At 44.6% G+C, this 288,358-nt stretch overlaps 5 protein-coding genes across 10 annotated transcripts; 3 read left to right on the top strand and 2 right to left on the bottom strand.

The window, feature by feature from the left end:
• The first annotated feature begins 49,427 nt into the window (after nucleotides 1-49,427).
• On the top strand, nucleotides 49,428-85,798 carry LOC119656182 (zinc finger protein 423 homolog). The gene is made up of 6 exons (XM_038062532.1): nucleotides 49,428-49,891; nucleotides 72,310-72,857; nucleotides 82,007-82,149; nucleotides 82,311-82,472; nucleotides 82,549-84,678; nucleotides 84,761-85,798. The coding sequence occupies exons 1-6, from the start codon at nucleotides 49,801-49,803 to the stop codon at nucleotides 85,461-85,463; spliced, it is 3,777 nt and encodes a 1,258-aa protein (XP_037918460.1). The 5' UTR covers nucleotides 49,428-49,800; the 3' UTR covers nucleotides 85,464-85,798.
• A 15,143-nt stretch (nucleotides 85,799-100,941) lies between these two features.
• LOC119654821 (protein phyllopod) lies at nucleotides 100,942-112,934 on the top strand. The gene is made up of 2 exons (XM_038060382.1): nucleotides 100,942-101,482; nucleotides 111,912-112,934. Exons 1-2 carry the CDS (start codon nucleotides 101,345-101,347, stop codon nucleotides 112,821-112,823), a joined length of 1,050 nt encoding a protein of 349 aa, XP_037916310.1. The 5' UTR covers nucleotides 100,942-101,344; the 3' UTR covers nucleotides 112,824-112,934.
• Nucleotides 112,935-125,156: 12,222 nt separating this feature from the next.
• On the bottom strand, nucleotides 125,157-151,628 carry LOC119654307 (polyadenylate-binding protein). Of its 2 annotated transcripts, none has more exons than XM_038059626.1 (7): nucleotides 151,367-151,628; nucleotides 150,812-151,213; nucleotides 137,468-137,940; nucleotides 128,606-129,484; nucleotides 128,419-128,554; nucleotides 128,085-128,346; nucleotides 125,157-127,742 (listed from the first exon to the last, which is right to left on the bottom strand). In XM_038059626.1, exons 2-7 carry the CDS (start codon nucleotides 151,005-151,007, stop codon nucleotides 127,730-127,732), a joined length of 1,959 nt encoding a protein of 652 aa, XP_037915554.1. In that variant the 5' UTR covers nucleotides 151,008-151,213; nucleotides 151,367-151,628; the 3' UTR covers nucleotides 125,157-127,729. The 2 variants fall into 2 exon arrangements, with proteins under 2 accessions (XP_037915554.1, XP_037915555.1); XM_038059627.1 differs by having other exon boundaries at nucleotides 128,419-128,545.
• Nucleotides 151,629-159,898: 8,270 nt separating this feature from the next.
• On the top strand, nucleotides 159,899-243,741 carry LOC119653572 (tudor domain-containing protein 7). 3 transcript variants are annotated; one of them, XM_038058300.1, is made up of 11 exons: nucleotides 159,899-160,403; nucleotides 182,221-182,784; nucleotides 182,951-183,040; nucleotides 211,367-212,206; nucleotides 212,308-212,806; nucleotides 212,875-214,004; nucleotides 214,087-214,202; nucleotides 242,063-242,288; nucleotides 242,364-242,512; nucleotides 242,579-242,739; nucleotides 242,833-243,741. In XM_038058300.1, the coding sequence occupies exons 2-11, from the start codon at nucleotides 182,557-182,559 to the stop codon at nucleotides 243,063-243,065; spliced, it is 3,672 nt and encodes a 1,223-aa protein (XP_037914228.1). In that variant the 5' UTR covers nucleotides 159,899-160,403; nucleotides 182,221-182,556; the 3' UTR covers nucleotides 243,066-243,741. The 3 variants fall into 3 exon arrangements, with proteins under 3 accessions (XP_037914228.1, XP_037914229.1, XP_037914230.1); XM_038058301.1 differs by lacking the exon at nucleotides 182,951-183,040; XM_038058302.1 differs by lacking the exons at nucleotides 182,221-182,784; nucleotides 182,951-183,040 and having other exon boundaries at nucleotides 159,904-160,403.
• A 15,997-nt stretch (nucleotides 243,742-259,738) lies between these two features.
• On the bottom strand, nucleotides 259,739-284,961 carry LOC119655311 (liver carboxylesterase 1). 3 transcript variants are annotated; one of them, XM_038061141.1, is made up of 7 exons: nucleotides 284,339-284,961; nucleotides 262,572-262,754; nucleotides 262,427-262,519; nucleotides 262,203-262,370; nucleotides 260,954-262,149; nucleotides 260,465-260,892; nucleotides 259,739-260,403 (listed from the first exon to the last, which is right to left on the bottom strand). In XM_038061141.1, the coding sequence occupies exons 2-7, from the start codon at nucleotides 262,677-262,679 to the stop codon at nucleotides 260,282-260,284; spliced, it is 2,115 nt and encodes a 704-aa protein (XP_037917069.1). In that variant the 5' UTR covers nucleotides 262,680-262,754; nucleotides 284,339-284,961; the 3' UTR covers nucleotides 259,739-260,281. The 3 variants fall into 3 exon arrangements, with proteins under 3 accessions (XP_037917069.1, XP_037917070.1, XP_037917071.1); XM_038061142.1 differs by having other exon boundaries at nucleotides 284,388-284,961; XM_038061143.1 differs by having other exon boundaries at nucleotides 284,706-284,961.
• Nucleotides 284,962-288,358: the final 3,397 nt, after the last annotated feature.

Below are 288,358 nucleotides of genomic sequence, written 5' to 3'. Positions count from 1 at the left end.
GAGTGGTTGGCACAGAGTATTGGCAGGCAGACCTTGACGGTCAATTTTGACAACTTTTTCGAGATTTCTGGGATAACTCTGCCCTGTAGGTCGACTTCGGTCAGCTCTGATGTTTCTCTGACCCACGATCAATCCAGTATTTCATTTTGGGTTATGTACGTTGGTTTGCTATCAGCATGATCAGTGGGAGTTTAAATTTTTAACTACAATCAGGACCCCACCATGTTTGTTACAGTTGTACCGGATTGCATTGTGTCCAGGTTCAGCATGGTTATCAGCACTTGGGAAGCCTATTTTCTACCTCTATTGGAATTTAGTGGTATGTCCTCCGAGTTAGAATGCATAACTGAGCAAGTTGAGCCTGCAGAGAACATTAGGGAGATATGAGCATACTCACCACCAAATTTCCGGGCCGAGAGCAAATCGTTTAGGAGTTTTTTAGAACCTCATGATCTGTATGGTACCGGATAACGTCTGGCGAGGTACTGTGGCAATAATCTTTTCAGAAGATTCCCTTGCAAGAATATTATTATTTGCATCAATGCCAGCAATGTGTGACGGTGAAATGGTGGATATGGTTGAGTGCCAGACTCTTAATCTTCTTGCCACCGGTTGAAAACCGGTTCGTCATGGATATTTCTGTTTATAATTGTGCTGTACTTGCTGCTGCAGGCTTATCATTTGCACAGTACTAGGTATAGTGATAATACCACTGTAGCACATGCCCTGAAAACTGAGAGTGTGTGATGCCTTATACTCCACAAAAGGGTTGACACTGAGGTGGATTTGATATCTTCAAACAAAATATAATGAAATTTTAAAGTCAATTATTAAAATTTTGTTTATTTCTTCATGGCTGGTGTTTAAGATTTAAGGGAGCTCATAGCCATGTTCTTGTTTATATCCTGATTCTGGCTTCCAGGATAATAGTGTGAGTCTTCCTAGGACACGAAAGTCCTGGGGGTTTAACGTGAGTACCTGCCGTGAGGGCTTAATCCCACGGTCCTCTTCGGACACGCATTGACTTTGGGACTACAATCAGAGCCCTGCCATGCAAGCACAGCGGTCCTGGTTTATACTGAGTGCAGGCTCAGCATTCATACCAGTGGATGCGAGGCCTATCTAACACCTCTGCCGCAACTAAGGGGTACGGCACCCGAGTTGTACAGCGCAACTCCACGCTTGAGCTCCGAGGAGCTCTGCCCGCGATGTAGGCATAACCACAACCACCATGAAACTCCCACTAAGGGGCCAACCGCAAATAACCGGGCCGAGAGCACATTTTCCAGGATTTCCCCTGGAGCATACGCTCTCAGAGGGCCATCCCGGTTCCCATGGTACCAGATAACCTCCGGTGAGGCTTCGTGGCAGAGCCACTTCAGATGAGTCCCTTGTAGACTCGGGTCTGATCGCCCCCCTCAAGTACGTGGGGACGGAACTCCCCAACGGGTTAACTGGAATCAGCTCGAGGCGGAGAACCGCAACGGAACCTTTCACCGACTAACTACCGCTCTGCGTACAACACAACACAAAGGACATCACAAGACAACACTAACACCAAACACACAATACTGGTGGCTGACCAGCACGGCCACTAGGCCATTCGCCCATCAACTGCAAGCGAAGCAGCGTCGAGGAGCTCCCTCCTTCGTCGGAAGGCAGCACTCGCGAATGCTTTAGCGCGTTTAAGCGTCCCACTGCTAGCAAGGGACTGGCTAACATCGTAGATACCGTTCAATACGTGAACGCCCATGTCGTCTAGATTCTGGATGTCACTATACGCTGGACAGACACAGAGAACATGTAACCAGTCCTCCGAGTCAGCCCCATACAAAACACAGCCGTGACTGGAGGCAAGGTTGCGCTTGAAGAGGAACTCATTCAAGCTACCATGCCCAGTCAGGAGGAAGCCCATCTCAAGCCCAAAGTCCACAACGGAACTTCCTCTGTCAGACACATTCCTAACGTACTTATACTTGACCCGACCTTTCCCACATTCGTTCCATCTAAGCTGCCACTTAGATGTTACACTCTCGTCTAACAACTTCTTGACCGCAAGCGTTCCTAACCCCTCCACCTGATCACCAGCTACTAAATCTGTTTGCAGCAAAGGTACGCCCCTCCTAATCCTGTAGGCCGTAGCACGCCGAACTACCTCCAAATCAAGAGGAGGAACACCCAACAAGACCTGCATGGCATCGGTCGAGACCGTACGACATACAGGAAGACATGCTGACAAAGCCACTCGCTGACAAGCGTAGAACAGCCGCCTGCCCTTCACCGTCAGTGCCAAGTCATACAACATAGGGGACCCATACGTGAAACACGCAAGGAAGAGCCCCACATAAATGGATCTAGCAGCTATCCTGCTTAGACCCCACTCACACCTCATCACTCGTCTCATCATACACACCAATTTAGTTAAGCGTAGCCTGAGCTCGCGCAGGTGCGCGACCAAAGACATGCGTTCCGCGATCGTGACTCCCAAGTAGGTCACTTTCTGCCGGATCTTTAAAGACCCTCCAATCAACTTTATGCAAGGCGGACGACGTAGAATGCCTTTAAGCATCATCCCGACGGTCTTCTCCGTTGAGATCGCGACACCAACTTTACTGGACCACGCGTTAACGATGCGCATGTATTCGGCAGCCTGTTGCTCGAGCTCAAGGCGAGTGCTCCCCCCAACAAGAATGAGGAGATCATCCGCGTAGGCAACACATTCAGCCACGGAAGAAAGCTCACCCAACAGTTCGTCCATCATCAGATTCCATATAAATGAACCTGCGATAGATCCCTGCGGGCAGCCGCGCTCAACATTCACCCACACATGCTCATTGACACCTTGGACGAATGCCTTTCTACCGAATTTTGGACAACACAGAGGAGCAACTTAGGTAGTCAAATGCGCCTTTGAAATCAACAAATATTCCAAGGACGTATTTGCGAGGACAACGGACAACAAAGTTTCTAACATGCATCAAGGCATCGTCGGTGGACCTCCCAGTGCGGAAGCCATACTGCCTGTCAGACGCCAGATGGGATGATTTCACCGCCAGTCGCTGGACCATAATCCTCTCCAGGACCTTTCCAAGGGCCGGGAGAAGAGATATCGCCCTATACGACCGAGGACTACTCTTATCCTTCTCTGGCGACTTCAGGAGCACAACCACCCTGGCAGTCTTCCAGAATGCAGGGAAATAGCCCTCCCGAAAACAACACTCAAACAAACACTGGACATGAGATGGGATGGCCAGCCAGATGGCGCCTTCCTAGGACAGATACCCAACCTAAAACTCTTTTATTAACAATTATTTGACATGTTACTGCATATTTCAGAAGCATCTAGATACAAAGTCATCTTTGCCTCCTTAGAGATGTTTCTGGACGATTCTTAAAACTTTCTTCGAATTTCCTACCCCTACCGCTTGTATGTACATAGGATATAATAACGATATGCATCCGTACATTATCGGAGTCCATTTTTACAAATCATTCGGGCCACTGAATTGCCATATGTATATGGAGTAACACATCGAACAGGGTAGTTTTATCGTGCAAATCTACTGGTCAAAATTGACCCCTAATTTCCGTAATAATCAAACCAGAGCAATAAATATTACGTTCCACGAATAAGAGCCTCTCGTTGTGATTGCTTCCTTTCACGCAGGACGATTAGATTGATTGCGAACGATTAAGAAATTACTTGGCCTCGGGTACCCTTCTAAGATGGGAAACATTTCGACGAGGGTGATAAATTCATGGCGATAAGAATGGGAATAAGGTGGTGCAAATGCTTGAAGTGGTGTATGCGGTTGGATCGTATTGCGGAAATGGAATCTTCAGGACGATGAAGGACCCTTTTATGAATTGTATTGACGGTGGATGGTTTTAGGCGTCCGTAAATGCAGCTGGATGGAATTTGAGTTTAGGATTGCAAATGGTTTATTTGTGAAATTCGTCCTTGTAAAAGTAGCGTATCGTATTTGAATCTCAATTTGTATATTAAGTTTTCGTGATTTCGGTCGGATTTTCTTGCTAGTTTCGCAATCTTTTGTAGGATATTTAGATATCCATACATAAGCTCTCTCCATGAAGGTATGTTCACTATGCCCTGATGCAAAACCCAACTCGTAGTGAGTTCACCATGTGAACCTTCGCAAATATCAAATAAGTGCCGATTACTTAACTGACCATTCGGTCAAACCTTTCTCGAATACCAAATGTATCTTTTTCGCCTACATACGCTGCTCACCTTTGCCGTCGTGCCACACAGCAGGTCTCGTTGCCTGAAGATGTTGTCGGGCTACTGGGGTCAAAGAGCCGAAGGCTTGAGACGGTCATAAAGCTGACAATGATGATGGTCATAAAAGTGCGAAAATAAACATAGGAAAGTACGGACTTACGGACTTACAGGTGAGTACTTGTATCTTACATCGGTGGCAAATCCAACTGATGTAATGCAATGGTGGGAAGGAGGTTATGGTGCGAGAGCATTGCGTCTTGCGTTCGAATCACCCCACAACCCCCTGGAAGAAAGTTACACATGTACGCTTGTCTCCATAATCTGATATTCTGCGCGACGATGTATGCAGAGCACGTAGTTGTGCAATGATAATGACAACTCCAATTACAAAAGGCTCCCGTGACTTGTCCCATTATATGTCGCGGGCAGTATAAGTGAGCGATTGTCCAGTTTTGTTGGGTCACACACTTGAACCAGTTTTAGTGTATGGTTCCATATATTCTTATGAAAAATACTGGTATTCGGGGCTAGCAGCAGTGACCAGGCCCCAAATGAGGCCATAAAGTCTCATGTACATGAGGGCTAACGCAATCCCATAGTTGCCATAAATATTTTAATAAAAACTCAAGCAAAAACTTGGACAACGGATGGTCACAACAATTCGTCTACTGATAGATCACTGTGATGACCTTTTTAGTCTTTCCATTGTTATTTGGTCACCGCAATTACTTGGAATGCTATTTTCGTTTTGTTGAGATTCAGGGAGGCTTGTGGCAGAATTTGTGTGGTAAATCCAAGTCTAAATAGGACCTCTCGAATCAAAGCAAGTTCCCGCATTGGGTATCATAAGGGACAATATGTCCCCTGTTCACCCCTTTGTGAGAAGGAAAGCAGAGTAGCTGGTTCAGATTTTCAGAGCCTGCCTGTAACTTTAGTCCTGGGTGCAGCTGAGTAACCGCAAAAGAAGTCCCTGACAACTTATCCCTCCTTTTCGCAACCTCGACAATTGCAAATTGTAGGGTAGGCCGAGTCTGGCGACATGGTCTCCTATAGATGAATGCCCCAGGAGAACAAACACCCCTTAACTTAGCGCAGGGAATAAGCGTTCACCATCTGGAGTCAGCGGTTGTCAAGTAGTACGAGTAGTTTCCATCGTTCACAGTCCATGCCATAAGGACGTAGAGTGGGACCACCGAGGGTCTGTCAACAGCGAAGCCCTGCCTGACCAGGCAATCGGCCTATTAACTCCCATGTATGTTTCTAAGACCAACAAGTGAAAGGAGGGTGACTTTGTGCGGATTGCCCAGACTACTCAGCTCGAAAGTCGACCAGCGTTGCGAAGCCCAAGACGAACGGAAACGATGGATGGACTAAGGTTACGAACAAAAAAGCGAAGGGAAAAGCAAAATTGCGAAGCCGTCCAGATGCGATTGTTATCTTCAGTAAGGGCAATCTGTCCTACACGGAGATACTCAGAAAGGTCAAAGCGGATCCCGACCTAAAAGATCTGAGCGGAAATGTGAATCGAATCCGAAGAACCCAGAAGAGGGATCTCATGTTCGAGCTGAAAAGATACAGCGTGGGCAAGGCTGATGACTTTCGCACTCGGGTGAAGGACTCACTTGGGGAGAATGCCGCAGTGCGTGCCCAAAAACATGAGATCTACATACAATGTAAGGATCTCGATGAAATAACATCAAAAGCAGAAATTTTTACTGCTCTGAAGGAGCAATTCAAGTTGGAAGAACTTACAGAGGAGTCTGTTGTAAGTTTACGAAAAGCCTATGGCGGTACTCAAACGGCCACAATACGAGTACCAGCTGAGACAGCGCAGAAGTTATTGTCGGCCGGAAAAGTTCGGATTGGATGAGTTGTCTGCCGTTTAAGATAACAGAGTTCACTAAAGAGGTGCTTTAAATGCCTCATGTTTGGGCACTTCGCCAAGGTATGATCGATCCGATCGATGCAGAAGGTGTGGGGATAAGGGCCATACTGCAAGGGAGTGCAATAGGGACCCCAAATGCCTAGTGTGCGAGGTGAAAGAGGGGCAAGATAACCGGCATATTGCCGGAAGTAGTAAATGTCCTGAATTTAGGAAGGCGCTCACTGCAATGAGAAAATGAGGTTTATTCAGATAAACCTCAATCATTGCAAGGTCGCTCAGGATTTGCTTGAGCAGACCACGTTCGAATCAGAGATAGAAATCGCCATCATAAGTGAGCCGTACAGAAGCCGTCACGGTGGCATATGGGTCACAGATTCGACTGGTGGAGCGGCGATATGGGCTTGCGGTCGACAGGCCATACAATGTACTGCAAGTCAGGCAGCCAGTGGCTTTGTGTGGGCGAAAATAAGTGGTGTATATGTATACAGCTGCTACACCCCACCAAGTTTGGCACTGTCTGAATTCGAGCAAATGCTTGAAAATCTTGTTCTCGACGCAAAGGGACGAAGCCCAAAGGTGATTGCTGGTGATTTCAATGCTTGGGCCCTAGAGTTGGGTAGCAGAGAATCAAATGCTAGGAGGCGCAGTTTAATAGAAGCTTTCGCGCAGATGGACATAGTTTTGGCTAACGAAGGTGCTGTAAACACCTTCCAGAAAGGGGGGTCAGGCTCAGTTGTAGACCTGACCTTTGTCAGCCCTTCGCTGGCGCGTGGTATGTCCTGGTGCGTCAGTGAACGCTACACCCACAGCGATCACCAGGCAATCTTCTTTGAGACATGTGTCGAGCCACAGGGCAAAGAGCTATCATGCCCGAAACCGAAAAAGATTTCAGGCTGGTCTGCAAAATCTTTGGATGAGCAGAGCTTCTGAGAGGTGTGGTTAGATCAACCTGATAAGGCAGGTGCCTCTACGGAAAAAGCCGTCCATCTGGCTCAATGCATCGCCAAAGCATGTGACGCGTCCATACCTAGGAGGTGCGCATTCCCCCGTAGATGACCAAACTACTGGTAGAATGATGAACTGACCGGCCTTCGATCAGCCTGCCACCGAGCCAGAAGAGCGGCTCAGAGGGCGGTAGGTAGAGTCGATCAAGGGCAGAAAGAGTGCGCCTACAAGGCAGCCCGCAAAACCCTCAAGCTCGCCATTCAGCGAAGCAAGAGGAAATGCTTTAGGGAGCTCTGTTCAGAAGCGGACGTAAATTCGTGGGGGAGAGCTTATGGAATCGTGATGGGACGATTTACAGGCCGTTCGTTTCCGCAAATCACGTGCCCCACCCTCTTGTTGAAAATCATCCAGGGGTTATTCCCCCAGCAAGAGGAGGGGACCGACACATTCCAGCCACCTCTGAATGTGACGGCAATTCCGCCAGTCACCAGAGACGAGCTCCTGGAGATCTGCGGCGGAATAGGAGGGAATAAAGCGCCGGGCCTGGACGGAGTACCGAATAAGGCCCTTAAACTCCGAGGGAATATTTCCAGCGGTATGGAAGCGGCAGAAGTTGGTGCTTCTGCCTAAGCCTGGTAAACCTCCAGGTGAACCATCCTCATACCGACCCATATGTCTTTTGGATACTGTGGGGAAAATGCTAGAGCGGGTAATCTATAATAGATTACTCCCGGTAGTTGAGAGCCAAGACGGCCTTTCAGATCGGCAGTATGGGTTCCGTAAAGCCAGATCAACCATTGATGCCATCAAATTGGTTACTGGCTTGGCCGAAGATGCAATCCACGGAAAGGGTAGTACCAGCAAATATTGCGTGGTAGTGACCCTGGACGTGAAAAATGCATTCAATTCGGCCAATTGGAATCTAATCCGAAAATCCCTAGCGAAGGTTGGTATTCCCGCCTATCTCGCCGCAATTGTCGATAGTTATTTCACTGAAAGGAGGCTCTGGTACGACACTGATGACGGACCGCAGGAGTACGTTGTCTCCGCGGGTGTCCCGCAGGGCTCCGTATTGGGCCCACTACTGTGGAACATCATGTACAACGATGTACTTAATCCCACTTAACCCACAGTGGTGGGTTACGCTGACGACATTGCACTGGTTGTTGTCGCAAAGCATCTCGAAGATGCTGAGTTATACTCAAGCGAGGCAATCAGTGCTGTCAAATGCTGGTTAGAGAGCTCTGGTCTGATGCTTGCGGAGGAAAAAACGGAAGCGGTCCTCATCACGAAGCGCCGGAAGAGAAATTACGCCTGTGCTAGAGTCGGGAATCATATCATCACTTTCAAGCCGGCCATCAAATACTTGGGGGTGGTGATAGACAGGAAGCTCAGCTATAAGCAACATGTACAGTATGTTTGTGATAAATCATCCAAAGCTAGTATGGCCCTGGCCAGGATGATGCCGAACGTGGGAGGGCCACGGCATACCTCTAGGTTGCTTATAGCCAGGGTGGTGACCTCAATCATGCTCTATGCGACCCCAGTTTGGAGCGAAGCGTTGCGGATGTCAATTAACACTAGCAAACTGGATGCAGTCTACAGGAGGACAGCTCTGAGGATATGCTCTACCTTCAGGACTGTCTCAGATGATGCAGCATTCGTCATCTCTGGAATGATGCCGATTGACGTCTTGGCAGATGAGATGGCGAATATATACCATGCGAAGCCAATCTCTCCCTTATTGCAGACGAAGAAGGCTGAGAAGGAGAGATCCATAAATAGATGGCAAGAGCGGTGGGAACGCTCGGGAAAGGGTCGGTGGACTCACAGACTCATTCCTGCCATCAAGGAGTGGTTAGAGAGACGACACGGTAAGATTAATTATAATCTCACCCAGTTTCTCGCGGGACATGAAGGATATCTCCAATACCTTCACAGGTTTAAATTGGAGACCTCACCCGACTGTCCAAATTGGAATGGAGTCCCAGGACCCAGAGCATATATTCTTCCACTGTCCGAGATTTGTGGAAGAAAGGAGGAACCTAGAGGAGACTCTAGGAGAGGTGCTGGTACCAGAAAATCTGATGCCGAAAATGCTAGCACATCAAGAGAATTGGGATGCGGTCAACTCCATGGTCGCATCAATTCAAGATAAATTGCGAAAGGCAGAGGAAAGTAGAAAAACGCGGTCACGTGCGCCGCGTATAGAAGAAATGGGATTAAGCTAGAGTGAGCTGACTCCGCCCCGTGATGTAATACCTTATGGTGGTTCCGCGGGGCAGGGAGGGAGTCGGGGGTGGTTTTAGTGGGTAAAAATCCCACACGCTAGTGTGTCCAGACCAGTGACCAGTGAAAATTTCCACCTCCTCAAAAAAAAAAAAGAAAGACTACTCAGCTCGTCTCCACACTGTCACACCAGTAGCGATACTGACTACAATGCCTTCATGGTGGCAAAGTGAGGACTGAATGACTGCGCTATGTTTGGGGCTTGGATAATTGTTCAGCCATCGGCAGGTCTCCAGAATCGCCAGTACCTCCGCTTGGAATGCACTGCCGAATCCTTAAAAGCCCTACGTGCTTATTCGAGAATACTCTCCTTCCAACTACATAGACCAGATTTGAACGGTCAGTAAAGAATATTGTTGTGTGTGTTGTGTCTTCCACACTGTCCTCGTTGCAAACTCCATCTTAAAATTCCTCGTGAAGCTCGGCTTACTAGTGGCGTAACCATTTATCCCTAGAACTCCGGCAGTATTTCGTCTAGGATCTTACTATTTCCGTAGAACTGCACTGTCCAGCATCCAGACTTACGAGCCTAGGGCGAATCATAATAGTGGATGACCCAAGGTCACAAACAAAAAGCAGAGAAAGAAAACAAAGGTGCCACTTGGTCCAGAGGCGAATGTTTATTTATTTAAGGACAATCTATAGAAAGTAAATATCTGGTACCATATTGTCCTCAGAGGGAGGAGCAGGTAAGTGACTTAACTTACGCTTAAAACTAGGGAAGAAAGCAAGAGCCAAATGGCCGAACCTGTGGAGCGTTGTGAAACCGACATAGTCTCGAGATCGGGGAGAGCTCCGCGAAGAGGACTTTAAAAATGTCCGCACTACGTGTACTACGAGAGGCGATGCGGAAAATAATATCGGAGTTGACAGAGAAGAGCAGTCTATGAGGCAATTGCAGAGTTTGAAAAGGGTGCATATATCAGGGAGGATGCGGCGTTGTTGCAAGCAAGAGATATGAAGAGGGTGCGGCGTCGTGGCACGGGAAAGTTTCTCCTTGAAAAAGAGGTTCCGGGTGAATTAACATTGCACAGCTTCAAGAACGCGACAGTCACGGTTGCGGAAGGGGAACCAGACTACGCAGCAATATTCAAGGATGTTTCTTACAAGGGAATTGAAAATCATTAACGAGGGCTGGATTGAGGTAAAGTCAGAGCTAAAACGTAGGATGAAACCAGACATTTTGGAAGCTCGATTGATGATGTCAACGAAGTGGGAATTAAAACGAAGTTTGTTATTACATATTACACCCAGGTCTTGAAAGCAGGTCAGTAGTGAGAAGGATTATCCACCAACAGAGTAGTAAAAGAATGTTGGGGAGAGTTTAAGGGAATAGCACATCCCGTGGCATTTGCTGACATTCAGTGTCAGCTTGTTGACCGCGCACCAACCAAAGTATCAAAGTTGGATTGCAGTGAGAGCACAGTCGAATAGAAACAAAACAGAGGGAAATAATTTAAGGTCGTCTGTCAAACACGGGCCATTAACGATGAAGAGGAAGTGATTGACAAAAAACAGGAATAGCGGAGGGCCAAGTATAAAGGCTTGGGGAACGGCACGGAAAGGAGAGAAGAAACGGGATGAATAACCATGAAAACAAAATCTGTATGAAAGGTATAGAAGCGGTAGGAAAACTTAAAGACAATTGGTGGTGGAGGGGGGAGGGGTCGGAAAGGGAAACGAGTTGTTTACCGTTCACAAAGAAATGGTGAGGAAGTCCATCGGGACCATTGGTGTCAACTAAGAAAAGCATAAGGAAAGGAATGGTCAGAGATTCAGAGCACTCTGTATCTTGGTGAAGGTTAGAGGGCGGAATAGTCGAGGGAGTAAACACGGAAGAGAAGCAAGAACGCAGGATTCTTGTGAGGAGGTGGCCGTTGTGGCAAGGAAAAATGTGGGTGAGGTTATAGGAAAAGCGAGTATGGGACTAAAACGGCTTCAAGTTACCACAGGCAAGGGTGATTTTAACGCTCAAAAAGTATCTCTTATGCGCTTTTTTAACCATCGATTTCACAGTGGCGCGCATAGCCGATGTTATATAGATCAAGAACAATCTATCATTAGCGGAAATTCTAAAAACGGTTAGCTTTGACCTTAAAGACCTAGGCGAAAATATCAACAGGAACAGAAGAATCCAGAAGGACGATCTAATTTTTGGGCCCCAACCTTTAAAAACCAAGTTAAAACCTCATTTGGAGAAAAAGCCGATGTCTACACCTCCAACATCTATATACGGTGCAAAGACTTCCATAAAAAAGAGGTGATTCCAAACCCCTAAGAGAAGCGCCTACAGAATTGCAATTAGAAGACTCTAGTGCCGTTCATCCCTGCAGGCGACGTGCTCCACCCTCCGCCAAAATATGATCTAATGTTTATTTCCCAGCCAAAGAGCGATCTTCAGAAACCTCTGGATGGGACGAGAATTCCTGCTGTAACCAAAGACGTGTTGCTCTGAGAGTTCAGTTGGGTAGGGGCAACAAAACTCCGGGACAAGACGGCATACGAAATAAGACCCCCAGCTCGCGTTTCATATCAAAAAAGACATTTCCTGTATCATTGTAGCAGCAGAACCTGTACTGCTGCTTAGACTGGTAAACCTTCAGACGAGCCCTTGTCCTATAAACCCATATATTTTCTTGATTCTATGAATAAGTTATCAGAATTGGTAATTTACAGCTGCTTGTTACCAGTTTCTGAAGACTAAAGAGGCAACTTGGTCGATAATGCTATTTACGGTAAGAGAAGTACTGTCAAATATTGGACGGTGGACATAGCAAATGGATTAAATTCGACTATTTAGACAGAAGTAACTAAGACGTTTTTTATTTCCAGTTAATTTGCTGCTATTACCACTACGTCGCTGCCATTGTTGGAAGCTACCTAGAAAAAAAGGTCCTGGTATGACACCAATGACGGATCCAAGGACTGCGTTGTCTCTGTGGCTCCATACTAGACTGTGAAAAATCACATACAATAATGTAATTAACCTTGCGGAAAAAGATTCGTGGACGAAAATCACCCCAAGTGATGTGCCCGTGACTCTTGTCAGGAAGAAAGTTAGCCTCAGCCAACGGTGCAACGTGACATCTTCGCAATCCCCGACGTGACCTAGGAGGAACTACAAGAGATTTGACGACGCTCTGGGATTAGATGGGATTCCGAACAAAGCCTTGAAGTTCGCTGCTAAAATCAAGCCCGCAAGTTCTTAGCACATTTGAATCGTGCATGGTGAAAGGAGTGTTTCCCGCTCAGTGGAAAAGGCTGCTGCCGAAGCCACAAAAAACATCTGGTGCACACTCTTCATATCGCCCTACCTGTCTTTTAGACACTACGGAGAAGATGTTGGAGAGGGTGATACAACAGACTGCTGCTGCAGTATGGGTTTGCGATGCAACGGTCTTTTACTTGGGTCGGGAGGCATTGACCGCTAGTAAGTGGTGTACAATGGTAACGCTGGATATCAAGAATGCCAACTGGGGTTGGATTAAGGGCATCCTAGCTAAACTGGGTGTCCTTGGTTACTTAGCTCAGATAATCGAGGGTTAGCTCTTGGAGAGACTTCTTTGGTACGAGACGCACGACGAGCTGAAAGAATATGTCGTGGCAGTAGGTGTTCGCCAAGACTCCGTACTATGGCCGCTACTGTGGAACATAGTGTATGCCGGAAAGCAGGCAGCATTGATTGATTTTTCAGACAACCTCCTGGTAATGGTAGTTGCGAAACAACCCCAGAATGTGAACCTGTATGGAAGTGAAACCATTCATGCCATCAAAGCATGGCTCTAAATGGTGAAACAGGACCTGGCGGAAGCGAAGACGGAAGCGGTCCTTATTACCAATCGCAGGAAAAACAAACTTGTCAAAATCTGGTTTGGTAATCACCAGGTCGTTTCAAACTTGATGGGGGTAAGGATCGACGCCAAGTTGAGCTTCAAGGGACAAGTGAATTATGCGTGCAAAAAGCCAGGAAAGGTTAGTTCATCTCTAGCCAGGCTTGGAAGACCAAAATCTAGTCTCCGAGTGCTTATCGCAGGGGTGGTGAAATTCATCCTACTATACCCGGTTCCTGTCTGGACATGCGCACTGCATAACACAGTGATCTAGAATAGAGTAAGTCCGGCATACCGGCTAATCTCGTTGAGGGTGTGCAGTGCATATAGGACAGTATCCGGTGAGGTATTGTGCGTCATCGAGGGGATGATTCCCTTGGATCTGCTACCGAATGAGGCACATCGTTTTCACCGGAGAAGGAGGGCGAATCCGCAATCCCCGCAATTTGGTAGAGGAAATGCTGAAGTCGGAAGGAAATTGGAGTACGATAAACGCAGGAAAAGCTGCAGAAACTGGATCGAGCCCGGAAAATACGACGGACGCTTAACTTAATTGCGCTGGTGCAAACTAGAGCCTGCCTTGCGCAGTAAAACTTCACGGGGGTCGCGCGGGGATATAGGCTGAGAAGTGGAGGTAGTTTTAGTGGGTAAGAATTCCACACACTGCTGCACTGCTTTTTTCTTCACACAATTCGCATTTGGGGTTTCTTTTGCACTTCCTGGGAAAACGACCCTTCTCTCCCTTCTCCTTTTACATCGATCGGACCGATCAATGGTACATATCTTCGCGAAGTATCCAAACACGGGGCACTTCTTTTGTGAAGTCTGTTCTCCAAATGGGAGACAACCTGGCCGATTCGAACATTTCCGGACGACAATAATTTCCGTACTGCCCCCACCGTTTAGGTACTATCATAGACTTTTCTCAAACTCACAACACTACTTCGTTGAGGTCTTTCCATTATGTATCTAGATCTAATGTTTTTGGGTATGTGATGTGTCACTCTTCCCAAGTGAGTTCTTAACTTGACTGCAAAAGCCTTCAGTTTTGCCCAAGCTGGATTTCTCCAGCCGTCTCTTACCGAATTCGCACCTTTGCTTTCTTCTCCGCCTTTTTGTCGTTTATGACTCTCCACTATTTCGCTTCGATTGCCGATGCAGTTGGGACACATGTTTTTTCTCTTTTTTGGAATTGCTAGTATTCCTATTTTCCTGCATGCTAATTCCTTAGAGAATCCTTATCTTTTGCCGCACACTTTTGCTTGGTGCCAGGGTGACGACAATACGGCTAGGTGTCATTTGGATTGCCTTGAACACTGTTAAGGCGGCAGGGATTTGTTTTTTTCTTTTGGGACCGACCAGATAAAGTTGGACATTTCAACTAGTTTTACCCCAAGCTACAAGAAAAGTAGCTGGTCGGATAACTCCTTTTAAAGACTTCTTCACCCTTAGAATTTAATGCGCTTCCCGGGGCTTTATTTTTGCTGTTTTTGGAATCCGTAGAAGGAGAGGGGGCGGGTCAATTTCTTAGTCTTGCACTATTTCCTGTTTATCCGTCTTTCAGTCTGTCTGCTCCTGGTGCGAAATTTGGTAAGAATATTGGAGCTTTAAACTCCCATTTGTACGATGAACGTCATTTGGTTAAGTTGAATTTAAGGGGGTACTTGCAGAAAGGGGATGTAAAATTTGTTTTCACCAAATATTGCTTATTGGCGCATCAAATGGGATCGATTGCCACTTTACGATTCTTCGAAATTGGTTGTAAAGAAAAGATTGGACTGAAAAAGTTCAGTAATACTATAAATCTAACCCCCCCCCCCGCGAACCTACCAATTTTTAATATTTGAAAAAATGGTGAAACTGCCTCTATATCACTAAATTTTTGGGAATTGAATCATAAAATTTTGTATCGACATAGATTGTAGGCTGGAAGACAAAATTTTGGTGCAAATCCCGTCTTTATTAACAAATTTATTGAAATTCAAAATTGCCTGTTTCGTGAAAATTTAGGCATCTTATCTTAATGTTTTCGGTTTCATGTGATCCCTCGCTAGAAAAAAATTACACAATCAATAATTCGGTGAATCTTCGGATTTCAAAACATTAAGGACCTTTCGTATCATAGATGCGGAGGACAAGACAAAGTACGCCGACGAAAAAGGAGCAACTAAAGTTTCTCAGGCACCGAAGTGATGCTTTGACCCTCTGGAAGTCTACAATGCTTCCATTTGGTGATTTTAACTTGAACTAGAACATGTCAGCCATGGTATCCCATTTTGGCTTTTTTAACCATTCTTTGACCATCTCAATCCTCACCATATTATCCGGAAAAACGAGAAGATCCACCTGAAACAATTAGCCATCGACATCCACCAACACGGAATAGGTCAATTGGCTCAATGCAATCATCTTTTGTGCTGCGTGCAAAGTTTTCTGTGAAAATTTTGAAAAGTTCAAGATTGCAAAATATTTTGGCACGAATTTCTCAGTAACGCCAACTAACCACAATGCAGCAGTGTTCCGTTGACCCCTGCGTAATGGTCTTCCTCGTCTTCTTCGGCAATTGTGCCTGTGCATTCTGTTCCCTCTGAACTAGAGTGGCTCGACGTCGTAGAGAGTTTATCAAACGGCATCGCCAAAAATTAAATGGTTCCTTGACGGAATACTGGCGGCGAACAGCTTGTTGTCCAAAAAACTTGCATCATTTGTCTTAAAAGATGATCTGAAGACAAAAACGTGCAACATGGCGAACAGCAGCAGTAGCTAAAACGTCCAGCAACAATCGTCTTACGGGACATTATCGTCGTTTGCTTTTTTATGGACGCTCAGACTAAAGATTATCTGAGCGAAATGTATTCAGATCATATGTGTAATGGGTTAGAAAGGGCACCTTTTTCTCTTACCGTTTTGTCTTCACAATGGACACTGAATCTGAACCAGATTTCTCGCCGTTTTCGAGCACACACGTTGAGATGAAGAGGTCCAGAAAGGTATCACGTTTGTAACGAATTTAACCCCGCGAATGATTGGCATTCTATCGCGTATCAAATGAGGGAATCTGAAGAATTCAAGAGGTACCTAGAAGCCGACGAATCGGAACGGAAGATACCCCTCAATCAAGAGGCGTAAAGGATGCAATCAGACACACTTTGATCGATCACTTAACGCCCGCATCTGCTTAAGCAGGTTGTTTAACCACATAATTGATCAGGTGCGCCGGAGAAGTGAACCCTTTCACCTGAACCTCCGAACTTTATCGGAATTACGTGCATGTTAACTAGAGGGTTGTCAGTTTCGTTAATGTGAGGCTGACCCAGGAGTATCAGGGCTAGAATTTGGACTATCAGCGAAGAGTCGCAATATCTATCTTTTTGTCAGCAATGTATCTTTCAATTATTAAGATGATAAATCTCAAAGGAACCTATCCAATAATGCTAAGATAACATCCTTTACCATTGTTCCGCACCCAACATAAGAATGAACGAGGAGCACTTCTCAGAGGTCCTGGAGATCCTCCTTTCCTGTCCCAAGATATCTATTTTTTCAACCCCTTTGAATGAACTCATAAAGAAAGGATCCTAAATGTAAATTATACTCAAAATCTAAATGGTAACTCTCAGGCCACCACTCGGCAGATGACTTAATCCTAATTTTGAACGCAAGGTGTCTGAGAGCCTAAGAGATGTGACCAAAAGCAAAACTCATTTGTGGACAAACAATCAGAAGCCTGAATCACTCAGCACTTTTTTTTTTTTGGTATTGGTAGCAAATCGATTTCACACTTTGTGGCTACGCTTGGCTGTGCATGTGGCTTACGCCTCTCAACACCATTGACTTTGATCGATGGAAAGGTGTTTTATCCGGATAAGTTGCGGCTTTAAGCAGGATATGCCCCAGAACCACTCTAAATGTACGGAAACGTTACAAATCATCTTAGATTAACTTATCCATTCGTAAATGGACATTGAAATTGTTATTCATAATTAATTTCGGAAAGAGAGAGATATCTTGAATGGTTGATCAGCAACTTTCATTGGAGAGTTGAGACATTGAAGCTTTTGATGAGGGTTTTAGTTGGGTGTCGGACCGAGGGATTTTCACTATAACCGAGGGTCAGAATCTTTAATGGGGAATTATACAATATCTAAGGGGAGATAAAAGAATTAGCTAGAGTTGGAATCATTCCTCATAAAGACCAACGGAATGGTACCGTGAAATCTGATAATTAGCGTGAATCCTCCTTGCCGTTGTCAAATTGTACATTGGTTTCTATGAAGAACTAAAAAGTTATGAGTCTATGGCAGTATCTGGGAATTATTAATAAACAGAAATTTTCTTGGTACTTTGATAATATTACACCTTTTTCGTTTCGAACTGATTTTCTGTAAAGAATATTTGTTTTCTTATTTACTAGTGCAGTCATACGACAACGGTAGAACTGTAACCGCATATCCACTAAAACTATGCTAGCTAGTGCAGACTATAGAGAGTTTTCTTGGAAATTGTGTCCCAATCGTCCACAAAAGCCAATTCCCTGACTACCCCAGGTTACCATGCTCATTAGTAATGACGCCCAATGGCGAGCCCTTTTCAACCCCCTCGTTGGGCGCCGTTTACCATGACTTGACGTTAGACCACTTAAACTTATAGATGGTTGCTGTTTAAAGATATTCACTACAATTATTGTAGCAAATAAAAGCACTAATTACCAAAACACTTTTTAATACCGAAGTCAAAGTCAAGAAATGTTTCAGACAAGTCAAAGCAAAGACACTAATAACAGGGATATAGTTGGGATCCATTTGATCGTCAAAACTATCGAAATGTGAGAATATTTATACTGCCCAGGTGCCAAAGCCTTTGCGAGTTCGGCAGACAACGTTTCGAACAACATTGTTACAGATGCATCTGGATAACTCTTCCCGTCGGCCAATGAGCAGGCGGAGAGTTTTCGTTCTTAATCAGCAAGACATCCAGGTATGGAATTCATCGTTTACACTTACTAGGAAGTTGTAAAATAGTCAAGTACTCGACTCGACAACATCGGCAAACGTCCTGGTGAATGCAATGGATACACTGCTTTAAACAATCCTTTGTGCCCTTGGATTCGTATTCTCCAATAAGCAGCCTGAACTGCTCCATTCCAGGTACGCTCGCCCAATATAGTTCCTTCAGCCATTCCTCTTCATTTTTTAATCTCCTAGCCATGAACCCGTATACGATTCCACAGAAGGGTTCTGACCCGTGTAAAGCGCCCCTGTTCTCTTCTTGGCTAGTTCGTCCGCTGCCTCATTGCCTTCCAACCCAACATGGCCTGGAACCAAGAGTATCCAGAATTATTGTGCGAGCCGAGCGTATACAGACTCTCATACCCAGCCCATACCCCACCCCATACCAGCTTAGAGTTCACGTGGTCACACCTAAGTGTCTTGATCGCCGCTTGGCTGTCAGAGAGAATAGCAATGTTCTGTCCCCCGTAGTACCTTTGGAGATGAAATGAGGTACATTCGTCTATTGTGTATATTTCCGCCTGGAATATACTAGTGTGCTTACCCACTTGCTCCAAGTACACTTTCCTTAGACCAATGACCCCGGCACCGGCTCCTCCTGCTGTGAGTTATTGCTAAGTGTACCACCAGTTACTGGTTTCCGCCGTATGTCACAGCCACGTTTTCCCAGTTTGCCTTGTTATTCCTCTTGGTATCAATAAATCGGAGCACCGCCTAAAAAAAATATCAATTTTCACTGATACTCCCGGCCATCCTGAAGATTGCTCTCTTACCTGAAGAAGGACCTCCAGTGATGCCATTGGACATGTCCTCTTTGCCCCACTGATACACAGTATTCGGAGTTTTTGTAACTCCCTGGATTGTGTGCTGAGTTCAGCTCTTTCTCCCCAGATTACCGCTCCATAGGATATCATTGGCTTTACTATTGCAGTGTATATCCAAAGCAGTATCTTCGGGGTGCAACCCCACTTTTTTCTTGCTATGAAACTGCAAGTCATCAGAACCCTCGTAGCCGACAAGTGTTTCCGACATGCGTCCTCCAGAGTAATTTTTGTCTAGCGTCATTCCCAAATATTTGACCTCTGTTTCTCGTTTCACCTCCATGTCATGCAACCTTATGGCTCTCAGGTAATCTACTATGGTAGTTTTGGCTGGATTGATACGCAGCTCTGCCTTCCTCCATCAGGCACTAGTAACCCTTAATCCAGTTTGGATTATATCACATAGGCTATGCTCATATGTACCCCTACAGATTAAAACAATGTGGTCCACGTAACCTTGAACTTGCATTTCAGTATTTGTTAGCACGTCCAGAAGTTCGTCCACTACCATACTCCACATAAGCAATTATAGAAACCCGCCCTGTGGACAACCTTGAGTAGTATTCATGAAAATAGAATTCATACTTGTCGGTACTTCTAATTGCCTACCCTCTAAAATTTTTCCCAACTAGAAAGCCAGCGTATTTCCCACTCCCATAAGCCATAAGCCACTAACCTTTGCTTTGTAACAGATGCCCGACAAAGCGTCTCCTCGCCAACTTTGGTGCTTGAGGGTTATTTGCTAGTACATTTCCTATATTCAACACATGTCTGGGAAGGATAACGTAATTGCCGACGCTTTGTCATATGTGACAAAGGTCAAGATTCCCTCGATCGTTGATTTTCCGGTAATCAGGGAGACGTACAAGGACGATGCAGTTGTTCAGAGCCTCAGAACTAACTCTAAATACACATTTATTGATATAGTTTCGGTTCAACGTCTAGTATATACTGCGAAACTTAAAAAAGAGACCAAAGTCTGATTTCCCGCGATTTAGCACACCCAGGCACCCAGGCCAGACATCCTGGTTAGTCACTTCGAAATCTTGCTGACCTTCCATGAGAAAGATGTTAATTCTTAGACCAGACAATACATGTCATGGCACATGTACTGGTGCTTCTTGGTGTTAGGTAAACTCGTCAGTTTCAAACGTCAACGGTCAACCACGTAGCACCCGCAGGCCAATGAAGTGCTTGAAACATGGGACATGAAGTTAAGGCTATTAAAATGACCCAAGATCCATCCTCTGGGCAACTAATCGCGAGCAAGTCTGTAAGTCCCGAGAAGTTGGTATACAGAGAAAATCTGAGAGTCCTTAGCGATCCTGTACTCTACATTAAATTGATTCGTAACTCCACCGGACGGTTGCTTCTGCTGAAGAACGCAGTGCGGAAGCCGACGTTCCCAGAGGCCTCACGTCCTGCAGACATGTCTTAATTAGGACGACCGCCTCTCAGAAACCGCTTCAGTCCCCTAGCGAGGCACACACCATTTCAACATCAGCGTCGAAGGCACACTCGAAAGGGTCTCCCAAGCTTTTCTAAAGCCTTTCTTCTCGGTAGAAAAACCAGTCAGAAAGATGTGCGATGTGTCGTTCTAAAGAATCCTGTTTGCGCCGATGGAGGCCACACTATTGTCGACTTTGTTGTCCGGCGAACATATGGTGACATCGAGAAACGTCTGCCAGCTAAGGTCCTCGACTTCCTCGATATGAAAGCTACGAGCAGCGATATATGTATGCATACAAAGATGGCTAAGTAAGCTTTCTGGGTAGTGCGAGAGCACTTGGTTCCAATGAGAAGAGTAAATGGGCTGCAATAATGAACCCCCGTCACGAAAAAAGAAGCGCCTAGTGACGTGCGATGCTAGGAGCGGGATCATATACTCTTCGATGATTCTCCTCCAATGGCGGTAACGTACGGCCAAGTGACGAATGCGAGTACGTGCTACCCGTCGCATTTACAATACGCAGTAGTAAGTGCACAGGGTCTGTAGCGTGAACTGCACCCCACCGGAGCAAGTGGTGAAATGCACCTGATGGATGAAAAGCTGACCCAAAACGCCGGCCTTCGGCAGAATGATCGGAAAGCAGTAACCATGTGACAGCTTTGAGTACTGAAATCGCTTTCCCAACTGAAGAAATCCTTGATCGTCTAAATATTGGGTGAAAGGGGAAGAGAGGACTACAACTTGTCAAGGGAATACATGTGGCGCCAGGTCGCAAATTGCTCGGACTAAATTTCAGAGGTTAGACTTGCCAATAATGTTGGCTGGCGGCGTCACCAATAGCACCACTGCATAGCCCCCTACGAAAGAGATAGCGAAAAATTCCTTTCAGGGTCGTGAACTCCTAGTTTCGACAGAACTCAGTAAAATGCTATGCAACTGCGGGGGAGACGAAGACTTATGTACAGGTGCTGCAGAACATCGTATGGTGCCGTCTTTCGGACCACCGCCAGCCACCTGATGAACATTTCTTAAACAGATTGGCCAGTCTAACGACTCTGAAAAAGGGGTGTAACGCTCGTAGGGTCTCAAACTTATAAGCTACGGTTTTTACCTCTACCCGTTGACAACGACTTATTCGGTGAGAAGCCTGACAGAAGAGACAGGTTACTAGATCCCCTTGTGCTAAGAGAGCGTTACCTAGTTGGCTCCATTTACTTTGGCAGCCTGACCGTCTCTGAAGCCTCTCCACAAATATAAACAAATCCTGAAGCTTGGGAATATGAGAAGGAGGTGCAATGTGTTGAAGTTATCAGTTTGACCACAGTAATTGACACAGACAAGGTGTGGTCAACGGCTTCATAACCCACATAGCGGAAAGTGAAGCTTGTATAGCGACAGGAACGCGCCTCGATATTAAGAAACCGCGTATCGTGAACATCCGCCAGTTGCTTCGTTCATAGTCATATCTCCTGATAACTTCTAAAAAAGGCCGAGTCTTCTCATGCAATCAATTATTCTGAATGTTTTGAGAGTATAAAATAATTTCAAGGATTTCTTTCGTAATATTTAACCTTTATTCTGAAAAATGTAATGCAATTACTTAAATCTTTCTGGTAGCATACGGATTCCGCGTGAAAAGAACTTCTCGGTTTCTTATGTGATCCATGACCGATCCAATTCTGGGTTTACTCGCTGGAAAGTGTTGGTCATTGATCGGAAAAGATGATAATCTGACGGAGCAATATCTACGCAGTATAACGGATGGGGTAGCATACACCAGTTTAATACTTCCAACGTTTCTTTGACGACTTTTGCAACATGTAACATCCCCTTGGCACGACTCTTCATGGATTAGTCCCTTCAATTCGGTGTCCTCGAACTTTTTTGGCTATCCAGGACGCTTCTTGCCTTCAACGTCATAAACCCCATTTTTAAAGTGTCGAAACCAGTATTCACACACTTATTGCGATGGAGCATGTTTCCTATAAACTTCACACAATCGATAAATTCCAATTAAAACAAAAAAGTAAATCTTCCCAGGAATTGCATTTCGTTAACTTGACATGTTGGAAGCACAAGAAAATATATTGTTTAAACTACAACGAAATGGTATATGCTGAGATCTGAAGTCTGATGATGACGCTTTGTCATGAAGTTGATTGCAGTATAACTTGACGCGATATATAGGAAACGGGTGCATCGCCACGTGAACGTATTTCTCTTTAAAGGAAACACGAGGAGGTATTTCTAAATACAAATCAGTTTATTCCATCCGAGAATACTAAAACTAAACTAGAAGGTTACACGCTATTGCGACTGACGTCTCGATATTTTTCTTTGCCGATGCTGCTGCCTCTCGTGGCAACGTTCGAAGCCACTATTTATAACAGCTAAAGGGTGTGTGATTTTAGTGAAAATTTGTCTCCTAATGAGCGCGATAGGGAAGGGGAAAATAATGCAGATGTACTTCCAAATGCATATATATGTATACTACATTTCAATAAAAATATAATTCTCTTTTTCCCCCTTTTTTTTCATTGCAATGCTAAATTACATATTTGGCTCTGACATCCGCTGGGATGAATAAAAATATAATTCCTGTGGGTATCATCATTTAATAATTCACATCATCATGCAAATCCCCAGTCCAGATAATTCTCGTATAACCCAAGAAATAAGGCAAATGATAGATGCTAAAGCATTCAGATACATCTTCATTTGGTATTCTAAGATCTTTTCTGGCACTCTCACTGATTTACAACTTTTCGGTACCTTTGGGGCGGCATTGCGAGCAACTGACAAAGCAATTCTCCCGACATCAGACCCACCACCAATGTTTCCAGCAATAAAAAACGCATAAAACGGTTGTTTTCTTTCTATTTGCGGTCGCGCTCGCATTTCATAAAACAGGTGGTATTCCTTACCGCGCACTTAGGCCTCTCAGTTACCCACAGACCTGGCGTGGTAAGTTCAGTAAAAGAATAAAAGTGGTGACTTCTGTAGTTGCATGTGGAGCACGTACTCGCACTCTGTAACGCATTCCAAACGTGGAGTGCGGCTTGTAATGCGGACAAATGGTTCCTCGCACTAAAACTAGGTAATAGTCATATTCTCGGGGTCAAAGGTGGGCTAGTGCTAACACATTGTTTAGAAGGGGCTTTCCACGGGGGCATCCATGTGCCAAAGTGTTCAAGTCATACGGGTAGGGTGAAAGAGAAATTCAGCTCATTTAGATACCAGATGGAGGCCGGTTTGTGGGTAGCAGAGGGACCTACCTCTTTAAGATTTTTATGTTTTGGATCCACTATAACTTTCTGAAGAATTGAACCCCAATTCAGCCCAAATTTTCATAACTGACCTTGATAAGACTTCCATCCTTTCTGATAGATTTAATCCTCACCCTGCACAAATCCTGTGATTATATCGCGTGTGCAAGATGATGTGTGGGTTACACAATAACTGCCGCCCAAACGATGCTTGCGCGATCTCAGCACAACCTGACAAATGCTCTGAAAGATTCCGAACACGATAAGATGACAACGTTAGAATCTAAAACTCGTTACCTGTCCACCAGGTATGGTATCTCAACTTATATGTACCAAGTCATACCACCACCAGTAGCCTCTAATTGAAGTCCATTCACGTTTCATTGTTGGTTGTTGTTTTTTTTTGCTATTTTGCGATTATTTTCAAGGCACACTCAATTACACACACTCAGATCATCATCAAAGCAAACGTAGAGAGTCTGGACACGTAATGGACTCGACATTGGCTGACCTCGGAATGCAACTGAGCCAGAGTAAAGATATCTCCGGATAGATAAGATGAAATTGCGAGGGTCACCCAGATCCTTGGCGTCTTAAAGTCGATTAACAAATTTGACAAATTCTAATCCCTTGTGAAAGGAATAATTAATCTTCGTCAAGGGTGAGACAAGAGCGTCATCAGATGGGTCGTACCATGCTCTCCCTTGGGAGTAAGTGAAAAATTAGTTGAGTTGCTTGAATCAATTTCAACCCCGATTTGAAGGAGAATTTTCTGGTATTATTACCTGGTGTGTGTGTTCACCAAGGCCCAACTGTATTATTGTGGTTGTCCAACTAGCTATGCTAGCGAGACGGTCCACTGCACTGCATTTTTAGTGTGTCGGTTAGAGATAAATTATAATAGTTTCTCAATTTGTTTCCGGCTAAGATGCGCGTGCACTTACCCTCATTTACTAAACTCTACATTACACGCCTTTTGCCCATGAAACAAGTGGTGTTCCTAAGCCTCATTCCTATCTTGCCCTGTAAAATCTTCCTTCCGCCTCATCGCTAACATATCTCAGGAGTTCCGTCTTTTCTGTGCTCCTTTGCATTCTCTTAGAAGATCAGCATCATCATCGGCGCAACAGCACGTATCCGGTCAAGGCCTGCCTTAATAAGGAACTCCAGACAACCCGGTTTTGCGCCGAGGTCAACCAATTCGATATCTCTAAAAGCTGTCTGTCGTCCTGGCCTACGCCATCTCTCCATCTCAGGCAAGGTCTGCCTCATCTTTTTTTTTCTACCATAGAAATTGATAATACACTGGGGGATGAACCATCCTCATCCATACGGATTAGATGACCCGCCCAACACAACCTATTGAGCCGGACACAACCACCAACCAACTTGGTATCGCTCATAGATTTCATCGTCCATCCTCATATAGAAGGCCTAAAATTCTTCGGAGGATTCTTCCCTCAAACGCAAGAGTTCGAAATACCTTTTCTGTTTTTCACCGGTCGGCGGATGTGAACTGACTTTTTATCTAGACTGTTGACAAATGTAATTTTTGACATTTGTCAACCCAGTTTCATGTCAATCCGTCAGCTGTTTCTGCGGCTATTGAATGCGGCAGCGGAGGCCCCGCCACATCCCTCCACCCCCAGCTGAAACAGCACGGATTCAGCTAAACAAACCGTCCCCGTGATTCCGCCAATGAGGATCACGGGGCGAATCTGACGCTTCGCGGGCGCTTTTCCAAAGCGGCCGTCGGATCGTCGAAGACCTTCACCCTCGACAAGGATACCCACTTAAGCCCACCTCGGACGTCTGTCGAGCTTGGCCGAGTGGTCGCCTCGTTCTAGAACTCTAAAGGGGCCCTCGTATTGTGTTTGCAGCGGTTCCGAGGGTGTTGACCTCCAATGTCGCATGTCAGGACGGTGGAGTCGGCCACATCTTCAAAATCGCGTCCCTAAGCACACGCAGCATTCCCGTGTCGTTTAACCCTGCTCTGATGTCCAGAACAAGATCGGCAGGGAGACGTAGATTCTCCCCGTAGTCCATCTCCCCGTAAACCAATTCCGCCAAAAGAGTAGATTCGAATTGCATTTCCTGGTCCGTGATGATGATAGCCAGAACACGAAAGCGCGTAATCCATTCTCGGCAGGAGGCCTCAACACATGATTGCACGTAATGTCAAACAAAAGTCTTGCTTTAGGCCACCGCGTAAACCTGTCAATGATTGTGAGGCAATACTTGAATCCGTGCGAATCTTGCAAAAGACCGATGATGTCGAGATGGATGGTGTAAAAGCGCTTGGTTGACCAAAGGAACACACTTACTCCTTTTCGAACGTGCTTGTTGATCTTGCACTTCTGGTACGCGATATACTGTCTGGCCCAAGAATTTACGTCTTTGTTCATGGACAGCCACAAATATTTTTCACTGACTGACCGGTTCGTCATGCTGATGCCTGAGTTCGCAAGATCATGAATCGCATGGAATACTTCCCTGCGAAAATCGGCCGGAATGAACGGCCTGGGTCCTTTATTTGAGGTCTCGCAGAGTAAGTAAGAGTTTGAGCTGAAATAAGAAACTCCTCCTTATATTTGAAACTACCTTCAAACTTTGAAGCTCCGTGTCGTCTTTTTGTGCCTCGGCGATTGCCGTATAATCGACTGAGACGGGGACTGTGACCTCCGAAATTCGAGACAAAGCATCTGCACCAACATTGTCTTTACCAGACACATGTTGAATATCAGAGGTAAACTGGCCCATATAACTCAAGTGCCTAAGTTGGCGGGGGACGCTTTGTCAGGCTTTTGCCTAAGCGCGAACGTAAGGGGCTTGTGGTCCGTGAACACTGTGGCCTGTCCTCAAACGAGAAACGGAAGTATTTTATAGCAAGGTACGCAGCGAGTAGCTCACGACCGTAGAAGTTGTAGTTGCGTTAAGCTCGGTTGAGTTGTTCTGAACGAAGCTCAACGGATGCCAGATTAAGTTCACCTGTTGGTGAAGAGTGGCGCCTACCGCAGCATCTGAGACATCGTCGAGTACTCCTAGAGAACGCCAAGAAAACGTTCGACGGAGTCCTAGACTCACGTGCACCTGCCTATAGCCATAGGTACTGACGGGAGGCCACCGGATGTAAATTTTGCGGGAATAGCTTGTTCGGACGAGGTACAGGGAGAACCGACACCTCAGCGCCCGCGTTGACCAGGAAGCAACGTTTGCTTAGGGAGTCGAAGATTGTAAAGTGTCGTGGTACTGCGCTTCGGGTAGCCGTCACCAGGGCGCCCAGCGACCCTAATTTTTTATTGCGCTGAACGTGCATCCTGTGGTACATTTAGTCGCTTAAGCTACGTATTTCCGATGGTACCAACAAACCGTCGAGGCTGATGAGGGTCTCGGCAGACCGTGATTGCGATCGAGATCTACCTCCCGAACGCAAAGTACCTACCGTCGTAGCGAGCTTGATGACCGCGTCGCCCAATGTCGTCATCATCGGTTTAAGCTCGTCGATTTCCCGAGTTGTGTCTCAGGAAACTTCCATGATCCGGGGCGCGTGCACACATTGTGTACTTTGTCGGCCGTGGCGGACAACACCTCCAGCAATCCCGAGTGCGCGCATGCCAAGATGGCGTGGATGCTCTCCGGGAGTCGTTGCAGCAAGAGAGACCTCCAATTAGCCGATGTTCTGGTTGTTGAGCAGTTCATCAAAATACTCAATGTCCCTTGCTGTCTCGGAAGGATGAACTTCGAGGTGCATAAGGCTTCATCCTGCTGGCTTGTTCGTCAAACTCCTGCGTCTGATATGGTTGTTCCCTGTACTTTTCCTTCCTTTTTCTGTCTGTGAAGTTGCTTCTCCGCTCGACAGAGTTCATGATAAGTCGCAAGATTACCCGATATGCGGCATTCTCCCGTTCCATTGTTAGCTTACATTCATCTTCGAACCAGCCGTTCCGACTTATTTTCGACTGGGGCCAAGTATGTTTATGGCTGTATCAACGATAACGTTCTTCAGGTGATTGTGAAGATCATTTGTCGATGCTTCACCGTCAGGACCTGTGTTGACTGCGGTTTTCCCATTATACGTGTCACGGAGAGCTGTATTGTGGACGGCTTCAGTATTAACTCTCACCTGATTGTCAAAGGGGATGGTAGGTGGTGTTATAATTCGAGCTCAGAGCACCATGCCAACGAGAGGAGAAACTAAGATGCGGGTTAAGATGGGGTGCATGCGGGAGAGGTTTGGGAAAAGAAAGCAAGGATTGACGATGGAGATGGGTGGGTTTTGAAAATTGGGATAAGGAGTAGTAGTTGCTATTCTACCGTCGGGGCCAAAAGGAGGTTTCGGGTATGGAGAAATAAGAGACTTTGAGGGAACAAACGAGTTCGTAGAAGATTCTCTTCGACGATCTCGATCTGCATGGCTTGGCAGATAAGGGGACTAAGATGAGTTGTGGAGATAGTCTAAAGCCTTCTTTATGTCGAGAAAACAGGCTATGGTCGGCACTTTCCGGTTGATGCCCAGGAGAACGTTTGATTTGAGCACGAGGAGTGCATGCTCAACCGAGTGTTTGGGTCGGTTGGCGAATTGAGAATCGCGGAGTGTGTGATTAGAGTCACAGTGCTCGACAATGATTGCTTTTAATATCCACTCGAAGATTTTAGCGGAGGATGATAGGATCGAGATAGCCTGTAGCTATCGGGAGGATTTAGAGGATTCTGGCTCTTTTTGGGATGAGAAATATCCGGGCATTCTTCCAATCTGTTGAAAAGTAACTGTTGATCATAGAGTACATTATGAGGGCAATGCTGGGAAAGCATTTCTTTAGGATGATGGAGGTGATTTTGTGAAGTCCAACCGATTTTTGATTTTTGGAGATGGCGATGGACGGCATGACTGAGTCTGGACTGACAAAATGGATGGGAAAGATCCTTTCACCCTAACTTGAGTCGAGAAGTGTTTAGCTGGAGGGGTTTTGGGTTGGTTAAGAAATGTGGAAGGAAGGGAGGGGAAGAAGTTAGGAGATTTTTTCATTTACCTCGTTGTCAAAACGTGGTTCACGGAAGCGGAGGGTACAGTGATGTGCTTTAAGGAAGTGGTCTGCGAGGACGTTCACCTTTCCTGTGGGGGCGTATTTTGGGGTAGTATCGTGTTTTTTTTTTGGACTAATTTACCTAAACACGGGCAGATTGTTCCCCGTTCTGGTTTGCAACGTGCATCGAAACAGGACGGGTGTCTGGCGTTGAGGTGCTACTTTCCCGGGGGCGGGGTTGAGAGGCGCAAAGGGACTTGATATGATTGAAATCATGTGTGTCAAAGGGTTGATTCTGGCAGTAGACGGGGCCGACGATGACCAAGGTTGATGGGGATTCAAAGGAGCCTCAATTGATTTAAAGGTGTTGGAGGTGGGTATATTTGTGTGGATAGGAATTTTTCGACGATGGTGATTGCCGGTCCACTGCAGATGTTGACCTGTGGTCGGTCAATCCGAAAGAGGTTGAAATTGGGAAACGACGGTGTGTACCTATAGTTCAACCTAGTTTCACACAGGAGGACTATGTGGGGTTTGTGCTCGCCAAGAAGTAACCCGAACTCGTGTCTGCGAGCTCGACCAATAATGGAATTGATGTCCAAATCGATTATCTTAACGTCCATTAACGGATGTCACGATACCTACCACTGAGTTGAACATCTGCAGGAATTCTTCAGATTTTCTGGCGAACTCAAAAGAAGTTAGGATTGGAGATGGTAGTAAGGTGGGCTGTACGGGTAGAGGAGGAGGTTCTACTTCGTGCGGCGTCTGCGAAGGACACGAACGGACGGGTGAAGGCAGGATTGGTTATTGGACGGCCAGACGGAGGGGAAGCAGTTGTGGAGAGAGGGTGGATAAGACGCGCAGGTTTTTGTGCATTTCTCCCCGCCACTGCCTGGACAAACTTTAGGGCATTTTCTGTAATTTGCAAGGCGGTCGTGGCCTCTATAGTTAACACACTTTAGTGTCTGCTCTGAAGTTTTGGCATTCATGTGGAGCACGAAGTTGGCCCCACTTGATGGAGATCTCCTGAGCTTTTAGTTCGTGGACGATCTTCTGAAGAGAGAACGTCGTGTTTAAACCTCGGAGGATGAGGCTGATTTTCTTCTGGGCAGGGAGGGTATAAGTGAAGAACTTATTACGGTTCTCCACTAGAATCTGCCTGGCGGTAGAATAGTCCTCTGGTATTTTTGTCAATATTTGGTGGGACTTACCTAATTTTTTTTATCAGATAACTGTTAGGGAGGGCGCAGGAAATGTTATGTTTGATGTTGTTAAATATTTCGGAGGTCTCGACGACAACGGATGGAGGGCGTTTTCGAATTGCCTTCTATTTCTTCATTGGCGTTGCACTGCTGGTGGAAGCTGTTGATTGCGCCGTCTTATCTGCGGGTGGTTGCTTGGTCGCGTTGATGGGACGCAGATTCCTAACTTCGATGAGGGTGGGGAAGGCCTCGGGCTGGAACCCTGTTGGGAGGGCAAGTGGCAACTCATCCACGTGCCAGGACGTGTCCATCTCATCCGGTTTTCTTGTCGCGAGTCGGACTCACAGTCACTGGTTAGCGTCGTTTTAGACGCGGTATCGCCGCCGTCGTCCGAGCCGTCATACTGAGGTTCCGCGATTGGACTGACCATCGCCTTACGACGCTTTTTCACGTCACCTTAATGAAGCCGTCAGGTGACAGAGCACTCATTCTGTTTTTATTTGCACAGAAATTCCACTTCTCTATAAAAATGCCTCCACTTTTAAAATGCTCTTGCTTCAAAAAGAAATATTCGCACTTGAAATGCGAGTGCAAACCTCGCACCAAACTGTCACTGACTTAAACAACCCTTGCTCTATGATAACTTGGTACAAATGACTGTAAAATATAAATAATCGAAAAGGTGGCCGCTTGTCGGAACTGCAAAACTGCGACTGTGACTATGAAAATATGACTGTCATGAAATATAAGGCACTTGAGAGGATAAAATAGTGACTTTTTTGGAAGAGATATATTTGTTCGCGGGAGCATATGCCCCCGTATGTTAATACCAAGAACAGAAAATAGCTCCAGCTTCGGTTTTTGGCGCGTATTCTGTTAATCCAGCTAGAAAGTGAAAATTTTCTCACCAATAAAAATAACTTTTTCTCATCAAACATAAGTCGCAGCATTCGCTTTCAGTAGCTCATTAACAGTGGAGTCCAACGCCTAACCGCAGATATGGCCATTAATAGACAAATCTTCTCAACACGACCCACTGTTCCCTCAATCTCCATTTTCCTACAGTTTTTCTTAATCCATTCTTTCGAATAGTGTTTCTCTTTTTTATTTCTGTGAGATTTTTCAATAGCAACGTGTTCACTACTACACTACACTCAGACCTGATGAGAGGGGGTGCAAAGGAAGGATTCCCTTACCGGCCTGGACTTTTTCGACGCTCGGCATAGACATTTCTATTGAAAAACGCGCAAATTCACAATAAATTATAATTTCCCAAAATAAATATTGAAAAGGAGGGTACAATCCAAATTTTCTGTTCAAACTCTCTCCCTTTAGTAGGAAACCTTCAACTATTGAATTCAAACTCAACATTTCATATGAGATTCAACTGAATGATCCAAAGTTACCATTGTTCAATTGATGATACCGAGGAGAATAAACTAGTTCCGTGCAAATTAAATACCATAAAGGAGAATGAAGTAAAGCAGTTTTCAATGGATAGTCCCACAGCATCATGAATCAGCAGTTCAACAAAGTGTTCAAAAAATTACTAGAGAAAAGGTTCCACAGCAAAAAAAAATAACCACAATTTTCACAAATTATTTTGCTTTCTCTACCAGCATTTTATGTAAACTGAGTCAATTTGAATAAGAGTAAAAGGAGGAAAACTTATGGAACTTTGCGATTATTCAATATCTAGTCAAAGTCACAAAATTTTATTAAGAAAGTAGTCCAATCGCCCCTGTTGAAACTCCCAATTATTACAATTGTATATTCAATTCCATATTTATACCAACACTCCCCCAACAGAGTTCAAATTCCCCCGTTCCAACTTCAAAGTTCCCTTTGTTGTTCCAAAGTGACCTGTTACCAATCTCTTCCGACAAAAACCTCAATTTAATACTCCCAGAAGCGTGTCATATTCATTAATTGAATTATAAACCTCCTTCATACTTCTCTCTACAGTAAAAACCAACACAACCCCAAAACAAAAACAAAGCGAAACCATTTCCAATAAATTGCAACTCTCTATCGCAAACAAAACGAAAGAGTTGAATGCCATAAGCCAGTAACCTGTTTTTCTATTGAATGCGATTGAGAATGCATTGGCGCTTCCCATAGAAGCAAACTCTCAGTAAATGAACATCTTTTGTTGTATGCGCGCTCTCCCTGAGTATTTGTAATATATAAGAAATTGAGCATGCGTCATATACGTCTAGACTCCGCCTATTTTCATGGATATTTTCGAAGGGAGTGGCCAACAGTCGCATACATTTGCAATCGACTCAGCAGAGAAAAAATGGCTACAGATTTGATTTGGATACTGGGTTACGTTCTGTCTCTGGCTCAATTATGTATTTTGAACAGGTGATTTTTGAAATGTTTATTTGTCACTTCAAAACGAATTAAATTTCAGTGAAAATCGTGATTTTTCCAGAGTTTTGGGGGAAATGATTGGCGGAAATATGAGACGTATTGAGATTATTCAGTGCTTGCAGTGAATGGAATATCTTTGTTAAATGAAAAATGGAAATGTAGGTTATTAAGTATATAGAAAAGTTAGCAAACAGTTCTGTTTTCAATAGATACTTTGGTAAAAAAGAAAATGTTAGGATCTAGGCCTAATGATGAAAGGCTCTACTTAATCAGTTAATAGATTGGTCCATTTATTCTTACTTCCTACTTCCCAAATAGATACGTTTTAATTGTTAGATAGAAAGTTTATTATTATTTAACTCGTCATAAAATAATCTGTTTGTTTGAGCGATTTCCCACAAGCCATCGACCGCCTAAGTCCGCGTCAACATCGTCAGCAATCACCGGCATTAGACGTCGGACTGGAGGCGTTAAAAACATTCCTGAGCTTCGATGTGGTGGCATCCTTGCGAATACCACTCAGATATGGTATGTAATAAACGTCTCCACTAGTATCACCTCGGAACTCAGTAGGGACCTCTTCCATATGGCCCAAGTCCCGATATTCTGACATGAACTCGTCCGATTTGGTTTTGAGTACTAAACTGCCTTCCTAAACGAGTTTCCCAACTGAATATCCTCCTGACGCCACGGGGTTGGTACAACATACCGACCGTCCTCAGCTCGATAGTGCTGTGATTGGAATAGATGTTCACATCACTCCTCATCAAGGTTTAGGTTTTGTTCAAGTTCCTCCAAGGAGACATATGAGGCCGTAAATTTAGAAGTAGGCAGTGCTGCAGAACCAGATACTACTCATCCAAGTCGAGTATTTTGAGCTAAAAATCCTTCCACAACTTCCACTCCTTCCAAAAATAATTGAGGAAGAACATTGGAACCCAGAAGAACCGGAACATGCAAAGCGTGATCTGTAACCGGATCAGCCAGCCCCCTCCCTGGGAACAATGAACTAATTCCCCTAGGTGGACGAGGAAGACCTTCTTTGGTAACTCGCCTGACTACCAGCGCCTTCGTCTCCACGTTTGAACCATCCTCTAAACTAAGAGTCAACCCGACAATTGAGGACACTCTTCCTGCGGATACTCCCCCCACCCCGGATACTTCCACATTCGTTCTCTTCTTAGTTAGTCGCAGCCTTTGAGCTAACTCCTCAGTGATATGGCTGTTCTGGCTACCTTGGTCCACCAAGCACCGAACTGAAATTATACTTCCATCCTTTGCCTTTATCTTTATTACAGCTGTGGGCAAGATAGTTTCGAAATGGGCAAGTTTTGTAGAGATTTCCGCGTGATGAGAAATACTCCCTTGCATGCATGACCCGCCCAATTGCTCTTTTCCGGGATGCAACACTGTTTCATGCTGCCCATAACAAAGCTCGCATTTCAAAGACTTACACCTTTGACATTCCGTACCTTTTTTGTACTTGTGGGAGGCACAGAAGACACATATACCATAATGCCGGAGCACATCCCCTTTGTCCTTGCTGTTTATTAATAACTTTGCGCTCTTAATTTGAGCGCCTCAACAATAAATTAGTGATTTCCACTCCGCAATGGCAATACTCTGAAATTATAAGTCATTTGCAGACACTTACGTGAAGGATCCTAGTTTGGCATCGCGACGTTTGACAGCGAGGGACAAAGGAGCAGGAGACCGTCGCTCCCAAGAAGTAAGCGCGCCTAGTTAAATACTAAACTGGATTTGGGGCGACCTGTGCCCTAATATAAGACTCCCAAACACTGTTATTACCTTTAAAATAAAAATATAATCTGATTACCACCAGGCGGAGATCTTAGATTTGATGGCCAGATAGAAGATTTAAGATATTTTATATTTTCCTTTCATAATATGTTTTAGTTGATGTAAAAGGAAAAGGATACAGACAAATGTACCTGTGAGGAGTTAAACTAGTTCTGCAAAAAAGTAGTATCCTCCTCAGAGTACTTTTGCGCAGTCCCGGCAAATCAAATCAATGAGATACGATTTTTCAAATACTTCAATCAATACTTTCAACTTCCACCGAGGGACAAGGAAAGTAGCTTTATAAGGATTTACTTCAAAAAGTAGGTGGCAATTTGAAGTCTTAAATTATGAGCCAGGAAAGGGAGATGGAAAAAAAAGTCCTTCAAAATCATGATTTTTTAGGAATTGCAAAGACCATAGACACCAGATAAAACTATTGCACTCGCGAATGGTTTGTAAAGATATGTTGACACAAGGGAAGAATAAATGGAAAAAATATATTCACCCCTTGGTAGGGTATAGGGCATCAACCGTACCCATGCGCCATCGTTCGTGGTTACCTGTAATGTGCTTCAGCTCCCACAAGGTCTTCCTGAGATACCCACGGAATTCCTCTACTGTTCTGCGCGAGGTACTCGGCGACCATCTTAAGAGAGTAGATTCTACTGTATAGCAATACAATTATCCCCAGCCACTTCCACCTTTCGATTATACCGAGTAGATACACAAAGTGATCGAGGCTTTCGATACTCTGCCCATTAATGCAATTAGTGAGGTTGCGATGGCCCGTCACACTGAGAACATTGGTTTTTAAGAGTTTGTATAAAACAAAACCTTATTAAAATCGGTTTACGGTCTGTCTGTCTGTCTGTCTATCTGTTTTTGTATGGATGGAGATGGAAATCTTACAAAGATGTTGCTGCGCCAGGTTGCAGCAGTGTGTATTCTAATTCTCACTCACTAAAACCAGCCCCATTTTCTCCTTCCTTCCCCGTGGAACCGCCGCAAAGCATTACTTCGCGAGGAAGGCTACGCTTTAAATGACCAAACCTTCCGTTCTTCTCGTCCTTTTTACGCGCTCTGCTTTTGCAAGTTCCTCCTATATACTTTTGGTTGCAAAGTTCCCCGTACACCAGTTTCCCTCCGACTTCAGCATTCCCCGAAGATGTTCTGCGAGCTTATGTTGATTTTCAGAGAGTCCTCCTCTGCTCTTCTCCCAGTGAAATCGTGAAAAGTGGAACAAAACATGCTCCGGATCCTCAGATGGGCAACCACATTCAGGACAAAAGGGAGAATCATACAACCTGAATTGGTGCAGATACTTCCTGTAACTAGTTAATCTGGCCATGTCGTCGCCGAATCCACTCCTCAATACGGGGAATCAAAGTATGGTTCCAGCGGCCCCCCTGCGAGTCATCCTACCGTTGGTGTCACTTTTTCAGCGACTCTCTCCTTGCCCCCTTTCGATATTCTGTAGCCTTTTCAGGTGGATTCATTCTCCTTTTCTCGTACAGACGGTGTGCCCCACTTGCCAGAATGTCCATCGGGATCATTCCCGCAATAACGCACACACATCAAGTCGAAACAGCAGCTCGCGACCACTTTGCACCATTCGAACCTTCATCAATTGATCCAGCAATTGATGATCCAGACTCAAAGTCTCCACATTCAAAGGATCCCGATTTGGTAGCTGTTTCAAGAGTGCTAGGAGGTCCTGATTATGAAGTAGACCTGGGTGTAGCCTTCCATATTTCGCGCTCTCAATGATCCCTCTTACAGTTCGTTGACGGTCCAGCAAAAGCTGAATTTCCAACTGCGCTAATAAAAAGAACTCGATTACATCACTCCGTCGCTCCTCGAAGTTCACCGCACTGTGCGCCCTTAGCACCACTAATAGGTCATGTTTGCTCTCCTCCGATTGCTCCCACATACACAACGTTTCCTCCCAAACTAGTACCGCGTATAATAGTGTGGAGCAAACCACTCCTGCCAGAAGCAATCCGCGACTGTCTCTTGGACCTCCACTGTTAAGCACCATCCGCGCTAATGATTTGCTGGTATTTGTCGCTTTCTCACAAGCATAGTCCAGATGTCCCTTAAAATTGATTTATGCGTCAATCGTCACCACCAAATATTTGGTAACCGGCTTCGAAGTGATGATGTGGCCACCAACATGAATATTAACCGTATCCATCTTCCTACAGTTGGTAATCAAGACCGCCTCCGCCTTTTGTTCCACAAGGTCAAGCTGAACCATCACCAGTCACGCTTTTATGGCGCTAATGGTTTCGTTAGCGTACACCTAAACTTCTTCAGGTTGTTTCGCGACAACAACCACAACTAGATCATCTGCGAAACCAATTATCATGGCCTCCTTTCGCACCTGAAGGACAAGGACCCCATTGTACATCACGTTTCACAGGAGAGGACCTAACACTGAGCCCTGTGGTACTCCTGCGATGATGGTGTACTGCTTGGATCCCTCATCCGTATCTTACCAAGGGGTCGTCTCCGAAAGGTAACTTTCGTAAATCTTAGTCAAATAACTCGGGACACCTGTTTTAGCAAGTGAACTTGCTGAGCTGGCTGAGTTGAACGCATTTTTGACGACCACGGCACAGCATTTATTAGACGGCATCGCGAATTGAGCCAGCTTTAGAATAACGTCTACGGTGTCTAATACGCTGATAAACCAGCCGGGTCTGGTTTTAACCGTGAGTTTAAGAGGTCTATTGGCAACAGTATCCAGACCAGGAGCTTCGTTATCACCAATTCTCCGGCAAATCTGCGCAAATTGCTCCTCAGTTACCGCAGATATCGGGGTAGACATCCAATGCTTACTTGTATTTCCTGGGCTCCTCTTTATGCGGGGGAACAGCGCCATCACGTAGAAGATGCGGGCAGGTCATTTGTAGTGTTCGTCCTATCATCTTCTTCACCCTATACGCTATTCCCCGGGGCCTTTGGTCTGCTTTTACGCATTCATTAATTCCACCAATAGTTTGACCGCCTTTTTGCGAAGACTTCCCTCGGCCAGCGTCGCTTTCTCTCATTATACGTCCCATCATTTGCTCTACTTTTTCTGAAGCCGCACCACCGGGATTGTGGCCTCCCAATAGCATCTCTATGAATACATCCTCTTCAAACTTTTTCACGCACCAGCCCTGGTTTTCAGCTCCGCGAGAACACACATGGCGGCATGGCCCACATTCGATCTGGAGAAGATTGCCTGATGGCTCACTGACAAACCATGTCATTCTCCCCGCCAATGTGGTACTCACATATATCAGATCGACTATTGACCCCGAACCTGTCCACAAAAAGTACACATATATGCCGCATTTGCAAGCACTAAGTCTAGCAACGCGAAAACCTCGAGTAGGATACGCCCCCTGGTGTTTGAAATTCGACTGCCCCAATCCACAACCCTCGTTAAAATTACCCGCTATGATTTTGAGGTATCGACTTCTCGCATCCGAGGCCAGTTTACCTAGCATTCCCTCGAATTCTGCTATCGTCATGCTTGGCGGAGCATAGCAACTATATATATAGATGCCAGCTATTTTTGACCTGACGAATCCAACTTTGGGACACCTTCCAAGCGCCCGAATTGCTGCCTTTCTAGTTGCATCTGCAGCCCAGGTAACACCCTTATTTCTATAGTGCATCCAAGGCTCTCTTAAATATTGGGCATCTGCTGCTGCCTGCAACTTGCCGACAGCCGACGGCCTTTTTCTCCTTGCTCCTTCCCCATTTTCTGCATCTTTTTGACCTGTTGCAGTCACCGGTGGATTTCGCCGCTATGCGGCCAAATCCAAGGCATCTAAAGCAACGCTTGAACCGGCAAACCACCCACCCTATTTTTACTTTAGCAGCCATTTTTCTTTCCACCAACCTTGGTCCATGTTTCCTTCGTTCCTTTTTGGGGATTTACCTCTCTTGGGTCTATTGGAACTAGCGCCGCTCTTTGCACGATTTTGGTCACTTTGTTTGCCTTCCCCTTTGTCGGTGAGAGGCCTTTTTGCCTTTTCGCGTCCTACGAGGATCCAAAAGAATCTTTCGCGTCCTCTCTACACCTTCTTTTTCAAGTTTACCCTTTGAGTTTTGAGAGAGTGTTTACCGCCCTTTGAGTTTTGAGAAAGCGTCACCTATGTTGCCTGAGTGACGCTTGCTTTCTTAAAGGCATTTTTCGGCACAGTTTTATTTTTTCAACGGTGACGAGTTTTTGGCCCATTTCCCAACCAGCAATCTAATCAATATTTGGCGCACTTCCTTGGCAAAGAGGTGAACCTAAGTAGGATTTAGTATGTTTAAATTATCCGAGTTAAACTAAGTATCCACCTTCAAATTTCATAAAGGATAGAATTAGATATGATTCCTTAAACTCAATAACTATCTATCTATATAAAACGAGTGATAGTCATCTATCGGCTGACTATTGCTTACTCGTAATCAAAAGGTGGAAAATTCTTCAAATGTGGGGTTCTTCCCCCGATAGTTCGTGCTAATATCTCTTAATCCACTTGACAAAGGATTCCCGCGGGTTCAAATCTCATTGATCATCTATCTATCCAGTCACGGATGTCAGAAACTATTCGATTGCGAATGAGTACCTGAGTCACATTCTACCCTAGGTAGGTAGGTAGGTATCAGTGGCCGCTCCCAGAAGCCCAATTAGCGCTGTCGTGTACCGTTTTAATGCAACAAACCCTTAAGACCGTTACTGCTGTTATAAGAGCAGGGAGGCAGCTCTCCAAACTAGCAACTGGAAATCTCTCTGAGAGCCCCAAACAATGGTTCACTCAGTGGCCGTAGCTGGACTCTAGTAAGAGCTGAGCAATCGCAGAGGAAGTGCCTGAGGGTTCTCCTTCCTCCTCCCCAACTTTGGCGATGGGAATTGTAGGGTATGCCGATCCCGGCAGGCGATGCACCCCATGTGTTCGCCTTTGGCGTACAGGAGATGCTCAGTGACCATTTTCGACAGCCTGGCCTCAACACTGGTCCCTATTATGTCACTTGCAGAATTACCATCCGCCAGCGCCACACGTAAGTGACCCCTGACCACGTCGCTGAAGAGTTTTGTAGTTCGTGGCTGGTCGGCTGAATGTTGTCATGTACTTTTCTCCAGATATTGCTTAGCGTCTGAGCTCTTGCCCACTCTGGTCCGCTTGCGATCTTGTTCAACCTCGTCTTGAAGTCGATTGCGTTTGAGAGCAGTGAGCTTCACCTTCTACTCATCTGCCAGGCGTTGGCTATTATATTCCTCAACAATCGCCTGGTATTTACCGCGGTGTTTTTCATCCCGCTCGTCGATTGTATCGACCTCTTTATTCTTAGCAATCTTGCTGAGAATATGCATGGCTTTCTGGTACTGGCTCTTGAGCAGGACACCAGTGGACCTTCGCTTCTTAGCTGGTTTCCGGTGACCGATGTTTTTGTCTTTTTTTGCTTTTGAGGGATTCCCCGACGTGAAGGGTTTCGGGTTAGGAGTACTATGTCTGGTACTCGCTACACCCAGCTTGACGGTATTCCGGATTCCAGGCGGGAAACCACTAGACCGACTGCCGCCTCGTTCCGGGAGGTCCCTGCGGTTGGGTTCCAATACAGTTTGGCACCAAATGTGCTGCTCTCGACGGCTACTGTTTCCTGGCTGAATGCGGGCAGCTCGTGGTTCGGTGTTACGCCTGGCATCACCACCTCTTCTTCTATCGTCAGTTTGCTAGTTTTTTAATAATTGAGTCCATGCCTTGGTCCCAAGAGTAGTCCGGGAAGAATGTCCACCTTGCCAAGCCCGGCTAGTAGGGTCTTATTTAAAAGTGAAGGTGCTCAAGGTATTCAGAGTTCACATACCAAAGACCAAGCTGGCCAATGGGGAGCTTGGTCTTTAGTCGCAGTCCTCGGCTTATGCTATTCCACCTTGGATTGGGGTCCTATTAACACATCCTCCAGCGCAGAGAGGATAATCTTTGCGCTGTTGCTTCAACTCATCCCCCACCAGATCCACTTGCCCCTAACACATGACCAGTAGACAAGTAGATCCTCGTCAGTTGGCCCTCTTGGACCGTCCGAAGGAGGCCGCGAAGAGGTCCTATAAGGACTTGCCGAATTATGCAAATTTAACCTGAAGCATAATCAGACCAGCCCGCCCAAATCAGGGTAATTATCTCGGCGTGTGTAATATTGAAAACATTTCCACATCCAAATTTAACTGTTGCACGATTAATTATGCTAACGGCCAGGCTTCACAGGCTCTCTTGGAAGTATCTGAAAATCCGTTTAAACCCAATGAAGAAACTGTAATAGCGCTGGACCACCTCGTAATTTGAATATTTATTAAGTCGGTCCGTGGGAGTTAGCCATCTTAAAACATCTTAGCTATTTCGGTAAATGGATACCTCGGTGGTATCCCAGTTGTTTCTCATCTTAAGAGAAATTGGATTCAAGAGATCTTAAGCCAACGGTTGAATGCATCGAAAAAAATCGCTTGTAAACTGAGTGGCATATCAGTCTACATCGGCGACAAGCTGATCCTGACCAACACCGTGAATGGTCCATATACGAGACTTCGTAAAGTGGTAAAGCCCAAGCCAATCTCACAAATTTAGGAAATAAAGCGGATCCTTTGGTGATAAGTAGGTAGTTGGTACATGGTTTAATGTTTATCAGCAATTGAATAAGACCGGATATTTTACGATCTATCGGAAGCGAAAGTAGCTTGTTTTGAGATCCTGGAAAATGTCATGCAAAACAGATTCCAGGATATCTCCAGGGGACTCAGAATTGAAAGCTGAAACTCAACCATAAGTCAAAATCTGAATCTTAAGGATATGTGGAATACTGCAACGCAAATCTATAATAATAATCATGGACGCAACAATCCAATTGGGTCAGCTCCTTGAAATGCGTTAGGGCACTTCATTCAAAACCTTCGACGGTTACTGCCTCCTAGTTAGATGCTAGCAGGTCGTGCTTCGATGATGCGCCCCGCATCACTACCACTTCCTCCTTCCTTCCTTCTAAAATCATTCTGAGTGTCCCTTAAGAAAAGAGACGTATGCCAATATCATTTGGAGACGGTCTCGGCTATATGTAATCAACGTGAAAAACAGGGTCTGGTCGCCCTGCATTGTATACCCAACTGCCCGTCGTCCTCCAAGACATTACACGAAGATACCTCGAAAAAGTTTCTTAACGAAGAATCTGCACACTCTCTACTTTGGGAGACGTACTCAGATTTTGAAAAGCTTGCAAGTCCTACAAGCAAGGAGGTCGTGGAATAGGCAATTTCATGGGATAGTGTGTGGTCTGGACCTGATAAAACGCCCGAATACTTGAAGCTGCGTATCCAAAAATGGACCAGATTCTTTTTTAATAGTTAGGTAGGTAGCCCGGTATTGGATTGTTTGATATATATCAACAATGGAAAAAGACCAAACATTTTGGACTCTAACGAATACGTAGGTTGCTTACTTCGAGTACCCAATGTCATTGTACAGCAGCGAAATGAGTGTCAAAATATCGCTAGACGACTCCGAGCTCAAAATTGGAATTCAACCATGACAATCAAGCTGAATCTTCAGGATATCTGTAATACTGCGACGCCAACTGGTCTAACGATCCCAAATTCGGTCAATTACTGGAAGCATTTTTTTTTAAAAATGCAACACATATTTAGCAAAATATGTGCCACAGCTTAGAGTTAGAGCCCACAAGTTAGGCATCATTCGAAACGCTATGGTTGGGTCTAGTCACCTAAGAGCTGGAACCGTCTCTGGTTCAACTGTCAACCTTAATATTCAACGTCAAAAGAAACGTTAAATTTTCCAAACTACAGTAGCTGCAGACCTCGAGCTGATTTGTCGGAGCATCCGGGTTCGAATCCTGGTCGTCATGGATATTTATGTTTAACTTTGTGCTTGTCTCACTGCTTTGAGCTTACCCCTTGCACTGCCTTAAATGTGATGACAATGAATCATAAGGCACACTTCAGAGTGTTGGAATAATTTCACATGTGTTAACAAAATCCTCTAGGTCAGACGCTTTAGTTGGTACGTAGGGCTGTATTGTGGTTTACCTCAGTCTAGGCCAGAATATTGAACTCAGAACCTTATCTGACACTGACATGATGAGACCATACTGCCTCCTAGGAGACTTTGTAAGTGTAAAAACCCCACGAGCGGGAGTGGCGTACTGCTCATTGAAAACTGGAAAGAATCGAGCATTCTGGCATACTGTATACTCCTATCAAGCTTCTAGTTTAGTCCTGATACGATAATAGAAAATTCTACTTATTTCAGGCGGCCCTATTTTCTTTTAATTGCACCTAGGGATTTCGCTCTGTTAGGTCTCCAAAACGGTGCTCGGTAACCTTTGTACTTATTACTTCGTCTATTTCGACTAAAAAATTAAGTAAAGAGTCCTAAAATATCCTTCATTTGCAGGTTGTATTTGCATAGCTCAAGATATAAGTAGGACAATAATCAAAGTATATGGCTTTGGTGTTATCTACCCTTCCCCACAAACAATTAGCTGTCACTCCTTCTCTGCTCAATTTCACTAAATTTTCTTATTAAAATCAATTTATAAAACTCAACCCCATGCCTCACTCTCCATCATGAGCACATCCCCTGCAACTCGTACAAATGTTTTCAATCTGCCACCCGACACCTTATATAAAATTCTACTTCAACCTAACATACGTCCTGTGTTCACTGTATCCTGGTTGTCCTTCCATGCACCACTTCATGGCACTGATATATTCCGCACGTCTTTTCGTCGGCGTTTGCATATTGTATCGAGTCACTGAGGCCACCGAACGATGGCAGCAAAGCTCTACGAAGGCAGACCAAAAATGCATTTCACACCCCAACCCCAGTTAATTATTCGTTGGAATTGTTGATAATGCTTTCGACGAGCAAGAGCACATTCGGGAACATATCAAGGACCAAATATACCATCATCATGTGACTGGGCTGAAAAGTGACCTGTGTCTACACAAAATGATTTCGGTCATAATGACGTCATGGATTTTATGCAAAACATGCAAAAGGCATTAGCGCGATCTGGAATCGCCATCGCTTTATAATTGAATTTCAAGGAGTGAACTTTGAAAGGTTACAGGTAAGTGATAGTCATGGGAAGTTATGGAAAGGTAAGAGTGTTGCCGGTACGTTTTCTGGGCATTGGTGAGGATGATAAAGATGGGCTTGGAGACTAATAATAGAAAATTGAAATGGAGAAGGTTTAATATCAAGGCCCTAGAGAGAGAGTTCAGGTCCAGTGTGAAATTACACGAAAAACTGGGTCCGGGGTGAAAATTATACGCATCTGAGGTGAAAATGATGAGGGCTCCAATATTATCTTTCTATTCCGCGCCACAAAAAAAAACATCACAACATCACCTAACATCACCGCATCACCAAAATGGTGATGATATTACTCTTATGATAGATAATGTTTTGGAATGTGATATCACATTGCCCCGTTGGAAATATCACCAAAATATTACAACATCCCTTAACAATGCAACATCAACATATCACCACACCACCAAAGTGATGGTGATATTACTCTTATGATAGGCAAGTTTTGGAACGTGGTTTTAGATTACAAAACATCACCAAACAGAGTTAGGGTAATGAAAGATGATGATTGCGATGTTACTTTTACTTTTCTCAGAAAGTGATGTGATAAAACTAGTAAGGTGATTTTTCGCTTATCTCTACTACTAAAAGGGCTACTAACGCTACCATGTTCGTCATTCCAAAAGTCAATGATAATGCCGATTTACCACCCCCGGGTACTTTCACAAAGATTTCTGACTACCAACATGAGTTCAAACTCTTTTATTCGACTATGTGAACCCTTGAGAGCTCACTCTCTACAGAGGACCATCTAACGTTGAAAGTCGGTTCTGGATCCACCATCATTGGAAATTGATAAGGGAAGTAAATTTAGAATAGATTCGGGCACCACCGACGAAGCCTTGATCACTGTAAATTTAGAAATTACAGGTCTCGTAGCACTTCCTATGAGTCCATTACGAAGGCTCAAACTGTGTATGACTTGCACTCATGGGGTGTGACTGTACGCAATGGCAGGGCCGTTGAGGAAAAATCCGGGACTAGGGTGAAAGTCGTGCGAAAAAACTGGGCCCAGTGTGAAAGTCATACAAGTCTAGGGTGAAAATGATATGCGCTTGAAGGAGGATTTCTATTGAAAATTTTGGAACCTAGGCAGCGTACAGTGTGTTACTGCAAATCTACTACTTCCATTCATACGGAAATCTTGGGAATCTGTTACTTTTTCCAGGGAATGGAACAAAGGGATGGACATCAAGATCCCAAACAAGGGGACCCATTTTGAGTGTGACAATTGGAGGGGCACTGTATGTTCCCAGCCATTGCAAAGATAATAACTAAAGTAATCTTGGAACGCATCAAACAACATTTTGAAAAGTTGATTGATAATGCGCAGGCTGGTTTCTGCTCCGGATCCTCCTGCATTGACCTCATCAACACTCTAGGGATAATTTTGGAACTGTGCGCAGAATTTAGATCTTTGCTTCACTTACTCTTCATCGATTTTGAGGAAGCTTTCGAAGGCCTGAATAGGGAGGTCGCGTAGGAGAGGCATTTCAGAGCAACTAGTAGCAACTGTCAGAGTGGCATATGATATCGTATGCTGCATTGGGGTAATTGGAGTACCCTGACGTTCAAGACGAAGGCTGCCAGGGTTGCATCTTGTTACCGACATTATTTCGGTGACACACTTCATGCTACCTTGTCCGGAGGATATGAGGGAGTTCAATGGACTATCTTTCCTCAAACACCTTGACTATGTTGATAACATCTGTTTGTTCTCTCACCGGGTCTTGGACCTTGGTCAAATGGTTCTAGAATTTAAAAGAGTGGCAAGTAGAGTTAGGCTGAATATAAATACCAACAAAACCAAGGTTGTCAGTCTGACGGTTCATTGTATTCTCCCTATTTACATTAATCGGCAGAGCATCGAAGCCGTTGATCAGTTTTTTTATATGTGAGATGGGTGGTTTCTGCTGACGATGCATCGAACTAGATGTTGCCCGACGCATTAGCAGCGTTAGATCCGCTTTCGCTGGCTTATCTAAAATTTGAAAATGCAGTTGCAAGATCAAATTGAGACTATTCTGTACCAATGTCCTTTTTGTGTTGCTATAAGGGAGTAGCACTTGGAAAGTGACATCCACTGCCAGCCGAAAGCTTCAAGTCTTCGTTAACCCATGTCTGCGTCAATTGAATTACATACAGTCGAGCCAACTCCCTAAGATAACAGATGGTTGGACTGCCCCATTGGCACTTGACGCAAAACAGTAGGGAAGAAGCACGGACTTCTCGCGAAGTCATGAGGGGAGTTGAAGCGCATTTCAGGAAACGGCGTGTGATAGCGCGGCATCCCCAAGGTGCCCAAGCAAGCAGTTCTGACCCCTTAGCTAGCATAATAGCCGCACCCTAGGTAGCAGCCTCGAGATAATTCGTCGGTAAAGAGCGAATCGCGAATGACCAATACACGCCGGGACACACTGGGAGTCCCCGGAGCCACCGACAAGGAGTTGTTGACATCGATGGCGTGATGTGAGTCGAGTTCTGACAAGGTAGTAGTTGTGGCAAGTATCAGGAGCCAGCGCCTTCGGGTCCCTGGTAAGCGTAGGTGGCCCCGAGCTAAGCGTAGATGGGCCCTCCAGGAACTTCGGTAGGAGCATTGTCTCCGAAGGTATGCTTCTTCCTGACTATTGCGGCACGCTTCATTTTCCACGATGCGCTGGTAAAAACTTAAATGACGAATAAAGAAAATATAAATGGGGAGATAGAGGGAGCGGGTGCCGGTGTCATTGGTCCAAGGAAAATGTACTTTGAGCCAATGGGCAGGTACACTAGCATATTCCAGGCGGAAATTTACGCCATAGACAAATGTGCCTCTTTTAATCTGCAAAGGAACTACAGGGGGCAGAACATAGCTATTCTCACCGATAGCCAAGCAGCGATCAAGGCACTTAGGTCCAACCAGGTGAACTCTAAACTAGTATGGGAATGCCTTGAGAGACTGAATACACTCGGCTCGTCCAACAAGGTCTGGATACTTTGGGTTCCAGGTCATGCTGGGTTGGAAGGCAATGAGGCAGCGGATGAACTAGCCAAGAAGGGAGCAGGGATGCCTTTACACGGGTCAGAACCCTTCTGAGGAATCGGAAACGGTTTCATGGCTATGAATCTAAGAAACGAAGAGAAACGGTTGAGGGAACTATATTGGGCGGGCCTACCAGGGATGGAGCAGTCCAGGGTGCTTATTGGGGGATACGAACCCATGCCTGGGACAGTGTCCGTCACTTGTGCAAAGTAGGTCGATACATCTGGGAGAACACTTAATACCAGATGCAAAGCTGAAACATCTGGAAGTGGGGAACATACTAAAGTTCCTAACGGTTACAGGCCTGCTTGAGATACTATGATCAACAGGTACACTATAACCAGTAAAAGGGGCACAATAGTTCTTCAAGGACGCGGTGCGACTTTCCCTTAACAGAATAATAATAATAGTGGGAATGGAGAATGAGTTGGCTGCGTTTGTATGCAGCACGAAAGTGGGGCACTCCCCCCAGCGCCCAGCGAAGGACGCTTCATGGGCTGAAATACCCGACGAGACATCGGGATGGGCAAACAGAGAAGAAGGCTGACAGAATGATGCGGCACCTGAGACAGAGACGGCAACCCAGACCGTGCCATACAATGCTGTTGTCACGGAAAGAAGCACTGTGGCAACTACTAAAACTGACCAGGTGGCTTCGAGTAGGAGCACTGTGGACTATTCTTGAGCAAGCTGAAGAGGAAAGGCTTATCAAGAAATGTGCGGCAATTGTAAAGGGCATGCGGTTTGCAACGTTCCTCTAGAAAAACGTCAGTAAAGGGGTGAAAGACGGGCTGATGGGGCTGGAGGAGCTCTTGAACAGAATTTTATATTACAGGCGGACATAGAGTGTATTAGAATATGTGCGGAAATAACCGCGACCCTCGCTGAGAACACCGTACATGCCAAATGGATCGCAGACACCCCGTTGCAGCGCTAACTGGGGAAAAAACGAAAGCACGCAGGAGCATCTGAAAGAGACTTCACTCAGGTCCTCGCTAGGGCTCAAAAGAAGAAAGCGGAGATGGAGAAGAGACAACAACACATCGAGCCATCAGAAAAACCTCTGCCTAAAAATAAGGCAGTACCCAAGGATAGAGCATCGAAAGAAAAGACAAAGGAGGACTAGACCACCAGCTCTGCTTATCAAGTCAACGGAAGGGAAGACCTTTGCGGAAGTTCTCGGCGAAATCCATTATAAGATCAAGCTCGAAGGTAGCGGAGCGGAAGTGTTTCCCATTCAGGAAACGAAGAGTGGTAGAGTCCTCCTCGAATTAGGCCCGAGGACCACAGATAAAGGACATGGTGTGGCACTAGCTAAAGCCTGGCTCAACGCTATCCAGGGCCTACCTAAAAAGAACTAGCAAGGACGACGCTAACCAAACGCTAATGAAATAATAAGGGCCTACCCAGTTATTATGAGGAAGACCAAGAATTGCGCGAGGTTTGGAAACACTCCCATGATACTGCAGCTGAAGAATTAGTAAAGCAAATTACTGCCCTGCCAAAATCTGGTAACCTATAGAGGAAATAGAGCTGAATTGAGGGGTAATAGGGCGAAATTTTCCTAAGAACGTGATGAAAACTAATTGCTTCGTTCTACTGGGAAGTCCAGAAGGGCATCATTATATAAACGCTGTCCTATCTTAGTTTAGTCAGGCTCATGTTGAATGACCTATCATAACCTTTTTAATAGAAACGGCCTTCAAAAGTAAACGAGGACAAAGCTGTTACTGAATTTTTTTCTACGTTATTGAATTCGAGGATGAAAAATCCGCCTTCTCTGAAGTTCTTCATCATCATGAATGGCGCAAAGACTGGTATCCTATCTAGATCTGCCTCCAAATATCTCGGTTTTACACCAAGGTCCACCGATTCAGCATCCCTATCTGGTGTCCATCTGAGGCAACGTCTATCGCAAATTCTCATGTTGGTGAAAATTCCCCAATAAAAAATCATTCGAAATTACCGTACCCACTAGTCCTCTACATAAATAATTGAATTGTCGGTAATTGGCGACCCTTAAAATGACAATCAGACTGAAACCAAACTTTACAAAATCAGCGCCCAATGTGGTAACTCTCGCATACAAATTTATTGATTTTCATTACAACGAAATTTCCTATTTGGAAAATTTCCGTCTGACTGCATCGCATAGGTCCATATCCTGACTAACGACAAATTGGTCACTTTCCAAGGCAACTCTCACCATAGTGGAATTATTTAAAACAGTTTGCCTGGACCAAACGAAGGATAGCTGGCAGCGGATCGTTAGCACTCGGAGCAGTTACATGCGAACCCCCTTAAATATTCATGAGCCAACTTCAAAGCCTGCTGCTGTCCAGGTCAGACGGAATCTAGGTCGTGCGAAACATTTTCGCAGGAACATGATTCGTCGTTCATGTTAATTCTCCTGGGACGGAGAGAGAACACCTTCTAGTAGACCACCCACTCAAATTGGTTGTGACGCTCCTGATCCGGGATCTGTGAGTCCGTTTGGTGTGACGATTGGGCCTCGGTCTAGTATGTAATCCCATACCCTGGTCCCTTTATCAATGTAGTCATGTATATGCATATGTAATCACCTCTCTGTTTCGTACGGTTGGTGATTTCACCTTTACGGCCGGGTTGTACTCCGCACAACCCCCTCCCCCTTCGAAGCACGAATACCGTACAAATCCTCAGGTAAACGGCAGTCGATTCTCGATGTAATACATAAGACGACGGCAATACACTACGCTGCCGCGTACGAGCATTGGGCCCTCTCTGTACAGCCCATGCCCATGTCGCGCAGAGTAGTGATATGTATTTGTGTTGAGGGCGTCACAGTTTCAGTGGCTGAACACAACTCACACATAATACATGCCGTCAACTGGCTCACCCACTCCCACCCGCAATCACCTTTGCGACTTGTCGGAGCCCAAGCCCAGGACGACTCGTACCGAAGTAAATGGGAGTAAGTGGAGCTCATGGAGCATCATATCGAGTGGATTTCATCGCCTTCAACGAAGGCTCGCCTATCGGAATCAGCGCCGGGCTCGAAGCCAGATACTGTGACCGGAGTCGAAATCTCTGTGCCTCCACCTCAGAGTGGGCGCCAACGTACAAGCATCCAACATTCAATTCCTCCAACGCCGAGTCCCAATTCAACTCGCGCAAAGTCGGCACAGGAGTCCCTCGGTATCGACAGTCTGCTCTTGGTGTTCGACGGTCTTGGACGTAGTAGACGAAGATGATGATGGTATTTGGCGGTGGTGACTAAAGATTTCATGCAGAAGATATTAACTCTGCTTCGCTCGAGGCTAGAACTCGTCAGCGAAAAGTGAGTGAAGTGTATTAGGCCCAAGTAGACCGTAAAGGAAATTTGTTAAGTTTACGTTAATGTGATAGTGCGAATAGTGGAATTTAGTGCAAAGCCAAATACTAATAGATAATTTGTCGTTAATTAGACGATTAAGGTGCTCAGTAGTTTCCGATCAAGCCAGTGGGACTATGGCATTGAAGATGCTTTACCGCGGACCTAGTTCCCGTTTAGAGACACTAATTGAGAAAATTCAGCAAAACAGCAAGGAAACCGGAAATGGTAAGACAACTAAACAGGATATCCTCCTCAATTGTTATCAATTAGGCTTAAAAAAAATGGTCCAGCATAGACACCATAGTTTAGATATCAGATATTTAACGCCTTTTGACATTTGTGAAACAAATTCAAATGAGCGCCCAACGTGGGCGAAAATGTATGGTGGTAAATCAAACCAATTAAATATATCTAACATATCTATCTAACACAATATATAGGGAAATAAGATACAGTAGTAATGCGAGAATGTTTAACTCCTAAATCAACTCTCAATTTCACTTCTTACTAATTAGCACTGATAATGATATTTATCCAAATAAAGTAGCGATATTTGATGAAAGATGAACATTTTCCATGCGTTAGAAATGTACAACTATTTATGCAACCATATCAATATCACCAGCGATATGTGAAGATTGTTGTCACAGCGGCGAATTTTTTTGTAGTCTAGTTCAGAGCACTTTTCGTAAGGACTTTCTTAATTCACTTTCAATGGATAGCCCTTACAATTATTTGGCATACCCGACCTTCTGTGTAAATTTACTTTGCTGGGTACTTTCATAGACATACCTCCATCTTGACATATTTTTGGTTACCAAATACTGACTTTATTTTTAAATACTTCAAACTACTATTTACATGCTTAACTCCAACTCAAGATACTTAATTCTTACTTAAGATACTCAAAACTACTCTATACAATCACACATTGCAGTACCTTATGCCTATCCTCTGTGTATCCCTACCAGGCCAGGAATGTCAAAAATTTACCAGGAGCACAGAAATATAGCCAACCTACCTTATTGGTAGAGCTGCCGAGTTGATAAATTTCGGTGGTCTTCCATTTTCCCTAAGAACTTTTCCATCAGATTCCGAGAACCAAGCTATTAAGGCCTGTAAGTCCGTCCAGGCAGGTGAATTCGGGGAATGCCTTGATACACTGAAAACACTCAGCTCGCTTAACGAGGTCAGGCTACTCTGGATTCCAGGCCTCATTAGGATAGAAGGCAATGATGCGACGGACGTGCTGGCCAATAAGCGAGCAGTGACGTCGCTACATGGACTAGAGTTCTTCTGTGGAATCGAAAATGAATTCTTGGCTATGGCACTGAAAAACGAAGAGGAAAGGCTAAGGGAACTGTATTTGACGAACCAGGGTGCTCATAGGGGGATACGAACCCAAACGCTCGAAAAATTGTTCAAACTCCAGCAACAAAAGCCTCCAAATCAAAGTAGGACCCTGAGGAAACCAGGGATATTTACGGACAGATTCTGTGAAGCGAGGATGAAACCTTCAAAACACGTTCAGGGACAGTGTTTGGCACTTGTGCAAAGTACATAGAAGCAGAGAGGAACACCTAATTCCAGATACAGGTTGAAATACTTAAAAATAGGAAAACTAATAAAGTTCCTTAAATGACATACTATACTTAATAGGTATACTATAACCAGTAAAGGTGTCCAACAGTTTTTCTAGGACGCAGATGGTATGTCTTATCAGGGTCTTGTAAAGAATCAGCTTGGCTTTGGTGCTAAGACCTATTTTCTTGCGAATAAGGTAGTAATTCCTACTAACTGTGCTGCAAGCTTTACTGGTAGCAAGCTCCAGCTACGGATTCAGCTTGAGGAGCTCGTAAAACTTCACTCCCAAATATTTAATTGTTTGTCAACTGCTCACAGTTGTCCTTCCGATTTTGATTGTCGAGCGTTTTCGCCTCATTTATTCTAATATCCAAACACCAGAAGTATCTGCAGAGGAGTACCTAGTATTTCTCTACTGCTTTGGTGGCCTTATTGAAACGGAGGTCTAACGCGAAGATGAGCGTATCATCCGCATATTGGATAACGTCAGTGCTGGTCTCAGGAATGGGAGTGTCGACTGTAAAAACGTTTTATAAGGTATGTCCTGGGATGGATCCTTGTGGTGCTCCTGATATTATTGGCAAGAGGTCGGATTCTTTCTTTCGGATAGCACTAACTTTGGAGTGGTTTTAATTATTGCCACCACAGCGAAAGAAGCTTGCAGATTATGGACCGAAAGCTTCTCACAAAAATAGTCTTTTCGGACTAGGAGGGCTGCGTCGGAGTTATTATCGTTCCCAAAAAAACGGTATATCCGGTGAAGTTCACGGTATGCCTGCTTTGAAGGCGATTCTCCGAAATTTAGCAAAAGCCTGCCTTCAGAGTGTCGATTAACAATTGGCACGTTGGCGTGCGAAGTTAGGAACACAAAATTACATGTGACAATAGTTAACTTCTTAACTTAAGGATATGTCGTCCAATTACAACGAATTGCTGCTGCTCCTTCTCGGACACGGAAGTGAGAACTTCAATCTATTCCCGGAAGCCACTGGTTGACTGTTTGGCGTCCCGTTAAACCGCTGATTTAGCAAGAGATTTCCTAGTGGTTTGAGCGTATGACACGCCTGGGCTGGTGAAACCCTATAACAGTTGAGCCACTGCTTCCTAGGCTGAAGATTTCTCAGTTGCCTTCCGGGTTTTGACAGCTCCTCGTCTGGTTATCATTTTCTTATAAGCTGGACACCTGCAATATTTTGCCGTGTTACCAGTTTAGTCACAGTTGCAGCAACGCAAAAGTTCCGTCGTGTATCTTGAGCACTCCCCATGCGGATGACTCTTTGTGCATTTAACATATATGTATGCACTATCGAGAAATATTGGGTTTTGCACCACTAATTCTACTTTTTCGAGAGTAATCTTTTGGTAAAGGACATACTTCAGCTTGAAAAATTCCCTAAACTCTTTGGAAAGCTCAAACTTGGCTATAAGATCACCAGATTTAGATTTGCTAGGGACCGAGGGATTCTCCCTGTGGCCTTTCAAAAGTGGGTGCTCTAAGACGAGTTCCGACATAATTTCTACCTCTGGAGACCGGGTAAATTTATGGACTCAGTACTAAAGAATGGAGAGGAACTTGTGATGGTGTTAAGCCTGACGGTCTGGGTCCCAGTGGCTTCTGAAAAAAACAAGAGCTTTATCACCGCTCATGTCTTCTAGGGTTGCCTTTAAGCCTTTGTCCTCCAGCAAGTTCAGTAGCTCCCTAACATTTATATTATATGCCTTAATTAGAGGAACTGTGGGCATTTTGGGCTTCGAGGCACTGGAGGCATACAAAGGACTGACACAACACTTTGGGAGCACTTACACTTTCATCACTCTTGTTTTTTATATTTTCTCCGCTGGCAGACAAATTTAATTGGGTCTTCTTATTGCTCCTCCTTGACGACCTCAAACCATCTTTTCTATGCTTCAGGTCCCTACTTCGGTTCATTTACTAGCTCCTCCCATGATAGACAATAAGACGAAGTCGCTGCTTGACACGGCTCGCGCAGTGGAGAGAAGTCAGTTGATGCTTCCGTTTGTCTTCATCAGTGCTGCGGTTTGTGGTTCCCCGTTCATAGCGGCGCTGCCGACACAGAGATTGCAAGGACTTCAAGGTATCCCCGAGTTCGCCAATCGTTTTTTTTTTTTCAACAGCACAATTTGAGTGCGTTGATCCTAATTTTGGACAGCACAGCATTATACTTCACTTAATTTTGAAAACGGGTCGGCACGAAGTGTTTAAAATTTTGTTGATCGGTCGCGATGTCCGGCGGCAATAAAACCCTTTGCTCACAAAATTTGTCGGTTAAGAGCGGCCGTGAGAACTTCCCCTGGGTACGAGCAGATGCGGATTGGTGGTAGCCCAATTCCTTTTTGCACCCATTTTGATACCCATTTGGGACAGATATTCTTGCATTCGCTATTCTCAACCCATTTTGACTTTCAGAACTTATTCAGAATAAATGCTGGTGGATCGCCAAAAAAACCTGCAGCTCAGCGTTGCACTAAAGTTAGTGCATACCTGCCTGGCTTATGGGCCAAATATCTACATCGATTGATTTTTCTAATATCTTTACCTCTCTCCAGTTTAACACTCGTACATCGCAATACATCCTCTCAGGATCTTGCAAATGCGGGGGTGACTTCTCTAAACATATTGGAAGAAGGACTAAATAATTAATTTCTTTTGCACTGGTAATTCACGGTTCAATTTCTTCTCTCTTGGTGCCATCTTTAGAAAGTTAGAACCCCTTTCTTACACCCACGTTTTTTGGTCCGCGGATCCGTCATTTGGGGCATAGCAACCAACCAAAGAACGAGGATTAACGTCCAGGACAGAGGCGCTTTTTCCACCTGTTGCCACTTTCGATCACGCTGCTCTCAGAGCAGAGGTGAGGCGGCGTCTGAAGAGTTGCCTCTGCCCTGGACGGAACCGTTAGTCCTTGTTCTTTGAATGCTTAGGTGCTATGCCCCAAGCGAGGACTCCGTGAACCAGAAAACGTGTGAATAAGTTGCTCTCCATTTGGTTCGGTCCAAAATCATGTGGATATGGACTTAGTTTCCTTCATATCCCGAACAATTATTATATTACTTTCTCGTCACTGCATATCGAACGTAGCTTCTAGATATTAGTTTCCGCAGAGAGGATATATTGATAAAGATAGCTACATCACGAAGTCTCACTATCGAAGACAATAGAAGTTTGTATTCTGCCCTTCATTATCCAGTATATCCAAGGATATCAATTTTTAGCCTATATCAAAAATAAAAACAAAGACCAAAACGAAATACACAGCTTTACCAGTCAGAGTTCTTCTTCGCCTTCTTTAGTCTTTGTCCCATTTCCATGGAGATCGGCTGCTTACCACCGGATGCATTGTTCAAGATCTTCTAATATATCAAGTAATAATTGTTTTGGTCAGCCTTTGGCTCGTTTCCTATCACCTTGGATATCCGCATACCATAGAAGAGACCCTCTGTTCCAACTACAATAGGTGCCACACCATGTAACTCGCGAATGTGAATACGCTTATCTCGGACATAACTGCAGCGAGCTACACCCCTGAGCCAGCACTACATCCGCGTGCTCATAGCAGCAAGGCGGCGTTCACTGCCTCTGGTAGTCGGCCAGCACTCAATATCGCAGACGTAACTTCGTCAATGGTTGAGGACACCAACCCATAATAAATAAATAACTCAGTTCTTGTCAGGTCGTGGTCAGTGAAAATGATCCTATCGGTTTCATTGAAGTCAGTCGTCAAAAACTACGCTTTTTCAGATTTGCCCGTAAAACATCCTGCATAAGGCGATCATACTATGTTAGGAACAATTCCTGCAGATCAGCTTTGTTAGGAGACTTTAGGAAAACATCATCAAAAAGCTTTGTTAGGATGTAGAGGTGGAGACGTTTCTCAGGCCGTTTTTTCATGACCGACCGCGGAGCGTATATTGCATCAGTGGTATCACTTTTCTTGACAAATCCAAGAATACAAATGGGAATACGTCAAGAATTCATTCCAAAATCTTCATAGCGTGGAATACTAACCAAATCGGCTGGAAATTTAACATAACATTGATCTATAGATATAGAGTGGTTCATAATCCTTTTCCCTTTTTTTGACATTCTTGACAGGAGCTCTTGTTACCATACCATCGAATTTCCTACAAAGCGCAAATATTGACACCTTTCTCCTGCAGGGTTTCTGTAAGTACCTTCCGTCTTACCAGAGAAGGTTACAAATATTAAGCGCATAGGCACAAATTTGTTTACTGGGATTAATTTTCTTCACTTCCTAATGCAGGCCCGCTCTGGTACTCTATCACGTTACAAGCCATTTTTCCAAAGCATTTTCCTCCTCCTTTCTCAGCAGGTTGTGGATTACCTTCATTAATTTTTCCATCGCACTCCAAACTGTTTCAGCAGCTAGCATGTGGTTCACGATATTCTCGGGCTCAGCTCTGTGTGCGGCGAACCTCAGGCAGTTAGAAACAACATGCTCCGCATCCTTCGGAATCATCTTGCATGTCGGACAATATGGGGAGTCGTCAAGGTCGTAAGGTATGCACGGTATCCTCCATATCCGCTTAAGAATTGAATTAGGTCATAGCTACCTTCACCATGCCTTCGTTTGATCCATTTTGAGACATCTGGAATAGTCCTGTAAGACCAACGTCCTTTAGGTGAATCGTCCCATCTTTTTTTGCCACTTCAAAACAACTTCATTTTGTGCTAATTGCCGACAATAATTATGATTTTATCGACGTTTGCTTCTTTGGTTTGGTGATCAAAACTACCTCGGTTTTATGCTCTCCGAGCGTCAAACCAACGTCCTCGTTTTTGAGGACCTCGATCTCTCAATATCTTGTCCCACTATAGTCACCCCCATCTCGCACTTTTAAAATTCAATCATACATTACTATCCACAGAAGAGGACCGATCCTTAAGAAAACCCACAGGTCCCTTGTCCGAGCACAGCAGCCTCTCCTGAAGAAATTCTCTGACTGTACGCACCAGGTATTTGGGAGTGCCTAATTAGGCTGAAGCCACAATTATTTTGCTCTAGTAGTATTGAAGGCATTCTTCACATCGGGAGTGACCATTGCGCAAGATTTATTAGCCCTCATTACTTCCTCTGCAATTTTCGTCACAACACCAATCGCATTGATCGTAGATCTTGCCTTTCGAAATCGGAACTGCCTATCTGAGAGACCGCACTCCCTTTCTATGATTGGTACAAGCCTATTAAAGATGACCCGTTCGAAAAGCGGCGTTCGACGCCGTTTAATAGGCATATAGGCCTATAAGATGAAGGCTCACCTGAAGGTTTACTTGGCTTCGGGATCAACACAAGCTTTATTTTTCTGAGAAAATCCCTTCTTCGAAACACGTTGTAAATGCTTCAACGAAGCACCTTGGAACTGTTTTGACGGTCACTGCCAGAGTTTTACACGGAATGCCGTCTAACCCTGCGGCTTTATTTTCAACAATCTTCTTCGCAGCTTCGAGGACTTCTTCAGTGGTTACCTCGGGAGTTTCATCGAGATCTATCTGGATAGTGTGTACGTTCGATTCACTTGAAACTTTTGGGAAGAGAGCACTAATGATATCCACCACTAAATCAGAGCTGGCGATCGGTGGTCAACGTGTACCCTTTATTGGTGCCATGTGTGCCTCCTATGCAGCTCTCTATGGGTCGGAGTCCGACCCCTTGCATAACCTCTTGAAGTGCTCAGTTTTACTTCCAGAGATGGCTGCTTGCAGTTCTTTCATTGCCTTTTTATATCGGCTTCAGACTCAGACTCGGATCAGTTACTTTAAGGGTCCTTTCTCAGAAACTTTCCAAACTAGGAATGTAAAAAGACATAAGGTGATCCATGGATATGGTACCTAGACCTCAAAATACTCTCCATACCGATGTCTGTTTAATACTGGCAAGTTTGGTGGAAAGCACACTATCACTAACAGTCATTTGTCACTTTTGTGCAAATTTTTTCATTTTAAGACTTTGAATGTCAGTATCATACTAAGGTAAGTGGTTTGACAAACTAAATGCATAAACATTACGAACTTGATACAAATTGAACAAATCATCATCATCTTCATCATCAACGGCGCAACAACCGGTATCTGGTTTAGGCCTGCCTTAATAAGGAACTCCGGACATCCCGATTTTGCGCCGAGGTCCACCAATTCGATATCTCTAAAAGCTCTCTGGCGTCCTGACCTACGACATCGCTCCATCTTAGGCAGGATCCGCCTCGTCTTCTTTTTCTACCATGGATATTGCCCTTATAGACTTTCCGGGCTGGATTATCCTCATCCATACGGATTCAGTGATTCGCCCACCGTAACCTATTGAGCCGAATTTTATCTACAACCTGACGGTTATGGTATCGCTCATAGATTTCGTCGTTATGTGAGAAAATGCGCAAATCTTTAATCCGTTGTCGTTGCCGGGTTCGTCGTTGTAAGATCCATCCTGTCCGAGGCTCCTTTCGTGGCTTCATAACATCGGTTTTCCATGTAGGGTTGTCAGCCTTACAGTTGGTACATTTTGTCCCATTTTTAGGCGCGGTAGACTCGCCTTCATCTTTCTCCGTCTGCAGTTTTTCATAAAGAAAGCACTCCCAGCGATCACCACGTACAGCTGGAGATAGGGTTTGGTAGTTGAGCTGTTGGTGTTGGTTCAGCAGGCGTTTCCCAGGTTTTATGCTCCATCGTGGGTACGAATCCACATTTCGCCCTGGGACCAATACTACCCTTTCACCGCCAAATAGAACAAATTCCCACTTAAATATGCTTATGTCGTTGCTTTCATACTTGAACCGTTTAGCTTCGGGTTTCCCGACTTGTAATTAGCTTCTTCCTGGTTCAAATGATCTACTGAGGCGGTGGAACTGCTATTCGTCCGCAAACCTTCTCGCTTTGTCACTGCAATTTCCTAGGCCAGGTGTCTATATCAAATTTTCGTCCATAGTATGGATAATATTTGCCTTAGGGTTCAGATTTCACATTGTATCTGAAGCCAATTCCCAAGATGTATTAAGAAATATCCTGTAGAGACTTTTGGCTTTCATCGCCAAGCAGGCTCCAGTGTCTCTCTCCCTTTGCAGGACCATCTGCAAGGTACCTCGCTTTCGATATTTCATTCTTCCAGATTGCGTAAAATTTAAAGTAATAACAAGATTTCTTCACAAAGAATAGGTCATTGCCGAAGAATTCCATCTGACTAACCTCCTCGGTATGCTCTCCTTTATAATAACTTCATCTGTGGGATTTGAATTTGCGAAATTGTGGTCAATTGTCCAAACTACCCTTAATTTAGATCTAAGCGCCTGCTCTGTTTCACGGCGCACAAAGTGCCATCCGCATTACGCTTAACTATCACAGCCTTAGTCATCTAATCGCTACACCAAATTACATGTTCTCCCTCAACTTAATCAAGATTGACCGCTGGTGTCGTGGTCCAGTCCGAATTCCTCAGTACTAAGACGGGGGCTCGAATTGTAAGTGGTGATACCGGCGTCCAAGCGTTAATCGCCAATTAAGTGGAATTGGCCGAAATTAATGCGCGCGTAAGGAGGAAGTTGTTGGAAGCCGAAAAATCCTCGCACGTCGCTGGTATCACTCATGTGATTGAACTAATTGAATTACCACGCGACAAAACAACTTGTGCAAGCAATCATAGAATGGACAACTCGAAGGCGTTAAGAGCAATTAGACCGAAGGGAAACGACAATTAAGACAAGATATGGATACGGAATGGATATGATGGCAAATGACCGAGTCGCCTAGCATCTTATGACCACAGGCGTCTCGAGTTCCTGTTTCGGAAATGAGGCTCCTCACACGACCCTGCCATCCGCGCCTTCACATGCCGCTATCTTCATTATCAAATGTACATATGTAACACATGAACTAATTAAGTGTTCATTAGTGGAAATCGTCTCTGGACGGAGTTCGGTGGTGGCATTAATTAAAACAAATCCACCGAAGCCCCGGTGCAAAATGTTCGACCGGAGGAGTCAATGAGGAAACGACTTAGGACGGGAGGTGATGGTGAAACCAAACGGGAAACATGCTAACAATGGGTATTCAAATTAAGGAAGTTAAGTGTCGAAGTAATTCCAGCAATTTGTCCACAAATTAGTGGATGCATGATGGGCTATCTGAAAGTGAACGCCTGTTAGTGGCTCATATCCGGAGTCATCGAAACGGACAAGGTTACCCAACGTTATATATCTAAGATCTTATTATACTTTATTACCTTTCACTCATCTCCTTGATGGGTGTAATAGTGTGAAAAATGACGACACTCGGGTCGAGAAGCTTCTTATTGAGACAAATGATTTTCAGCGTTTTCAGGTCCCATTTTTTCGCTTGTTCGACCGCCTCATTGCATCCTCCCGCAAAACATTGAGTCTGCAAAAAACAAGAGACCAACCCATCGCATTCCTCGCGCAACATAATAAAGGAATGCATACATCTTTACTTATGAATCCTGGAACGCTAAAAAGGATATAAAACCAAAAGGACGATGAGTGCGAGATTGTGTGCGGTTGTCAGAAAGACAAATGAGGGTCCATAAATGTATGTTCCGGTAAGGGTTCCTGTTGGGTTGTTTTTTTTCCTTTATTCGTCGAGAAGGGGTGAAGAAGGATACGAATGGATACTAACATGAGAAGCTCACGCGAAGGAAACGAAACAATTTCTATTAACCCAAATCATGAGCATCATCATAAGGATTCATTGTAGATTGATGATATGGTGATATGCTCCATTATAAGATTTGTTTTGTGATTTTTATGCCCTCATTACCTGTCTTTTAGCGGATTATGTAATTGATTGATTGATAGACAGATTTTAATATTGGAGTATTCCATACCTTCGCCACGACATGTGCAAATATAGATTCAGGAGGCAATGGATTCGTGTTTCGCTATTTATTGAAAATTTATGTCTGGAATGACACTACACATTGCATATACCATGCCAGCATATGACAAGGAGAAAACGATAAATTTTAATAAAAGATATATCGAAAATGGCGAAATTAAATTCAAGTTTAACGAATTGTAGGTTAGGTGTTAACCAGATGACTGCTTCAGTTCCACTGGTCTATACGTGTGACGTTGCAAAAAATCTCGCGCCCCTGGTGGTGAGCGCGGCAACCTCCGGACATTTCAATATTGGGTGTCACGATGAACGGTTACTGCTCTTGTTGTTAAGCTGGACGTGCTTCCTGCTTGGCGAATACGCCCTTGTGCCGATGGGGGGAGGATTGATATATCTATGTTGCCTAGCCGTGATTGCATAGACAATATGCTGCGTCCAAGATCTCACGCAACTCGTTAGTGCAGTTCGAGTAGATCGTCCCGAGGTAAAATAAGGTGGACAGTCGAGGACTGCTTGGGAAACATTCTCCGATGATGGTTGCAGGTCAGCTTCCACTTCCGCGAACGCTGGCTTGAGCCTCGCGGTAGATACGTTACCTAGGCATCCGTTCACGTCGACTTCTTAAAGGATGTCCGACAAACTAAAGAACTTTATGTGGTCCAGAGTAGGGCGGCGACAGAGGCTACGTGAGTGCATGTGCTAAAATTTTTATTTGCGTATTCGGTACTGGGCGGACTTTACACATAACCTTGCGAAGATTAATTTATTTATTTATTTATTTATTTAATGAGGACAATACACAGAAAGCAAATTTCTTATTACATATTGTCCTCAGAGGGAGGAGCAAGTAAATGGCATATTTTGCGCTTAAAGCTAGAGAGGGACATAGAGTCAAAGGAACCAAGCTATAGGGCATTGTAGGACCGGCAAAACCTCGGGATCAGAGAGTGAAAGTAAATCTCGAGCTCGGCGAAGGGTACACCAAAAATCTCCGCATTACGTGTGTTATGAGACGAGGCGATACGGAAAGTAATATCCGAGTTGGCGGAGAAGTCCATCAGACCATTGCAGAGTTTGAAAAGAGTACACATATCAAGGAAGATACGGCGTTGCTGTAGGGAGGGGAGATTGAGGGTGCGGAGTTGTGACTGATAATCAACCCGTGGAAGGTTCTTTTTATAAAAGAGGGACCGGGTGAATTTGCGTTGTACAGCTTCAAGAGCGCGGCCGTCAGGGATGCGGTAGGGGGACCAGACTACACAGCAATATTCGAGGATGTTTTTGACAAGGGAATTGAAGAGTGTTAGGAGGGCTGGATTGAGGTAAAGTCGGACGAGGAACGTAGGATAAAACCAGACATTATGGAAGCTCTATTGATGATGTCAACGAAGTAGGAATTGAAACGAAGTTTATCGTCGAATATTACACCCAGGTCTTTGAAGGAGGTCAGTAATGAAAGGGGTTGACCACTGAGAAGTTTATCGTCGAATATTACACCCAGATCTTTGAAGGAGGTCAGTAGTGAAAGGGGTTGACCACTGAGAGAATAGGAAAAGGATGATGGGGAGGGTTTAAGGCATCCAGTGGCATTTGTTGACATTCAGTGTTAGCTTGTTGACCGAACACCAACGGGCTAAATTATCAAGGTTGGATTGTAAGAGATCACAGTCCAATGGAGACAAAACAGAGGCAAACAATTTAAGGTCGTCTGCGTAGAGCAAATACGGACAGGTGAGGATCGTGGTGAGGTCATTGATAAAAAACAGGAAGAGTAGGGGGCCAAGTGTACAGCCTTCGGGAACACCAGGGGAAGGAGAGAAGGAAACAGATGAGTGACCATGAAAAGAAACTTTGCAGGAACGGTATGAGAAATAGGAGGAAAGCCAGGAGATGACTGAGGGAGGGAAGTCTAGCGAAGAAACTTTAGATAGGAGAATGTTATGGTCAACGGTGTCAAAGGCAAGGCAAGATTGGTAAAGAACTCGTGGGGGCCCGTTAATTCATTGCTGGGAACGGCGAATTCTCTTGGGAGCAACAGGGTAGTTCCGTAGGGCATCTCCACGCACGAAGCGTCGAGGCCCTCCTTGCAGCTAGTATGAAGTCTCAATAGGACGGTGGGCAGTACGTCTGGCCAGCCAGGGTTTTGCTGGTGACACACAACAGCGGCTTTAAGTGTCCGGAAATTCCATTTGACGCGGGACGATAAGGCGACGTCCTGGTCCTACCGTATCCGATGAAGTTGGCTAGCGATTTGAACAAACCCGACTAGAATTGAGTACTCTAGCCCGTTTTAATCGTACTAGCCGTTCCATAGCGTCCAACCCAGCTGTTGTGGAAGGCCTTTGCCGCGGAGTCTGCAGTGTGGTTAGCCATTGGAATCGCCTCAGGCCACCTGGAGAACCGATCGACTACAGTCAAGCAATACCTGAAACCTTGTGAAACAGTCCAGGGACCTACAATGTCTAAATGGACGTATTGAAAACGCTCATCATATGCCGGAAAGGTCTTGAGCGGTTTCCTTTGGTGGCGAGAGATCTTCGGGTGCTAGCATGGTATACAAGCGCGGGCCGAAATACGGACGTCCCTTTTAATTCCAGCCCACACGAACTTCTTTGCGATGGTTTTGCACATGGAACGGCCGTTCGGATGCGCCAATAGATGCAAGACGTCGAACATTTTCTTGTGTAAGGATGCGGGGTCGAAGGGCTACAAATATCCAAGAGACACATCGCAGACGATCTCCTTGTTTAAACCGCAGCGTTTGCGTATCAGCTTCAGGGATGCGATATTGTCACGAAGCAGGTTTCGTAGTTCCGTGTCCAGGGATTGCTCATGGGACAACTCATCTGCGCTGATGAAGGCAGGCATTTCGATGGTTTCGATACTGGAGAGTGCATCTGCTACTTCGTTGCTTGAGCCAGGAATGAAAAGAAAGTCCTTTACAACTTACTCAGGTATGTAGTTAAGGTGTCGCTATTATCGCGGCGGAGCTTTATGAGCTGACTGAGCAAATGCGTATGTCAGCGGCTTATGGTCTGTTAACACAGAGAACTCGGAGCCCTCTAGATAGTTACGGAAGTGACGGATGCTGCTGTAAATCGCCAACAGCTCGCGGTCGTACGCACTGCATTTCGCTTCCGAGGCGGAGGGTTTCTTTTGTTAAAAAGCTAACGGGAACTACTATTTATTTGGTTGATGCTCCAGGACTACGCCGACTGCAATATCGGTAGTAAGCCTCAAGGTGGCGTTGGCCTGGAAGTGCACGAGTAGTACGGCGTTGGGTAGACTGTTTCGGCATCCTTCGAAGGAATCCTCAGCTTATGGATTCCCCGCAATGACAGTCTTGTCTTCCTTCTTGGTTCTTGCGCAATATTTTTTGAGCGGGGCTTGCAGCGCAGCGGTGTTGAGGACAAAGCATAGATAAAAGTCAATGGTCCAAAGAATCGTCGGAGATCCCTGACAGTGGCCGATTTCTTCACTTTGCGGATTGCATCTAGCCAAGAAGTAGGTGGCAAGGAACCTCTTTCGTTAATAACATGCCTAAAATACCCCAGTTTGTTTACACCGAAAACGCATCTGTAAACGTTGATGACCATGCCAAACTCCATGAGACGTTCGTAAATCAGGCGCAGGTGCTCCATGTGATCTTGGCTTGACTCTCGTGCAACCGATACATCGCCCATATAGCAAAAGCAACAGTCCAGTCCTTGCAAGACCTCGTCCATAAAACCTTTAAAGGTTTAAAATCGAAAGACCAGTAGCTTACTCCCAACTACAATTTTTATTTTACAGTGTAGATATATATTTCTGGAGCAACTTACCCACTTCATCCGTACAAAGCTACTACTACTACTGAGTAGCTTTGTACTGACGAAGGGGGTAAGTTGCTACTGGTCTATCAATTTTAGGCTTGACTACAAATAGAAGACAATATCTAACCTCTTGAAAGGTTTTCACGGCGTTACGAAGGCCGAAGGTCATCACCGTAAACTCAAACAGACCGAACGGTGTAGTGACCGCCGTTTTGGGGACATCGCTTTCGCCGACGGGTATTTGATGGAAGGTCCTGGGAAATTCTTCAATAACGCCGAGTACGGGAAGTTCCTAGTAATAGTCAATACAGTCTGGTAGACATGTCGACTAACCTTATCGAATGCGGAGGCGTGTATGGTAGGGTCCAAGAGGGATTTTTATGTCGACGAGTGGTCCAAAATGCTTGAGAAAATCGGCGTCTAGAATAAGGCGCGACCAGCGGGACGGACGCGTGAGGCCTAACGAAAGAGTGACGGTTTTAGTACCATACGTGTTGACGGGGGTTTCGTTGGTTGCAAACAACTTATACGAGGACGCCCTCTGGGCATTACGTGTAAAGGAGGCTCAAAAGACGACGGAATCATCTGCCACTGTATCCACTAGTAACTTCAGCCGCGACATTGGGTCATAGACCTTCAGGCGTCATTGGAGCGTTTGAACAATGAATCCACTGAAAACCAGCCCCGAAAAAGAAAGTGCTGTTTCATCAAGATAATGCACCGTGTCACAAATCAATGAAAAGGTTGGCAAAATTGCGCTGAATTGGGCTTCAAATTGCTTTCGCATCGATCGTATTCTCCAGAACTGGCCCCAGCAACTTTTTCCTGTTTCTAGACCTAGACTTAGATCGAAAATTGCACTTTCCCAGTATTTAAGCAGCATCAAAAACTTATTTGAGCAACGGAAGTTCAAACTCATCTGGTCACACGTCGGTGTAGAAGATCTCAGAATACCCTGCCACCTATTCTTTTCGTCTGTCTCTCTTTTGCATTTGAAGCTAATTTTGTGTCTCCCACCGAACAGATATTGATCGGCTTTGAGCCGAGAATCAGAAGACATTACGGAAACTGGATTCAGTTCTCCCAATATCTTTTCCGATGTTCTAGTTTATGAGCTGCTCTTACTGCAATGCAATGTCCCGGGAGGACACCATTTGGATATTACTTCGCCAGTGGTTTTGTCTTTAGGAGCTCGTGTTTTTACCTTTCTCAATTCCTTTCTTTAGCGCGAGTCGCAGAAATTATCACTTTTCTTGGATTTCTGCCAGCATCCCCGGCGGCACATTTTTCGCGATATCTCGTGTTCCCGGCCTCCAGGCGTGAAAATTCTGTGTACTTCCGGATTCCGGACCACCTCCTCTTTTGATCAAAGCATCATCCACGCCAATCGAAAGATATTGCATTTTTTGTCATTTTCTGAAAACGGGGGATCGTAGAAGTTTCTAGTTTTTTTTTGGATTTCGGCCAGCCCCTCCGGCGACGCATTTCCCGCGATATCTCGTGCCCCTGGTCTGTTAGCATGAAAATTGTTCTTCTTCCGGAATCTGGGCCGCCTCCCCTGCTGAGAAAGGTATCACCTACGGTAACGCAGGGGTTGTGGAAATTTCCAATTTGTTTGGAGTTCGGCCGACCTCCCCAGCGACGGATTTTTCGCGATATTTGGCGTTCCCGGCATCATAGCGGAAAAATTGTTGTATTTCCGGAATCTGGGTCGCCTCTCCTTCTGAGCAAGGTGTCACTCACAATAACCCGGGGGTCGTGGAAATTATCAACTTTCTTAGTTTTCGGCCAGCTTTTCCACGATATCTGGTGTTCCCCGCACCATGGCATGAAAATTCTTCCATTTCCGTATCGCCTCCCCTTTCGATCAAAGTATCGCCCGGGCCAATCTGACGCATTTTGGCCATTTCTCTGAACCAGGGTTCGTGGAATTTTCCAATTTTCTCGATTTTTGGCCAACCTCTGCGGCGTCAAATTTGCCGCAATATCTGGAGTTCCCGGCATCGTTGCCTAAAAATGCTTGTATTTCCAGAATCTGGAGTGCCATCGTAGCTTTAAAATTCTAGCATTTCCGAAATCCGGTCTGCGTCCCCTTTCGATCAAGGTATCGCCCGGGACAATCTGACAAGTATGCATTTTGGCCATTTCGTCCACCCGAGGGTCATGGAAATTCTCAATTTTCTTGAATTTCGGCAAACCTCCCCAGTGGCGCATTTTCTGCAATATCTGGTATTCCCAGCATTGTAGCGTGAAAATTCTTGCATTTCCGGAAACTGTATCGCCTCCCCCTTCAATCAAGGTATCGCCCGCGGAAATCCAACCATTTTGCATTTTTGTCCATTTTGTCGTGGAAAATTTCAATTTTCTTGGTTTTTGGTCAGCTTCCCCGGCGGCGCATTTTCCACGATATCGGGTGTTCCCGCAATCGTAGCGTGAAAATTTTTGCATTTCCGGCAGTCCGACGATTTTACATTTCTGGCCGTTTTGTCGACTAGTGCGGGTGTTTTAAGCACTTTAAAGCATTGGTCTTCCGGTTTTGAGCATACCGCCGTGGAATGAACAATCTGTTGCGTCCCGTCTGTGTTTCACCGGGGCTGCCGGCTTGTTCCCATTTTTCATCAAACATTCCACTACCTTGCATAAGAAATCTCTGAAATTGCTGCACTCAATGCTGTTGCAACGCTCCCTGTCTCTAATTTTCCAGTGCCATTCTTTACCGCATTTCATACCGCCGGTTTGAAGCATTCCCAGGTTCATGGTATGAATCCATTTTCGCATAATATTCCATTTTTTTAAACGTTTCCTGGTAGGTGCAAAGGAGAAGTTTCTGGCCGGTAATATTTAACCTGTAGTCCCTCTCCTTCTTCCTCCGTTTTCTCGAACATTTAGACAGTAATCCCACGGTCAACTCGACATCGAATGTAGAGTTCTACCAAAACCACTAGACTCTCCAGCTGGAGTATCGGAAGTGTGTTCTTTTGAATATTTTGGCTTATTTGCGTCTTCAGTGGCGTTAACCAAGAGCTGCAATCAGCCGTATATCAAAACCTCCGGCTATATATAACCGCTGCATGTCCATCACCTGACACATCACTGAATCCCATTAGCTCCATTGTTTCCTCATTGCTACTATCCTCCATCCACGTCATTCAGACACTGCAGGGCACAAATCATCTTTTCCAGCTCGTCCCTGGACGAACCTGTGACGACGTCATCCCAGTCATAACCCGTCTGCCATAGTCGCTGAATCTCGATCCTCAACTTCATTATAATTTTCCACACGGGTTGATGCTATAGCAAAAAGAATCCTCTTTAGGCCTGTGAGGCAACCTTAGGATTTTAATGTTTCCTTCCGATTCCTCAAGCTTCACAAATGACTCAATTCGTCTACTTCCGTCAATAAATCGTAGAACCTCAGGTTCGTTGGACGCCTATTTTGTGTTGGAAACTTTGCCCTCTATAAAGCCTCGGAAATTCTGTGACTAGTATCCTGGGCCTGTTCCACACTGAATGCAGAACAGAGTGGTACTTGAAGAAGACGGGGTAACACTTGAAATTGAACTCAATATCCATTGGAACAGTACATCCTCTCAAATAAGCAGTTTCAATCATTTTTAATAGCCTACACAATGACGAAATCTATGAGCGATACCATGTCCGTCCGGTTGTGGATAAAATCCGGCTCAATAGGTTACGGTGGGCGGGTCACTTAATCCGTATGGATGAGGATGATCCCACCCGGAAAGTCTATAACGGCAATATCTATGGTAGAAAAAGAAGATGAGGCAGACCCTGCCTAAGATGGAGCGATGGCGTAGGTCAGGACGCCAGGCAGCTTTTAGGGATATCGAATTGGTGAACCTCGGCGCAAAACCGGGATGTCTGGAGGTCCTTATTAAGGCAGGACTAGACCGGATACCGGTTGTTGCGCCGTTGATGATGATGAATCATTTTTAAGTAAATTAGGACATTTCAACATTCCCCAGCATTTGTTCATTCAACGAAGAACAAGAGCCAGGCGGGTCCGTAAAAATTTAACAGATGATCCAGATTCCAGATACTTTCTTCTACGATATCCTGGCATCTGTAAGATTTCACCAGCCATTAGATACCAGTATCTCCTTCCATATAAAAACTTCTCTTCTCTCTTAACTCTTTTCAGATTTATATTCAACACACACATCATCGAGTTATTCACCCTCTATCTAAATAAGCATTCAGACGACCTTACCATGGGATATGTCTTTGGTGGAGGTATAAAGGATTCGGATAGGATACGGGTGTGGGGTTTATTTGGGGATGTCAGTCCTTAATGTAACTTTCCTCTCTCTTCCCTTCATTGTCTGTGGTGACTTTGACGCACACCCTATGTTCGCAATCATGAAACCAGATCTGATAGTTTTTCTCCTCTTGGATTACACTCGCTACTTGCCCAACAAATTGGGTTAAATGTTCGCCTCAGAAACTATTAAACGTTCAAGACCACTTAATTCAGCACAACAGATCCCTTAAATACTTTTTATAGCGTAGGTACGTACATAAAGGCAACTATGATTTTTTATTTGAAGATTGAGAGCTCCTTATCCAAATGATGTCAGACCATAGCAAATGGAGAGCAACTTACCCCCACTTTTTTTTAGTCCACGGACTCCTTGTTTTGAACTTAGCACCCAATTGTTCAAAAATCAGGCACAAAGGACAAAGGTCACACTACTCTCAGGTGAGGCAGCGTCTGATGAATTCGCTCTGCCCAGGTCGAAACCGTAAGCCCTGACTTTGACCAACCTTTACAGTTTTTAATATTTCCGGAATCTGGGCCGCCTCCCCTTCTGAGCAAGGTATCTCCCTAGTAACCCGGGGGTCGTGGAAATTTTTCATTTCCATGAATTTCGGTGGCGCATTTTTTGCTACATCTGGCGTTCCCGTCCTAATAGCCCGAACATGCTTGTGTTTCCGGAATCTGGACCGCCAACATCTGGAGTTCCCGGCACCGTTGCTTGAAAATGCTTGTACTTCCGGAATCTGGGGTAGCGTGAAAATTCTTGCATTTCCGAAATCTGCGCTGCGTCCCCTTTTGATCAAGGTATCGGTCGCGGAAATCCGACGACTTTACATTTTTAGCCATTTTGTCGACCCGTGAGAGTGCTTTAATCACTTTAAAGCGTTGGTTTGCGCATCGCCATGGACCGAATAATCTGTTGCGTATAATCTGGGTTTCACTAGGGCTACCGACTTGTCCCCATTTTCTATCGAACATACCACAACCTTGAATAAGAAATATGTGAATATGGCCACACTCAATGCTGTTGTAACGCTCTCTGTCTCTCTGTTTCGCAGTGCCTTCCTCTACCGTCGGTTTGGAGCCTTCCCAGGTTCACGGTATCCAATCCATATGGATCCATTTTCGCGTAATATTCCTTCTTTTTCCAAGGAAGGAATAAGAAAGGATAAGTTTCTGACCGGTAATAATTAACCTGTAGTCCCTCCCCTACTTCTTCCGTTTTTTTCGAACATTTAGGCAGTAATGCCACGGGCAACTCGTCATCGAATTCTGGTCCACACAAATCCGTCCCGATGTTTTCAAATAGCGCTACTGGCCGAACACACTCGGAAGGAAGATGCCTTCTGAACTCTTCCCCCTACACGCAAAAGTCCTGCTGCTTTCTCTACAAAAGAATTAACCGTTGATAGCCAGTAACGCTTCTGCACTGGAATTCCTTTCCGTATCCTATCTTGTTGCCTCCCGAAAGGTTGGGCTTGCTGATACTCGATTATCGCTCATTCTACCCGTTTCAGCTTCTGCTCCGAATATTGCCCCATATCAACCCTTCTCCATCGGAAACATCTTGCGATGACGTTCGTTATTCGCGAGAGGCTTGAAAACCGTTGAATGAAGTCTGCTGGAGCTATTGAGTCTGTAGTCTCCTGGGCCAAATGCGTCATTGTTTCCAATTCGGGGATCGGGACTATAGTTTGAGAAAAGTCCTCCTGCAAAAACGATGGCCCATTGACCCATAGGTCATGTTCTACCAATTGCTATGGATTGAGACCCCTAGAAACACAATCGGCAGGATTCAGCCTGGATTTGACATAATGAATTTCCGCGGGTGACAAAAAAAAGACCAGGCAGACTCTCCCTTAGATGCAATGGCGTAGGTCAGGACTACAGACAACTTTTAGAGATATCGAATTGGTAGACCTCGGCGCAAAACCCGGATGTCCTTAAGGCAGGCCTAGACCGAATGCCGGTTTTTGGGCCGTTGCTGATGATGATGGTGACAAATACTTTCGAATATCTGACCGTGTACCACACGAACTCATCTGGTATGCTTTACGACAACACTTCGTGCCAGAAGAACTCGTGCGCTGGGTTCAATTGCTCTACCACGATCCGAAAAGTAAAGTTCGAAGTATGGCGGGTGTATCAAAACCGCTTCGTGTCTCTGTTGGAGTTCATCAAGGAAGTGCCTTCTCACCACTCCTCTTTGTCCTTGTTATGGACACCGTCACACGGGATATCCAACGTCCGGCGCCCTACACACTGCTTTATGCAGATGATGTTTTCCTAGCATCTGATAGCAAAAATGATCTCGAGCAACTTGTTCAAAAATGGAATGATCGCCTCATGCAACACGGTCTCAGATTGAATTTAAACAAAACTGAATTTTTGACGACCGATCCCCATGAAACAGGCACAATCACTGTCAGCGGCAGTGATCTGCCCAGAACTGAGCGATTTAAATACCTCGGGTCAACGCTATCAGCCAATGGAGAGCTGCGTTATGAAATTGCTTCACGCATTAACGCAACCTGGATGAAGTGGCGTTCCACAACTGGTGTTCTTTGTGATCGACGTATCAACGAACGTCTCAAATCTAAAATTTACCGCAATGTCGTCCGTCCAGTCGCTCTCTATGGTTCTGAGTGTTGGCCGACTATAAAAGACAATGAACGGCGTCTCGCGGTAATGGAGACGAAGATGCTACGTTGGACTAGTGGCGTCACACGTTTAGATCACATCCGAAATGAGGATATCCGCGATCGTTATGGGGTTGCACCGATCGTGGAAAAGTTGCGAGAGAGGCGTCTTCGATGGTATGGTCACGCAATTCGTGCAAACGAGAATTCACTTGCAAAGATTGGTCTGAACATCGAAGTCGATGGTAAACGTCCAAAAGGCAGACCTAAGCAACGGTGGCTTGATACGCTGGATGGGGATTTGAAAGCCTCGAGATTGCACCCAGATCAGGCTATCGATAGAGCCAAATGGCGAAGCCGATCATGACGAGCCGACCCCGCTTGTGAACGGGACAAAGGCTAAAGAAAAAGAAGATCTGATACTCTTTTCCTTACACGCTTTTTCTCACTGGCCTTTTGCCTGCGTATCCAGCATAAGGCTACCTCGGAATCCGTAGGTATATGCATGAATTTCGTGGGGATGTCATCTAGGCTTATAGAGTTCTACCAAAAGCACTACCCTCTCCAGCTCGAGTTTCGGAATTGCGCACTCTTGAGTATTCTGGCTTATTCGCGTCTTCAGTGGCGTAACTTTGTCACGGACTGCAATCAGCCATACATCGAAACCTCCGGCTATATATAACCGCTGCATGTCCATCACCTGATACATCACTGAATCCCATTAGCTCCATTGTTTCCTCATTGCTGCTATACTATGGCTATGCTATGGAAATGCGCACGTCATTCAGGCACTGCAGGGAACAAATGATCTTTTCCAGCTGGTCCCTGGACGAACCTGTGACGACGTCATCCCAGTCATGACCCGCCTGCCATAGTCGCTAAATCTCGATCCTCAACTTCATTACAATTTTCCACACGGGTTGATGCTATAGCAAAAAGAATCTTCTCTAGGCCTGTGAGGCAACCTTAGGATTTTAATGTTTCCTTCCGATTCCTCAAGCTTCACAAATGACTCAATTCGTCTACTTCCGTCAATAAATCGTAGAACCTCAGGTTCGTTGGACGCCTATTTTGTGTTGGAAACTTTGCCCTCTATAAGGCCTCGAAAAATCTGTGACTAGTATCCTGGGTCTGTTCCACAATGAATGCAGAACAGAGTGGTACCTGAGGAAGACAGGGTAACACTTGAAATTGAACTCAATATCCATTGGAACAGTATATTCTCTCAAATAAGCAGTTCCAATCATTTTTAAGCAAATTAGGACATTCCCCAGCATTTGTTCATTCAAGCGAAGGACAAGAGACGGGAGGGTCCGTAAAAATTTAACAGATGATCCACATTCCAGACACTTTCTTCTACGATATCCTGGCATCTGTAAAATTTCACCAGCCATTAGATACCTGTATCTCCTTCCATATAAAAATTTCTCTTCTCTCTTAACTCTTTTCAGATTTATATTCAACACACACATCATCGAGTTATTCACCCTCAACTTCCGAGGGAGCTCCAACACCCAACTCCTTGCTCCATCACCATCAACAGCATCATCAACATCTTGGCCATCATCCCCAAGACAATCGCGACATTAATCGTCTTAGGACGAGCCATGAACAGCGTCGTCGACGTCGTTATCATCCCACGTCCGCAGTGAATGGATCCTTCGACGGGCGTGACGACGATGATGTTAATGACGAGGAAGACGATGCAGATGCTGCCGATTCCCACGACGACGATGTTGAACAAAATGCTCAAGGTATGGAGGGTCAGGACCTTGATAACAATTACGATGATGACGACACCAATGAACCCCACTCAGGATTGGGTGGCGGTGATGCCGGCATAAAAATACCGGGAAAGCTACGGAAAATCGAAAGGGATGCTCTCAAATCGGAAAAGCCGACAGGCGATGGTATTAAAAGCAGCACGGATGGTTCCTATCAGTGTCAGTTCTGTGATAAATCATTTCCACGTCTTGGGTACTTGAAGAAGCATGAACAGGTGAGTGACTGAGTGACATTCTTCCGTGCCGCGGCTCCTCTTCTAGTCGGCACAGGAATTATTTCATAATTAGTTCCACATTGCACACTTATTAACCTACCAAGTGGTTGGAATTCCTCCACCATGCGACAGTTTTCTTCTCACTTGCACGCCGCCCATTCGGGCTTGATTCATCGGTGCCCCCCAAGGCCGATTCAGAGGAGATTAACAATTAACGAGGGGATAAGCAGCGCCGTCATCTCACTGAGCCCCTGAGAATATGGTTTCTGCAAGTTGACCACGCACCACCGCGCATACCTCCTTGTTGAACTCGTTGTGCAAGACAGTTGCAACTATGACATCGGAATCCGATTTGCAATAAAAAGCGATCGATTTAATGAATTTTTCAGATTTTCACCGTCGTCTTAAAAGGAAAGTGTTCAATGAATCGATCAGTTGGCCATTGGTGCCCCGATTTTAATTTCATTCTGGGAAGTGGTTGTTATTGCGGCATTTTCTGAAAGGAAATAACAAACGCACTTGACAGAAGGGTACTTCTCAAGGATCGCTGGAGGAGTCTGGAATGAGATGATAGTTGCCGACGAGTCAACTGGAGAAGTTTTTTATCTGAATGAATGTGCAGAGATTGGTGACCACAACACCGAGTCGGATGTGATGCTGCTAATCACGGTTTGCTCCATTTAGTATGTTAATAATGTGGCAGCGAACAGAGGAGCGGTTGCCTTGTGGGTCTTAAAGGGACATTTTTTTCTTGACATTCTTCCAAGATGCAGAACTGGAGCTATATCTGTATCTGAAAACACGTGAGCAAATAACAACTCAATCTGGATTGCGTATAACTGGTCAAACCTCTCGGCACTTCCACTCTAGATGAATGTGTCTGACATCTGACCATCTTTCCAGGGAACAATATGTTTTATACCTCATAAACGTAACATGCGGACCGCTCCGAATAGCCGCTGACACTCCTCAACTCGGGGCTGCAATCATAATGCATCTAGCCAGGCTCCAATCTAGATCGCAACACTAACTTGGGAGTTTATGTAATTGCAATGGTGCGGCCGACGGACGGACAGTTTGGTGTGTTTTATGATAACAATCGCATTTTCAAGACTTGTTCTCAGACTTGAATTGGGTCCCGCCGCTCCAGCGTTTGCTATTAGTGACTGAATGCGACCTGTGCTCTGGCAAGCTATTATCATGCGCGCCAGAACAGTTTAAGTGTCATTGGCATGCACCAGGCGTAGGGTCTTCAAGAAATCGCCGCGTCCAGCACAAAAAAAAGACACCACACAAGAGACAACAAACAACGGAGCACCTTGTGCCCTGTCATTCGTCACTTCTGGAAAATCATTGCGGCCCATGCAAAACAACATGTCGACAGCGAGAAAAAAACCAAGAAAAATCACACTCGGACCTAGTGGGCTTTATTAAGATATAACACACAAGATAGGAGCGACAAATCGTTCAAAACAGATATAATGAGGATTTCGTTTGGGGCTATCTACTGGGCTTTAGAGATTCAGGCAGCGAAGACCTTGTTCAACATCATGTGCTATTCATGGGTTATGGCTTGGAGAGTTGCGCCCAGCGAATATGGTGATACTACAAATTCAACTTGACCAATGTAACGCTCGTAAATTTCACAAAGAACCCGAGAAATCGAGATTGTGTCAACTATGGAGTCGAGTTCACCTGAACTGAGCAATAAAACTAAGCCAAAGGTCTTTATCGGAGTCATTTCAGCCGGAAAGATTATATACACTGGGAGGAAGCTAATTAGTTTAACGAACAATAAAGGTGTCATCCACAATATCCACCACTAACCTACTTAGATACTCCCAACTTTGTAGTAATATCGCCGGATGAAAGATGACATATTCATGCATTTTTGATGACGCATCCTTTAGATAGGTATCATCCTCCAAAACAAAAGCAAAGTGTCCACACCACCACAGAAATTCCTGAGGCTTCTGAAGCTTCAATTGACAGAATTTACGCACAGAGTGTTGGACTCCCGCAACGGTACATCGTCGGACTACCAACTAAACACCACCCCATCGTCAGCGAGCTAGTCTGGAACCATTTGTCACATTACTTCGGGCTAGTCTCCGAACTCTCCCGCCTTGCGGACCCTTCAAATCAGGGAATTCCTTTCACCAACGGGGGGAGGGGAGAAGAGGAAGGGTACTGTCACTTCAAGGAACCCCCTGCCATCCACCTCCTCCACCAGTTTAGCTCTATCTTCTTTGCTACGAGAAGGACCCGAACGTAATGGGCAACACGACTCCACCTGTCAGCACTCCTCAGCATCTCCTCGGCTACCTTCTCTGGAGAGAGATCCCCTGTGTTTTAATAGAGCTGCTGACAAATTCCATCCCTCCTTCCACAAGAAGGATCGGCGTCGTCCACAACTTCATTGCAAAAGACACAATCCGGAGAACGTGCCTTTCCAATCTTGTGTAGGTAGGGCTGAAAACCTCCAGGCCCTCTTAAGAACTAGGCAAGGAAATAGTCAATCTCATCATGCTTCCGATTCAGCCACGCATCTAAGTTGCCGATGAGCTGCGCGGTCCATCTACCTCTAGGTTCATTTTGTCAACACAGTTGCCACTCGTCTAAGGTGCGTTGCCGTTCTTCACGAGCAACCACGTCCCTTGCGCTTGTAAATGGCTTGATGCTCCTTAGCAAGAAGAGCAACGGGGATCACTCTCGCTGCGGTACACAGACACCACCCGAAAAGTGTCCCGTTTCTGTACTTGCGCGAGAAGCTTACGATATACTTCCTTACCAAGAGCGGCAGCCTATACCTCTGCACCTTAGAGCAGGACAGACTACATTAAACTCATCAGGACACGTCGCCTGCTAGACATAGGATCGCCAATATTTGCCATTAGTCTACTTAACGCCAAAACTCCAGCTGCAGCCTTGTTCGCTGCTACTTTGATTTGCTCAAAAAAGCTTATCTTTGAGTCAAAAGTCAGCCCGAGGCACTTTACCGCTGGTTTTGACTCGATTATCGACTCGCCGAACGATATGGGACGCAGGGTCGGAATTCTCTTTTTAATCAAGATGACTACTTCGGTTCTTTCCAGTACGAGGTTGAAACCATGAGTGGTCATCCATCCGCTTACCCAATCTGCATTGCGTCTGTTCGACAGTGCTACGACATCATCTGCTACGACTCTTCTGTCATGTCGAGTTTAAGTAAACTACCATAGGTAGTGTTCTAGAGATCCCGCCCTAGGATGGATCCCTATGCTACTCCCGACATAACCTCCATCCTCCTCTGACACTCACAGCATTTAATAGAGCAAGGAGCGGTTCCTTAGATAGTCCTCAATACCCGTAAGAAATAGTTCTTCACGTGGAAAGTATTGCCTAGTGTGCCGTGCATGTCTTTCCATCCTACGAAATTAAAGGCGTTTCTGACGTCAAGCGTTACAAGGAGCACCACCCGTTGAGTGTGGATCACCCTCTCCCTCCTCTAAAACCGAACTGCCGTAGAGATAAGTCTCCGGCAGCGCGTAACACTCCAGCGAGTCTACTTCTGATGAGTTTTTCCAGTATTTTCCCGGCAGTGTCAAGCATACAATGTGGGTAACTCAGGGTCGCCTTTCCCTTTGCTGATCAGCGCAAGCCTCGCCAACTTCCAACGAGCAGAGAAAATGTCCTCTTTCAGGTAAACGTTGAATGCGCCGAGCAGTATGTCAGGCCGATGTTGGAATACCAGTTTGTATATCTCTGCGCAGGGAATAGTGCCCGTACAATGCCGTCCATCTGCTCAACCTTAAGTGAACAGGGTTTCCGCAGAGCCCCGATCTTTCGAGTTACCAGTTTGTAACCGAGTCCCCACGGGTGCTCATCCACCTCATCAACCAGATCCTGCCAGCAGCGAGCTTTGCTCCTGTTTACTGCACTGCGAAGTCTCCTTTTGGCTGATCTGTACTCTGTGCCTCTTCACAGTGGTTTAGAAGTTGTGTTAAGCGGTGGAGCCTGTGATACTCCTTCCAGAGCTCTGCGATTTCCACCATCCATCAATCCATAGAAGGTTTGCCACATCTCGATGCTCTCCTGGACATGGAGGGTCCGCAGGCCGTCGTTATCAGGTTCATAACTGAATTTACGACGGTGTCAACTGCAGCGCCACCATCCCCTGAAGTACCCTCTAGCCCCTCTAGCCCCCCACCTGTACCACAACCAAAGAGCACCGGCGTAGCGCACACCGAGAGTTTGTGTCAACCACTTCGAAGGCAATGTATTGATGGTCACTTGCCGAGAAGTCTTCCAGAACTCGCCACCCGTCCACTAGCGACACCAGTGACTGTGACGCGAAGGTTCCATCTGGAATGCTTCCTTTGAAGCCCGGGCGCCGGAAATTTGGGATGGATCCAGTGTTTTGAACTACCAGTCCTGCTCTCGGCGCCATATCTAGAATTCGTTTCCCTCTGAAGTCTAAGTAAGGCATGCGCTATTCAAGGGCCCTGGCATTGAAATCATCCCGGACTAAGATCCGCCTGTCTGTACCCAAGATAACGTCCTCTAAACCAACAAGCCTGCTTCGAAAGTCCGGTATCTTCTCATTCGGCGTTTGATAGACACTGAGAAACCTTATAAATGAACACCTAATCCAAACAAAGCCGTCCCCTCGGCCTTAGGTAAGAACCCTGAGGAAGGTGCCGTCCCGAATTCATATGGCAGCGGTACCTGATATGTCAGCGTGCCATAAAACTGAATCCTTTTTCGTTACTGCTCATTGTGTATGTTGCCCTTCCGTCAGGTCCCCGACAGGTTGCAAACGCACGCCCATAATCCAAACATCTGTAACATTTGATTAGGGCGGCCCGGATTCGTATCCTCCCATTCGGCTTATATTCGAAAACATTTGACTAGTTTCGGCAGTTTCCTCTGTGCCTCTTTCCGCAACTACAGCACTCCGTGGTACTCCTTAGATTCCCGTCTCCATTGCAGGTGCCGCATCGCTTTACGAGTACCACCTTAGCAGAGCTAGGCACACATCGCTCCGCCGACAAGCAGTTGTCGACGGTTCCGGGGACTCCCAATGTCTCTCGGCGTGTATCGGTCATTAGCAGTTCGCTCTTCACCGAGAAACTTTCTCGAGACTACTACCAAGGGCGCAAGTATTATTCCAACTAGAGGCCCAGAACTACTTGCTCGGACACCTCGGGGACGCCACTCGTCGTTTACGATACGGGGGTAAACGACCCGTTAAGGATCGTTGACGACCCCTGAGGGGATTGTCTATCTCACTTACAACCCTGACATTGCCTCCAACGATTTCCATCTGTTTACGAAGTTGAAAGAGGAGCTAGGCGGTCAACGATTCGTGATGGTCGACGAGTTGCGAGACAAAGTTTCCAGGTTTCTCAACAGGTTAGCGGCGGACTTGTTTGAGGCGGGAATGCAAAGGTAGATTACTCACCGGAAAAAAAAGCATAGAAAAAAATGGTAACTATATCGACAAATAGTTTAAAGATCAACGTTTCCAAACGACCCTCGTATGTACTACCAAAATTCGTTCAAGCGAACAGTCCTTTCCTATTCACTGCACTAAAAAGGTGTTCATTGTTTGTTGCTCCGCCTTGCCCCCTCTTTACATTCCTAATACAATATGCAGATGCTTCCTTAGAGAACAAGGGTCGGTGATTAGACCTGTCAGCATCCCCCTTGATTTATTTTATTCAGTCAGTATGGCGATTAGGATTGCAAGCGAATCCATTTTATTGCTGCCGACGATACCTTTCTGTGCCTCTAACCCAACGCCTCAGTAGGAAAACATGAACCCCGGACGGAAAATTATACAGTCCCCCCATTTACTCGCACTTTTAGCTATCTTCGGGGACGTACGCAATGTCCTCAGCAACGGTATCGAGGGTCTCCAGAATTCTCGCTCTCTCAAGTGGGAATTCCTACGATATAAGCTGAACATTATGGGCCTAAGTGAAGTGAGATGGTGGGACTCTGAGGAGTTCTCCTTTGCTCTTTCGATGGTCCTATAAGGACCTTAACAGAAAAGTGTCTCCTCCGACATTGACGCCGTGTGTCGTGAGGCTTGTGTATCCTGTATCAAGTCATACAAATTCACGAATACTCGATGAAACAAGTGAGCAGGAATGATTTTGTTCATCAGCCGCTCCATATTTGGGGTGCATTACAGGGTCCAAATAGCAGACCGCCCATGACCTGTGTATGCAGCCAGGATGTTTTTTTTTCAAGATCACCACACATATCAGCCCCTTACATTTCGGCATGAAAGGTCAAACTAGTTGGCCTGTAAACTTTTGCCTGACTTTGGTCTCGCCCTTGCTATAATAGGACATTTTTGTAGGATAGCAGAATATAGCCAATTCAAATTTCCAGCGCCAGCCGTATCTCTTTAAAACGCCTTAAAAAATAGGTTACCCAGTGTCTGCAACCTGACTAAAACTACAGCTGTACAATCGTAAAGGAAGTGCCTGAGAGTCTCTCCACCTTCTACGCCAATTCGGTGATGCGAACAGTGAATCATGAAACCCGCCGAAATCCGATCCGCCTTTGATCACTTTGAGCTTTCGTGATCCGGTTGCGGTGCATGATGACCAAATCCTTCTAGGGGTTCGCCGCGTAACTCAGGAAGTCTAAAAGCACTACACGATACAACGTATCTAATATGAAGGCCCAGAGGTAGGAAGTGAGTATATTAAGGATACCTGCCAATCAAGAATATAGAGTCCCAGTAGCACTTTGAGCCCGGCCAATGTACAATAGAGCCATACATTTGGATGGGACGGACCAAAGCAGTGTACATCCCAAAAATTATTCTCAACCTCGTTTAATCACGAATGTCTTCCTGCAAGCGTAGAAGACTACACAAGCCTAATTAACGCTCAATTCTATGTATATGCCACGCCCGTATCTTGCAACCCACAGACGCACCTTTTCCAAAGCGCCCAATATAATCTCGTTCAAAATGGGCGAAAATATCCCTAGCACTAATATCATCAGGACGTCAGGATACACCACCACCTTCATCACGCCCCTGCCCAGTATTCGTAGAATATCATCCATCGCGATCAACCAGAGAAGGGGAAAAATGGCGTCACCCAGTGGGTCCCTTCACTCACAACTCTGGTCGAGAGGATATCTCTCAAATCAGATTGGATTATCGCTTACCTACGACAACCATCCAGACCTATTCCTAAGCCTCCTTGAGGTGGTTGATGCTCATGCTGTTGAATCTTTCTTCTATATCCAGGAAGGCAATTAAAGCATGGCTCAATCCTGCTAATTATCTCATAAAGTGTGGTCTTTGTGTATTCGCATTTGAGACTGGCAGTCTGAGATTTCGAGAAAAGTGACCTCTCCATGATGAGGACTCGCACCACGGTTTTCAACACGAAACAAACTAGGTATACCGAAAAAAATTCCATCGTGACTTATGGCTACGCCTGCGGGCAGTAAATATCTAAACCAAATACAGCTCCAAAAAATCTCTACAAGCCATGGCACAACCTTTTCTTACTTTTTATGGGACTTAACTGAAATTATACCATTTCTGACCGAAGGTTTGTATGCAAAGAAGCTGTTTATAGCCCAGCTGATTTTATCCTCCACGATATTCTCAAACAACTGGGGCTTCTGGCTCGCTGTTCTCCTCCCACGGACAGAAGAGTGTAGCTGAACCCTTAACTCCAAGGCCTCGTCAAAAAGTTCCATCCAGCAGCCCTCAGATTTTCTGGGAAAGTATGGCTCCCATGTTCCTTGGCCAGAATCTTACTGAATCACACAGAATCACTGATACCTTCGGTATTCTGACAATACTCTAGGCTGTGCCGTTTCGTTCTGCAGGTTAGTTGGGAAGCACCTTTGTTCTACCTCAGATTGGTCTGTTTATTTAGGAGAACCGTTGGTCCCCATGAGACGACTGTTTGTCTAGGGTTTTTTTTTCCAAGCCTCCCCGCTTGATTCCGAAACTTTGAAGGCGCAAGGATCGGACGACCTTATCCTAAATCACACGGCTTTTTTGGCACTCAGGTGCGAGTAACCGATACCCTAGGACCTCCCAACCGTTATCGATCTTAGCAACGCGCGAAATAAGAAAGTCCTTCGTAAACTGGTCTTCGCATACTATTATGTGATACCTACCGACCACCTGGGAGGAATCGAAGCCAAGGATATAGTGCTTCTGTTCGCTCCTGTTCTCAGGGAGTTGCTCGATGGAACACTCCGACAACCTGACCCGGGTATTGGTCCCTATTTTCGACGCCAGTTTGCCACTAACGAGATTACAATCCCTCAGCGCTACCCTTGAGTTTCTCCTGAGCCTATCGTTCGCAGGGCCTGCCTCGTCGGACGCTGTCCAACAAAGATTGCTTGGCCTCCGATGCTCTACGAACTTTGCCCGTTTTGCTCTCCTGACCGACCTCCAAAATTAGCCTCAAAAGACACCCTAACCAGGATCTCGTCCAACAAAGCATATATCCTGTCACCAGTTGTGCCATCCTCTCCCAGCAGCCCCTGCCCGCATCTCTTTCTCATAATTTCATTATGAATACGTTTCACTTTCCCAATTGAATGCTCTTCTTTCCAAAATCGTAAGCAACAATATCCGCCAATTTCGCGCTCCCTTTGTTCTGACATATCTGTGACAAGATACTTGAAGAAGAAAGATTGCATCGTGATTACGTGCAGTTGCAAGTCATTATGCCTGCATTCTGCCATGAATACCAAATGCATCCAAATATACGATCTGTACATGCATATCATGGGGGCTTTCCTTTGGTAACGGAGTTCTCCCATAGAGTTGCAAATTTCATGATTTTTATTGCTAAAAATTGTAGAATAATTTCAATAAGCGCAAACACAGTGTTCGTGCCTTGAACGTAAATTACAAACAATTACAAGAGGCGGACATTCAGGAGACGTGGGTGGTACTATGACGCTCTCTAGATACATAGTAGTAGGTCTAGGTCACACGGAGATTTCCAAGGTAGGCGTCCTTAGAAATAGAGTGATTCGAGTTGGGTCCCATAAGTGAATTCAGTATCAATGCAGCCAGTGGAACTAGTTACTCAATTATTAGGAAAAAATTGAATTTAAGATCGATATTATTAGCATGTCTACAACTGGAAATTCTCGTCCCATTTCAGAGTCATGCCGAACATCTCCCTTTCAAATGCGACTACTGCGCTCGCCTATTTAAGCACAAACGATCGCGTGATCGCCACACAAAACTCCACACTGGAGATCGTCGTTACCGATGTCCTCATTGCGAAGCTGCATTTTCCCGGAGGTGAGTAATAAATTCCCACTGTAAGCCAGGACCACATACCCTTGTGAACCTTAGACTACCAAAAAAGATAGCTCAGTTGTCACGCCATAAAATTGGGTCGTGAGTCTTGTTAACGTTTATACTTACACCGCGAACTATTTCAAACGTGATATCCTTTTCAGTGATCATCTCAAGATCCACATGAAGACGCACGATACCCAGAAACCATTTCAATGCACCGTGTGCAACCGAGGCTATAACACAGCTGCAGCCCTAACATCTCACATGCAGAACCATAAGAAACAGGCAGCCCTCTTGGGTACCGGTCAAACTTTCAACTACAGGTGAGTTTAGCTACAAATTGAGATTGTATCATCCAAAATCTTACAACTGACAAACCCATCTAATATCTGATTTCAGCCCCCGCTCAACAGGTTCAGGATCAAGTTCGGGAAGCTTTCATAAGAGGCGATACGCCATGACCGACTGCTCACCATCTGCCCGTCCCGACTATCGTAAACACCGTCGAATCGGTTCATTCATTGCATGTATCTATTGCACAAAGTCAGATTTTACATCCCTGGAACAGCTCAATGCTCACATTCAATCAATGCATGAACAAACTGCCGCTACCAATGCAACCAAAGAAACCTTAATACCAGCTTGCCCACCGACTACATCTGTTTTCCAACTATCATGCGAGTATTGCACCATGAAGTTCCCGAACATCCCCACTATGTTTCAACACATGCGTACAACCCACATCGACCGGTTGACCAGTCCTAACTCATATTTTGAACACTTCAACCGATTGGCTGCATCCGGGACGTTCAGCCCACGACTCCTGACCAACACCTCTCTACGTGCGTTCAACAGCGACCCGGAAACAAAAATAAAAGTTGAACAACCGAGTCCTAATCAAGATCGACGTAGTCAAGGTGATCCTGAAAAGGATGAGGAACAGACATCTCCGACAGATTTGAGCCAACCAAAGAAACGTCAGACCCCTCAGCAACGGGAAGGACAAGGCGGAAATGGAAAAAATCCAGGTGGTGCATTTTTATGCAATCAATGCAATGCAGCTTTGCCTGATTTCGACACCTTCCGTGCGCATCTGAAAAGTCACATTACCCAGGAGACAGCCAGCCTGGTATGCCCTCACTGCGGTCTAACCTTGCGAGACAGCGCAGAGCAAGAACGTCACATCATATCTCACTTTCTCATAACCAACAGTGAATTTGCCTGTTCATACGCTAACTGCAAGAAAACCTTCGCAAAAGCTGAAGAACTCCAGAAGCATCTCTTTGACAGTCACATTCAAGTCATGTACAAATGTTCAGTCTGTTCTGACATATTTGACACAAAGGTTGCAATCCAGGTTCACTTCGCTTGTGCTCACTCCAATGAAAGTAAACTGTTCCGTTGCTCTGCCTGCATGGAGACCTTCGGAAGTGAGAAAGAGTTCTCAGGTCATGTCAGGGCTCGCCACTCCAGCAGTGGATCTGCAATACAATGTATATTTTGCCGAGCTGTATGCTCATCAGAACTGGAAATGCATTTTCATTTGGCAGCCCATGCTCGTCAATTTCGTTGTCCCGCTTGTCCTGAAACATTTCATGTGGAATTCCTTCTTGATCGGCATATGCAAACGCATCACTCTCAGAAAGACGGGATTGCCACTACAAATGGAGCACCTGCTCCTCCACCAGCGACCTCAGGAGCGACCGCATCAGACACTTTACCCAGGAACTCCTACCATGGCGCGTTCAACAAGCAATCCGTCGTTCCAAATAACAACAATAATAACATCCTTGAATATAATGCACTGGCAAGTAAGTCATTGCTTCAGTTTCCAGGAAGCAAATTTTATAGTCCGCTTCAAGTTGATACCACCGCAGTAGGTAGCTTCGCCAAACACTCAGCACTAATGTACGGACTTAGCCAAAGATACTTCGAAGCAAACAAGACCCTCATGGATATTTACAACTACAACCAAGAAAACAAGAACGTCTCCCCGTACTTCCTCAATCCTGGCAATTTTGAGACAACCAACAGGACTTCAGCCGCTCTCAAACCTCACCATCCCTCCGAGAACAAACCTCCTAGTGAGAGAACCAACACCACCGGTTTCAGTTGCGGCATCTGCGAACGATCTGACTTTCGAACTGAAAATGATGTGCATTCCCACCGTAAAATTGTGCATAACCTGAAAACAGGAGTTAGTTTGCGATGCGCCTACTGCAATGGAAACTTCAAATCCCGGAGTGAACTGGAGCATCATATGAAGACTTGCCACAATTCGACGGGGAAGCATAAATGTTTGATTTGTGACGAGATCTTCCCATCTCCAGCGGTCCTGGCTGAACATAAGCTGCAGCACTCTAAGGTTGGACAGTCTGGAAAGTGTTCCCACTGCTCTCAAGCCCTGAACGATGTTGGCATGTTCAAATCGCACTTGAACGAACATAATCCTGAAGGACAAATTCCCGTGCAGTGTATTTGCTGTCGTCAAACCCTTCACTCTGATTTTGAAGTAGGACTCCATGCAAAGTAAGTATTGTATCTAGGATTAACCAATGACTCAAACGCTCAGCCTATTTCAACGACTAACACCACGCCTTCTCCCTTTCAGATTCCACACAAAATCTGCAAGCAGTCCTGAAAATCTATGCGCCCTCTGTCTCGAAACCTTACCAGCAACCTCAGACTCCCGTGTATGCGAAAAATGCTGCCGAAAGCACAACCTAAACTCAAAATTCAACATCCGCAACTTGGAACTCGCCGGATCCCGGACCTACGTCGAGAATCGTTGTAACCTCTGTAAAATGATCCTGCCACATGCCCAACGTCTGCAGGAACACTTAGTCGAGCACACCTTTGTCGGATGCGAGGAGCGAGGTTACTCCTGCTACATATGTTCAGCAGTCTTCACAGTTCCTGCAGGACTCCTCAGTCATATGCTTGAACATGGTCTCCATGCTCGTCCTTACGATTGCAACCTCTGCTCTGAAAAGTATTTCTTCCGAGCGGAGCTTGACAATCACCTCATCGAACATGAGATCCTAGGACGCAGTGCACCAGTTCCTGAGAATGGCAGCTGTGATAGCGTGGCTGCCACTACCATCAAGAGTGAGCATACTGCCGAAGCCACGAAAGACTTAGATAATTCCGAAAAGATACAACAAACCGCAACTGAGAATAAGCAGGATCCTGTGAAAACTGAAACAATTGACGACCCAGTGGAAAAGACGACTGCCCATGAGGACGACGAGGAGGAATACATCGAAGTGGAGCAGATCCCTGAGGGCACTGGAAACAGTAAGACGCAAGACTAGGACCACTGACGGGAGTGCTCAATGCAATTTAGATACAAGATTCCGGCTTTTTAAGGACGCACTGATATTGAAATGTAGTATTACCGTTGTAAGATGCATCACTGAGTTCATCATGACCAACGAAACCGTGCACCACATTCGTAACTTAGTTTAAGGAGAAATGTATTCGACTAGGACCCTATGTGATAAGCTAGAAAGGATGTTGTAACAACCTCTATTGTCATTATTATTTCATTGTATTGCTTACCGTTCGTTTTTATTAGAATTTACGTATTTATGACCGTTATTGAAGTAACAATTATGGTAGTACCAACTTTAGTTGAAAAAATAAAAATGTAAACTTACAGTTAAATGTAGACTTTCATTCAAAAATGGTGTCAGATGCAGCATCGGAGGACGTCGAGAGCAGTGCAGCCAGTGCTGGCCGTAACATCACTCTCCTGGAACCAAGACCAGGGACCTCCGAGAGCAAAGCAGCATGAAAGTCCTGGGGGTTTAACGTGAGTACCTGCCGTGTAGGCATAATCCCACGGTCCTCTTCGGACACGGATTGAATTTGTGACCACAATCAGAGCCCCGCCATGCAAGCACAGCGGTCCTGGTTTATACTGAGTGCAGGTTCAGCATTCATACCAGTGGATGCGAGGAGGCCTATCTAACACCTCTGCCGCAACTAAGGGGTACGGCACCCGAGTTGTACAGCGCAACTCCACGCTTGAGCTCCGAGGAGCTCTACCACTACCACCATGAAACCCCCACTAGGGGGCCAACCGCAAATAACCGGGCCGAGAACACATCCTCCAGGAATTCTCCTGGAGCAAATGCTCTCAGAGGGCCGTCCCGGTTCCCATGGTACCAGATAACCTCCAGTGAGGCTCCATGGCCGAAGCCACTTCAGATGAGTCCCTTGCAGACTCGGGTCTGATCGCCCTCCTCGAGTACGTGGGGACGAGAGCAAAACAGCAGATGGATTAGTAATTTCCAGAGTGGAAACCACTATCGTTGAACTAGATGCAGTGAGTACCAGCCCTAGTGCTCCTTCCCCAAAGCCGCCAATGTCGGAGATCTCCCAAAAAAAAAGGATCGATAAAATTGTTGGCTACCAAAAACCAGTGAAGACGCGGTGGTCCACCATAGGCCTGCTCAAAAGCCCTCCATATTGTGAGCAAAATTATGAAGAATAAGGAAGTCGATGCTGCCAACAAGTGGTGTCAAAAGTATCTCGCTAAATGCCGGAAAATTGTGGAGGAACACAACAAGAAGCGCCTGGGAAACCTGCATAAGGCCAAACATACCGTCTCTAAGCCCAATCGATTTCAGGACAAGCTTGAACAACTACACAAAAGAACCAGAGAGAGGAAGGTCTCGAACGTCAAACCACTTCTGCAAACACTGAAACAGCAACGGTCGACCAATGAGACACACACCATAATACCGTTCAGCGACGTGACTTAGGAGGCACTCATGGGTGACGCCGTGGATGGTAATTCAGCAAGAAGTATACTGCCGACGAGAGCGTGGAGCTTTGGGGAATGTAGGACATCGGAAATGAATGGCAGGGAAAAGAGGCAGAAGCATCCCCTGCTTTGTTCCCTCGCAGGAAATCTCCACGACCTCCCACTCGTAAAAATTACGAAAAATGAGAAGTCGTTGGATTGCCCCGACCGATACCACCTCTGAATGGGAAAACGGACCAGATTTAAGAAATCCAAGAAGACACGAGATATTGCGGAAAATCGGCCGCCGCGGGGAAAATTTCAATTTTTTTGGATTTCGTCCAGGCCGTACGGGAGACAGATTTCTCAGGATATCTCGCATTTCCGATGTCGTAGCGTCAAAATTCTTAGATTTCCTGAACCTGGCCCGTCTCCCCTTTCAAACGAGGTATCGGTCGAGGCAATCCAACGACTTCACATTTTTCGTCATTTTTACGACCCGGGGGTCGCGGAAGTTTTCAATTTTCTTGGACTTCCCGCAGATCACACGGGCCCTCAATTTTCCAGGATATCTCGCGTTCCCGATGTCGTAACGTCAAATTTCTTGGATTTCTTGAATCTGGCCCGTCTCCCCTTTCAAACGAAGTATCGGTCGAGACAATCCGACGATTTGGCAGTTTCTGTCATTTTTTACGACCCGAGGGTCGTGGAAATTTTCATTTTTCTCGTCGTATGAGCGCTCGATTTTCCAGGATATCTCGCGTTCCCGATGTCGTGGCATCAAAATTCTTGGATTTCCTGAACCTGACCCGTCTCGCCTTTCAAACGAGGTATCGGTCGAGGCAATCCGACGACTTCACATTTTTCGTAATTTTTACGACCCACGGATCTTGGAAATTTCCAATTTCTTTGGGCTTCCCGGTGGTCGTACGGGCCCTCAATTTTCCAGGATATCTCGCATTCCCGATGTCGTAGCGTGAAAATTCTTGGATTTCCTGAATCTGGCCCGTCTCCCCTTTCAAACGGTCGAGGCAATCCAACGACTTCACACTTTTCGTCATTTTTACGACCCGAGGGTCTTGGAAGTTTTCAGTTTTCTTGGACTTCCTGCAGGTCGTACGGGCGCTCAATTTTCCAGGATATCTCGCGTTTCCGATGTCGTAGCGTCAAAATTCTTGGATTTCCAATGTCATAGCGTGAAAATTTTTGGATTTCCTGAATTTGGCCCGCCTTCCCTTTCAAACGAGGTATCGGTCGAGGCAATCCAATGACTTCACATTTTTCGTCATTCTTACGACCCAGGGGTCGTGGAAACTTTCAATTTTCTTGGGCTTCCCGCAGGTCGCGCGGGCGCTTGATTTTCCAGGATATCTCGCGTTTCCGATGTCGTACCGTCAAAATTCTTGAATTTCTTGAATCTGGCCCGTCTCCCCTTTCAAACGAGGTATCGGTCGAGGCAATCCAACGACTTCACATTTTTCGTCATTTTTACGACCCGGGGGCCGTGGAAGTTTCCAGTTTTCTTGGACTTCCCGGAGTTCGTACGGGCGCTCAATTTTCCAGGATATCTCGCGTTCCCGATGTCATAGCGTCAAAATTCTTGGATTTCCTGAATCTGGCCCGTCGAGGCAATGCAACAACGTTACATTTTTCGTCATTTTTACGAACCCGGGGGTCGGGAAAATTTTTACAATTTTCTTAGGCTTTCCCGCAGATGCCTGTACCATTTTCCAGGATGTCTTGCGTTTGCGCTGTCGTAGCGTTCAAGTTCTTAGATTTCCTGAATCTGGCCCGTCTCCCTTTCAAACGAGGTATCGGTCGAGGCAATCCAGCGACTTCACATTTTTCGCCATTTTTAAGTCCCGGGGGTCGCGGAAACTTTCAATTTTCTTGGGCTTCCCGCAGGTCGCCCGGGCGCTCGATTTTCCAGGATATCTCGCGTTTCCGATGTCGTACCGTCAAAGTTCTTGGATTTCCTGAATCTGGCCCGTCTCCCCTTTCAAACGAGGTATCGGTCGAGACAATCCGACGATTTGGCATTTTCTGTCATTTTTTACGACCCGAGGGTCGTGGAAATTTTCATTTTTCTTGGGCTTCGCACAGATCGTATGAGCGCTCGATTTTTCAGGATATCTCGCGTTCCCGATGTCGTAACGTCAAATTTCTTGGATTTCTTGAATCTTGCCCGTCTCCCCTTTCAAAGGAGATATCGGTCAAGGAAATCCAACGACTTCACATTTTTCGTCATTTTTACCACCCGGGGGCGTGGAAGTTTCCAGTTTTCTTGGACTTCCCGGAGTTCGTACGGGCGCTCGATTTTCCAGGATATCTCGCATTCGCGATGTCGTGGCGTCAAAATTCTTAGATTTCCTGAATCTGACCCGTCTCCCCTTTCAAACGAGGTATCGGTCGAGGCAATCCAATGACTTCGCATTTTTCTTCATTTTTACGACCCGGGGACTTTCTTGGACTTCGCCCAGGTCGTACGGGCGCTCGATATCTCACGTTTCCGATGTCGTAGAGTGAAAATTCTTGGTTTTCCTGGATCTGACCCGTCTCCTCTTTCAAAAGAGGTATAGGTCGAGGCAATCCGACGATTTCGCATTTTGCTTCATTTTTACGACCCGGGGGTCGCGGAAATTTTCAATTTTCTTGGGCTTGCCGCAAGTTAAACCGGCGCTCGATTTTCCAGGATATCTCGCGTTCCCGATGTCGTAACGTCAAAATTCTTGGATTTCTTGAACCTCGCCCGTCTCGCCTGTCAAACGAGGTATTGGTCGAGGCAATCCAACGACTTCACATTTTTCATCATTTTTACGGTCCGGAGGTCGTGGAAATTTTCAATTTCCGTAGGCTTTGCGCAGCTCGTATGTGCGCCGGATTTTCCTGGATATCTCGCGTCCCCGATGTCGTAGCATCAAAATTCTTGGATTTCCTGAATCTGGCCCATCGAGGCAATGCAACAACGTCACATTTTTCGTCATTTTTACGAACCCGAGGGTCGGGAAAATTTTCAATTTTCTCAGGCTTCCCGCAGGTGCCTGTACCATTTTCCAGGATGTCTTGCGTTTCCGATGTCGTAGCACCAAAATTCTTGGATTTTTTTAATCTGGCCCGTTTCCCCTTTCAAACGAGGTATCGGTCAAGGCAATCCAACGACTTCACATTTTTTGTCATTTTTACCACATCGGGGCGTGGAAATTTTCTTGGGCCTCCCGCAGGTCGTACGGGCGCTCGATTTTACGGGATATCTCACGTTTCCGATGTCGTAGCGTGAAAATTCTTGGATTTCCTGAATCTGGCCCGTCTCCCCTTTCAAACGGTCGAGGCAATCCAACTACTTCACACTTTTCGTCATTTTTACGACCCCGGGGGTCCTCGTTTGAAAAGGGAGACAGGCCAGATTCAGGAAATCCAAGAATTTTCACCCTACATCTTGGAAAATCGAGCACCCGTACGACCTGCGGGAAAAAAGTAACTAAATCATACCCTGGATCCTTTGTAGGGTTCGCTTTTTCTTGAATGATGCTTTCAACATCGTTCAGAGAAGTTTCCAGGTGGCTCAGCGAAAGATCGATTGATTGAAAGACTTCTTCGAAGTGGGCTTCGAATGCCTTCGCTTTGCTCTTATTAATCTTAATCCTGAACCCTCTCTGAACGTGGGATCCTTTTAGCCGGAAGAATGGAAAATAAACATAAGAAAATACCTTCTTCTTCTTTTTCTTCAGCCTTTGTCCCGTTCACAAGCAGGGTCGGCTCGTCGTAATCGGTTTCGCCATTTGGCCCTGTCAATTGCCTGATCTGGATGCAATCACGAGGCTTTTAAATCCCCATCCAGCGTATCAAGCCAGTGTTGTTTCGGCCTGCCTTTTGGTCGTTTACCATCGACTTCGATGTTCAGACCAATCTTGGCAAGTGAATTCTCGTTTGCACGCATTGCGTGGCCCATACCATCGAAGACGCCTCTCTCACAATTTTTCCACGATCGGTTCAACCCCATAACGATCGCGGATATCCTCATTTCGGATATGATCAAAACGTGTCACGCCACTAGTCCAACGCAACATCTTCGTCTCCATTACCGCAGGACGCCATTCATTGTATTTTATAGTCGGCCAACACTCAGAACCATAGAGAGCAACAGGACGGACGACATTGCGGTAAATTTTAGATTTAAGACGTTCGTTGATACATCGATCACAAAGAATACCGGTTGTTGAACGCCACTTCATCCAGGTTGCGTTAATGCGTGAAGCAATTTCATAGCGCAGTCCTCCATTGGCTGATAGCGTTGACTCAAGGTATTTACATCGCTCAGTTCTGGGCAGGTTATTGCCGCTGACAGGGATTGTGCCTGTTTCATGGGGATAATAATAATAATAATAATCGTTGGCGCAACAATCCATATTGGATCAGGGCCTTGAAGTGTGTTAGAGCACTTCATTCAAGACCGTAAAGGTACACACAGAACACTGTAGGAGGCAATGTGGTCAGGATTGCGCTCGCCCGAGATTATTACCCTGATTTGACTCAGGTACTCATTCACAGCTGAGTCGACTGGTATCTGACGTGCTCTAACCACTGAGCTATCCGGACACGGGATAGGGATGGGGATGGGGATAGGTCGTCAAAAATTCAGTTTTATTTAGATTCAATCTGAGACCGTGTTGCATGAGGCGATCACTCCATTTTTGGACAAGTTGCTCGAGATCATTGTTGCTATCAGATGCTAGGAACACATCATCTTCATTAAGCAGTGTGTAGGGCGCTGGACGTTGGATGTCCCGTGTGACGATGTCCATAATAAGAACAAAGAGGAGCGGTGAGAGGGCGTTTCCTCGATGAACACCAACAGAGACACGAAGCGGTTTTGATACACCCGCCATACTTCGAACTTTGCTTTTTGGATTGTGGTAGAGCAATTGAACCCAGCGCACAGGTTTTCCCGGCACTAAGTTTTGTCGTAGAACGCACCAGATGAATTCGTGTGATACACGGTCAAACGCTTTCTCTAGATCCAGAAATGCAATGTAAAGAGGGTGATGCTTCTCACGTTGTTTCTCCATGGGTAGCCGCGCAGCGTGTATTGCGTCAGTAGTTCCGCAGTTTTTGACAAATCCGGCTTAATTCACGGTTATTTCAACGATTTCGCGAATACGGTTGTGAAGAATGCGTTCAAAAATCTTCATGGTATGAGAGATGCTGGATTACCTTTCTTTTTCTATGTTGGAACTGTGGTAGTTTCTTGCCAGTCAGATTGTGTTCTACCTTCCTGAATAACCCGATTAAAGAATACACTGAGCCACAGTGTTGGGTCCCAGCTATTCACTTTCCAAAGCGTCCAGTCGTTAGGTCCTGAGGCTTCCCTCGATTTCATTCGTTAAACATAAGAAAGTACAAAGTATCTCACAGAAATTTTATATTTATTTAGCTTACTGCGTGAACACAACGTATCCGAAGGGCGCGGGGGTTATTTCAATCGGTGGCCTGGTTCTTGGGAATTCAGTCGCTATGGAGCGTTTCTCGGGAGCAGACCACGCGTTGTACGTGCGAGAGTTTTACAAAAACGGCGATTCGGCAACTGTAGCGCGTAGAAAATTCTGCAGTATTCGAGGTTTTCGCCATTTAAATGATGCGCCAAGCATTCCTTTCATTCGGCATTGGGTTAAAAAGTTTGAAGAGACTGATACAACGCTGTATAAATCAAAATCCGGGCGACCTAGGTCATCAAGAACTGTAGAAAACGTAGAGAATGTTAATCAGTCTGTTCGTGACGACACGAACCTTTCAATTCGGAAGCGCGCAAGTGCTTTAAATGTGCATAGATCATCATTACATCGCATTATGCACAAAGACCTAAAGCTGCACCCCTACAAAATTCAATTGGTGCAAGAATTAAAGCCCCAAGATGCCAGTCAGAGGCTTAATTTCGTAGATCAGGTGATTGAGCGATTTTCAAACATCAGAAACCCCTACATTCGCCTAAAGTGACCGTATGGGCTGCGATATCGGCGCGAGAAATTATCGGCCCTTACTTTTTTGAAGACGAAAGGGGGCATGCAGTTGCAGTGAATTCAGAACGTTATGTGGAGATGTTAGACAACTTCTTAGTACCTGAACTGCAAAACTTTCCTGGTTATAACCAAAGAACATGGTTCCAACAGGACGGAGCAACTTCACACACGTCTGATATGTCTCTGCCGCTGCATCACTTTAGGATACGTACCGCAGTCCTGGAGACGCGCACGAGTGGTTTTCATACCGAAAGCGGGCAGGCGCGTTCATGGCTCCACGAAGGATTTCGACCAATCAGCCTCACCTCTTTCGTGCTGAAGACCCTAGAACGCGTCTTGGACATTCACTTAAGGACGATTATGGAGAGAACGCCTTTCTCTAAGTCCCAGCATGCCTATCTCAAAGGAAAATCCGCAGAAACCGCCCTCCACGAGGTAATTGGCACGGTTGAGCGGTCGCTGCAGTACACGCAATATACCCTTGCTGCCTTCTTGGATATAGAGGGAGCTTTTCAAAACGTCAGTACCAACGCCATCAAGGAAGCCTTGACCGGTATTGAATTGGAGGGGTATCTCACGCATTGGATTATATCCATGCTGAATACCAGGATAATCCAGTCGGATCTGGGAAGCAACCACTTGACCAGAGCTGTGAACAGAGGCACGCCCCAGGGTGGCGCCATCTCACCGGTGCTCTGGTTAATAGTAATGGACAAAATTTTACGTACATTGGACAGCAGCGGAGTGAAGGTGGTGGCGTATGCCGACGACTTAGTGATATTAGTATCAGGGATGTTTCTGTCCATTATGAGCGACATCATGGAAGGAGCGTTGCGAAAGGTGTGTCTGTGGGCCGCAAGATGCGGACTCAGCATAAACCCAACCAAAACGCGACTGATGCTCTTCCCCACCAAGACAAGGATACCTGAATTCCATTTACCACGGCTGAATGAACAAAGATTGGTTCTTTCCTCTAATGTAAAGTATCTGGGTGTAATCCTGGATCCTAAGCTAAATTGGAGGTTGAACATTGAACTGAGGGTTAAGAAGGCCTGTATAGCCTTCTATGCCTGTAAGTAAACCTTTGCAAAGAAATGGGGTCTCCGGCCGAGGGTGGTTCTCTGGATGTACACCGCTGTAGTGCGTCCGATCCTGACGTACGGCTCTATTGTATGGTGGCAGGCTTTCAAAAAGCTTAATAGGATTCAAAGAACCGCGTGTGCAGGTGCTACGGGGGCTCTGCAGTCCTTCCCGGCAGATGCTCTCAATGTACTCCTGCATCTCTTCCCGCTAGACCTCCACATCAAGTCCTACGCGGAGATACTCAAAAAGCTCAAAGCTGATCCCGACCTAAAAGATCTGAGCGGAAATGTGAACAGAATCCGAAAAACCCAGAAAGGAGATCTTATGTTCGAGCTGAAAAGATCCAGCGGTGGCAAAACTGATGACTTTCGCACTCAAGTCAAAAACTCACTTGGGGAGAATGCCGCAGTGCGTGCCCAAAAACATGAGATCTATATACAGTGCAAGGATCAAGTAACATCGAAAGGAGAAATTTGTAATGCTCTGAAGGAGCAATTCAAGTTGAAAGAAATTACAGAGGAGTCCGCTATCGGTCTACGGAAAGCCTATGGTGGCACTCAAACGGCCACTATACGAGTGCCAGCGGAGGCAGCGCAGATGTTGTTAGCTGCCGGAAGGGTTCGGATTGGATGGGTTGTCTGCCGTTTAAGGGAACAAATTTCACTGAAGAGGTGCTTTAAATGCCTCATGTTTGGCACTTCGCGAAGGCATGCACCAGCAGCAGGAGAAAGGCCATATTGCGAGAGAGTGCAATAGGGACCCCAAATACCTATTGTGCGAAGCAACAGAGGGACAGGATAACCGGCACATTGCCGGAAATGTCCGGAATTTAGGAAGGCGCTCACTGCAATGAGAAAATGAGTTTAATTCAAATTAACCTGAATCATTGCAAGGTCGCTCAGGATTTACTTGAGCAGACCACGTTCGAATCTAAGATGGAAGTTGCCATCATAAATGAACCGTATAGAAACCGTCACGGTAGCGTATGGGTCACAGATTCGACTGGTGGAGCGGCGATATGGACTTGTGGTCGACAGGTCATACAATGTACTGCAAGTCAGACAGCCAGTGGCTTTGTGTGGGCGAAAATAAGTGGTGTATTTGTATACAGCTGCTACGCCCCACCAAGTTTGACACTGCCTGAATTCGAGCAAATGCTTGATAATCTTGTTCTCGACGCAAGGGGACGAAGTCCAAAGGTGATTGCTGGTGATTTCAATGCTTGGGCCCTAGAGTGGGGTAGCAGAGAATCAAATGCTAGGGGGCGCAGTTTAATAGAAGCTTTCGCGCAGATGGACATAGTTTTGGCTAATGAAGGTGCTGTAAACACTTTCCAGAAAGGGGGGTCAGACTCAGTTGTAGACCTGACCTTTGTCAGCCCTTCCCTGGCGCGTGGTATGTCCTGGTGCGTCAGCGAACGCTACACCCACAGCGATCACCAGGCAATCTTCTTTGAGACATGTGTCGAGCCACAGGGCAAAGAACTATCATGCTCGAAACCGAAAAAGGTTTCAGGCTGGTCTGCAAAATCTTTGGATGAGCAGAGCTTCTTAGAGATGTGGTTAGATCAACCTGATAAAGCAGGCGGCTCTACCGTCCATCTGGCTCAATGCATCGCCAAAGCATGTGACACGTCTATGCCTAGGAGGTGTTCATTCCCCAGTAGAAGACCAAACTACTGGTGGAACTGAACGGTCTTCGATCAGCCTGCCACCGAGCCAGAAGAGCGGCTCAGAGGGCAGTAGGTAGAGCCGATCAGGGACAGAAAGAGTGCGCCTATAAGGCAGCCCTCAAAACCCTCAAGCTCGCCATCCAGCGAAGCAAGACGAAATGCTTTAAGGACCTCTGCTCAGAAGCGGACATAAACCCGTGGGGGAGTGCTTATAGAATAGTGATAGGACGATTCAGAGGCCGCTCCTCTCCGCAGATCACGTGTCCCACCCTCTTGCTGAAAATCATCCAGGGGTTGTTCCCCCAGCAAGAGGAGAGCACCGACATATTTCATACACCTCTGTATGTGACGGCAATTCCTCCAGTCACCAGAGACGAACTGCTGGAGATCTGCGGCAGAATAGGAGACAATAAAGCGCCGGGCCTGGACGGAGTACCGAATAAGGCCCTTAAGCTTGCCGTGAAATCCAGGCCGAACATGTTCGCTGAGTTGTTCGAAGCGTGCATATCCGAAGGGATATTTCCGGCTGCTTGGAAGCGACAGAAGTTGGTACTTCTGCCTAAGCCTGGTAAACCTCCAGGTGAACCATTGTCATACCGACCCATATGTCTTTTGGACGCGGTGGAGAAAATGTTAGAGCGAGTAATCTATAATATATTACTCCCGGTTGTTGAGAGCCAAAGCGGCCTTTCAGATCGGCAGTATGGGTTCCGAAAAGCCAGATCAACCATTGATGCCATCAAATTGGCTACTGGCTTGGCCGAAGATGCAATTCACGGAAAGGGTAGTACCAGCAAATATTGCGTGGTAGTAACCCTGGATGTGAAAAATGCATTCAATTTGGCCAATTGGAATCTAATACGGAAATCTTTAGCGAAGGTTGGTATTCCCGCCTATCTCGCTGCTATCGTCGATAGTTATTTAACTGAAAGGAGGCTCTGGTATGACACCGATGACGGACCCCAGGAGTACGTTGTTTCCGCGGGTGTCCCGCAGGGCTCCGTATTGAGCCCACTACTGTGGAACATCATGTACAACGATGTATTTAATCTTCCCCTTCCGGAGGAAGCCACAGTGGGGTACGCTGACGACATAGCACTGGTTGTTGTCGCAAAGCATCTCGAAGATGCTGAGTTATACTCAAGTGAGGCAATCGGTGCTGTTAAAAGTTGGCTAAAGAGCTCTGGCCTGACACTTGCGGAGGAAAAAACGGAAGCGGTCCTCATCACTAAGCGCCGGAAGAGAAATTATGCCTGTATTAGAATCGGGAATCATATCATCACTTCCAAGCCGACCATCAAATACTTGGGAGTGGTGATAGACAGGAAGCTTAGCTATAAGCAACATGTGCGGTATGTTTGCGACAAATCATCCACTGCAAGTATGGCCCTGGGAAGGATGATGCCGAACGTTGGAGGGCCACGGCATACCTCTAGGTTGCTTATAGCCAGGGTGGTGACCTCGATTATGCTCTATGCAACCCCAGTTTGGAGGGAGGCGTTGGGGATGTCAGGGAACGCTACCAAACTGACCTCAGTCTACAGGAGGACAGCCCTGAGGGTATGCTCTGCCTTCAGGACTGTCTCAGATGATGCAGCATTCGTCATCTCTGGAATGATGCCGATTGACATCTTGGCAGATGAGATGGCGAATATATACCATGCGAAGCCAATCTCTCCCTTATTGCAGACGAAGAAGGCTGAGAGGGAGAGATCCATAAATAGATGGCAAGAGCGGTGGGAACGCTCGGGAAAGGGCCGGTGGACGCACAAGCTCATTCCTGCCAACAAGGAGTGGTTGGAGAGACGACACGGTGAGATTAATTATAATCTCACCCAGTTTCTCACGGGGCACGGAGGATATCTCCAATACCTTCACAGGTTTAAATTGGAGACCTCACCCGATTGTCCAAATTGCAATGGAGTCCCAGAGGACCCAAAGCATGTATTCTTCCACTGTCCGAGATTTGTGGAAGAAAGGAGGAATCTAGAGGAGACTCTAGGAGAGGTGCTGGTACCAGAAAATCTGGTGCCGAAAATGCTAGCACATCAAGGGAATTGGGATGCGGTAAACTCCATGATCGCATCTATCCAAAATAAACTGCGAAAAGCAGAGGAGAGGAGAAAAACGCGGTCACGTGCGCCGCGTATAGAAGAAAGGTGATAAAGCTAGAGTGAGCTGACTCCGCCCCGTGATGTAATACCTTATGGTGGTTCCGCGGGGCAGGGAGGGAGTGGGGGGTGGTTTTTGTGGGTAAAAATCCCACACGCTGGTGTGTCCAGACCAGTGTCTTTTGAAGATTTCCACCTCCTCACAAAAAAAAAAAAGACCTCCACATCAAATATGTTGCAGCGTGGAGTGCCGTCAAACTACGTGAGTCCGGATGCTGGACAGCAAAGTCCTACGGCCACAGCAACATCCAAGATGAAATGCCTCAAGAAATCTGGGCATCCCCCACGGACTATGTCACACGCAAGCTGAACTTCACGAGAAACTTTGCTGTGGACCTTTCAACCAGGGCAAAGTGGAAGACCGGCGGCGCGTTGCAAGACTATGACACGGTATTCTTTATGGACGGATCAAAGATGGCCTATGGAGTCGACGCGGGAGTTTTCTCAAATACACACGGTGTATCCAAGTCGTATGGTCTCCCAGGTTTCGCCAGTGTATTCCAGGCGGAAGTACTGGCGATATTGGAAGTCTGTCGATGGCTGGAGCAAGATTCGAGCCCCAAGCGTAACATAGTCATTCTGACCGACAGCCAAGCAGCCATCAAGGCCTTGTACTCAACGACGATATCTTCCCAGCTGATGGGACAGTGCAAAGACGCGCTCAACCATCTGGGCGGCACGCTCAAGGTCACTCTCCTCTGGGTTCCCGTCCATAGGAACATAGAGGGGAATGAGCGGGCTGACGGATTGGCCCGGCAAGGCTCTGCTCTTGGCAGTCCCTCGGCGAATACAGTCGGTGTTCCGCTCGGGGCTGTCGGGGGCGGAATCTACTCGCACTACCTACCAGCCGCGGGCCTGAAATGGCGAAGGCTTACAAGCTGTGCCAAGTCAACGAGAATTTGGCCCGCTTATAACATAGCCCCATCACGAGAACTCCTGTGCCAGACGCGTGCAAATGCATTCGAGATTACGGCGGTCTGCACGGGGCACTGGCCCATAGGGGACCATGCCGCTAGGGTCGGCATACCCTACAACTCGCATTGCCGAAGCTGCGGAGAAGGAAGGGGAACCCTCAAGCACTTTCTCTGCGATTGCCCAGCTCTGGCTAGAGTCAGGCTGCAGACACTGGGTGAAAAATTCTTTGGGGACCTCAGAGAGATTTCTAGCTGCAGGGTTGGAGAGCTGCTTTCCTTCGTGAATGCTACGGGCTGGCTCTGAAGATCCGAGCCGGCTGGACTCTGCCTCCCTGCTCCCATAACAACAGTCACGGTCTTAGGAGTTTGTGGCATCAAAACGGCACACCAAAGCGCTAATTGGGCTCTTCGGAGCGGCCACTGATACCTACCTACCTACCACCTTGTAAACAGGAAACTAAATTCTAGGCTCGGAAATTAGAAACACTTATCCTAATTTCACAGCGGCACATCTAAATAAATTGTTTTTCCAAATTTCCAAGCTTTTCTGCAATTAGCTTCCCAATCCTATCTACAGGATGCGGCAGCATAACTTCCTTTTTTAAAATGCGCGCCACTCAGTTAGTTGATGTCATAGCGGAGCGCTAGTGGTCTCGTTCAAGAGGGGATACTGTAAAGTTTTGTCCCGACACGGTTCAGTCGCCATTATGCGTTGGAATAGTGCCGTTGAAGTTTACTTTTCAAGCGGATGTTCGGTTATTGCAACACAGCGTGCATTTCGGAATCGCTTTAATTTAGCCTCGTTGGCTCCCGTCCCAGACCGCAAATCAATTGTTACATGGGTCACTACATTCAGACAAACTGCAAGTGCGACAAAAGGAAGAACTGGAGTCCCTCGGCCCATTAGATCACCTGAGAACATTGAAGCAGTGAGAGCATCAATGTTGCGATCGCTACGGCGTTCTGCACGCAAACACGCATCTGCTCTTGGACTATCCGATCGTTCTGTGAGAAGAATTCTTCGTGATGATCTTCATTTTCATCCCTATAAAATGGCGATAGTGCAGGAACTTTCAAAACGTGACTTCAATTCTCGGATGAACGCGTGTGAGCTTCTTCTGGATGTCGTTCCCGAGGGTGCTATTGTTTTTTTTAGCGATGAAGCCCATTTTCATTTATGTGGGTCAGTTAACAAACAAAACATGCGCTACTGGACTGACACCAACCCTCGAGAATTGCATCAAAAGCCTTTGCATTCACCCAAAGTCACAGTGTGGTGTGCAATTTCCTCAGCTGGGATTATTGGTCCCTGGTTTTTTGAGGAAAATGAGGTTACAGTGACAGTGAATTCGGACCGGTATGTAAACATGCTACAGAATTTTTTTTCCCACGGCTAGAAAATTTGGATTTAGGGGACACTTGGTTCCAACAAGACGGTGCAACAGATAAAATTTGAAGGCCAACATCCAAGAAGAAATTGCCAACATAACACCTGCTATGCTAACAAGAGTCATGACAAACGCCAGAAATCGGTTTACGCAATGTATGGAGAATGGGGGACGTCACCTAACAGATTTGATCTTCAAAAGAATGTGAATAAAAACTTTAGACATGTACCTACATTATAAAAAATAAATAAATATTTTCCGATGCATACAATAGTTTTTATTGAGTTTTGAAAAAAGGAAGTTATGTTGCCGCACCCTGTATTTCCTTGGTTAGACTGTTATGTTGTGAGATTCACTTCTCCCAATATTCCAACCAAAGGAACATTATTGTAGCTTAGGTACGAACCAGCAAAGCTTCTTCGTTGCCTCTATCCACCGGAATGTATGCAATCAAGGAAACAGAAGCAGCTGCCTTCAAGCCAGAAATCGCTTAACCGTCGTCGTCTGGAAATAATGAATGGAAGTTGTACAAAAAACGACTCGAAAACAGGCACGCGTGGCCATCTGCCGCCGTAAACAGCCGACCCGAATCGAAGGTGCACACATGTTCCATGTTTTGAACTCCGCCGCGGTGCAGTTGCCGTGTGTGCGCCTTTTCCCCGCGCCCGCTCATCCGACGCTTCGTGTCTAGTACGCTCGGCTGGAACCTGCTCCGCTCAGAACGGCGGCGGTGGTGGTTGTTGAACTGCCGAAAATGCATGCCCATGATGAAAACATACAACTGGCATCTGCCGGGACACTACCGCGGGGCGCCTCGCCTAAAAGGCTTCACCCTCCCGCCCGGTCCCGCAGGGCACATGGCCCCGACCGACCACTGCTCGTGCAAAACAGGACGACAGCTGACAAGGCGCACCGCAGTCAGGCTGGAAGCCTTCACCCGTCCACGGCCGTTCAGACGTTCAGAATCCATTGGGAAGTCGAGTCGGTATCGAGCCTTGTCCCGTGCAGTTGCGTTTGCGTCATTGTGTCCATCCGCGCGGTAGCTATCAGTGGGTCAGTGTCGATGTCGGTGGTTGCTAGTCGCTTGTCCCTTTTCCGCCTCAGAATCACTTCCGCCGTGCAAAGTGTCGTTTAGATTTCAAATCCGATCAGAAAACGGACTCCTCGCCAGCGAAGCAGCATCCAAGGACCTTTCGCCAGGACATGTCCGAAAAACAAATGGAGGACCTGCGACAGATCTGCCTCATCTGCGGCTGCCACACCAGCCAAATCATTAACGTTTTCGAGCCCCGCAACGGACCCAATATCGTCGAGCTAATCCAGGCCAAATTCAAATTTCAGGTGAGTTCCAAGCACGGAAGCCTCTTCCCAGGTCTTTGCCCCTTACAACGCCGTCGAGTCCTTTTTGTTTTGGTTTTGATGATGTCAATGCCCTGCAAGTGAACAGTTCGCATCCCCTCGGATGTTGTTTTAGGGTGGAAGGCATTTTGCCGAAAAAAATCGATAAGAGTGAGTCAGTCGAAGGACAGGGGGAGGGTGTACAAGTTCCAAGGATTAATCCTTGGCCTTTCGCAGACGAATTTGTTTTTGTTTGTCTACACCGCGTCGCAGGAAATTTGGACGTCCACGACGAACCCACAGGCAGTTTTGCGGAGTCCAATGTGCGTCGAGTGCAAAAATACGCATTCAGGCGAACACTTGGGTTTTGTTGTAGACGAAGGTCCTATGCACAATGTCTGCAACTTAACAAGGAAGCCCTCATCCTACGTCTCTCTCTCAAATGGGGAGAAGTCACGTTTGCTTTATTTCCCACAATGGAACGTTCTAAGGACTTTTTTTCAGCTACTCCTTTTTAAAAACATTTCACACGAATGTCCTCAAACTTCTCTCATGTGTTTTATTATCCTTTCGCCTCGTGCGTTAGTTTTGTTTTCATGCGTGAGATTTGATTTTTGTGCTTCCTCAGGACGGACGGAATGTGTTATGTTGTTGTCGGTTGCTAGTCCTGTACAGTTTTCACAAAGTTCAGTAAAATTATTCAAGGATTCTATCATTGTTTTGAATTCGAGAGGTCGGGAAATGTCCCCATTTTGTAGTATCCCCCATGTTCGGGGTTTAGTCAACAGATCCTGCAGCTCGGGAGTTTGGTTTTCCCATTTATGCTTTATGTATCAATTGCTTTGCACAACCGATGAAAGGGAATCAAACAGGAAACGCTCATGATAAATAACACTGACACTACCTGGAGTCCTTATCTGAGAGCTCGTCCAAGGATGTGTAGACTGCGAGGAAGTTACACTATTCAAGTTTACCCGCTTCGAGGTATTCAACTAATTGATTATCGCAAAAAAAGTTCTATTCTGTGGTTCTGTGCCCTGACTTAAATCACTTAAGGATGAAACATGTCCTGGAAAACCTCTACAACCTCTGGTGCTCTTATTCCCAAAAAGTTCGCAGTCCTTTCATTGATTGCCTTTAGAGGAAGTTTCATACATCTTAGTCGGTACCAGGCAACTTTTTTTTTGGGGTAGGGTGGGCGGTAGACTCCCGCAATAGTACGCTGTCGGGCTACCAACTAAACATCTCCCTGTCATCAGAGAACTAGCCTGGAACCGTTTGACACATTACTTTAGGCTAGCCTTCCCGCTCTCCCGGCTTCGGGAGCCTTCAACTCAGGATTCCCTCAGGATTCATCAACGGAAGGGGATGAGGAGAAAGGGAGTTGTTTGTTCAGGTAACCCTTTGCCATCCGTTCCCTCCGCCGGTCAAGTTCAGTGACAGCACGACCCTAGCTGCCAGCGCTTTTCAGCAGAGAGAGAGCTCCCCTGTGTCTGCATAAAGCTGTTGACTGAAGCCATCCCTCGCTTCGCAAGAGAAAAAAGTATGTTCAGCGGCGTCCGCCACTCCATTGCACAACACACAATCAGGAGATCGCGCTTTCCCAATCCTGTGCAGGTAAGACTGAAAACCTCTATGCCCGCTTTATAAACGGGATAAGGAAGTAATCAATCTCACCGTGCGTTCAGTTCAGCCACGGGTCTAAATTGTCGATGAGCCGCGCAGTCCATCTGCCCCTTGGCTCATGTTGTCAAGAGAATTCCCACTTGGTAAGGGTGCATTGCCTTTTTCACGGGCAACCACCTCTCTTAAGTTTTCATGCTTACAGCGGTAGATAGCTTTAGGCTTCGGGCAAGAAGGAGTCTCTGCACTTGAGCAAGGCACTTACGATACACCTCCTTGTCAAAGATATCAGTATTCCTCTCCTTCCTTGGTTGAGTTCCTCATTGGTAATCATGACCCCAATGTCGGATCTGACCCCGATGGACTTCCTAACCTCTTTCTTCTTAACTATAGAGAATACCCCCGGATATAATCTTGCAGTCCAACGTTTATAATCTGGTCCGTTGGTGTTCGGTTAACAAGCTGACACTGAAGGTCAGCAAATGCTACTGGATGTGCTTTTCGCTTAAACTCTCCCCAACATCCTTTTCCTATTATCTTAGTAAACAACCCAAGGATAGTAGTCCTCCTTCCAAAATCTGGGTGTAATATTCGACGACAAACTTCGTTTCAATTCGCAGTTCGTTGCCATCATCAAGAATGCTTCCAAAATGTCTGGTTTTATCCTACGTTCCTCCTCCGACTTTACCTCAAGTCAGCCCTCCTTAACACTCTTCAACTCCCTTATCAGAAACATCCTTGAATGTTGTTGTGTAGTCTGGTCCTCCTTCCGCATCCGTGACTGTCGCGCTTTTGAAATTATACAACGCAAATTCACCCGGACCCTCTTTTACAAAAGGAACCTTCAACGGGTTGACTATCCGTCACGACTCCAAACCCCCAATCTCCTTTCCCTGCAGCAACACCGTATCGTTCTTGATATGTGTACTCTTTTCAAACTCTGCAATTGCCTGACGGACTGTTCTGCCAACTCGGATATTATAATACTTTCCACACCATCCCTTATAACACACGATGTGCGGACATTTTTGAAGTACCCTTCGCGGAGCCCGAGATTTACTGTCACTCCCCGATCCAGAGGATATGCCGGTCCTACAACGGGTCCTTTGACTCTGTCTCCTTTAGTTTTAAGCGTACGGTAAGCCATTTACTTGCTCTTCCCTATGAGGACAATATCTAACGAGGAATTTGTTTTCTGTATATTGTCTGGGTTACCAATTTGTATCCAATTCACCCCGCGTCCGCCAGATCCCGCCAGCAGCGACCTTTACTGCTGCCTCCTTTTAGCTAATCTGTACTTTACTATTGTAGTATAGGTTCCTTCCGGTCATTTAGACGTTGTGTCAAGCGGCATAGCCTATGACTCTCCTTCCGGAGGAAGAAAGCTCGTCACGTCTCGATGTCCTAACAGGCATGCAAGCTTCGCAGAACGTTATTAGATCTATAACTGAATTTGCGACAATGTCTGCTGCAGCACCACCACCCCCAGGAGTACTCTGCAGCACCGCTCCACCTGCTCCAAGAGTTTAGACAAACCTCCCGGTGTGCACCTTCACGACGTTCCACGCCGTGGCGACCCATTCTGAAAGGTTGTGTCAAACACTTCAAACACGATGTATTGACGGTTGCTTGCCGGGAGTCTTCCAGAACTTATGACCCGTCCTCAAGCGACACAGTCATTACCACGCGAAAGTTACGTCAAGAATGCTTGCTTCACAGCCTGGGCACCGGAACGTTGGAGTGGATCCAATGTTTAACGCTACGAGTTCTGTTCTCGCCGCAACGAACTGCGCTAGCTCCTTATGAGTGGTTGTTTATCTGCAGGATGCGGATCATGTTACACACATCCCAGCTTTTTCCAGTTCTCCCCTGAACACTGGACCCCACCTCGAACCCGCAGTGTGCACAAGGCTCTCATCAAACCCGCCATGATCCCTGCATAGAACACAACTCTCCTTTTCATTGAAGGTATTCGCTTTATGATGGCCCTCCTGTCAAATCCCCGGCAGATTGCAGACGTGTGCCCACAATCTAAAGATCTGTAACATTTGGTCGGGGCGGCCCAGAACGTACCTTGATCTGTCGCTCTCGGGCCTAATTCGACTAGGACTCCGCCAACCTTCGTTTTCCGAATGGAAGAAACTTTCTGTCCGCTATCTTCGGGCTTGATCCTATAACGGATTTCGCTCCGGACTTCCGCAAAGTTCTTGCCTTCCGTCGGCTTAATAAGCTGGCGCTCTAGTCCTCCTTCGTCCCCATTCGTGTCGGCCCTAATTTTATCCAAAAGTTTTTCTGATGACGCAGCCACTTTAAGGACTAGATATCTACCTTCTTTATGAGTTCTGTCATAAATCCAAGATCACTTATGAGAAAAAAAAAATGTTCCGCCATTCTTAATGTGCCAGAAAATTCACCATTTTCCATAACACGATAACTGGAACCCAATATCAAATTTAGGAAGGGAGGTTATCCGTTACGACATTTAAGAACGGATAATTCCCCTTCCATTTTTCAAACTCTTTGATTATGAAAAGATAAGATAGGCTTCCCTCCTGATAAAGCGGATCAACCTGTGTAGTAGAGCACTAGAGGAAAAAAATGTCCAAAGAACCAAGTGGAAGTGGATAAGGCCCAAAACCATAAGATACTAATCGAATCTGTGTAGTGTTCAATGATCAATTTAATCTTAGCAGAATGGAACCACATTGGGAAGAAAGCAAGCGACAACTGAAGGTGCACTGAAGGTAAAACCAGGATAGTTACTTAGTTCATTGGGGCTCTTAAAAAGGAGACATTCCTGGCGACTCCAAAAGGAGGTCAGGACCCCAAGGGTGTAACTGAGGCATGTGACGTTGAAATGCCGCGGCGAACTTTGCACCACAGTAGGGAACCACGATGTTGAAATCATTTTGTCGGCGAGCGAGAGGGTTTCATGAAGGGGTAAAAGGGAAATCGAAATAATAGGACCAGAGCAAAAAATGCCGAGGTATTCATAGTAACCTTAAAAAGGTCATACAGGGAGAGCAAACGGACTTGCTGCTGGCAATTGCGTCTTATGGCAACTTTCGCACAATAAAAGGAAAGGAGACTTCGGCGAACGGTTCTAAAGGATATCTTGATAAGTTGATTCTGCTACCAAAGCTCCAAAAACCACCTCCTAGCGTGCTTTCTTTACATCGCCCTGTCTATCTTTTGGATGCCATTTCTTTTTTGTTCAGGGAGTTGAGATGCTTTTATGCACAAACGGCCGGGCTTCTTTCTCAGACAGACTACCGACTAAAACACTCCCTGGAACGCCTTAGACTCTAATCTTAAACCGTCTGCCAGGCCTATTCAGTACAGGAACAAAACTCCGTGGATTCAGGGAACCTCAGCTACCTTGGCACCTCTCCTACCCATCTCCCGCTTTTCGCGTTAAGAATGCCTTGAGTGTAACGTGCCATTCGGCTCCACGTGTCCTCGCTCTGCAGAATGGCTTCAATTATGGTGTCCGGGGACGCAAGGCACCCTCCCATCGAAAGGTGATGGCGATGGCGCTCCCACCTTCTGCAGAAAAAAAGATGTGGCAGTCGGGTAACCGTAATTTTTCGATTGTGTAAAGTAAGATTGAAAATACCCATACCCACTGAGTAGCTTGGTTAGATAATAGTGCTTTCAGTTGAACCACGGCTGTACGTCTTTTATGAGATGCTGCCATACGATGATAGTACGAACTCTCTCTTCACAAGCGACAGTTTCCTCTTTTCCCTTGGCTTTACCTTTGAGGTATATAAACTTCCGCTCGGCAGTAATCGGAATAACTCTCGCGATCACCACTACAACTGGCTCCGAGACGGTACGATAAGCGGCCACAACTCAGAGAGCCTCTCGTATTTGTATTTGCGCTAGGCACACTTCCTTACTGAGGGAGGCAGCCCATACTTCTGAACTATAAAGGAGGACGGACTGAACTCATCAGCAATCTGCCTGCTGGATAAGGGACCTCCGACATTGGACATCGGCCGACAAATCGGAAACATTCTAGCCGCAACCTTGGCTGTGGTGTTGCGAATTTGCTCGAAGAAGTTCATCTTCGTGTCTATCATGATGCCCAAATATTTCACCGCCAGCTTCGACAAAACCATCGTTTCACCCACCTTAATGAGAAGTACTGTGGGATCCCTCTCCTTGATCAGTCCAACGGCTTTTCTCCAAAGATAGGGAGAAGCCACCCACGTGCTTACACACGCCATCACCATCCACTTCCTCAACAGTGCGTGCGGTAGCCAGTGCCACAACATCATTCGCGTACTCGACCAGATGCGATTCATCAGGCATCTCGGATCGTAGAAGACGATAGTAAAACGTTCCAAAGGTCCAAGGACCAAGGATAGATCCCTGAGCCGCCCCCGGAGTATGGAAACGATTTTCCAGAACCTCGATCATGTCGCACCACCTCGCAGAACTGAAGACATTTCTTACGTCCAGGGTCGCAAGAAGCACCACTTGCCGATAATGACGAATGTGTGCCTCCACCAGTTTTATCGCTTGAACCACTCCCTCAATGGCATCAATTGTGCATCGTCCCGCTCTAAAATCTTATTTTGTTGGTGAGTATTCTCCCACAGCACGTATTAAGTCAGTCAATCATGGCTTGATGAGCTTCTCAACCAGCTTCCCCGCTGTATCCCACATACTAATGGACGATACGCTGACGACGCCTCGTAGTCCCCATTGCCCTTGCTTATCAACACAAATCTCGCAACCTTCCAGCAGAAGGGAAAACCACCCGTTGTCAGACATGTGTTAAATGCGTCGAGTAGCAAGTTCGACTGGTATTTACATACGAATTTCAACACTTCGCTTGGAAAACTATCCGGTTCTGGTGCTTTTTTGTCCTTCACGGACAGGACCGCGCCCTCTAGTTCCTTTGCAATGAGTCCTCACTCCTTCATCGACAGCGTCAGTTCAGATGGGGTGAACAGGAAAAAGTGCCTCCACGATTTCTTCATTCTTCGCTCCTTCCATAGAACAGGGTGGCCAATGGACACTGAGTTTATCAGTAACCAGCTTATACCCGAGGTTCTCTGTTTACATGGTTGATTAGCTCCTACCAGCAGCATGCCTTCTGCCTGTTGATTTCGTGGCTGAGCTCCTTTTCCCCACCCTTATACTCTGCGAATCTAAGCATCACCTCGTTTTGGCCTTTTGCGCGCTGAGCAGTCCGCCGAAGTCTAAGACAGTTCCTTCGTAGGTTTGCAATTTCAGCTGTCCACCAGTATACGGGTAATTTCCCAGGACGCAGTTTCCTTTTGGGAGACGATGCATTACAAGGTGATAAGGCTCATTGTTGAATGAATTGGCGGTCCAGTTGCAGTTCTTCTGGCTGTGCCTGGGTCTTGTCGCTGATTCTCCCTTCTTGCGAGAGCTTCGACAAATTTTGCAACGTCAATTTTCACTATGTTCATCCCGGTAGGATTTTGCGGAACGGCAAAACATTGGGAAGAACCGTTTGTCACTTCAAAGGAAATGTACTGATGATCACTGCCCTTCTTCGAGCACCTTGCATCGTTAGACCGCTGACACTAAGGACTCCGTAACAAAAGTTACGTCAGGGATAGTGCACTCGCAATCAGGGCGTCGGAATGTCGGAGTGCTGCCGGTATTAAGGACAATAAGTCCTGTCGTAGCAGCCATCTCCAGAATCTGTGTGCCTGGAGAATCTGGTTGAGGCATACCCCATTCAAGGGCTCCGATTAGAATTCTAGCTTCCGTGTTTCTAATTTCGTCCACCAAGGTGGCGAGCCTCTTCCGAAAAACTTCAGATTCATTCGATGTCGGGTAAATCTCCTCGACCATGGGCCTATTTTCGCAAATTAATCGAATCTCTCACCCAGATAGCAGCAGTGCCTGATATATCGGCATACCACGATGGCGAGCTCATATCTCAATACTCTTCGTTGAGAAGCAACAAGTCAGTCCTTCTTTCTGGCACCATCTGCCCCATTAGGTCGTGGGCAGTTGCATGTACTTTCAGGATGTGGATCATGGTGGTTGACCTTTCACTTTTAGTAACTCTTCTTTGAAGATCGGGCAACGCCCAGGACGAGGAACATGAGCCACATCCACTTTGCGAATACACAAGTCTTTGCTTTGTGTCCACGTTCACCACATTTGTAGCACAAAGTGCTTCTGTCCTGCCCCTTGCAAACCCGTGCTATATGCCGATGTGCCCACCACTTAAAACAGCGGGTTAGAACTGCCTTCCGCCTTATTCTGCAAATAATCCAGCCGATCTTTATTTTCCCGCAATGAAGAAGTTGGCTCGCTGTCTTCTCTGGGACAGTGGCAATGGCCAATTTCTATCCTCTGGAGTTAACAGACGTAACTCCCAACTTAACGTTGTTCACATCCAGGTAATCCCTTTTTATCACTTCCTCCACCTCTTCCGTATTAGTGAGACAATCCAGGCCTCTTATTTCAACGGTTCACATGGGTTCTCGGCTAAAAACCACTGCTTTCGTGCCTAGAATGATCTGAACTGTCTCGCAGAATGTACTCTTTCTATGAGTTTTCAACCCAAGCTCAACAAGTATATCGCCGGTTCGAGTCCGCCGACATCTACCCTACCGTCTTCTGGTTTGGCGTTTTTGGGAACTTTTCGAAGAATTCCCGACAAAAATCTCCCTTCGTTCGGCTGAGAATGGCCTCTGACCGTGATTTGCCCCTTCTCTTGTTCTTTGACGCTGATATTGCCGATGTAGTAGACTTCGACTTTGTTACAGTGGAGCCACTGCTGTCTCTATTCATCTTAGGCTGTTGTTGTTTGAATTTTCTCCTTCTTTCCACGTTGTTTGGTCCGCTTGGTTACCGCGGAATCCTTCTTGCTGGGTCCTCGTCGGTAGATCCATCGCCTCCTCGTGTCGATTATTTGCTCCCTCTCTGGGGGGCTGAGGGCACTGCTTCTGTACAACTAGGGATTGTACTAGCGATTTACTTTTCCCTCAGCTCCTCTTCGGCTGCCTTCCAGGAGTTTCGATGGTGTACAATAAGGTCCAGCAGTTCTTCCATCTCCATTATAATATTTTTGACATCCATGGAAATGTTTCGCTGGACGATGGTAGCAGCCTTCATTTTCTGTAGGGCCACCCCGCACTTCTTAACCTCAAAGCCGTTTCCACAAGATGTCACTCTCGTGTACTAAGGTAACAGAATGCCACAGCTATCAGCTCATGTGCAACCTATTCCAAATCGTTTGCCGTCGTCTTTGTCGTCGCTCAAGTTGGTTCAACACCAGGTTGACTAGCAGTTATCCGGGGCTACCAACTGGGAGGTGTGAGTCGACTTGGTTCAGAAATAACAAAATTCCGCGTTTGGCAGATACGACGGGAAAGATAATATACCATACAATAGGCTGCTTTCATCTATCGTGCTAGCAAGCGGTCTTTCGACATGCCTTGCGGCGAAGCCATTCTACGATTGATCCTATAGCAATAGTCGTAGACTTGACTCGGAAGGCGTTGACTATAGAGAAGTGCTGTGCCCCAAGGTTCCGTATTAGGACCCCTGTTGTGGAACATATTATATGACGGTGTGCTTGGCCTTCGTGGGTCAGGGAAGGTAACGTTATAGGAAGTAGGATCGAGCTTCCCAACTGTCCCGAACGAGGTGTTACACCCGAGAACCCAGAGCATATTATCCTCTAATATCTATGATTCGTGATGAGAAAAGGAGGTTGAACGACACCCTTAACGTATTTATGGGACCTCATAATGTCGTAGAGAATATGCCGCGATACAAGAGAATGCAAGAAGATCTAGAAGATTTGATCATGTTTATGTAGACTAGGCCCATCCCCGCCATGTAGTGATCCCGCGGGGATATTTGACAAAGAAGTTGAGGTGGTTTCAGCGGATAAAAGTCATACACTCTGCTGCAACTCAGTGCAAAGACAGGAGACTTCTAATTACGGAATTCTCAATTCTAAAGCTAGAACTATTGAAATGGCAGGAAGAAGACCCGGCAACCATTCGCTAACACCAGACAGAAAGCTCAACATAAACTCGCAACTGATAGAATACATCTGGCATTAGTGGCAGCTAAATGGTGCTATCACTGAAATGTAACCCAACAAAAAATACCAAATTCACATGATATAATGGCTCCTAACTCTGTTTTTCCTAGCCATCAACCACACAAGCCCCTAATCGTCTCCATCACAATAAATTCAAATTGCACCACCTAAAAGAAGTGGGTTATCAGCAAAACCCGCTCCTCATCGATCGACTACATTCCCTCCATAGCTTGGTCTATAGGAGTTGGCCACCTGCCTCTTCAGCTGTTCAAGAAAAAAGAATTTAATGATTGAATAGGTCTTCCTCTTCAAGGAAACGTAAGAACCCAAACACGTTGATGATGGTAGAGTGGTCGTTCGTTGACGACACATTTGGTGGCCTCTAAAGAGATGCGTTAACCAGCATGCGCAGAGTAATTGTTGTCTAAGGTCTTCGGAGCCCCCAAAGACGAGCGGTAGCAATGCACATGGTCAATGCACCACCGGGAGCAGATGCGTTTGGACCCCTATGATTAAGATGTTTACGAGGTCTCTTGCGTATTGTGTGCCCGTTTCCACCTCGACTCAATGGGAAGGTGTCGATTTCATAGACTCTGCATGGAGTCCAGGAAGATCAAATTAATTTGTTGATCCGAAATTTATGATGTTATTACGAGAACACTTAGAGAGGGCCGAGTCCTTTTTCCTTCAACATTCAATTACTTTTACAAAATGAGTTCCGAAAATTCAAAGAAAATTCCTTTTCCTTTTTTCCAGCCCGTGAACGAGGACAAGTACCTGTGCTACAGTTGCAACAATTGGCTAATAAACTGGCACTCACTGCGAAACCTCAACAAAGATCCGGTCGAGAGTCAATCAGACAAATCCCGATCCAGATTACACGAATCCATGCCACAAGGAGCGGATCGCGTTTCAATTTCCTCCTCAGCAAATAGAAATCAGAAGCCTGCGCAACCCAATGAAGAGTTCGACGATAATCTTCACAGAAACAAAAAACGCAATGGATTTTATTTTCCTAAGCGTCCCCTGCTCACTAGTTTACGAATAGGAAAAATCAAAGACAAATCCCGTACCTGCTCGATATGCGGGCGTTCAATACGCAAACGTCCTCGCAAGACCTCAAAGATGCAGAAACCTGTTCGCAGCAAGATGCGTTGCAAGCGCTGCACGAGATTAGGAACGGATAATCTCCATTTGCGAAGGACGAGTTCGTCTATTTCCAGGAATGCTCATCACCTTTACAACATAGTCAATTTCTCTCGGAATCCACTACCTGCGCTGGATAGGAGCCTTGTAGCTAGATTACAACGTCTAGGCACCACTTTGAGATGGGAGTCGGAACCCTACAATGGAATCACACGGTCCGAAACCTCTTTTAGAATCCATAGGACCGAGTCGAAAGTGAAATATGATACCTGGGGAGAAAAGGTGAACGAGCGAGATGAGGTTCTGATCGATTTCAATCGAGTATTGTCGGAAGTATTTCCTCTGAACTACCACCGCAAAGGTTCCGAGTTAAATGAGGTGGAAGACACAGCAGGCCACAGGAGCAACGGCGGAGGACGAGTCGGCGTGGAAAATGAAGAACTGTTACTAGAGGCTCTGGGCTGCAAGTTACCGCAGGGAGTTACAATTTCTTTAGTCAATGACGAGCGTCAGATAAATTAATGTAGATCTTAGGTTTTTTCCCGTCTTGTGTTAGGTAGTTACAAATTTTCGAGTTTTCTGTTTAATTTATAATACTTTTATAAATAACTTATTAATTGGAGAAGAAATGCCATAGAAAGTAAAGCGTTGTTTTATTTGAAAGAAGTAGACAAGCTCTCATGGCCGGCTCAGCAATAGACGCCACCGCCTAAAAAAAAAACAAAAACCACAGTCGCAGTATTTTCTTTTTAATAAACATTTTTTATTTAATTTCTACCCCGTCATTGCCTTTTAATTGGTTTACTGACAACATACAACTCCTTAGTTGTCACTAGGCCAGGATGACACTTTGGCACCGCAAGTCGATATCAGATTCATACCCTTGACGAATTTTAGAGAGCCCTAAAAAATATCCTCTTGCATCTGGCACGACTTGAGCTCAGAATCCTCAAGCTGGAAATAGTTCTGTTGATTAAAATCCATAACCATCGTGGGGACATCAAAACGAGGAACCAAATACTGTCCAACCCCAACCCCTATCGCCCCTATTTAAAATAAAGTCAGGAAACCGGAAACTGGACGCTTTCGGTATGAAGGGTTTTGATTTTTTCAGATTTTTCGGTTTGGTAGTTTCTGAGAATGGGTTCGCTAAAGATATGATCACTTTCAAACCCCCGCACTTCCACAAATGTCAAAACTAAGACCGGCATCGGAGAGTACTAATCGAGAGATTTCATTTGATACCACACATGACTATACTTGGTGAAAAAATGTGCGCCCTCCTCACTGTATGCGTGAGCGTTCGCAGTTCCCAACTTTACACCAAATTTGGTGTCAATCGCTATAACCGCCACCGAGAAAAATGCGTGTGACACGCTGACAGACCTGTGAGTATTTGCCAAATCTCCCATCATGCGCGACCCCAGTTATCGGATAGGGGCATACCTATTGATGTGTAAATATGTGGTGCGTGGACCAAACTGACTATGGGAAGAAGATAACTTACCGTGCAGGGGCTCGAAAACCCAATACCGCCAGCTTTTGGAAGTGAGCAAGCGAGCTCCCGGTCGTCGATATTCCTCCACCGTAATACCTCGGTGGTGGACAACTTGGCCACCTTGACATATAATGCTACTAGTGGTTTGGATCTGGAGAAGGTGACCTTACCGAGAACACCGGTAATAAGACCAAACACAGATGAACTGAAAGCAGATTGTTGGACTACTAAAACTGTGATAACATGCACCGCAAGATGCAAGATGCGCGACATCTGGAGGTACTCCAGGACCAAGAAAGGATCCATTCAAAAAAAGCTCGTCAACTATGAGACTTCCACCAATGTCAAAGACGGTAAAGGATAAGGTGCAGTCAACGTCAATAAATGACAAAAGTGAAGGAGCATACAAAAGGAGTAAGCCTATCGGGGCAGCAGAGTCCCGATCCGGAGGAACTACTCTTCACCCAGCTTGGGACAAGCACAACGTGCACCAAGCGTGAAAGAATATGGCGAGGAGTATAAGAGTCCTTTATAATAGATCACATATGGAGGAAAAGGATACTAAGGATACGCCTAACTCTGCTGTGCCAACAGTGTCACAAACGAACCAAGTAACGCGTAACCGCAATGTCATCGAATCACAAGTACGCGAAAAGGAGGGGGATCCTCTAAATAAGCAACAGACTCTATTCTCAAAACCAGCGCTAATATTATAGTTCAAAAGGAGGAAAGCCATACAGTGAATGTAGGAAATTCGGCCAGCGTTACGAAGCCCAAGACGAAAGAAAACGATGGATTAACTGAAGTTACCAGCAAAAAAGCGAAAGTAAGTGCGAACTCGTCCAGATGCGCTGTTATCTCCAATGGACAATCTGTCCTACGTAGAGATATTCAGAAAGGTCAAAGCTGATTCCGACCTAAAAGATATGAGCGGAAATGTGAACAGAATCCGAAGAACTCAGAAAGGGGATCTCATATTCGAACTCAAAGATCCAGTGTAGGCAAAACTGATGACTTTCGCACTCACGTCAAAAACTCACACAGGAGAATGCCACAATGCGTGCCCAAAAACATGAGATCTATATACAATATAAGGATATCGATGAAGTGACATCTGAAGGAGCAATTCAAGTTGAAGGAACTTACCGAGGAGTCTGTTGTGGGTTTCCAAAAAGCCTATGGCGGTACTCAAACGGCCACAATACGAGTACCAGTGGAGGTTGAGCGGATGTTGTTGGCGGCCGGAAAACTTCGGATTGAATGGATTGTCTGCCGTTTAAAAGAACAAACTTCACTAAAGGGGCGCTTTAAATGCCTCATGTTTGGGCTCTTCGCGATCCTCGCCGCGATGAGTCTGCTCACTTTTCTGTATCCGGACCTAAGTTCCAGCGACCGAGTCGTGGTCAAACGGGAACAGATGGGAGCGGAAAACGTGTATATTTCCTCGGCTTACATGGCTCATGACCGATCAGCTCTGCCAAAAGAACTGCAGCATTTGACACCATGGCATCAAAGAAGGCCAACCATAGGAAACCAACGAAAAAACCGAATCATTCTTTAATTTTATTATTAACACAAATCTATCGGTGTGTAACAGGGGTTACACCAAGCTAACATTTTCCTTGATATCACCCTACTAACCGATAATGAGATTCTTAAGGTGGAGAGAATGTCTGACCAGAGATCCTTCTCAGATCAAAGTTGGATACTTTCCAGTTTAGATCTCGCTGGTAAGATTGGAAAAATAGACAAAGAGGGGTCAAAGGTCGGAACTTTGAAAAAAGTGTCTTGCTAAACAACAAGAAGACATTGCCGCCGTGGGGGAATGAAGGTCAGTACATTGAAAGCACCAGCGAATCTGCGGGGTTCAGTAAGATTCTGAACAGGGAACACATACGTTCAAACCCACTTCCTCGCCAATGAGCCAGAATGCGAGTCAGAGGCTTGCTTAGAGAGTACACAGCCTCCGTTATGCGAGACTATCAAATCGATAATTACCGAGGATAACATCGACTGGGCTATAAACAGCTTCTCCGGGAGCAGATGGCGTAATGCCAATCAGGGTTGTGCCATTGCTTGTCAAGATTTTCCGGAACTGTATCTCTTTAGGAGGCGTACCACAATCTTCGAGGCGCCCACGCGCGGTTTTCATATCGAAAGCGGGCAGGCGTGGCCTGAGTTCGCGAAGCACTTCCGATCCATCAGCCTCACCTTTTTCGTAGTGAAGATACTAGAAAGCGCCCTGCACATCCATTTAAGGACGATTATGGAGAGAAGACATTTTTCTAAATCCCAGTATGACTACCTCAAAGGCAAATCCACAGCAACCGCTCTCCACTATTTAATTGGCACGGTTGAACGATCACTGCAGTGCAAGCAGTATACTCTTGTTGACTTCCTGGATATAGAGGAAACATTCAACAACGTTAGTACCAACATCATCAAGGAAGCCTTTACCAGTATTGGATTGGAACGGTATCTTCCGCATTGAATTGATCTGATCTGGGAGGTCGACCACTTCAGAACTGTGAGCAAAGGCAGTGATGGACGAAATTTGTCGAATATTGGACAGGAGCGGGGTGAAGGTGGTGGCGTATGCTGACGACTTGGTGATATTTTTATGTCAGGGATGTTTCGCTCAGTTATAAGTGACATTATGGAAGGAGCGTTTTCGCACGAGGATGATTGTCTCGATATATACAGCGTAGGACGTCCCATCCTAACGTACGGCTCTATCGTATGGTGGCAGTCTCGGCAGGCTCGGAAGTCCTGCCCGGCAGAAACTCTCAATGTGCACCTCCTCCCGCTAGACCCCCATATTAAATGCGCTGTAGCGTGCAGTACTGTCAAACTACGTGAGTCAGGATACTGGACAGCGAAGCCGACCATAGTAACATCCTAGACGAAGTGCCTTGGAAACTTCGGGCGTTCCCCACAAACTACGCCACACTCAAGTCGAGTTTCCCGAGAAACTTTGCTATGGGTTTTCCAACCAGGGTAGAGGGGCACCGACGGCATACTGCAAAGTTATGATACATGATGATGATGATTTTTCACCGACAGATCGAAGATGGTCTGTAGAGTCGGTGCGGGAGTTTTCTTAAATACACACAATGTATCCGAGTAGTACGGTCTCCCAGGATTCGCCAGAGTATTCCAGAGTTAGAAGCCTTTTGATGGCTAGATCACGATCTGAACCCCAAGCGTAATATAGCCATTCTGATCAACAGCCAAGCGGTTGTTAAGGCCTTGTACTCAACAGCGACATCCTTCATGCTGAAGCGCTCTGAACAGTCTGGGCGGCACACTCATAGGAACATAGTGGGGCATGGGCAGGCTGAGGAATTGGGAGGACGGGACTCTTCTCTTGGAAGCCTTTCGGTGGGCACCAACAGTGCCTCACTGGCGACTGTTAAGGGATATACTCACACTGTCAAATCGAGAGGGATGGCCCCCCTAATCCAAAACCCGATCGCGAGAGCACATGCAAATGCATATAAGATTCCCTCGGAGGGTACTGGCGTACGGGGTACTGGCGCCAGACTCGGTATACCCTACAATGTGCAATGCCGAAACTGCGAAGAAGAGGGAGGAACCCTTCATTTGCGACTGCCCAGCTCCTACCTACCCGCAACATGCTCCGGATCTTCGGGTGTAGCGCTGCATTCGGGGCAGTTGGGAAGCTCGAATAATTCAAAGCGATGTAAATACTTCATATAACCATCATGTACTGTGAGAAACTGCATCATTCAATTCTCGATACTTTCGCTTGATCCATTTCTCAATACACATCAAAGCATGGATCCAACCGTTGAGGCCATCGCTTGTGCAGCTCTCTTCTAGTATCTTTTCGTAAGGCCGCGGTCATTTAGGACGAATTCATCCTCCTGTTGTGGTAGAGAAAGTGTCCCTTATTAGCAAGAATCATTGCGATGATAACACAATCTTCCAACCCGATGTTAGTTTAATGATTCATAACCATACTTTGATGGCATGAAAGGTTCCACTTCCATAAAGTTTCATCACCTCGGGATGCTAGCTCATCTGAAAAAAAACAAACCACGTTGCCTCCTCTGATACACGAAAGCCAAGCAGTATACATAATGCTCCCGAGCAGGGGTCTCAAAATGAAAAGTTGCCATAAAAAACAGATAGAGCAATAAGAAGAGGCAGTTTGGTGGCAAAACCAACTTCTCCCTCTTTCACTGGTCGGAAAACACTCCTTCCACCAAGCCAAATTCAAATGCGTTTATGAACCCCTAGGGCCTGGTTTTAGCAGCTAACTTGATAGCTGTGTTCGGAATTCCGCCAGATCCCTGAGCTTTGTTACCCCTAATGCTTTCATAGATCCCTCCTTGGTAAATTCGAGGAAAGAGAAGAAGTCTTCTCGCACCGTTGGAAAAAGAGTTATTTTTTATTTAACAGACGACAATCGAAAAAGTGTCCGGATAGCTGAGTGGTTAGAGCGCAAGGCTGTCGTACGGAAGGTCGCGGTTCAAATCTCACTGGTGGCAGTGGAATTTGTATCGTGATTTGACGTCGGATACCAGTCGACTCAGCTGTGAATGAGTACCTGAGTCAAATCAGGGTAATAATCTCGGGCGAGCGCAATGCTGACCACATTGCCTCCTAGTGTACCGTTACGGTCTTGAATGAAGTGCTCTAACACACTTCAAGGCCCTGATCCAACATGGATTGTTGCGCCAACGATTATTATTATTAATCGAAAAAGTACATTTTTAATTCCATATTGTCCTAAGAGGTAGGAGCAAGTAAGTGGCTTGGCTTACGCTTAATACTAAGGAAAGAGACAGAGCAGGAAAGAGATGTACTCCCTCCTGTTCAACACTTCATAAGGGCCTTCATATGGTGGTTGCAAACACTTCCAGGAAGCATCGACGCGAGCCAAGCCCTTGGGGATGTTTGCCTTTACCGCAGAATGACGGGATGATTTGATTTGGCCACAGTGTCTCGGAACAAGCGCAAAAGCCCAGTACTGGAAAGGGATCATGACTTCTGGCACACGTTGCACTGTCTGGTCCATTGAGGACCAGAAATATTTGCTTATGACCAGCCTATTCGTTATCCGAATGCCTGGATGCGCAAGATCGTGTACTGCGTGGAATACTTTCTTGCGAAAAGCGAGAGGAATATTTAGCCTAGGACTCTTTTCAGAGATCTCCCAGAGTATTTCGGAAGTTGAGTCGAAACTCCCGAAATTTGTATTTGGAGTTGTCCCTAAGGCTCTGAAACATTGCGTCATCCTACTTCGAGGGAAATCATGTATCCTAAAAACTTCACCTACTGTTGATGGAATTTGTACTTTTTAACGTTAAGCACAAGACCGCCCCAAGGAGACGTTGAAAAATGCATTCGAGATGCTCAGACTCTGAAGAAGAAGCGACCAAAACATCATCCAAATACACGAAACAAAAGTTAAGGTTTCGCAGGACAGAGTGGATGAAGGCATTCCATATGATCTCGAAAAGTCCGAAGGATGTGCATATTGCTGTTTTCGGAATATTACCTGGAGCTACAGGGATTTGATAGTACTCCTTGGCTAAGTCCAAGGTCGTGAAAACACGGCAGTTAGCGAGCTTATGCGCAAAGTCGTGGAGGAGTGGTATGAACCGCTCTGAGCATTCCACAGCAAGCCACTAGGCTTTGGGACCATGTGTAACAGAGAAGACCAGCAGCTATTTGATGGTCTGCGAATACCCTGCTTTAAAAGTGTGTCCAATTCTTTCTTAGCAACAGCGAGGTTCTGAGGTGGTAATGGACGCACCTTCGAGAAGATATGCGAGCCAGTAGTGCGGAGGTGTATGAGAGACTACTTTCGGTAGCTATTGTGCTGCATTTTTGAGAAAGCGCGCGAATGCGAGGGTCGGCTACTTCTTCAAAAATGGTGTGCAAGGTTTCCTGGAGACCTGGGCGAAGTTACGGGGCTATAAGAGACCTATTCTGCAGATTCACTTGCAATTCATAATGGCCTACGCTTAATATGGGACTACTGATATCCGCAACAACGAAACGCTATGAGAACGTTCATCAAAGTCCTAGACTTACGTATACTTGCCTGCAGCTGTGTGTATGGTTGAGAAATTTGTCGCCGAAAGTTTAAGTTATTGCGGAATCACAAACTGACACCGAGAGAACTGAGACATCTGCGCTTGTGTCGACCAGATAATGGCGTTTGCGCAAGAGATCGTATATTGTTAAGCGGCGTGAAGCTGCATTTTGGGTAACCGACGCTGGAGCTCCCAACGAATTCAGTTTTTTGAAACCAAGAACGTGCACGGGCTAATACACTTCTTTGTTTTGTCTGCAAAGATGCGGTGATAAAAGCAAATTGCAGGATTCGTTGAGGCCCCCGACGCGCGACTACTCGATCACCCTTTTCGGGTGGAGGACTACGAACAAATTTGGCACCTACCTCCCGAACACAAAGCTCCCACTGTAACCGTTAGCTTAGAGACGTAGCCGCGAGGGATGCCACCGTCTGCTGAAGCTCGGAAATTTAGCCAGTGGCTTCGCGCGGACCTTCACTAACCACCTCGTGGATTTTATCCGCGGTGCTTGCCAACACCTCCAAAGATCCGGAGTCCGCACCAGCAAAAATGGCCTAAATACTTCCCGAGAGTCGCTGCAACCACAGTGATTTCAGAAGTTCAACCCCAACCTTATCCCCGCCCAACTGCTTCATCTCACACAACAACTCGGGGAGCAGTCGCCTAAGGTAAACTCCGTCAGATTTGCTGACTCACTTATTGACGGAACACTCCTATAGAACATCCTTGTCCAGATCAATGACCGCATTATTAAATCGTGTGGCATCAGCAGTGATGTCTACATTATTATATTATGACCTACATTACTGCAAAATTCCATGGTATTAGGATGAACCTAAGGGGGGCGTTTTTTTTAACCAATTTTTACAAATTTTAGCAATAATAGTATATAGTATATTAACTTTATTTGAACAGATATCGGTATGTAGGGTATTCCGGAGCCTAGATACCATATAGTGGTAGCCTGTTGATTTTTCGGTCACGTAGTTTCTCAGAGCTGTAAACCTGCCGTTAACAGGTAGGCGAGCCACTCAGGTGGGTGAGTTTCCAGCCATGATGAGTTTCACTAACCTGGTGCGGAACTCGGACGAATGTCCTTTAAACGGTTCCACACTACAGCGCCTCCACAGTTTGATGAGCGCATTTTCAGGCCAGAAAGGATTGACGATTGAGTCACATTGGCGAGGATAAGAAGCTATATCACTCAGTCTTAATTGCTATCTTTTGTCAGTTTGACACAAGACAATGTTGGCGTTCCAGCTTTGCTCCTTATGTACACCAGCACCTCGTCGGGGACTTTTGTAATCGCCCCGGTAGCCAACTGCACAGCACGTAGTGTTGTAGGAGCTAACAAGGCAGCAGCCCGTTCTTCCAATTGTGCAGCAGACGCAGTTGTAACACATCGTTCAATAAGTACAGGGACTAACTATGAAAACAACATTTTATCGGCAAAATTCTTTATTATTCATCAACATAATCTCCTTCAAGTGTAATACAATCATTCCAACGCTTCTCTAACTTTTCAATGCCATGTTTGTAGAACGATTTGTCTTTTGACTCAAAATGAGCCTCAGTAGCAGCGATCACCTCCTCATTTGAGCCAAATCTTTTTCTCTGGAGCATCTTTTTTCTTTCCGGGTAGCTGAGTGGTTAGAGTATAAGGCTACGGTACGGAAGGTCGCGGTTCAAATCTCATTGGGGACAGTGGAATTTGTATCGTGATTTGACGTCGGATACCAGTCGACTCAGCTGTGAATGAGTACCTGAGTCAAATCAGGGTAATAATCTCGGGCGAGCGCAATGCTGACCACATTGCCTCCTAGTGTACCATTACGGTCTTGAATGAAGTGCTCTAACACACTTCAAGGCCTAGATCCAATATGGATTGTTGCGCCAACGATTATTATTATTATCTTTTTGAGATCCGCAAAGAGCCACTAGTCGCTGGGGGCCAGATCCGGCGAGTACGGAGGATGAGGAAGCAGTTGGAAGCCTAATTCATTGAATTTGGTCATCGTTTTGATTGACTTGTGGCCCGGTGCGTTGTTTTGATGAAAGATGACTTTCTTCTTCTTCATGTGTGGGCGTTTTTTCGCTATTTCGGCCTTCACCCATTTGGAAAAAACCTTTTTCATAGCCAATTTTTGGTGCCAGTTGATATGTTCACCATCTGAGCTATCTCGTGCACTTTCATTTTGCGGGCACCCATCACGATTTTCAATACTTGCTTGGTGTTTTCGGGAGTTACTGCCTCATTTGGCCGACCCGAACGTTCCGCATAATTTGTATCAGCACGACCGCGTTTCAAGTCAGCATACCACCGACAAATGGTTGTTTTCGACGGAGTAGAGCCCGGATAACGTTTTTCAAGCCATTGCTGAGCTTGAACAGTGTTTTTCCCATTAGAAAACAATGCTTTATCAGCACACGAAACTCGTTTTGGTCCATTTTTTCACAATTGCAAAGGTAGCGTCACTTTAACCACTATAGCTTTCTTGGTTATGTTTCGGATTACATCAAATTTTGACACATTGTAGTGTACTGTACTACAAGCTATCGCAATATTATTACCGTGCACTGTAAGCTATCAAATCGTAAACATTCATTCCAACCCGCGTCATCATCAAAACAATAAATTACGTAATCGAGTAAACAAAACTTTACAAGATACCATCCCAAGGTACTTGAACTCGATACGACCTAGAAATAAATATTCTAAAAAACGCCAGTGTGAATAAATCACATGCATTGCATTTCTTGCATGCATTTCTAGCTCGAATAAAATGTGTGCATATGGATATGAGTAATGCATATGCACACGGAATGAAATGTGAGATTTGAGAGCACGCGCCTCATGTGAATTATTAGTGAGTGCAGTGTTCGAAGTAATTTGGTGTTGAATTACTTTCGAACCAATTAGGTCAATATTGTTGTTGGTAGATTTAGTGTTATTTTAGGTTTAAGAAATTGTATAAAAGAGAATGAAAAGTTACAATATACGTTCTTATTGATTCTGACTTCATGCGGTTTATTTCTGCATGCCGTATCCTCGCGGCATAAGTAAAAGAACTTAAGATCCAAATTAGCAACCACGGCAAGTGTTCAGGGATGGACATATTGCCATCATATCTGCGGTCCCACCGCTTCGTTAGGTAAGGAATTCTAATTCCTTGTGTTCCCTTCTTATTATTTGAACTCTTTCGTTAGCTCCTTGCCATCATCTGAGGATAACTCAGACGGCTCCACTTTGAACTACGATCCTGTTAGCCCGCACGAATTATTACTCTACAATCCTGCCTCTCGTAAATTATCACCACATGGCGATCCAACATTAATATTACATGGCGATCCTGCCATCCAACGCTTAATATTACAACATCTTATCTGAAGGTTGGTACTTCTGAACCTTGGTATATTAATGGCATTATTAGCGCCATCTCTACGCTAGTCCCAGGACTTATTGAACGATGTGTTAACTGCAACAAGAGTACAAGGCGGCTGAGCAAAAGTCGCAAGCAAGCACGTCACTTGGGAGTGAACCTTGTAGACAGCGTCCTACGGATCCTTATTTACTTCTAGGCGATTCCATTTGCTTGTTCATATGGCTTTTTTAAGGCTACTACGAATGGTATTAGTCCTGGTCCCGGCTTCCCCTTTCCTTTTGGCGAAATCTTCGCGCTTGCAGACAAGATGTTCTTAGCGTCAGAAGTTCCCGATTCCATCGGCAGTTTAGCTTCTTAGCGTGGTACAAATACAGTCACAGAATTTTAGCGTTGCAACGCTACGGGCTGGCTCTGAGGACCTGAATTGGTCCTCGCAAGCTATGACGTGCAACCCACGGACCACCTGAGGCGTCTCAAAGCGGGGAATGACTCCCGTGTTTGCCTTCAGTATCCAGGAGATGTTCAATGACCATCTCCGACAGCCTGGCCTCGACACTGGTCCACACCTCTGGCGCTAGTTGGCAGCTAACGGAATTACCATCCGCCAGCGCCACACGTAAGTGGCTCCCGGCCACGTCTCCGAAGGGTTTCGCAATTCATAGCCCGTCGGCTGACTGTTCTTGCGTACTTTCCTTCGGATTTTGCTTAGCGTCTGAGCTCTTGTCCACTCCGCTCCGCCTGTGATCTTCCTTGACCTCGTCTGGAGATCAAGTCTGGTATTTAGCGAGGTCTTTTTCATCCCGCTCGTCGATAGTACCAGTCTCCTTATTCTTAGCAATCTTGCTTAAAATATTCACGGCTTTCTGGTACTGGCTCTTAAGTAGGACACCAGTGGACCTCCACTGCTTATTCGATTTCCGGTGACCGAAGTTCTTGTCGATTTTTACTTTTGAGGGATCCCCCGACGTTGAGAGTTTTGGGTTAGGAGTACTACGTCTGGTACTCGCCACACCCAGTTTGACGGCAGTGGATTCCAAGCTGGAAACCACTACTCCGTCTGCCGCCTCACTCCCCGGAGGGAGGTCCCTGCGGTTGGTTTCAGCACAGGTGCTACGGCTGGCACCGAGTGTACTGCTCTAGACGGCTACCATCTCCTGGTTGGATGCCAGCAGCTCATCCTCCGATGATGCGCCTGGCACCACCTCCTCTTCTTGTATGGTCGTTTTTTAAGCTTTTGTTTAAACACAAGACCTTATTAAAATCGGTTTACTGTCTGTCTGTCCGTCACAAGCATTTTCCTCGGAGACGGTTATAGCGATTGACACCAAATTTGTTAGAAAGGTGGGAACTGTGAACGCTCACACATACAGTGAGTTACATCCTATTACGTTGAATTTAAGGAGGGGTCCCCATACATGCAAAAGGAGGGGTGCAAATTTTTTTTTCATCAGATATAGTCATGTGGGGTATCAAATTAAAGGTCTCGATTAGTACTTTTCGAAGCCAGTCTTAGTTTTGACATTTGTTGGAAAGGTGGGGGTCATTCTCAGAAACTACCAAACTGAAAAATCTGAAAAAAATAGGGGGCTGCCACTGTATGGTGCCTGGGCTCCGAAATACCTTCCATACCGATGTACTTGCCCCTCACACATTACCAGCAAAGAAGCAGTTCCTCGCCAGTTGGATGAGGCTACTCCCAGCCTGGCCCTACGCACTCTTGGCCCGTCCGAAGACAGTTTCCAGAGGCTACCGCGAAGAGGTCGTGTGAGGACTTGCCGAATTACACAACTCTAACTTTAAGCATAATCAAACCAGGACGAGGTTATAATTATGGCTAAACACGACCCAACCTTGAAATCAATGTCGACAACTGAAAACAATGTCGTTAGAAATAAAAAGCCACGCATTTTCATCGAAATGGAATTTTTATTTGAATATAATTTATCTGGATTCATATATTTTTATTTATAATTCTTTCAGTACATGTCTAAATACCAAGGGGACAATAACAGAATACAAAAATTATCTTTAAATCAAATCATATACGTTTATATATTTATGTCAATAACTTACTTAAAAGAAAAGTCAGGATCCAAATTTATGCTACGGGTCCTAGGCCCGCACAAGGGTTTGTCCATTTTCGTTAAAAATCATATTTCCAACCAACTTCGAATCATTTTGAGGAACATACAAATAAATCCGACCCAAAAAAAGACACGTTTGCCGTGGTTGAGAGTTGACAAAAAAAATTCATTCAAGGAAAAAAAAATATTGAAGGGAGTCAGTCAAAAATCGGTGTTCCGAGGTGTTAAAAACAAAACAAAAAAATTCCAATTTCGGCATTTCTCTTCTTACTGGTGTTGGTTTCATATAATATATATTTTTTATATATATAGATACATCTTCAAAATATTTTTTTCCATTTTTGACTTTTACAATTTTTATTTAAGTTTTCTGTCAGTGTTTTATGGATTTTTAAAATTTTTTCGTCACATTTTTAGTTTTTTTCAGTTTTTTAAATATTTCTTGAACAATTTTCTTAACAGTTCAGTAGTTTTTTATGTTTTTCTTTCACAGAAATGTGGTTGGTGCAACCGAAAATGTGCGGAGAGGAATCAGTAAAGCAGAATGGAGGCTTTGTCGCTACGAATTCGAGCGAATTTCAGGGAGGTTTTTGTTTGCATGGAGGAGTATGCGATTTGTTCCGAATTGACCCCGTAAAATATGTTTCAATGTTTGTGTTTTGGCTTAGCTCGCAGCCTGCTACTTTGGGGGTATATGTATCGTAAAAGCGTTTCACTGAAAACGTCAATCCTAGCTTTTCGCTAGTAGATTCGTAGATGCAACCAGCCGACTTTGTGGGCAGAGGAGTTTTTGGCTGATTATGACGTATCTACGATTACGACTAAGAATTCGTGGAGTCCCCCTTCCCAAGCGATACGACCCCTCCAGTTTAGCAGTTTCTACGGAGCTCAACGCCCAAAATTTTAACACGAAACAATATTCGGGGCCCATGTGAACGTAGTGCCCGCTCGACAGTATGGTCAAAAGCGGGGTAAATTACCAAATATCTTATCCAAAAAAATGGGAGCGTGGTTGAGTCTTAGAAACCTCAGGACCAGGCGCTCCTTTTGGAATGAAAAGAGAACGTCCTCGTTCACATGTTTTGATAAAAATTTTAACCATCCAATCGCGTGTATATGCCCTGACTCTCCCGCCTCGATTGCACTCAACTTCAAGCTATGGATGAGATTAGCTCACCCAAATGCTTTGGTAGGAAAATTTCCAGTTACAACAAAATATTCACGTACATATTACCGGGGAAAGGCTTCTCTTCGAACATCCTCCGCTTTCAATTTCTTGAGATCAAAACCAGGATCTGAGCAAGGATCTTCTGAAGCCCCCGTTGTTTCTCTAAAAGTTTTGCGAATTCAAATTTTCCGCCTTTTTCCAAGATTATTTTCATCTGATGCATTTTCAAAAAAATCATTGCAATTGTCATCAGGAATAAATTTTTTTCAATTTTTTGAATTACATTTTCGTTTTTTATTCAGTTTTTTTTTTTCATATTTTTCTCTATGGATTTCAGTAACAAAAAAGTAGGTTCCTCGAGTAGCGTCCCCGCGTGTGTATCATTTGTTATCCAGTTGGGATTGTGAATTTTGTAAAAAGTGTGCAATATATGAAGGGTCGGAGGGTGTTTAGCATCAAAAGGGCTGCTAACCACCCTCCCGCCAGTAGTTGAAGCCGCCCCCAAGTTAAAACTTGTCAACAAAATTACTGGATAAGGATTTCAATTTCAAGAACGTGCTTTCCTATTTGCGTCGCCAATCTGTCGCCCTTCCACACGGATCCTAAATATTTCTCTCTCGAATATCTCTCTGGACGAAATCAAAGCAATCGATGCAGCAAGGCAGAACCGGGAAACCAATTAAATTCAAACATATTTCGTAACAGTTTCAAAACATTCTTTGTTTCATATAAAAAATGATAAATTGGAAATGAATTATATTAAAAACCAACAAGAAAGAAAAAATAATTGTATCAGGCTGAGAGAGAGGTCGTCACGCGAGCTGACAAACGTTAAATACTACACAGAGACAAGCATAATGCACTTATTAATCGAATGTTTTTGCCGTCACTGCGGTGGCCAATTTCTCAACTGTCGCAGTCGCCGTTGTTCGTCCCTCATAGCCTTACGCGCTCGCCATTCAATTTCGTACAGTTTTCAAAAATTCTCAGAAGCTATCCGTCCCCCGTCTTTCGGGCTGGGCTTGCCCTAAACTTTCACCGTCAATCTAAGACTTATCGTCAATTTTCAAACAAGATCGGGGGCTCATTGTTGATTTTTTTTATAGCGCAGAGAGTTCGGATTTCACTTGAATCTGTTCGAATTTATCTAACATTTTCCGTGTTGATGTGATTGCATTTGTCCTTGGGACAATTTTGTATTAAATTTGACGCTTTTGAACTCTTTGATTAATACGAATATCTACGTGAGAAGAAAACGCGAGAATATAATAGGAAATCAACGTGCGGACCCCATCACCACACAACAAATACAAAATTTAGAAAGGACATCGTAGTAGGGATTTTGGGAAGTTATCTGGCGATTCGGGTGCATCCACAGGTCGTGTTGATGCGCCCCTCGGGACACACGACCTGAATTCAAACTGTTGTTAAATTAAGACATTGACTTGGCTTTAAAGGGGAGTGAGAGATTTCAACATGGGGAAATTAAATCGGTTTTAACAGCTACAATACGATAGATAAGGGATACGGTACGATACATATACATATGGTGGAAATATAAGAGATTTTGCGACTTATTTACTCAATCTTGGTGACAGTCTGCTGCTTGGCCTGGTGGGCTTGCAACACAGCCACGGCTTCATCTACTTTGGCCTTCAGCGACGAGAGATCCTCCAACATGTGCAAAAGTTCGGCATTCTCGATCTCCAAAAGCATTCCAGTGATCTTGCCAGCCATGTTTGGATGCATACGTTCAATCAATGGGAACAATTGTTCGCCGAGGATTTGCTTCTGATCGGCTTGCGAGGCGTTTGCTAACAAACTTGCAATCAATGGTTCTGGACCTGTAGGAATACATAGAAATCAAGCATTAAAACTAGATCCAACAGGGTCGGGCACTATCATTCATTACTCACCTTTAGGATGCAATGGTTGCGACTGTGGCTGATTCTGGACCGTTTGCACTGGTGGATTGCGCATGTTCGATGTGTATTTGTAGTTCGGCTGGCGTGGTTGAGCAGCCGAAGCAACTGGCGCGGAAATCTGTCGAGTCTTAAACTGTATGTTAACGCCATCACAGGAATATTAATCTACACAAATTACCTGAATATTAGAAGCATTCGATTGTTGACCAGTGATAGCACGAGCTGGATTGCGAAGTGCTGATGCCGCAGCGGCGGCAGCGTGTGCGCCCTGAGCAGTTTGTGGAGTCGTGCGAACTGGCTGTGCTGCAGCTCCTGGACGATACTGAGCAGTTGAGCCGGCATTCGCAATGTTCGGGAATCCAGCAGAGGCTGCGGCGGCAGCGGTCTGGGCAGTTGGACGCACTTGAGTTTGCGGTGCCCATCGTGGAGTCGATCGGATTTGTGTCACCTGAGGACCGTAGAAGCGTTGTGGCTGAGGTATGGTGGGTACAAAGTAAGCAGCACTGGCGCCGCCACCTTGGAAGATCTGGCCCATTTGCTGCATGCGCATTCCAGACACATGACGGATATATTGGGCAGCCAAATGAGCCTTGCGGTCTTCCTTGCGCTGAGCGAGGGCTACGTAGAGCGGTTTCGAACCAATAATTCGTCCGTTCATCTCGGTTACAGCTCGAGTTGCCTCGTCCGCTGAATTAAAGCAAACGAAACCGAATCCTTTCGAGCGTCCCTCCTCTTCCATCATCACTTTAGCTGACGTAATCGTACCGAAAGAGGCAAACTCCTTACGAAGGCGATCATCATCAATGGTATCGTCCAAGTTCTTTACGTACAAATTGAAACCATGGAAGCTATCCTGACGTTTCTTTTTCAATTCTTCGAATTTACGTTTAAGTTCAGCTTGACGCTCGGCTTTCTTTTGGGCGCGTCCAACATATAAAGTTTTACCGTCGGTCATTTCTTTGCCGTTCAAAGCATTCACTGCCTTCTCGGCAGCTTCGGGGGTCTCGAATGCAACGAAACCAAAACCTTTCGATTTGCCATCATCTTTGATCATGACCTGGAAAATAATAATAATAAAAAAAAGTTATTTTTTGTAGAGTTGCATCGGAAGCTTACACAAAGCAATTCTATTTCCAAAACCTGGAAGTGTTACAATACCAACTTCTGCACCACAAATAATGGTCATGGGGCAGGGTAATGGTTGCAATAATTTCTCTTACAGTCTTCATTCTTAATCAAAAGAACATTTTGTATTCTTCGACCAATGGGTACAGGACTGTGTATTGTCGGTTCTTATGCATCCAAATCTAATCTAATTAGTGACAGGCCTTACTGACTCCTCGTGACGAATTCAAAAAGCAAGAAAGACCAAAAACCATGGGACCTGAAATGATAATGCTATATGTTTGCCTTAACCAACATGCGGGGCATAGCGTGTCAACCACAAATATCCACTACTGTTCTACGCCACAAAGATTTTAAAGGTGACCCACATTCGCAGGCTATTCTAGAACAATAGTTTCAATTGCATGGCATAATCTGCAGTGGAGCGGTCACCCTTTCTCAATGCGTGGCCTATTCACTGCCTCTTCTGTCTTCTCATTGAGATCATCATCAACGACGCAACACCCGGAATTAGGTCTAGGCCTGCCTTAATGAGGAACTACAGACATCCCGATTTTGCGTCGAGGTCCACCAATTCGATATCCCTAAAGGCTGCTTGGCGTAGGCCATCGTTCCATCTCAGGCAGGGTATGCCTCGCCTTCTTTTACTCTCCTCCAGATGTCTATGGATATATTCAGTCCATACGCGAAAAAAGTTCTTAATTTGGTATTGTCTCAAACCGGAATACCCCGACGATACGACCAAGACATGAAACTAGGAGCAGTGACTGTCACTTTCCGTGCGATACTGAAGAGGGGACAAAGAAATGCACGGGCGAAGAGGGGACAAATAAAATGCGCGGGCGAACAGGGGACAAATAAAATGCGCGGGCGAACAGGGGACAAATAAAATGCGCGGGCGAACAGGGGACAAATAAAATGCGCGGGCGAACAGGGGACAAATAAAATGCGCGGGCGAACAGGGGACAAATAAAATGCGCGGGCGAACAGGGGACAAATAAAATGCGCGGGCGAAGAGGGGACAAATAAAATGCGCGGGCGAACAGGGGACAAATAAAATGCGCGGGCGAACAAGGGACAAATAAAATGCGCGGGCGAACAGGGGACAAATAAAATGCGCGGGCGAACAGGGGACAAATAAAATGCGCGGGCGAACAGGGGACAAATAAAATGCGCGGGCGAACAGGGGACAAATAAAATGCGCGGGCGAACAGGGGACAAATAAAATGCGCGGGCCAAGAGGGGACAAATAAAATGCGCGGGCCAAGAGGGGACAAATGAAATGCGCGGGCGAACAGGGGACAAATAAAATGCGCGGGCGAACAGGGGACAAATAAAATGCGCGGGCGAACAGGGGACAAATAAAATGCGCGGGCGAACAGGGGACAAATAAAATGCGCGGGCGAACAGGGGACAAATAAAATGCGCGGGCGAACAGGGGACAAATAAAATGCGCGGGCGAACAGGGGACAAATAAAATGCGCGGGAGAGATGGGGACGAGTAAGATACGCAGGTGGAGGGGATGAGAAATATATGCCGGAGAAAACAATGGGGAAGACCGAAAGAAGGGATGAAGACATGCCGAAAGAAGGGATGAAGACATGCCGAAGGAGGGGATGGGATAGATATTACCTTGATCAAAAAATTCCCGGAATGATCGCCGCGTGGCGCTCTTAGCACTCGGCTGCCCTTTGTGTGTGTTGCTCAACTGTCACTGATATTGCCACCAAAGTTTGGCGTTATTTCATCAATTGTGAAAGTTACATCGAGTTGAGTACATGCGTCTGAGTTTGTTCACGATTTTTGTCAATTTTCAAAATGGATTTGAATGAGTTTGCATTAAATTGTGTTAAAAAAACGATTTCATGATAGGTAAACCTTGCAAATGCTGGGAAAGTGTTTAGGACACGATGCTTTAAAGAAAATGCCGCTTTCACGTGGCACGAACGGTTCAGAAAAGTCATGACCACAAAGCACAACTGCAGGCCATCGACATTGAAATCCGGAGAAAACGTTAGCAAAGTGAAGGAAATGTAGGACTTGAGCATTTCTTTTGGATTTGTTCAAAGCATTGTGGTGAACGATTTGGGTCTCCGTCGTGTTGCACGAACGATTCATAAAAGGTCATGAGCACAGCGGCAGGCCATCGACATTGAAATCCGGAGAAAACGTTGACAAAGTGAAGGAAATATTGCCCAAAAACCGCAAATTAACCATCAGAAAGATCGCAGCGGACTTGAGCATTTCTTTTGGATCTGTTCAAAACATTGTGGTGAGCGATTTGGGTCTCCGCCGTGTTGTCGTCAAGTCGATGCCGAAAGACGTAAGTTTCATGCAAAAGAAGGCCCATATGCACATCGCTAAAGACATGATTTTCATGGCTGATTCTGACCCAACATTCATCAAACGCATCATTACTGGAGACGTGGTTTATGAGAACGACACGCAGTCCAGACATCAGGCGAGTGAATGGCGCGCGTCGGATGAGCCGAGACCGAAGAAACCGCGTAGTTTCCAGTCAAAGAAGAAGGCGACGCTGACGGTTTTCATCGATTACCACGGTGTGGTGCATAGTCAATTCTTGTCACACTGTCACCAAGGACATGCCGAAGGAGGGGATGAGGAAATCATGCTGAGGGAGGGGGTGAGGAAATCATACTGAGGAAGGGGGTGAGGAAATCATGCTGAGGGAGGGGGTGAGGAAGACATGCCGAAGGAGGGCGGTTATGGTTACGAAAAACCGTTGTTTTTGCGCCTATTCATTTATCCGAGGCAAATTGCTGCAGGATTCACCGAAACTTTGGCTGGGTCCGGTGGCACGCGGGCTTCCTGCAGCTCCCTGCTCCAGTCCACAGCCGATCCGGCAGGATTCGTAGGCTCACCACAATAATACATAACGCCCCCTTGCCACAAAATAAACCGATCGAAAAGTCACCGCCAGCTTGAATAATTTTTTGCACAAATTCCACACATTTAAAAAATTTCAACGAGCGCGCCTCGAAGGGACATCTGGATATATAAGGAGCGCGTGCAACAGGAAGAACAGGGTCCTCCCTTCCTTAGATCCACGAGGGTGCGGTGGGCACTCCTCAACAAATTATTGTACCGAAAAATAATTAATAGCACTCAAAATAGGGGACTCAAAATTAAACCCTATGGCTCCTCCTCCTCCATACGATCTCCAGCCGCTCTGAGTATAGAATTGAAAAATCAAACTTTATCCATTGCTGTTCGACAATGAAAGAGAAGTGAAATGTAAAATCCAGTGAAGCCCGAGCTCATCAAAAAATAGCAAAATCTGGCATTCAGAACCTTTGTGTAGACAAAAAGGAAATGGCTTGAAAACGGAAATGGTATTTCCCTAACACCGAGCAACAGTGGATGTTTTGCTATTTCTTCCACTAGCATTCGTTCCGACAATGCTTCGGGGTCGTAAACAAAGGAAAATCGGAGTCAACCCGGAATCTATTCGATAAATGGCGAACAATTATTAGAAACAATTGTTAGAATTTCGAGTCCGTGTAGCGCAGAATCAGAGGACGAACTAATGTCATCATCAGCGTATTCATACGTGAGTCGAAAATATAATTTAAGCTTTTGGGTTCCATGAGTGTTGACGAAGATAGATGGATCTTAAAATTATTGCTCCCTGCTACAAATCACTTTAGGAAGCCTAGGAGTGTTACAAGACCAACTTCTGCACCACAAATAATGGTCATGGGACAGGGTAATGGTTCCAATCATTTCTCTTACAGTCTTCATTCTTAATCAAAAAAACATTTTGTATTCTTCGACCAATGGGTACAGGACTGTGTATTAAATTGCAATAATATTCCTATAATTGGTTGCCATAAACTCCCTATATGCAACATAGCATGTCAGCCACAACTACGCGTCATCGCTGAGAAGATTACACTCCTCCCCCACTGTTTTGCACAACGAAGATTCTCGGGTGACCCATTCGCAGATCATCCTGAGGCAACGGATTCTACTGCGTGGCACAATCCACAGTGGAGCTTTCGCCTTTTCTCAATGTGTGACCTATTCACTGCCACTTTCGCCTCCTCATCAAGTCGTCCACAGATACCGGGGCCATACGCCAACAAAGTTCTTCATTTACTATCTCTGACTGACGTATACTACTCCCAAACAGAGATACAGGGAGAACTTGACGCGGAACAGCTTCAACTTGATCTTGGCTTTCAGACAGTGGCATTTCCAGACTTTGAAGAAAAACTTTTTCGAAATTAATGGAGGGCAAATGGAATGGATGATCTAAACTCCACACACTACTTTCGAAGGAGTGGAAACACCATCCCACTCTCTGTTGATTAGATGTTATATATCATCGGGATACGAGAGATACGCAGGAGGAGATGAGGGAGGTACGCAGGGGGAAGAATGAGGAAAATACGCAGAAGCAGAAGATGAGGAAGATATGCAAGAGGAGCAGACGGGGAAGATATGCAAGATTAGTTGATCGGGAAGACACGCAGGAGTAGGGAATGAAGGAAGAGACGATGATGAAGATCGGGATGTCATTACGTATCCGAGAGGAAAGGACGAAGTAGCTAACTGGCTCGTGTCCCTTTAGACTCATATACTCGGCACTCACCCCAGGCTTTATGGGATGAATTTTTCTCACGCACATACCAAAGACAGTCGATAATGCGCAACGATTTTTTCCCACCATACAATTTGCACCAATGCGCCCGGAGACGAAACTCCTTTGTATAAGAGATGGGTAAGATATGCAGGAGCAGAGAATGAGCTAGATATGCAAGAGCACAAAGTGAGCTAGGTATCCAGGAGGCGCAAAAGTGCAAGATATGCACGAAGGAAAGAGTAAGATAAGAATGAGCGAGACACACAGGAAGAGATGAAGAAAATATGCACATGGAGGAAATAGATTTCCAAATGGACAGGATGAGAGTATGCAGGAGGGGAGGATATACAGGAGAAGATGAGGAAGATATGCAGGAAGCAGGGATGAGAAAGAAATTCAGAAGAGAGGAATGAGGAAGATTCAAATGCAGAAGAAAGGGATAACGAACATTAGCAGGAAGAGAAAATGAGGAGGATATGCAGGAGAACGAATAAGATGCGTATGCAGGACGATCCCCTCTCTAACCCTTTGGATAATTGCAGCGGTCAAAACACTTTAAGAAGTTACGACCACTCAAACGAGACTATTTTGCTGTTAGGCCGGCAAGATTTAATGTCCGACCCGACCCAAAAAATGTTAAGGATACGGAAGCCGAAACCAAGTGCCTTCCCTCCAATCACGCGGTCGTGCTGATACAAATGATGCGGAACGTTCGGGTCAGCCAAATGAGGCAGTAGCTCCCGAAAACACCAAGCAAGTATTGAAAATCGTGAAGGGTGACCGCAAAATGAAAGTGCGCGAGATAGCTAAGATGGTGAACATATCAACTGGTAGTGCATTTACTATTTTGCACCAAAAATTTTCTATGAAAAAGTTTTTTTTCCAAATGGCTGCCGCGTTTGCTCACAATGGAACAAAAGCAACAGTATCAATGATTCGGAGAGCTGTTTGGCACTGTTTACTCGCAATAAACAGGATTTTTTGCGTCGATATGTGACAGTGGACGAAACATGGATTCACCATTTCACTCCGGGGTCAAGTCGGCAGTCAGCTGAATGGCGTACGACCGGTGAAAGCCGCCCGAAGCGTCCAAAAACACAACAGTCGGCCGGCAAAGTGATGGCGTCCGTATTCTGGGATGCGAATGGTATAATTTTCATTGACTACCTCGAACAAGGAAAAACCATCAATAGCGACTACTACATGGTGTTATTGGATCGCTTGAAGGCCGAAATAGCGAAAAAACGCCCACACATGAAGAAGAAAATCATCTTTCATCAAGACAACGCACCGTGCCACAAGTCAATCAAAACGATGACCAAATTCAACGAATTAGGCTTCCAACTGCTTCCTCATCCTCCGTACTCGCCGGATCTGGCCCCCAGCGACTACTGGCTCTTTGCGGATCTCAAAAAGATGCTCCAGGGAAAAAGATTTGGCTCAAATGAGGAGGTGATCGCTGCTGCTGAGGTTCATTTTGAGTCAAAAGACAAGTCGTTTTACAAACATGGCTTTGAAAAGTTAGAGAAGCGTTGGAATGATTGTATTACACTTGAAGGAGATTATGTTGATGAATAATAAAGAATTTTGCCGATAAAATGTTGCTTTCATAGTTAGTCCCGGGACTTATTGAACGATGTGTTACACATTGACTGTTGCATTCACCGATATCACGGCTATGATTTCATACGTGGACCCGAAAGAAGAGTTGCTTTCTATTGCAAAGCACTTTCCCTGACAGTTTTGGTTCGATTCCTTTCTCACTTTACGGATCAGTTTGGAATTCCCACTGTCATTAAAGGCGTCGTGGACACAGTCGCCCACTACAGCTGCCGGAGTAAGAAAAAATCGATCGCCCATACCTATATTCGCAACATCCACATTTCAGCCCTGAAACCTTATATTATATGCATGAAGTAGAATCTTAGTTGCCAAGGAGGCAATTTGGAAGAGACATTTTCTTCACAACTTATGCCTGCCAGACACGTCCCAGGCAACCTGTCTGTAAAGGAACAGTCCGTACTTAACCAACGGCCGAAACGTATGTTGAACTCAGTTGGCCTGTCAGTGATCGATTGAAAAATGAGCCCGGCCAGACTTAAAGGATTAAGCAAACGGTACGTGTGTCGACTATATATATTAACTTTACGCTTCAACGACTTTTGCGGCCAGAGTTGAACTAGTACTGCCGTCTAGCTTACCGGTAACGTGTGTGGTGCTTTCAGTTCAGGACGTGGTCGAGTGGACTGTGGACTATTTGAGTATAACTGACAGGCCTATCGGATCGTGTCTGACAGGTTTTAGGCATCTACCCCTGCGCAGCCACACAAGTTGTTGAACGGGCATGCAAAGCAAGCCTAAGTCGCCGCAATTGAAAGAAAAACAAGTGATATATGCGCAACGGAAATGTTATTTGTCCTGCTCATCTTGTTGCGATGACATTCAATTGCGTTATATGCACGAAGGTTGCGAGGATGCCCGATCAGCCTACTCGTACAACAAATTACTTCCGCATTTACCTAATACTTAATCGTTCAATTTAAATAAACAAATAAAATAATGAAAATTCCAACACAACATCTGTTATTTCATGCCAATCTATCCAAATAGCACATGCCATAGAAAACTACGAAAAAAGGAGGTTAACATGTGTTAATTTTGAAGTTGTATGAAAGGTTAAGGGGATCCACTTGATAAGACCAATGTCATTACAGCATAGACAAATCCCCTATCAAAACCAATGCTTTTCGAATCAGCAGCAAACTCAATACACTTTTGGAAGCCTAGGAATGTTACAAGACCAACTTCTGCACCACAAATAATTGTCATGGGGCAGGGTAATGGTTGCAATCATTTCTCTTACAGTCTTCATTCTTAATCAAAAGAACATTTTGTATTCTTCGACCAATGGGTACAGGACTGTGTGATATTGCTTCAAACAATTTTTAAGTCACAAAACAAAGTGTTAACAAGAGTCCCTTTAAATGAAAATTAGGATGACCACATCTCACAGAAAACTTCCCTTTTTTCCATCAAATGCTTGCACATATAGATTCACTCTTTTCAAATTATTAGAAATTAATGTGTTAGTTTCTTCTGATAATCTTAGCCTTGATTGATAATTCAGAAATGAAACTTCATCTAAAACAAATGTTTCTCTCTGAACAAATCATACGAGAAAATGATGCGACAGAAAAAAAACAAGTGACTACTCTAGGGAATTTGAACGGAGAAGAAACGTATGTTGATGGTGTTATACACATTCCAGAAAAATTTTCTACAAAAATAAACATAAATCAAATACTAACCTTGTGACTTGTGATTTTTCCATATGGTTCAAACATTTCTTGCAACTTATTATCGTCAAAATCTTCACCGAAATTCTTTACATAAACGTTTGTGAAAAGTTTTGCCTTCTCGCCCAATTCCTTCTCGCGTTCCTTGCGTGGAATGAACTTGCCAACGTAGACTTTCTTTGAATTCAACAACATACCATTGACTTTTTGAATGGACATATTCGCCGCCTCCTCAGTTTCAAAATGTACAAAACCATAACCTTTTGATATGCCTTTCTCATCTTGTGCCACTTTACAACTTAGGATGTTACCAAAAGCCGAAAATGTATCGTAGATAGCTTTGTTATCAATTGATTTGTCCAGATTCTTGATGAAAACATTACCGACACCGGAACGACGCAAGGATGGATCACGTTGCGACCACATGATACGAATTGGACGATTCTTGATCACATCGAAATTCATGGTGTCGAGTGCACGTTCGGCTGGAAATATAAATACCAATTAATGTTTTATTTGGAATTACGTTCAATAATTTTTTATGTTGACGAGAAAATAGATTGCGGCGAATATTTTCACAATTAATACCCTAGTTTCCTGCAAATTTTTGAGCTATAGTTCAACATCGAAATGTGCGCCTTGAGGGTTGAAGCAGAAATAGCAAGGGCTATGGGGAACCTACTCCACAACCAGAAGACCAGCTAAAATTTGTTTCAATCCCAAAAAGAAGAGCAGATCAAAGTATGACTCAAAAAATACAGAAATTCCTATCAATGGATAGAAGTTGGATGGACGATTATAGATGAGTTCAGATATGATTCTTCTGAGAAGTACAGACCAGCAAAATGTTTACTGAAAGAATCAGGACGTGAGAATCGAACCTGTGCCGCAATACTGGATACGATAAAGAGACTGCCGCAATTTTATCAGCCTCTAGAGGAACTTTTCTTCCGCAGCAGTCGAGAAAGCTGGATGACAGTAGGAATGGTTTGCTGTGTGGACCACTGCCATTCGCGACGGCTAATACTTCTTACGACACTGAACGTCAGAACCGCATATAATAGAACTGAGACTGAAATTGTCTCAGTAGTAAAGATTGAGAAAAAGTTATCTAAAGGACAAAAGCCTGAGTTACGACACTACCGATGTCTTCGAATATCAACTGCGACTAAGTCCTATAAATACCGATTTCGGACGACACATACTTCCCAGTCTTTGCCGATGAAATTTCAACAATACCATCCGCAATGTAACTCACATGAAGTTTAACCAGGTAATACTGCGAACGCAATTATGCCTGGAAAAGCACAGCCTAAAGCTGATCCATCCGCCCTAACAAAAAACCATACCTGATGATGTTGGAAGTCTCTAAATGAATAGAAGCATGGTCGCCAGCCACGCAAGGAATTGTCGTTGCTCTGAGCAGACTAACTAATGTGGGAAAGAAGGATTCCTTTAATGGCCATGGCGAACATAATCTTACTGTATGGATTGAGCTCGGAGTATTGAAGTTGATTCTCAGTCCACGGAAAGTCGTTGCGTTTAAGAAATTTTCTGCTGACAATTTCAGACTGTCGAATGAACCACTTGGTAGGCCTAGTACTGAAGTGGATAATGACGTAAATGAACCACCAAAATATCATCCGAAACTAGACATTCGCCAAAATAAGCTTATAGTGTATATTTAGTGATCTGGCTCAGGTGCCATTGAGTGCAATTTCATGAAGCTTGCCACACCGATAACGGCGAATGTGTTGGGATTGAAAATTTTTCGTCACTTTTTGGTAGGGAAAAATTAAATTTCCTGCAGGCTGTGAAAACGGCCTTTCAATGGACTTTCGTTAGCCAGGGGTTCTGCAGTCAATTAATAACAGGTTGGGAAACCAGAAGCTGGACGCTTCAAGCATGAAAAGTTTTGTACATTCGTCCTATTAATGCATAGCACGTAATATATGCATATATTATGCGAAAATATCCACTTTCGGGTCATATTGACATTCGAAGTCTTCAATTTGTATAGAAATGACGACTTTGACCTATTATAACTTTGTTAGGAATAGTGTGGTTTCCACCAAACTTTGTGGGATCATGCTCTATATTATAACCTACATTGCTACAAAATTTCATACTGCTAGGATAAACTTAAGGGCAGGCACCATAAAGCGGTGCCTTTCTGTTTTTCAAATTCTTCGATTGGGTACGTTCTGAGAAATGACCCTTTTGCAGCCCCCTCTCCTCCCTCCCCCCTTGTGATTTAAATGTCAAACTGAAGTCAGTCTTCAATAGTACGATACTAGTCGAGACATTCATTTGATACCCCACATGCATATATTTGGTGAAAAAAAATGATACGACCCATCCCATCACCATGTATGGGGATCCCCCTAAAATCCCACGTGTAACGGTATAACTCACGGTATGCATGAGCGTTCACAGTTCCCACCAAATTTGATGTCAATAGGTGTAACCGCTTCCGAAAACAATGCGTGTGGCAGACAGTAGACCGATTTTAATAAGATTTGATTTTACACAAAACCTTAAAAAGTCTTGCATCATAAACAATGCACTATCTCATTCGCCATTTATTGCAAGCGATAAGACTTGTTTCCTGCGCTACAATTTACCGCTCCTGATGTCATTAACCTAAAAAGTGAAAAGCAATTCATTCTGACGATGATTTCAACCAAATTTCTACTATGTGAACTGAAAAGTCCCAGGATTTATTCACTAGAGAGGCGCCATTAGAAAATAAATTTCGGGAGATTCTCCTGTCAATAGTTGATGTTCCATGGCATTTCCTTCATTTGTTTACAAGATTTGAACAATCAACGAAATGAAGGCATGTTAATCCACAGTTTATCGATGGTCGATCAATGATCGTAACGTCAAATTCTGCGAGTTAGTTGGGGCCATTGACATCCAAAAGAAAGAATGGGACACATTTTGCACGATGCTTTGGACATGAAAATGTTATTGAACGTTTCATACCACAAAAGCGACATCGAAATGATGGAAAGTGGCTATACCGAGCGTATTTCCTCAAAAGCAACTATGTTTTGTCCCAAACAACGCTTCTTTTCACTAAAAATCCAACACTGAGGAAAACCAAAAGGTTCAATGCAATGGGGAACGTTATTAAATTGCTTCATGCATTCGCGTAACCTGGATGAAATGGCGTTCCACAACTAGCGTTTTTCGCGATCGAAGTATCAACGAACATCTCAAATCTAAAATTTACCACAGTGTCGTCGGCTCCGTCGCTCTCTACGGTTCTGAATTTTCGCAGACTATAAAAACGGTATCATAGTAGTAAGATGTTGGGACTAGTGGCCTTGATCCCATCCGAAGTGAGGATAACCGCGAACGATATGGGGTTACACCGGTCATGAAAAAATTGTAAGAAATGCATTTTCGATGTTATGGTCATGTAATTAGTGCTAACAAAATTAGTCGGAAAATGGAAGTCGCTGGCAGTAGCTGACCAAAAACCCGCCACAACGGTGGCTTGATACGCTGGATGGAGATTTGAAACCCTCACGACTGCATCCAGATTAAACTGGTAGAACAGAATGACACAACCGACACAAACCAACACCTTAAACTAAAGAAAAATAAGAGGGAGCTCTCTGTGTGGCCATCAGGCTTCAGTTAACAATGGCCTGCCCCAAGGGTGTATCCTGAACGAAGTGCTCTTTAACATCTACACACTCGTTGTGCTCCAATAAAGTGTGATCTTCCAGTATGCGAATGATTTCGTCATAACAGGAGACTCCAGGGAGGAAACCCGAATACGTCCTGCCTCAACAGGCACATCTCTTCACCAAACCATGTTAGTCTCAAACTGCCCTTGAAAAATCCTACATCACCTTCTCGAGGGTCCGCACAGATATATTTAGACTAAACATCAACAACATTGAATACAAACAAGTCTGGAAACCAGAAGCTGGACGCTCCAGGTATGAAAGATTTGATGCAAGAACCGGGTGGATGGGAAACCGTGGAGGCTGTTATAAACTGATCAACATGAAGAACGACATCCAAAATCCGGTTTCTTTAATGCCGAACAGAGATAGATCCGTTCCAGTTGATAACAACAGCGTGGAAAACGCCGATGATTGCGCGCTTTCCAGCACGAAAGACCTGGAAGAAGCAATGAAAATCTCAAAAAGCGCGAGGATCCGCCATTATTCCGGATAAGCTAGTGTTCCACCATTTGCCGAACAAATATCATGGCACATTCTGGAGGTCCAGTGGAGAATGAAGATCATGTCGGAGGTAGCACAGAGAAAACCCATCCTCTCGAACACTTCTTATGATAGTCTGCTAAGACTCGACATGTCAGAAAAGTTGGGACATACTATTGATTGTCACGCAAAGCAGACTTGGCATATTGATGCGCTGAGTAAATGGATCGACGACGGCTGTTGTCAGCCCTGTACTAGGAAAACCACAGCCATTTAACTAAAAGAAATTCCTATACCGATTGCAGAGATGATTCAACGAAAACCGACGGTCAAGCGCCTTGTATTGATGCTCGATTCGAAGGTGACTTCTTACGAGTAAATCAAGGCAGCAACCAACAAAGCCACGACTTGAGTTTCGGCCTTAAATTGGCTGATGGCAAACGTTGGGAGTCCTACCTTTAGCAGGGGACGCCTTTTTTTCATGAATCCAAAGCAGTCCGTTTTATTCTGTGGCATGAAGACTTGGGCTGATGATCTTAGCACGGAGATGCATTGCAATTGCTTTGTTCAAGTACACAGACGAGTTTTGGGGTTGCCTTCTGTGTTGTCCGATGATGGTCCAGCATGGTCATCAGCAATTTAGCTCCGGGATTGAACCCAAAGCATGCTGAGATTGATTATTTCTTTACCCAGCTTCTAAGCGCGGGCATGGAGATTTTCGGTGCTAATAAGATTAGAAAGGTGGATGATGCCTACCACATCTTTTTTCTTGTAGAAGCCAAAGGTTGTACCAGTTTTACGCATGATGTTCAGATTCGGCCGGTGGGGAATGTCCCTGACTTGCCGGCTCCCTAAGGTGGTGCTAGCCCAAAGTAATGTGTCAAATGAAAGTACAACTGGCAATCTGACGACTTATCATTACACAAGTCCAGCATTTAAGGGCTCGCCAAACAGAAAGAGGACTGTCCACGCCACAGTTCACCACAGACATGATGTCAAACAGCACCCGGACTGTTTAAAACTGACTAGTTTTATGAAAAAGTGATGGACTGCACACCGCTGTGAATTTTGTTTCCAAAATAATATTCGATAAAGAAGAATTTCTACTTTTTTTCAGTATCCATATTTCCTGTTCGTAGCGAACTTTGTAATTTTTCACGTATCCGTAGTCCCCCGCGGACAAAACTGATCCGCCGCGGTAAACGGCTTGCTGTTAACTAGGATGATGCAATATTCCATAATGCATAGTTCGCGATGGACAGTCCGCTTCCTGTTTGGCGAAGTTGGAAAAGTGGGGAAACAAATTACAAGAAAATGTCTACGAAATGAAGAAAATGGTACTAAACGACAGTCGAATCAAAATGAAGGTGATTGCATAGGTTATGAATATGTCAAAAAAACGTGTTGAATGAAGACTTAGGCATGAGAAAGACTTCGAGTACTATTTGGACGGGCTAAAGAGATGGTTGCATTGCTAGGAGAAATGCGTAGACTTACAAGGAGACTACGAAGAAAAATAAAAGTACGAAAAAAAGTCTTGTATCATTGTTAGATCGGAAACTTTTCATACCACCCTCGTAAACTGGGATGGATTTTATCCGGTCCGATCGCAAACAGCACACTTGCATACCGTCGAACGGGGTGTCTGGAGGTCCTTATTAAGGCAGGCCTAAACCGGATACCGGTTGTTGATGATGATACTTCGGTTGACCTCGCGAATGCCCGATGTGCGGTTAATTTAAAGGATGACTTTTTCCCTGTTCAAGACATCCGGAGTTTCGGCCGTCACAGCGAGAAGGCAAATGAAGTTACTAAACGAGATAGAGTGCTCGGACTCAGTTTTCCCTCTCCCTCCGCTTTCTCAGGTACATGGCATACGGTACGGAACACAATTCGCGCTGAATAAAATGAAGTATACAAACTAACTCCCATGGGCCAAGGCAAATTCATTGCTGGAATCTTTCATGGCATTCCTAAAAAATCCGTTTCAGGAAATATCTCAGTACAGAGGACGTGAAGACTTTGAATAGATTATTCACCAACTTTCACTATAGCAAAGCCTTCCCCGACAATATTGGGGCGATATCTTGTCGAACGATCGTCTTTCAGTGTGACAAGTTCTTGAGACATAGGACTACTGTCAACTGAACGAGAACGTCCAAATCTTTCATTAGACCTCCTCGCGACTGGCTTTTATAGCTAGACATGGCCAGGTTTAGAAGAGAAGCAATTTTTGGGGACAGATTAACCGTCTCAAACCGTTCCATGATCTTGAAGCACCTAGATATCTGGGACGACACAAAATGTCTCCACTTCCTGAGCCTTGTGAAAAACCATTACAAGACGGATCATAAGCACAAAGAGCGATCTGCTCCTGGTACGGATGGAGTTGCGTACACTTACGTTCAATGGCTTGCACACCCCGCGCCGCGGGAGGTTCTACTTGAGGCACTGACTCAACCAATTCCCTCCGGAAACTGGTTCTGATTTTAAAGAAATGAAAGACAGAACGATTTATACAATTTCAGCTTCAGACCGATCTCCCTCCTAAATGTGTTTTCTACACTGGTAAAATTCAACAGTGAAAACTAGGCTCAGTCGGTGCGTTGAGAGCTACCACACTCTCCGGACAACTGCTTGTCTCTATAGGAGACACAGGTCTACAATCTCCTGCCTCAACCAGCTTTTTTACATATCTCTACTGAGAGGAACAAAAAAACAAGTCAGGAAACCGGAAGCTAGACGCTTCAGGTATAAAAGATTTTGTGCATTTCTTTTATAACGAGATTTGAGGGTGCATTTGCCCCATTAGCATGTAGCACGTAAAATATTCATATATTATGTGAAAATATACACTTTAAAGTGATGTTGACATTCATAGCCTTGAATTTGCAGAGGAGCGACAGTTTTGACCTAGTATAACTTTGTTAGTAATGGTGCGATTTTCACCAAATTTGGCAGGATTATGCTCTATGCTGTAGTCTATATTGCTGCAAAAATTTGTGATTCTAGGGTGAACTTAAGTGGGGCTCTCCTGTTAATTACTAAAAATTATCGTATTGTACTATTATTAACTTTATTTGAACAGATATCGGTATGGAAGGTATTTCGAAGCCCAGACACCATATAGTGGCAGCAGCCTCCTGATTTTTTTCAGATTTTGCGATTGGGTCGTTTTTGAGAATGGCCCTTTTAAAGAAATGTTCACTTTCAACCCCCCGCACTTTCAACATTTCTAACAAATATCAAAACTGAGACCGGCTTCGGGAAAATACTAAACGAGACCTTTAATTTGATACTTCACATGACTATATTTGGTGAAAAAAAATTTACACCCCCTTTTGCATGTATGGGGAGCCCTCCTCCCCTTAAATTCAACGTAAAAGGACTCACCGTATGCGTGACCGTTCACAGTTCCCATCTTTCTACCAAATTTGGTGTCAATCGCTATAACAGCCTCTGAGAAAAATGAGTGTGGCGGACAGACAGACAGTAAGCCGATTTTAATAAGGTTTTGTTTTACACAAAACCTTAAAAACGCTGCGATACTTCGGTTGATCTCGTGAATTCCGGTTGCGCGGTTTATTCGAAGAACCACTTTGTTCCCTGTTCCAAGACATCTGGAGTTTCGGTCCTCTCCGCCGAGCTCCTCGCTCTGGCAAGCCATAAAGCTATCAAGTGAGAGTAACGTCGACAAAATTTACCATGATCACGGATTGCAGCCGTCACCAACTAAGTGCCGACCAACTACCTGGCGAGGAAGGATCAGCTTAAAGAGGTCCTTATCCTCTCATGTCCTGGGCATAGCGGTAATTTGTATAACTAAAAGACAAATAAGGTGGCTAAACGGGTGATCAAAGGATAGTATAGGTCCCAGGGCGAAACGTGGATTGGTACCCACGATGAGCCATAAAACCTGAGAAATGCCTGCTGAACCAACACCAACAGCTCTACTACCAAACCCTATCTCCACCTCCACGTGGTGACCGCTGGGAACTCTTTCGTAACGAAAAGCTGCAGACGGAGAAGGATGAAGGCGAGTCTCCCGCGCCTAAAAACGGGACAAACTGTACCAACTGGTCCTCCAAGTTGGGGGTTGGGTAGGGCTGACAACCATACACGGAAAACCGATGTTACGGAGCCACGAAAGGAGCCTCGGACAGGATGGACTTTACAACGACGAACCCGGCAACGACAACGGACTAACGATTTGCGCATTTTCTCATGGAACGTGCGCTCCCTGTACAGAGATAAAGCTGATGAGCAGCTAGCCGATACCCTGTCCAAATATAGGGCTGATGTAACAGCGTTACAGGAGATGCGTTGGACAGGGACCGGTTTCCTGGAGAAGAGCCGCTACACCATATATTATAGCGGTCATCCAGTAAACCATGTGTTCGGAGTAGGTTTCTTAGTCAGCCAAAAAATGAAACCTACTGTTATCGGCTTTGAAAACATAAGCGAACGGCTATGCACTCTGCGCTTGCGAGGCAAGTTTAGAAATATAAGCCTCATAAACGTTCACGCCCCTACAGAGGAGACTGCAGAGTCGGAGAAGGATACCTTCTACGAGGCAGTAGAACGAACCCTCCAAGCCTGTCCCAGATTTGATATCAAAATCATACTTGGGGATTTTAACAGCCAAGCAGGGAAGGAGCCCGTATTCAGGCAATACGTTGGCTCCCATAGCTTACACGAAAAAACAAATGATAACGGACTGCGGATTATTCAATTAGCAGGGTCACACGAAAGCTAAGCTAGCAACGGAACGGAAGAATGCTGCATATCGGGTAATGTTGCATTCTCAAAGGACGCGGACACACGCGGAGATTTATCACGAACTCCGGCGAGCGAAGAAGCGACTTCACAGACGGAAAAAGGAAGCCTGGGAAAACCAACAAGTCTGTGAACTAGAAAAGTACAGGGAGCAACCACACCAGGCGCGGAAGTTTTACCAACAAGTCAGCAGGATGAAGCCTTATACACCTCGATGCTCATCCTGCCGAGACAAAGAGGGAAATCTGATTTCCGACAGAATGGGCATATTAGAGCGATGGGTTGAGTACTTTGATGAGTTACTGAACAACCAGAACATCGGCGAGTTAGAGGTCCCGCCAACTGAAGACAACGGACAAATACTGCCACCACCAAGTTTAGGAGAAACAGTCCGTGCAATTCAGCGGCTAAAAAATCATAAGCCAGTAGCCGATGGAATTACAGCCGAATTGGTTAAATATGGAGGCGACCAGTTACATCAAATGGTTCATCAACTTGTGCTCAAGGTATGGGACAGCGAATCAATGCCTGATGATTGGCAACGAGGTATTATCTGTCTCATACATAAAAAGGGAGATATCACACAGTGCAGCAATTATAGAGGTATCACGTTGCTGGGTACCATCTATAAGATATTCTCCACTATCTTCCTAGGCCGGATAGCCCCATACGCCCAGAACATCATTGGCCCATACCAAAGAGGCTTCACTCCAGGCAAAGCAGCAACAGATCAGATTTTCTCTCTGCGACAAGCGATGGAAAAACTGTTGGAATATGGACAACAGTTGCACCATCTGTTCATCGACTTTAAATTGAGAGAGAGAGAGAGAAATTGAGATTCTTCGGTATCCCGATGAAATTAATAAGACTGACTAGGCTGACTCTGACCAATGTACGAGGCCAGATAAAAGCAGCAGGATCACTCTCAAGACCATTCGACATCAACAACGGTATACGACAAGGGATGCGCTATCATGCGTCCTCTTTAATCTGGCCCTCGAGAAAGTGATCCGTGATGCTGAGGTAAATGCAAGAGGTACGATCCTCTCCAAGTTCACCCTACTACTGGCCTATGCTGACGATATCGACATCATGAGAAGAACCACCCGAGACGTACAAACTGCATTCATCCAGATCGAGCAGGCGGCGCGAGATCTTGGGCTGCACATCAATGAAGGCAAGACAAAATATATGGTGGCAACGTCAGCACCGAAAACGAACCAGTCAACATCAAACTGTACTGGTCAAACAGGAAGAATAAAAATAGGAGAATATAACTTTGAGACCGTTGGTAATTTCTCCTATCTAGGGTCGAAAATCACAACCGATAACAGCTACGATGATGAAATCCGCGCACGATTGTTGTCAGCCAACAGAGCCTACTTCAGCTTACAAAGACTGTTCCGCTCGAAACATCTCACCATAGGGTCAAAGCTCTTACGGTACAAGGCTATGATCTTGCCAGTCCTCATGTATTCCTCGGAAACTTGGGTTCCTAGCAAGAAAAATTGCGAACTCTTGGCCGCGTTCGAGAGAAGAATCCTCCGAAGAATTTTTGGTCCCCTACATGAGGATGGACGATTCCGTAGCCTACATAACGACGAAATCTATGAGCGATACCATGACCGTCCGGTTGTGGATAAAATCCGGCTCAATACGTTACGGTGGGCGGGTCACTTAATCCGTATGGATGAGGATGATCCCACCCGGAAAGTCTATAAGGGCAATACCTATGGTAGAAAAAAAAGACGAGGCAGACCCTGCCTAAGATGGAGCAATGGCGTAGACCAGGACGCCAGACAGCTTTTAGGGATATCGAATTGGTGGACCTCGGCGCAAAACCGGCATGTCTGGAGTTCCTTATGAAGGGGGGCCTAGTCCGATATCCGGGTATTGCGCCGTTGATAATGATGATCAACAGAGTCCTCTTGGAACCCAAAAAAACCCCTCACTGTCTTAAATCCATTCGATGATAAAGTCTCATACGTGAAGACCGACCTTGCCTCACACTGTGAGAAGGAAGCCCACAAATGGGAAACCTTAGGCTTCACAATTTTGGCAACCGATGCTTCGATTGCCTTCGTGAATTCCGGATGCGCGGTTTATTCAAAGAACCACTTTGTTCCTTGATATTTCAAGATATTCGGAGTTTCGATCCTTTCAGATGAGTTATCAAGTGACGGTAAGGTCGACAAAATTTACCATCACGGATTGAAGTCCTCACCAACAAAACCCCAACCAACTACACCTGGTCGTATGACGAAACGAGAAAGGCTCGGCTTAAAGAGATCCTTGTCCTCTGATATTCTGGGCAAAGCGATAATTTTTATAACGAAAAGGCAAATGAGCTGACTGAACGAGCTAGAGTGGCTAGCCTCAGTCTTCCTTCGCCCACCGCCATTCGCGCTGAATTAAATGAGAAATAGAAACTAACTTCCATGGACCAAGGCGAATTCCTTGCCGGAATATTTAATGACATTTCTGAGAAGCCCTGGTTTCAGGAAATAACACGCGAAGACTTTGAATAGATTATTCAGAACTTTCCCTATAGAAAAACTTCCCTTGCGAACATGGGGCGATTCCTTGCGTTGTGGAATAGCTGTAACAAAAAATTATCTTTCAGTGCAACACGTTCTCGAGAAGCACATGACTGCTGTCAAATAGACCAAAACGTACAAATCTTTCATTAGATCTCGCGGCAAGCAGCTGGTCCTTATAGGTGGACATGGCCAGGTTTATAAGGGAAGCTGGAACTTTCCTGGCTTTCCTTCACTTCCTTTTTTACTCCTTTTCAGCATGCTGGCTAGCCATGATCTTGGCCTGCACCAGCGTGAGTATACCCTTTTGGACCTTAAACCACGAACTAGACAGATACCGAGGGAAACAGCCGCCGTAGCGGTCAGCAAAGGAGCAGACCCAAAAATGTTTATTCGGCGCCGATCAACAAACTTAGGCTTGCCAGAGGGTCTACCTGGAAGTGACGCCGTTACCATCAATGGTGCTCGATATGAAGCTATCTTGAGAGACCTTTTTTCCTATCATAATCTGGTCACCCAGCACTACGCTGTTTTAAGCTCATCGTGGGCAGGTTACCTGGTTTATTCGAATGACCAGTTTCATTCAGATGCGCCTTCATTGTGTATCGCGACAACCTCACCCAAACCGTATCTTCGGGAGAGAGAAGGGAGTAGAGAAATGAAACCATAGCCGCCGTTTCCCTCCGTTTATGAATGTACTTTTCCTGCATATTCCGATATTTCGGGAACCAGTTGAGCCTGTCAACGGTGCTCGACGTCTGTTCCTAGCTGGTGGGGGTAGTACAAATGGTTGCCGAAATATCGATACATGCAAGAAGGGCATATTCACTAGCGAGAGGCAAAGGTTAAGGCTAATCCTTCATTTTTTCCGATTTATAAATTAGTAAAATAAAATCCCAAGAGTATAGGGAGCGCGGCTTATTCTGCACGTTTGCATGGTTTATCGACGAGTTCGGAAATGCCACAATGATTCACGATGCAAGCCAGATTGCGTGATTCAGCCTCTAATAAGGTCCATGAACATGGCACGTTCCAATGTTTAGCTTTCGTGATTACCAAACTTGGACAGACTTTTCCCGGAAATTGCAAGGAAGACATCTTGTGGAAGTGAATACCCATTTTGTAACTTGGATGTAGCGTGAATCGTTGACTCAATGGACATCCCCTGACTGACTGAAACTCAGAAACGCACAAGCGCCATGTTCTCTGTAATTTTAGTGAACGTTTATGACTGCAGTAAATGAAAATGGAAACCAAAGCAACGAAGTATTTAGACTTCAGGGACATATGCAATCTCGAGAATAAACAAATCGATAATGGCGTGGCGACCAGACCACAATTCAGAGTCTCCATTTGCGTTCATATGAAAAAAACGCGACCCTCAATGGCGGAATTGTCCCTGAATCGACGATTTCCAGAGTCTTATCGCCATGGCACGTTCGTTTCAAAGAAATCTCTGACCAACAGACGCGCATTGTTGACATCAATTCGCTCATGGGAGCGGGGGTCGTGCGGCGCCAACGGGCTCCAGTACGGGTGGAAATTCCATTGCAACCATTTCCACGAACCGTGCCCGCGCAGTGAAAGTGCGAGCGAGACGGGCACTCCGGTCCGCCACCTAACTGCACCCGTCCCGCCGGCGAGAACGGGACCGCCTCGGCCGGTCAGCTGCAGTGCAAGTGAAACGCACGAACGGCCTAGTAACACCACTTTCGAAACTCTGAACACGTGTGCCAGATACTTTGGCCCGCGGCTGGTCGCCATGAACAACGGTTCGCTGCGCGCAGTGGAATGCAAATCGCCCGAGATTCACCGCAATCTCTGCAATGGAAAATTATCATTTTGGGGGGCACACTTACCGTCGGCTGGCTGCTGGAAGTTGACGTACGCGTAACCCAGGGATCTGCGGGTGCCCACGTCGCGGCAGACGCGAATCGACAGCACGGGCCCCGCCGTCGAGAACTTCTCGAAAAGCATCGCCTCCGTGATGTCCTGGTGCAAGTCGCCGACATACAGCGACGCCATTTGATAGTTGGGTCCCGCCGCAGGATTCATTTTCGCACTAGCTCCCGCCGCTCACTTTCCGCCAGATGAGAACTCCGATGGTGACGTGTCGACGACTGTGATCGCAGCCCCTGCACACTCCTCACGCCTCGCTAACTTCTGGAACGACGGCGACAACGACGACGCGGTTGCTGCGACGCGACGTAGTTTCAAAAAATATTCTTCACCACAGACACGAAATTCGAAACCACAAGAAACTGCAAAAGCAAAAGAAATCCATTAGTTACGGGCCCAAAACACTGGACCGCCGTCGAGGCGCGCCCCATCGCCCGCCCCCCGACAACGATCCAAGCTCGCCATAACAAAGGCATTGCTGCCTCCATTTCCGCCACCGTCCCAACGCCACTCACATTTTCCCCGGGGCCTCGATATCTAGAGCGGAAAACACGTTTCGTGGGATGCGTACACACAAAAAAATAAGAATATTTTTTGTTTTGGGTTTTTTTTCACTACTTTTTCGATTTTTTTTGCGGATTTTTATGCTGTGTTTTTAAATTTTTTTTTATTTTTTTATATTTTTTAATTAGAAAGAAATGTGGGGTTTGTTTCGCGAAATTCGCTCCACCTATACACCACACATTACCAGGGACTCTACTCGTCTGCGCTGAACGTGAAGTTGGCGATCGACTCGAGGCGGATGTCGTACCGTCGCCGGGAAATTTTACGGCGCGACTCCGAAAATGGCCGCCAAACGGGGAAATTTGAGTTCGAAAATGCACGCGGGGACTTTTAAATGCAGCCGGTGGTGAAACGCACCGTTTACAGGAATCCAACCGCCGGACGATCTCTCTTCACCTTTTCCGGCAAAATCACTTGTTCACCCCAAACACAGCTTGCTTTTGTCTTGCTCCTCCAGTTAACCACTGAAATTCGAATCTTTTTCGATGAAAAATTCTATTCCTCAGTTCAATATGTTCGTTTTTTCTTGATTTTCTCCTTGCAATGTATCCACACACTTCCTTGTTCTATCAAAGAGCCCAGTCTTCCACAAAATGCAATTTTCCTAACAAGATCGTCTGTTCTTAAACCCCGAAAAACATCAATTTATCGAATTAAAAAAAAAACACACATTTAAGTTAGTATTTTCTCAGCAAAAGCGAAATTTACAAAACACAGCTCTTTTTATCATCTAACACAGTTTTCGTTTCAACAACAGCAGCAACAATTTTCAAACGTCTTTAAACAATTACGATTATTTTCCCTTCGATATTTTCAAATTGATCGCCGATCATGTTTTGCATTTTTTTCAAAAAGTTTTTATTTTTAAAAATACTAAATCACAACAATACCATTCATGGACACACGTTCTCCCGATTGTCTCTCGTATACGTAAATATTATGAATGTTTTCAGTTTTCCCCCCTTTTGCCAATTTACCAACTATCTCCGCGACCCGTTAAATATTCCACTAACTCACGCGGGGGGGTTGGAGGAAAATTATGAAGATTTATCAAGGATTCTACCACGATTTTTTTCCACTTTCTCCGCTTTCTTCCACACAAACAAACTTGCACGAGTGAAATATGAAAATCTCGTTTCGATTCGTTGATGAAGGGAAAAAACAGAAAATTGATTGAAAAAGAGAAGAGAAAACGAATTAGGAATATTTTTTTCTTTTTATATATATTTTTTCAATTAGACAAAGTGAATTCGAATTGAGGACAACAACAAAAAATCCAATTATTTTTTGTTTTAATTATTTTTGCATTAAACAATTTGTGTGGAATTTTGTTAGGTGACGAAAAACAATTCTAAAACGCTAACATGTCGTATTTGAGAAGTCGAGAGAAAATTTTTATAAACTGGCAATTGTTCAAAAAATCACAACTTGGATTCGCTTGCTGCGATGGAAATTCATTGAAAAGTGTGAAGTGGTTGCATGTTTGATTTTATGCATGCTACACTGTTATTTGGGGATACTATCAACCTTGGTAGAGGTATCGCTAGAAGATAATTCATCTAAAGCTATCTAGCTTGCAACAAATGGAGTTCGGAACACTTTAGATAAAATCGTTTCGTTTCATTTTATCTAAAACGAAAGTGAGAAATCGAAAAAAATATGCGCTTCAGGTATGAAAGGTTTTTGTAGTTTTCTTACTTAAGAAATTTGAAGTTTATAATGAACTAAGTGAGCTAAAACGGAAGCAGCTGATTAGAAGCCTCATCGAGCATTTATACTTGATTCTAGCCCCGAGCATTGCAAAAGAATGACACTTGTTGAACTCATCCTTTTGTTGTCAATTAACGTCAAATTTTCTACTTTTTTTTTTCTTTGATAACCCGTAATCAGCGTATTCAATTTCAATTACAGTTTATTTCGAAAATGTAAGTTCCAAGTAATTGGAAAAGTAATTCTTTTAACACGACATCTAGCTGTCACTAACTTATATTGCACCTAGTGACATCTATTGATTACTTTCACCACCAGCCCAGTTCATTTATCAAAAACTTCGAGCAATTTTGCGAAGGAAAGAAAGCATAGTAAAATAACGTGTCTGTCTTTAGTTGCTTTAATTTCATAAGAGGAGTTTGTGTATGTGCGTTGAAGTGCGGGAGAAGTTACAGCTTCTGAGCACTCAGACCGTATTGGGCCATTATACTTGCCATCCCCATTTAACGGAATATTCCGGATTCGTCAGCGTAACACAGGATTTCCGTTAGTGGATGTGATGCAACCCATCGCAATTGGAGAACAGTCGCACCAAAAATCTGATGCCTGATGCGTCCATAGGCGGGACATTCACATAGGAAATGGATTCCGCATTACAGGAGGGACATGTATAATCTTGAATAATTCATATTCTGAACATATACCCAGCTAGTGAATTATGGTCTGTCAGAATGCCCACAATACTCCTGCTTTTCGACAAGATGAACTGCGGTACGCATGTCCGATTCTGGCAAGAATCGGCACCAACTGTCTATCAAATCAACGGCACGTTGTATATTTCTACATAAGAGGAGGTTCCTATCAGGGAAAAATTAAAATGGGTTTATTAAACTACTTGCTATTTATTTGTAAGTTTATATTTTTGTTTGTTAGTTAAATTTGTCTTTTATAACATGTTAAAAGATTTCTTGATAATTTTTCTTCACATTACTGCAGTTGAATTGCACTATAGCAACTGCCGCGATACATGATCTCGTTTCGATGTTGCAAGAACCCCGAACAGTCAATGGCTGCCTAGGCTAGCTGTTTATTGCAGGTGGCCGTTGTCATAAATAACACGCGTCTAAATTGCATCTCTGTGGAGAGTTTCACTTACAAATGGGGCGTTATTGTTGAGGATGCTGGGAGTCCTGAGTCCCACTTGATGACGGGCCGGACCACTTGGCAAGGAACTAATTTCCTCTCTTGTGGGCCACAGATTCCTCTTTTTGGGATAAACACCCAAATTTATCAAAAAAGTTCGTCCAGGGCAGAGGCAACTCATCAGACGCTGCCTCACCTTTGCCCTGGGAGCAGTGTTGCCTGGACGAAACCGTCAGTCAACTTTTTTGAAAAACTTGGATGTTTAACCCAAAAAAAGAGGAGTCCGTGGCCCACAAGAGAGGAAGTAAGTTGCTTGTTGATTTGCCACAATTATGGGGAATTTGGGGTGGCTCGCAACGTCTGGGTGATTTTTTTTATCATGTGGAGCTTCGTTTTTATGTCCAAAAGGTTGTTTCCGGGTTATGGTTGAAGAACCTGATGTATGCTGTGTGGTGTTAAATATCAACATTTGAGTCTCACTCTCGATCAGATCGTAGCGGGGCTCGGATGTGTAAAATACCAGTGAGATCTTCCCTTGTATTTCAATCTAGTGTCTTAGTCATCTCCTTGATTGTCGAGTGGAGTGTGTAGTAACGGTCCTCGGCACGGTCCTTTGAATTGGGATTTTTGCTGGCTGAAATTGCATGTGATTGCGAAATATCTGGAAGTTTCTAAAGCATTTCTCTTGCAAGATTCTTCATACTTTTGTTTCTTCATCAAATTACCGTTTGACGAATTTGGCTGATTCCTTTGAGTGCTTTCCCAGTTCATAAGGGAGTTGGTTCCTCAGCAGGAGATGTGCCTCCTATTTCTTGATTGGCTCCCTCTATGCTTAGCACAGGTTAAAGCTGCAAATGTGAAAGCTACATGGAATGGGATGTAACGGTACCCGCGGCTAAGTTTTTGATAGCTGGGGACAACCCAGAAGTGTCCGGTGCAGGCATGGACATGTCACATCCTGCACTTGATGACGAGGAAAATTTCAATTTGGCATCGTTGTAGAAGTTGTAAGAAAAGAGAAGAGATCGCTTCGGAATGCGCATGTGTCTCCGCCTCATCATTCTCAAAGCAAAGTGCCCAAAACGTGTTCCCCCGTGACGTGTTACATCAAAGAGCACCCTGCAGGCCAACAAGGTGAAACCCTCAATATCAAGAGAACCAATCTGACTGAAAATATGTTTGAGGTAGCCAAGGCTTCCTTTCTATGGGAAACTCGGTTAAAACGATTCCCACCCCCATCAGCGGAGACCTGGCCTGCAAACCCCCCGGAAATGAATTTGTAGGATAAAAACACCAAATACAGACACTATTCGGTTTTAGTTGAACGAATCCAGGCAAATCAAGAGAAAAGGGAGCACATTTGTCCGTTAGACCTACACACGCACGCAGAAGCCCTCAACTACTGCAAAGATATTGTCAACATCAAACGTGAGAGTGTCGGTATTTTTCACAACGGCGTAAACTACTAATCCTTTCATAACGGATCCACGATCAAAGAACGCCGCTATGGCATCATTAAGGGTGTTTCACTCAATTGCATGGAACAGAGAATCATTCAAGCATCAGAGTGCCATGTAGAAGTAATCAAAGTCCGGAGGTTCACAAGAATTGACAGTGAAAATAAGGAGGTCAAAATAACCACGGGCACTGCAAAATTAACCTTTCTAGGAGAATCGTTGCCGGTGTCAGTTATAATTGGGCAAACCTATTTCAAAGTCGATCCCTTTAAAATGAGAGAAAGACAGTGCTTTAACTGTAAGCACCAAAAGTAAATGCCTAAATTGTGGCTCGTCCACAGATTGCGATGTAGCCTACACTAAAAAATGTATCTTATGTGGAACATAATGCAAGGAGTAGAGATTGCCCTAAATAGACGGAATATAAAAAGGCTATTAAGATTGCCTTCGTAAATAATACCACCATCAAGTAAGCGTCCAACACGATAAGAAATTATTACAACCCGTTCGACAATGACATCAATACACATGGCTTCCCATGGAGACTCGGTTAACCTGGCGAAAGGTGACATCCTCGTAAATAGCATCTGTAATAACGATTTCAGACCTCTGAATAATGGGGAGATCACTTTCTCGACAATAACACACGTCGGAATATGCAAGTCTTCAGTACCGGATATGTCACTGATAAATGCAGTAGTCACGTCCTGGAATTGGGAAAGACTTGACACATCCTACTCAAACAGCAATCACAAACGTATCTTGATACAAAGCCTGGATATCAGGCGTAAAGATGTCTTCAGACATCTTAGGGAATTGTTTCAGAACCTACAGCCGCAAAATGACCTGAGGAACTTCACGGTTCAAATATAGGACTAGATCAAGTTGGCGACATACAAAGTTAGGAGAACAACCAGGCCTGGTGGAATAAGGACCTAGGATCCTATCTAAGGGAAAAAATGGAAACGATAAGAGCTTTCAGACAAACTCCACGAGAATTTCCTCACGACCAAACCAAAGTTCTGTATCCCTAAATACAATACCTTATGCCTCCTATTGCCATGCCGACTTCAATATGGATGATCTCAACAAAGTTTTTGCTAAGCCCGCTCCAGAGAATGATAAGATACTTTACTTTTATGTAAACTGGCTGAATAAAGAATCCAAATTACACTTTCTGAGCGCGCTTAATGGGGTGTCGTTTGAAAAGATGCTTAGGTTTAGCTAAGTCTTCCCCTTATTACGAGGCACTACTACTCTCCGGGAAGCTGATAAGGCCCAAAAGATCTACTCCGTCTTCTTATACTTTGGTCATGGAGAATTCCATAGCTAAAAATGGTCTATCGGAAACTTAGCCTTGAATAATTTCAAGATCTAAGAGGAGGAAAGAAGAGTGGAAAACCTGCTGGTCTGGAGTGGGTCAGGGCAGGGAACGAATGGGAATAGAACCAGCTGGGTAGTTAAACTCCAAAATGAAATAACCGAACTCAGGAACAAGGGTTTTGCTCTATATGGAACTGATGCGGTAACATCGGCTGTGGCCTCCAGCTGTACGGTGGTCTCTAACCACCCTCGAATTAACGGTAACTGCAGGGTGCAAGCAATGACGGTCCTCTCTGCTGAACTGAATTGGATAAAAATAGCCACGCGAATGGCAAAGAAAAATTAAAAAAGAAGATAGCTCCCAAAAGGGCTGCACTCTTCTGGAGAAGCAAGACATCGGACATACCATTGCCCGGGAAATATTTGACGCAATAGCGAATTCTAACTTCTAGGAGATAAGAATGCTGTGGTACCCAGCTATTAGTGAAATTATATTGAACGAGATGTTGCACTCAACAGCAAGGCAGCCTTAGTCAGCAGAAACACCAATCAAGAAGATCTGGCAAGATGCAAGATCCTCGGACTCCTCTTTTTTGGGTTAAATACCCAAGTTTTCCAAAAGAGTTGACTGACGGTATCTTCGGTTTCCAGGGAAGGGGTCTGGGATCTATAGTGGACCTGGCATTCGTGAGTGCCGCTTTAGCCAGTAGAGTCGCTTGGCATGTTAGTGAGGACTATACTCACGGTCGAGAGGAGGAACAGAGGCAACTGCGTGGCCGCCTAGAAGAAGCCATTCGGGGAGCAAAAAGAACTGTTTCAAACAGATGTTTGACCATGCCGACATAAACCCTTGTGGCGGTAATGAAAAGGCTGCGGAGATCACCCCAGCTGCGGGAAATATGTGGAAGGATCGGTGGCAACGAGACCCCAGGTTTCGATGGAATCCCCAACCCAGCTAACCATCTTCGAAGCCAGCAATGGTTTGTGGGAACGCCAGTTTGGTTTCCGGCGTACCTATTCTACGATGGACACAATTAGCATGGTAGTAAACCTGGCAAAAGGCGCACTGATTTCTGGCTGCTGCTGGGCCGTGTTGGTGCTGGATACTAAAAGCGCATTCAACTCGGTCAACAGAATTAAAGGGACGTTGACTGACGTATGCAGGTGTCCCTGGGTATTTAGCGAATTTGGGCTCTCAGAGAAGACTTTCTGGTACGGGACGGATGAGGGGCCGAAAGAGTACATTGTCACAGCAATGTGTGTGTTGTGTTGTGCGTTGTGGAATATCATATATAATGGGGTGTTTGCTCTTCCCGTTTCAGAGGGGACTACGATTGTCAGCTTTGCTAATGACCTAGGTGTGGTTGTTACAGCAACATACCCACAAGATGTGGAGGTCTACGCGACGGAAACAGTAAGAGCGGTTAAGTCCTGGCCAGAAAGAGCCGGACTGACCTTGGTGGACGCGAAAACGGAAGCGGTCTTAATAATCAATAACCAACCGCAGGAAAAATAACACTGTGAAAGTGGAAGTCGGTGGATATACGGTCATATTAAAGCCGGCTATCAAATACCTGGGGGTGATAATTGATCCCAATTTGAGCTTTAGGGAACACCTAGAATATGAATGCCAAAAGCCAGCCACTGCGCGGCATTTGCAAAAATGGGCCGAAACATTTTCGGAGGTTGCTTTTAGCCGGAGTACTGCGTTCCATTCTGCTTTACTCGTCACCTGTGTGGGCAGAGGCGCTTGCAAATCCTCAGAGACGGAAGCAAGTGAAATCGGTTTACCGACTGATGTCCTTGAGAGTTTGCATTGCTTTTAGAACCACATCAGATGAGGCAGTATTAGTGGTGGCAGGCATGATCCCTGTTGACATTCTGACGAATGAGTGTGCTGTACCATGTAAGAGATATGGAGGGGCGCACAGAGCGTAGAAATACGGTAAGAGTAGCATGATCTTTGGCAACGCAAATGGGACGAGTCTAGGAAGGGTCGGTGGCTTCACTGGCCTATTCCCAACCAAATTAGGGTGTGGCTTGAGTGGAAACATGGGGAGACCAACTACCACATTACCCAGTTCCTCACGGGACACGGTGGTTGCTACAGATAGTATCTGCACCGCTTTGGGTTGGATGATTCTCCAAATTGTCCTAGATGCAGTGGCATGCCGGAGGATTCAAAGCCCGTGATATTATATTTCACTGCCCAAGATTCTCAATGGAAAGGAGTAATTCAAATCAAGTGTTAGGTAGGAACGTGAGCCCGGAGAACTTATTTCCGGAGATGTTGACGGTTGTACATGCGCAATGGTTCTTCCCCACTATAGAATTTTGATCAATGCGGCGGGAGTTGAATCTCCTGTGTTTAGTGTTCATGGTCGCCGTCAACCGGTTCAGATAATCGGCAGTCTATTGGGAAAATAAACTAAACTAACTAATAACTAACATTCCAGTTAGTTTGTGATTCGTTTATTTTCTATTCATGTGTAAAAGCCACAAACATTCGATTGAGTGCTAGAAAACGCTTTAAATGTATGATTAGCCGAAAATGTATTGTGATTAGAAAAGCGGGGGAATTACCGGACATTGAGAAATTATTTTATTTGCCCGGACATTTGGGGTATTGCCAGATAAGTAGTTTGCTAGAACGTGGTTGACATCTTGAAATGGCACTCATTTTCGTACTTTGGAATTTGGATTATGTTTCTTTGTTATATTTGTCATTCAAGTTTCGAAACTTCATTGTGATTGGCGAATAAATTGTTGCGGAAAGAAATTTTTTTTTCAAAAAATCATAAAATTATTGCTTTTGTCCATTTGCTTGCACGCCGCTGTTCCAGTCTGCCATCTGGTAACGCTCTTTCTGTCAATTCCCACATCTGGAGGATGCACTTTTGCGGTGGAATTTCGCAATGTTTGAATTTGGAAGCGAGACAACTACTTTTCAACGCGGTATCTATGGTCTTTGAACAGAGACAGCATCAGGTGTTTCTTCAAGTTCTCGAAACTGCTGCCGTGTTTTGTTTTGCGTTTGGCTGTTGCGTTTTGGCAGACATCGTTCAACTGTCGTCCGTCCACGTCGTCGACGTAGAAACAAAGTTGGTGAGAGCCAGATACAGACTTCGCACAGTTCGCGAAAGTGTGAAAGCGTCGCGGAAAATTCTCGGGCGAGTGTGTGGCTGGTGCAGTTTGGCAGCAGACAGTTTTCATGAAAATTGCGTTGCGCGTTCTGGAGTGCGATTAGCGAGCGACGAGAGATCTGACGTTTACGTAATTGTCCGAAGGGATCGAGCGCGAGTCCTCGATGTCAAGCTGAAGTGTGAGCGTGTCGTGGCCTTTTTCAAGGCGACAGGTGAGTGGAGGAATTGCGCTAGTGCCGAACTGCTGATGGACGGAGTGTGTGGGGCTGGTTGCGCTTCGGGGTCGTCGGGGCGGCTCTGGTTGGAGCGAATTCCGTGCGAATGTGCGAGCGTCAGGGGTTCTGCGAGTGGCGGAATGAGGTGACGAGTCGTGAAGAAATTCCACAGTCTGTGGCCGTGGCGGTGACGTTTTCGTTTTCTCGGGGCCGCCGTGGGGCCTGTCTTTTCTTGTCTTCTCGGAACGTTCCGATGCACTCCCCGCGACGGGCGCAGATTGCTCCACGGGGCAGAATGTGCTGAGACAGCGGAGCTCGCCTGCAATCTGATCCGATAAGATTTCTCGACGAATGATGCGATTCTTATGGGAAACCTCTTGGTGGTTGCCCAGACTAGACCCTTCTCAGTTGTCAGTGGGAAAAGTGGGCCAAGCCTCGTCAGCCTCATTATCTGGCGGTTGCGAGGCGCTTGCACAATTTTGCTCCGTGGCCCCGCTTCTAACAATGGTCCATTAGCCGTCCCCCGACCCGTTATATTGCTTGCTTCCAAATTAGTCAGTTGTGTTTACATTTTGGCTCGGATATGAAGATTGCACAGTCATAGCGCGGCCTGTGGAGATCTTTGGCCTGCTCGGCGGAACCAACGACACATCGGAATGCAAATTACCGAAAGTGCAACTGGCCGTCGGCTGGACTGAAAATAGCAGTGGCACGAGGAGGTGATAAAATACAGTGGCCAAGTGGCGGATTAGACGTGGGGCGAAAGGGACCCCGATGGGTAGAGAGGAGTCGAGTCTATGGCCAACCACTTGCAGTGAACGTCTTGCGCAAGCCAATTCCGATGCGAAGTGCTTGGCGAGAGAAGAAGAAAATTCGGTGCGTGGGCATTGCTGGCTGATTAGCAGAAACGACTACGCGACCTAGAAATTGCTGACTTGACTTGTTCTGCCGTTCGCTCCATAGATGAGCTGGTCAGGCGAGGAGGCGAACCGCTGACCTTGCTTGGGAAGGAATGGTCACCGCTCGAGGGTGACTACCGGTTTGTTGTTGCTGTTACGATTCTTCGACATCACAAAACGAGATTTTCCCTAAGAAATTGATCTTGCATAATGTTAAAATGTATTTTTTGTTCTTAACATTGGATAGGCATGCATTCTTCGAGGATCCAGCTTGAATGTATGATAATAACTAGTCAATGGACTGATTCCTACTAAACATTGGGTGTAGGAAAGGATTGAAAACAAGATCTTGAAAAAGGCGGCCTGAATAACAGGAGGGGTACTTTCCCTCCAGCGAGGAGGACGCAACCCCAGCTGTGCGAGACTATCAAATCGGTAATTACCGGGGATAGGATCGGCTGGGCTATAAACAGCTTCTCCGCATACAAGTCTCCAGGCCCAGATGGCATAATGCCAGTCATGCTACAGAAGCAGCAGGAAAGGGTTGTGTCTGGAGGCGCGCACGAGTGGTTTTTCTACCGAAACGGGCAGGCGAGGTCATGAGTCCGCGAAGGACTTTCGACCAATCAGCCTGACCTCTTTCGTGCTGAAGACCCTAGAACGCGTCCTGCACATTCACTTAAGGACGATTATGGAGAGAACACCTTTCTCTAAGTCCCAGCATCCCTATCTCAAAGGAAAATCCACTGAAACTGCCCTCCACGAAGGAATTGGCACGGTTGAGCGTTCGCTGCAGTACAAGCAGTATACCCTTGCTGCCTTCTTGGATATAGAGGGAGCTTTTAACAACGTCAGTACCAACGCCATCAAGAAAGCCTTGACTGGTATTGGATTGGAGCAGTATCTCACGTATTAGATTATATCCATGCTGAGCACCAGGATAATCCAGTCAGGGTGCAGGGTGGAAGAGCTGCTTTCGTTCGTGAATGCTACGGGCTGGTTTTGAAGATCCGAGCCGGCTGGACTCTGCCCCCCTGCTACCATAACAACAGTCACGGTCTTAGGAGTTTGTGGCATGAAAACGGCGCACCAAAGCGCTAATTGGGCTCCTCGGAACAGTCACTGATACCTTATCTACCTTTGATTTTATTATTCAATATAGTTGTCTTCGAGGGCTATACACAATTGGTCTTTAGCCTAAGTAGACTCCAATTACCTCTTCATCGGCGCAAAATTTATTTTCAGTGCTCATTCTCTTGAGATCTGAGAACAGGAAAAAGTGGCTGAGGCCAAGATCTGCAGAATACGGGGCCGTTTTTCCGCGATTTCATCCTTCAAACGCTCCAATAACGCTATGCAATAGTTGCTGTTTGTTTTTTCTCTTCTCAAAATAGTCATCATATTCTACCATGCGCATCCCAAAATACTGATGCAATAGCCTTGCCAGCCGACTGTAGCATCTTTGCACGCTTTGGAGTCAATTCACCACGTGCAGTCCACTCAGATGATGGTCGTTTTGATTCTGGTGTGAAATAATGGAGCCTGTAGGAGGCAATATGGTCAACATTGCGCTCGCCCGAGATTATTACCCTGATTTGACTCAGGTACTCATTCATAGCTGAGTCGACTGATATCCGACGTCAAATTATGATACAAATACCAGTGCCACCAGTGAGATTTGAATCGCGACCTTCAGTACGACAGCCTTGTGCTCTAACAACTCAGCTATCCGGGCACAAGCTTGTGTTTCCCACCCGCAGTTCTCCATCGGTTGTTTGTTCTGGGCAGATCACTGCCGCTAACAGAACTGAGCGATTCAAATATCTCGGGTCAATGCTATCAGCCAATGGAGAACTGCGTAATGAAATTGCTTCACGCGTTAATGCAACCTGGGTGAAGTGGGGTTCCACAACTGGTGTTCTTTGTGATCGACGTATCAGCGTACATCCCGAATCTAAAATTTACCGCAATGTCGTCCGTCCTGTCGCTCTCTATGGTTCTGGGTGTTGGGCGACTATAAAAGGCAATGAACGGCGTCTTGCGATGATGGAGACGAAGATGTTGCATTGGACTAGTGGCGTGATACGTTTTGATCACATCCGAAGTGAAGATATCTGCGATCGATATGAGGTTGAATCGATCGTGGAAAAATTGCGAGAGAGGCATCTTCGATGGTATTAACGTTAACGAGAATTCATTTGCCAAGATTGGTCTGAACATCGAAGTCGATGGTAAGCGACCAAAAGGCCGGCCGAAACAACGATGGCTTGATACGCTGGATGGGGATTTAAAAGCCTCGAGATTGTATCCAGATCAGGCATTTGATACAGCCAAATGGCGAGATTGATCAAGACGAGCCGACCTAGCTTGTGAACGGGACAAAAGCTGAAGAAAAAGAAGATGTGAGGAGGGACGAGCGCATGATAGTTCCATGTCACATGGTTAATTCCATTGCGCTCTATTCTTTAGAAAGCGATTTAAATAAATCATTTGATGAAAGGTACTGTTTTGATATAAGTCAACCTCACATGGTTCAAATTCGGAGTTTAATATTATTAGCAAATGTGAAGAATTTAATCAACAAGAGATACAAACAAGTCGGGAAACCGGAAACTCTGTGCTTCAGGTATGAAAAGTTTTGTTTGTTTGCATATTTGAGTGTAGAACTATTCAATTTGTAAGTAGCCCCCAATGAATATGCACTTAGCATGTCAGACCACACACTTTAGTGTAATATTGATATTTAGTATTTTGGGTTGCAGTAAGTTTACCCGGTAAAAAGAACTTTAAGCTAATGTAACTTTGTTAGTAATAATACGATTTTCATCAAACTTGCGAATGCTTCATACTGCAATATATAACTCTAGGGTAAACTTGAGGGAGTTTTCTAGTCACTTTCCCCCAAAATATAGTAATATACTGTTATTAACTTAATTTGGGCAGATATCGATTTTGAGGCCTGGACATCGCATAGAGGCAGCTTCATGATTTTTTGCGACTTTCCCTTAACAGAATAATAAATAATAACGATTTTTTTCAGATTTTTCGGTTAGGTAGTTTTTGAGAATGGGTCCGTTAAAGAAATCAACACTTTCGACCCCTCCCGTTCCCCGTTCTTCCAACAAATGTCAAAACTAAGACCGACATCGAGAAGTACTAATCAAGACCTTTCATTTGATACCCAACATGACCTACATAGAAAGATGTTATTCACTGCATGTCTGGGCGATCAGTTTCCACCGTGTCATCAAATTTCAATCGCTATAGCCCTTTGTGAGAAAAGTGCGTATGATAGACAGACATTGAACTGATTTTAATAAGCTCGCGCTTCGGGTATAAAGGTGTTGTGTTTATCTTATGTGAGAAACTTCAACGCACATTTTTCTATTCGTACATAGCTACAAATCCAACATATTTTTTCCAGACTTTTCGGTTGGATAGGTTCTGAAAAGCAGACCTGTTACACTTTTTGGGGGTTATATTTTGAGCTCCCACTCTCCTACATTTCACCTGATATCAAATATGGCCACATTCTGTAAAAAAACTTAACATAAAAAGGCGCCACTTGCTGCAAGTAAAGGGAACAATAAATCACACGCTCTTACCAATTTTTGTGACAATGAGTCTAGACAGACAGACATCGACTTGATTCTAATAAGGTCTCTGCTCCTTTTCATACGTGGTGGATCCCATCCGACCCAAAAATATTAAATTGGGACTCATCGACTCATATTACAGTTTGCCACTGTTGCCGTGTCCATTTTTCGTGATGCTTTGCCCATAAATAGCGTTCTTCCATTTAAAAAAGGCTTCTTTGCGGGACGTCGGCTATGAAATCCACTCTCTCTGAGCCTTCGACGAACCGTTGATGCATCAATTTCTGTCCCAAAGGCACCCTTGAGCTCTTTTTAAGGTTTTGTGTAAACACAAAACCTTATTAAAATCGGTTTACTGTCTGTCCGTCACACGCATTTTTCTCGGAGACGGTTATAGCGATTTGGTAGAAAGGTGGGAACTGTGAACGCTCACGGATATAGTGAGTTACATCCTTTTACGATAAATTTAAGGGCGGGGGGGGGGGGGTCCCCATACATGAAAAAAAATTTACACCCCCCTTTTGGGTGTAAATTTTTTTTTCATCAAATATAGTCATGTGGGGTATCAAATTAAAGGTCTCGGTTAGTACTTTTCGAAGCCGGTCTTAGTTTTGACCTTTGTTGGAAAGTGGGGGAGTGCGGGGGGTTGAAAGTGGTCATTTTTTTAACGAACCCATTCTCAGGAACTACCAAACCGAAAAATCTGGAAAAAATCAGGGGGCTGCCACTATATGGTGCCTAGGCTCCGAAATACCCTCCACATCGATACCTGTTCAAATAAAGTTAATAATAGTATATTACTACAATTTTTAGTAATTGACAGGAAAATCCCACTTAAGTTCACCCTAGAATCACAAAATGCAGCAATGTAGGCTATAGTATAGAGCATGATCCTGCCAAATTTGGTGAAAATCGCACTATTGCTAACAAAGTTATACTAGGTCAAATCTGTCGCTCCTCTGCAAATTCAAGACTATGAATGTCAATGTCACTTGAAAGTGGCTATTTCCACATAATATATGCATATTTTACGTGCTACATGCTAATGGGACAAATGCACACCCAAATCTCTTTATAAAAGAAATACACAAAACCTTTCATACCTGAAGCGTCTAGCTTCCGGTTTCCCGACTTGTTTAATGTTCGATGAACTTTTGAACCGATTCTGCATCAGTCTGTCTTCGGCTGATGTAGTCTTCCTCGGCTTTCCAGAACCCCGTTTCCGGGCAGTAGACCCAGCGGCTCGGATTTTTTTTAAAAAAGTCAGCTACAGAGGACTGACTAAAACCGACAACGATCAAAATAAGGCAATTATTTCACCTTTGTCCATGTAACTCATTTTACGTGTTTTTAATTAACGCACTTCAAAAGCTTTCCATTGCAAAAAACTACAATCCAACTGTGCAAACACCTTCTTCACATCTGTATTTATTCAACAAAAGAAAACCACTTGTCAATTAAAATTAAATTAACGGACTTACGCGAGATTAAGTGGGGCGCACTTAATTGATCGGATTGTTTTGCCCAGTACTCTATGTCGGAGGCAATGATTCCAAACCTCTTGAAAAAGACTTTATTATATGTGTGATTTGTTTGAAGGCGATTGAATGATTTCTCTTCGGAGGCTGCAAGTACACGCGTGGCCTCCGGTGTAATTATAGGTAAAATCTCGTGAATGTTGACGAAAAAATGTCCTTTCACTCGTAACCCTCCCAAAAAGTCATCCTCCCACTATTTGTATGAATGTTCCTGAATGGCCTTCAGAACATCAACAGGCGAGGGTGCGACCAATCTCGTGGGATACGAACCCCGAGACTTGCGGGCCTCTACATGGGCAAGTTCATTTAATGGGTACCTCACATGAGCTGAGTACCAGAGAATTTTCAGTTTGTTGGAATAATTTACAAGTCTGTGAGGATGGCAAACTTCTCCTCACTCATCCTGAAAGCTACCTTGATAGTCTGAAGGATAGCAAAAAGTTCAGCCGTCAAAACTTAATTAACATTCAAGAAAAAGTGTAAGACCTGGGTCCCGTCGACACCAACCACCGCACAGGTCAAACCATGACGCCTGAAGGCAGCATCTGACGCCAGGACCAGACAACCTCTAGATTTAAAGTCATCGGCCAAACCACCACAAGCAGCCACCACGTGGGCCCTGCTATAGGTTCCTTCAAAATCATAAGACAAGATGACCTGATCATTTTTTGAAATCATGGGGGGGTTCGAAAGTGATCATACGCAACCGAAAAACCTGAAAAAAATGAAGAGGCCGCTACTATATAGTGGCTAGGCTCTGAAATATTTTCCATAACGATATCCCTTCAAATGTAGTTAATAAGAGTGTATTACTATAATTTTCAGTAATTGGCTGCAGAACCCCCCTTAAGTTCATCCTACCACCACGAAATTTTGCAGCAATGCAGGCTATATATATATAGATCTTGATCCTACCAAGTTTGGTGGAAATCGCGCTGCTGCTAACAAAGTTATAATAGGTCAAATTTTTCATTTCTTTGGAAATTCAAGATTTTGAATGTCAATAACACTCGAAAGTGGATATTCTCACACAATATATAATTCAAAAAGCCCACGGACCCTCTTCCCGCCCAACCGGACCGAGGGGCGACCAACCTAAGGATGGGCTGAAGGCAACATCCAAAGGCCCGCATCACAGCGATGATGCGTTTTAACGCAAAGTGTGTGCGACCATGCGAAAATGTATTGCTACATCCCGATTGTCGCAAACACTTCAGCCAATGACGCGGAGGTCCTACACTACAGAGACATGGATTTTATATTGAAGACAGTGCGGATCAAGACTGAAACCCATTAGGTCAGATTGTTACCGGACAGGACTCTTCGGACTATAGCACAGGTTGCAAGGATAACTGCTTTTTGCATCTCCATGTATAGTCCAGCCCTAAGATCGAGCGTTTTCAGCGCTTTATGTAAGTTCTGCGGGACTAATCCCGTCGCTGAAATTATTACTGGGACTACTTGGATCTTTTGTAGTCTCCAAGTCTGCTTCATATCATCTGCCAAGGGGCCGTAGTTCCGGATTTTTTCGTGCTGTTTTTCAACAGTGTTCCGGTCCAACGGTACGGCTACATCGATTATGAAGCACGCTCGTTCTTCCTTCAGAAGCAGAACTAGATCGGGTCTGTTATGATTAACACTGTGGTCGGTGGCGATAGTGTGATCCCACAGTAGTTTGACCCGATCATTTTCCAAGATTCTCTGCGGAGTATACTTATAGTAAGGATGGTAGGTTGCCACTAAGTTATACTTCAACGCAAGGTTTTGATGGAGAATCTTGCAGACGGAGTTATGACGATTGGTGTACTCGGTACCGCTCAACATCCTGCACGCAGATGTTATGTGCTGGATGGTCTCCTCTTCACAGTTGCATAACCTACAACTGGAGTTGGTGATTGAGGAGTCGTGAAGAATGTACCGTTTATAATTTTTTGTTGGGAGCGAAGCATCCTGAATTGAAGTTAGGAATGCTTCGGTCTCATAGAAAAGTACACCATTTGTCAACCATTTGTTGGAGGCTTCGATGTCAATGCCTGACAACAACAAATTTTTTATATGACCTCCGTGAATGGGTTTCTCTTTCCACATGTCGATCTTCTGTTGGACTGAAGTAACATTCGACATGGGATCCCATTCTCTGCTTCTCAAGTTCAAAGGAGATAATTTATTATCTGCCATGACGGTAGCCTGATGTATTTGGCTAGAGGATTGTTTCTCATAGAAAAACTCACGAAGAGAATGCACTTGATTGTAGTGCAACGTTTTTAAATCAAGTACCCCCCTTCCTCCCTGATGACGTGGGATAGTGATCCTCAATTTTTCGGCAGCTCTATTGTGCATGTTGTTGTTTGCAAGAACTACCCTTACCCGTCTATTGACAGATTCTAAATCAGTATTACTCCACTGTATCACACCGAAAGTGTATAGAAGGACGGGAATAGCAAAGGTGTTGATTGCCATGATTTTATTTTTCCCGTACAGCTCAGTTTTAAGGACAAGATCCAGACGCCGCTCAAATTCCCCCAGCAACTTAGATTTCATAATTGCCACAGCAGGTGTTGTTGCTTGCAATATGCCGAGGTATTTGTAGACGTCGTCCGAATCCATGCCCTCAATTCGGATGTTATTTTGGCTGTATCCTTCGTTGTCGGTGTGTTTTCCCCGAACAATTGTTTTTATGCGACATTTCTCCAAACCCAACTGCATGCCGATATCCCTGCTGAACTGGATGGTGATGTCCAGCAAGGAGCGAAGTTGGTTCTCGTCTTTCGCATACAATTTGATGTCGTCAATGTACATTAAATGGCTTAATGTACATTTCGACAATATGCCATGCTTGACTTGGAACCCGTATTTGCTTTCATGCAAAAGATGGGATAGCGGATTCAAAGCCAAACAAAACCACAGTGGGCATAGAGAGTCGCCTTGGAAAATGCCACGCCTGATTGGTATCTCTCCTGATGTTTGCGAAGATACCGATAGCTTCGTGCTCCAATTCTTCATTACTGTTCTCAGTAGAAGAACAACATTCGGGTTGATTTTATACAAGCGTAACACTTGTAGTAACCACGAATGTGATATGGAGTCAAAGGCTGATTTATAATCGATGTAGGCTGTCGAGATGTTTCGTTTTTGGTGGACAGCCTGCTTTACAGCTACCGTATCGATTATAAGCTGTTCTTTGCAGCCTCGGGAGCCTTTTGCGCATCCTTTTTGCTCCTCAGCTATCAATTTATGAACATCAAGATGTTTTGAGATGTTCGCGCACAGAACTGAAGTGAAGACCCTGTAGATGGTAGGAAGACAAGTAATTGGTCGACATTTTGAAGGGCAAGAGACACCCTGTTCCTTGGGGATGAGGAAAGTTATCCCCTTGGTGAAATATGGTGGAACTAAATCAGGATCGGCAATCATCTGATTAAATTGATTTGCCAATATCCTGTGAGTGCTCTTGAACCGCTTCAGCCAGAAGTTGTGAATCTTGTCAACTCCTGGCGCCTTCCAGTTACCTGCCTTGTCAAGGACTGCTTTAACGTCGACTTCAGTTACGTCAGGCATGGTCATTTCGGGGAGGGCCTCGCATGAACGCATAAGGTGTGGGAGCCACGCTGCTTCTAAATTGCAACGGCTGGATTCGCTCCAAACACTTCTCCAGAAGTCTTCTGCCTGATCCAGATTGAGGTTACTTTCCCTACCTGAGTTGATGAGATTTTTGTAGAATCCTCGTTGGTTCTGGAAGAACAAGGTGTTGTCTGCCCTTCGCTGAAAGCTTTTCTGATACCTACGGATGCGATTGGAGCATACCGCAAGTTTCTGCTTCAGCACCTCGAGGATTTCTTCGATTGGCATATCATTGGACAGATGGTAGTTTCCAATGATGTTCGCAACGCATCTGTGCACTCTTGGTGATGGATTTCCAAGGAGTGCTTGCGTCACACGACCAATCTCCTTTCTCAACTTTTCGACTCTTTTGTTGAGTCGAAACACCCAGAACGGCAAAGTCCTTCTGCGCATACCTCTGTTATTCGCTCTAAGATGTTGGTTATGGAGACGAATAACCGTGGCAGCTGCAACGTAGATCAGGCTGTGAACCTCTGTAGCAGTAATCTCGCTAGCCAAACGATCAGCCAAAATTCTGTCAACGGCAGCAATGATGTTAGTAGTTGCCGAAGTAAACTTCAGTTTTGGGATCCTTGGCCTAGCGTCTGGGAGAATCTCAGCATACTCTGTGAATGCGACCTGGAATGCGGTCAAAGCCTCATTATAAATTGGGTCGACATCCCCAGTTACTAAGCTTCTCCTGACTACTGGATTCATGGAGTGCCTTACAGGTGGAGTACTATATATATATATATATTACAAATTCACACTCAAATGTCTTTATAAAAGAAATACACAAAACCTTTCATACCTGAAGCGTCCAGCCTCCGGTTTCCCGACTTGTTTTTGATGTATCTGGGCGGATTCATGGTGGACAAAGCTGCGTTCTCTAAGATAGGCCTTACCACCAATCTATGGAGATTGATGGCCTTCTGGGGTGTGAGGCCCCAAGAAAAACCAGTTACAGAATTAAGGTTTCGGGGTAATAGAGTTTAAATGATCTTTGACTTCTCTTCCCTCAGGTACTTCTATACCATCGCATACAGGGCAGTATTGTTGCAGAGGGTTTCTTCTGGGTAACGCCCGGACTTCTTCTTTGCACGACATTGCTAAATTTCGCTGAGCCTCTGGCAACCCCATTTGAGTCCAGAGTGGTTCTCTTAGTACCAGAATTCCCTTTACTAGAAAGAAAGGGAAGCACACTCGCATGGCTATCTGAACTCAGCAGAGGGCTTTAGTAGTTCTTAAATTCTCGAGCAGTTTCTTCAATCGTTATGTTTTTCATTGGAGCAATCTCTACATTTGTAATTCAGGGTGCGGCAGCATAACTTCCTTTTTTCAAAACTCAATAAAAACTATTGTATGCATCGGAAAATATTTATTTATTTTTTATAATGTAGGTACATGTCTAAAGTTTTTATTTACATTGTTTTGAAGATCAAATCTGTTAGGTGACGTCCCCCATTCTCCATACATTGCGTAAACCGATTTCTGGCGTTTGGCATGACTCTTGTTAGCATAGCAGGTGTTATGTTGGCAATTTCTTCTTGGATGTTGGTCTTCAAATCTTGTAGGGTTCTTGGACGGTTAACATAAACACGGGATTTCAAAAAACCCCATAGAAAAAAATCACAAGGGGACAGATCGGGAGAGCGTGCCGGCCATTCCAAATTGCCTCTAATTGAGATAAGGCGCTCTGGAAAGTTTTCCCTCAAAACAGCCATCGATGCTCTTGAAGTGTGTGCTGTTGCATCGTCTTGTTGGAACCAAGTGTCCCCCAAATCCAAATTTTCTAGCCGTGGGAAAAAAAATTATGTAGCATGTTTACATACCGGTTCGAATTCACTGTCATTGCAACCTCATTTTCCTCAAAAAACCAGGGACCAATAATTCCAGCTGAGGAAATTGCACACCACACTGTGACTTTGGGTGAATGCAAAGGCTTTTGATGCAATTCTCGAGTGTTGGTGTCAGCCCAGTAGCGCATGTTTTGTTTGTTAACCGACCCACACAAATGAAAATGGGCTTCATCGCTAAAAAAAACAATAGCACCCTCGGGAACGACATCAAGAAGAAGCTCACACGCGTTCATCCGAGAATTGAAGTCACGTTCTGAAAGTTCCTACACTATCGCCATCTTATAGGGATGAAAATGAAGATCATCACGAAGAATTCTTCTCACAGAACGATCGGATAGTCCAAGGGCAGATGCGTGTTTGCGCGCAGAACGCCGTGGCGATCGCAACATTGACGCTCTCACTGCTTCAATGTTCTCAGGTGATCTAACGGGCCGAGGGACTCCAGTTCTTCCTTTTGTCGCACTTGCAGTTTGTCTGAATGTAGTGACCCATGTAACAATTGATTTGCGGTCTGAGACGGGAGCCAACGGGGCTAAATTAAAGCGATTCCGAAATGCACGCTGTGTTGCAATAACCGAACATCCGCTTGAAAAGTAAACCTCAACGGCAAAGGCACTCTCCTCACTATTCCAACGCATGATGGCGACTGAACCGTGTCGGGACAAAACTTTACAGTATCCCCTCTTGAACGAGACCACTAGCGCTCCGCTATGACATCAACTAACTGAGTGGCGCGCATTTTAAAAAAGGAAGATATGCCGGCGCACCCTGTATATGAAATCTAGGCCTCAAAATACATCCCATTCCGATATTTGCACAAACAAAGTTAATAATAGTATATTATCATGTTTTGGAAATTTACCAGAGAGGCGCCTTCGCACTACTCCTCCTTGTTCTTGTTAAGGACACTCACCCAAAACATGACACTCGCACTGCGTCTAGCGTCTAATAGCAAAAATGATCTCGAACAATTTTTCCAAAAAGGATAACACGGTCTCAGATTGATTTTCAACAAAACTGAATTTTTGACAACCGATCCCCAACAAACACAATAACTGTCGATGCCCAGAACTTAGCGATTATATCTTGTGTTAATGCTATCAGCCAATGGAGAATTGTGTTGTGAAATTGCTTCACGCATTAACGCAACCTGGATGTAGTGGCGTTCCACAACTGGTGTTCTCTGTGATCGACGAATAAACGTCTCAAATCTAAAATTTACGGCAATGTCGCCCTCTATGGTTTTGAGTGTTGGTCGATTATAAAAGACAATGAATGACGTCTTCCGATAATGGAGATGAAGATGTTGTGTTGGACTGGTGGCGTGGTACGCCTTGATCACATCCGAAATGAGATATCCGCGATCGATAAAGGGTTGCATCGATCGTGGAAAAATTGTGAGAGAGGCGTCTTCGATGGCATCATCATCAGCGACGATGTAACAACCGGTATCCGGTCTAGGCCTGCCTTACTAAGGAACTCCAGACATCCCGGCTTTGCGCCGAGGCCTACCAATTCGATATCCCTAAAATCTGTCTGGCGTCCTGACCTACGCCATCGCTCCATCTCAGGCAGGGTCTGCTTCGTCTTATTTTTCTATCATAGATATTGCCCTTATAGACTTTCCGTCCACCGTTACCTATTGAGCCGGATTTTATTCACAACCTGACGGTCATGGTATCGCTCAGAGATTTCGTCGTTATGTAGGCTGCGGAATCCCATCCTCATGTAGGGGGCCAAAAATTCTTCGGAGGATTCTTCTCGAACGCGGCCTAGAGTTTTTCGATGAAATTCTGGTCTATACAGATAACTGGAATATTCTGACACTTAACATGCGCATATTCTGAGTGTACTATTCTATCTTAGCCACCACTGTTCAGTCCATGCCTCTTGTTACATTACCAAAGAAAATGAAGAAATATTTGTAGCTTTTTCCACGGAAACTATAAGTATTTCTACTGAATATCGTGGTGGCTGGTTCAGTTCTGGCTTTTGTCCTGAGAGAATGTTTTAGATATCACTAGAGCAGACAAGTTTCCTTCAATGTCATCAGAATGTCTAGGGCGAAGCATTAACCAGAATCGCGGCACAGAAGTAAATCTCTGCATGAGGTCGACTAAATGACTACATCTACATTTGACATCAGTCAATTCAAGTTTGACCAGATTGACAGATCTATTCGAAACTTTTGGCAATATTCGTCAGTTGGGTCTATCAGTGTCAGATTGAACGCATATCTATGGGGCTTCCTTCAATCCTTCGATCGTAAGACTCGATTTGGTCAGAAGTTGGCTTGAGTACTCTCGGAATTTCCCTTTCGTTTAGACACCAGGCGACAGTTTCCTGCATTTCTGTGATTATGGGTTTTTCCTTAGTATGTATAGACATTTTTAACCAAGTTTTAATTTTTTTTCCATGGATGTTCCTCTCATTTAGTGTCCTTTCAATATCAGTTCATGAGTGAGTTTAAGATACATAGTTGGTTAAATAGTCATTAACGAATGAGAATATGGCTGAAGTATGGTAATAAAACGGCGTAAGATTTTTCCTATTTATTTTCCCTGAGAGACTACAGTTGGGAAACCCAATGGTCGGCGTTTCCTAACGAAGTTTATCGGCTCCTGTTTTATGATCTAAAATTGCCAAAATGGAAAGTTATTCACTCCCAAGACACATGTGTTTGAATGGTTTTTCACGAGTTATCGCACAATCTTCAGTAGGATTAGGCGTTTGCATGTGTTTATGTATTGATTTAGGCATGCTCGGGTCCTTTAAATTTATTTAGAAGAGAGAACGTTTAAGTACCCTCTCAAGATTTTCAAAGCTCTCGATGTACACATAGCAACGTTTGCCTATATGTTCTCTGAGGATATCATCCAAAGCTATTTAGAAGATAGACGGAGCATTCTTCAAGCCAAATGGTAGTCGAGTAAATTCGACTTTATCATTGCTGACCGAGAAAGCAGTTTTTTCTATGCTGCGTTCCTTTAGCAAGATTTGGTGGAATCAGCTTTTTAAATCTACGATTGAGAACAATTTACCGCTTCCCAAGTATGAGAGAACCTCGCTGATCCATCGTCATCGGTTCATTGGTTGTAGTGCGTATTTCGCTTTGACAGGGAATACATTCCCTGCTGGAGCCCACTAATCCATGTCATATTTAGACTAATTCGTCCACATCTCGTTAAAAAAATCCTGGGAATAGGTGATACCTACTCTATATGGTTTGTTTTTTGTTCGTACAAGGTATTGTAGTCTTGCATTTTTTTTTATCATTTGGTCTATTATCCGGGGGTTGAATCCCTTTTTTGCGAAATCTCTGATAACATGTTTTCTTTGTTGAATCTTTCCTCGATTAGGGGCACTGTTAGGAGGTGATGTATCATTGAGTGATGTGCGGCCGCCTTCTTTTGCTATGAGTGGTTCGATGTGATTATGATAGTCCTTCGTGTCGACCTATCTTTCCTAAAGATATCAAATTCTAATTTATTCTTGTTATCGATTTCCTTGGGATTTCTCCTTCTTCGTCAGGCATGTTAGGTATGTCTTTTGTTGAGCTGTTTGATCGTGCTTAGCTCTCGGAGTGGGGTAGTGCCAGAGGTTGTACTCTTTTGATAAAAATGATAAAAATAATTCCTTCTCTAGGTGTGCTCTTGCGGTGTTTCTAGCGATTAAATTAGTTTAAAAAATTGGACGTTTTTTTCTTTTGTTAGCATTTTATTTTAATATGCATGTCCGGATATTCCCGGAACGACTTGTTCTCTTTTTCAGTGCTATACGTGTAACAAGGGCCGGTTACTAGATAGCAACGGGAGCAAGACTTTATGCAGGAGATTCAATTCCCAGCGCATGGTTTCACTTTTTGATCGTAAAAAATCATTGCGCATGTTCGACCGTAAACGATAATTGCGAGAGAAAAATCCCATGCATGAGGGCGCGTTTGTGATGTGAGCCAGTGGATTGGTGGTTGCGGGAGTGTTGCGTTGCACATCTTGTCACATGAGATGGGGAAATACAAGCGCCATCCACACACCAATGCATTAACCACATGGGTCAGAGGGCAGTTAGCTACCTCGTCCCTTCCCTGAAGATACACAAAGAGATTCTGCGCCCCTTTGCCACTGGGTTTGTTCCTCCTGTATACAGTCTTCTTGAAACGGAGTATTCCTCTTCTGCGGAAACTGCTACTAAACGTCATGGTGGCTGGTAATGACTCACTTGTTTTCTTTCGTCCTGAGAGATTGTTTTAGATATCATTGGAGCAAGCAAGCTCCCTGTAATGCTATGCTCAGGACTTCTAGGATGAGTCATTAGTCGAAATCGCAAAACAAAAACAATAATCTGTATGAGGTCGTCTGAAAGATCGGCCTATCATCAGTCAATCCATGTTTGACAAGACTGACATGTCATTCAAAAATTTGTTAATCTGGTCACAGTCGTTGTTTTATATGATTATTTTATCGTCCTTTGGTGCTTTGATTCCTTCGATGATAGGCCGGCTTTGACTTGCCTCGACTACTCTGGAGTTGTAACTGCCAGACGATAGTTTCACGTTTTTAAGGTTTTGTGTGAAACAAAACCTTATTAGAATCGAGACGGTGTCTGTCTGTCTTGTCACACCCTATTTGTTCGGAAACGGCTAGACCGATTGTCACGAAAATTGGTGAGAGTATGTAATCCGGTGTTCCCTTTACATGCAGTAAGTGGCGCCATTTTGTGTTAAGTTTAAGGGGGGTTCCCCATACACACCACACCACCTACAATTTCCTCTGACAATCAGGTGAGAGTGAATACTGAAATCTTCCACAACACAGCCCTCAGCGACACCTATAAGAGGGAAATGAATGCCGCAATAACCGCAGTCAACAGAGGTCCTGGAGATGAAGCATCAACAAATAATCTTCACAACCACCTAAAGAACGTTATCATTGATACGGCCACAAAGATACTTGGCCCCAGCCGCAAAAAAGTCGGAACGAAGTGGAGAAGTGGTTTCACAGATGGAAAAAGAAAGCCTGGAAGAACCAACAGATCTGTAAACCCGCAAGGTACCAGCAGTAACTGCGCCATGCGCGGAAGTTTTACCAACAAGTCAACCGGATGAAGTTTTATACACCTCGATGCTCATGCTGCCGATATGGAGCGATGGGTTGGGTACTTTGCTGAACTGCTCAATAACGAAAATATCGGCGAGTTGGAGCCAACTGAAGACGGACAAATGATGCCATCACCAAGTATAGAAGAAACAGTCTGTGCAATTCACCTGCTTAAAAAAATAAGTCCCATGCGCCCAGAATATCATTGGCCCATACCAAAGAGGCTTTACTCCAGGAAAATCAACAACAGATCAGATTTTCTTTCTGCGGCAAGCGGTGGAAAACCTGCTGGAACATGATCGTCAATTACATAATCTTTTCATCGACTTTAAAGCCGCCTATGACAGCATAGCTAGCCATGAGAGGATACGGCATCTTGACGAAATTGAGAAAATTAACTAGGCTGATCTTGACCGATGTGCGAGGCCAAATAAAAGCACAGGGACCACTCTCGAGACCATTCAACATCAACAAGGGTCTAAGGCAAGAAGATGTCTTATCATGTATCCTCTTTAACTTGGTCCTGGAGAAAGTGATTCGCGATGCAGATGTCAATGCAAGAGCCACCACCTTCTTCAAGTCCACCCAACTACTGGCCTAAGCTGACAATATTGTCATTATGGGATGAACAACCTGAGATGCACATTTTACTTTCATCCATATCGAGCAGGCAGTGCGAGATCTTGGGCTGCACATTAGTGACGGCAAGACGAAGTACATGGTGGCAACGTCAGCGCCAAAAACCAAAGAATGAACAACGAATCGCACTGCTCAAAAGAAAACAATGAAGATAGGAGACAACAACTTTGAGATCGTTGAAAATTTCTCCTATCTAGGGTCGAAAATCACAACCGGTAACGGCTATGACGATGAAATCCACGCACGATTGTTGGCTGCCAACAGAGCCTATTTCAGTTTATGAAAACTGTTTCGCTCGAAACGTCTCACCATAAGGTCAAAGCTCTTACTGTACAAGACTATGATCTTGCCAGTCCTCATGTATTCCTCGAAGACTTGGTTTCTTAGGAATCCGCTGAAGAATTTTTGGCCCCCTACATGAGGATGGACGATTCCGTAGCCCACATAATGACGAAATCTATGAGCGAAACCATGACCGTCTGTTGTGGATAAAATCCGGCTCAACAGGTTGCGCTGGGTGAGAAGAAAGAGGAAACGGTCTCACTCATACGATTGCCGACCATTACGAATGTGGAAGAATCATGGAACCAAATGAAAGACACGATCCACAAAGCGGTCTCTGCAATCCTCGGGGTCACCAAGCCGGGTAAGCGGTACATCAACCGAGATACTTGGCTTTGGAATGATGTTGAAATGAAGGTCCGTGAAAAGAAACGCCTCTACCACAAATTTCTCGACGATAAAACGCCTGCTAATTGGCAAATTTATAAGAATGTCAACCGGGAAGCAAAGAAAGCGGTCGCTGTCACCCGAGCGAACCATTTCAAAAATCTTTACGATAAACTGGACACTCGGGATGGCGAGAGAGATCTGTATCGACTTGCTAAATGCCATAATGAACGCACACAGGATATCGAACACTTCTGTTGCGTTAATGACAAGAACGACAAGAACGGTACTTTGCTTACTGATCGTCGAGCCGCGACGGATAGATGGCGAGAATACTTCGAGCAGATTTCAACTGAAGAATTTGCTCATCCTTCACTTCCACAATCATTGCCGACATTTGGAGCAGTTCCACCAGTCAGCGCAACTGAAGTCGAGGAGGCAATAAAACAAATGAAATCGGGGAAAGCAACAGGACCTGACGACATTGCATCTGACCTCTGGAAAGCGAAGAGCTGGGACCCAACACTGTGGCTCCGTGAATTCTTTAACCGGGTTATTCAGGAAGGAAGAACACCATCTGACTGGCAAGAAAGTACCACTGTTCCAATATGGGAAAAAGAAAGGTAGTCAGCAGAATGTTCAAATTACCATCCGATCCGGTTACTTTCCCATACCATGAAGATTTTTGAACGCATTCTTGACAACCGTATTCGCGAAATCGTTGAAATAACCGTGAATCAAGCCGGATTTGTCAAGAACTGCGCAACTACTGACGCAATACACGCTGCGCGGTTACTCATGGAGAGACACCGTGAGAAGCATCGCCCTCTTTACATTGCCTTTCTGGATCTAGAGAAAGCGTTTGACCGTGTGCCACACGAACTCATCTGGTATGCTTTACGACAACACGACAAAGTACCAGAAGAACTTGTGCGCTGGGTTCAATTGCTCTACCATGATCCGAAAAGTAAAGTTCGAAGTATGGCGGGTGTATCAAAACCGCTTCGTGTCTCTGTTGGTGTTCATCAAGGAAGCGCCCTCTCACCACTCCTTTTTGTTCTTGTTATGGACACCGTCACACGGGATATCCAACGTCCAGCGCCCTACACACTGCTTTATGCAGATGATGTTTTCCTAGCATCTGATAGCAAAAATGATCTCGAGTAACTTGTTCAAAAATGGAATGATCGCCTCATGCAACACGGTCTCAGATTGAATTTAAACAAAACTGAATTTTTGTCGACCGATCCCCATGAAACAAGCACAATCGCTGTCAGCGGCAGTGATCTGCTCAGAACTGAGCGATTTAAATACCTCGGGTCAACACTATCAGCCAATGGAGAACTGCGTTATGAAATTACTTCACGCATTAACGCAAGCTGGATGAAGTAGCGTTCCACAACTGGAGTTCTTTGTGATCGACGTTTCAACGAACATCTCAAATCTAAAATTTACCGCAATGTCGTCCGTCCAGTCGCTCTCTATGGTTCTGATTGTTGGCCGACTCTAAAAGACAATGAACGGCGTCTTGCGATAATGGAGACGAAGATGCTACGTTGGACTAGTGGCATCACACTTTTAGATCACATCCGAAATGAGGATATCCGCGATCGTTATGGGGTTGCACCGATCGTGGAAAAATTGCGAGAGAGGCGTCTTCGATGGTATGGTCACGCAATTCGTGCAAACGAGAATTCACTTGCCAAGATTGGTCTGAACATCGAAGTCGATGGTAAACGACCAAAAGGCAGACTTAAACAACGGTGGCTTGATACGCTAGATGGGGATTTGAAATCCTCGAGATTACACCCAGATCAGGCATTCGATAGAGCCAAATGGCGAAGCTGATCACGACGAGCCGACCCCGCTTGTGAACGGGACAAAGGCTGAAGAAAAAGAAGAAGACTCTGGGAGTTTCACTTCCGCTTGGATGCCAGGCGACAGCTTCACGTTTTTGGAAGTACCTTAATGTTTTCTACTAATCGTATATTTCCAAATTAGAGGGGAATTCTGTGATTATGGGTTTTTTCCGTAGTAAGTATAGACATTTCTAGCCAATTCTTAATGGTTTTTTTTTCCACGAATGTTCGTATCAATCCTCTCAATTAGTGTCTACATTCAGTGTCCTTTTATTTTCCCTGGGAGACAACAATTGGGAAAACCAATGGTCGGCGTTTCCTATTGAAATTTTTCGGCTCCTGTTTTACGATCTAAAATTGCCAAAATGGAAACTTATTCACACCCAAGGCGCATGTGGTTCGGTAGGATTAGTCGTTTGCATGTGTTTATGTTTTGATTTACGCATGCCTGGGTCCTTTGAATTTATTTGAAAGGGGTTCAGGTACTTTATTGCTATGCCGATAACGATCTTGGACTGAGGGAATTCTGTTTTTGCTATCCCTGAATTGTTTATTTCTACCTGTCTATTGAAAAGGTATTACAGAAATGATCGAAAATTAACTAGTTTATGAATTTAGCATATGACGTAGCGATATCTTTTATCTCTCAAGGTCTTGTGGCTCAGAGTGCACATACCTGAAAACCCGTTTGATTAACCTTGTTGACTGTGATTCTGATCAGCAGTTACATACGTTTATGATCAATTTTCGATCAACCTATCTTTATTTGTGTTTAATTCGTGATGATACTTTCAAAATTAAAAGTTTCAGCACGTTTGGACCACGTATGTAGGTAGCATTTGTACGCCTTGCATGTGCACTTGCATATTTAGATCGGGCTAGCTGAATCTTTGAATATTCATGTGTTCATGTTATGGACAAATATCTGTCTTGTCCTCGATTTCTATCTGTTGTGTGAGGAGAGGTATAGTGCGGAAAAATAGCAAAATTTAATAATTGGAGGAGAGTCAAAGTTACCCGAGAGGTTTTGGGATTGTTTCTTATATTGTTATGTAGTCTGCAGACTTTGGGTTTTTTTTTCTCTCAAAATCTTACAAGTTTTCGTTGAACCATTGAATTTGTACTTGAGCGATCCGGAAATGTATCAAAAGTATATTAATATATTGCATTTTTTCTTCAAATCAGCTGTAATGTCGATGTATCTGGTATTATTTCGAGTCGTGGATTGATATATTGCAGCATGCTTGCAGCAGAAGTTATGGCTGTGTTTGTTGAATCAGAGATAGTCGGTCAAAGAAATACTATAGAGAGGGCAATCTATATGGAAGAAGTGCAAAGCAATAGCTATTCCATGACTACGTACTCGCACTAGATGGGAACAGGGGGACTGTAACGGTTGGGGATTAAATAAAGAGCAGCCACTTTCACCCAAATCTCGGTCTTTTCTTCCGAGCGCCAGAAAACATTGCACGATGTTTGATTCATTTCGGCTGGGTCGATTAGGTTTTATGGGAATTGAATGGGGTTTTTTTATGGGGATAGAAGCTATATTTGGTACTAATAAAGTATTACTGAGTCTCTCGGATTGCAGTATAAAATATTGAACTTGGTTAGTCTCTAAACTGATTTTATAAGTGGTCACGTCATATTTACGCTGTTCAATCAGACGTGCAAAAAGTTGATGAATGTAGGTTGACAGTGGTCAAAATAACAGTAGACGAGAATGGGAGTTTCGTTTTAAAAGATCCTCCTCCCTAAAGTACCTTTCGCCTAATTATTATATAAGGACCGACGCTGCGGGAGCTCTTAGGTAAACTTTAAAGAAATATGCGTCCCTACCAGGGTCGGCTAAGCGCCCGTGAATGTACTCTTCCGTAGTAATAGTTGCAATACGTTGGTAGGTCAAATGTTGTTACTGGCAAGCAACCAACGAAACAATGTTTTGGTGATGTGGGATTGTTACGGGTTTTGCACAAGGGGGAGAGAGAGAGTGATCTCCCTGTGTATGAAATATTGTGTGCTGTGTTACTTCATCGATTATTCGTTTTTATCTTTACAGGTAAATGCAGGTCGTCGACATCGTCTTCTTGCTCCGTGTGCTTTTAGTTTAAGTTTTACATTTGCTTCGTAAGTTACTCTTGATTTTTAATTTAATTCTATGAGAAGCGTGGCGTGGATAACGCGACTTTAAAGTGAAGGGAGAAATTTTCCTGGTTTTCCTCCTTAGTTTTCTCTGAGTTTTATTTGACAACCGTGAATATAGTTTGTGTTTCCTTGAAAAAAGAAGAACGTGCTTTGCATTTTTTTACTACTAACCCATTAAACACACACGAGAGCTTAGTGTTCAACATTCAGCTGATATTTTCATAAGAAGGATAAAAACAAGGCGGACAAGATGCCAAAGGCACCGACGCCTGCCTTGCCACCAGATGCCAAAACTACAATTGCCATGCTACGGGCTCTGGTGATTTCACAAAAGCATCCGTATCGAATAAATGATCTGCAGCGGGAATATAAACAATTGGAAGGCGCTGGAATGAATAGCTCCAAGTATGGTTTCCAGACACTAGAAGAATTCTTGACAGCATCAGGAGAATTTGACCTGAAGGAATATCAAGGCGAGGTAAGTGTGCATTTGGAAGCTCCTTGAAGGAAGAAAACTTTCAATTTCGGTTGCATGTTTTGTCGCAGAATAAAAAAAAAATATAATTGTAAACATTTTGCACTGATTTATTTCGTATGATATGATTTTATAATTTATTTTGAAATTTTCCTATGAAATTGCGCAGACAATAATAACAGCGCGACCAAATAAAGATACGGCACACATGGTCAAAATGGTCCAAAGACAAAAGAGTCAAAAATTTAAAAAGCAACAGGTACGTTCGTTTTTCAAATTATTGAAGGCTTATCGATTTGAATGTAATTGGTGGCAGCTTCCTATTATGTATATTTATCATTTCTTTTTAAAATTTTTCACAAAATTTATCATATTAGCATAAGACAATATTTTAGATTAAGAATATTTAGATAGACTTGAGGTTAGCACTATCACATTCCCATCTATTTCCTTGAAAGTCCTCTACTGTAAATATTTTTCAAACTGGATACTTTATCATCTGATCAGAATCCTGCTTTAAATTATTTTATTTATTTACTAAGCAAGGTATACAATATATGTATCTTCTTTTTCTTCAGCCTTTGTCCCGCTCACAAGTGGGGTCGGCTCGTCGTGATCGATTTCGCCATTTGGCTCTATCGAATGCCTGATCTGGGTGCAATCTCGAGGCTTTCAAATCCCCATCTAGCGTACCAAGCCACCGTTGTTTAGGTCTGCCTTTTGGTCGTTTACCATCGACTTCGATGCTCAGACCAATCTTGGCAAGTTCATTCTCTTTTGAACGAATTGCGTGACCATACCATCGAAGACGCCTCTCTCGCAACTTTTCCACGATCGGTGCAACCTAACGATCGCGGATATCCTCATTTCGGATGTGATCTAAACGTGTGACGCCACTAGTCCAACGTAGCATCTTCGTCTCCATTACCGCAAGACGCCGTTCATTGTCTTTTATAGTCGGCCAACACTCAGAACCATAGAGAGAGACTGGACGGACGACATTGCGGTAAATTTTAGATTTGAGACGTTCGTTGATACGTCGATCAAAAAGAACACCAGTTGTGGAACGCCACTTCATCTAGGTTGCGTTAATGCGTGAAGCAATTTCAAAACGCAGTTCTCGATTGGCTGATAGCGTTGTCCCGAGGTATTTAAGGGGGTCATCCCGTGTGAAGGCCGTTTTTTTGGCTTTTCTTGGAAATTTTTTGTGAAGAACTGGAGAAAGATACAAATATGAATTTTTCACCATAGATTTATTAATATCTTGAGCGTGCATAGCAATTTTTCGAGCCCGATCACATAGTTCGTTATTGAAATACAGAGCAATTTATACACCCATCTCCAAAAAAAGTTGTTTTTCTGCTGCCACGCTAGAGGGCGCTGCTATCATTTTAGAGAAAAAAAGTAAACGGCATTTTAACGTACAGACCTAACTACAGTCCGCAAACTAGGATTATTAAAAAATATTAAAAACTAAATTTTTGGTGCCGTGTTAAACTTTTTTTTTTGAATTTTGATGTTTTTTTACGGCTTCTTCCATGAATAAAAAAAAAACTACTAAATAAATCGCAATTATCCTAGTTTGCGGACCGTATGTAAATATGTTCTGAATAAGTCGTGAAAATTTCGAAGAATCTGGTTCGATAGATTTTGGGCTATGGTGGCAGCCGATTTTCAACATGCGGTTTCGAGAAAAACGCATTTAAAAAGTAGAATGCGATTTTTAGCCATAAAACCTTAACTGACCATTAATCTGCTATACCTAGTCCATAAACCTTTGGTTTCTTGAAGAAACACATGTACAGCCTTGGCTTCAATTCTTGTCCTTTTAGCGAAGTCATTCGAACGTCATTCGGACCGATAAATACGAGCTTTATTACGGCGATCGACATAAATCTAGCATGTGACTTATCACGTGTTTAACACTATAATTTCCGAAGGACTCCGAATATCAAAAAATTACTTTGCCCAAATATTCTACACTATATCTAGATACAATTGATGCCAAAAAAAAATTCCATTCCCCGGATCCAACACACGGGATGACCCTCTTAAATCGCTCAGTTCTGGGCAGATCACTGCCGCTGACAGTGATTGTGCCTGTTTCATGGGGATCGGTCGTCATTATTTATTTACTAAGCAAGGTATACAATATATGTATCTTCTTTTTCTTCAGCCTTTGTCCCGCTCACAAGCGGGGTCGGCTCGTCGTGATCGGTTTCGCCATTTGGCTCTATCGAATGCCTGATCTGGGTGCAATCTCGAGGCTTTTAAATCCCCATCCAGCGTATAACGCCACCGTTGTTTAGGTCTGCCTTTTGGTCGTTTACCATCGACTTCGATGTTCAGACCAATCTTGGCAAGTGAATTCTCGTTAGCACGAATTGCGTGACCATACCATCGGAGACGCCTCTCTCGCAAATTTTCCACGATCGGTGCAACCCCATAACGATCGCGGATATCCTCATTTCGGATGTGATCTAAACGTGTGACGCCACTAGTCCAACGTAGCATCTTCGTCTCCATTACCGCAAGACGCCGTTCATTATCTTTTATGGTCGGCCAACACTCAGAACCATAGAGAGCGACTGGACGGACGACATTGCGGTAAATTTTAGATTTGAGACGTTCGTTGATACGTCGATCAAAAAGAACACCAGTTGTGGAACGCCACCTCATCCAGCTTGCGTTAATGCGTCAAGCAATTTTATAACGCAGGTCTCTATTGGCTGATAGCGTTGTCCCGAGGTATTTAAGGGGGTCATCCCGTGTCAAGGCCGTTTTTTTTGGCTTTTTTTCGAAATTTTTTTGTGAAGAACTGGAGAAAGATACAAATATGAATTTTTCACCATAGATTTATTAATATCTTGAGCGTGCATAGCAATTTTTCGAGCCCGATCACATAGTTCGTTATTGAAATCCAGAGCAATTTATACACCCATCTCCAAAAAAAGTTGTTTTTCTGCTGCCACGCTAGAGGGCGCTGCGATCATCTTAGAGAAAAAAGTAATCGGCATTTTAACGTACAGACCTAACTACAGTCCGCAAACTAGGATTATTAAAAAATATTAAAAACTAAATTTTTGGTGCCGTGTTAAACTTTTTTTTTTGAATTTTGGTGTTTTTTTACGGCTTTTTCCATGAATAAAAAAAAACTACTGAATAAATCGCAATTATCCTAGTTTGCGGACCGTAGAAATATGTTCTGAATAAGTCGTGAAAATTTCAAAGAATTTGGCTCGATAGATTTTGGGCTATGGTGGCAGCCGATTTTCAACATGTGGTTTCCAGAAAAACGCATTTAAAAAGTAGAATGCTGACCATTAATCTGCTATACCTAGTCCGTAAACCTTAGGTTTCTTGAAGAAACACATGTACAGCCTTGGCTTCAATTCTTGTCCTTTTAGTCAAGTCATTCGAACGTCATTCGGACCGATAAATACGAGCTTTATTACGGCGATCGACATAAATCTAGCATGTGACTTATCACGTGTTTAACACTATAATTTCCGAAGGACTCCGAATATCAAAAAATCAGTTTGCCCATATATTCTACACTATATCTAGATACAATTGATGCCAAAAAAAAAATTCGATTCCCCGGATCCAACACACGGGATGAGCCCCTTCAATCGCTCAGTTCTGGGCAGACCACTGCCGCTGACAGTCATTGTGCTTGTTTCATGGGGATCGGTCGTCAAAAATTCAGTTTTGTTTAAATTCAATCTGAGACCGTGTTGCATGAGGCGATCATTCCATTTTTGGACCAGTTGCTCGAGATAATTTTTGCTATCAGATGCTAGGAAAACATCATCTGCATAAAGCAGTGTGTAGGGTGCTGGACGCTGGATATCCCGTGTGACGGTGTCCATAACAAGGACAAAGAGGAGTGGTGAGAGGGCGCTTCCTTGATGAACACCAACAGAGACACGAAGCAGTTTTGATACACCCGCCATACTTTGAACTTTACTTTTCGGATCGTGGTAGAGCAATTGAACCCAGCGCACAAGTTCTTCTGGCACGAAGTGTCATCGTAAAGCATACCAGATGAGTTCGTGTGGTGCACGGTCAAACGCTTTCTCTAGATCCAGAAAAGCAATGTAAAGAGGGCGATACTTCTCACGGTGTCTCTCCATGAGTAACCACGCAGCGTATATTGCGTCAGTAGTTCCGCAGTTCTTGACAAATCCGGCTTGATTCACGGTTATTTCAACGATTTCGCGAATACGGTTGTCAAGGATGCGTTCAAAAATCTTCATGGTATGGAAAAGTAACCGGATCGGACGGTAATTTGAACATTCTGCTGGACTACCTTTCTTTTTCCATATCGGAACAGTGGTACTTTCTTGCAAGTCAGATGGTGTTCTTCCTTCCTGAATAACCCGGTTAAAGAATTCACTGAGCCACAGTGTTGGGTCCCAGCTCTTCGCTTTCCAGAGTTCAGATGCGATGTCCTCAGGTCCTGCTGCTTTCCCCGATTTCATTTGTTTTATTGCCTCCTCGACTTCAGTTGCGCTGACTGGTGGAACTGCTCCAAATGTCGGCAATGATTGTGAAAGTGGAGGATGAGCAAATTCTTCAGTTGAAATCTGCTCGAAGTATTCTCGCCACCTATCCGTTGCGGCTCGACGGTTGGTAAGCAAAGTACCGTTCTTGTCATTAACGCAACAGAAGTGTTCGATATCCTGTGTACTTTCGTTACGGCTTTTAGCAAGTCGATACAGATCTCTCTCGCCATCCCAAGTGTCCAGTTTATCGTAAAGATTTTTGTAATGGTTCGCTCGGCTGACAGCGACCGCTTTCTTTGCTTCCCGGTTGACATTCTTATAAATTTGCCAATTAGCAGGCATTTTTTCCTCGAGAAATTTGTGGCAGAGGCGTTTCTTTTCACGGACCTTCATTTCAACATCATCATTGCAAAGCCAAGTATCTCGGTTGATGTACCGCTTACCCGGCTTGGTGACCCCGAGGGTTGCAGAGGCCGCTTTGTGGATCGTGTCTTTCATTTGGTTCCATGATTCTTCCACATTCGTAATGGTCGGCAAACGTATGAGTGAGACCGTTTCTTCTTTCTTCTCACCAAATCGCCACCATTTAGTGCGCGGCGGGCCAGTGCGTTCCTCACGCTGTTTTATCGGTGGCTTAATTCGCAGGACGGCAATCAACGGCCGATGTTGAGGTGCGATGGTCTCATAGGGAACAACTTTGCAATCAGTGACAGTGGTAAAATGTTGGCGTCTTATGAGAATATAGTCGATTTGCGTTTTACTGTTCCCACTATAAAATGTGGGAAGATGAGACAATCGTTTGATGAACCATGTATTCATAAGTACAAGGTCATGGGTGTCCGCAAAATGGATTATACGCTCGCCACCCTCATTGCGCGCTCCGAACTCCTTTCCCCCATGGCACCTGTTGCCGTCTGCCTTTTCACCCAGATGACCATTAAGGTCGCCGGCGATGATTATATAATCGTCGGCAGGCACGTGACAAGTCTTTTCATCGAGAAGTTGCCAGAAGGTATCTTTCTCGGCATCAGGTCGACCTGTCTGTGGTGCATACGCGGTGAAGAAGTGAATAGTGCGATCAGCTGATATAATGGTGAGCTTCATCAGTCGATCATCAAATCGTTCAACTTCTTTAATGGCATCACGGAAACCCTCTAAGATGGCAATGCCAACACCGTATTGAGTGTGTGGGTTACCAAAATAGAGAAGTTTGTAGCCATTTTTACCGCGTTCGTGTTCAATGTCGTAACTTTTAGCACCAGACCATCGGGTTTCTTGCAGAGCGCAGATATCAATGCGCCTTTTCCGAAGGGTTTTTGCGAGTTCCTCGGTCTTTCCAGTTAGGGTACCAACATTTAGCGTGCAGACACGTATTTGTTTTGTTCGTTGTGTGCGGACTAACTTGCTTACGTCCTGACGCCGTCCATGCGTCAAGAACCCTTGCCCATTTCTCGACAGGATCGGGGCCCGTCCTGTCGCGTCGACTGAGGTGGACGCCCTAGCATTTCTCCGAGGCTTGTGACTCAATCCGATCATCATGTTTGTAACGACATTCTATGCATTTTCTTGGTCGACCTGTCGCGGGGCCTGTCACCAAGAGAGATCAGGTAGAATTTAGCATAGTAGAATAACTCCAACTATACTCTATTTATCTCTTTCCCTGATCGCATTTTATTTTTGTTTTACTGAGGATAGTACAGAGTACGTTGCCTCAAACCCTCCTCCTTTACCTGGGCTTGGGACCAGCATACTATGTTAATAGCATGGCGGAGTTTATTCAATATATGTCTGGTTAGAAATAACAATTCATGCAATTATAATACAATTTAAGTATATGATTTCGGTCTCGGTGCGTGCCGGCGATGTGTTAACCATATGCCAACGCCAAAACTGAAGGAAATACGGTTGAACCGGTGTGCTGCTCTTTTGTAACGATTTATCGCCATATTGCAAAATTCTCTCTCTTCAAAAATTGTTTACCATTGTGGCAAAATTCAACCAACAAAATGATCGAGTACTCACAATTGCTATGAAGCCAAAGAAAATGCTCTGCGAGTCCAACGTCGTCACCATCCGACTTCTGTCATAGCATGGTGGGCCGTCTCATATCTAGGAACTGATATTCATTTCTGCGAGGCCGGCGTCAAAACCAATGCGAGCGTGTACGAGCCATTGAGTGAATCTCTTTTCGCTGGAAAGCCGTGGTGCTTCCAGGAGGACTCGGTCCCCGCTTACAAAGCCAAGATAATTCAGCAGTGGTTCGCGGCACATGTTCCTGACTTCATAATCGCGGATGAATCGGCCTCAGGCAGCCAAAATTTGAATCCTCTGGACTACAGCTTTTGGGCTAAGTTAGAGTAGACTACTTTCGGGCCTGTGTAGCTGCTAGCGGCGGCCATTTTCAATAAATTTTTGTCGTGTGAAAGCTCATGTTTCCCTTTTCTAATGGTGTACTTGAGTATAACCCAACCAAAAAATTGACGAAGCGACGACTGCTTTCAAATATTGCGGCGATAGGCCATATGATCCATTGCAATGGTTGGTCCCGATAACAGTCAGCACGAAAATCTTAATACAAAGCATATGGGGGTCTAGAATCAGCTGGAATGACGCTCCCGTGGAGGATCTGCTAGACCAATAGAGGGGGTTGGAAGCCGAGTTGCTAATGTTGGAATCTATTCGAATGTCTCGATGGGTACACTATGCAAAAGCAAGAAAAAACGAGCTGCATGTATACTGTGACGCGTCAGAGTCTCCGTACGCCGCTTTGATCTATATGAAATCAATTGACACGCATTGAAAAAAAGGGTCACCCTGTTATATGGCTGGCTTAAGAAGGATCCAGCGAGCCTAGACAGTTATGTCCGAAATACAAAAATATTGAATAAGTCATCCTAGTCTTGGAGATACATAAAATCGAATGACAATTCAGCAGACTGCGCCTCCAGAGGAATTAGCCCTAAGAAGCTCGTAGGGCATCCATTATGAGGTCGTAAAGTGTTTAGCAAATCTTAGCAATAATTTCGATCTATTGGAGTGATTTTCATCACATCCTGCGGTTTGTGACGAGAAAAAAAGGAACTATCTCTTCGGGGGAGTATGAAAATAGTCGAGTGCGGATACTTATCCTTTAGATATGGACTAACTTGACGACTACGACCTTTGACTATCGAAAACGGTTTATGTTTGGTTTCTAGACAACGCAATCGAGGTCTCCTAGAATGTTTGCTTTCTCAAACTTGAGCGTCAATCTCGGAGATATCGGCTGGACATTCTGGCCCTCAGTGAAGTGGTGATCTGGAGAGAGCTCCAATCTGGTATCCATAGGACTTGGATCCAGGTTACAACCAACCAATTTAATGTCGCTGCACACTATGCTCTACATAGGAATTAATGGGTATAATATAAGATAGCAAGCCCAAATTGAGCATGAAAATCATGCTCATTTTATTCTTTGATAGTAAAGACATAATGTGGTCAAACTTCATTCCGATGGTAACCAGCAAGAGAATATTATAAGAAATTATTGCAATATTTGCGAAAGAATGTATAGAGAAAGGGATTAGTCGATGGTTCTTTCTTGAATTATGATATCGAACCGTGTTTACCCAAAAACAAGGTTCCTGTTTGGCCATGTCCGCCTTACTTTCCGAATTCGTACCATACAATTTGTGGCTCTTCTAAAATAAAAACCGTGCTGAAATAAAAGCTTTGGATACCATTCCCGACAGAGAGAGAGGCAGAGCAGCTGAAAACCCTTTTAAGAAACCCTTCAAAGGTGTCTCCAATTGTCGGTGGAATAATTGCATCGGTAAAACCAACAACCAATGGTGTGTGTTGGAGGAGTTCAACAAAGCGGATTGGGTTGGAGAAAAAGAATTCATTTATTTTTATGTTTATTTCATGGCTTTATTTAACAATCATTCGTTTTGACTTCAATTTGGTTCATTATTTCCGATTACTGAACTGAGTGAGCCAGCTTTTATTTGAAGTCAGTTTCACACCACCTCAGGTCCGGACTGTAAAGTGTATGCATGAAAGCCTCCCAACAAAGTCAAACAAAGCCACACAAACAAAAAATACAAAATATTAAAGTACGAGGGGGGACCCAAAAAAACGGGAATTTTGTCATAACTTCTTTATTTCTCAATATTTTTACTCCAAATTTTGATCACTTTCAAAGTATTCACCTTTGACTACAACGCACTTCTCCAAACGATTCTTCCATTGTTCAAAATATTCTTTAAATTCACTCACCGGGATGTCCACAGTGGCAAAACGATTTCCTTTCATATTCCTTTTGAGTCTGGGGAACAAAAAGAAGCCACGGGGGGCTAGATCCGGTGAGTATGGGGCGTAGACAATCGGTGTCATGACGTTTTTGGTCAAGAATTGCTTCACGGCAAGGGCGGTGTGGGCCGGCGCGTTGTTATGATAAAAAAACCAGTCGCCTGTGCGCCAAAGATCTGCCCTTTTCTTCCGGATACTCTCCCTCAATCTTTTCAAAACCTCCAAGTAGAATTTCTGGTTGACAGTTTGACCTGGGGGAACGAACTCCGCGTGCACAACACCTTTGCAATCGAAGAAACAAATGAGCATTGTTTTGATGTTTGACTTCAGTTGGCGAGCTTTTGGAGGGGGGGGGGGACTTTGGGACGTCTTCCATTGCCTAATCAAGGCTGCTTTGTTTCGGGGTCGTATCCATAGCACCACGATTTATCACCTTGGGAAAAAAATTCAGGGTCCTCTTCGAGCTGATTTTGAAGCTCAAAACATGCCTGAAGTCGACGCTCCCTTTGCTCGTCTGTGAGAAGTGCGGGACGAAGCTGGCTGCAACCCTTCTCAATCAATTTTCGGATAAAATTTTCTGAATTAAACTCCATGACATTCCCGACATCTCACAGGGTTGTTCAATGGATCGGCTACGGTCTTCACGAACGAGGGCATTCATTTTGTCGACATTTTCATCAATTCTTGACGTTGAGGGGCGTCCTGAACGAAGTTGCCCTTCAATAGACATTTCTCCATTTTTAAAACGTGAAAACCAATCGTAAACTGTGGTTTTACTTAAGGCAGCATCCCCATAAGCAGTCTTAAGCATTACAATAGTTTCCGCGGCCGATTTCCCCAACAGGAAACAAAATTTCACAGCCGCGCGTTTTCTCGACAATCTGCCATTACGTTTTCGCCGAAATGTAAAAAGTTGTTTTACTAAAAAAAAATCTCACAGGCAAACTGATGCACACTGACGCAGGTGGTGTAACACTAACGGACTTTTTGGTCAAACAATAGATTCCCCCACTCTCCTTCCCCACCACAGCGTAATTCCGGGAACTTATGCCTCCTTGAGCAAGGATCTATGTTGAGTACGCTTCGGTTGATCGTTAAGGGTGAATTTAGAAGAAAGAGCATCAACCTTCACTGTTCCTCTAATGATGTCAAAGGTGAAGCAGGTAGAGATTAGTTTTCTCTTGGATGAAAGAATCATCAAATTTAGGAGATCCAGGATTCCTTTTTAAAAGGAGTCATAGCGGCCTCTTAGGGCGAAAAGTAAAAATTGCTGTTGGATGGATTCCATTCTGTCGCTGTGTAGCTCGAAAGCATACAAGACAATACAGGCGTATTTAAGAAATGGGCGTACAAATGTCATATATAATGACTATGACCCGAATGTTTTTGAATGATGAATGATGTCTACCCTCATTACATATGCTCTGGAAGTTCCAACATCAATGCAAGAGGATCGAAACTGGAGTATCCGATTTGCAGTTCCTTAATTTGGGTAATGAACCCATTTTCTTCAACGTGGTCAGGCGAGAGTTCATCGACATCACGGTGGCATCCCTTGATATTGCGGCGAGTGCAGAGTATCAAACGATATCACACTCTTGGATCACAGACGCATTGATTTTGTAACGGGCATGGATCCACCTTCACCGACTCCATTTCGGAATCGGCGGCAGACAGATTGGGAGACACATAAAATAGAATTGAATGCCCGAGACACGATCCCTGAGAAGCGCTTCAAATTCATTGCTGGAATTGAGAAGACAACCCAGACGATCACAACTAGCGTGATAGAAGCTTTCGAAGAATGCTGTCCACTCAAGATGCCAAGGAAGGGTAAAACAGGGATTTGGCCAAATAGAGGAGGACGACAAGGATGCTCCTCAATCGTGCTCTGAAGTGTGATTCAGCCGCCTGCTGGGATCGCTATAAATAGGCACAGAAGGCTCGAAAGAAGAGCTAAAGATCGGCTAAACGATCATCGTGGAGACACTTTGTAAAGTAAAAGTGTAAAAGGACTAGAAAGACTAGTAGATCGGTTCATAAAGGATAATACCAGAAAGGCAAATCCACTGAGACAGTATTCCTTGAACTCACGGCCAAAATGCTAACGCAGATTCAGAGGCTTGGTTGCCTAAGTATTACTGGAGCAATGAGTACTACGCCGAGTGCGGCACCTGAAGCTATCCTAAATCTACCGATCTAGCGATTCCTCGATAGTTTCCGACAGACCTATCGCCACTCTTGTAGATAGGCGTGGAATGGGAGGATTTCCACGGGGATGGGAAGATACCCGTTAAGAGCGATTTGTTAAAGATTATGTGCGGGGAATCGTCATTTGATCAACGCACTGCACAAAAAAAGTAGGGAGGGATTAAGTTGAGACCGGGACCTTTGTTGTCGTTGAGTTCCTGAAGAGTTTTGTGGATCTCTTCCCGGCTCAAAAGTATTCCATTTATAAGGGATTGCGGGATCGTTACTGCAGACATTGTTGATGATGGGATATTAGGTGGACGAAAAGTGCTTTGAAAGTGATCAGCAAATAAATCACAAATTTCCTGTGGGCAAGAAGAAGTTGTGCTCCCTCTGAACACGGGAGACGTAAACAATTCCAATATAGAGGTAGTGTTTGCATAAGAGGACTCTTAATGAATTTTCATTCGAAAGATGAATTGCAACTAATGGTTGTGACAAGCTCACTTGGAAAGGAATTGGGAATAGCAATGAGAACTCCGCCTCCTCTGGAAATACAAGTGTTAGCATAATTTCCTCGTTTTTATACGAGTCGTTCAGTGAAGTCTCAGTGGTAGCAAATATGTTAAAGTGGCAATATTTAGCGTCGAGAAAAAATTGATCCGCTTTACTTCTCATGCCACTGCAGTTGTGGTAAAGGAACCCAAGGGTTTTAAGGGGAGTTTTCATAGGGGTTTTAGGAGGAGCTTTCATGTTAAGAGTAATATTTCTTTTGAACTTCCGAGTTCTAAAAAAAACAAGTGGAGAGTTCCGCGCCATCTACTTGTTCGCATTCGCAACATTTGAAATAAATTTCGAATGCTGCGGATCCTGCCGCGCCACATCACTCCGCCTCCAGATGAAACCTAGGGGGTTTCGGCGACTGATCCCGGAAGTCCGTTCACCTTCAATCCACAAAGCGGACACGACGCTGGTTCGGGGCGCACACGAGTTTCAGTTTGGACAAAGAGACCGCCTTTTTGTGTCCACCGATCTCGAGCTGGAAGAAATGTTCTCCCCTCTCGAGAACGCGGTACGGGCCCTCATATGGAGGCTGAAGCGGCTTCCGGACGGCATCCGTCCTGACCAGAACGTGCGTGCATGTGTCCAGTTCCTTGGGCGAACAGGCAGGTGGGGACGAGTGTCGAGTGGGTGGTGGCGCTTTGATGCGTCGGAGATTGTCCCTCAGCAGACGCACCAACCCCGACTCTGTGAGACCCAATCTCTTGTCGAAGACCGGATCGCTTGGGAGTCTTGGGTTCTCCCCGTATACCAGCTCCGCGGGGCTGGCAGCAAATTCCTCTCGGCGGGTTGTACGTAGGCCGAGTAGGATGAGAGGCAAGACTTGAGTCCAGGACGGATCGTCGCGTGCCATAATGGCGGCTTTCAGCGTCCGGTGCCAACGTTCTAGCATCCCATTGGATTGCGGGTGGTATGCAGTAGTCCGCTGGCGTTTAAAACCCAGGAGTTTGCCATAACTCCGAGAAAATGGTGGATTCAAATTGCATTCCCTGGTCAGTGATGACCACTGCAGGGACGCCAAAGCGAGGTATCCACTCTCGGCAGAGGGCTTCGGCACAAGATTGCGCCGTAATGTCTTTCAGAGGTATTGCCTCAGGCCACCGCGTGAACCTGTCGATGATTGTGAATCAATACCTGTAACCGTGCGAGTCTCGCAAAGGCCCTACTATGTCGAGGTGTATCGTGTGGAAACGCTTGGTAGTGCGGGGGAATGAGCCCACTTCTTTCCTTACATGCCTGGAGACTTTACACTTCTGGCATGCGATGCACTCTCTGGCCCAGGAATTGATATCCTTGTTCATGGAGGGCCAGAAGTATTTTCCGGTGACTAACCGGTTTGTTGTCCTGATGCCGGGATGCGCCAAGTCGTGAACTGCGTGGAACACTTCCTTGCGAAATGTGGCCGGAATGTATGGCCGAGGTCCCTTTTCCGAGTCTTCGCAGCAGAGCGAGAGGTTTCAGCCGAAGATGGGCAACTCCCGAAATTTGTATTTGGGGTTGGATTTGAGGCTCTGAAGTGCTGCGTCATCCTCCTGCGCCTTGGCAATAGCCGAGAAATCGAGTGAGGCGGGGATGTTAACTTCGGAGACACGAGACAAAGCGTCAGCAACTATGTTGTCCTTGCCGGACACGTGCTGGATGTCTGACGTAAACTGGCTTATAAAGCTCAGGTGTCGAAGCTGACGAGGGGACGCTTTGTCGGGCTTTTGTTTCAAAGCATATGTGAGAGGCTTATGGTCCGTGAACACTGTGAACGGCCTGCCTTCTAGGGAGAAACGGAAGTATTTGATGCTCAAGTACGCGGCGAGCAGTTCGCGATCGTAGGTACTGTAGTTCCGTTCAGCGGGATTCAACTGTTTCGAGAAGAAGCTCAACGGCTGCCAGACTTGATCCATCTTTTGGTGAAGGGCAGCACCTACTGCGATGTCAGAGGCATCAACAAAAACGGCTAGGGGTGCATCTTGCAGAGGAAATGCCAAGAATGTAGCATCAGCCAGTTGCTGTCGGGATTTATCGAACGCGCGGACAGCCTCTTCAGACCACACAATCTCTCGTGTGTCTTTTGTTTTGGGGCCAGACAAGTACGCATTCAAAACGGACTGTTGATGGGCGGCCTTGGGCAGGAAACGACGGTAGAAGTTTAGCATGCCCAAGAACCTCCTCAACTCCCTCACTGTCTTCGGACGCGGGAAGCTTGTAATTGCTTGCACCTTGTCTGGGTCGGGCTGTATTCCTTCAGGGGAAATGAAGTGGCCGAGGAATCTCACCTGTTTTTGAAGGAATTTGCATTTCTCAACGTTTAGGACTAAACCGGCCTCAAGGAGACGTTGAAAAATGCACTCGAGATGGGCTAAGTGCTCAGACTCAGTGGAAGAAGCGACCAAAACATCATCCAAATATATGAAACAGAAATCGAGGTTTCGCAGGACTGAGTGAATGGACCTTTGAAAGGTTTGCGCCGCATTGCACAATCCGAAAGTCATTCGGGTGAACTCGAAGAGTTCAAAGGGTGTGCATATTGGCGTCTTTGGAATGTCTTCAGGAGCTACTGGGATTTGGTGGTAAGCCTTGGCTAAGTCCAAGGTCGAAAAGATGCGATCGTGTTGGACCTGGTTTCGAGATATGTCAAACTCTTCGTGATAACGATTGAAGAAAAGTTGTAAGGAGTCAACGTCAGTGGGTAGCACTTTTTGCTGGATCATTATCTTGAGGTTGGTTTTTGTTTTCCCCTCGAAACATGTGCTTTCGTGCGCATCATGCATGTACACAAGAAAAAGGCGAACGCTGTTGCTGTTGTAGATCTTATGATCTCGAAATCTAGACAAAAGATATCTGCTTTCAAGATAATCTTTGGAGTTGGGGGTAAGCTTAATGACTGGTGGCAACAGTAGATCAATGAGTGGATTGTTTATAGGCGGAGGGACTTGGCAAATAAACCGAGCCCGAAGTAGATGGAATCAGATCGTTACCGTGAACGAAATTGGGGTATTTAGGAGAAAAGGCTGTATTTGGAGTTTCTGAAGAATTACACGGCATATTATGCATAACTTCTGGCGATTTTGGGGATGTAGATGGTTGCGCCTTATTGTGATTGCCATCTAAAATAAAGAAGTTGTGATATTAGTTCCCAATACGTTATTGTTGGATGAGGTGGCATCAAGTGGTTTGCGGGTCGCAGTAGACAAGGTGGTTAGTCAAAGGTGGGTTATTAGGGGACTCAGCATTTGGAGTGGGGGTGTTGTAGTTGCTCCTTATTATGTTGTCTGGTGTTGGCTCTAATGAATTCCATTCCTTTCAATTCGTAAGACCCTTTGTTGGTTCGATGAATTTGCAGAAGTCATCCGTGCTGCGCACTTTGCAGTCTTCAATGCTTAGATTCTACGCCGAAAGTGCATGGAGCCAGGTGTTAGTGGCGAAGCTTGGACCACCTTTCACATAGAAATTCATGGTACTCGTCTTATCATGGCCAGATTTTGCAGCACTTTGTTTGCTCCATGCATCATTCGCGGATGAAATCCTTCTGACACGAGCGTTCCATTCTTCACGAAGTGCCAAATTTTGAAATTGTTAGTTTGATGAATTCTACGGTAGCTGCGCAGGTGGGGTGGATATGGGCGCACGCCGATTTGGATTTGCAGGAGGATCCGTTGAGATCAGGTTACTTTCTATGGTAGACGTAGGCGGGATACATATGGATGCAAGCCGATGTGGATTCAGAGGAGGATACCCTGAGGATAGGTTACTCTCAGCGGTAGTCTGAAATTGGTCATGAGCTGCCACTTCATCTTCGGATGTAGCAGTACTGCAACTGTTGATTTTTGTTAAAATCTGGTTGACAGGCTATTTAACTATTATTGTAATCCACTTTTTTGGGAAAGGTGGGTTATTAGGGGACTCAGCATTTGGAGTGGGGGTGTTGTAGCTGCTCCTTATTGTGTCGTCTGGTGTTGGCTCTAATGAATTCCATTCCTTTCCAGTCGTAAGACCCTTTGTTGGTTCGGTGATTTTGTAAAAGCCATACGCGCTGCGCACTTTGCAGTCTTCAACGCTTAGATTCTAATGGAAAAGTAGTTTTAGATAAAACATCAGTAAAGCATCAGTTAACCCAGTATCTGTCTTTTACTAATCAATTTACATTTGATCAGATGGACAGATTTGTATTTGTTAGTCTGCTTTACATCTTCAGTTCGTCGCCACGTTGATAACTGACTTATATCAGATTGATCGTGTAAACGCCATCTTATAATTATACATACATTTACGTTTTATTTTATTGTCCAATCATCAGTTTTTGTATGCAACAGGAAGTCGGCAAAATCTGTTAATGAGGCGTTTTACTTTGAGATAATTTTTCTGTATACACAAAAGTATCCATATCGACCAAGAACCATCTCAGGAACTATTTGTTTAGGCTACTGAGCTCTAACTTCCTGATTGCAAGTTCGGAGCGGTTTCTCCATTTCTGAAACTGTAGAGAATAACTCACATCTTTATTATTTACTCTTCTTATCTTTCAAATTTGGATGTGTTTACTGATCAGATGTTGATTATACACAATATGCATTGAAAAGGGTCAAAGAATGGATGTTGGCTAAAATCAAATCTGTGAATGTATTTTAATGTTGACCCTTTGTTTTTGGACTTAGTATCTCTCGATTGACCGTTCAAGGAGTGAGATTCCTGACAGATACAGTTAGATATTGATCCGATTCATCGTAAAGACAATTCCTAAGTTCATATATTTCTCACGGTGGGAAAGTTCTTGTGCGTTGTTAAACGTTAAAATCACGCTAATGTTTCTTCCTGACGAGTTGTTTTATCATTGAACCACAAAATACTGTCGTTCACATAATCGCGTCTGTGAGTGCGGTTTAGATAAGTTTTTTAACAGGCTGCCATTTCTATTCAATGAATGATAAAAAGTTTTAATTTTTTTATCACATCGCTAGATGGACGGGAGTGCTTTGTGTAGTGTTGGGTTGTGTTGCTCCATAATGTAGTCTGTTTGCTCAATATATGCCCTACCAAAAGATTCATTCATTCTATGCTTACAACCCATTGACAGGCTAATTGTTTGAGCTCTCAGCCTTGTATGGTTCCCACACTTACGGCTATCCGTTTTATCATTATCTCGGCTTTAGCAACTATGATTTTGAGGTCTTGCTGGCATTCGTATAAAAGTTTAGATTTCGTTTGGGGTGATGTGACGGATTATAATCCTGCCTGATTGTCAGTGAGAATATGAATTTTTCGTATCTTTTCCTTATACGCATATACCTGTGTCTGGAAAACAGTGATATGTTAAATAGGGGTTAGGATATACGCCTCCGGTTCTGGTCCCAGTAATCCATATACATCCCATACATGCAAAAGGAGGGTGTAAATTTTTTTGATCAAATATAGTCAAGTGGGGTATCAAATGAAAGGTTAGTACTTTCCGAAGCCGGTGTTAGTTTTGACATTTGCTAGGAAGGTGGGGAGTGTGGGGGGTCTCCATCCATTCTCAGAAATTACCCAACCGAAAAATCTAAAAAATCAGGAGGCTACCACTATATGGTGCCTAGGTTCCGAAATACTCTGCTTATCGATATCTGTTCAAATAAAGTTAATAATAGTATATTACTATAATTTTTTGTAATTGGTAGGAAAACCCCCCTTAAGTTCATCCTAGAATCACGAAATTTTGCAGCAATGTTGGTTACAGTATTCAGCTAATAACAAATGCGATTTCGGTCGTTGTAATTCATACCCTTGGCGGGTTTTGAATTGCATGTAAACGACCCAATTGCCACCTGTTGCCGCTCTCGGTCACGCTGCTCCGCAGGGTAGAGGCGCTGAGGCAGCGTCTGATGAGATCGCCTCTGCCCTGCGATCGAAAGCACATAGCCAATATTTAAAAAAGTATTCAGCTACCGGTGTCCGGATAGCTGAGTGGTTAGAGCACAAGGCTGTCGTACGGAAGGTCGCGGTTCAAATCTCGCTGGCGACAGTGGGATTTGTAACGTGATTTGACGTCGGATACCAGTCGACTCAGCTGTGAATGAGTACCTGAGTCAAATCAGGGTAATAATCTCGGACGAGCGTAATGCTGACCACATTGCCTCCTACAGTGTTCTGTAGTGTACCGTTACGGTCTAGAATGAAGTGCTCTAACACACTTCAAGGCCCTGATCCAATATGGATTGTTGTGCCAACGATTATTATTATTATTATTCAGCTACCAAATTTGGTGAAAATCGCACTATTACTAAGAAAGTTATAATAGGTTAAAGCTGTCGTTTCTTTGCAAATTCAAGGCTTTGAATATCAATACCACTTGAAAATGGATATTTTCACGTAATATATGCATACATCATCATCAATGGCGCAGAAACCCGTATCCGGTCTAGGCCTGCCTTAATAAGGGATTCCAAACATCCCGGTTTTGCGCCGAGGTCCACCAATTCGATATCCCTAAAAGCTATTTGGCGTCCTGACCTACGCCATCGTTCCAACCCAGGCAGGGTCTGCCTCGTCTTCTTTTTCTATCATAGATATTGCCCTTATAGACTTTCCGGGTGGGATCATCCTCATGACCCACCCACCGCAACCTATTGAGCCGGATTTTATCCACAACGTGACGGTCATGGTATCGCTCATAGAATTCGTCGTTATGTAGGCTACGGAATCGTCCATCCTGATGTAGGAGGCCAAAAATTCTTCGGAGGATTCTTTTCTCGAACGCGGCCAAGATTTCGCAATTTTTCTTGCTAAGAACCCAAGTCTCCGAGGAATACATGAGGACTGGCAAGATCATAGTCTTGTATAGTAAGAGCTTTGACCCTATGGTTAGACGTTTCGAGCGAAACAGTTTTTATAAGCTGAAACAGGTTCTGTTGGCAGCCAACAACCGTGCGTGGATTTCATCGTTATAGCTGTAATCGGTTGTGATTTTCCTAGTGTCGAAAATCACAAAAGAAGTTTTCAACGATTTCAAAGTTGTAGTCTCCAATCTTTATTCTTCTCGTTTGACCAGTGCGGATTGATGTGCCTGCTCGTCTGGATGAAGGCAGTTTGTACATCTCGGGTGGTTCTTCCCATAATGTCGATATCGTCAGCATAGGCCAGTAGTAGGGTGAACTTGGAGAGGATCGTACCTCTTGCATTTACCTCAGCATCACGGATCACTTTCTCCAGGGTCAGGTTAAAGAGGACGCATGATAGGGCATCACCTTGTCGTAGACCGCTGTTGATGTTGAATGGTCTCGAGAGTGATCCTGCTGCTTTTATCTGGCCTCGCACATTGGTTAGGGCCAGCCTAGTCAGTCTTATCAATTTCTTTGGGATACTGAATTCTCTCATGGCCGTGTACAGTTTTACTCTGGCTATGCTATTATAGGCGGCTTTAAAGTCGATAAAAAGATAGCGCAACTGATGTCCACATTCCAATAGTTTTTCAACCGCTTGCGGCAGAGAGAAAATCTGATCTGTTGCTGGTTTACCTGGAGTGAAGCCTCTTTGGTATGGGCCAATGATTTTCTGGGCGTATGGGGCTATCCGACCTAGCAAGATAACGGAGAATATCTTATAGAGCAACGTGATTCCTATATAATTGCTGCACTGTGTGATATCTCCCTTTTTATGTATGAGTCACATAATGCCTCTTTGCCAATCGTCAGGCATTGATCCGCTGTTCCACACTTTGAGCACAAGCTAATGAACCACTTGGTGTAATCGGGCGCCTCCATATTTAACCAATTCGGCTCTAATTACATCGGCTCCTGGCGACTTATGATTTTTAAGCCGATGAATTGCACGGACTGTTTCTTCTACACTTGGTGGTGGCATTATTTGTCCGTCATCTTCAGTTGGCGGGACCTGGTTGCGGTTGCTCAGTATTTCATCAAAGTAGTCAACCCATCACTCCAATATGCCCATTCTGTCCGGAATCAGATTTTCCCCTTTATCTCGGCAGGATGAACATCGAGGTGTGTAAGGCTTCATCCTGCGGAATTGTTGGTAAAACTTGTGCGCCTGGTGCGGTTGTTCCCTGTGCTCATCGAGCTCACAGACCTGTTGGTTCTCCCAGGCTTCCTTTTTCCGTCTTTGAAGTCGCTTCTCCACTCGTTGGAGTTCGTGATAAGTCTCCGTGCGTGCCCGCATCTGTTGAGAATAGAACATTACTCGTTATGCAGCATTCTTCCGTTCCGTTGCTTGCTTACATTCATCGTCAAACCAGCTGTTCCGATTCTTTGCGGCTGGGGCCAAGTATGTTGTGAAGATCATTTGTTGATGTTTCATCTCCAGGATCTCTGTTGATTGCGGTTATTGTGGCATCCATTTCCCTCTTATAGGTGTTGCGGAGATCATTTGTTGATGCTTCATCTCCAGGATCTCTGTTGACTGCGGTTATTGCGGCATCCATTTCCCTCTTATAGGTGTTGCGGGGGGCTGTGTTGTGGATGGCTTCAATGTTGACTCTCACTTGATTGTCAGAGGGAATTCTGGGTGGTGTTGTTATTCGAGCTCGGAGCACCATGCCAACGAGATAGTGATCCGAGTCTATATTGGCTCCCCTATATGTTCTTACTTGCTGTCCGGATAGCTGAGTGGTTAGAGCACAAAGCTGTCGTACGGAAAGTCGCGGTTCAAATCTCACTGGTGGCAATGGGATTTGTATTGTGAATTGACGTCGGATACGAGTCGACTCAGCTGTGAATGAGTACCTGAGTCAAATCAGGGTAATAATCTCGGGTGAGCGCAATACTGACCACATTGCCTCCTACAGTGTACTGTAATGTACCGTTATGGTCTTCAATGAAGTGCTCTAACACACTTCAAGGTCTTGATCCAATATGGATTGTTGTGCCAATGATTATTATTATTTGCCGAATAATTGTACTCATTACATTAACAGGCGCATAGAGAGAGAATCAGGGTAGAATGTGATTAAGGACCCTTCTATATTACCAAATCTCTATCTAATCTCTAAAGTCTCCACTGTGGGCTCCCGAAAAACTTCTCTTCTCTCCCCTGTCTCGTCTGGTTTGCTCTTGTGATAAATAAGGTCATCAAATATCACCCCTCCTCTGCAGTGCAAGTGGCAGTTGTCTAGTCGATGCCGAGGATCGCTTGCGTATCTATTAGTATCAATTTCCGGTTCTCTTGGCTGGGTTTGTGTTAAAACACTATTTCGGGTGCATGATGTGTGATATAACTTTGTGTCACTTTCATCAAAAAGTGATGTGATATCCCACTACCTACTAAGGTGATGTTTCGCGTACCTTCAGTCTCCATAGGGAGATGGGTGTTCCCATCATGACATCCGTAATACAGAGGCTGGTCAGCTTTTGTACCGAGAATACTTTTGTGACTTTATTCCACCTTTGGCTACCTTGGAGTACTGGCCAAAGGTAAGCACGGACTTCACGGTGGCGAAAAATGCCCAAGTTGCCCAATTGTTCCTAGTTCCAGGATCCCTCCCAGTTGTTTTGCCACATTTGATAGTTGGAGCCGTTCATCAAAAAGGGATGGGAGTTTGAGATTACTTAGTTTTCTCTTCTTGGCGGATGATAGGAAGCAGATGATGTTAAGATTTATCGTAAGATTTTTTCGTTCCCATCACTCTTCACTAGCCAAAAAAATGAGTGCTGATATTATCAGAATTCCCTTAAGTATCACATTCCGCTCCATTTACCATAGCCCACTATAAAGTCCTACAGTAGACGTGGAAAGCCTCTCCCTATTGACAGCCCTTGCATATGACGTCACAACGAGTCTTATCACACAGGTGTGCTTGGGCTAGTATGCTTTACAGTAACAATTGCAGGAGATTATATGTTGTGCCTCCTGACGACTGACACCGTTGAAGGCGCTTACTATAATCTTGTGCAACAGTTGATACGGTGCCGTCTCATACAATTTTTCCGGTTAATAAGCACACTGATTTCAAGGAGAGGAGGATATCAGTCTTTCCCTCATGTGTCTCCCAACTATTTTTTTGGGGTTTTGATAAGGAAGGAGGTCAGTCTTTAGGCTTTAACTTGGCTTTGGTCTAGCCTTGGCTTTTCTAGAAAGCCCATCCTAGCCAGAATCCAAATATTTTGTTACATACGTCACATAGAACGTGTGTCGATCGGAATAAATGGAATTCCAATGGTGCTATGTCGGGCGAGGATAGTGGTCTGGGTATATATGTAGTTTTTCATTCAGAATTTGTCAAGGTTTCAGGACAAAAGGAACTATTCCGCGAAGACGCAAACATACAAAAGCGCCTTTTTCGGAAGTAACAGTACAGGCAGTATGGCAGTACTTGGAGGGATAGAGGAGAGTCAATGCCTTCTTTATCTGTGGTTTAGGTTATCACAGAGGACGTCTCTATACGGTGCCATTGTAGGAATAAGTTGAATGAATCTTTTAAGTTTATTTTCCTCTGGCAGATTAGGAAAGGCTAAATGACTGACATGCTTTGCTCAAGGTCAATCTGCTGTGGTTGGTTGCGAGTATTTGACACTTCCTTGACTATCTGCCATGGATTTGATTAGACTTCTGTCGTTAGCACATTGTTTGGTTTGTTTTCCTGACCAATATGGATCCAGAGTATCGCAAAAGTTTTCAGTATTTTTCAGTGTTAGCAATTTTTCCTAAAATTGCATGATCATTGGTACGTCTCCAAATCCCATTGTGAATACGTTTCTCTCGTCCTTGCAAAGATAGATTTTTCAATCAGTTTAAACATTTGCTTCGTTTTGGGAGTAAAGGAAAGATAAGAAAGGTGATGATGTCCAATAGGACAACCCAGGAGACGTTACTGACAATGTTTTTTTTTTTAAATTTATCCTGAAATACTCGAATAGGATACGTTGTTCTGACATAATTAACTGATGCCAGACTGATCGTGTAACCGACGTTTTATTTTTTCACGCATTTCCTCGGCATTTCTTTGCGCACTCGATCTTATTCATCTTTTCGGGCTTTCATTCCAGCACGACAATAGTTCATTTGCATGTGGAGGGTTTCATATTGGGAGTTGTGTAATTATGAAGGGACACATTTCATTGCTTGAAATGCAGTTTTCACATGAGTGACTTGCTTACGGTGTTGTTGCAGTCAAACTTCCATATAAACTTCTCATAAAGTTTGCGTTGACTTTAACTTTTTGCACATATTTCCTTTTATACTGAAAATTTTTGAAAACTTAACAAGTAAGAAAAACAGAATATTGACATCCAGAGCCTACGAATAAAGTGTTCAAATTTTTATGACTGAAATAAAATAAAAATGCGCAAAATTTTATTATTTAGAGTTAAAACTAATTTCGTACAGTCCTTCTACATAGGACCCTTGATTCTTAATCGTCGATTCCCAAAGTCTCGAGAGGTCTGGGTAGGTAGGTAGATGTCATTGGCCGCTCCGAGGAGCCCAATCAGCGCTGTGGTGCACCGTTTTGATGTGACAAACTCCTGAGAGCAGAGGGACAGAGTCTAGCTGGATCACATCTTCAGAGCCAGCCCGTAGCATTCACAAAGGAAATCAGCTCTCCCACTCTGCAGCTAGAAATCTCTCTGAGGTCCCTAAACAATGGTTTATGAAGTGTCGAGAGGTTTACACCCCACAGCTTCTGTTCAGTTGCCTGATACGCTGCGTAACGGCAATAGAAAGCACTTTAGAAGAAAAGGGATGAAGAAAAACGCTGCCCACTCATGGGCATGGACCTCCTAGTCAGATTGGTGCAGCGAACCAATCACAATTTTTCCGATGTTTGGGCGAGTATTGTGATGCAACTTCAGGGGCTTGCGAGATACTACGCTGTTATCACAATAGTTCAACATGCAACTTGGTGTGGTAAAATCACTCATTTCTGATGATAAGCAAAGATTATTTGCTGTTGCCACGTCATTCCGGCATTCATCATTTTCCTCCGGAAAGATCAGTTATTGTTTGATCCTCAATATGTTAAAATTTTGTTGGAGTTGTTTTAATGGCAAACGGCTCGATTTGTTCGAATCGCTCAGCTATCAATATCTTTCTCGAACGTTCACTTTTAGGTTGAGAAACATTAGCGGGGAGTCTGGATTTGCTCTACAGTGTAGGTGAACTTTTCCGATTTTTTTGAACGGCATCCATCGCTGCCATTGCCAGACTGAAATACATTGATTTGACAAGAGCTGTTTTAATAACGGGCAGAAGAGTGGATTTGTCGCCTCTATTGTGAGCTTCGCTGGTTTATCAGATTTGATTGCACTAGTTCGAGTTGCTTATTTTTATACCACCAAAACCAAAAGTAAGGAAAATTACCATTTTCGATCGAGTGCATTATTTGATTATATTGATCATCAGTGATTCTTTTAGATACAGGTCATAGCATTAGCCACCATCCAGACCGCTCTCTCATCGTCCTAACTTCGATGAAGCTACTTCCAATGATGGTAGTTTTCCTCTGTCGTCTTGCCTATTAAAGGAATCGTTTTTTGGATAATGTCAAATCATTCATTCCTTGCCTGCGGTCGGTTGATAGGAGATTATATTATTTCGGTCCGTATAGGTTGATGGTTAGATCGCTAGTCTGTTATAGCGGAAGGTCGCCGTTCAAATCTCACTGGTGACAGAGGGATTTGTGTCGTGGCTGGATGTTGGATACCAGTCGACTCGGCTGTGAATGACTTGAGTGGCTTAGTCAAATCAGGGTGTGTGTGTGTGTGTATGTGTATATGGTGGGGGAGAAGCTACAGCTTCTGAGCACTCAGGCCGTGCTGGTCCATTGTACTCGCCACCCCGTCTAATGGAATATTCCGGATTCTTTAACGTATCGCAGGATTTCCGTTAGTGGATGTGATGCTACCCATCGCAATTGGAGAACATTGGCACCAAAGATCTGATGCCTGATGCGTCCATAGGCGGGGCATTCACATAGGAAATGCTCCGTGGATTCCGCTTCATCATTACAGGAGGGACACGTATCATCTTGAGTAATTCCTATTCTGAACATATGCCCAGCTAGTGAATTATGGCCTGTCAGAATGCCCACAATCACCTGCAAGTCCTGCTTTTCGACAGGATAAACATTGCGGTACGTATGTTCGATTCTGGCAGGAAAAGTTTGGTGTGTCGAGCAGTATTTAGGCTCTGCCAGCTGTCATTCTGGGAAGCTTGTTCCTAGTTTTTGAAAACAGACTTAGCCAATGCTACTGATACTCCAATTGCTGGGTCCAGTATTAGGTCCCGGGATAGGGGAGATTGACCCTAAAGCGTCCGAGATTTCATTTCCCTTTACGCCACAGTGACCAGGTACCCAGAGTAGTTCCACCGTATTGAATCTAGACATAGAGTTTAAACGGTTTCTGCATTCTTGAACGATTTTCTAGGTGATCAAAGGACTGCTCAATGCCCTCAGTGCAGCTTGGCTGTCACTGCAGATTGCGATGCGCTTGCCCTTCAACCGCTCGTCAATCACCCAGTTTGCCGCCCTTAGGATCGCATAAACTTGGGCTTGAAAAACCGTTGCATATTGTCCCAAAGAAAAAGCCCACTTCTCGTTTTTATTCTAGAGGTAGACTCCGGCTCCAGAGCCCTCTTCAAATCAGGGTAATAATCACGGAAAATGCTGGCCACATTGATTCCTACAGTATACCGTGGTCCTGTAGTACATCTTTACGGTTTTGAATGAAGCGTTCTAAAGCGCTTCAAGGCCCAAATTTGGTTGGACTGCTTGTCAACGGCTATTATTATATTTATATTGGGTTGGGGAAAAAGTAATGTCGTATTTGTGATCGAATTTTGGCGCTTTATTTAACATACTTAGAATTATCCGATTTAAGTCAAATATGCGCCGTTTTGTTCGCAAACTTGTTGCCGTTTAGAAGGCAACTCCATTATCCCCCTCTTATAAAACCCCCCCTCCTTATTTGCAAAAAACTCAGACAGTCAGTTTTCGCAAGCCTCTTTTGTGGCGAACTTAGTAGCACCAAGAGCGTTTTGCATGGACCGGAAGAGATGGTAATCACTTGGTGCTGGGTCCGGACTATACCGTGGGTGCGATAGGACATCCCATCCGAGCTCCCGTAACTTCTGGCGGGTCATCAAAGATGTGTGAGGCCGAGCGTTGTCCTGGTGGAACAGAACATCATTCCTATTGACCAATTCTGGCCGCTTCTGGTCAATCGCCTGCTTCAAACGGCCGAGCTCACAGTAGAGGACCAAATTGAGGGTCTGGCCATAGTTGAGCAGCTTATAGTGGATTTATTCACTATGACCCTTTAATAGTAATGCTAACAATTAGACAAATTTTCCAGTTAGACGTGATAAATCTCACGTCTAACTGGAAAATTTGGTGTCCATTTTTCTCTAAATGGTGCATAGTATGTTAACCACACATCTAATCAACACGTTTATTGACGTAGTTTCTCTTTCAACATTGTGTTGGGCCAGAGTACACGATGACACGGCGAAGATATGAAGGTTTCAACGACAGTTGAGTCATTTGCATTTATAGGGTAGGTATAAGTGGCTAAGGAGCCGAATTAGCGCTGTGGTGCACCGTTTTGATGCTACAAACTCGTAAGGCCATGACTGCTATTGTGACAGCAAGGAGGCAGGGTTCAGCCGGCTATCTATCATCTATCTTCAGAGCCAGCCCGTAGCATTCACGAGGTCTTCAAAAAATGGTTTACATAATGTCCGTAGCCCGATTCTAGTGAGAGCTGGGCAATCGCAAAGGAAGGCCTGAAGGTTTCCTCCTCTTCCCCGTACCTTAGGCAATGCAAATTGTAGTTTATGCCGAATCTCGCGGTATAGCTTCCGTATTTTTTTTCAGCAGCTGTGTCAATTCTAGTGTAGGAGAATTTTTCTAGGGTTCTCATTGTCTCATGAGCTTTGCATATTGACGGTGGTGCTCAAAAGTTGTTTTCTTCATCTTCACAAATATGATTTTCTGGCTCCACTTCATTCCGTGTCATGACCTCTATTCTCACTATATTATCACTGTGGGTATTTCCGACATGACGTCATCAACGTGGAGATATTAATCTTCATCGATATTATCACATTCATCTTCAATTGTTGGTGGCCTCTTTCCAAAAAAACCCGCATGAGGAGAGCAATTATCAATTGCAACTGGGGTTACAATCATCTTGATAAGCAACTTTCTGTAGTTTTATTGGGGGAGTGAAATATGAATTAGATGAATTTCTTTTCTTCTAATGAAGGAAGCGCTGTACAGTTGACCACCAAAAACAGAATTTTCTTCTTTCAGTGTATCTCGTCATTCCAATCATGCAGGGTTTTCTGAAAATTAAGGAGGTGATCCAAGCGTTTGCATTATTTTCGTATAAAACAGGAAGTGATATGTCTTTGTGGTTTTCCATAAGCACGTGTCGAGTTGACTTAACTCTACGATCTTCTAAGATCCGGATTGATTTTGTGATCCCAATCAGAGCCGCGCTGAGACAAGGACAAGGGTATCAGTTTTTACTGAGTTCAAGGCTCAGTTTATTTTTGCTGGTGGATGCAAGACCTATCTAAATCGCTACAGAACAAAGGAGTACGCCCCCGTGTTGAAAGCCAACACGACGGCTAGGCCCGAAGGTCTCTGTTCGCTTGAATAACTCCCATGAAACTCCCATTAGGAGGCCAACCGCTACCGAGCTGAATGCATATCTCCTTCTCGTTCTTCAGTCTTTGCCCCGTCCACAAGCCTTTCCATTTGACCCTATCAAATGCCTGATCTGGATGCAATCTCGAGGCTTTTAAATCCACATTCAGTGTATCAAACCACCGTTGTTTTGGGCCGCCTTTTGGTCGTTTACTATCGACTTCGATGTTCAGACCAATCTTGGCAAGTGAATTCTCTTTCTCTTACGTGACTATACCATCGAAAAAGCCTCTCTCGCAGTTTACATCGATCTCAAAGAACAACGGTTGTGGAACGTCACTTCATGCGTTAATGCGTGAAGTCATTTCATAGTGCAGTTCTCCATTGAATACCGTTGAACGGGGTATTTAAATCGCTCAGTTCCTGGCATGTCACCGCCGCTGACAGTGATTGTGCCTGTTTCATGGGAATCGGTCGTCAAAAATTCAGTTTAATGGAGATTCAATATGAGACCGTGTTGCATGAGGTGATCATTCCATTTTTGGATAAGTTTCTCGAGATCATTTTTGCTATTAAATGCTAGGAAAACATCGTCTGTATAAAGCAGTGTTGGATGTCCTGTGTGACGGTGTCCAAAACAAGAACAAAGAGGAGTGGTGGGAGGGCGCTTCCTTGATGAACACCAAAAGAAACATGAAGCGGTTTTGATACACCCGTCACACTTCGAATTTTACTTTTCCGATCGTGGTAGAACAATTGAACCCAGCGCACTAGGAACTCATTTACAGGTGAGTTGACTGGTATCCGACATAAAATCACGAAACAAATCCCTCTGCCACCAGTGAGATTTGAATCGCGACCTTGTTGGCCTTTATCCCCAATCGGACTCTGCTCCAAATTTAGGTATATGGTTGTCATAAATCCCTACTTGGGTCATAGTGTATTAACCAAATCAACGCACCATCGCTGTCGATTCCTAGCAATGTGCTCCAACTCTTTCCATGATTTTCCGAGAAGCTTGCGCTCTTCGCCCACTGTTTTAGGTGATTCTTGGGCGGCTCACTCATTGGCCATCCTGGGATAGTAGGTCCTATTGCGTGACATAACTCACGATGAAGTCTACATCCTTTCTTAATGTATTATCTATCCCCTGCCTTCCGATCAACGCGTCCACGGGTATCTGGCTCGTGCACCAACAAATTTCTCCCTTTATTATCGTCTTGGGGCAGCATATCCCGACGACACTGACTTGAATTGATGAAAGCTTGCCACATTGGCTCAAAATTGGCTTAAAAACATTATTTTTATTGCGTTTTATATGTCCTTTTCATTCGGGGATGGTGTATTTTATACAAATTCTGGGAATTGAGGTTTTTCCATTTAATTTTATAGAAAAAAGTGATGGTGTTACCTCTATTGCGACATCAATTATTCAATACCCAATGAAAATTTTTATTCATCCTTACAGCTCCGAAACCCAACAGCTAGTGATCAGAGCTGGAATAAAAGTTCATTTTCAACGAACGTCTACCCTAATCTAGTAAAAGATTCGCCAAAAAAGAATCGGCCCAAACACACTATGAAATCAAATGGTGACAACAATAACAATCACGTGGGACCAAACGGACAACTTTTTGGCGGAGTAGTTAATTCAAAAACTGAAAAACAAAACAATAAATTGCAAATTGACTTGCGAGAACGATTGCAGGCCAAACGTGAAGCTGTTAACAATACAAATCAAGGAAACCAACAAAACGTAGACCTTCGTGATCGTTTGAATGCCAAACGGGGCACAAACGTTGAAACCACGCAATCTCATGTTGCATCACGCGCTATATTAGCGCAAAACAACAAAAATCGGCCTGAAAAATTGAATTTACAAGCCCGAATAAAAAAATCTCAAAGTGGTAGTGGAAATAATTCACCGAATTCACCTGTTTTCACCTTGCCTACGTTTTCGCCTCAACAACAAACAACGAACGTTACCAAACCAACTTCGCCGACTGTAAATAATATTAAAATGAACGGATCTAATCCAAACAATTCTAAAGTAAACAATAGACTGCAAAGAGGAATTTCTGCTGAATTTGCAAAGGCTGCATCGATTCAGGATCGCTTGAAAATCGGTCAGACTGGGACAGTTGAAATGGCAACTGGAAATGTCCCTTCAACGAATAATTCCTCTTCAACTAGTGATATAAGTAACAATACTGTGATATATGCTACGAAGCAGAAAAATGATAAGCAACAAAAGCAAATTGGAAAAGGAAATATTGTGAGAACTGAGAAGAAACCGCGAGAAAAAGAAGTAAGTTATTCACTCCTTTGAAACGCAATGCAACTTTGTAGACCTGACTGTGACTGTCTAACATGAATTTCCACTACAATCTGCTCAATTTTTCATCGTAGGTATCGAAATCTCAAGTTTTCCAATTCAACCCCAATATGGACCCCGTAACATCCTTGGCACAATATTGCCAATTTCGCCATTATGCTCCGCCCGACTATAAGTTCCTAAGAACGAAATTTTCGCCACGTATTCATGCTCGTGTCATAGTTAACGATGTTTTGTATTCAACATATCCTGATGAGTTCGACACGGAATTTGAAGCTCGAGTAGAATGCGCTAAGGTGGCTGTTCATCAAATCAAAGCCGAAGAGGCCCGTTGTCGTTTTCCAGTTAGCACTGATTCCGATGTAGAATTGGCAATGAAAATTTACCAAGAATTACGTAATCATCCGCATGGTATATTCTGCAAGAACATTCCGGAATTTTTCCAAAAGACGTTTCAGCAAACGTTGCCGGATCATTGGTTCACGATTTTACAATCCTCGAAGCAATTCATCATGGAAACAATTGTTGGAAATAATTTGATTGTTCTGGCGAATATGGATAGCTCAGATGCAAGTGAGTTCTAACTTGAGCTGCTTAGCCAAGATGAATGCATTAATTTGTCATCGTTGTAATCATTTCAGGCTCCACAACCTCATCACTGGCTGATTCCGAATTCATTGTTCTTGACCGAATTAATTTGCCATGGACTGAAAAATACTGGAATCTTTACATCACCCATTGTACTTCGACAACGGAAATTTGGGCCCGGATTGTGGGCAAAGACTACAGTGACCAGCTCGATTCCATAATGACAGACGTTGACTTGTCTATGCTGACCACAAAGACGCGTCCCACATCAATCCTGTGTGGCCAAATCTATTTAGTTTCCATGTCTGAATGCTGGCATCGCGTTCGTGTTGAAAACATGAATAAATCGGATGGAAAGTGCCTTTGTTTCTTCATTGATTTCGGTGACGAAGAATGGTTGCCGATGGATCAATTGTTTGTTTGCGAGCCACGATTTTTGAAACTTCCACCCCAAGCAGTTCCTTTGAGCCTGTATGGATTAGAGGACTTCGCTGAGAACCCGAACGCTAAAATTCACTTGGATTCAATGCTGATTGGAAAAACTCTTATCGCAGAGATTTTAACAAAGAAAGAAACTTTCGAAGCACTTAACGATGCGGATGTTGACTTCAGCTCTCGAATTCAAGTGGTCCTTTACGATACCTCCTCGAATGAAGATGTCAATTTAAATCCGCTTCTTCTCACTAAGATCTGTGACGATACACCCCCACCGGAATTGAGACGTACTGGCGCTACCAATGTTACCGTAACACACGTCAACAACAACGGCGAGATTTTCGTTCAAGTAAAGAGCATCGGATTGTCGTACATTCAGAAATTGATTAGCCAACTGGTTGAGTCGAAATTCAAGGAGGAGGAGCATCAAGTGGTTTTAGCAGATTTGAAGAAGCCCGAGAGTCTGTTCTTCATCCAAGACCAGGACGACATGAAGTGGTATCGTGGAGCGCTCGTAACAGATGATAATGGCAAGATTGAAGGCAACCGGTATAACATGTTCTATGTGGACTATGGACGGACAAAGATGACAAATATATCTCGCATTTTCCGATTGGAATCTTTGAGTGTTGCATTGAGCAAGTTCCCCAGGCAAGCAATTAAGGTGAAATTGCATAATTTGCCACCAATTTCTGAAACAACTGTCGCGAGAATTCGTGGATTGCTGCCACCAGAATCTCCAGCAATTGTGAGTGCCAAATTTGATCAAGAGCCTGTTTAATGGTTGATCTAGCTTGTCAGGGGGATTACATTTACTTTCCTTATTGCAGGCTAAAGTTGCTGCTCATGGTCTTGTGCCTCAGGTGGTTATCTACACGAGATTTGACACGAAGGAATTGTTGGTTAACGTAAACGAGGTTATTCGAATCGAATATGAATTAGAAGGGTAAGTGTTTGTTTTTGTTGTTGTTTCAGAAGAATTAGTATGTAAGTGTGATAGTCCAACTTTGCAACGGCCCTGGTTGTAGTGGTCTTCTTCAGTTTTCTGTTGTACGGTGGCTTTCAGCAAATTCGTGAAATTAGAGATAGGAGCATTCTTGAAGCATGTATAGCCAAGCACTCCCTTAATTTTGATTTAATAATAGCGGTTGCATGAAAAGCCACGCACACTTAAATTTTTATTTGAATTTTGTGTTTATTACGTCTCATATCACGTTTGGCATGATCAGCAATTCAATGCGAACTTTATAATTTTTTTTCCATTTTTTTTTATTGAGTTAATATCGATAAAGTATCAAATTTTTGTCATTTATGTTTGTGAATAGTTAATAGTGGAAATGGTGTGTTGTTTCCAAAGAACATTTTCCGTGCGCAAGTGTGGAACTCAATTTCGTCCTATAGTACTTCAAGGAATTGTATTTATTTAGCTACTTTTTGAGCCATTTTCTCAATTTTGGGAACAGAAAATAATCCAAGGGAGGTAAATCTAGCGAATATGGTACATGAGGTAGGTAGGTAATTAAAATATTTGCTTTGGAGCCCTTTGATGGTTCGGTCGCTTCCAACCCAGGGCTCCTATATTAATGCGATGTCGATGTCTTCCTCTAAGAGGAAGACGAGCAGATTAGCTAGATTTGTCAGCCCCCGTCGGACCGTCGATCGTCATCTCCTCCAACAGCTCGTTGGCGGCGTCGATTGGGTCTAGGTTGTCGTCCGGTTTTGCAGAGCGGAACACTTTTACTTTGACATTCCTGACTCCGAACCACAATTTATAATCGGCCTTTTTCAGTGCCTCCAGGCACTCCTCGTTTATGCGGAGTAGTACGGGCTGGCTGTTTATCTGAGGTTCCTCCTCCTTAATAACAACCCAGTCGTCCATGGAAAACCCGGGGTTGTGAAGGCGCAGGAAATGGACCAGCTTGTCTTTCTCCATGCGGATCTTCGGCAACCAGATGCGGGCGACCGGTCTCCTGGGAATCTCGTCGTAAGGGATAATCTTGAGCTTAACGCCCTCCCAGGCGTCGCTGATCTTAGCGGCACACGAATCGAGAAAGTCCTTAGAGAACTGGTCCATGCAAGCTATTACGTGGAACCCACGGACCACCTGGGATGAATCAAAGTGGGGAGTAAGTCCCGGGTGTTTGCCTCCGGTCTCCTTAGCCTCAACACTGGTCCACACCTTCAGCGTTAGTTTGCCGCTAGCAGAATTGGCATCCGCTAGCGCCACACGTAAGGGACTCCTGACCACGTCGCTGAAGGGCTTCGCAGTACGTGGCCCGCCGGCTGACGGTTGCTGTACAATTTCCTTCGGATGTTGCTTGGCGTCTTCGCTCTTGCCCACTCTGCTCCGCTTCTTATCTTCTTCGACCTCGTCTTGAGATCGGTTGCGTTTTAGAGCGATGGGCTTCGCCTTCTGCTCGTCAGCCAGGCGTTTGCTGTTGTATTCATCAACAATCGCCTGGTATTTAGCGAGGTCTTTTTCATCCCGCTCGTCGACAGTACCGGCCTCCTTATTCTTGAGAATCTTGCCGAGAATATGCATGCCCTTCTGGTACTGGCTCTTGAACAGGACACCCGTGGACCTTCGCTTCTTAGCCGGTTTCCGGCGACCGACATTCTTGTCGGTTTTCGCTTTCGAGGGATCCCCCGACGCTGAGGGCTTCGGGTCAGGAGTACTATGTCTGGTACACGCTACACCTAGCTTGACGGCAGTGGGTTCCAGGCTGGAAGCCACTAGTCCGTCTGACGCCTCGCTCCTGGAGGTCCCTGCGGTTGGTTTTAGCACAACGGTGCTACGGTTGGCACCGAGTGTACTGCTCTCGACGGCCACTGTCTCCTGGCTGGAGGACAACAGCTCGTCCTCCGATGATGCGCCTGGCATCATCGCCTCCTCTTCTATCGTCGTTTTAGTTTTTTTGTTAATTGAGTCCATGTCTTGGTCCCACGAGTAGTCCGGGAAGAATGTCCACCCTGCCTGGCCCGGCCACCAGGGTAAGGGTCTTATTTGAAACTGAAGGTGCCCAAGGTATTCAGAGTTCGCATACTAAAGACCAAGCTCCCCATTGGCCACGCAGCCCTCGGCGTATGCTGTTCCACCTTGGCTTGGGGTCCTATTAGCACCTTCTCCGGTGAAGGGAGGACGATCCCCGGGCTATTGCTTCAGTCCATCCCCCCGCCAGATCTACTTGCCCCTAACGCATGACCAGCAGACAAGCAGATCCTCGTCAGTTGGATGAGCCTACTCCCAGCCCGGCCCTACACACTCTTGGCCCGCCCAAAGACGGTTTCCAGCGGCCACCACGCACGAATTATACAACTTTAACCTGAAGCGTAATCAGACCGGGCCGCCCGCTTAAGATAGTTAATGAAAATGATCCCACGGGCATCCCGAAAAACTGGCGTCATGATCTTGCTTACAGTAGGAACGTTCTTGGCCTTCTTTGGAGTCGGTTTTAACTTTTCAGTCCATTGTTTTGACTTTTGTCTCAAGTGTAAAGTGGTATAGCCATGTTTCATCTATGGTTATGAGATGGCGCAAAAATGTTGCTTTGTTCCTGTGAAACTTTGCTCGAGTATGGGCAAACGCGCTCAATTTTCTCATGTCCAAATTTTCAGTTAATATGCGATGGGGCGGACTTTTTGAAATGCCCAACATGTCTGCTAACTCGTGCACTTTCAATCGATGATCATCCAATATCGCTTTGTGGATTTTCTTCCCCGCGTCTGGAGTCGTTACCGAATTTGGTCTACCACTGCGAGGTGGCAGCTCATACGGCCTGGTTTAAGCTCTGCTACCCAACGCTTTATCGTTGCGAGCGAAGCAGCAAACTCATCCAGAGTATAATCCAGCTCTTATACTGATTGCGCGGAGGGCTTCCAAATCACATAAAGATGATCAATTTCCTCCATGCTCATAAATTGAATGAATACGTATTTATGAATGCCATGCAAACACCAAACAACTTGGCGTCTTCAGATTTGAAACATATACTTTATAGATTGTGAGAGATGGTTGAGCGCCCACTTCATTCGTAGGTTAGGTTGGGACTCGTATTTTCCTTGTTTTGACTTGAGCGCCTCAGGCGGATAACTCCGCAACCATTACAGCACCCCCTCCATAGTAACGGCCTCCATAATGATGATTCTCAAAATCGCGACGCCGCTGGCGAGAAGAGGGTACACTCGCAAGTTAGGCGGAGGTGTCATGATGGGGAGTGAACTGCCACGAAAGCTTCTGTCAGGTAATGGCGAGAACCGCCAACCGCTGCATATCCGCTGCTGCGAATGTTACACTCCGCCTCATTGATGTTTGATGAGTTGGTCGATGCAGGCCAGCTTGTGAATCTGGCGTAACAGGTAGCTGAGCCGAAGGAGTGGCTGGTAACAAACCCGGAACTCGAGTAAACTACGGCCTGGAACGAGAATGCGGTGACAACATGCGATTTTGACATAGCCCTGCGGGCTGTCTCGCGCGGATAGCAGAGGGAGACGATTGAAACGGTGTTGTATAAGGGCCGGAAAGAACGCTGGTTTCAGCCTTTCAGTCGACACATTTACATGCCTACCGTTAATTTCGACTGCGTAGACTGTAGAAGTTAGCCTTTGGATGACGCGGTGCGGACCGGTATATCGCTTAGCCCAAGACTTCTTCACAGAATCAACTCGAAAAAATACGAGCAAGAACCAAAGTCCTTGTGTACAAATGGTGTCCTGCTGCTTCGATGAACAATTGGGCGTGGACACATCTCTCGCATATGCTCCCGCAAATTGTTGACAAACTTGCAATGATCAGCACTGTGTTTATCCGGCTCCGCATACTCCTAGGGACGACAAGTCTGGGCGCTGGAAGGGAAACAACGCACCAAATAATTGAGCCTTGGATGGAGCTGTCAGTTCCAACGATGTGTCGTCGCTATTCATCAACTGCTGCAACTCCGGATCGCGGGATTCTTCGTCGTCAGGTTCTTTGGTGTCGAAATCCGTGGCCAGGGATATCTCTTCTATGCGAGATAAAGCGTCTGCAACAGTATTTGTATGTCCCGCTATATATTCAATGTGTGTCGAAAACTGCGAGATGGCTTGTAGTTTCTTTTTATTACAAACTGAGCTCCCTCGGGTAAGTGCTGGGTTCTTGGATGCGGATCGTCCGAGGGCATGATCCGACATTCCCCAACTAGTCAATTATTGAGAAAACTGCTACTGACCACCAACGCTGGCGATCGACAACAGCGAGAGAGATGTTACTGCGTAGAAAGATGCTGGCAAAAAACACGCGTGGTTTCGCTCAACTAATCTATTTAACGTGAAAATTTCACGAATGAAATCGGGGAAAGCAACAAGACCTGACGAAATGGCATCTGAGCTCTGGAAAGCGATAGGTCGGGTGATCGGCAACGACAAAAAGCATTTCTGAGATGGCCCATTGTCGTGGTGGAGCTTCTAATTGCCAGCAAGTTCGCACTCAGTTGGTAAGTCGCTTCAATCTTTTTAACAGTTTCACGTAGAAGGCATCATTGACTGCTTGTGCCTCCTAAAAAATTGAGCTTGTGATAAATAGTTTCCAGCGTTACTGCGTTTTCAAAACGTGCACAAAATCTGATTGCACTTGCACGTCCACTCGGTGCGTGATCACGTCCTAATCGAAGTCAGCAGACTACTGCCAAATAAGGTGCTTTTATGGTCAAGCCCCTACTACCGGTACGAGATCTTTATGTCGTACTGTTGCGTGATGGCAAAAATATTCTCATTACTTAAAACGGATACTCTATTTGATTTTTTTGGTAGCTCAAAGCGAATCGTGGCGTTTTGTATATGCAAACCATTCAAAGCTCCTGCTGCTGCTGTATGCATGAAAACATGGAAAATATTTGCTCAACTGATTGGCACATGATTTGGAACAAGGCCCCCGCAGCAACCATTTTACAAATATCAATAATTCTACTCTTGTCAACTATTCGAGAGCATTCACTTTTAGCGGGATGGAGAATTGATAGTAGTAAACTTTTGATGGAAAGCTATTATTTATCAAGCGGATTTAGAATACGAGAAATTAGAAAAAAATGATTTGGTGGGACTTTTGGGTGTTTCAGACCTGGGCTGCACGATCAGTTTGTCATGTGCCTTCGGCCCAACTCACCAAGCAGTATTTTTTTGAAAATTTAGAAAGTATTCGTTAGTGTGGGTCGTAGCTTCGCTCAGACACTGATGTTAGACTGATCGGACTGGCTGTGTAGCGATGATCTTAGAGAAGTTTTCTAATTAGAAAAAATTCAAAATATATTTTTTTGTACAAGCGCTGTTCGCTTGATGGAATCAAATTTTCATTCAAAAACCAAGAATGCCCTGAAGGACAGTTCGAAAAAATCATAAGTATTGTCCATCGCTGACCATTACTTTTTCCCATTCATCCGGCAGCAAACGAATCCCGCGTCGAAAGGACTCGTCATCTTTTGAGGCGATCCATGAAGCAATCCAATTTTTCACTTCATCGTCAGAACCAAAATGCTGATCGGCGAGGTCGTGCGCAATTAATGGAAAAAGGTGGTAATCAGATGGAGAAATGTCAGGAAAGGTGAGGGTGGGGTTGAACTTGCAGCGTTAGCATTGTCATACAGCAAAATCACTTTGTCGTGCCTTTCCCCGGTCAGGCCATTTTTCATCTCAAATGCATCAGTTGAGTTCAATATCGTTCGCTTGTAATGGTTTCTTTCGGTTTTAGCAGCTCGTAATAAACTACACCGGGCTGGACCCACCAAATACAAAGCATAACCTTGAAGCAGTGAATATTGGAGCTGGCTATCGATGTGGAAACATGACCGGGCAATCCCTATGATTTTCTGCGTTTGGGATTATCGTAGTGAACTCATTTTTCGTCCCCAGTCATGACACGGTGCAGAAATCCCTTCCGTCGTTGCCTTTGAAGCAGAGTTTTGAGGCGATTGGAAATGGCAGGCTGAGCCGCAGGCAATGATTCCGCCACCTTTTCTTGGTTCTGGCACGAGTCTTCGTGGAGTAAAGTCGTCATTTTCAAACACCTTTTCCCTCCGATTAAAAATGTATGAAGCGAGTACAAAATCACTTATGTATGACTCTTCAGACCCGGCAGTTCTATTCACTACGTCTCTCTAAAGCCATCAATTTAAAAACGACGGAAGTAAAATTATACATCTAATATTTTGATAATTTCCATCACTGATGCAAAAAGAATCGTAAAAAGGGACACGTTAAAGGGCTTATTCTGGCAGCACATATCAGAATTTGACATTCCCGACAAAGAAATAGTTGTATCATTTGAATACCTATAGTCCGTGACTATGCGTCCATGATTCTGCGTAGACCCACAATCAATGCAAGAATACGTAAAAACAAAAAAAGTCACCAAACTTTGTCCCATTCAGAAGTCGGGTCGATCGTTGATCGATTGCACCATTTCATTTAGTCATGGGCCTGAACTGGATGGAGTCGAGAGACTCTCTAATCATTATTAGGTGCATTAAGACACCGTTGTTTCGGAAGACCTTTTGTTCACTTCCCATCGATTTCGATGTTCACACAAATTCTAGCAAATGAGTATTCGTCAGCGCGAATTAATACCATTGAGGACGCGTCTCTCGCGACTTTTCCACAATTTCAGATGTGATTACGGCAGGGGTCCGACGTCATTTTTGTCATAGAATTACACTACTCTTGAAAAGGTAAATAATTATGGTTGCTCATTCTTCCATTAAACAAGGTGAAACTGCGTGAGTCTTGAATTTCTATGGGACAAACTAGAAGAGGGCTTTTCACGTAGTGATATTTGTTTCTATTTGTGATGTGATCTGATAGTGGAGTGTATGTATTTGCATCTGCCATAACAATCCCTTTTCAATTGGACTGTCAAATCAAACATCATCTCTTGAAAAAGAGGTTATTTCGGCGATCCAATCCAATCCATCCAATAATATTATCATGCCAATTTCTACTCAGTTGTTTGCAACTTGTCTCATAGTTATGCAGATATCCACACACAAAATCATTGTCGATTGTAATAGAAATATGATACTTCATACACGTAAAAGATGCGCAAAGCATAATTGAAGCCTTGGGTCGGGTTTAAACCGGCAAGTTTTTGTCTTTTTGTCCTTTGTGTCCTGTTTTTGCTTTGAAATTTCACCTCCTGTGTATATTGTTCTTGATCCAGAGTAATCTCTTGGGTTGAGGTCCGGTGAGTTTGACAGCCAAATATCCTTACCACAAAGGTCTGGAAACATCTCTTTGTATACAGTCTTGCAGAAGGATGAACTCGTATTGGCGAACGTGCGCCTACGGCTTTAATGCAACGCGGAGAACCCATTGTTAATAATTTCCTGCATTGATTTTTATCTTTTTATCTATGAAGACAAGCGGCGTCTGCGTAGATTACGGTTCAGACCATCAATGAAGCCTAGAATTGGCAGCGTGCGATACCGCCATTTTCTGTCTAGCCACTCAAGCGACGAATTTTTAAGGATTATGAAAAGTGAATGGTGAATCTCTATGAGCCCCGTTTGCGAGCGCAAAAAACCTGAAAAATCTAACAAGTTTGTGGTTTCTTTTTGAAATTATTTCGCACACTTTCTCTATTAATACCGAGCGGTCCCACCATTCGCAACAACACTTCGTGATTACGAATTCTCCAACGTATCTTGTTTGCCTTCCTCCCTACCCGAATAAAAATCTGGGATCCTTGTGTCTCCTTGTATTAGTTGATATGCCTGTTAACTATGCTTCTATCTCACGTAACTGCGCTCTCCGATTTGGTACACCATCAGCCTTGATGTTGGATACACTTGAATACGTAGAACAACGTTTCAGTATTGCAATCGATAATATGGATGTTGGTCAATATTTATTGCTTCAGCCAATTGCACGAGAGAAAAAGCTATGAAATTTGGAATGGAAAGGAAAAAGGATAGTTTTTAACATGTTGATTGCTCACATGGCAATAATCGCTTTTGTCGTTTAGCCATTCCCACTTCCTTGTCATCTCGATAACCGTGTCAATAGACTCCCCGCCATATTTTCACTAATCACTTCTATGTTGCAATCTCACAAAAATCTCAAAGGTCAAACTTGGAAAATTCTTGAACAAAACGATGATGGTCTTGCTCTGGATTTTAGTGATATCTTCACTTGACCACTTTCTAGGTAAATCATCTAGGTAAAGTCATCAGTTTTTAACCTTCTGACCTATTTGACTACAAAATGCCGTCGAAACTTTTAGGTGTCTAGCTACCTGCGCTAAGCGCATTTTTGGGCCCTATTTATGGCTGACGATTAGCGTTTCTTGTACTTGGCACTCATTTTCTTTAAAAAGCTAGCTACTTCCGAATTTAACACGGACTGAAATGAAAATGCAGTTGCGATCTTGCTCTTGTACCAGAGCATTTAAACCCTGATTGCCTCCTCTCTATCTTTATAAAATAAGGAAATTATGGTGTACACCAACTTAATGAACACTCTGTCTGTCTAACTTTTTACAGTTGGACTTTTCTGCGTTCGTTCAGAGTGTCAGGACAAAGGATAAAAGATACCGAAATTGGATCTTAACTATATTTTAACAGTGCGCTGGTTGTGTGGTTTGCCGTGTATCAACATGAGTCATTTGTGGATAGTTCATGTCAAAAAAGATGATTGGTTAATATGTCAGAAAAATCACGATCAACTATAAAAGTGGCTGTAGTTCCGCCGCTAACCAGATGCGATTAGTCTGCGTGTTATTGTCTTCAGGTTAACAGAGATTCGTTTTCGCGTCAACAAGTGCAAAGATAACTTTTTTCTCAACTTCGCTAGTGGACCGTCTTAAACCTCAACCGGACAATAATCGGTCGTTTTATTGTCGCCAATCCATTCAAAATTGGCTAGATTATATATTGGGTTGGGGAAAAAGAAAAGTCGTATTTCGATATTTGACACTTTATTTAACATACTTAGAATTATCCGATCTAAATCAAATATGCGCCGTTTTTTTCGCAAACTTGTTGCCATTTAGAAGGCAACTTCATTATCCTCCCCTTATAACCCCCCCTCAGACAGCCAGTTTTCGCAAGCCTCTTTTGAGGCCAACTTAGTAGCACCAGTAGCATTTTGCATGGACCGGAAGAGATGGTAATCACTTGGTGTCAGGTCCTGACTATACGGTAGGTGCGATAGGACATCCCATTCGAGCTCCTGTAGCTTCTGGGGTGGAACACAACACCATTCTTATTGACCAATTCTGCCCGCTTTTGGTCAATCGCCTGCTTCAAACTGTCAAGTTGCTCACAGTAGAGGATCGAATTGAGGGTCTGGCCATAGATGAGCAGCAAATAGTGGATGATTTCCTTCATCCCACCAAACACACAGCAAAATCTTCCTGGCCCTCAATCCGGGCTTGGCGATGGTTTGGGCCGGCTCGCCGCGCTTCGACCATGATCTTTTTCGCTTGAGGTTATCGTACTTGATCCACCATCACCAGTCACCATCCGCTTCGAAAATGGGTCGAATTCGTTCCGTTCCAGCAGTGCATCGCAGGCGTTGATTCGATCCAAGAAATTTTTTTCCGTCGCACCCAAACATTCAGTTTTTTTTTGGAATTCAATCTTCTGCAAATGGTTCCAAACGGATTTATGGTATATACCCAGTTCCTGGCCAACCGAGCGAGTGCTCACATGCCGGTCTACTTGGATGATTTCGACGATTTTATTGGTTTCTACGACGATTGGCCTACCAGTACGGGGTGTATCTTCGGCATCCACTGCACCAGAACGAAATCGATCGAACCAATGCTGTGCTGTGCGAATCGTTACAGTATCAGGCCCATAAACTTCACAAGTTTTTTCGGCCGCCTGCGTTGCATTTTTACCTCAGGTAGTAAAAATGTAAAATATGACGAATTTCTTCCTTGATGGACTCCATCTTTGACGAGCTATAGCTTGAGACTGAAACGTACGATCACAACACTGTCAAAGAGACACTTGTAGCGCAGATTGTCGTCTTCAAATCGCCGTATAGTATGATCCGATGCGATAAGTACAACACAAGATATGTTTAAGTGTCGCCATCTATTGACAAAATACGACATTTCTTTTTCACCAACCCAATATAATAGATTAGAATCGAGTTGATGTCTGTTTGTCTGTCTGTTACACTTGATTTTTTTGAAAACGTCACGATTGTCACGAAATTAGGTTAGAGCGTGTAGTCTGTGGTTCCCTTTACATACAACAAGTAGCGTTTTGAGCTAGCTAGAAAAGCCTATGGCAGAGGGAAATACTGCGCATTGGTGACTCTTGACCTCAAGACCGCGTTCAATTCTGCCAGATGGAACAATATCATCGAAGCGCCCATAGTGGCACAAATCCCAAAATATATATTAAATATAATCTTCGACTGTGATTGCGGAGATGATCCCGGTGGATATTTTAGCCAATGAGGCAAGTCGTCTATACGAGAATCAGGAAGCGAGCGCAAACAGGCGAAGTGAGTGTATGCGGTCATTGGCTGTATGGAAAACAGCATGGGACCAGGGAGAGAATGGCCGGTGGACACACAGGCTGTACCCAGATATAAGAATGTGGACTATGCGGAACCACGGAGAGACGAGTTACGATCTGACTCAGTTTTTAACCGGACATGGTGGATAGAGGAATTATTGTCCTACGAGTGATGCACACGAAAATACAGAACACGTTTTCTTCGCCTGCGCAAGAATTAACAGTTCACGGAGAAAGCTTGAAACCGAGCTGAATAGCTTAACGGTGGAAAATCTGATAAGGTACTTGGTGTAATCAAATACAGCATGGGACGCGGTAGTCACAATGGTGAAACAGATCCACTACTAGTTAAAAGCAGCAGAAGCGCAGCGGAGACATAGAAGAGAAGCTACTGCAATTAATGGGTTGACGTTGAAGAGCTGAGTCGGCTGGACTCTGTTCCCCTTGCTCTTTTACGGCAGTCATGATCTCGATATCAAAATGGTATAAGACAGCGCTAATTGGGTTCTTTTTTTTTGTTAGGAATAAGGTAGGTGAATGCGTTTACGCACAGAGTGTTGAACTTTCGCAACAGTGCGCTGCCGGACTACCAACTAAACATCTCCCCGTCATCAGAGAACTAGCCTCAAACCGTTTGACACATTACTTCGGACTAGCTCTTTCGCTCGACCGGCTTTGGGGGCCTCAACTCAGGGAATTCCTTTCACCAACGAGAGGAGAGGGGAGAAAGGGAGTTGTTAGTTCAGGGAATTCATGCCATCCGGTCCCTTTTTGTCAAGGGCATCAACCCATACCTTGGTGCCATAGAGCAGAACCGGCTGCGTTGCTCCCATAAGGAGACGTCTCCTAGTAGATATAGGGCTCCTATCCTTCGCTATTACCCGACTCAAGGCCAAGACTCCAGCTACAGCCCTGTCGGCCGCTGCTTTAATTTAAAAAAAAAGAAGCTGATCTTCGAGTCTACTATAAAGTTAAGGTATTTAATTGCTGATTATGACTCTCTCTGGACGAAACCGTCAGTCAATTTTTGATTTTTTCGATTTTTAATACTTGGGTGCTACGCTCCAAGCTAGGGATCCATGGACTAAAAAACGTGGGAGTAAGTTTCCTCATTTAGTCCGGTCTACCATCACGTGGATGTGGACTTAGGATCCCGCAGATCCTAAACAACAACCTAGCTTATGACTCTATAGTCAACTCGCTAATCGAAACCATGAGCATTTCTCCATCCGCTTGCATGCCACATCAAAATGCCAAGTCTGCTTTGCGCCTGTTCAACTGGGCGTCCGGCAACAAGTGCCGCAACGTCGTCTGCATAACCGACCAGCCGCGACTCTTCGGGCATATCGAGTCTCAGCAGACTATCGTAGGAAGCGTTCCAGAGGTCCGGCCCTAGAATGGATCCCTGCGCTACTCTCGACGTGATTTCCATCTACATCTGGCCCACTAGCGTCTCATAGAGCAGGAAGCGATCTTTCAGATTATCAGATAATCCGCAAGAGATAGCTTGGCACGTGGAATGAGTTTTCTAATGTGCCTAGCATATCTGTCCATCTTCCGGAATTGAAAGCCGTTCTGATATCAAGCATTTATGAGGAGCACTATCTGCCATGATTGGCGAGGGGGCTCCCCATACATGCGAAAGGAGGGTGTACATTTTTTTTACAGAATGTGCCCATGTGGGGTATTAAATGAAATGGTTCAATTAGTATAATACTTTTCGAAACTGATCCCATATTTGATCTTGGGTGAAACGTAGGGAAGTGGGTGCTCAAAATATAACCTCAAAAATTTTTGCAACCTGTATTAAAGAAAACTACAGGCAATCAAAAGATACCATGATTTTCCTGGAAATAAAAATCGGGGCTGTTCACAGCACACATGCTCTTGTAAATGTTCCCTGGCTTCGACTCGGACGGCCAGCCCTTCTAAAGCCTAACAAACAGACTGGCGATCCGACCATAGAAAGAGTAGCTTGGTCCCCCCTCCCGTCAGAAAATAGTTTTTGATGGTTAAGTCAAAGCCGTGACTCGTTGTTTATATTTGTAATTTTTGTAAGGGTATGTTCCAATCTAATTGATTTTCTACGCTCTGAGATTTACTGTGCTCGGGTAACTCCGCCTTCTACACATTTGATATAAATCTTTTTTGTGAGGCTGGGGATATAAAATAAAGTATTCCACGTAATATTTTTTTACGGACGGAAGATGTTCTTTAGGAAACCTGACAGTAAATTGTTGCATGTTATGTTGTCCTAACGCATGTTCTCGAGTTCATTTAAATCATTTATTTACATTACATTACTAAAATCGATTTTTTTTTTCCTTTAAACATGAAACATGCATCCAACACATCGTATCTATCCTATTTTGCTTTCTTCTCTCATTTTCAGATATCCATTGTGTAGTGTCTAAAGCTGCTTGTTTAAGAAAGTGTGCGTGATGCAGCATCCTAACATTGTGCATTGCCTGATAAATTAAATTTTGAAAGCAGTAGTGACAGAACATGAACCACTAACATAATATTCTTCGTTATATTGGAAATTTTAAGTGAAAAATCATTCCTTAGTTTCATACTTGTTGAGGATTTTTTTTTTTGATTTTAATAATAAAAATAATAATCATTTGTGCGATTGAATGGGGGAGGACTTTCAAAAATTCTCTTGAATTGAAGCCAAAAACGATAAATGTTTTCGCAACCATTGACTAAACTCTGCAAATAATCCTCTTGGGATCAGGTTTCTGGCAGTTTTTTTTATTCGTATTCAAAGAGATTGCGGACAAACATAATACGTTTTTCGATTTTTATCGTTATTTATCCCCACATTCAATCGGAAAAAATTAGTTCTTTTTTCTTTTAATTTTTATTTTGAGAATCTGAAATTTAGATAAGAGTATTGCTGTCATGAAGAACTAGCAAAAAAAATCGAAAATTAAGAAAACATGTTGTGAATAACAGCCGTGATTAATTGCGTTAACATTAGCTACTTTTAGATGTAGAGTGCTCAAAGAAATAGTCGCATCGTGTCAAAGCTTTTGATTTGATGATCACATTAAAAAATTAGTAATGGAATTTTAAATTCAAAGGTTAAGGATGAAATTGTAAATTCGTTTATCCTTATTCATCGGGGCGTTAATATTAGTCCTGAAAATCGTTCATAGGACCTTTCGCGCTTTTTTTGCTGATTCTATTCGTTTCTTATTTCCCATATTAGTTGCGTAGTTATAATCAATTAAATTTAAATAAGAGCTTTGTTGTGGAAGCCTTCATGATTTGGATGAGGTCTATGGATGGGTTTCGGCATCTGGTTGAACTTAAGTCTGGGCTTCCGGAAGGCCACTCAGTCGACGCTATGAAATCTGGCATGTTCGCATATAACCAATTTTGAATTTTCTTGGCCTTGTGGGCTGGCGCAGAATCCTGCTGAAAGCAACAATCATTATGCTCGAATAAGCTTTCATTCAGAGCCTCAACTATGGTCTCTAACATCTGTTCATACACCGCTGGCTTGGTCTTGACACCGATTTCACAAAAATGAATGTCCGTCACACCGTGGTAGAAAACTCCCCACCACACCATCACTAAAGAAGGGTGGTGCCCCCTTTGGACGCGTGATGCTCGATCCTTAGCCTCATAACATAACATTGCATACATCCGATCATTTTGACGATTGATTTTTTCTTCAATAGAAAAGATTTCTTCATACGTAAAAAGGATTCCGTGATGCTCATTTTTGAGAAGCGTTTTATCAGTTTTTTGCATCGCTGAAGACTGATTTCTTTTAAGTTAGCATAAGAAAATGACTTTCACAGCGTTTATAGGTCCCTAACTGAAGATCGTCCCCTAAGGTACGACTCATTTCATTCGCTAAACGGTTCTGTTTGCGCAGTGAAATCTAATAAACTCTTACACGAACAGCCTGCCCGACCCCTCTTTCGGGCGATCTTTGATGTCATCTGTTTCTTTGTACCGTTGTATCGTTTGGTACATCAATCGTTCACCTATGGATAACGGTTTAAGCGTTCTATGAATCTCTTTAGCCGTCTTTCCACGCTCGTAAAGGGCAAAAACAGCCACAAGTTTTTCCCACTTGCTGCTACTCATCGTTACGCTGCTCACGAACTATCTGATGCGGTCTGAAACTTACGGGGGGAACCTATATTACACGTTCATAGTGTTGCCACTGTTTTTCGTTTCTTATTTCTCTCGCTACGACGTTTTACGATTTATTGACAGAACTTATGGCTTTACTGTGTAGATAACTCTTTTTTGGGCTATTTGATGCTATTGGCCCTTTTTGATGCATTTCGATTTACATTTTGGTTGAGTCGTTCTCAAAAATGTTGGGGCAGGATCCCTATGGTGACTTTACTGGAAACGAGCCGGTACGTAACTTGGTGGAATATAAATATCTACAGCCGTCAAGTAAGAGCGTGGTCGTGTTAATTTATAAAAAAATTTATTTGATGAAACTTTCATATTCATATATTCATTGTACACATTACAAACAATGATGCAATTTGGTCAATAATGTGCCCAGTCACCACCGGCGTCGATAATTGCCTGGCATCTCCGAGGCATGCTTTCTACTAATTTGACGGCGTATTCTAGCGGCAAGAATCTCCAGATCCGACGAATTTCGCAAGACAACTGCTTGAAAGTGTATGTGCGTCTTCCACGAAGCTTCCGTTTAATATATGCCCACACATTTTCAATAGGGTTTGCATCGGGCGACTGCGACGGCCAATCCAGTGTAACGATGCCAGATTGAGTCTTCCACGGAGTACAGACCTTGCTGCGGTGTTTAGGATCGTTGTTCTCCTGCAGAATCCAATCTTCATTTCTTGTGATGAACCATCGTTTGGCAGATGGCAGTAAAGCCTTTTTGTAGATTTTTATCATTTTCTCGGCATTTAGGTTGCCAGTAAAGAGGTGCAAAGTGCCGAATCCCTGCTTTGAGAAGCAGCCCCAAAGATGCACCTTTATTCCATGTTTTACGGTCCGCTGAACAAGCCTTTTGGTGGAAGTTGTCCAGGCTCGCGTGAGGACAGAACGTGCCCATATAGAACATTCATCAGTAAAAATGACATTTTCAAAATCTCTGTCAATATTCTCATGCGCCCAAGCGAGTCGCTTTGTCACATGTTTTTCAGTCAACAGAGGCTTGGTCATTGTGTTGCGCCATTTCAGATTATGAGTACAAAGATGGGTTCGGATAGTTTCGTAGGATATATCTAAACCTTTTGCCATTAATTTTGCTTGTCCTTGTCCGCAGTGTTAAAGCAGGATTCCGCGAAAACAGATTCACTATTCTTTTTTCATCTTTTTTGTTCACTTTTCCTGTCGAGCCACGTTCTGGTAAATCATCGACATTTTTAGTCACTTTATATCGCTGTATCCACTTCTGTACAAATGCCTTCGACTTTCTTATATATTTAGCAGCCGCTGATTGCGACATTTTGGGACTTTTCGGGTGGATGCAAAGGAACACAGCCTCGTAGTGCGACGCGTACTTAGCACTCATGGCGTTTAACGTGATTCTCTTTCAAAAGATCAACGACAACTGAATCTTTGTTGACAATGCATCAAGAACAAAGCTTCCCTCTATCGGCTCGCGAAGGAATTAGAGCGAAATTGTCCATTACCTGTCGGTGAAGTTGACCACGCTCTTACTTGACAGACTGTAAATTGTGTCGAATGGTATTCACGTTTGTGCGGAATAAAATTCCATTGATACTCTGCGAATTTAATTCTTTGTTCTCATTTTATAGGGTTTTTTGAGGATCTCCCAGCCATTCGTCATTTTGCTTTTTGTAATTCAGAAAATTTAGTGGTTAGACAAAAAGACAATGAAGACTTCCTTTCGTAGTGTGATATTTTAGTTTTTAACAACTCTTATTCTTCCATCAGCGCCAGATGCAAGATATATCTTATCTACGGGTTAAGATATTGATTAACATTCAAATTGATTTCTGCATCTCGGTGCTTAGGAGAGCTACTTTTGAATTTTTGGCTGTTGTTTGATACGTCAAGCCGTCGCAGAATCTAGAACAATCCAAAAAAATATACCAGGATTGTCAGGCGCAATCTATTCTTTCTTCGTCAGCCTTTATTCCGTTTTTTAGCGGGTTTGATTTGTGTGTTCCTCATCACTCTCGGTCGTAAGTTTCTTTTGAGTGGAGTCGTTAGGTTCTATCATCACCATTCATCGAACCAATCTATCGGCTTTTGGGCCGTGTCCCATAAACCTAGATGCTTGATGTTGTACTGATATTTTTTGTTTGTATCTGTATTACTTCGGCAGATGGACAGGTCTCTAATGTCCCTATAATGTGGAGTATTCTTTGTGCTCTTCTCAAAATGTGTTGCAAATGATTTTAAACGTCTACTTGATACCTTAATCCCTTATATTGGGAGTCCAAATTAATTGAGTTCATTTTTAGTGTTAACAATGCATTTATTTCGAAACAAGATAAACAAACGCAATAATCAAAATATTGTCCATCGATGACTACATTTTTCCATCTCTCCGGCAGTTTTCTAATTCAACCGCGGAAAAATTTCATGTCTTTGGAGACGATTCAAGTTTGAAGCCAATTTCCGACTTCTTCGAAAAAAGTGAACCGGTGACCTGTCAAATTGTGATGCATCCTTAGGAACAGCCAGTAATCGGAAGGAGCAATGTCTGGTGAATACGGCGGGTGCCAATTAACTGTCCCAATTAACTGTTTGCAAATAATTTTTCACGAGGTTTGCGACATGAGGCCGAGCATTGTGATGCAAAAGAATGACTTTGTTGTGCCTTTCCTCGTATTATGGCTTTTTTTTCTCGTAACAATCGGCTCAAACGAATCAATTGCAGTCAGGTTTCAGAAGATCATAATACACAATTCCCTTCTGCTCCCACCAGATGCACAAGATGTCCTTGGAGGCATCAATATTCGGTTTTGGTGTTAATGTTGAGGTTGATGCAATGGTTGTCTGGGCCTAGTGTAGCATTTTTTCTTAGGATTATCATGAAATACTCGCTTCTCATCGCAAGTCACAATCCGATGCAAATAAAATCCTTTCTTTTTTTTTGTTTTTGAAACAGCTGCTCGCAAATGCACAATTGTCTTTCCACGTCTCTCGGTTTAAGTTGATAAGGTACCCAGTTTCCTTGTTTGTTGATCAATCTCATAGATTTTAATCGTACTCAAATTGGTTGCTGTGTTATTCCAAATAATTTTGGAAGGTCATCATCTTGTGTTTGGCTCTCATCTTTATCGAGTAATGCATTCAATTCTTCGTCCTCGAATTTTTTCACTTGTCCAGGACGAAGCTTGTCAACAACGCAAAATCACCATCCCTGAATCGTCGAAACCATTCTCGACATGATTTATCACTTGCAGCATTGTCACCACACACTTCTACAGGCATTCTATGCGCTTCAACTGCATTTTTTTTTCAATTGAAGCAGAAAAGTAAGAGTAGTTACCACAAAATTCGACCTTTTTAACATAAAAAAACCCGTATTTTGCGCAAAACTTAAAGCAATGTCCATCGTATATTGTTGACAGCTATCTACTCTTTCTGAAATAACGGCAATCAGCTGTCAATATGAAAAGTTAATGACCACTAGAGTCATCTCTGAAAAACGGGCCGAATTAATGTATACACCCAATATTAAAATGTTTACTCACCGTTCTATCTATTCGAATCTATTCGGCTTCCTAGAACAAGAACACGTGATTTTTATGGCAAAATTTCGCTTAGTTTTGAAGAATTACATCATAGTAAATATCCGGAATAAAATGATCATTATCATTATCAACGGCGCAACAACCGGTATCCGGTCTAGGCCTGCCTTAATAAGGAACTCCAGACATCTCGGTTTTGTGCCGAGGTCCACCAATTCGATATCCCTAATAGCTGTCTGGCGTCCTGGCCTACGCCGTCGCTCCATCTTAGGCAGGGTCTGCCTCGTCTTCTTTTTCTACCATAGATATTGCCCTTATAGGCTTTCCGGGCTGGATCATCTTCATCCGTATGGATTAAGTGACCCGCCCATCAATGATGGTTGATGGTGATTAAAATTAATTATTTAGTTAATTTAATTATTTGTCTTAATATAAAAAAAGCTCTTATTTGTAGACCGACTAACGGCAGAGTTAACTGCTCGTTTCCCTACTCGATTCTCTACTGTTCTTCTTTAGCCTTTGTCCCGTTCACGAGCGGGGTCGGCACGTTGTGATCGGTTTGATCTAATGCCTGATGTAGATTGCGAAACGCGAGGCTTTTAAATCCCTATCTAGCGTATCAAGCCATTGTTGTTTCGGCTGGCCTTTTGCTCGCTTACCATCGACTTCGATGTTCAGACCAATCTTGGCAAATGACTTCTCGTTAGCGCGAGTTACGAGACCATTCTATCGAAGATGCCTCTCACACAATTTTTCCACAGTCGGTGTAATCCATATCGATCGCGGATATTTTCATTTCGGATGCGATCAAAACGTGACACGCCAGCAGTGCAACGCACCATCTCCGTCTCCATTACCCCAAGGCGGCGTCCATTGTCTTTATAGTCGGCCGACACAGGACGAACGACATTGCGGTAAATTTTTGTTTTTCGATGTCATGGCTACCGGGATTCACACTTGCATGTGTCCGACACTTAAGTTGTTCTTTCCGCCACAACAGCAGTTTTTTGCAATTCGTCTGTGTGTCTGTCACACCCAATTTATTTTGGATATCTCGATGTGTCCAGAACGTAGTCGGCCCACTGGAGCACTCATACCGAGTATAATTAATTCGTTTTAGGTTTTCCAGGTCAATTGTCATACAGCTTTCTATTGTACGTAATTCGAAATTGGATTCGTTGGAGTCGAAAACTGGCGAATATTGAAAGTTGTGTGCGCAGGAGCGTCGTTGAGATACGGGATCCATATTCCAGAATTCCACAATATCGAATGCTCTCGTGTCAAATTTGCGTAGGCTTTTCCAGACAGCCGACTTTTGGAGAACGATTTTTGAATGTACCGTTACCAACAGACGCTGCTTCATCTAGGTTTGCCTTTGTAAGGGACTTCAAAGACTTCGGTTTTTCGTTGAAGTCTATCAATTCAATATCTCTAGCAGCTGTTTGAGGTCCTGGCCAATGCCATCGCCTTTTCTGAGGCAGGATCTGTCATTTCTCCTTTGTCTACCATAGATATTCGCCTATAAACATTCTGGGCTGAATCATTTTTTCCCATATGGGTTAGGTGGCCCACACATCGTGTTCTATCCAGATTTTATCAAAAAGCTCCAATACTGCTCATATGTTTCTTTCTTAGATGGGCTGCGGAATGGAAATATTATCTACAGTTCAACTTGTTGAAGAGTGATCGAAACGGGGCTGACTTTTAAAGGCAATTTCTCTGGGTAGGTTCTTTGAGGGTAGGGTGGTTTCTGCATTTTGTCGCTATATGTCGTTTTCTATCGCTATATTGCTCTAAACGCTTTTGGGTTTAATTGAATCGCTAGCCAAACCACTAAGGAATATACAACACTGTGCTGTGATACAGACATTATCGAAGGCTGGATTAGGAACTTCTTATTCATTCACTTCAAATGGAGGACGCAAGAAATTCTTGTCACTTCATATTACAATTCTGATGACTAGGCCTGCATTTATTTGACAAACGACAAATCAAGGAAGATTCTTAGCACCTAATTAAGAATAAATTTAGTTTAGCCCTTCAGATTTTCTGGTTTGGGGTAGGTAGGTCTAAATGGCCACTTAGCTCTTGGTATAATTAGCGCTGTGGTGCCCCGTTTTGGTGCCACAAACTCCCTAAGACCGTGACTACTCTGGCAAGGATAATTCCTGGATAGTTTACTGAAATTTATGTTTCTAAGAATTTGATGGACCTCGAGCCTTTCCAATTTATCATTGATCGCATTTCTGTATATGGTATTGTTTGTACACCAATCTCCAGTGGGTCCATTTTTCGGCCTTCGCTGGGGTTATTTGATCTTCACCATTCGACAATTCTTGAAAATTACTTTAGGGCGATCACCAATTGTTTAAATGACTAGAATGAAGGAAGTCTTAACTGAAGGATGGAGGTTTTTGGTATTCATTAATTCAAGATCTGTGAGCAACTATTGGTTAATTATCTGGGGCTTTGTGTTTTTTTTTGTTTTGAATTGTTTCCACGTAGAGTCAAACCTACGGTAGTTCAAAATTACACTGAATCAAACTTCTGATTAAAACCCTAATTGTGACTATTTCTTAACGAGCACTTTATACTCGCAATTTAATAATAAAATTTGAAGTGCTGTGAAAATTATCTCAAACCGAATATGATTTGGCAGTAAATGGCTGTGTAATCATTAAATAATCAACTAAACAATTGTTATAGAATCTGGAGCAAATATTAAATAAACAATTTATTTCACTGGTTTTATGGTTTAAATTTGTATTTGAATTAATCCATTTGTGTGTGTAGTGTTGCAACTTCATGTAAATGCGTTGAAAAGCATGAAATTACATTCGTTTTGTTTTAGAAGTTGATTGCAATGAATTTTATTATTTTTTTGAACTTTTTCGTTTTAATTGCATTAGGTTGTTGCAAATGAAATGGCCGTTTTGGTACTAAAATTTGAAACGACTGTAAATTTACTAAAATTTAGTTATTTAATCAAAATAAGTGCCAGTCGATCCAAAACACTTCTTTCAATTGTTATTCCGCCAAAAAATGTTCTCAATGATTAAACAAGTCGGGAAACCGGAAGCTGGACGCTTCAGGTACGAAAGGTTTTGTGTATTTCTTAGTACGTAGCACGTAATATATCCATATATTATGTGAGAGTATCCACTTTCGGGTGATATTGACATTCATAGTCTTCAATTTTCAAAGAAGCAACAAATTTGAGGTATTATAACTTTGTTAGTAATAGTGCGATTTCCACCAAACTTGGTAAGATCATGCTCTATATTATAGCCTATATCACTGCAAAATTTCATGGTACTAGGATGAACTTAAAAGGGGTTTCTAACCAATTATAAAAAATTGTAGTAATATATTATACTATTATTAGCTTTATTTAAACAGATATCGGCATGGAAGGTATTTCGGAGCCCAGGCACCATATAGTGGCAGCCTCCTGATTTTTTTCAGATTTCTCGGTTTGGTAGTTTCTGAGAATGGCCCCTTTAAAGAAGTGATCACTTTCAACCCTCCGCGCTCCCCACCCTTCCAACGAATGCCAAAACTAAGATCGGCTTGGAAAAGTACTAATCGAGACCTTTAATTTGATACCCCATATGACTATATTTGATGAAAAAAAATTTTACACCCCCCTTTTGCATGTATGGGGACCCCCCTGAAATTCGACGTAAAAGGATGTAATTCATTGTATGCGTGAGCGTTCACAGTTCCCACCTTTCTACCAAATTTGGTGTCAATCGCTATAACCGTCTCCGAGAAAAATGCGTGTGACGGACAGACAGACAGACAGATAGACAGACAGACGGACAGACAGACAGTAAACCGATTTTAATAAGGTTTTGTGTTTACACAAAACCTTAAAAAGTGGTAGTCGGTTGGCGAAAGGTCCGGTGAATATGGTGGATGAGGCAGAGTCTCATACTGCAATTCGTTCAACTTTTGAACCGTTGTTCTGGATTCATGAGGTCATGCATTGTCGTGAAGGAGTATCACATCATCTCTGTTGACTAATCTCGACCGTTGAATACTCAATTTTTGGTGCATTTCCTCGTGTTTGCCACAGTATTTCTGTGTATTTATCGTTTCTCCAGGTGCCAAGAAAGAATAGTGGATAACTCCAGCTGTAGACCACCAGTCACCATTACCTTCGGACGGAGTCTCGGTTTGGGCATATGCTTCGATGGCTCATCAGCATCTAGCCATTGTGCTGATCGGCGACGATTGTATAAGATTCACTTTACACCACATGTCACTATTCTGTGCAAAAAGCGATCGCTTTTGTTGCGGGAGAGTAAAGAGCTGCAAATTTCCATTCGAAGCGCCATGTTTTGCTCCGTAACGGCATGCGGAACCCATTTGTCAAGCTTTTTCACCTTTCCAAGTTGTTGCAAGTGCCGGGAAACTGTCAAATAGTGTACGCCCAGTTTCTCTCCAATATCTCTCACAGACTGACATGTGTTGGATTCGATTAGGAAACGCAGCTCGTCGTTGTCAATCGATGGTCCTGGATGTCCACGTGGCTCACTTTGAAGGTTTACGTCGCCTGACCAGAATTTTTCGAACTACCGCCGTGTGGTTCGTTCGCTTACCGTATCAGCTCCAAATGCGCTGTTAATGTTCTTGGTCGCCTCCGCATATATACGTTCTTGGCTCTTTTCCATCCTTTTTTCCTTTCTATTCACTGTTATCACAACGATAGTCAAAACTAAAATGCCATTTCATAGGCAACAACCTAATATTTTGTTCTTCTGTTTCGGCATTAATTTTCTCTCACATTAAGTCCTTATCCAGAAGTGTTCACTACACAGCTGGATTGTCTTTATTTAGTATATGTCGGGTTCCATGAAATTCATATTGTTCGCTTTAGGTTTTTTTTTTATCTTGACACTAAAGTTAATTGCCCTTATAAGCAACTGTTCCGATTTTCTTAACATTTTAATACAGAAAATGGAAGGAATATGCTTTGAAATCTGCAGCCATAGCAGTGTTGTAGGAGCTGAAGGTATTGCTTGGACCAGCGTTGCCAAAATTGCCATTTATTTTCCGCCAATCTGATAATAATGTGGTTTTCCTTTGTGACTCATCTGGATTGAGTTGTACAGTTAAAGGTTCACCAATAAGGAAGTGGCCTGGAGTTAACGCAGTCAGGTCATTTGGATCAGATGATAGTGGCGTCAAAGGTCGAGATTTTAGAATCGCGTCTACTGCGACTAGGACTGTCTGGATAAGCGTTGCTGGCTCAATGGTTTTACGTAATAAATTCATGGCACTTTTAACGGCGGCTTCCCAAAGTCCTCCGAAGAAGACTGTAAGAGGTATAAAGTGAAACTAAATGCCCCTTTCACTGCAATGCGCGATAATTGAATTCTGAGCTGATTCTCAATAAAATGATTTTTTGAGTTCCAATAGCTGATTTCGTACTCCTACGAAGTTTGTTGCGTTGTCGCGAAAAATCTTACAACAGTACCCTCGTCGACCAATGAATTTAAGTGCTTCTAGAAAGGCCTCTGTTGAGAAATTGGAGATTAATTCTGCATTGTCTTGAATGCGAAACAACAGAATACCGCATTATATGTCTTCTGTGGTCGTTTCCATCTGACTTGGAAGTGATAGAATATTGGACCGCAGAAATCAACACCATAATTGATAAATGGTCGTGCTGACTGTACGTACTCTTGGTGCAGGCAGGTTATCCATCATTTGGCTGAGCAGTTTAGGAATGATCCGGATGCATTTAAGGCACTTGTGAACGATGGATCGTGCTAGTCTTGCCTTTCAGAGGCCAGAAGGTCTCCCTTGTAAAGGCCAAAAGGCTTTGAGGACCAAATGAGAATGATTCTTATGTCTTCTATGATCATCCTGGTTATTTGGCCTGAAGTAAGGGAGGAAGGAAGGAGTAACATTGGGTGTTTAGCGTTGAAGGAAAAATTTTGCTGTTTCGAGTCTGCCATCTACACTTCAAGATACCGTATTCGTCCAACGGAGCAAGATGGCTTAATTAATGAGTTGGAAGTATGGAGCTGCTCATGACTTTTGTAAGTAGCAGATTTCGTCTTTGAAGTCTTCTTGTTGGACGGCTTTGATAATGCACCGTAAGTCCTGTTGTCTTTTTTGGCTCAATATTTGAGCTGGATTGGACTGACCTTGGTATTGGGATCTGCAAAAAATGATGAATCGCAAAATGTATCCGTTGATCCACAGCAGCCGACCAAATGAATCCCCGTGTTGGATTTGAAAAATAAAGTATGTTGAAGAACTTGTTGTAAGAGTGCGCTCGATGTCATCCTCTACAATCGAACTAGTATAAGCAGCTGGCTATCCTTGTTCCTTGCCATACAGAAACAAGTGTCCGATAAGTTGTAATCCTTTAATGGAGGGCGGAAGATTGTGACTGAATCCAAGATAAAACAATCTGGGAGTCCGTCCAGTAAAAAGTTTGAGTGTCAGACATATTGAGTATGTCCTTGATACGATCTGTCAATTCCGCTGCTAATTTGGCTGCACGCAGCTCCAAATGTAGTGATAAGTGATAGTGATTAAGGCCTATGTTTCAATCAATTTGTCGGTATGCTATGAAGAGAAGAAAAGGAAGACTTCACAAGTTACGATAGTAATGAAGTAAAGAAACGTTTGCTTCTCAAGGAAAAAGCGTGTAACGTCCAAAGTTTACGTGGAGCCTAGTCTATACGGTTTATAGATTGATGTTATCTGGCAAACCAACAATAAAATTTGGGCCCGGATTCAGTTATTTTTCAGAGCTTTAATGTTTTGGAATTTAACGATTTGTGAGTCTCACGTTGGCTACTATTGAAATGACTTCCATAGTTAGGAATGTTTGTAATGAAAATTCGGGAGGAGTTACTCCAAAAACACTAAAATACGGACACAAAAGTGTCTCATCAACAGAAGCTTGCCTTTCCATAAGCTAAGCTTCGCAATATGGGTGCGTGTCTTTGAGCGCGACAGTCCTTTACACGTTATATAAAACTCACATATTTAATATCCTTGGTGTCTTTGGAGTTCGCATTCACGTCTGTTAATGCATATGTGTCGGGAAAATCCGTGGGATATTAGCAGTTGGACTTTAAGAATGGAAAGAAAAATTACGACTACATAGAATGTGCGTGTCGAGCTGAGGACTTATGAGCACTTATGAAGGGCAATCCATGACGGATTTATTCTTTTTCGCTCTGTCTATGATGCTGCTAATTTTCCCCTAGCTGACGCAAGAGACATCTTGTATTTTGGCCACGCTGCGGAAGGGCGGGCGCCATGCGTTGCTAATAATCTATATCTCGTTAATATCCTCTTACTTGAAAATATTTATATAAACTACCCGACCTGTTGCAAAAAGAGAGGGATCTAATAAAAGACCTTAGATTAAGAGCGATTAAATCATCACACTAAAGCAATTCAAACTGATGCCACAATAACCGCAGTCAACGGATTTCCGGAAGATGAAGCATCAACGAATGATCTGACCGCCTGAAGAACGTTATCATCATACTTAGCCCCAGTCGCAAAAAAAAAAGGTCGGAACGGCTGATTGGACAATGGATGTAAGCTAGCAACGGAAAGGAAGAATACTACCTACCGAGTAACGTTGCATTCTCAAAGAACGCGGGCACGCGCGAAGACTTATCACGAACTTCGGCGAGCAGAGAAGCGACATCACAGACGGAAAAAGGAAGCCTGGGGGAACGACTGGTCTGTGAACTCGAAAAGTACAGGGAGCAACCGCACCAGGCGCGGAAGCTTTCCCAACAAGTCAGCAGGATGAAACCTTATATACCTCGATTCTCATCCTGTCGAGATAAAGAGGGAAATCTGATTTCCGGCAGGGCATGTTGGAGCGATGGGTTGAGTTTTTGATGAACTGCTCAACAATCAGAACATCGGCGAGTTGGAGGTCCCGCCAACTGAACGACAGACAAATGTTGCCACCATCAAGTATAGAAAAAACAGTCCGCGCAATTCATCGAATTGGTTAAATATGGAGGTGACCAATTATGCCAACTCATGCTCAAGGCGTTGGACAGCGAATCAATGCCTGACGGCTGGCAACGAGGCATTATTTGTCCCATACATACAGTACGGCAATTATAGAGGTATCACGTTCCTGAGTATGTGTGAGTGTGTAAGATATTCTCCGCTGGCTTGCTAGGCCGAATAGCCCCATACGCCCAGAAAATCATTGGCCCATTCCAAAGAGGCTTCACTCCAGGCAAATCGGCAACAGATCAGATTTTATCTCTACGGCAAGTGATGGGAAAACTACTGGAATATGGCCATCAGTTGCATCTTCTTTTTATCGACTGTGCGCGGCCATGGGAGAATTCGGTATCCCGGAGAAATTGATAGGACTGATTAGGTTAACCCTGATCATATGCGAGGCCAGATAAAAGCAGCAGGATTACTTTCGAGACTATTTAACATCATCAACGGAGTTCCTTATTAAGGCAGGCCTAGACCGGATACCGCTTGTTGCGCCGTTGATGATGATGAATAGTCTGAAATTAACCTTTGGTATTTTGCCCAAAACTGGATAGGAAGTTTGCGCCAAAGGTACTCGTAATATCAATTTTGGACTGCTGGACACACCACACTTGACTGTGGAATGGCTGGTTGTCTGTGCGACAGTTTCACAACTTCGTTGCCCTGGGCACGAATCCCGCATGGTCATGGATGTATGTGTTCATCTTTGTGCTGTCCCGCTGTGTGGTGCCCAGAGGTGGCGGGGAGGAAGACGGGGCGACAATCCTGTCGACTGAATTAAAACCAAGTGGCCGAGGAGAACCTCCATAGTGGTGGCACCGGGAGGCGCCGCACTCATTTTGATTTGCCGGCCGTGATGCAGTAGGCGAATGCTCCAAAGGCCTAATTAGAGCGACCCGAGTCTGCACGGGGACTCATCTGAAGTGACAATAGTCACGAAATTTTACCAAGGGTACACTGGTACCATGGGAACCGGGATAGCCCCTGGACTCACATACTTCAGGAGAATTCCTGTCGTATGTGCGTTCAGCTTGGTTGTTTGCGGTTGGCCCCTTAGTATGAGCTTCATGTGGGTTGTGGTTGGGTTCAAGCGAACAGATACTTTCGGGTCTCAGCGTGGTGTTGCGCTTCAAACACGGGTGCCGTACTCCTTAGTTCGGTAGAGATTCTGGTAGGTCTTGCATCCACTAGTATGAATGCTGAACCATGCACTCGGTGTGGACTGGTACCGTTGTTGCTTGTCATAGCGGGGTTCTGATTGTAGTCAGAAAATCAATCCCTGTATTAAGAAGATCGTGGGATTAAGTCCCCGAGACAGGTACTCCTGTAAAACCCCTAGGGCTCTCGTGTTCCGCCGTGTAGATTTATCACCTGTGCAGCATTAAGATGATAACGAAGCTCTGCTGCAGCTTCTTCAAGTGAGAAAAATGTTAATGCGAAAAAGAGACTAAGGATGGGGGGGGGGATTTTACGAAAATTATGAACAGGAGACGTACATACATTAAAAGTAGAAATAGAAAATTAACTAACACATGTTCATTGTATCTCGAAGATAATCATAAAACCCCTTGAGCCGTTTAAGTAAAAACGAATGTTTCCTCCTTTTTTTTTATCAAATTCAGCGCTGCTGATCAACAGCCTGACACCCAGAGTGGTGCTGGATCGGATGAAAGTCGCTGTAATTCGGCTGCATCGAATCACAGTAGTAATGTTAAATCATCGATAACGGTTCCGGCATCACCACTTAAAAGTGAACTACAAAAATTGAGTGATCCAACGTGCATTCCGCCAATTGGAGAGGATTTCAATGTTTTTGTATCAATGGCATCCAATCCAGGAAATTTCGTGGTAAGTATTTAAAAGCTTTTGGGGGTTTCTGGTCCGTAACAGTTCTAAATTTGGTTTTGTTTTTCCCATAACAAGGTTCAGCCATATTCGGAGGGTCCGAAACTATCTGAACTAATGAAATCATTGCAAGAATATTGCTTGAACAATGAAGAGTTTATACCGAACGACATGGTCGAGATTGGACAAGCCTACGCTGCTCTCAATGAGGATGGAATCTATCATCGGTGCGTTTCGATTTTCAGTAAGATATGAATATGATTCGATTAATTATCTGTTTCCCATCTTTATAGTGTCACTGTTGAGAATATTTTCAATAACTCTTCGATGGTACAGTTTCTTGTCTCCTTTTGTGATTTTGGTGACTTTGCTGTTTTAAGCAATGACAAACTGAAAACTTTACCTGCTAAATTTCGTACCTTGCCAAAGCAAGCTATTATGGCTAAATTGTATGGTGAGTAAGCAACTTAATAGTGCATCAGCCACAGTAACATTTTAGACCGAATCTAACTAATATCTTTTTTTTTATCTATGATTCTTTCTCCAGGAGTTAAGCCAAAGCATTGTGACTGGACCGTAAACGATTGCATGCGTTTCCGTGAACTGACGGTGGGACAACGTTTTGCCTCAATCATTCGCAGAATATCGAATGATGTTGTTGTCCCAAATTCTAAAGTTCTCGAACTGGAACTGATCGATGTTCAAACCGACGAAGACATATACGTACACGAGATCCTTATCAATGAGGACCGTGCTATAGCTGATATTGAAACTGAGTAAAATAAAAGCAAAAGCAAAAGCAATTAATGACTACATTTATATTTTTTTACTATCATGTTGTTTGCTACGTTAATTCAAGATACATTTTATACGGAAGAAGATCCATACTTATTATCTTAATATTGTCGTAATCGTTTGCATACATTTTTTTAGCGTGTTCCATCATTTGTTTCAAAATAATCAAAAAAAAAACACACATAAAACGGGAAACTGAGGAGTGTGCACGTTCTTCCTTTTAATTGGCTCTCGGTTTAGATTTTCTTTTGACAATTTTGGAGATGGTTTTACTTTCAAAAATTTCCTAACGATTTAGTATTGAATTGTTATCATTCCATTAGATTAATCACGAACGCAAAGCAGATCCTCGTTTTTCCAATAAATCTTCATGATATTAACTTTAATTTCAATACCAATATCACCGTTATTTATTGTATTTTTATATAAAGATATTAATAATCTCAGTACAGTGAGATATGTGTACTCGTTTTTTACGCCACTCTGAGTAAATTATTTAATTGAAGCAATTTCTTACGGTTCATGTTACGTTTATCTAATTGAAAAATTAAATTACAAAATATGATAAATTATATGCAAACAATATATTTATCTCATTTTTAATATATCGAAGTGTATTGTTTTCGTTGAAATAAAAAGATTATGTTCACGATTTGGAAAAGATTTGTTTCTTTAGATGAAAAGGAGTAAATTAACTGGAGGATTTATAGGGCACTGTAGTGACCGCGGCTTCGCGACGGGAGCGGAATCTCATTCGGCTCTTTCTTAATTAATTTGCTTAAACAATGCATTTAATAGTGTGCAATTGCCTTAATGTTCGCCGCAGATTGCACATTATTGAATGCATTCGGGCGAATTGATCTTGACAAGAGACCTAGTACCTGGAAAATATCATCTGTGTTCGAAAGTGCTAGCTTGTGAATTTTCCATTTAACCGCTGTTATCAATAACTTCTTCATGATAGATGCGTACATCATATCAGAATTATCGCTATTATTAACCGATTTGGTATCTGTGGAAAGTGTTGTTGAATGTAGTTTGTCACTAATTGAAACGGATTTCTTATTAGTTTTATTTGCTACAATATACACTTATTCCCTCTGTGGTGCGCATAATTTTATTCTTACTTGATTCATTCAAAATGAATTTCAATTTTAATATATCTCTGACGTCTGATATCGAAGAACAATCCCAAATATGAAGTTGATCAGGCTTCTTAGGATGATCTGCTTTTGCGTCCTCGTGCACGTTTTTTACAATATTGTCAAGCTTTCTCTTAGCTGACATACCCCTTGTAGTCGCCAAAGTTTTCTTTACAGTAGTCTCATTCTCTACTGGAGTCATCTTCTTCAATATGTCTGAGTTTAATTCAATTCTTGAGAGTGCGTCTGCATTTGTGTTCATTTTCCCCTGCTTGAAAACAATGTCAAAGTCGTAATCTGAAAGGTCTAATCTGATTCTCGTCAGTTTGGAAGATGGATTTTTGTGTGAAAAGAGTGATACTAACGGTCTGTGGTCAGTTACTACAATAAATTTCCTACCGTACAGGTATGGTCGGAAAAAGTTGATACCCCAATGTATGGCAAGTAACTCTTTCTCGATAACAGGTTTGTTTAGGTCATGTTTTCGCAAAGACTTACTGGCATAAGAAATTGGTAAGTCATTGCCTATTTCGCCCTGCGAAAGTACAGCGCCCAATGCATAATTTGATGCGTCTGTAGTTAATATAAAGGGTCTGTTGAAATCTGGGTATTGCAGTATCGGTGGTTGGATAAGCTTCTGCTTCAATGTATTGAAAGCAGTCTGACATGCCCCTGTCCAGGTAAAAGTAGCATTCTTTTTTTAAGAGAGCATTTAGTTCTTTCGCTATTCCCGCGAAGTCCGGGATGAAGCGTCTGTAGTAATTGCAGAATGCAACGAATCTACGCACTTCATCTGCGTTCTTGGGTATGGGATAATTTCGAATGGTTTCGTTTTTTGTAGGATCGGTTCGTATCCCTTTGTCCGTGATAAGGTGCCCTAAGTATACGACTTCTGATTTTAAAAACTGGCATTTGCTGGCGTTCAACTTCAGGTTGTATTTGCGTAACCTCTGTAGAACTTTTATTAGATTTTCATTATGATGATTGATACTACATCCGAAAACTATAATATAATGTCGTCAACATAAAGAAAAGCTTCTGATCCTAACCCAGTTAGTGCTATCGTTAACATTCGTTGAAAGCTATTTGATGAAATTTTGAGGCCGAAAGGTAGACGTTTAAACTGAAAATGACCTGTACCTGTTGAAAATGCGGTGAGTGGTCTAGAACTTTTTTCCAATTCTATTTGGTGGAATGAACTCGTCATATCCAAAGTTGAAAAGTATTTGGCCCTACCTATCTTGTCTAATACATCCTCTAGCCTTGTTAACGGAAATTTATCGCTTACGATTTTTTTTGTTCAATCTGCGATAATCTACTACTAGTCTCCAGTGTTTTTTGTCATCAGTGCCCTTTTTTGGTACAATTAATAATGGAGAGTTGTATGGGCTTACCGAAGGTTCGATAATGTTACTATCGGATAATTGTTTGACCTGTTCTTCAATATCATTAAGCTGTGCGTGTGGTAATTTATAGCTTTTTGTGTATACTGGCACATCATCCGTAGTTGCAATTTTTTGTTTATAAAAATTATTTACGGTAAGTTTTTCTCCTTCAAGGTGAAAAACATCCTGATATTCTGCTATTATATGATCTTCATAAGACTATCCCTCGCTTTCTTATCTTTCACGTCTGTTCTTATCCCATCTAAAAGTCTCTGTAAACGGTCTGGACCTTGTGATGTTGCTTCTAATATTCGATAGTCCTTTAGTGGTTTTATCTCAGCATCGAAATGTTTGAGTTTTACCGGTTTATCTTTTTTATTTAGTATTTTTACGTGACAAACACCTTTGGCTGGAATTATGGTGTTGCCTACAAAAACGCCTCTCCGAATTTCCTTACTTAGAATCAAACTGTCTTCTTCTCTTACCAGATCTATTGGTATTATTACCTCAGCTCTAGCTGCTATGTTAACGTAAGAACTTGTTAACGGTTTGGTGTTCATAGGAATTGTTACCTCGTCATATTTCGTACTGAAGGTTATGGTATAAGTTTCGAAATCTATCCGACATATGCATTTCTCTAAAATATCTCGCCCTATTATTCCATCTGTTTTTATTGGAAAGTTATCTCCTACTATATGAAATCTATTTCTAACAAATTTTTCACCTATACGTAAAGTAAGTTCTGTGGTGCCCGAAGATTCTACTGACTCTTTAGTGATGCCATTTAACTTGCATTTTTCTTTATCATCTATTCTGTCTGAACTAATTGTTAGTTTTTTGCATAGCGAAATATCTGCCCCTGTATCTATTAGAAAAGTTAAATCTTGGCCCAAATCCTTGCAATAAAGTTTTATATAACTCGAAATTGAATTATTGTTCGATAAGTTGTATACATGGTTTTCGGTAAGGATTCTATCTTTATTTTCTAATCTTGTTCCTCGCCGGAGGGTGTCCCGTTTCCCTGGTTCTGAATTATATAATATTTACTCTGTAGTTGTTCCTATTATCTCTGGGGTTATTGCGATTCTGGTTGAAATTACCTCTATTCCTACCACGATTACTGGGTCTACTTTGGGTATTGCTGTTATGTCTAGCGCTGAAACTTTGGTCACGATTCCGCCACGGTTGTTGATTATAGTTATTAGATCTGTAGCTATTATTGGGTCGATAGTCTATTCTATTGTTAAATGAGTTATTTGAAGAATGGAAATTTCCGCGGTTTGTATTTCTGTTTTGAAAATTTCTACCTGGACTATTCCCTTGAAAAACACTAGCCCGATTTCCTGAATCTCGTTTCTCTAACTCTAATGCGTAATTTGCGGCTTCAGTCATGTCTTTCAGTCTTGAAGAGAAAACGGTATCTCTTATCTCAGGGTTTAATCCGGTAAGGAAAGTTGTAAGTTGTAAGTTCACCCAATTTGGCAACTTGTAGATGACTCAACTCACTTGTAAGGTGTAGTATTTTGTTCCGATAATTAGTCACTGAAGATTTGTTCTGGGATACTGAATTCAGTGTTGTTTGGATGCTCTGGATTGTGTTCGAGCTTACAAATTTTTGTTTTAACAATTTTACAAAGCTTGCCATATTAGTGGGTACATTAGTACCCTCAGCTAAGCGAGCTGTGTCTGTTAACTTGACATTTATGACAAAATATGTAGTGATATCATTCCAAACGATAAATTTAATTCATTAATAATACGAAACCCAAAAGACTACTTACCCGACCTCACACACATTTTCAATTAAAGTTACGCAAACAATAGCAATCAGTCATTAGCTGACCCATATTTCCTCATAAGTCACTAGAGTTCACTTTGTATCTACCGCCGAACAAAACACATGAAATAAGACCCACTTGAGTCACAACATGCCGTGCATACGTCACCCATCTACATAGCTACATGACTATGCATAAGAAATGCATACAGGCATATGACCAGCACGACCCGTATGCTTCTAGATTTGTAAATTGAAAGAAAGAGAAAGTTATGACGTCACAATCATAGTAGAGAAATATTGTTATGTACAGAACAATTTTTTGTCAAGAAAATTGCAAGTAAGAAATTAAAGGAATTTGATTGGTTAGAAAATGTAAGCGCATAGAAAATAAGGAATTTACATATGTTAGAATGTAAGTAAGAATTGTATTTAAAGAACTAGAGCCCCAAGGCTGGGGAGACTTGATTAGTTGCTTTCAATAAAGATGGATAATTGCTATACAGTGATATCTATCCTAAGCTCTTCCTGTATCGATTAGACCAACGGCAGACTGCTGCTGATTGTAGCTTCCGCAGATTGTTGCGGAGTTAGGAATCCTCGAAAAAAGGATAATTTCAAGATGTCGACTTCACTTCCCTACATGGCGATCCTGCCTATTATGGACCAAAAAGAAGTTGGTAATTCCATATCATGGACGACACCATCAACATATTAATCGAAGACGACTTTCAAAAAGAAGTCGACCGTATATTCAATCGGATGATCAAGATAGCAGAGGAATACAAGCCAGAAAGTATCAAACAGCAAGGGACAGCACCACCACCATATGTAGCGACCCCGAAGGATGAATCAAAACATATAGGACCGAAGAAATTAACAATTCCGGAGCTAAAGGCGCGAACTGAAGCGAAGAAAGAAGCAGAGGAGCGACATCGACAAAAATTTAAGAAGACAAGAGGAGGTGAACGGCAGAAATTAAGAAAGGAAAAAGCAGAGTACTACAGGCTAGCGATACGTTCACAATCACGACATCAGGATGTTTCGTCATCATAATTTTTTTTTCGCATATTTATATAATAGGCACCATTCGAATTACGTTAGGAAGGTAGTTAATAGAAATAATGTATAACCACAGAACAATTTTTTTTAAAATTTAACTTTTCTTTCACAATAAATAACGTTCAATACAACATATTATTCACAAAAATAATTTTTCATGGGCGATTTAGAGACTCTAAAAGGATTATTGAGTAATTTACAAAGAGATATATCAAACGCAAAAAAAAGTGCGGGTAGAGGTTACAAACGTGACACTGTCCTTTCAAAATTGCAAAACTTAGAACAGATAAAGGCTCAAGCCTCGAGCATAATCCAGAACACTACTGATAGTAAAACCTTGAGCTTATCGACATCTTTTAAACAAGCGTGCAATACTTTTAAAGAACTTTTTGAAATACAATTAATAGAATCAAATATGAGTGACTTCGATATTACAACCGCCGTCAAAGTAATACTAACTTTCGATGGTAAATATAAAGATCTCCATACGTTCACAAAATTGCTAGAATTTTTAAACGAGACATTAAACGAACCAGGGAAAAAACAGTTATTAAAAAGTGTGGCAATCATCAGAAGATTTCGTGGCACGTATGGACCACATCGATAATGATTGTTTACTTATAACAATTCTCTCACACAATATAACACACAATTTAAACAATACAATATAAACTGGATTCCTTATGGCAACATTTCACAGCAAATCACTGCCCAACATTAGCTGGTAAACCAAAACTATTTTTTTACCAGCATGCCAGGGTGATCAGCTAGATGGTGGTGTTCTATTGTCGAAACATACAACTGAAACTGATGGGCTTATGGTTTATTCAGTCTTTTTGTCATGAACTTGATCGTAACGGCACAAAGTATGATATCCTTAAACTACTAACGTTTGTCTGTCAAAGGGTTGCATTAGATTTTCAACCGAATACGCCCGATTGCCAGATGATGCATCAACAGAAGCAGATTCCTTGTATTACAACGATGCTGACACGTTTGCTGGTTTTCATCGAGAAAAAGTAGTTTTATTTTTATCCAGCTGGATTAGAATATAGGATTTTTTCGACACCATTTAGTTTATTTCAATTTTTAGTTGGTTTAGTATTTCGAAACTTAGTATCTGAATGTAGGTGTGTGGAAGTAGTATCATTTTATTGCGGAACAAGAGTGAAAATTACGGCTTTAGGTAGTTCTTATATTGAAATAAAAATGTTCATAACTATATTTAGAGAAGAGACTTGGTTTTTTTTATACAGAAGCAAATGAAGATGAAGCAGAAATTGATCATTAATTTCTAATTCTTGTATTTAAGCCATTACTTAAAAATAGAGAGTAAGCAACTTTGAACAAAGTAAACCAGCATCAATCCGAGCTCGGAGTGACGACCTAGGTGAGTCATTGTTTTTATTTTTTTTTATTTTCTTTTTTTTTTCTTTTTTTTATTATTTTCTTTCTTTGAATTTTTCATATTGTTTATTTTTATTTTCATTTTTTTTTGTTATAATTAATGTTATGAAATTTGCTGGAACAATGAACAATGATGCGTGAATAGTCTAATCGTAGTTTGAGGACTTCCTCGCTTTCGTATCCTCCTTTCTCCCGCGGAATTTCTATAAAGGGACATCCTCAAAATGAATAACTGGCCTGAGGATGTCGAGGAAGGGTGGGAACCTCAAAGGCCGCGCCTCATACAATATCTGAGGCGGAAGAGACAATAATTTAGACGGTGATCCGTCGTGGATCTTCCCCTCCTTGATCGCGGCACTCGGGTCCGGAGACTTACGGCTCCATGCGTGCGGTCGAGCCGTTTTTTTTCTTTTCTTTTCCTTTCTATTTTCCAATTTAGTTCGCGTTTTGTTTATCATTCGATAGGCCGTCGCAAAATCCTAATTAACGTCCATTTTAGAATCCGGTGCGGACCCACGCATCGGAATAGACACGTTATTTTGTAGTAATGAAGCGTGAGGGATCAAAGCGCTCAAAGGACCCCCCCACATTCTCGAGCCTGGCTAGCACAGAGGCGTGCAAGAACGTGTCGACCGAGCACTTTGATGGAGCTTCAATCTTTGTGGGGGGACCTTCACGGTCAACTTAGCCAATTTGTTTAGATTCATGGGATAGCTCTGCCCTCTAGGTCGTTGTCGGCCACTCAGGATGATCGACCTGATCTCCTATTTCCACTCCTATCATTACAGCACATATGAATTTAGTGATGAAATTCTTTGAGTTATGATCATTGCCTCTTCTCTTCCATTTCGCTGGGGATAAAAAATGCATTTGTCGCGATGAAAAAGGATAGAAATTCGTGGGCTAGCCACATGTGTATTTCGAATCTATTCTGTTACTGCACAGTTTGTATAGATACTAACGACTAGTGAAGAAAGACTGACAGGTTTCTGATAAGCCCCGCACCACACACGACAATTTTATCGAGGACTTCCAGGACGTTTGCTCTCTCTAACTTCGGCCACAACTCAGTCAGTGTTCATCTGTCCTGAGAAGCTGGGAAGTCTAGCAGTGGAATCAAGCACATCATCATCATCATCAACGGCGCAACAACCGGTATCCGGTCTAGGCCTGCCTTAATAAGGAACTCCAGACATCCCGATTTTGCGCCGAGGTCCACCAATTCGATATCCCTAAAAGCTGTCTGGCGTCCTGACCTACGCCATCGCTCCATCTTAAGCAGGGTCTGCCTCGTCTTCTTTTTCTACCATAGATATTGCCCTTATAGACTTTCCGGGTGGGATCATCCTCATCCATACGGATTAAGTGACCCGCCCAGCGTAACCTATTGAGCCGGATTTTATCCACAACCGGACGGTCATGGTATCGCTAATAGATTTCGTCATTGTGTAGGCTACGGAATCGTCCATCTTCATGTAGAGGGCCAAAAATTGTTCGGAGGATTCTTCTCTCGAACGCGGCCAAGAGTTCGCAATTTTTCTTGCTAAGAAGCCAAGTCTCTGAGGAATACTTGAGGACTGGCAAGATCATTTCATTCATTCAGCTTTGACCCTATGGTGAGACGTTTCGAGCGGAACAGTCTTTGTCAGCTGAAATAGGCTCTGTTGGCTGACAACAACCGTGCGCGGATTTCATCATCGTAGTTGTTATCGGTTGTGAATTGCGACTCTAGATAGGAGAAATTGTCAACGGTCTCAAAGTTGAATTCTCCTATCCTTATTCTTCTTCGTGTTTGTGTTTGACCAGTGAGGTTTGATGTTGTTGGTTGATTCGTTTTCGGTGCTGACGCTGCCACCATATATTTTGTCTTGCCTTCATTGATGTGCAGCCCAAGATCTCGCGCCAATTACTGCCTGCTCGATCTGGATGAAGGCAGTTTGTACGTCTCGGGGCGTGCATCCCATGATGTCGATATCGTCAGCATAGGCCAGTAGTTGGGTGAACTTGAAGAGGATCGTACCTCTTGCATTTACGTCAGCATTACGGATCACTTTCTCCCTTGTCGTAGACCCTTGTTGATGTCGAATGGTCTTGAGAGTGATCCTGCTGCTTTTATCTGGCACACTGGTCAGGGTCAGCCTAGTCAGTCTTATTAATTTCGTCGGGATACCGAATTCTCTCATGGCCGGGTACAGTTTTATCCTGGCTATGCTATCATAGGCGATGGTACTCAGCAACGTGATACCTCTATAATTGCTGCACTGTGTGATATCTCCCTTTTTATGTATGAGACAGATAATACCTCGTTGCCAATCGTCAGGCATTGATTCGCTGTCCCATACCTTGAGCACAAGTTGATGAACCACTTGGATCTGAGGCGGAAGAGACGGCAATCGAGACGGCGATCCGGCGTGGATCTTCTCCTCCTTGATCGCGGGACTCGGGTCCGGAGACTTACGGCTCCACGCGCGCGGTCGAGCCGGTTTTTTTTTTTTATTTTCCAATTTAGCTCGCGTTCTGTTTGTCCATCGATAGGCCGTCGCGAAATTCATTGCAAAGTCAAACTTAAAATCCGGGGCGGACCCACGCATCGGAAAAGACACGTTGGTTTTTAGTAATGAAGCGTGAGGGATCAAAGCGCTCAAAGGACCCCCCCCCCACATTCCCGAGCCTGGCTAGCACAGAGGCGTGCAAGAACGTGTCGATTGAGCACTTTGATGGAGCTTCAATCTTTGTGGGTGGACCTTCACGGTCAATTTTGCCAATTTGTTTAGATTTTTGGGATAGCTCTGCCCTCTAGGTCGTTATCGGCCACACAGGATGATCGGCCTGATCTCCTATTCCACACTCTTATCATTACATCTCTCAGGCTTTCTTTTTCCGTCTGTGAAGTCGCTTCTCCACTCGACGGAGTTCGTGATAAGTCTCTGCACGTGCCCGCGTTCTTTGAGAATGCAACATTACTCGGTATGCAGCATTCTTCCGTTCCGTTGCTAGCTTACATTCATCGTCAAACCAGCCGTTCCGACTCCGTTTGCGGCTGGGGCCAAGTATTTTTGTGGCCGTATCCATGATAACGTTCTTCAGGTGATTGTGAAGATCATTTGTTGATGCTTCATCTTCAGGTCCTCTGTTGGCTGCAGTTGTTGCGGCATCCATTTCCCTCTTATAGGTGTCGCGGAGGGTTGTGGTGTGGATGGCTTCAGTGTTGACTCTCACCTGATTGTCAGAGGGGATTCTAGATGGTATTGTTATTCGAGCTCGGAACACCATGCCAACGAGGTAGTGATCCGAGTATATATTGGCCCCCTATATGTTCTGACATTCATCAAGTCTGAGAGGTGGCGGCGTTCGATCAACACGTGGTCAATTTGGTTGAAAGTGGTCCCGTCTGGAGAGACCCACGTATGTTTGTGGACCGCTTTCCGCGCAAACCAGGTACTTCCAACAACCATTTCGTGTGACACTGCTAATTGAATAATCCGCAGTCCGTTATCATTTGTTTTTTCGTGTAAGCTATGGGAGCCAACGTATCGCCTGAATACGTGTTCCTTCCCTACTTAGCTGTTAAAATCCCCAAGTATGATTTTGATATCATATCTGGGACAGGCTTCGAGGGTTCGTTCTACTGCCTCGTAGAAGGTATCCTTCTTCGACTCTGCAGTCTCCTCTGTAGGGGCGTGAACGTTTATGAGGCTTATATTTCTAAACTTGCCTCGCAAGCGCAGAGTGCATAGCCGTTCGCTTATGTTTTCAAAGCCGATAACAGCAGGTTTCATTTTTTGGCTGACTAAGAAACCTACTCCGAGCACATGGTTTACTGGATGACCGCTATAATATATGGTGTAGTGGCTCTTCTCCAGGAAACCGGTCCCTGTCCATCGCATCTCTTGTAACGCTGCTATATCAGTACTATATTGGGACAGGGTATCGGCTAGCTGCTCATCAGTTTCATCTCTGTACAGGGAGCGCACGTTCCATGAGAAAATGCACAAATCGTCAAATCGGGTCCGTCGTTTTAAAGTCCGTCCTGTCCGAGGCTCCTGTTGTGGCTTCATAACAAGTTGTTTTCCGTGTAGGTTTGTCAGCCCTACCCAACCCCCAACCTGGAGGACCAGTTGGTACAATTTGTCCCGTTTTTAGGCGCGGTAGACTCGCCTTCATCCTTCTCCGTCTGCAGCTTTTCGTTAAGAAAAGAGCTCCCAGCGGTCACCACCTGGAGGTGGAGACAGGGTTTGGTAGTAGAGCTGTTGGTGTTGGTTCAGCAGGCATTTCCCAAGTTTTATGCTCCATCGTGGGTACCAATCCACGGTTCGCCCTGGGACCTATACTACCCTTTGACCACCTATTCTGTTACTGCACAGTTTGTATAGATACTAACGACTAATGAAGAAAGACTGACAGGTTTCTGATAAGCCCCGCACCACACACGACAATTTTATCGAAGACTTCCAGGACGTTTGCTCTCTCTAACTTCGGCCACAACTCAGTCAGTGTTCATCTGTCCTGAGAAGCTGGGAAGTCTAGCAGTGGAATCAAGCACAACAATGTTCTACTGCGAACACCGCTTCCAACTAAGGTTCTTGATAAGAAGACAGGGGCCAGCAAAAGTAGGGAATATTTCCAAGAAGCCCAAATCTGAATCCTAAAGGGAAAAAATCCCGGGTAGGTTACGGACGAAGATAGGAGCTGGGAGGCTTGCCGTTAGCTATCCTAATCCGAAATTATCTCCGGATCAAATACTCGTGAGGAGCAGCAAACCATCGAAGAATTGTCAACATGCGCAGGAGATGATATACCAGGGGCACACATGGCGACAGTCTACCTTTCCAAAGACGCAGCGATGGAGACGAGGAATTTTCTGGGTCCATTAATAGCTCAGAATAAAGATATTCACACACGGTTGTGGGCAAAAGGGGTAGATTATCGATCGACCCTTGGAAGTAATTCAATGCCGTAACTGGTTCATCATTCCTGTGAATCTGCGCAGAGAGAAACGGAGGAAAGATAATTCAGAGGGCACATAGGGTGGAAAGCCTAGTGATTCCCGAAAGAATCGTGGAGGTCATAGAGGCTGAACGGCTGCCCTTTGGACTACCTAGTTTTGGATCTTCTAGAGCTCAAGGCAGACAGCGGGACACCGGTAAGTGCTGTGTCAGAGGGCTAGAATGACATTCTGACATTGGAGAAGAGCTCCGAAGACTAATGGAATCAATGGTTAGGATGTTCAGGTAAACCACCATGCAAAAGCTGGATCTGCAGCAGTTGGAAGGGTGAGTTACAAAGATGACATTGGGATAGGCCAGGTTCAAGAACTCTGGGAGGAAGTATGTAGGCAATTTGGGATCCCTCTTGCGAAAAATCAAGAGCTTATAATAATAATAATAATAATTGTTCTTAATCGTAATATACATGAGTTTCACAGTTCTTGTCTAGAGGTAGGTAGTTATTAGCGACCGCTCCGAGGAGCCCAATTAGCGCTGTGGTGCGCCGTTTTGATGTCGCAAACTCCCTAAGACCGTGACTGCTGCTATAAGAGCAAAGCATGTAGCGTTCATGAAGGAAGACATCTCTTTCTCTTCCTGCAGCTGGAAATCTCTCTGAGATCCCCAAAGAATGGTTTACTCTATCCGTAGCCTGGTCTAGCTGGAGCAGGGCAATTGCAAAAAAAGTGCCTGAGGGTTTCTCCCTCTTCTCCGCAGCTTCGGCAATGCGAATTGTAGGGTATGCCGAGCCTGGCGGTATGGTCCCCTATGGGCCAGTGCTCCGTGCAGACCACCGTAATTTTGTATGCATTTGCACGCGTCTGTCACAGGAACTTTCGTGATCGAGTTTTGTTCTAGGCGGGCTAAATCCTCCTTGACTTGACACAGTTGGTGAGTCTTCGCCATCTGAGGTCTCCGGCTTCTAAGTTGTGCTAGTAAATTTCGCCCTTGACAGTCGCTATCGGGACAGCGACTGTACCCGTCGAAGGACTGCAAGAGCAGAGCTCCGTCTGGCCAATCCGTCAGCCCGCTCATTTCCCTCTATTTTCTTATGATCAGGAACTCAGCAGGGGGAACTTGAGCGTGCTGCACACCAGCCAGAAGGATGCCGTCGCTGAGTACAAGGTCTTAATATCGGCTTGGCTGTCGGTCATGGCTATGTCACGCTTGAGGCTTGCATCATGCCCCAGCCATCGACAGACTTCCCGTATCCCCAGTACTTCCGCTTAGAATACGCTGACGAAACCTGGGAGATTTTACGACTCGGATATACTATGTGCATTCGAGAAAACCACCACACCGACTCCACAGACCATTTTTGATCCATTGGTGAAGAATACTGTGTCGTAACCTTGCAACAAGCCGCCGGCCTTCCAGTCTGCCTTGGTTGGAAAATCCACGGCAACGTTTCTGGTGAAGTTTTGCTTTCGTGTGGCATAGTCCGTGGGGAATGCCTAGATTTCCGGAGGTACTTCGTCTAGGATATTACTGTGGAAGTAGGGTTTCGCTGTCCAGCATCCGGGCTCACGTAGTCTGACGGCACTGCACGCTACAACGTATTTAATGTGGAGGTCTAGGGAGAGGAAATACAGGAGTACATTGAGAGCATCTACGAGGAGGACTACAGAACCTCGGTACCACCTGCACATGCTGTTCTTTGAATCCTCTTGAGCTTGGTTCTATTGTACTTTCTGGTCAAACCCCGCCACCATACAATAGAGCCATACGTTCGGATTGGACGCACCGTAGGGGCCAGACACCACTTTTCTTTGCAAAGGTTTTCTTGCAGGTTAAAAGGCTATACAGGCCCTCAGTCTCCAATTTCCAATTTAGTTTTGGATCCAGGATTACACCCAGATACTTTACATTGGAGGAAAGAACCAACCTTTGTTCATTCAGGTAGGTGGAATTCAGGTACATTTGCTTGGTGGTGAATAGTTTCAGTTCCAGCTCCACGGTTTCATCAGAAGATTCCGTCCAGGAGCCTTCCGACCTTTTAAGAAAGGATGGGCTCCTTTGTTCTTTAGACAGAATTTTACTGAGCCTCACGGATTCGTTCGTGCTTTCGATGTTCTGACAATAGTTCAACCAAGACTTGTAATTTGTCAGGCAGTACTTATATGGCTGCCAATGTCTATGCCTGAAGATTGAATGATGAAGATGTCCCTGATCAGTTCTTGAGACTGGAGAGATCCTAATTTTACCACGGTGGCACGGTTCTTGCTGTACTTAGCAGGGCACGAGACTTTAATGGCGGTATCGAGTGCCTTTTCCAGAGCCCCGACCTTTGATTCCAGTTCGTCTGTCGTGCCGATTTGTGCATCGGACAGTCTGTTCTTAATTATTTGACCAAACTTTCTCTAGTCGATTCTCCTGGGGTCTCTGAAGGGTTTTGAGACCTCTGCGGCGAGATCCAGACCGAAGAGTATCCAAATGTGATCTGAGAAGTATCTCTGGTCAGACACTCTCCAGTTCTCCACCATAAAAAGCCCATTGTCGGTTAGTACAGTGATATCAAGGACCTCCCACAGTTTTACGAGCTGGGGAAATGGAAAATTGGTGTACTGCGCCTGTTACTTGCCGATAGGTTTGTAGTAATAATAAAATAGAAGAATGACTCACCTCTTTTGTTGATTTCCGAGCTGCCCCACAGCGTCTGCCTTGCATTGGCACCGCAATTCTGAACCGCACGTTATAGTCTACCTTTCCCGGTACCTCTAGGCATTCTCCGTTTATACGGAGCAGAAAAGGGTGTCTGAGCTTCCCCCTCCTTAATAACTACCCGTTAGCGGAATTGCCATTCATCAGCGCCACACGTAAGTGGCTCCTGGCTACGTCGTTGAAGGGTTTAGCTCGGCCCGGCCCGTCGGTTGGTTGTTGCTGTTTGCTTAGCGTCCGAGCTCTTGTCCACTCTGTTCCGCTTGTGCTTTTGTTCGACCTTATCTTGAGATCGATTGTGTTTCAGAGCGGTGGGCTTCGCCTTCTGCTCGTCTGCTAGGCGTTTGCTGTTATATTTCTCAATAATCCCCTGATATTTAGCAAGATCCTTTTCATCCCGCTCGTCGGCAGTACCGGCCTCCTTTTCTTTACCAATCTTGCTGAGAATATGCATGGCTTTTTGTTACTGGTTCTTGAGCAGGACCCTAGAGGACGTTCTCGTCGGTTTTCACTTTTGGGGGATCCCCCGACGTCGAGGGTTTCAGGTTAGGAGTACTAGTCTGGTAGTCGCTACACCCAGCTTGGCGGCAGTGGATTCCAGGTGGGGACCACTAGTCCATCCGCCGGGAGGTCCCTGCGTTTGGTTTCAGTACAACGGTGCTACGCTGGTGCCGAGTGTGGTGCTTTTGATGGCTGCTGCCTCCTGGCTGGATGCCAGCAGCTCGTCTTTCGATAATGCGCCTGACGTCACCAACTCTTCTTCTATCGTCGGTTTGTTTACTTTTTTTTTTTAAAAATAATTGAGTCCATTTCTTGGTCCCACGAGTAGTCCGGGAAGAATGTCCACCCTGGCTAGCCTGGCCATTACTAAAGATCAAGCTTGGCTTGGCGCCTTGGCTTAGGATCCTATTAGCACTTTCTCTGGTGCACGGAGGACGATGTCCGGGCTGTTGCTTTGGCTCATCTCCCCGCCAGATCCACCTGTCGTTAGTTGGATGAGCCTACAACCCCACATTCTTGGCCCGTCTGAGGACGGTTTCCAGCAGGCATCGTCGCCCTCAAGTTTGTTGAGCTTCAAAATCTCTTTAGAGGTCTACATACGTTTCAACTTTTGTTGTTCTGTCAGCTGGTTCGGAACGTATCTCATAGACAGATATCCAAGTGTTTTTGTGATTGCTCCGCGCTGTCTTTTGGGGGTTTGAGGAAACATTACAAAAAATTTATCCAATGTTAATCTACGTCAACGAACCGTCTTCTCAATCTTTTCCACAAGTTCGTCAATCATAATTGAAGGTCTTCTGCTCCTTTGATCATAATGCACAAAAACATGGCTGTAGCCTCGGTAATGCGGATTGTAGGGTATGCCGAGTCTGGCGGTATGGTTTTTTATAGGTCAGTGCTATATGCAGACTGTCGTAATCCTGTATGCATTGGCACACGTCTGGCACAGAGCTCTTGCAATCAAGCTTTGTTATAGGTGGGCTGAATCCTCCTTGACTTTGCGCTATCAAAAATCAGCGAGTAGATTTTGCTCCTGACAATGGCCAATAGGGAACAGAGTGCGTGGACGAGGGACTGTCAAGAGCAGAGCGTCGGCTGAGTAGTTCGTCAGCTCGCTAATTTTTCGGAAATCCAGAGGAGGGTCACTTTCAGCGTGCCGCCTAAATTGTTTAGCGGTTCCCTGCACTGTCGCCAGCCATCTACAGGCTCCCAGTATCTTCTGCTGGAATACACTAGCGAATCCTGGGAGACCATACGACTCGGGTGAGGTGTGTGTATCTGAGAAAACTTCCTTGGCTGGCTTGGCTGAGGAATACTTTGTCATAACCTTGCATCCCGTTCCTGGTCTCCCACTCTGCCTTGGGTTTTGTCAATTAGGGTTTTTTTTTACTTCAGAATAAGGTACTGGGTGACGTTGGTGCAGGAGAGAAAAATCATTCCTTGCGGCCATGAGAGCTTAACACTGTTTCCTCTATTGAATTAACCATTGATATAGTCACATCAAATTCAAATCAATTTATTTATTTCATAATATACAACTTGACAATATACAGTTTTTGGGGGACATTTTTTACAAATTTAGGTTCACTAGAGTTCATGTCAGAGCAATCCCGGTACAATTTTGCCTTTGGTTCAGTTTTCAACCTTGGAAGTCAACGCATCAAGGCAAAGGTGGAATAGCATCGGAAGAGTTTCTTCTGACTCGAACAAAAGGGACCTTTTATTTCTGGTATTTATTTAGCTGAGAAAGTTTGGTGCCTTATGGAGTTTGAAGTTAGCAAGAATTTGGTGGATGACGTAAGTAAGGTTGTAGCTTTTCGTAGAGCTCTAGAAAAAACTACAATAAAAACTTCAGAAAATAAGCCCCCACCTCCCTACTGAAAAGCCTAATACAATACTTATAAAACTAGGTCCTGTGAGATATAATTAAGTAAAATATTTTTGAGCCTAGAATGTCTTTGGTACAGTGAAAATCACACTTTAACACTTAACTTAACATTACTGAAAATAAGGACATTTTCAACACTTAAAGTCTATCATTCGTGAGATGGTATCGCCAATTTCGAACCTCAATTTCATCGTCCAGAGCATATGAAATTGTATCTAGGTTTTCATTGCGAGCATCATTCGGTTTCTCTCCCATTTCCGCAGGATCTAAACGTTGTCTGGGTCGTTTTTTCTGTACAATGGGGGGTTGTTCCTCTTTTGGGGTAAGTGGCATGGTTTTCGGCCTTCTCTGCCAAATCTTTCGATCGAAAAGCTTCGATCGGACAAACAGTCTTTGTCATAAGCTCGTATCAAAGTTGTTCCGGTTCTTATTCAATATGTAGACACAAACTCCAAGGATCGCAAGTAGAAGGCATACCACCGTTAACATAGAAAAGAAGGCATGACGGTACTTGATATCTGGAAGAGAAGAAGTGGTTGATGAAGAGAAGAAAATTTTAACCTTTAACAATATTCTTACCATAGACATCAATTTCGCGGCCGCTTCGTTCCACAGAAGTATTTGTTGGATTAAATTGCAGGATTGGTGGCGAGATGCTTGGCAGCAGGACGTTCCAGAAGGAGTAGACCTTCTTCAAATGACGGTAATACTCGTAGTCGTGACGATTCCCCAAATAAGAATTTTTCGCAGTCCTTGAACTTTGATTTTCCCTTCCTTTCAGTCTGTAGGGATTGAGGACCTCTTCACTGTTTGACACGGATGTAGCTGCACTACCTACAACTGATTTCTGCAACATTTCCTCTATAATTGGGAGATTTCGTTCAAATTGACTAGTAGCCGAGCCACCCCCACCCTCAGTTTCTATATACTCTCCCAGGGTTTTGATAAATTTTCTGTCACTTGTGTAGGAGTACCAAGCATCATAGATGCGTCCAGGTGTAGGACTCCTGAAATGACAAGACGCGGAATGCCTTTCTTCTGAAGAAGAGGAACCTTTATAAAACTCACCCAGTTTTCATAAAGTCCGTGAAAAATTTCCGTAGCTGTCGACATAGTTTATCCTCAGCCGATGTAAAGCGCCTCCGTGAAATTTGTTGAAACAAACTTGGTCCCATTACTAAGGGTAGATCCGATGAATGACCAGATCCTCCAAATAGGTTCAACTTCCCTCTCATATCCATTGAATTTGGTTGATGGAAGGCGTAAAGAAAGGTCTCTGCAGTGTCGGTTTTCGTAAGGTTCGCATGGTTACGTGCATTTGCCAAAAGTTCAATGGTATCAAAGAACGGACTTTCAAACTCAATTTCAGAGATGAGACGCTGCAATGAGTTCAACAGGTAACTTGGGCTTTCCGGATATTGGCCGAAGAAGCGCCAGGTGATGGCTTCCAGGACTTGGTTTTGGTTTGATGCACCTATGTAAAGATACTTCTGAAGGATATGAGGGAGTACCGTTGATTCGATGTATTTTTGAAGAGATTTATATCCTTCCCGGGCTAGGTCAATCCAATAGTCGCGGATGAAGGCTCCCTCATTTGTGGTGATCCCCAATAAAGTGGGGATCGACCTATATTGTCCATTTTTCAGAGCAGAACGTGGATCCGTTGGGAGATACCGATCTTGAGGCTGCCGGTAGGTGTCTGGCATTGGTCCTAGCATTGTTGAATAATTCCCGTTATTATATATAGTCTCGAAAGCTTGCTGCAAGTCATCCATGCTCTTTTGTTGGAGACAATGCAAAATTTCAGGAGTATTCTCTGATAGACATCCCAGTTTGCTGATGATTTCTTGTGAAGGCGTCTGATCCGCAAAACTTTTATACGAAAGTGCTGAACTGGACATTATTATCGCTTTGGAGAATAGTCCGGCAGATTTAGGACTAATCAGGTGTATAAAGGCGCAAGTTGCCCCTGTGGTTCCATGTCCCAGAAGCGTGACTTGTTTTGGATTTCCCCCGAACTTGTGGATATTCTGCTGAATCCATTTTAAGGCAAGCTCCTGGTCATGTAGTCCGAAGTTTCCGGGAAGATCTTCAGATTGCAAGGACAGCCAGCCGAATATATTTGATCTATACTGAACAGTTACAACAACTATGCCTTCTGAAGATAAATCGAGCCCATTGGGACGATTCTGAGGCCAGTCGAATGTCATTTCTTCACCGGTTATGATAACCAGGACAGGTAGATTTCCTTGACGAATGCTGATCTGAAAAGGGATCATTTGAAGGACATAAGTGATGGTAGGATTGTGATTTTTACCTCTGGCATCCATATATTTAGATAAAGGCAGTTCTCGTCCATTTCGACTGGTCGCTTAAGCATTCCATCGCCGGTCTCATCGTAAATACTATTGGTGGGCTGTGGGCACAGTGGTTTAAAATTTCTAGCGAAGAGGGTCTGATTCCATCCACTATGTGGTCGTGAATGCTGAAAAGGCAATTGTTATAAAACATCCTTCTTCTGAGCAGAAAGCTAATATTCACTTTGAATCGATTGTCTCCAATCGGGGCTTGTGCGTAGGGGATGCCAAGAAATACATATACAGGACTGGACGATATTTCCGGGAACACTTTGAGCTAGAAATTGAAGGATTAACGTGAATATCATCTTCATTTAAGTGATACCTACACCAATTATATCTCCTTGATTCAGGATCACACGGTTTTCTTGCCCTCGTAAGTGAACGCATGATATCAGGATAGGAAGCACATATGATAAGAATTTTGCGGTCGCCATTCTATGTGACTGTGATATGTGGAGTATCGTTGTTGCATTACAGTTCCTTTTCAAAGGGTTTTCGTACACTATTCACTGTAAATAAGTTTCAATAAATCTATGTTTTTTCAATACGCTTCAGGTTGAAGTTGCATAACTCGACAAGTCCTCAAACGACCCTTGCGCGGTGACCCATGCAAACCGTCATCGGACAGGCAAAGGGTGTGCAGGGCTGCGCTGGGAGTAGGTTCATCCAATTGACGAGGATCTGTTTGCCTGCTGGTCATGTGTTAAGGGCAAGTGGATCTGGCGTGGGATGAGCCGAAGCACTAGCCCGGGGATCGTCCTCCTTGCACTGAAGAAGGTGCTAATTGGAGCTTCAAGTCGAGGTGGAACAGCATAGTCGAGGGTTGCGTGGCCAATCAATCGATCTCAAGACGAGGTCGAACAAGATTACAAGCGGAGCAGAGTGGGCAAGAGCTCGGACGCTAAGCAACTGGTCGCTGAAATCAGCCACGCCAGGGAGGGTGTGAAGCTTAAAGTCATCCCCTATATCCAGATTCCCAGAAGATCGGTCGGTCGGATGGATAAGGACAAATTGGTTCAATCCCTATGCCTTCAAAACTCCAGAATTCGCATGGACGACGAGGTTGTTATAAAGGAGGAGGAACCGCAAATAAACAGCCAACCTGTTCTGCTCTGTATAAACGGAGGCACTGGAAAAGGTAGGCTATAAAGTGCAGTTCGGAGTCAGGAACGCAAAGGTGAAAGTATTCCGTTTCCGCTCCGCAAAATTGGACGCTTTTCGGTGTCCAGTCCTGAGTTCCAGCGACTTAGTGGTGGTCGGGGCAGAGAACGTGTATATTTCCTTGACTTACATGGCTCACGACCGATCACCTCCGCCAGCAGAATTTTAACATTTGACAAGCATAGACCATAGCAACAAAGAAGGCCAACCTGTTGCGGCTCCGATGCAAGGCATACGCTTTGCGGCAGCTCGGAAATTAACGAGAGAGGTGAATCATTCTTTGATTTTATTATTACTACAAACTTATGCGTGTGTAGTAGCGGTGGTACACCAACATGCATTTCCCCAGCTCGGGGAACTGTGAAGGTTTCAAGGTCCTTGACATCACCCTACTAACTGATAGTGGGATTCTTAGGGTGGAGATCTAGAGAGTGTCTGATTAGAGATCCTTCTTAGATCAATGTTGGATACTTTTCAGTCTAGATTTCGCCGCAGAGGTCTTAAAACATTTCAGGGACTCCAAGAGGATCGACTAGAGAAAGTTTGAAGATCTCCCCAGCCTAAGGAATCTGTCCAGGGAAATCTTCAACATCTGCTGCAGGCATAAATATTGCTAGCCATACAAGGACTGCCTGAAGAAGAACAAGTTGGTCATTAAGACCACGAAGAAGCGGTCTTGGTTGGACTATTATCAGAACATCGAAAGCACCAGCGAATTTGCGAGACTCAGTAAGATTCTGTCCAAGGAACATAGGAGTCCTTTTTTAAAAAGCCGCAAAGTTCCTGGACAGAGTCTTTTGACGAAACCTTGGAGTTGCGGTTTCAAATGCACTTTCTCGCCAGCGAGGAGAACTGTGGGTCATAGCCTTGTTTAAAGGATTTGCGTCTACCCCAGTCGTGCGAGACTATCAAATCGGTAATTACCGAGGATAAGATCGGTTGGGCTATAAACAGCCTCGCTGTATATAAATCTCCGGGCCCAGATGGAATAATGGCACTCATACTACAGACGCAGCAGGAAAGGGTTGTGTCGCGGGTTATTGAGATTTACCGGAGCTGTATCTCTTTAGGATACGTACCACAGTCCTGGATACGCGCACGTGTGGTTTTCATACCGAAAGCGGGCAGACGCGGCCATGAGTCCCCGAAGCCTCCCCTCTTTCGTGTTGAAGACCCTAGAGCGCGTCCTGGACATCCACTTAAGGGCGATTATGGAAAGAACGCCTTTCTCTAAGTCTCAGCATGCCTACCTCAAAGGCAAATTCACAGACCCGCGCTCTTGACGAGGTAATTGGCATGATTGAGCGGTCACTGTAGTACATGCCGTATACCCTAGCTGCCTTCTTGGATATAGAGGAACACGTTAGTACCAACGCCATCAAGGAAGCCTTGACTAGTATTGGTGTTTAAGCGATTTCCCACAATCAATCGATCTTGTAAGTTAACATCAACAGCGTCAGCAATCATCGGTAGTGATTGCTGCAAGGTCAGCGTACGTTGCTGACTGATCCCATATCATAATAAACAACAGCAACCTTGCCCATGTGCTAACATACAACATGCACATGTGCTAATGTGCAAAATGCAAGCGATTCCGTGTTCCGGCTTGCTACTGGGCGATGTCGTCACCAGCACCATAACATATGGAAAATATTCTGACGACCTCGGCCAACGGTTGACTGTTGTGTGTGCAGTTTTTGTTTGATTGGACTTTTTCCAACAAACTTAAGTTCCGGGTTGCTACTAATGGACTTTCCATATAAAAAACTGCAGCAACGCGGAAACGTTGAGAAGTCAGGTGTGTTGGAGTGGAGCCGTGGTTGGAGTCATACGTGTGGAAGTCTAGTCGTGGGGAGGTCAAACGCGTTGGAGTCGGGTCGGGTCGGAAGTTCTGTTTGGAGATTTTTCGGTTATTTAAGTTTAAGGTAGAAAGTTAGTGATAAAGTAAATAAAATATTCAAGAAACCCGAAAAGAGTGTTTGTGTCTTTGTTTCGCTGGAACTTCAGAAACAATTTGGTAAGACCCTAATTTAGTTCTCTCCACAGCCTCACTTGACAGCGAGGGATAAAAGAAGCAGGACTCCATCGCGCCCAAGGGATAAGCGCGCCAAGTTGGATACTTGGCTGGACTTGGGTGCGAACCACACTCTAATAGGAGACTTCTCGAACAATTGGTCCGTCGAGCCGGATTAGGATCCTTCAAGTAAGTATTTGTAAATTAAAATTTATAAAACAGTGAATTTTTATAAAGTTTCTTGTGCAAATTGTTGTTAATAAGTGCGTAGTTTACAAACGTGTTAGTGTTCCGCCGCGACAATACTGAACGGTTCATATAGTACATCGGTAAAGTTATCGGTGCTTTGTTTGTGCTGGAACAACATAGGAACGTTCAGACCAAAGGAAAGATCCTTGTAGTGTTGCGTCTCCTACGTTTTCAGTGCACTATTTTGTTGTTACGTGGGCGCGTTCAGACCAAAGGATAGATCCTTACAGTGTTGCGCTTCCCACGTATTCAGTGCCCCGTTCAGAGTATTGCCATTGCGGAGTGGAAATCACTAATTATTGTTGTTGCGGCGCTCAAATTAAGAGCGCAAAATTATTGTTGCTGCGGCGCTCAAATTAGGAGCGCAAAATTATTGTTGTTGCGGCGCCTAAATTTTAGGGCGCAAAGTTGTTGTTGTTGCGGCGCCTAAATTAAGGGCGCAAAGTTGTTGTTGCGGCGCTCAAATTTAGAGCGCAAAATTATTGTTGTTGCGGCGCCTAAATTTTAGGGCGCAAAATTATTGTTGTTGCGGCGCCTAAATTAAGGGCGCAAAATTATTGTTGTTGCGGCGCTCAAATTAAGAGCGCAAAATTATTGTTGCTGCGGCGCTCAAATTAGGAGCGCAAAATTATTGTTGTTGCGGCGCCTAAATTTTAGGGCGCAAAATTATTGTTGTTGCGGCGCCTAAATTAAGGGCGCAAAATTATTGTTGTTGCGGCGCCTAAATTTTAGGGCGCAAAATTATTGTTGTTGCGGCGCCTAAATTAAGGGCGCAAAATTATTGTTGTTGCGGCACTCAAATTAAGAGTGCAAAATTATTATCGTTGCGGCGCTCAAACTTAAGAGCGCAAAATTATTGATTCGGTGCTTAAATCTTAGGGCGCAAAATTATTATCGTTGAGGCGCTCAAATTTAGAGCGCAAAATTATTATTGTTGCGGCGCCTAAATCTTAGGGCGCAAAATTATTGTCGTTGCGGCGCCCAGATTAAAGGCGCAAAGTTACTATCGCCGCGGAGCTTGGTATTATCGCGATATTTAAATTTAGCCAGAATGGAGATTCAGGCAATTATTGATGCCCAGCAAGAAAGGGTCGCAAAACTTGAAAGTGTGCGGGAGTCCCTAGTCAAACTCCGGCAAGAAAAAAGGACGCGAGAGCGTTTTGCTGCGGCATGGGAAGAAGTGCAACAGCTTTATTGGGATTTCCTCGCCGGCCACAGCCAACTTCTTCGCCAAAACGCTTCTAAGGACATAGTCTATTTCCGAGAAAATAAACTATCCGTTATGATCGGTATTTACAATGCTACTAAGGAGCTGATTGGGCGTGTTCATCGCGATCTCATTCCCGAAGGCTCTCCCGTCGATATAGAAATCACAGGTGGAAGGGTATCATCAAGTCCACGCCCCGGACCTTCAGTCGAGCTTAATGAAGCTCAAGGGGAGTCGGAGGACGCGACAAAACAACCGGAAAACTTGTTCTCTAGAGAATGGTTTCCCAGGGTTCGCGATGACTTGAACATACCTTTTGGTGACATACCGTTGCCGTCAAGAGGCTTCGGGCTAAGAAGCTCCGAGACCGAAGGCATTCCTTATTGGAATCGCGGTCATAGACCTCGTCCTTGTCCACCAGTCCCTGATATTCCTTCGTTTGATGGGGATCTTCGTCACTTTGAGTCTTTCCGTAGTATTTTTCAATCAGTCTATGAAGGATCTGATATTGGGCGAGCTGAAAGGCTAATGATGCTGCAGAGCAAATTAAAAGGTGATGCGAGGAGAGTCGTAGAGCACTTAGGAGTGCATGGGGAAAACTACGCTAAGGCCTGGGAACTTCTGGAACGACGCTACAGTAATCCTCGGGCGCTGGTTGAAAAGGAGATCCAGGCCCTCATAGATCTTCCCCAGATAGTATTACAAGACCCCAGTACCATTGGAAGGGCACTTGATACAATGCGCTCAGTGGTTCAAAACCTGAGGAAGGCTGGGTTCAATTGTGATCAAGGTGTACCTTTCATACCTTTTATCCTTACCCGTAAAATGGATGTCTCCACCCGACGGGAATTTGACTCATTGCTAAAACAGCCAAAACTTCCCGTAACAATTGATGATATTGATCTATTCCTGGAAAATAGATACATAGTTATGTCTCCCAATTGGGAGGGGTTGGGCGGACTCGCGAAGGTTCAAGCAGAAGAACATTCCGTTGCTAAGAAGGCAGAGACCTTAGGTGGTCGAAAAAAACCGCATAGGGAAATTTCCCTTGCCGCAAAAGCACAAGGGGGAAAAATAAAGCGGTTTCCATGCTACATTTGTATGGAAGATCATCTGGTATTAAAATGTCCACGGTTAATAAACAGCAAGGACAAAGGGGATCTTCTCCGGCATTATGGTATCTGTGTCTTCTGTGCCTCCCATAAGTACAAAAATGGTACGGAATGTCAAAGGCGTAAGTTTTTGAAATGTGAGCTTTGTCATGGGCAGCATGAAACAGTATTGCATCCCGGCAAAGATCGATCGAGCGGGTCATACATGCAAGGGAGTATTTCTCATCACGCAGAAAACTCTACAAAACTTGCCCATTCCGAAACTATATTGCCCACAGCTGTAATAAAGATAAAGGCAAAGGATGGAAGTGTAATTTCAGTTCGGTGCTTGGTCGACCAGGGTAGCCAGAGCAGTTATATCACTGAGGAGTTAGTTCAAAGGCTGCGACTAACTAAGAAGAGAACCAATGTGGAAGTATCCGGAGTGGGAGGAGTATCCGCAGGAAGAGTGTCTTCAATTGTCGGGTTGACTCTTAGTTTAGAGGATGGCTCAAACGTGGAAACGAAGGCGCTGGTAGTCAAGCGAGTTACCAAAGGGGGTCTTCCTCGTCCACCTAGGGGAATAAATTCATTGTTCCCAGGCAAGAGGCTGGCAGATCCAGTTACAGATCACGCTTCGCATGTTCCGGTTCTTCTAGGTTCCAATGTCCTTCCTCAATTATTTTTGGAAGGAGTGGAAGTTGTGGAAGGATTTTTAGCTCAAAATACTCGATTTGGGTGGGTAGTATCTGGTTCTGCAGCATTGCCTGCTTCTAAAGTTACGGCCTCATATGTTTCCTTGGAGGAACTTGAGCAAAACCTAAGGTCTTTTTGGGACATGCCCATTGACAAAAATGATAGGGTTGAATTGGATGAAGAGCGATGTGAACATTTATTCCAATCACAGCACTATCGAACTGAAGACGGTCGGTATGTTGTACCAACCCCGTGGCGTCAGGAGGATATTCAGTTGGGAAACTCATTTAACAAGGCAGTTCAGTATTTTCTCGGCCAGGAGAAACGGTGGTTAAAGAACGCCGAACTCAAAACGAAATCGGACGAGTTCATGTCAGAATATCGGGACTTGGGTCATATGGAAGAGGTCCCTACTGAACTCCGAGGTGATACTAGTGGAGACGTTTATTACATACCATACCTGAGTGTGATTCGCAAGGATGCTACCACATCGAAGCTCAGGAATGTTTTTAACGCCTCCAGTCCAACGTCGAATGGCGTTAGTCTTAATCAAGCAATTCTTCCTGGGCCAAAGTTACAAACCCACATCTTTGATATTGTTACCCGTAGTCGGAAATTTGAGTTTGTCTTCTCCAGTGATATTACTAAAATGTATCGCCAGATTTTGCTGAAACCAGAGGACCAGTTAAGACTGAGAATCTTATGGAGATCTAACCCGAAGGAACCTATTCAGGAGTATTTTCTGAAAACAGTGACCTATGGGATTGATTGCGCTCCTTGGCAGGCGATTAGGACACTTCATCAGGTAGCCGAGGACAACGCACCCGATGAGGAGACAAAATGGGTAGTAAAAAACGCCTTCTACATGGATGACTTGTTGTATGGGGCAACAAGCATTGGTGCTGCCAAGGAAATTATTAAAAAAATTTCGGTAACATTGGAGAAGGGGAAGATGTCTCTAACGAAGTGGACCAGTAACCATAGCGAAGTTTTGGAAAACATAGATAGATCGCGACAAATTGATTCCTTTGTAGAATTGCAAAAGGCCGAGAGTGACTTAAAGATCCTGGGGTTGCACTACAATCCTCAAAAGGATTGCTTTCAGTATAGTATCAAGATAAGAAAAATTACTATGTTCACTAAAAGAAACATCCTGAGTGTGAGTGCATCTCTGTTTGATCCCTTTGGCTGGCTATTGCCCGTTATTATGAAGCTACGAATCGAAATTCAGAAGTTGTGGCAAGAAGGTTATGGCTGGGATGAAGAGATTTCAGGAGTTGCCCAAGAACAAATAGAAAAAGTGTTTGCTTCATTAGGAGATTTGAATCAGGTCCAAATCCCTAGATGGATTGGGTACGGTAATGAGAGCCACGTAACTGAGTTAGTTGGTTTCAGTGATGCTTCGGGGGATGGATACGCTGCCGTTATTTATAGCAGAGTCAAGACACATCGGGGTTACGTCGTCCGTCTTATTGCATCAAGAGGGCGAGTTACCCCTCTGAAGGCCCGGGTTGGTCAAGCCGAAGGGCTTTGTACCATTCCCAAGCTCGAACTGGAAAGCGTGGTATTATTAGTCGAATTATTAAGGGATGTCAAAAAAAGCTTAGGGGCAATTCCACTAAAGTGCTTAGCCTACACTGATTCTGAGGTAGCCCTCGCTTGGATCCGAAGTCAGAAGGAAATTGAAAATAAGGCTGTAAAGCGTAGGGTCGCATCAATTAGAAAGGTTCTCGCTCCTTCCGAAATTCATTATGTACAGTCAAAGTTAAACCCGGCTGATTGTGCATCAAGAGGAATGCTCCCCCGGAAATTTGTAAACCATAAGCTATGGTTTGAAGGTCCTCCTTTTTTGCAAGGGGATCTACCTGTCACTCCCTTTGTGATAAAAAATTCAATAATAAGTTGCGTCTCTTTAGATTATGGGGAATCGAAGGGCTTTATCAATTTTAGCACCCGGTTCTCGTCGTTGACTAAACTGATCAACACCGTTGCGTGGAGCTTGAGGTGGAGAGACAGGAAGTCGGGCTTCCTTTAGGCGAGAGTCAGGGGAGCAAACCAGGGGCGAAGGAATCACCACTTCAATTGTATATAAAAAAAAAAAAAAAAAAAAAATATATGTATTGGATTGGATATATTTATTGGATTTGTAAATATAGCAGTAGTATTGGATTTGTAAATATGGTAGTTGAAGTAAGTATCTAGCTTTTTTTCACGGCAATGTAAATATATTCCATTTACGAATTAAGGTTCATGAATTAGCTTTCACGGCAATGTAAATAAAACCCATGCCGCGTCCTAAGATTCATGATCCTTACTGCATGCATGATTTTAGTATTGTTGTTGGGTGATTAACCAAAAAAAAAAAAAATACAGTAGTAATAGTTTACTAAACTAACATTGTCAAGTATGAAAGTCTCTTTTCAATACAAACGTATAACTTCTTTCTATATGTAGATGTTTACATCAAGAAAAACTACGAAAAAAATGTAAAGTAACTTCCATTTAAAAAAAAAAATATTTGTAAGGAAGTTACTAGTAAGTTCAATTAAATTAATATTTTGTAAAGTTACTTCCATCTAAATCTTGTAAGGAAGTTACTAATCAACAGAAAGTTAAATAGAAACTGTTGTTACGCTGTAAAGTAGCTTCCATTAAAAAAAAAAAACTGTAAGGAAGCTATTAATGAACAAAAAATTTTTAAAGCAATCATTACCGTAACTAATAAGCATCATGTAAAGATTTTTTTGTAAACTAGATAAAACTATATTCCGTAAGAAATAACTTTGTAACATTAGAAAATAAGTGCAAAATGTACACATCTTGTAATTCGTAATGTAATTCGTAAGAAGAAAATCTTTTGTAATAATAGGTAATAAGTTCAACGACCACAGATTACTCATCTGGCACAAGCAGATCATCAGGACCAACCGAAGTTATTATGACCGTCAACAAAATGCTCCGCCTCAGCAGGAAGTTTTCTCGGGTGGGAGAATGTTTAAGCGATTTCCCACAATCAATCGATCTTGTAAGTTAACATCAACAGCGTCAGCAATCATCGGTAGTGATTGCTGCAAGGTCAGCGTACGTTGCTGACTGATCCCATATCATAATAAACAACAGCAACCTTGCCCATGTGCTAACATACAACATGCACATGTGCTAATGTGCAAAATGCAAGCGATTCCGTGTTCCGGCTTGCTACTGGGCGATGTCGTCACCAGCACCATAACATATGGAAAATATTCTGACGACCTCGGCCAACGGTTGACTGTTGTGTGTGCAGTTTTTGTTTGATTGGACTTTTTCCAACAAACTTAAGTTCCGGGTTGCTACTAATGGACTTTCCATATAAAAAACTGCAGCAACGCGGAAACGTTGAGAAGTCAGGTGTGTTGGAGTGGAGCCGTGGTTGGAGTCATACGTGTGGAAGTCTAGTCGTGGGGAGGTCAAACGCGTTGGAGTCGGGTCGGGTCGGAAGTTCTGTTTGGAGATTTTTCGGTTATTTAAGTTTAAGGTAGAAAGTTAGTGATAAAGTAAATAAAATATTCAAGAAACCCGAAAAGAGTGTTTGTGTCTTTGTTTCGCTGGAACTTCAGAAACAATTTGGTAAGACCCTAATTTAGTTCTCTCCACAGCCTCACTTGACAGCGAGGGATAAAAGAAGCAGGACTCCATCGCGCCCAAGGGATAAGCGCGCCAAGTTGGATACTTGGCTGGACTTGGGTGCGAACCACACTCTAATAGGAGACTTCTCGAACAATTGGTTTAGGGGGGTATCTTACACATTAGTCGGATCTGTGAACAGAGGGACGCTCCAGGGTGGCGCCATCTCTCCGGTGCTCTGGTTAATAATGACGGACGAAATTTGACGAATATTGGACAACTGTGAGGTGAAGGTAGTGGCGTATGTCAACGACTTGGTGATACTAGTGTTGGGCATGTTTCCGTCCATTATGAAGAGCGTTGCGAAAGGTGTTCCTGTGGTCCGCAAGATTCGGCGTAAATCCAACCAAAACGGAACTGATCCTATTCACCACCAAGCAAGTGTACCTGAATTTCACCTACCACGGCTGAATGAACAAAGATTGATTCTTTCCTCCAATGTAAAGTATCTGGCTGTAACCCTGAATCTCCTGGATTCAAAACTAAATTGGAAATGGAAGATCGAACTGAGTGTTAAGCACGCCTGTATACCTTCTATGCCCGCAAGGGAAACTTTGCAAAGAATTGGGATTTCCGGCCGAGGATGGTTTTCTGGATATTCACCGCTGTGGTGCGAGGCCCTCTGTCCAGAAAGGATTCCAAGCTTTGGTTTGCCGGCGATCATCATCACTGACCAGGGAATGGAGTTTGAGTCCTTTTCTCGGACTTAGGCAAACTTCTAGGCTTCAAACGCCACCGGACAACTACGTACCACTGTCAGCCCATCGGAATGCTCGAAAGAAGGCACAGAATGGTAAAGCCGCTGTTATGGCGCAAGACAATCCTTCCTGGTCGCAAGTCCTGCCTCTTGTCCTACTTGGCCTACGGACAGTTAGCCGCGAGGAGTTTGCTGAAAGCCCCGCGGAACTTGTGTACGGGGAAAACCTGAGACTCCCCCGCGACCCCGTCGAGCATTAATCCAACCGGCCCACTGCGTTTACTCAAAGACGGTGTGAGGCAGATGAAACCACCTCCACCTTTGCAGCCACTATACGACGCACCTCATAAAGTCCTTGAGGGACGTCCTCATCACTTTACCGTCGACGTGGGAGGAAGGTTTGGATAGCTCCCCTAAAACCTTTTTTCCAGGAGACAAATATTCCCGGGGGAAAGCACGAGTGGCGCATCTGGTTCGACTTGCTGAGCTGAGGTAGTTACGCCTCGGACTTTTGCTGAAAGCCGCTGGTTTCAGCTGGCGGTGCCCTGCTGTGGATACCACCGCTGTAAGAAAATATGCCGCTGCGTTAATTTGCCTGTAGCGGAGTGCTGGAGCGGTGCACACTCAAAGCGCCCGGCGAGGAAAAGTTCGTTGGATCTAGTGGTGACGCTGTACCACCAGATCTGACCACGAGTCTGCCTTTTCAAAAACCAGCCGTTACCGAGTGCGGACCTTGCTAAAAAACGGCTGAACCGACTGTCCCGAAATTTGGTGTGAACGTGTTGTTTGTGAATTCCTTTACATATAGTAAGTCGCGTCCTTTTGTGTTGGGTTTGAAGGGGCGCTCTCCATATATGGGGCCGGGGTTATTGGTCCAAAGAAAACGTACTTTCAATCAACGAATAATGATAGCAGCATATTCCAAGCGAAAATATACGCCATTGATAAATGTGCCTCCTTCAACCTTGAAATCAACTATAGGGGCAGAACATGGTATAACCGATAGCCAAGCAGCTATTAAGGCACTTGGGTCCTACCAGGTGAATTCCAAACTAGTATGGGAATGCCTTGAGAGGTTCAATGCGCTCGGCTCGCTCGATAAAGTCTGTATACTCTGGATTCCAGTCCACATTGTTTTAGAGGGCAATGAAGGAGCGGACGAGTTGGCCAGGAAAGGAGTAGCGACGCCGCTATATGGGCCAGAGCCATTCTGTGGAGTCGGCAATGGGTTCATGGGAAGATGTGAACCCAAACGCACAAAGGAGTATCTAAACCTCACCAAGAAGAGCTTCCGAATTATAGTAGGAATACTCACGGGTCACTGCCGACTAAGCTACCACCTGAGGTAGCTAGGGATATCTACGGACACTGCCTGCAGGTTCTGTAAGCAGTGTGATGAAACCTCCATGCACGTTCTAGGGCAGTGTCCGGCTCTTGAATAAAGTAGGCGAGATGCAAAAGGTGAAAGATCTGGAAGTAGGGAATATACTAAAATTCTTAACGGTTATAGACTTGCTGGAGATACTACGATTAATAGGTACACTATAACCAGAAAAATGGGATCGGAGATTTATATGCGGAGAAGCTGTTTATAGCCCAGCCGATCTTATCCTCGGTAATTACCGTTTTGATAGTCTCACAAGGCTGGGGTGCCTGCAACCCCTCCAAACAAGGCCCTGACTCACAGTCCTCCTCGTTGGCGGGAAAGTATGTCTAAACTAGCAAGGTTTCAGCAGAAGATTCCGTCCAGGAGCCTTTCGACGAATCATCGTACCCTCTTTGCATTAGCGAACAGGGCGTCCAAGGCGATCAACGCCTTTGTGTATCTAGAAAGTGTGATTTTTGTCGACGGTGCCACTGAACTAGATGTTGCCCGGTGCCTTAGCAGCGATAGATCGGCTTTCGCCGCCTTTTATGAAAATTTGGAAACGCAGTTATCTCAATACTAAGATTATGTTGAGACTGTTTAGTGCTTTCTGTGGAAGTAGTACCTGGAAACTGACCACCGCCGTCACCTCAGAGCTCTAAGCCTTCGTCAACACCTGTCTGCGTCGTATCATCGGAGTGGCTTGATACGCTGGATGGGGATTTGAAAGCCTCGAGATTGCACCCAGGTCAGGCATTCGATAGAGCCAAATGGCGAAGCCGATCACGACGAGCCGACCCCGCTTGTGAACGGGACAAAGGCTGAAGAAAAAGAAGAAGAAGCTGGCCTGATACTATTTAAAACGAAGCACTTGGTCAGCGCACAGACCTGTCACTAGAAGGAGACGTGATCCCAAGACGGTCGAGCACTTGGCACAGAACAGTAGAGAAGGAGTCCACGCGTCTCAGAATATCGTGGGAGAGTTGGAGCGCATTTCAGGTAACCGGAAGTGACTGTTATACCCCACTAAGAAGTAAATGGCAACTATATGGTTGCCATGTATATCAAACATCTAAATTCGGGTATGTTCAAGTTAATTACGGGGGGATGAAAGGGGCAATGCAATTTATTTGGACTTCTCGTTAGAGTTATGCGCCATTTTCAGCAATGGACACTGCGGTCACGATTCAGTAACTAAAGCGCTAAATTTGTATCTATGATAACACATTTAACCCAAATATTATACATTAAATTTGCAAATATGTGCATTCCCAAAACGTTTTCATCTACTGATTCGATTAGTTACCCTCGTTACAAGAGGATATTCAATTTATTTAATTATTTGAAATCATTTGGAATTATCGTGGATCATCGGAACTCATTTCCAATTAGTAATTCAAATGTGAAAGTGTGGTTTTAAATTGGCATTACGGCCGCAGACCGAATATTCGAGCAAGTGAACTGTTGGTGGTGGAGCTAATTTCAGTATTTTATACTTTTCCAATATTAGATACATAGGCAGAGATAGATTTCGGAGGTTCAGGATTCGACTCGGACGACATTGTGTACGCCCTACTTTTTAAGGTTTTGTTTGCAAAACAATACCTTATTAAAATTGGTTCAATGTCTGTCTGTCTGTCTTTTTTTTTTTTAAGGAGGTGTCAATCTTCAAAAGACACTGGCCTGGACACGCCAGCGTGTGGGATTCTTACCCACTAAAACCACCCCCGACCCTCCAAGCCCCGTGGAACCACCGTACGGTATTACATCACAGGGCGGAGTCAGCTCATTTTAGCTTGGTCCCCTTTCGTCTCTACGCGGCGTACGTAACCGCGCTTTCCTGATCTCTTCTGCCTTTCGCAGTTTGCTCTGGATAGATACGACCATGGAGTTGATCGCATCCCAGTCTTCCTGACATGTTAGCATTCTTCGCACCAGACTCTCTGGTACAAGCACCTCTCCTAGAGTCTCCTCTAGGTTCTTCCTTTCCTCCACAAACCTTGGTCAGTGGAAGAATACATGCTCTGGGTCAGTCCTCTGGGACTCCATCGCAGTTTGGACAATCGGGTGAGGTATCTAGTTTAAACCTGCCAGTACCTGCACATGTCGCTTATAGCTAAGCTTCCCATCTACCATCACTCCCAAGTATTTGATCGCAGGCTTGAAGTGATGATATGATTCCCAATTTGAATATGGGCAAAATTTCTTTTACAGCGCTTGGTGATGAGGACCGCTTCCGTTTTTTCCTCCGTAAGTGTCAGACCAGAACCCTCTAGCCAACCCTTAACAGCGCTGATTGCTTCGCATGAGTATAACTCAGCATCTTCGAGATGTTTTGCGACAACAACCAGCGCTATATCATCGGCGTAGCCTACCACCGTGGCTTCCTCCGGAAGGGGAAGATTAAAAACATCGTAGTACATGATGTTCCACAGCAGTGGGCCAAGTACGGAGCCCTGTGGAACACCCGCGGAGACAACGTACTCTTGGGGTCTTTCATCGGTGTCATACCAAAGCCTCCGTTCTTGTATATAGCTGTTGACAATAGCTGCAAGGTAAGCGGGAATACCAATCTTCGCCAGAGATTCCCGTATTAGGTTCCAATTGGCCGACTACTATGCAATATTTGCTAGTACTACCCTTTCCGTGAATTGCATCTTCGGCCAAGCCAGTAACCAATTTGATGGCATCAATGGTTGATCTGGCTTTACGAAACTCATACTGCCGATCTGAAAGGCCACCTTGGCTCTCAACAACCGGGAGTAATCTATTATAGATTACCCGCTCTAACATTTTCCTCACAGTGTCCAAAAGACATATGGGTCGGTATGAGGATGGTTCACCTGACTCACCCAGAAGTACCAACTTCTGCCGCTTCCATGCCACTGGAAATATTCCCTCGGACATGCACGCTTCGAACAACTCAGCGAACATGTCCGGTCTGGATTTCTGGAGGGCTGCGTGGCCAATGGGGAGCTTGGTTTTTAGTATGCAAACTCTGAATACCTTGGGCACCTTCAGTTTCAAATAAGACCCTTACCCTGGTGGCCGGGCCAGCCAGGGTGGACATTCTTCCCGGACTACTCGTGGGACCAAGACATGGACTCAATTAATAAAAAAACCAAAACGACGACGATAGAAGAGGAGGCGATGATGCCAGGCGCATCATCCGAGGACGAGCTGCTGGCCTCCAGCCAGGAGACAGTGGCCGTCGAGAGCAGTACACTCGGTGCCAGCCGTAGCACCGTTATGCTGAAACCAACCGCAGGGACCTCCCGGAGCGAGGCGTCAGACGGACTAGTGGCTTCTAGCCTGGAACCCACTGCCGTCAGGCAGGGTGTAGCGAGTACCAGACATAGTACTCCTAACCCGAAGCCCTCAGCGTCGGGGATCCCTGGAAAGCGAAAACCGACAAGAATGTCGGTCGCCGGAAACCGGCTAAGAAGCGAAGGTCCACGGGTGTCCTGCTCGAGAGTCAGTACCAGAAGGCCATGCATATTCTCGGCAAGATTGCCAAGAATAAGGAGGCCGGTACTGTCGACGAGCGGGATGAAAAAGACCTCGCTAAATACCAGGCGATTGTTGATGAATACAACAGCAAACGCCGGGCTGACGAGCAGAAGGCGAAGCCCATCGCTCTAAAACGCAACCGATCTCAAGACGAGGTCGAACAAGATAAAAAGCGGAGTAGAGTGGGCAAGACCGCAGACGCCAAGCAACATACGTAGGAAATTGTACAGCAACCGTCAGCCGGCGGGCCACGTACTGCAAAAGACCTTCAGCGATGTGGCCAGGAGTCACTTATGGGTGGCGCTGGCGGATGGCAATTCTGCTAGCGGCAAACTAACGCTGGAGGTGTGGACCAGTGTTGAGGCTAGGCTGTCGGGCATGGTCTATGAACATCTCGTGGAAACCAGAGGCAAACACACGGGACTCACTCCCCACTTTGATTCATCTCATGTGGTCCGTGGGTTCCACGTAATAGCTTGCATGGACCAGTTCTCTAAGGACTTTCTCGGCTCGTGCGTCGCTAAGATCAGCGACGCTTGGGAGGGCGTTAAGCTCAAGACTATCCCTTACGACGAGATTCCCAGGAGACCGGTCGCTCGCATTTGGTTGCCGAAGATCCGCATGGGGAAGGACAAGCTGGTCCATTTCCTGCGCCTTCACAACCCCGGGATTCCCATGGACGACTGGGTTGTTATAAAGGAGGAGGAACCTCAGATAAACAGCCAGCCCGTACTACTCCGCATAAAGGAGGAGTGCCTGGAGGCACTGAAAAAGGCCGATTACAAAGTGTGGTTCGGAGTCAGGAATGCCAAAGTAAAAGTGTTCCGCTCTGCAAAACCGGACGACGACCTAGATCCAATCGACGCCGCCAACGAGCTGTTGGAGGAGATGACGATCGACGGTCCGACGGGGGCTGACGAACCCCCCACGCAAGCAGATCATGCTGAGGGTAACGCAGATAAATCTGCAGCACTCGAAGTGTGCCTCGGCTAATCTGCTCGTCTTCCTCTTAGAGGAAGACATCGACATCGCATTAATACAGGAGCCCTGGGTCGGAAGCGACCCAACCATCAAAGGGCTCCAAAGCAAATATTTTAATTTATTCCACAGCACAGGAGACGCTGATCAGGCTAAACCTAGAGCATGTATTCTTGCGAGGAAGAGTCTGCACGCTTTTCTGTGCCCGGACCTGAGTTCCAGTGACCTAGTTGTGGTCAAGCTGGAGCAGGTGGGGGCAGAGAACGTGTATATTTCCTCGGCGTACATGGTTCACGACCGATCAGCTCCGCCATAAGAACTACAACATCTGACGAACACCATAACACCAAAGAAAGCCAACCTGCTGATAGGCTGCGACGCAAATGCAAGGCATACGCTTTGGGGCAGCTCCGAAATCAACGAAAGAGGTGAGTCATTCTTTGATTTTATTATTACTTCAAATCTATCGGTGTGTAACAGGGGCAGTACACCAACCTTTCATTTCCCCTGCTCGGAGAACTGTGACGGTTGGGAGGAGGTCCTTGATATCACCCTAATAACCGACAACGGGATTCTTAGGGTGGAGGACTGGAGAGTGTCTGACCAGAGATCCTTCTCTGACCACAGTTGGATACTCTTCAGTCTAGATCTCGCCGCAGAGGTCTCCAAGCCCTTTAGAGACCCCAGGAGGATCGACTGGAGAAAGTTTGGTCAGGTAATTAAGAACAAACTCTCCGGTGCGCAAATTGGTAGGATTGGCACGACAGACGAATTGGAGTCAAAGGTCGGGGCTCTGGAGAAGGTTTTTGATACCGCCTTCAAAGTCTCGTGCCCTGCTAAGTGCAGCAAAAAGACCCTGCCACCGTGGTGGAACGAAGATCTCCCTAGTCTCAGGAAGTTGACCAGAGAAATCTTCAACATCTGCTACAGGCAAAAATACGGGCAGCCATACAAGGACTGCCTAAAGAAGTACAAGTCGGCCATCAGGACCGCCAAGAGGCGGTCTTGGCTAGACTATTGTCAGAACATTGAAAGCACTAGTGAATCCGCGAGGCTCAATAAGATTCTGTCCAAGGAACATAAGAGTCCATCCTTCCTTAAAAAGTCGGAAGGCTCTTGGACGGAGTCTTCTAGTGAAACCTTGGAGCTGCTGGTGCAAACGCACTTTCCCTCCAGCGAGGAGGACTGTGAGTCAGAACCTCGCTTGGAGGGTTTGCGGCAACCCCACCTGTGCGAGACTATCAAATGGGTAATTACCGGGGATAGGATCGGCTGGGCTATAAACAGCTTCTCCGCATACAAATCTCCAGGCCCAGATGGCATAATGCCAGTCATGTTACAGAAGCAGCAGGAAAGGGTTGTGCCGTGGCTTGTTGAGATTTACCTAGACCCTAGAACGCGTCCTGGACATTCACTTAAGGACGATTATGGAGAGAACGCCTTTCTCTAAGTCCCAGCATGCCTACCTCAAAGGAAAATCCACAGAAACCGCCCTCCACGAGGTGACTGGCACGGTTGAGCGGTCGCTGCAGTACAAGCAGTATACCCTTGCTGCCTTCTTGGATATAGAAGGAGCCTTCAACAACGTCAGTACCAACGCCATCAAGGAAGCCTTGACCGGTGTTGGATTGGAGGGGTATCTCACGCATTGGATTATATCCATGCTGAGTACCAGGATAATCCAATCCGATCTGGGAGGCAACCACTTGACCAGAGCTGTGAACAGAGGCACGCCCCAGGGTGGTGCTATCTCACCGGTGCTCTGGTTAATAGTAATGGACAAAATTTTACGTACATTAGACAGCAGCGGGGTGAAGGTGGTGGCGTATGCCGACGACTTGGTGATACTAGTATCTGGGATGTTTCTGTCCATTATGAGCGACATCATGGAAGGAGCGTTGCGAAAGATGTGCCTGTGGGCCGCAAGATGCGGACTCAGCATAAACCCAACCAAAACGCAACTGATGCTATTCACCACCAAGACAAGGATACCTGAATTCCATCTACCACGGCTGAATGAACAAAGATTGGTTCTTTCCTCTAATGTGAAGTATCTGGGTGTAATCCTGGATCCTAAGCTAAATTGGAGGTTGAACATAGAACTGAGGGTTAAGAAGGCCTGTATAGCCTTCTATGCCTGTAAGAGAACCTTTGCAAAGAAATGGGGTCTCCGGCCGAGGATGGTTCTCTGGATGTACACCGCTGTAGTGCGTCCGATCCTGACGTACGGATCTATTATATGGTGGCAGGCTTTGAAGAAGAAATACAATAGAACGAAGCTTAATAGGATTCAAAGAACCGCGTGTGCAGGTGCTACGGGGGCTCTGCAGTCTTGCCCGGCAGATGCTCTCAATGTACTCTTGCATCTCCTCCCCCTTGACCTCCACATCAAATATGTTGCAGCGTGCAGTGCCGTCAGACTACGTGAGTCCGGATGCTGGGCAGCGAAGTCCTACGGCCACAGCAACATTCTAGATGAAATACCTCGAGAAATCTGGGCATTCCCCACGGATTATGTCACACGCAAGCTGAACTTCACGAGAAACTTTGCTGTGGACCTTCCAACCAGGGCAAAGTGGAAGACCGGCGGCGTGTTGCAAGACTATGACACGGTATTCTTTACGGACGGATCAAAGATGGCCTATGGAGTCGGCGCGGGGGTTTTCTCGAATACACACGGTGTGTCCAAGTCGTATGGTCTCCCAGGTTTCACCAGTGTATTCCAGGCGGAAGTACTGGCGATATTGGAAGTCTGTCGATGGCTGGAGCGTGACTGGAGCCCCAAGCGTAACATAGCCATTCTGACCGACAGCCAAGCGGCCATCAAGGCCTTGTACTCAACGACGACATCTTCCCGGTTGGTGGGGCGGTGCAGAGACACGCTCAACCATCTGGCGGCACGCTCAAGATAACTCTCCTCTGGGTTCCCGGGCATAGGAACATAGAAGGGAATGAGCGGGCTGACGGATTGGCCAGGCAAGGCTCTGCTCTTGGCAGTCCCTCGGGGAACACAGTCGGTGTTCCGCTGGCGGCTGTCGGGGGCCGAGTCTACTCGCACTACCTAGCAGCCGCGGGCCTGAGATGGCGAAGGCTGACAAGCTGTGCCAAATCAAGGAGAATTTGGCCCGCTTATAACATAGCCCGATCACGAGAGCTCCTGTGCCAGACGTGTGCAAATGCATTCAAGATTACGGCGGTCTGCACGGGGCACTGGCCCATAGGGGACCATGCCGCTAGGCTCGACTTACCCTACAACTCGCATTGCCGAAGCTGCGGAGAAGGAAGGGAAACCCTCATGAACTTTCTCTGTGATTGCCCGGCTCTGGCTCGAGTCAGGCTGCGGACACTGGGTAAACCATTCTTTGGGGACCTCAGAGAGATTTCTAGTTACAGGGTCGGAGAGCTGCTTTCCTTCGTGAATGCTACGGGCTGGCTCTGAAGATCCGAGCCAGCTGGACTCCGCTTCCCTGTTCCTATAACAACAGTCACGGTCTTAGGAGTTTGTGGCATCAAACCGGCGCACCAAAGCGCTAATTGGGCTCCTCGGAGCGGCCACTGATACCTACCTACCTACCTACCTTGGCACGTGAGAAGAGTCCCTAGTGTGCCTAGCATATCTGTCCATCTTACGGAATTGAAGGCATTTCTGACATCAAGCGTTATGAGAAGCACTATCCGTCGAGATCGGCGGCTGTGTGACCCGGCTCGATTAAACGCATCTACGACCTCCATAACAGCATCCACTGTAGATTTCCCTGTTCTAAACTCGAACTGCCTTGCGGATAAGTCCCCGACAGCACGGATCGCTTCAGCGAGTCTACCCCTGATGAGCTTCTCGAGCACTTTTCCGGCCGTGTCAAGCATACACAGCGACTCCGGGTCTCCTTTACCCTTACTGATCAACGCGAGTCTGGCCACTTTCCAGCGACAAGGAAAAATGCCCTCCTTCAAGCACGCGTTGAACGCTTCGAGCAGCAATTCTGTCCGTTGGTGGAACACCAGTTTGTAAACTTCCACCGGGATGCCATCAGGACCTGGCGCCTTCCTGTTTTTCATAGTGAGAACCGCTTCTTCGAGTTCTCCCATTCTGAAAAGGGGGCAATCCACCACGCTTTCCGCGCTATTTACATCAATCCGTACAGGGTGTCTGGGAAACAATGCCCGCACAATGCGGCCCATCTGGTCGGTGTTCAATATGTAGGGCTTCCGCAGAGCCCCGATTTTCCGAGTGACAAGCTTATAGCCAAGTCCCCACGGGTCATCATTCACCTCATTAACAAGATTTTGCCAGCCGCGAGCTTTGCTTTTATTTATAGCGCTGCGGAGTCTCCTTTTTGCTGATCTATATTGTGCCTTTATGGCACATGCCTCCTCGTTGGCGTACAAACGTTGTCCCAAACGGCGGAGCCTTATAGGCGCGCTGTTTTTGCCCCTGATCGACTCTACCTACCGCCCTCTGACCCGCTCTTCTGGCTCGGTGGCAGGCTGATCGAAGACCAGCCAGTTCAGCATTCCACCAGTAGTTTGGTCTCCTACTGGGGAATGACCACCTTCTAGGCATGGACACGTCACATGCTTTGGCGATGCATTGTGCCACATGGATGGCTCTTTCCATAGAGGCGCCTGCTTTATCAGGTTGATCCAACCACACCTCTATGAAGGTCTGTTCATCCAAAGTTTTTGCAGACTATCCAGAAATCTTTCTCGGTTTCGGGCATGATGGGTCTTTGCCCTGTGGCTGGATACATGTCTCAAAGAAGATCGCCTGGTTATCGCTGTGGATGTAGTGTTCGCTAACGCACCAGGATATACCGCGCGCCAGCGCAGGGCTGACAAAGGCCAGGTCTACAACCGAACCTGACCCAATTTGTCTGTTTGTCTGTCTGTCACAAGCACTTTTCTCAAAAACGGCTATACACAAAATGACACAACATTTAGTGAGAAGGTGGGAACTGTGAACCCCCATACATGCAGTGAGTGATATCCTTCTAGGGGGGTGTACAATTTTTTTCATCGAATGTAGTCATGTGGGGTATCAAATGAAAGGTCTCGATTAGTACTTTTCGAAGACGGTCTTAGTTTTGAGGCTTATTAGAAGGGCGGGGAGTGGGAGGGGTCCAAAGTGATGATTTCTTTAACGGACCCATTCTCAGAAACTACCCAACGGAAAAATCTGAAAAAATTCATGAAGCTGCCTCTATATGGTGCCCAGGCCTCAAAATACTCTCCATATCGATATCCGTTCGGGGAATTGAGTAAAATCCCCTTAAGTTTATCCCAGAGTTATAAAAGTTTCATACCTGAAGCGCTCAGCTTCCGGTTTCCCGACTTGTTTATTTATGAGGATATTCCACTTGCGTGCAGTCCATAAAGATGAATATCTTTTACAGAATGGAGAACGTCTGTTTCCAGATTTAAATTGCGTTACATATGGGCCATGTATTCATACAGATCTACGTACGTGGCTGGTCATTTCACTGAAATTTATCCTTTTTTCTATGAATACGCACCGCCAAATGTTCGTTTAGTTCGCACTCCACATACACCTCATACTAGGTCCCGAATGCACAAAAACTACGTTAGGGGATGATAACGCATCTTTTTTTCGAGCGATCCGAAACAACAATCAAATTCGAAAGCTTTTGTACTATTGCAGACAATGCAAATGCACTCTCGAATGTCCTTTCTAAGTTGCAAATGTGTTGCTGCAAGGAGTTAGATACGAAAACAATAGAACCGACCGCGCCTAGGATGCAAATGAAAGCGTTGTTTGTCGTCCCTTTGAGGATGCAACCCCCAGAATATCCGTTATGTTATCTAGCACGTACTTGTGAGCTGACGCGACTTCCGCCACGATGCGCCAGCATAGATTCATTCGAGCACAGTTGGAAGCTGGTGAGGCATGCAACACACCTTATCCTTTACAGGAGTCGATAACGTTGTTTAGCACTTGACAACGAGGACAACAGCAAAAAAACAAGCCGCGATTTCAGTGGTGGTTCTATTGAGAATTTAGCGTTTTCGATTCAATCTAGATACATAGATACATTGGAGAGACGAGTCACACCGTGTCGGTTAGCGATTTAGAACTGGAACATCACGTTCAGAATCAGAATTTCTATTCAAAAGGTGATCTGGAGGCTATTTCGGTCCATTGATTTCGAACGTGTGGCCGGACTATACGTAAGGTTCTGGTTGGTTCTAGTCCATTCTACGTTCTTTACTGTCTGTTGGAGGGGGAGTGTTATGGTGTTTTCCATGGAGTAACATAGGCAAACCAGTCACAAATGTCCGAGTATTCATGGAGTCAGTCTCTCATGCATACTTCCGGCTTTTTCACAGCACAACTTCCCAACCGTGGAGTATCATGTGTATCTTGACTATGTACGTTGGTGCAGGGTTACTTTACCTTTCTATTGGATGCATAAGTTGACTGTTCCATAGTTAATTAAAAGATTCGCCACTTAATTAGGCAAAGGAGTAGGTGCCAAGAAATGAGAAGCTTAAAATTGGGTCCCTTTGTCTTGTAATACTATACCGTTTCCTTGAACTGATTGTTCCAATACCATCTACATGGGGGGAACAGCCAGGGATGATCCTGGCACTGTATCTAGTATCGGAAACTACTTCGAACCACGTTCTAGATTTGCATTTCATCCACTAAAACTATGATTCCGCTCTCCAACATCAGCTTCAGAACCACCACCAATACCAATCTTTCCCCGAAAGGGTTGACCATGCTTCAAGCGTCATTCCTAGCTGTGTTGTTGTGTTTTTCGGGAGGATTTTCGCGAGCGCGAAATTACCACTGTACTTAGCCTAATTAGAGTGGTGAGGTGGCCAAACGCCACACAATGGACTCTAAAGCGCAGTTAGTGGAATGGAATCACGCTGGAGTATCTATGCTGTCTCTGTTTTTGGTCACTTATGGAAAATTGGGGAAAAACAGATGCTCGTTCTGTCTCCATCGAATTAAATTACAAATGGAAATTCATTCGCACGCCACAGTGTTCAGTAGAGTGTGGACACATTAATTCATTCGTATTTATGATATCTCCATCATTATTAATGTGTTTTTCGTTTCAGTTGTGGTTTGGTAAATACTTTTTTTTTTATTGTCAAGGGAGGACAGAATATGCGCTTTTTTGAGTGAAGAGAAAATTGGAAAATATTTTGGTTGATTCGGGTCATTGAACAATAAATTTATCGTGCATTTTTCTAGTGTTTTTCCGGTATTGATGAAATTTTAGAATTGAATTAAATGTTTTTAATTATTTGCTGTGGGGAATGTGGGACTAGTGTTGGCTTTTAAGTAGCAAACGTATTCAATTTAATTCCTTTTGATGCTCATCAGTACCTCAGTACTTTTCCTCATTTTTCAGTACTTTCTTAGTCAATCTTATTATTTATTATTATTCTGTTAAGGGAAAGTCGCACCGCGTCCTTGAAGAACTATTGTGCCCCTTTTACTGGTTATAGTGTACCTGTTGATCATAGTATCTCAAGCAGGCCTGTAACCGTTAGGAACTTTAGTATGTTCCTCACTTCCAGATGTTTCAGCTTTGCATCTGGTATTAAGTGTTCTCCCAGATGTCTCAACTTACTTTGCACAAGTGCCGGACACTGTCTCAGGATGTGTATAGAGGTTTCGTCCTCCTCCTCACAAAACCTGCAGGCAGTGTCCGTAGATATCCCTAGCTTTCCTAGGTGATAGTTCAGCCGACAATGACCAGTGAGAATTCCCACTATGATTCGGAGGTTCTTTTTGGTGAGGTTTAAGCAATCCTTTGTACGCACGGATTCGTATCCCCCAATAAGCACCCTGGACTGCTCCATCCCTGGTAGGCCCGCCCAATATAGTTCCCTCAACCGTTTCTCTTCGTTTCTTAGATTCATTGCCATGAAACCGTTTCCGATTCCACAGAAGGGTTCTGGCCCGTGTAAAGGCATCCCTGCTCCCTTCTTGGCTAGTTCATTCGCTGCCTCATTGCCTTCCAACCCAGCATGGCCTGGAACCCAAAGTATCCAGACCTTGTTGGACGAGCCGAGTGTATTCAGTCCTTCAAGGCATTCCCAAACCAGTTTAGAGTTCACCTGGTTGGACCTAAGTGCCTTGATCGCTGTTTGGCTATCGGTGAGAATAGCTATGTTCTGCCCCCTGTAGTTCCTTTGCAGATTAAAGGAGGCACATTTGTGTATGGCGTAAATTTCCGCCTGGAATATGCTAGTGTACCTGCCCATTGGCTCAAAGTACATTTTCCTTGGACCAATGACACCGGTACCCGCTCCATCTGCTGTGAGGGATCCGTCAGTGTACCAAGTAATCAGTTGCTGGTTTAAGCCGTATGTCGCAGCCACGCTCTCCCAGTTTGCCTTGTTACTCCAACGTATTTCAAACTTCTTATCGAAGTGAAACCTCGTTGTCATGTTGTCCCTCGGTATAGTAATTTTCGGTCTAGCGTGATTCCCAAATATTTGACCTCCGTTTCTCGTTTCACCTCCATATCATGTAATGTTATGGCTTTCAGGTGATCCAGCTTAAGCCTCCTAGTGAATGGTACTATGGTGGTTTTGGTTGGGTTGATCCGCAGTCCCACCTTCCTGCACCAGGCACTAGTAACCCTTAATCCAGTTTGGATTCTATCACATAGGGTATCTTCATATTTGCCCCTACAGATTGGAACAATGTCGTCCGCGTAGCCCTGGACTTGTATTCCAGTATTAGTTAACACGTCCAGGAGTTCATCCACTACCATACTCCACATCAGCGGCGATAGTACTCCACCCTGTGGACAGCCTTGAGTGGTGTTCATGTTAATAGAATTTGTACCTGTTTGTACCTCTATTTGTCTGCTTTCTAGCATTTTGCCCATCCAGAGCGCCAGGGTATTTCCCACTCCTTTGCGGCTTAGGGCATCCTGTATCTCTGTGTGCGATGTGTTGTCGAATGCTCCTTCGATATCCAAAAACGCGCACAGTGCAATTTCTTTTGTTTCTATGGCGTCCCGTAGTATCTCTGTCAGCTGATACAGAGCAGTTTCAGTTGACCGTCCTGCCCGTTAAGCGCGTTGACAGTGATGTAGGGGATTACGCTTTAGAACGTTCGTTCTAATATAGTTGTCTATGACCTTCTCTACCGTTTTGAGTACGAACGATGTTAGGCAGATTGGTCTGAAAGATTTAGGGTGAAAAGGATCCTTTTTACCCGCTTTCGGAATAAAGACCACTTTTGCCCGTCTCCATGCCCTTGGTATGTAACCCAGTGCTATGCTCCCCCTTACCACCCTCAGAAGAGACTCTAAGATAATTCCTAGGCCTCTCTGGATAAGTGCTGGGAAAATGCCATCCACTCCGGAAGATTTCATTGGTTGAAAAGTTCCCACTGCCCATCTTAGCCTAGCTTCTGAGCATACCTCTTTTGCTAGTTTCCAGCTCTCTTTCTTTCCCCTTTTATTCGTTGTTGGGGTGTCAGGCAGATTAT

This window comes from Hermetia illucens, chromosome 4 (assembly GCF_905115235.1).
Source record: "Hermetia illucens chromosome 4, iHerIll2.2.curated.20191125, whole genome shotgun sequence".
Lineage (NCBI taxonomy): Eukaryota > Metazoa > Arthropoda > Insecta > Diptera > Stratiomyidae > Hermetia > Hermetia illucens.
The sequence above is the reverse complement of the archived record's forward strand: the minus strand, read 5'-3'. Positions and strand labels throughout refer to the sequence as shown.

Bases quoted from the DNA above. Each gene is read 5' to 3' on its own strand.
- LOC119653572 (XM_038058300.1), top strand. From the start codon at position 182,557: ATGCCAAAGGCACCGACGCCTGCCTTGCCACCAGATGCCAAAACTACA. The intron at 182,785-182,950 runs GTAAGTGTGCAT...GAAATTGCGCAG, and splicing joins TGAAGGAATATCAAGGCGAG to ACAATAATAACAGCGCGACC. The intron at 212,807-212,874 runs GTGAGTTCTAAC...TAATCATTTCAG, and splicing joins TATGGATAGCTCAGATGCAA to GCTCCACAACCTCATCACTG.
- LOC119655311 (XM_038061141.1), bottom strand. From the start codon at position 262,679: ATGGCGACCGCAAAATTCTTATCATATGTGCTTCCTATCCTGATATCA. The intron at 262,520-262,571 runs GTAGGTATCACT...TTCAATTTCTAG, and splicing joins ATCAAGGAGATATAATTGGT to CTCAAAGTGTTCCCGGAAAT. The intron at 260,893-260,953 runs GTGAGTTTTATA...TTGTCATTTCAG, and splicing joins ACGGACTTTATGAAAACTGG to GAGTCCTACACCTGGACGCA.
- LOC119654821 (XM_038060382.1), top strand. From the start codon at position 101,345: ATGTCCGAAAAACAAATGGAGGACCTGCGACAGATCTGCCTCATCTGC. The intron at 101,483-111,911 runs GTGAGTTCCAAG...CCTTTTTTCCAG, and splicing joins AGGCCAAATTCAAATTTCAG to CCCGTGAACGAGGACAAGTA.
- LOC119656182 (XM_038062532.1), top strand. From the start codon at position 49,801: ATGGCATTGAAGATGCTTTACCGCGGACCTAGTTCCCGTTTAGAGACA. The intron at 72,858-82,006 runs GTGAGTGACTGA...GTCCCATTTCAG, and splicing joins ACTTGAAGAAGCATGAACAG to AGTCATGCCGAACATCTCCC. The intron at 82,473-82,548 runs GTGAGTTTAGCT...ATCTGATTTCAG, and splicing joins GGTCAAACTTTCAACTACAG to CCCCCGCTCAACAGGTTCAG.
- LOC119654307 (XM_038059626.1), bottom strand. From the start codon at position 151,007: ATGAATCCTGCGGCGGGACCCAACTATCAAATGGCGTCGCTGTATGTC. The intron at 137,941-150,811 runs GTAAGTGTGCCC...TTATATTTCCAG, and splicing joins CTTCCAGCAGCCAGCCGACG to CCGAACGTGCACTCGACACC. The intron at 128,555-128,605 runs GTAATTTGTGTA...ATACAGTTTAAG, and splicing joins CGAATGCTTCTAATATTCAG to ACTCGACAGATTTCCGCGCC.